Source organism: Cygnus olor, chromosome 5 (genome assembly GCF_009769625.2).
Source record: "Cygnus olor isolate bCygOlo1 chromosome 5, bCygOlo1.pri.v2, whole genome shotgun sequence".
Classification (NCBI taxonomy): Eukaryota; Metazoa; Chordata; class Aves; order Anseriformes; family Anatidae; genus Cygnus; species Cygnus olor.
In genome coordinates, this window is record NC_049173.1 from 24331393 (window position 1) to 24577165 (window position 245773).

A 245773-nucleotide genomic window follows, 5' to 3' on the forward strand; every position below is an offset into this window, starting at 1 on the left:
CCACAGAAATGAAGCAGAAATCCCACTCGCCTCCCTGCCCAGCCCTGTGAGCAGAGCAGGGAGGTGGCACAGGCACCCATTCGAGCTGAGGCTCTCGGCCTGCGGCCGCCACATCTGTCCTGTCAGGAAATGTCTCCGTGTGCCTTCTGTCCCCGGCCAGTCCCCTGAGCCCCGTCCGTCTCCCGTTCCCAAAGTGCGTGGCTCTGGACCCTCGTGGGAGGCAGCGTGAGAGACACCAGGGCACATTTATAGCATCAGCGCCCAGCCCTGTCCTGCAGCTGGGCAGCGTGGAGCGCGAGCGGCGCGGCCCCAGCCAGCTGGATGTTTCTCCCATCCACAGGAGGACATTGCCGGTCACAGGTTACCCGCGTCCAAATATTATTTCTCTGCTCCTGTCTCTGCTGCGTGCTGCCTAGAAAGGGGATGCTCATCCCAGGAATGTAAACTCTGCCCAAGGCCTCTGAGGAAATAGCTTCAGACCAGGAACAGGATTGCACTCGGCAATTAAGGGCTGGTCTCCCCAGCCACACGGCTCCTGGGGGAGAGCCCTTTGCTCCAGCGCCAGAGGCTGGCCTTGTGTCTGAGAGGTGGCCCCAGGGGACCTTCCTGCAAGGACAGGCGGGAGGCCCTGCGTGGTCACGGTCTCTGCAATAACAGGATTCTGTCCTTCCAGCAAGCTGGCAGCAGCTACCGCTCGGGGCAGGAGGAAACGCTCCCTTCACCCCCCACCCCAAAACTGTCACTGGGGAGGAGGGGGTGCCCTTGGCCAAGAGGGTCTGTGGGGCAGCAGAGGGGGAGCACAGACAGCAGGGGACATCACAGCAGGGATGTCACCGGCTCCTTGCTGCCCGGCCGGGGGCAGGAGCTCGGTCAGGCACCGAGTGCTGCTGAGTGATGAACTCCAGTGCACCCAGCCCCCCGGCCGCGCCGGGGCTTTCTGTGTGCTTATCTCTGCAGCATCTCCCTGCTCTTTGCCAGGACCAGATCCTGCGGCTTTCTCACGTGCCCAGCGGTACCAATGTGCAGAGGCTCCAGACGGAGCCCAACGCCTGCTGACGCCTGAGCCACCACCACCTGCGTGGCCCCAGGGGGCTGGGGACAGGCCACCGGCGTGTCCCTCATCCTGCGGACAGACCGCATGGGGCTGGGAACGAGCCAGTGCTGTCCCTGCGCCACAGGGACAGACCCCACACAGAGGTGGGCAGGGAAGCCCTGCAGCAGCCTCCCTGCCCTCCCGGGAGGACGGAGACGTGAAGCCTGGCAGGGACGCAGAGCCCGTTATTTCCCCGGGACCTGCGGCCCACGGGGGATCGTGTTGCCCGCTGGCACCCCTTCCCTTCCCACCTCCCGCAGCCCCAGCTCTCCTGGCCACCGGCACTTAAAAATAGCACAGAAAAGGCCACAGAGCTCCTCTGGGTTTACTCCCAGCAGCGGGGTTTGGCCCGGCCTCCCCCAGACCCGCTCCAGGCAGAGGCTCCACAGCCAGGCTGCAGATCCCGCCGGGCTCTGCCCGCTCCCCGGGGACCCCCGTGCGGGCAGGACCGGGCCGTGCCCGCGGGGCTGGGGGGCTGCAAACCCCCCGGGGGCTGCGAGAGCCGGACCAGACCGGGGAGGGCGGGGTGGGGGGGGAAAGGGCTGGAGGCCGTCCCGAGCCGTGCCGGGAGAGGCGGGGGGGCTGCAGGCGGGGCTGCTCGGCGGCTCCCGGCGGCACCGGCCGTCCCCGCGGCCGTCGGGGCCGGGCACCTGCTCCCGCCCCGGGGGCGGAGCGGCGGCGGTGAAATAGGGGCGGCGGAGCGGGGCGCGCTCCCATGGCCCGGCGGCGGCGGCGGAGCGGTGCCGGTGCCCTTACCCGTACCCGTACCCCGGTGTCCCGGTGGCGGCGGGGCGACATGCCGGGGGGGGCGGCGCGGCGGCGGCGGCGGCGCTGAGGCCGGCCGGTGGCGGAGCGGCGATGCGGCTGCTCGGAGCCTTCCTGCGGCTGCTGCTGGCCGGGGCGCTGGGGGCGCCGCCCGCCCCGGTGAGGACCGGGGGGGGCGGAGCGGGACCGAGACCGGGGGTCGGGGAGGCGCCGGGGGTCGTGGCGGCGGGGTCCCCCCCCGTGCAGCCCCCCGCCAGCGCCCGCCTTTCCCCCCTGCAGGCCCCGGAGGCGCGGGGGACAGCCAGCGCGGAGGCGCCCGGTGAGTTGGCAGCGGGCGGCAGCCGGTGCCCGGGGTGGGAGAGGGCTACGGGGGGCGGCTCCGGTGCCCCGGGGCCGTTATCTGCCCGCCCGGAGCCCGAGGGTGGGGGTCCCCGGTCGGACCGGGGGGGATCCCGCCGGGGAGCAGGCGGCAGCGTCGGTTCTCGGAGCCCCGCGGCTGTTTTCCCCGTGCGCGGCGGGGTCCCGCTCTTTACAAGCCGGCAGCGCAGCCTGGCCACGGAGGGGATGGAGGGGACGGAGCTGGCAGAGCCCCTCGGGGGGTCCTGGTGGCTGTGTGAGCCCCCACAGCAGCGTGGCGATGGGCACATTGGGGTACAAGGGGTCCTCTACATCCCTGTGCCCCACGGTGGTTGCATGACCCCATCGCAGCTGCCCCTGTGCCGTCCCATCCCCTGCAATGGGTGCACCTCATCAGGGGCTCGGCTGGGGTCCCCCCTCCCCGGGGCACCTCCTTAGAGCCCCCCCCGGTCTCTTGCAGTCCTGACCTTTAAGGAGATCTGGAATCGCAGTTTCTGCCGGCCGCTGGAGCAGCTGGTGGATGTCATTGCCGAGTTCCCCAACGAGGTGGAGTACATCTTCAGACCCTCCTGCGTCGCCCTGCAGCGCTGCGGGGGGTGCTGCGGGGATGAGGGGCTCCGCTGTGTCCCCGTGGAGACCAGCACAGTCACCATGCAGGTAAGCGCCGCCTCTGGGGGGCTGGGGGTGGTGGTGGGCTCCCAGACAGCGCCGGGAGGTTAAACCTGCAGCCTCACATCCTCAAGATGTTGCCGCAGCACGGATAGCAGAGCACTTGAGCACATGCCCAGCCAGAAGGGTCCCTCTGCCTGCTCTCTGGGCTTGTCCCTGAGGCAGGGTGAGACCTCTGGTGGTACCGACCTCCGTCCCAGCTTCACTGCCCTCTCCTCGGCGCGCAGTCCAACTTCCTGGCTGCTGTCACCTTTCCAGGCTGTCCCTGTGGGGCTGGGGTGTCCCTGTTGCTTGTGATTCTGCCTGCTTTGGGGACAAAGCCCTGGAATCACAGGGGAAAGCCGGCAGCGTGATTGCTCTCATGTGCCAGGAGATGGCTGTGGTGGCGCAGGCAGCAAGTGTGCGATGGGGAGAGGGTGAGCACAAGGGACTGTGTGTGCTGTGCTTCCAGCCCTGTTATGGGAGCTGTATGAAGTGGGGAGGGGAACTCTGGGCTGTGAGCAAGCTGTGTTGGCTCTTCCCAGTGTGCTGCACAGCCCCTGCCCTCGCTCTGCAGCCCCTGCGCTGCTCTGCTGGCATCAACCTGCTGCTGCTGTGCTGGGGGTGAGGGACTAGAGAGAGCCTGCAAGAAATCACCAGCAAGTTTGATCCTGCAGAGACTGAAAGCATGTTGGAAAGGGAGGGTAGGAGTTCCCAAATAAAAGGTCTTGACTTAAGCAGAGCAAAAGTCTGAAGCGATGAAGAAGGCAATGTTCTGAGCTCCTGCTGGGCTCCCCTCCACACGTGGCGTGCTGATGCCAGGCACTTCTGTGGGGTTAGCGTGGATCACAGCATGGATGAACACTCACAGTGAAGCCCCTGGATGTCCAACCTGACCTTCGGGCTGGGCTCTGGACTGACATGTGGCAGGGCAAATCCTGTGCCCCTGGGCTGGGGAGGCACCGTGGTACCGACTCCAGGCTGGGTGCGGTGGAAGAGGCGGCAGGAGGAGGCAGCAGCAGGAATGGCCTGGAAAACAGGGCTGGGGGGATATTTCCTTCAGAGAAGGAAGATGCACAAAGCAGTCAAATATGTGAAAGGTCTCCACTAAAGCAGAGACAGGAAAATCTGCTCTAAGGTTGGGAAATCCCACGACTAGGGGATTTAGATTACAGACCCAAGATGCAGGGCGGTGGGAGCAGAGCCTCCTGAGCTGCAGTGCCCGTGGAGGTGGGGTCTGTGGTGCCGAGGACTGGGTCTGACACGTGTCTGGCCGAGGGGCTGGGGTGGACGCCATCCTGCGCTGTCCGGGAGGTAACCTTTGTTCCTCTTTCAGCTCCTGAAGATAAAGCCCAACGGGGAGGCACCCTACGTGGAGATGTCGTTCACCGAGCACAAGAAGTGTGAGTGCAGGTAGGGCTCGTTCTGTGTCGGTGCGAGCCTGCCGGCTCGCCTGCTGCCCCTCTGCGGGGAGGCAGAGTGGGACAGGGATGTGCTGGGGGCACCTTGGCCGTGTTGGGAGCCCTCCCTCATCTCTGTTGTCCTGGGTGCTTGTGGGGCAGGCTGCCCCATCTGGGCATGGGGATTTGGGGTGTACATTTCTGGAGTATTGTGAAAGCTGGGGAGTGTGAGTCCTGCTGGGCAGCTGTCAGACATGAGGCTTGCCTGGAAGAGCGTGAGGATCCCCGCGTCGGTATTCCCCTGCTGTGCAGGCGGCCGTGCTGGAGCAGACCCAAGGGCCGTCCGGCTCCGCGCTGGCTCTGGGGCCATCCGTCAGTGGGTGCGTAAGGAGGAGCGGGAAGAAGCACGTGTGCTGCTTCCCCCTGCTTCCAGCTGTTTTCCGTGCAGGGAATTTCCTGAGCCTGTTGTGGGTTTCCTACCTCGGGTAACTCCCAGGGGAACTTTCTCAAATGCTTGTGCAGCCCGCCTTTGGATTCATGTAGGCTTCTTGCATCTGCAGCACCTTTTGTCTTCTCATTAAGCAGCCTTCAACACTTCTGTGGCTCCCCTTATTAAGTTTAGCGGAAGCGGGGTGGATGTCCCGGCCTTGGCTCCTGTAGGGGATGCCTGAGCCAAGTATGTTGTGGCTGGTGTCAGACAGCCACTGCTGAGACTCTGAAGCAAATCCCATGTGTTACCTGGGGCCCTGCGTCGTCTTCGACCTGCTGAGTGGTGAAAGCTGTCACTGAGAGCAGCTAAAAACTGAGCCTGTGCTTCCTGTCCTCATGGGCAAAATGGCACAGCCCCCAGGGGAGGCACCAAAGTCTGGGTGGAAGAAGTCACTGGGTCTGCTCTAAGCACAAGTTAAACACGGTGAGCTGCGCGCTGAGGTGCGTCAACACCCCGCAGCAGCTCACCGGATGGCACTGACCACGTAACACCTCTGCTCTCCCCGCAGGCCGCGGCAGGACCTGGTGAGGCTGGGGAGGTAAGTGGCACTGGGGGTGGCGCTGCCGCCCGGGGCTGCGGCCTCATTGCCCATGCGTCAGCCTCTCTTGTGCTGCTTTCCTTTTGAAGGAGGAGACCCAAGGGCCGAGGTAAGAGAAGAGGAGACAAGAAGAGACGTAAAGACTGTGAGCTGTAAGTGAGCAGGGGCAGGTGTGGCTGGTGTCTTCTGAGTTCGCTTTGCAGGGAACAGCAAGTTTTTAGGTCTTTATCTGGTGCTGTGAGTAGTGATGGGTTGCTGCAGGGAAGAGCAGGACGGAGGGGACAGCAGGTGGCTGGGGAATCACCCACTCAATGGGGGCTTGATAGATGCTTGGTGGTCTTCAGGCTGAGATGCTCAAAGCTGGCCAGTCCCACCCAGGATGGAGGGCGTCACTTGGCTGTGCATGGCTATATTGCCTTCACAGACTGTGCTGGGTTTTTGACCCATGAGTTTCCCGTTTCAGCCTCCTTTTGCTGCCAGCCGTGTCCTTACTGCAGTCCTTGGCTAGCTGCTGTTTGGGTTACTCCCGGCCTTACCCACGTTATGTTCTGCCGACTCTCGCAAACAGCCTGCTGAGGCCGTGCAGGCCAGACACTTGCAGGGGACGGAGCCCGGGGCTGGCACTGCCCTGTTGCACTCCCTGCGTTGTCCAAAGCTCGCTGCTCAGTGCTCTGCCAGCATCTACAACCCTGCAGCCCCCTCCTCCCCATGAAGCCCCGCTTCTTGCGATCCCTTCCTGCGGGTTGGTGGGGAGGGAGGGGCCTGGGGGGCAGCGGGGGGTGACCCCGGTGGTGCTGACCCCGCGTGTGCTCCCCTTGCAGATGTGGCATGCCGCGCAGGTAGCCTCCGCTCTGCCCCCGGCCTCGCTCCTGCCTCCGGGGCCTGATCCAGTCTCATTCCTGCCCGGCGCGGGGGACGTGCGGAGCTGAGTGACGGTGGCTGGGGAGCAACTGTGCCGGGGAGCAGGTCCGCAGCGGGAAGGAGCCGACGGGACTCTTGCTTGGCCCTGGAGCCAAGGACTCCCTCGCCCTGTCTGCACCGGTTGCAGCAGGACTAAAGGACCCTTGAAGGAGGATGAGGAGCTGGAGCCGCACTTCAGTGCCTCAGAAGGGCGTCCTGGGGGCCACGAGGAACGGAGCTGGTGGATGTGCTGCTGGGGGTGGCATGGGGTGGGGGCAAGCTGGGCTGCAGCCACGGAACTGCTCTGTCCTGCCGGGCAGGGGGGAGGAGGGACAGCCGGGACAGGCAGGGCTGCATCGCTCCCAGCTTGGCACGGAGCAGCTCAGGAGGGTGCCAGGGTGGGTGGGGAGCTTGCCTGGGGAGGCCTCCTGGTGGGCACGGGGAGGGAGCTGGGGTGCTGTGGCCCTTCACGTACTCATATCCTCATCATAGCCTCCCCCTTCTCAATAAAAGCTGGGGGCAGACCCAGGAGCTGGCCGGGTGAGTGCTCCTCTCCTTTCCGGCAGCTGCAGGGCGCTTCCCCAGGGGTACCCGGGCTGTGGTGGTCCCCGCACTGCTCCTGCAGCGCCCCGTCCCATCCATGGTGTGATGCTGGAGGTGGGTGACCTGGGGTCCTGGGACCCACTCTGGGGAGGGAGCTGCCCCGCTTCTTCACGCTGGTGTTTGTGGCTGGAACCTCTCCCTGCTCCCCAGCCCCTTCCTGCTCTAACCCCAGCCCCTCTGCCTTGCTGAGGGCTGATGCAAGGGGAGCAGGCTGCCCGTGGGCTTTCCCACCCAAGAAATGCCCCACTAAAGGTTATCCAGCTGGCACGGGGGCACCATTTGTTGTTGGCAGTGTCCTGGGGCATGCAGGGGGGGCTGCTGTCCCTCCCTGGGGTGGCTGTGGGCAGGGCTGGGTGGGCTCTTTGCACAGCCCTGAGCTCCTCCCGTGGGCTGCCATGGCCACCACAGCTCAGCCAGGTCCAGGGACAGCCCCAGCCCTTGTCCCCGCTTGCCTTAAGCAGCGCCTTGGGGACTTCTTGTTCTTCCACTCCTGCTGTGGGAGGGCTGGATCTGGCTGCTGAATGCACCCCCTGCTCCTCCATCCCCTCCTGCAGTGCACAGATCCAAAGGACAAGTTGGGGCACCAGCACCCCCCCTGGGACGCCCATGGCACCGGTGCCCCCAGGGCTGGTCCTGCACCCAGCGCCACCTCCATCGGTGCGGGGCTGGCTCCTGAACTCATCCAGCCTTTCAGTAGGTCCTAGCGAAACACAGCCAAGGTTATTTTCCAGGCGTGAAGCAGAAGCCTGGGTAGGAAGATGTGCAAAGGCTTAGCTGTTGCCATCGGCCAGGAAGAAATGCAGTTTGTCCCACCTGGGGTAACCTGCTATAGCAGGAATTGGGGTTCAAAGCAGCTTCCCCCAGGTTTGGCACGGTCTGACACTTTGCACCGAGCTGGGGCCCTGGTCTGGGCTGGTTCGCCTCCTTTCAGCCTGTCTGGTTGTGCTTGTAGGATAACAAGAACCGCGAGCAGCACGTGAGGGATGGCTGTGATGGCTTCTGCATTTGTAACAGTAAAAGCTTCACCACGGTAGCATTACACCTATAATAAGAAAACTACATAAAAATGAGGGTGATAATTAATTAAAAACCTGCTGAGCGTGGTTATTAGGGTTAAAAGCAAAATAGCTCTATTACTTGTGACTTAGAGTGTTTTGCATCCTCATGCAATGCTCCTGTGTTTCCTGAGAGCTGCTGGTGTTTCGGGTGGCCTCGGTGCAGCTCTGCTGCTGCAGCCCGCTGGAGGAGCAGCTGGGGCAGCATCGCACGGGCAGGCAAGGAGACAGAGGGCAAAATCACCCAGAGCTGGGTCCCACGGTTCGTTTTCTCCCCGGGACCTTGCTGCTGACCTCATGGTTGGGAGCCCAGGTGGAGGTCAGCCTGGTGATGCCCCCGGGGAGCAGCAGGACCCCAGCCGGCCCGGCTGCCCCCGCTGGGTTATCGGCGTCCCCGGGCTCACCGCTCCTCCCGGTGCTGCGGGGCAAAGGTTTGTTTAACAAGGCTTTAAGAGAAGGGCTTGGGCAGGAGGGTTTATAAAGGGTTGGAGGGAAGGCAAAACATCAGCTGGGCTCCGGGCTGCCGCAGGACCGAAATCATCGTGTATTTTGGGGGTGCACCTGGTACGGTGCCGGGGAGACCAGCCCAGGGAGATGATGTTAAAGATTTTGCTGACAGCTTCACGAGGATGCGAGGGAACCGTGTGAGCTTTCTGCTTGCTGGCTTTAGCAGCTTCTGGTGAGTTCGAGGCATTTTCAGCCCCCCCGGGGACCACCCGGGGACCGAGTGAACCCAGCGTTGCCCACACCGAGCCCTGCTCCCCGTGAGCCCTCGCTGCGGACCGGGCTCTCCTCTCGCAGGGGCTCTGCAGGCGCAGGGAGGCCGCCGAGCCCGGTCCCACAGCAGGCACGGGCCGTGCCCGGGGGGCGCCGCCATTTGCCGCCCCCCTCCCCCCCCCCCCCCCCCTTCCAGGTGCGAAGCCGGGGCGGGCTCGGCCCCGCGGCCCCGCCCTGCGGGTGCCCGGTGCCGGGCGCGTCCCCGCGGCGCGGGATGAGCTCACCCGCGGCCAATCGGCGCCGCGCCGGGGCGGGCTCCCGGTACCGGGGCCGGCCGGCCGGGGTGGGGGGGGCGATGCCCGATCGGCGGCCCCGCGCCTCCCCGCGGCGCCCCGCTGCCCGCGGCCATGCTGAGGCCGTGGCGGGAGGCGGGCGGCGGGCGGCGGGACTACCTGCTGGAGGCGGCGCGGCAGCTGCGGCTGGCGCTGGAGCGCGACGTGAGCGAGGACTACGAGGAGGCCTTCGCCCACTACCAGAACGGCGTGGACGTGCTGCTGCGCGGCGTGCAGGGTGCGGGGCGGCCGGGGCGCGGGGGGGGGGGGGGGGGTGCGGGGCTCGGCGGCGGTCCCCTGACGCCCGCCGCCCGCAGCGGACCCCAACAAGGAGCGGGGCGAGGCGGTGCGGAGGAAGGTGGCGCAGTACCTGCGGCGCGCCGAGGAGATCTTCACCTGCCACCTCCAGCGCAGCCTGGGCGACGGCGGCCCCGCGGGCACGGTGAGCGGCCGGGGCGGCGAGGCGGGGTCGGGGGCCGAAAGGGGCGCTTGGAGCCCGGGGAAGGTGGTGGAGACACCGTCCCTGGGGGTGCCCGTGGGAAGGTTGGAGGTGGCGCCTGGGGACGTGGTTAGCGGGTGAGGGCGGTGGTAGGGGTGGTTGGACCAGGTGATCTTGGAGGTCTTTTCACAGGATCGTCTAGGTTGGGAGAGACCTCCAGGGTGACCTAGTCCAGCCTCTGACCTAACAAACCAACCTTTCCAACCCTAATGATTCTGATCCCCTCGCCCTCTCCTCGCGCTGCCTCGCAGGGTTACAGCAGCCTTCGCTTGCGGCCCATCAGGACGCTGAGCGCGGCGGTGGAAAACCTGAGGCGGTGTAAGGTGGTGGGAGTGATCGATAAGGTACGGGCTCGACAGGGAGCTGGAGGGCTGAGGCTGGGGACGCACCACGGGAAGCGTGACGCGGCGGGTCCTGGCAGCTGGGACGGGGGTGACGGCTCACCAAGGAACGTGAGGGTCTCCATCCACACCATTCCCACCAAGGAAAATTCACAGGGGAGGGTGCCAGAAACTTTGTTAGCTGGGAAGTCCGTTAATTTCCCCTTTGCTTTTGCTTACGAAAGCTCCCGGGATCCTTATGAGGAAGCTGCCGCATCCAGGTCTTTCCCATGTATGGGATCACGCTTGATGGCTAGGCACTGTGGTGGTGGTGGATTCCTGCAGATAACCCAGACTTCAGCAGCAGACCAGCTACCTAAACGAAAAAGCTAGCTAGTCGTTCGTGATCTTGGAGCGAAGATGCCAGGCTTACTGTCTCCATACGTGCACTGGCACATTGCTCCCCTCTGCTGTTCCCCTCGCGTGGCGGCTTGTCAGGGCTGATGCGCTGCAGAGTCACGTCCCTGGGGTTATTCCTGTAGGCTGCGTGTCAGGGGTCACCGCGTCTGAACAGCTCTGTGTACGCTGCTCGCAGGTGCAGATAGTCCAGGATCCAGCCACTGGAGGGACCTTTATCCTGAAGGTGGGTGTTTATGGTTTCACAGCTCATCAGCTTCCTCATCATTAGGAGGAAATTCTTCAATGTAAGGGTGGTGAGGCACTGGAACAGGTTGCCCAGAGAAGCTGTGGATGCCCCATCCCTAGAGGAGTACAAGGCCAGGCTGGATGGGGCCTTGGGCAACCTGATCTAGAGGGTGGCATCCCTGCCCATGGCAGGGGCATTGGAGTTAGATGATCTTTAAGGTCCCTTCCAAGCCCAGCCATTCTGTGATTCTGTGATCTGCCTCCATCCCCTGTGCATGACCTTGGGGCAGGAGGTGTCTTGCAGCCGATAGGGCCGTGTGGTGAATATTCCCTAGCTCCTTTTCTATGCAGCTCAGCAAAAAGAAGCTTTATGAACAACAAACTTCCTCTAGGACCTCTGTGATCTGCTATTTTTGTGCACTCGCCTCCCTCAGCCACCTTCTGTTACCAGAAGGGAAGAGGTTCTCCTTGTTCATTCGTGTGTTTCTCCGCTGGGCCGCGGCCTTGTAACGGGGCAACCCGAGCCCAACACCCTTGTTCATCTGGGTCCGAAACTGGTGGCGGTGTGCTCAGTACAGGTGGCAGGGCGTTTTCCAGTGCCCTTAGAACTAGCTGTGTGTAAGAATAAGACTTGTTTAGCCACTGGCAAGGCTCTGGCATGATGGAGAAGCACCATTTCCAGGGGGAGTGTAGAGGTGGTGTGGTGGAGTCCCACTGGAAGCGAGGGGGAAGGCCGCTGTGCCGGGAGGAAGTGTCCCTGTGTCCTGTGCTGCACTGCAGGAGCTTTGCAGAGCCCTGTGCTGTCACAGCTGGGTGCTGGGGGTGGATGGACAGACAGACATACTGCCGCGAGCTGCAGGTTTCCACAGCGTGGGGCCCGCAGCTGTTCTGGCTGGCCTCCTGCCCTGCCTGGTCCCAGGAAATCCCAGCCCCTTCCGTGCTGTAACCCCCCTCTACCTGTACCTCCTCAGAGCCTCCCCAAATCCCACGTTGAGACCCGTGAGCGACAGACCATCATCCCTCATGGCGTCCCCTTCATGGTCAAGCTGCTGTGCTACTACGCGAGCGAGGACTCCATCTTCCTCCACCTGGAGCACGTGCAAGGTGAGCGGGGACAGCACTGCCTCCTGTCCATGGCACATCCTGCTCTTACCTATTTTATAGTGTCAGGTAGGTTTCTCCCAGTGGTTTAGGACTGTTTTTTTTTCTAGCGACAGCACAAAAATTTCTCAGAAGGGTGGCTGGTGCCAGGGCTTGGAGACTTTGTGGGAGTTGCTGCTCGGCTTTATTGGGGATTTGATAAGAGCTGACTGAGGAAGTAACCTAGAAATGGGTCTGTGGAGACCTAGAAGGAGGAGGCTGGGAGGGCAGGGAGTGTAATATGGAAACTAGCTCCGGGGATCGCTGTGTCCCATGGGAGGGAATGGTCATACAGCCATGCCTTGTTGTAGGGAAGTTGATGTGGTCCAGCATCTTGAAAAGAAAAACCTCTCTGCTTTATTGGTGTTGTTTGGCTGCAACAGAAAAGTGTTGGAAAGGAGAAACCGAGTGAGGTGGTTCACTTGGATGTTGTAGAACAAGAGAGTCTTTTGGCAAGACCTTCGTAAAACATTACATGGTTACAAAAGAAGAGGCCATAGTGGATTTTAAGATCAGACCAAAGAGAGGAGATGGAGGATCAGGGGATGAAGGGCAGGGAGCACAAGGGGCTTGGGTACAACATCACAGTTTACCTGCTGTCTGAGCAAGGAGGCAAGCCCTGAGCTTGCCCAGATCCCGGTGAAGAAGAGCGACCAGGTGGAGGCTTGCCACAAGGAGCCGCTAAAGAAGGGGCAATGAACCTTTGCCGTGCTGGGTCCTGTGCTGGGCAGCGATGGAGTTGGGGATGCTGTGGTTGTAGGGCTGGGGAGCGTTCGGTGTGAACTTGAGCTTTACTGCAGCAGTAAGGAGTACTGCAGGAGACTTTAAGGCCGGGTGATGTCCTGAGCGGGTGGGCCGCGGCCTGTGCCCACAGGGGCAGTGTCTGCGGGTGGGACCTGGTGCACTTTCTGCCCCATCACTTTTTTTTCTCTGCTTTCCAGGGGAGACGCTGTGGTCTCACCTGCGTGCCAAGTACCGTGCCCAGCAGGGCCCTCCCCACGGCTCTGGCTCCCTGCATTCCAAAGCCGCCCCGGCCCCGAGGGCCCGCAGCAGAGAGGACGGTGAGGGAAGCGCCCCGGGGAGCAGCCAAGGCCCCATCGAGCCAGCAGCATCCACCAAAGGCCCCAGCCACTGTGACCACCGGGGGCTGGTCGCCTACCCCCGGGACTCTGTAACCGCCGGCGAGGCCGGGGGCTGCGTGTCGGCGAGAGCAGCCCCCCGGCACGATCCCAGGCCGCTGGGTGGTGAAAGGCTGCCCCCGATGCCCGCCCCCGTGCCCAAGGCTGGGAGAGGGGAGCCCCTGCCTCAGCAAGTGGCCGAGCCCCTCCTGCCCTCCTCCTCGGGTCGGCGGCAGCTTGACCCAGCCCTGCAGGAGCCCTGGCAGGGGGCGAGCCTGACCTGCAGCCGCTCTGCGGCCTCCTGGGGACTCCGCAGGGCTCCGGCCTCCTGGGGGCACGGCCGGAGAGCTTGGGCCGTGAAGGAGGAGCAGGTGCAGCTGTGGGCAGCAGAAATCCTCTTGGCCCTAGAGGGGCTTCACCAACAGGGTGTGTTGTGCCGGGACCTCAACCCCAGGAACCTGCTGCTGGACACGGCCGGTAGGTGGTGGCCAAGGTGGCCACCTCGAGGGGGAGGCTGGCCTCTGGGCTGGGGGACGGCTGCTTGTCCCATTTCCAGGGGGCTCAGGCTTTCCTGAGCCTGCTGCGGGAGAGGGTGGGAAGCTGGGGATGTTTGGATGTTTCTGAGCCTGGAAGTGTGGTCCCAGCTGCGACTTCCAAGAGGTTATTATGAGAGATGTCCCTGCGGAGGGAGCGTAGCTGCAGGAATGTGCTGCTTCTGCTCCCATGTGGGGCTGGCTGCCTGGGAAATCCCAGCACGGGGCAGCTGAGAGCAGCCGAGCTGTGCCTGAGGTTAGTGGGATTGCTGTTTTTCCCCTGCTTGTACTTGTGCCCCCAGGGTCTCCTTGAGCCTGCCCATCTCTTCAAGCCATGGGCACCACTTGCAGCACAAGCTGAAGAGGTCCTGGTCGGCTGGCAAGGGCTGGGGCAAACTGGAGCGATACAAAACACCTAGGAAACAACAACTACAACAAGAAGCAGTGTCCTGGCTGTCCCCCCGAGGGCGTGTTGCCAGTTGAGGGGCTGGGGCTTGGCTTTGTGCTCCCACCACCCTCACCAGTTTTGTCCTAACCTCTTTGGTGCTGCTCTGCAGGTCACGTCCGTCTCACCTTCTTCGGCCAGTGGACAGAGGTGGCACCTCAGTGCTGCAGCCAGGCGCTGGAGGAGCTGTACAGTGCCCCAGGTAAGGCACGTGTCCCCTGCCTTCTGCCCAGTGCCACCGACCAGGGTGGCGGGCCTTCTGCATGCAGCGAGACCGGCCTGGTATGGGGCTGCTCAGGTCCCCTGCCTGCCTCCAGCCCCAGTCCTTCTCTGTCTCTCTCTCTGCAGAAGTTGGGGGGATCGCTGAGCCAACAGAAGCAGCCGACTGCTGGAGCTTCGGGTCGCTGCTGTACGAGCTGCTGACAGGAGTGGTAAGAGGCAGAGGCGCTGCGCAGCACCGGGATGGGGGGGACAGAGGTGACACCGTGCTGCAAGAGCTCCTGTCCACACCCCATTGCTCCAGGAGTGCAGCTCCTGGTGCTTGTGTATGGTCTTTAGGTGCCAAGAGCCTTGATTTTACATCCTGCCGTGCCGGGATGGGGTTGGGTGGTGACGAAGGCTCGGCAGGGTGTTACCGCCCTAGTCAGTGCCGCTGCTCACCGTCACCCTCCGCCACTTGCAGCCGCTGTCCCAAAGCCACCCGTCGGGGATTCACCCTCACACCCAGCTGCACCTGCCAGAGGGGCTCAGCCTGGCGGCCGCGTCGCTGCTCACCCAGGTGAGGGGCTTGGGAGGGAGGACGGGGCCGGAGGCTGGCCGAAGCCCACCCTGGGCAGCTTTCCCAGTGCTCCCAGCTCTCCTTCTGTCTTTTCCCTGCAGCTCCTGCAGCACAACCCCAAGCGGCGTTTGGGCGCTGGCGGCGGCGGAATCGCCAAGCTCAAGTCCCACTCCTTCTTCAGCACCGTCCCGTGGAACAAGCTGGTGGGCTAGGCAGGAGGGGAGCGCAGCCGGCCGCGGGGCCGCCTCCCGTCCCCAACCTGTGAGCCCACCTGGGGGCTCTGCCCGCGGAGGGGGGAGGTTTTCCTGCCTGGGCTGCGCTGTGTGTGGGTGTGTAGGGGGGAACAGATGCGTGCATGAGGTTTTTGCAGCATTCGATGTTCTGTCACCACTCGTGCTCGATCGCATCTTTGAGAGGAGGCTGTGGTCCCTTCCAGTCGGTCCCCCTGGTGGGATGGGAGCCCGTGCCCTGAGCCCTGCTGTGCCACCCTCCCCACCCCCAGCGGTCCTCGTCTGGGGCTCCCTGGGAGACACTGACGACCCTCGCTCTGCTTAGCGCCGTGCCTTGGGATCTTCTCCCCGGGGTTTTCTCTCTGCTGCTACCACAGTTGACCTCCCCCACCATTATTTTTTGTGGCTTCCAAGCGCGTTTCCCCCCGGGCCCCGCTGGCTGGTGCACGAGCCTGTGCTCTGTGCCACTCACCGGCTGCATGTGTATGGGCAGCACCTGCTGGAGGGCAGGGGGGGGGATGCAGCCCGCTGGTCTCCTCCCCGCCCCCCCCAGCTCTCTGAAAAGAATAAACCGCTTGTGACTGCTACCGGCCGTGTCCTGGTTCTGAGCTGGGCTGAGCGTGCCACGTGAGGGAGCCCCCCAAAGCTGTCTGAGACCCGCCTGGGAGCCCTGGGTCGGAGCCTGAGTTTTACCAGGGGCTGCTGGTTCCAGGGCCTGATGCCAGCGGGGGCAGCACCCCCCCTCCTGGCCCGGCCTCACCTCCCTGCCAGCAGCAGGGCTCCTCCAGCAGAGGGAAGCAGAGCCCGGGAGAAGCTCAGCTCCCACAGCCGGGCAGATTAAACAAGCCAGGTTGCTGTGCTGCAGCTGTCTGAGGGCCTGCGCCTGTACCGTTCACTGCCTGGGTGGTTCCTCCTTTATTGCAGCTCCAGTAACTAGAGGAATCACCTTTCCCCAGCCTCATTTATACAGGTACCGCGGGCCCACTGTATTCTAAAGGCGCAGGGGTGCTGGGTCCCAGCAGCATTTTGTCATCAGAACCTTCTCTTTAACTCCATTTATTTGTGCAAGAGCAGCTTGACATGCCGCTCTTCCCTTACAGCACACAAAGGTTTTCCCCTTCTCCCTGCTCTTAACCTTCTCCCTCCCTCCAGGACAAGGGGAAGCTGACTCCACACACATTTCTCCATGGCTGCCTGGAAGCTGTAGGGACCAGTCCTAGAAAATATTCCCCCTCTCAGCATCACAGCTGTGGGTGCAAGAGTTTTCCCTGAAAAGAGGCTGCCTTCACTCCTAGCTGGAAAGGGCAACCCTTCTCTGAAGTTGATGTCAGACACGGAAAAACCCTACCACAATCCAGGAATGATTTCTTAATGCCCCAGCAGGGACAGCTCCCTGGGAAAGTGCTGCTAGCACCACAGCTGAGAGACACCTTTAGCTTTACACCTCCTTGATCTTGCCTCCCTTCTCTCTTTCCAACCCCTTGATACCCTTTGTCTCACTTTCATGCTTTACAACACCCCACTGTTGTATCAGGGAAAAACTGACCTGGCTTCAGCTCCGTACTTGTCCTGAACCATGCCCCGGTTCTCCCTCTTGGCCCTCGTGCCATTTAGCAAATGCTGGGATTTCCTTGCTGTCCGTAAAGGTTCTGGTGCTAGACCGGGAAAATGACGACTTCCAGGCCCAAAACCTCATCTTTACTGGGAAGAGCCAATTCTGTGCCAGAGGCTTTGAGAACAGGAGAGTTCAGAGTCAGAGAAGCCTCAATTTACTATCCCCAGCTCCCATTCCCTCCCACCATCAGGTACCAGGCTGCGTACACTGCCCTCGGGAGGCTGCCGATGCCCAAGGCCTCGCCCCAGAACTGGCTCGCCTCCTCACACACACCCCACCTCGCAGTCGTTGCCCAGTTTTATTTTGTTTAAAATCCGCCGTGTTAAATATTTTAGTTACAAGTTCCGTGTAGAGGGGGTACGAGTAATAGACTCCGCAGGCACTAGCAACCCCCTCACTCCCCCGTACATGTGTGCGCTATTGGATTAAGGACTGCCCCCCTCCCCCCCCAAACCAGCAGCCTCGGGCTGGGATATACATTACACTTAGAGGCCTGCCCCCCCCAGCTCCCTCCTCGCTGGTAGGAGGCCAAGCCCTCGCACGCAGGAAAACAGCAGTCGGACCCACCATCAGTGTGCCGTGATTCCAGGACAGCTGCTGGGGGCTGGTTCTTAGCCGAGTGTTGGGCAGGTAATGGTGAAAGGGTTGCCCCCCACCCCCAGGAACAGTGCTACCCCCCCAGAGATCGCGTGCTCCGTCCCCCCGGCCAAGAACATTCTTGGCCAGGCTGGAGAGAAACAAAATCTCCACGGGAAAGCAGGGGAGACGTAACCACCGCCTTCCTGTCCGAGGTGGGAGTGTAACTAGGGCACTGCCAGAGGCATGACACCTACCTCAGCCCTGCTCTGATCAAAAACTCTGCTGCAATCGGCCCGGGGGACCCCAGACTGCCCTCGCAGAACAGATGAGTGTGAAATATTTTCAAGCAAAACAGGGACAGAACAGCAGCCTTTCCTCTCCTCCCCCCCCAGGAACCTCAGTGCTAGGAAATAAAGCTGAACCTGCCTCGGAGGGGCAGGGAAGGGTACCCTAGCACAGCAGCAGCAAGCATTTTCCAGTGGTATAGGACAAGCTAGAGGTGAGAGGTTGGTGCCACGAGGGAGAGGACGCCGTAGAGACGGTTCTGGAAAGGCAGTGCCGTTCAGCGGGCGGCCCACTGCACAGCAATCCTCGTGAGAGACTGAACCATCCTTGAACAGAACAGGAAAGGAGGTAGGAGCTATCCTCGCGATCCCCTCTGGGACACCTCCGATCTCGGGGGAGGGAGAGAGACTGGAATGACCCCTGCCAGTTCCTGAATGCCCTGCGTCGCCCCTGCTGGTGCCGCGGCCCTGCCCTGGGTGGGTTGCGTGGGGGTGTGGCTGCTCTACAGGTCGAGCAGCAGCACGCGGGGATCCTCCACCGCTGCCTTGATCTTGCGTAAGAAAGTCACTGCCTCTCTGCCGTCGATCAGCCGGTGATCGTAGGTCAGTGCCACGTACATCATGGGCCGCACCTCGATCTGAAGGGGAACAGCGAGACGGGCGTTAGCGTGCTCAGCCCTGCTGCCTGCCTGGCGCCCTCCTCTGAATTTGGGAGGACCTGGCTTTTTCCTGTCCTGAATCAGGGGCTCCTGGGTGCGTCCTGCCTGGCACTGCACACCACACGGGACTTGGTATCTTTCTGGACAAGCGGATTATTCAGTCGTCCCCCTTACAGATACGGCAAGGCCCCTGCACACCTCAGGCAAGTACCAGGGCCAACCAAGTAGCCCTTCACCCATTAGCCTCTGCTCCTCCTTCACCGTAAAGCCTTGCAGAAAGTGGCATCTCCCCCTTGGAAAAAGCACGTGGGCTGTGGTCCTCAGCCCTCTGAGCCCTCCCCTCTGCCCCCTGAAACCTCCTGTGCAGCTCTACTTACTTTGCCTCCAACAGCCACAGGCCTGTCGAAGATGGCATGCATGCCCAAGATAGCAGACTGGGGTGGGTTGATGATAGGCGTCCCGAAGAGCGACCCAAAAACCCCTCCGTTGCTGATTGTGAAAGTGCCGCCATCCATGTCTTCGATGGCCAGTTCATTCTTCCGTGCCTAGAAGAAAGGCAAGGTCTTAGAAGGCCACTCGCATCGCAGAAGACAACGGACAAGGGTTTGGATATTCGCCCTCTCCAGGAGTAAGTGCTGACAGCCAGAGCTTCCCTTACTAATTTGTTCGGCTGAAAACCAGCATAAATTACTTGAAAGTGAATTCTGTTTTTACACCTGAACATTTCTGTCTTTGGGGAAGGATTTTCCTGCCTTTGATTCCAACTCCTGTTTTTGCAGAAGACTTCACAACCCAGGGGAGTTCAGCCTTGGCCTCCAAAGACAAAGACACACCGTGTCACTAACACAGAGCTGCCCTTCCAGAGGCCTCAAACAAGTAGATAGCTCTGTCCTGTAAGGCATGGCACGGCTGCAGCTGTAACTGGATCACTCCCTGCAACACAACTCAGTGTGTTAGAGGTCAGAGATGACACCACACAGGGACTGAATCAATTCATGCCTGTCCAGCACCCTCAACTCCTTCCCTTCCTCCCAACCCTCTCCAAAACCACCTCCAGCTTTACTTACCTTCTCCCCCAGCTCATAGATAGCTCGCTCTATGTCAGCAAAATTCATATTTTCTACATTCCTAATGACAGGAACCACAAGACCCTGGGGGGAAGCAAAGTGCACAATCAGCACATTCAGGGCAGTGACAAACACAACTGCCACTGGGCAGGAGCCCACAGCAGGTGGTTGGCACAGCCGCCTCGCGCCCTGCCAGCCTGTCAGGAAACCTGGCACGGCACCCACAGAGGGCCCGCAGAGTAAATCAGACTTCATCTTTGTATAGAAGCCCATCACAGACAGGACTGTTCATATCCCAAATCAACATCCATAAAAGCGGGTGAGACGATGGGAAGGGTTCAGCCGTCACCTCTTTCTCTGGGAGAAGAGCGCAGTCCCTTTGTGCAGGACCTGCCCATGACTTCGGGAGCAGTGACAGTCCTGGCCAAACCTCTGCCTTACAGCAGAAACAACTAATTCAACATGTGCATCTCCATCCCACGCTCTCCCTGGACAGGAAAATATCTTTGAAGCAGCAATATGATTTATGGAAATGGTGGGACAGTACAGTAGGGTTAGTCCAAGGACACACCTAGATGAGCAGTTTCATCAGTTTCTGCTGCAGCAAAACAGTGAAGTTTCTGCTGCAGTGAAGCTCAAAGCTGAGTTGACTCAAAGCGAGCCAATAACCGTCCTAAGCCTGAGACTGCAGGGAACATGGCCAAAGCATCCAAGGTACCTACCCGGGGAGTTGCTACAGCAACGCTGATGTCCACATAGTCCCTGTACACAATCTCTTTGGTCGTGTCATCAATCACTAAGAGACAAAAAAAAGGAAAAAGTTGCGTTACACGTACAGCACCCAAGACTGAGAGCTCAAAAGGCCAGAAATATTCGTTAAACCGTAACAACTTGCTCATCTCTAGCTCAAGCATAACTCCAGAGAAGACTGAGCCTTTACTGCTCCTGCAGGAAAGGTGCCAGGACAGACAGAAGGCAGGTCAGATAGATCAGTGCCCTTCGGACATTGCCTTGGTTATTCTCCTCTTCTGGGTTTGAGCAAAGACCTCTGGCAGTCCCCAGGAACTGCACTGCACCTATAGCAGCTACACCAACTGGCAGGCTCTGCCTCTTCAGGCTGGGTGAACACCTAGCACGCACAGCCCCAGCCGCAGTCCTGGCAAGCCCTGGGTAACAGGGCTCTTAGCAAGGTGTCATCTACCTCTGTAAGTGGCATTAGCAACATCAGGTGCAGCCCAAAGGACTCTGTCCCACTCTTCCCTGTGTATTTGACTTGCTTGTCCAAGCTAGTAGCCCTTGACACTGGCAGGATGTGCAGCTCTCCAGTGAGGGTCACCACTCACCTGCATTCACAACGGGCTGGTCCTGCAGAGCAAAAGCTGAAGCTTTCACAAAAGCTGACATGAAACCTAGTTTTAGGTTGTGCTTTTTCAGGAAGGGATCCTTGTGTACAGCTCTCATCTCCCGGATGTTGCTGCAAAACAGATTACAACAGTGGTCAGTAGGGAGTCCATGAAAACATCATTCCCTTGCTCTGTAATATATCTCAGTGCCACCGCAATGACTGCAAACCTGTACTACCAACTGGCAAAACCCCAGTCTCCTGAAAAATCCTTCAAATGTCATAGATGAAATGGGCTGAGGCTCTAAGGCCCCTGCCAAAGGATCTAACAGGACCTGGTCCAGGACCATAAACTCAACAGGACAGGATTAATCCGCATGAGCTGTACTGCCAGGCGCACAAGCAAGATGAGGCATGGCATATTTCCTGCTGAGGCCCGATAAAGCTGCAGACATCCCTGCTGATCCTCTGGAGCCACCACTGCTGGTACCAGCACGGCACTGCAGATGGCAATTCCAGCGGTGTCAGGGCTGACCCTGAAGAGTAAAAGAAATGGGAAATGCCAAGAGAAGAAGAGATGCAGGCAATGAAAGAGGCAAAAGACTTCAACCGCTGCACAAGTCCAGCGCCAGCCAGCACAATAACGCCTCTGAACCCCACTCTCTGGCTCCAGGAGTTGAATGAATATAAAAGAAACCTTCCCAGACGCTATGTCAGCAGGTGCTAGTTCACCCACAGTCCTCAAGCGAGTCAGTCATGTTTCCCCACCGCTCATATTAGAAATGAGAACGTTTACAAAAAGTCACCTAAGCAGTGGCTATGAGCTCTGCCTCTTCTAGGCTAATCCAGATGCTGTGGAATTGCATGGTCCATCCCTCCCGCCTCCAGAGACCTTAAGTCTTTGAAGAGACAGTTTCAGCAAGGGGCAGGGGTCTTTGTGGTTTAGAGTGTTTGTTTTCCTGCACCTAACCTTGTTTAGGGCTAGGATTACTGCCCAAAGACATTAGTGCCTCCCAAGACACAAGGACTGCAGCAATGAGGAGGAGGTTTGCTCTGAAAGTGGCTCATTAAGGCTTCCTCCTTTCAGACGCTGACCCCCCCACGGGAAGCAGGAGGCCCCAGCTCAGGCCCTCACGAGTCGACAGCGCAGCAATCAATCCAAACCAGATTACCAGATGCAACGAGAGCCCCAGGCCAGCGTAAAGCGACACCTCAGTGAGGCTCATAGAGGAGATAAAGCTGCAGCACTTCCCCTCCAATCAAGACTATTTTGCCAACCTTATTGTTCTGAGACCCAAATATTTACATGTTTTGTCTTAAGGAGCAGAATAGGATTTCACAAGGCAATTTGATTTGGGCACAATTTCCCCTTAATGCACTGTAACACAAGCTGCCCACCCTCCAAAGCCATTAGTGTGCTCAGCCCATGCAAGCACTTGAGTCAGGAGACCCCCACCTGCCAGGAGGGAGGGGGAAGGATGCTGGTCTGTCTCTGGAAAGCTGAACCATCTGACAGCAAGGGCCTCAGACCTGCGTAATGCTCATCTGAGAGGCTGGCGAGCCCCAGGGAACCACCTCATGGGAGGCCAAATATGCCCAACTCCAAAAAAAGTAACCTGGTGGAGGGGCAGAAAGCAGGTGATACACTTGGTGTCTCCTGGTAGCCACTCTACAAGTGACACCAGTTACTCCTGCTCTTCTGCTCAACATCTACCAACACTCAACCAAGAACCACACAGACGAGGAACTGAGTTGCCCCTTTAACAAGCAGCAGATGACTCCCAAGGAACGGGACCCTCAGGAAGCTGCATGCCCCTCCTACTGCAACACCACCATAGCCCTGATGAAGATGTACAGGCGGTGGTACTCACCTAAGGAAGATGTCCCAGAAGACATATTGTCAGTCTCCCCAGAGGGGATCAGTAAGGTCTTGGCTGCTGTTTAAAGACAACTGCCTGCACCCATTTATCCCAGTATAGGGGAAAACAGAAGGTCTGCTCCTCACCTCATATCAATCTCATTGAAAGTGGTGAGCATGGCACAAGTATTCTGAGCCTCCTTCAGCCGCTGAGCAATACGCTGACGCATCCTATTCATTTTCACCTGAAAATTAAACAGAAATAAGCAGAGGCTGCCTCAAGTTCATCCAAGAGGCAAAACACCCAAGAAACTCAAAAGACTCTACTTCTTGCCATCTGGTTTACCACTAATGCGGTTAAGGTTTTCACCTCAGGTCTCCCTGGGGAACATGACAGGTTGAGGAGCTGCCCATTTCACTATGGAGCTGCCCGTTCAGACCCGTGTTCCTCAAACTCCAAGCACGGTTAAATTTCCAGCATGAGGCTTATATGACAAGAGCAAGACAGCTAAGAAAGCAGGCTGCTCAACCCAATTTTCTTAGGAGTGCACAAAGCATCTGTAGCACCCTCAGGCCCTTGCTGAGGGCTTGTGGACAGACCAAGCAGACCGCATGGAGCCGTACGCTCTCCATCAGCAAAGCTCAGGACGAGACTTTTGCCTAGAACCAAGATCAGACCTGGCTCTTTCTCTACCCCACCTCTAAGTGGTGCCCTCACACAGAGCATTCCCCAGTCTGTCACAGCCCTGCCAAGCTGGGTGCGAACAGGTAGATAGGGCCCCATCCCCAAGTTCACAGCTTGTGCCAGAACAAGGGGTCACCCAGCAGCAGGAGCAGCGGCAAGGCCCCTATTCCCGCAGCTTACCCTGTGCTCTGATCGGGCGCCTTTGCTGGGCGCTGCCTCCCCAGGAGGGGCTGCCACTGGAGCTGCAGCCGGCTTCACTGCAGACACTGAGGGCAAAGAAGACATCAGTCAAAAAGGGAAGCCAGGGCCTGGAGAAAATGCTCTGAGATAGACAGCCCGTTTGAGCCCCATGTTAAGCGACAAGGTGCATAAGCAGCTGCAAACTGGGCCAGGCGGATTCCAGGCATAGCTGAGTTCTCCAGCCTGGAGCATCCAGGGTAATAACACAGGGAAGCTTTCACAGTAAGTGCCAGCCTGTTAATTGCTTTTAACCTTACACACTCTCCCCAAGGAAAAAAGGAGAAAGCAGCTGTTGCCTCACCTGGTTTGCTGTCGATGGGCTGAGCTGACACAGGCGGCACTGGTGGCATTGTAGTGGGGATTGGTGCTGCAGCAGGGGGAGGAGCAGCTGCAGCTACAGGTTCAGGGGCTGCAGGAGGAGGAGGGGCTGCTGCTGGTTTGGCCTTGGCAGGAGCAGCTAAAAGACAAGGAAGAACAATCATCGTAAGAGCAACCACGGTTTCTATAGTCAGGGATCTGCGAGTCCAACCAACCTGATAAAAGTTAATCCTCTGACAAATTGCCTGTATGTTCTCAACACTAGAGAACTGCTAGGAGCCCCCACAGGAGGATCCCATGGAGTTTTAGATCTCCTCACCATGCAGGAGACTGAATGGCAAAGAGAAGAGGGTGGAGAAGGGAGTTGTGTCAGGGGAATTCTCAGCTAATTTTAGCCTACTGCTGCAGTCTCCTCCAGAGGGAGCAAAAGGCAAGTTTCCCCCTCAGAAGGGCTACGACTATGCTTTTTCTTTTTTTCTGCCTCTATCAGGATCCTTCCAAATGCCTGGCTTCTGTCTTCAGAAAAAGACAGGTTGAAATACGAACGGTCTGTGCAAGTTATATATGCCTGACTTACCTCCAGTTTTCCTGAGTTTGAACAGAGGTGTCCCCCCTTCCACTTTGCCGCCGTCAGGTACCAGAAGGGCTTCGATCACACCAGCTGCTGGGGCTGGAACTTGCACCGATGTCTGCAAAATGGAAAAATCTTGAGATTCCCCCAAATACTGGATGGGGAACGAGTGCCCAAGTAAAGATGCCGATATGCACAGATACACATTGTAATTTGGCACAGACAGCACCTCTGTCTTGCACCACTTCCACCAGTTTGCACAGCCTCCACTGGGACTTTGTGCCAGTACTTGGAGCTGTAGGAGATGCTGGCAGTAGAACGCATAGCCTGGTCTTCCTGCCCCAGGGTACAAACCAGAACTGATTGTACTACTGCCAGCGTCCTCCTGACAGCAGCACTGGAAGCAGAATGTGGCAGGGAGTTTAGCAAGAACTTCAAAACCTAGGAGTTCTTTAAGGGGCGAGTACATTTAAAGGCTGAATTTAAAACTGTCTGAAGACATCCCACAGCTCTGCAGATTTCTGTTTAAACACAAACAGGTTTTCAAGCTTAAAGCACCCAAGTGGGAAGAAGGAGTGGAATCACAGCTCCCACAAACATCAGCACCACTGATGCTTATTCAAATGCACGAGGAGGGAAGAATTATCAAACAACTCTCACTTAAGGCACAGCCAGATTTCATACTAAGCGAGAAAAGCTTTTCTCTGTGAAGGGAGCAGGAGAGACAGGCAGGGCCTGCAGGCTTGGCTGGAGAGGAGCCATACAGGGTACTCACTACAGAACTAGAAAAAGTTTTGGTCCAGAAGACTCCTACCTTGTCTGTTTCAATCTCACACACCACTTCATCTTCCGCCACTGTGTCTCCAACAGCTGAATGACAGATATGAAGAGCTCTGTGAGGAAGGAGGCTCCAGCCTCCCCCTCGTAACCCACAGCAGTCTCCCACTAACCCAGAATTTTCTCATGCCAGTTCTCCACAACTTCTAAAGAAAAGTCTAACTCAATCGGCTGCAGAGTCCAATTCCAGTTTAAACATCTCCCTTCAACATCACCCGGGACAGAGGTAATGAGGCAGTAACTGCAAACCGAAATTAACCTTAACTACCTTGTTTGTCACAGGCTGAAGGACACAGAGCAGGCTCTCAGCCAGTGAACTGCAGTCCACCCCTGAGCTTTCCAGTGCAGAAGCAACGCTGCTGAGAATCGCAGGGAAGAGGTAAGTGCTTACCTTTCTCCCACCTGACATCTCCTTCTGTGACTGACTCTGCAAAGGCTGGCGTGTTCACCGTAACCACGTCATCCCCTGTGAGAGAGACAGACAGACAGACTTGAACGCATTCAGAGCTCAAAACTTTTGGCGCTGCTTTATTTTTGTCACCGGGACTCTAGTAGAGCTAGCAGCTCAACAGACATCAAACGTTAGCCTTCTCACTTCAACATCAATTAAGATTTGAACACGAGAGAAATCCCCACCTGGCCAAATGTCACACTGTGACAGAAATACCAGACAAGAGCTTTAGGGCCCAGAGGCAAAAACTCAGCCACCCACTGAACCACAAGGATGGAAAAGGCAGCTTCAGCTGTTGTCAGAAGAGCAACAGATAGCACCAGAGTCACCTCTCTGACTCCTGACTTCTTACTTACTATGTACTGCTGTGGTTCTGAAGTAACGGACAGCGAAGACACTGGAGCTATTTACTCTGCAGAGAGACAGAGAAAAAGATATGAACACAGAAGAAAAAGTACATTCCTCTGGAGGCTGCCAGCCCCAGTCTCAAAATTTACATTTGCTTGTTTAACTGATCTGAAGGCTGCTCAGCTGTTCGGATGTATTTGTTCCAAGGGACTCCTACTTACTGGTTGGAGGTGCAACAATCCCACTAAGAAGCAAGCAATAATTCAGTTTACAATCACTAGTGCTGTCAGAAATTCAGAGAGAATTGATATTTATGAAATCTTAATTCAGGGAGCCAGCCCAACAGATCTGCTGTAGTTTAAATACCAATAAAAGGCTGACCTAGCCACACACCCAAGATGAGCACGGGGAACCATTTTTTACCTCTAGATCGGGACTGTCATGCCTACAGAAGTTGCTAGATTGCTCCAAAAAATAGAACGCACCATTAATTGCCAGCGTCAACACAGCCAAGAGACAGCTGCTTCCCTCCACCATGTCCCCTCACGGGGAGCTGGCAACCACAAGCGTTCAAAGGATTTTTTTTATACCTACTCACACTGTATTTGGAAACCTGAAGCAAGAATGCTTTAGCTTTCCTCCGACACAAGCTGCTTGGTGCAAACAGACCGGTGTTTCAAGCTCTTATGGATGCGCTCTTAAGGTAAGAAACGTACTTGGGGAATAACCTGACTACCTCGGCAGTGCAAACCTTGTCGTGTGACTAAGAGCTCCCCGAACCATCCCACTTCTCCTGCAGGAGACCACCTCTTCCTGCGTCTAGCAGCAATCCTACCAGGATGCCACCACAGAGCAAAGGTTTATAGTCAGACAAACACAGGATAGAGACTAATCTATCACTGGTCTCCCCATTCCTGCCCCTATCCTACCTTGCAATCTACTTCCAGACAGACCTTATTTTCTTGAAATGTGCCACAGTTCCTGACCCGCAAAAGCTAGAGAGCCCAGATTTTTCTAGGGCTGGCTCCACGCTCCTATGAAGCGCACAGGGATTTTAAGACAGCTGACTATACTCAGCCACCCAGTTTCCAGGTCTTGTCAGGGTTAGGGGAGCCTCTACATATCACAACTTTCTGTGGATACTTACACGAGCTTCCTGCTGTTGGTGTAGGCCAGTCCCTGGCTGCCAGCCACACCTGTGAACGAGAATGGTGTTACCCCACGGGAAACATCACCCAGCCCGTGGATGCCCTCGTCAGCAAAAAATGAACAAAACCAGCAGAGGACACCACTATCTACCCTGGAAGAAACCTGGGACTAAGAGGGGACATACAGCCAGATAGAGGCACCTCAGCAAACCTGCCCAGAGCCTGCCAAGCACAGTGGCCTTGTCTTCACTTAGATTGAAAGAGATGGGGAAACAACAATTAAATCTTCACCCCAGAGCTAAGAAGGATAACTTTGGAAAAAAGCAAACAAAGCAGCAGTTACCCCAGTCAGAACAAAAAGATAACAGCGACAAGGGACACCCCCAGGACTGCTAAAGCCCCTGCTGCTGTGAGTTATCCCCAGGGTTAAGGGGCTCCTAACAGCAGCAAGGCATCAGGCCCCTAAGAGGTGCTCTCAGGAGCCCTCACAACCGCACGGACGGATAAGGAGGACAAAACCCACAAAAATGGGGCGTAGGGCCAAGCAGCAAGCCACTGGCATCCCTTCCTATTCACCACCTGGCCCAAGAACGTTTCTTTTCCGAAGCCCACAATAGGGAAGGTAGGTGCACGACTTGTCAGAGTTTCATGCACCTCGCTGCCCCCTCCCACCCAACTCGCATTCCCTGACACTGCAAGTTTTGTTACACCCTGAACTCCCGTCCTTTGCCTCTGTCAGGGCACTGGGCATTTTTCCAGGCTGATCTGAAAGAGAACCAGCGTAGCAATTGGAGAACATAATTATCTCAATTACACAGGGCCAGGAGGACTTATTTGATTTTTAAAAGAGGTGATACAGCGTTGACACCATCCCCTACTAAAGGGCTAATAATCCTGGAACTCTATAACCAGAAGGGTCAGCAGATTTAACTGATTTCTCACAGCAGAATCAGAAGTGAGTGATGTAATCCGACATAAAGGCAGTACAACCAGAAAAGAGAGCTCTGGGAAAACGCAGTTTAAGTACTACAGCACTTCCCGGGCATACGAGCTTTGACATTTCCCTTAGCATTCACCCATTGTTTCCGAAGCAGTTTATTAGAGGGCTGGTCTTTGCAACAGCGTGTGTTTCCAGCACCGCAGTGCCTGAAATACAATGCTGCTGCTGTAAAGTCTTCACCACAGCTGAACGGATCGGGTGGCATTTACGCTAGGCAAGGAAAGGCACTCACATGGGAACGCAGCGCATGCATTTCACCAACTGCTTCTCCGTTGCATGATTGATAGAAGTAACCCCCAATCGAATCTCCTCTCATTTTCCATAACCAGCTCTGTTCTGGCTAGGTAGCTTGAAAGGAAACAAAAAGGTAAGACTCACCAGACAGAGAGCATCTTGCCAGTGTGCAGTTCCCCTGCCAGAGAGAAGAGGAACCATCAGTATCACGAAAAGGAGGCCTGCCCCGGGAGGGCTTGGGCTTTCCCAGGAGACCCGGACCAGAGACGGGACCCACCACTCAGGGTCCAGGCACGCCACCTTCCCACGGCACGCTGGGGGGGAGATGGTGACAGCACCTACACCTGGGTGCTTCCCTGCGGAGTGACATTAAGCCTGAGAGACTGAGCTTTCCCTTGTAGCTCCCGCTGCTCCGACCTTGGCCTGCACACATCCCTCTTCAAGAAGGAACACATTTCTACAGGCCCATTCACCAAGCTTGCTGTGAATGGAAGGTCAAGGGTAGCTACCGGGTATGATAAAAAACTATTCCAAGATGTTTAATCCTACAGTCACAGCATCTGACCTGTAGCATCTATTTTTCAGTTACTGGTTTCTTTGAAGGCCACAGAGGCTTTGAACTGCAGAAGGCCACAATTTCCCTCGATGGTACAACTCCTCCTGCCGTCGGTGAGCCAGGAATCCCACCTTCTGGTGACCTTCCCCTTCACGCCCAGTAATCATTGACTGCACTCCTAGGTCAGCATAACATCCTTCAAAAGTAAAAGACATTTCAAGATAACCTGGTTTCTTTACCCTCTGTTATTCTACCTTTTGTTGGTATTGAACCTGCAGATCTGGAGAACCTAGAAATTTTTTACAAGCCATAGGGAAAAACTCTCTGTAACCATGACTAAAATGCAGTCGGCTACGGTTTGGAACCGCAGCTGCTCAGCAGCTCAGAGCACCCTCATCCAGCAGGAAATACAGAGGGTAAAAATTAGACTTCATTCAGGTCTTCAGTTTCTGAAAGGAAGTGTGCGTGAAAACCCCGATTTCAGCTTCACCAGAGCAAGCAAGGTAGGACAGAACTGATCTTAAACACCAAAGTTACTTCTAGAGATGCGTGGGAGCACCAACATCGAGGCCCAAAGAGATACTTAAACCTGCCACACCACCTGCAGGACTGTAGACTGCACGTCCAGCGAACACTTGGCACCGTCAGAACGACCAACAGCTCCGAACGGGCCCCTCCGCAGTTCAGTTATCCAAACCCGCAGACAGACGTGGCTTCCCGGATAGTAACTCCGTTATCTACGGGCTGCGACCAGCTGTGCTGAGGACACACGCAGCCCGGCTGCTGAGCCGGTGGGGCCTGCCTCGGAAAGCTACGAAAGCTGCGTTGGGGTCCAGCAGCGTCCTGCTGCTCCATCTGGTGCCCGCAGAGCCAGCCCCGCTGGGCCCGGCACGACTAACGCCACGGTAACGCCGTTTGGTCGGCAGCCCAGCGCCCCGTGATCCTCAGCACTGTACCAGCACCCGTATCGATCAAATCCTGCCCGCGCTCCGCAGCGGCCCAGATAACGCGAGGTTAATCGCAAATAAAACTCCAAGCAACCTGAGCTCACCTCTATCCATTAATGTTTTCCCGGGTGCTTTACAAAGTTGTAAAGGTAATCCTGGCATCCCGAGCAGTAACTTATTAAGAAAGAGGTACAGCCTTAGTGAACGTTTACTGTAAGGTTAGAAAAACAGCTTAGAAGGTCTGTGCTAAAATAGAGGGCTGGGAGAAAACGCATCTGCGGCTCTCTTCCAGGAGAGGTGCCAAGTCTGTGTTCCACAGTCACGGCAAAATTAAGGAAAAAATTAGCGTCTCTCTGCCCTTCTGCCTTCTAGCTAAGTGAGGGAAGAGCTTGAACAGGAGGAGGAAGCTACTAACGAAGGACGCCGAGACTCCTGCGTTCTGCAGAACCGCCGCGTGTCCATCCCTTAACCACTGAGTGCCAGCACACGCAGCTCCGAGATGCCCAACGGGGCTGTTTCCCGTTCCCTTTTTCCCTGAAGGGATCACTGTGATTGTACCTGCTCCTGAAATCACCTGGCTAAGCCTGCCCTGCATCCGATCCCAGAGCTTCTTCAGAGAAAACGGCAGCACGCAGGTCTCACTAGCTGGCGTCGGCGCTCTGGGTCACTCTCAAGTCACAGCGTTCCCCTGGAGATGCCTCAGCCTGATCTGCTAGCGCCTCACGGACCAGGCGATTAACTTTTCCCCCCCAGCTTCACGTGACTTCGCAGAACTGCTTTCACACCGCTATGTCGAAGTGACCCCGGCACACCGCATCCTGGCCACACCTTTAAGGAGCTGTCTCCTTCCAGCAGGTCACTTGACGGTGACATAAGCCACGGAGCACACCTGCTAAAGCGGCACCCCACGTGCTACAAACCTCTTCTGCGGTGGTAGAAAGAGGGAGGGAGCCGAACTCAACAGGAGCGTACAGTTCATGTCACAGAGCCAAAACGGGAGCCCAGCTCTGACGACAGGCAAAGCAGCAATCAGTTTGCCAGCCCCAGCTTCCCCAAAGCCACGCGGCTGCTGCTTTAATAACAAGGATGAGCGCAAACCACCGCCCCACAGAAGACCCTCTGCGTGTCTTCTGGGGGCTTTAACACAACTATGTACAGCGTGGCAGGGCAGGTGCAAAGGTAGACCAGGGGTAACGACACAGAGCGGGCAGGGGATGCAGTTTACTAGGACAACAGGTGACAACTCCTCCAGCGTGTGGAGGATCAGAGAGGGAAGAAGTTTTTATAAACTTGTCCCCAGATAAACAGGACTCCACCGTCACAGCTCACAGCTCCTGATCAAAGCCCCCTGCTTCAGAGCAGCTCCTGGCTGGACTTGTTCAGGTCATCCCTCAACAGCTGCCTGCCCCCGGCACTGCCTCACACCTCCACGACTTCGGCTCCATACGCGAGCGCAGAACCTCCCCCCTCTTTCAGGAGGGCACCTGGGTTCAGCCATCCCTTCCCCGCCGATTCCTGCCGACTCCGCCGTCCTCCCGTCCGCCCCCCGCTTCCGAATTTCGCACCCGCCTATTGTTTTCACTTCTCCCGGCAGAGGCGTGCCAAGATCTGGCATTTTCGGAGGGTTTCAAAACATCCCGTGTCATCGCTTCCCTTCTCCCTGCCCCGGCGGCGAGCAAGCTGCTTCCACTTCCAGGGGGAACGCGCAGCTGTGCCCAGCAATCCGGACGCGCCATACCCACGGCCACGAGCTGCCGACGGCACGGCGCGCCCGACGGATCCGTGCTGCAGGATGCGTTTGCGGTGAGGTCTGGGCGGAGGCCGGGAGCCCTCGGAAGCTGCCGGCCGGGAGCAGCCCCGGCTCCGGGCCTCCGCGCCGCAGGGCGGCGGCCCCGGGGGGACACCCGGCAGGCGCGGAGCCGGCCCCCAACGGGACGACCGGGGCGGCGAGGAGGGGGGGGGGGGGGGGCGCGGAGGGTCCCGGGCGCTCCCGGCCCGGCCCAGCCGCGGCCGCTCGGGGCCGGCCCCGGGCGCGTCCCGGTGCCCTTGGCGCCGCCGTCCCCGCCCGGCCCGGCACCACCACCGCCCTCCCTCCCTCCCTCGGTTCCCTCCCTCGGTTCCCGTGTCCCCCCCGCCGGCCCCGCGGCGGTACCTGCCGCAGAGCGCGCAGCGAGCGGCCCAGCGCCCGGCCCAGGCAGCGGGACCGCCACAGCTGCAGCATCGCGGCGGCGGGAGCCGGAGGGCGGACGGCGGAAGCAGGGCCCGGCGCGAGGGGAAGTGCGCGGGGCGGGGCGGGGGGAGGGAACATGGCGGGGCGGGGGGGGGTGGGCCGAGGGACTGGGTTCGGGAGCGTGGGGTAGGAAGAGGGCCGCGGGGCTCGGTACGGGTGGTGCTGCTACAAACATCGGCCGCTGGGGTGTTGGGTAGCTGAAACAAGGTCAGCTCGCCGCTGCAATCAGAGAAATAAATCTGTGCGTAAGCGCCGCTCCTCACGTACGGTCTGTGTGTTGGAAATGTATAAGCGTGCCCAACCTTCTGTTTTCTGCCTGCTTCCAGGCAGGGAGCCGTTCCTGAAAGAATCAGGATCATCTAGGTTGAAAGAGACCTCCAAGATCACCGAGTCCAACCTCTGACCTAACACTAACAAGACCTCCACTAAACCATATCACTAAGCGCTACATCTAAACGTCTCTTAAAGACCTCCAGGGATGGTGACTGAACCACTTCCCTGGGCAGCCCATTCCAATGCCTAACAACCCTTTCAGTAAAGAAGTTCTTCCTAATACCCAACCTAAACCTCCCCTGGCGCAATTTTAGCCCATTCCCCCTCGTCCTGTCACCAGGCACACGGGAGAACAGACCAACCCCCACCTCGCTACAGCCTCCTTTAAGGTACCTACAGAGAGCGATAAGGTCGCCCCTGAGCCTCCTCTTCTCCAGGCTGAACAACCCCAGCTCCCTCAGCCGCTCCTCGTAAGACTTATTCTCCAGACCCCTCACCAGCCTCGTCGCCCTTCTCTTGACTCGCTCGAGCACCTCCATGACCTTCTTATAGTGAGGGGCCCTACCCAAAGAACTCATTGCGAGAACTGAGAACTCTCCAAAAAGTACCCTGGGGAAGCCATAAAAGTCTGTCTGGCAATCAGGCATCTCCCAAGGAGCCAGGTCTAGATTACGCATACATCCTTAATTTAGCCATTGGTTAATAATACATCATTGCTAAACTGCAACCTTCAAAAGAGTCTCCTAATATAAGTTTGCAATGAATATCCTCGGTGTGATTTTCAAAAAAAGGTTGAAGAAAAATCAATAGGGTGTAGTCTCTGAGGCTTCGAAGATATGCTGACAGCTCTAAAGCAAGGCAGCTGTGCCAGGAAGGCTCTCTGTCAGGGATTTCTCCGTGGTCTGTCTATAGAGGGCTGATATCCTTGAGCAAGGCTACCCGGTGTCAACTGCTTCTAACCACAGCCGCCTGCCTACCAAGTGAATAAAACAAACATCACGGTGTTAGTTAGGTGTGTGGAGGTGAGTTAGACGGAGACCTAGGAAGGGTAGGGGCAGCTTGGTTTTGTCTAGCTCCAGGGAACTTCCACCTGCTCCTTGTCTCCTGCGCTGAACATCAGGCAGATCGGTCCTGGGGGTGAGGTTGGGATGTGCTGGCAGTAGGAATGCCTCTAGCATACCCTACAATAAACAAGGTACTGAATTTGGCTGCTTTTCCTACGTCGTTCCACTTCCCAGCCATTTCCTACATCGCAGACCCCCAGTATCCCCACGGCAGGGGATGCTAGAAGAAACTGGGCACTTTCAGCAGGAGTTGGGTGGCACCTGCATCTCCACACCACAGGCACCACTCGTGCCTGGTGTATTTGCGTCATCTCACAAACAATTCACCATCCTGGGTTCTGGATGGGGCCTCCAGGCCAAACCACAGCTTCCCAACCCTCTCAAGGTGGTGCTAGGCAGTGGGACAGCCCTGCAGGTGTGCATGGAGGGGGCTGGTCAGAGCTCTCTGGGCCAGAGATTGCCTCCTTGTGAGCCCCAGTTGCGACCAGCCCCTTGGCTGCTACAGCACAGCCGAGCCCCCGGCTCCCCTGGGATGGCAGAGCTCGGCAGGCATCACCCAGCGAGCATCGCCCTGCTCTGCCACGAGAGAGGCTGGGGACCGACAGACAGAGCAAGCCCAGCACTGGTGCTGTGTCTGTAAGCCTGGGAGACAGCTGAGCAGGGTGGGAGCGGAAGGTGGACAGACCCCTGGACCGCCATCTGCATATTCAGGAGTCATTCCCAGCCGGTTGGCTGCCTCCAGCCACCTCACTCCCTCTTTAAAGGACCTGAGCACAGCGGGAGGACGCACCGGGGTGGCCTCTCCGGCATCCCACAGCGCCCAGCACGCTGTCCTCAGGGCTCCCCGTGCCCGGCCAGCCCAGGTGAGCGGGGCAGAGGGTGGCAAGCAGCTCGGGCTGGGGTCCTTGGATAGAGACGGAGGGGATGGGGCAGCTCGGGGGGGATTTGCAGCGCTGGAGGGGCAGCAGGCTGCTCTGTGCCTGGCTCTCCCAGCGAGGGGCGGCTGGGGAGCCCGCATGGGGTCGCTCCCATTTTGGGGAGGACATGCCTGGTTGCTTTTCTGAGTAGCTTTGTCTTGCTCCTTCAGTTCAGTTCAGTCTTTTTCTTCAGTTCAGAGGAGCCTCAGCTTCTTTTTAGTATTTCGGAAGACAGTGCTGGTGAAGGCTGGCTGTAAGAGCACCCATCTGTTAACTCGGCGGGGAAAGGGCTCCGTCAGTGGGAGCAGTTTGCGTGGGGCAGGACCTCCTGGGTAGGACATTTTGGCAGGTTCTGGATCCAGGGCAATGCCTGGAAGCCCCTCACCTTCAGTCCCCTCCTGTCCTCCGTCCTGAGGCTTCCCGTGCCTGCAGCAAATTGGAGCCTCTCCTTGGGGCTGTGGTGGGCAGGGACTGTGGGTTGTGCTCGCACTCCCCAAATCTGTGTGGGGAGGCAGCAGCTCAGGTGCTGGAAGGCTTAGCCAAGCTGAGGGCTCATTGGTAGCTCTGAGTCTGTGGGGAATCCATTGCCCTGGGTTCCCGGGGCTGGAGAGTTTCAGAGTAAGGAGCTGGCAAGGTCCCTGACCCTGCTTTTGAACACAGAAGAGATGAGGAGTTGTGACAGAGCAAGTGCCAAAAGGTGTTTCTGTAACAAAGATGCATCAAAAAGCGAGGCTGCAGGACCAGCCCTCTTGTGCCCATGGCACGTGGAAAGACTTACGAGTGGATGAAATATATGAGTACATATATTTGCTGTGTGCCTTTGCTGAAGGCAGCTGGTAGACCAAGGAGCAGCACACAGTGATCCTGAGAGCTGCCAGCACCCCAGCCTCATGCAGAGCAAGCAGTCAGACCGCTAGGAAAATGAAATCCTAATGGTTGGGAGCGAGTGGAGACAACACGGGAGAGCAACAAACTTTGTCAGATAACCCAGAAAATGCTTGGTTTGTCAAGACCGGAGCTGGCTGAAGGGACACGGACGAGCCCTGTGGCAGAGAGTCTTAAAGACCTCTTGAGCCGAAGGCTGGTGCTGAGCATCGGCTGGGGTGGGTGTCCTCGGTGCTGGGCGTTGCTGGGAGGGTGCAGCGGTGCTGAGCTCAAAGGATTTGAGTCAACAGTTCCCTCTGCGCAGAGAGCTGCCTCTCCAAAGGATGGAGCAGCAGCAGGGAGAATTCAGAGAGGCGTGACAGAGGAGGGGAGCAGTGTGTCTGCGTGGTACTGAGATGACAGGACGGTGTGATTTACAGGGGAGGCAAGCCTGAGGACCCACACTGGGGTGATGAGTCGTGATGTGCAGTTTACAAAAGGTAGAGCTACTCTCCCAAACACCAGCCTGGACTAAAGGGCTGTTCAAAGAAAGGCAACCTGCTATAAAACAGTGAGTAGAAACATTTTCTACACTGCTCGGTATCCTGGGGGACTTGCTGTAGAGAAAACAGTCATGGGACAGGAGCTTAATAGGGTTGAAAATGATCAGACATTTCTGGGCATAGGAAAAAGAATCTCTGGCACTTTAAAGATGCTTGGAAAAGACATAAACCATCCTACCTCAGGTATGGAAAGCTACTGCTAATTAACGTGGTTGATGAGGAAGCATCCCACAGGGATTTTTACTCCGTAATGGCCCAGGATGTGAGCTTTCACTCCTCCTTTTGCAAAGCTGTCAGAACAAGCAAGTGGAGGAGGTGGCTGCCCGTCTGCACTCAACATGACAATTTTAAGCCTGGGGCTGCTGGCTCAGGAGTTTCCTTCTTCCCCGGTAATCCCCATCCCCACCCCTTTTATTCTGTGTTTTAACAAGCCCTTGGCAGCACCGTGCCGTGGTAGCCTCACCATCCCAGCGGTCACACCGCGCTGTCCCTGTCCCCAGACCTTTGCTGTGCCCCTTCCCACCAGCCCAGCCCCGTGGGAGGCAGATGCTGCCCATCTCCGTGTCCTCGGGGCTCTGGGAGCTATGTTCCATGAATGCCTCCACCGGGGCTGCTGTCCCTGTGCCCGAGCACCCTGCCAGTGCCTGGGAGCACCTGAAACCACCTTTGCCCAGGCGCACCTGGAGGAGGGCTCTGTCTGGTGCTCACTGCCCTTGTACCGGAGTCCACCGGCCCAAAGGGGATTTTGCCAGCAGTGAGCTCCCTTTCTGCTTATCTGCCTGAGCCCGTGCCTTGCACACACTCCTGAGGCTCCCGTTTCCTTGGGGACAAGGGAGATGTTTTGTATTTAAAGCCATTGCGGTGTTGATGGAGAAGCTGAAGTCTAGGCACGGTGAGACAGATCCCCAACCCCTCCCAGGGACATGGCTGTGGTGCAGGAAATCCTTGCTGTCGGGCAAATCCAGGGCCAAAATGTTTGAAGTGGGCTTCAGGCACCGTAAATGCTTGCTGTCAGCAGCCAGCAGCCTGCTCATGTGTTTTGCAGCACCTGGAGATTTTTGCATGTCTCATTCCCCTGGGAATTGCAGGGGATTTGGGATGCACTGGGAATCTGGGAGGAAAATCTCTGTCCACGTGCATGGAGGGCGGCTGTGTCCAGTCCTGCCGAGTGATGTTTCTTGCTCTTTCTTCAGCTCCGCGCCTCTAGCTGGCCGAAACCTCAAACGCCTGGGACACCTGCCAGCCCGTCACTGGAAATGATCCCTTACCAGCTGCAGGGCAGCCCTCCGGTGTCCAGGCGGAAAGATGACCCAACGGATGGCAGGAGGGCCGCTGAGCAGGGCAGAGACCCTGCTGCCTCAGGGCACAGCCAGGGGCTGAAAACAGAGCCCTGTTTCCAGAGGGACTCTCTGTTGCCTTCCACTGGTGCGTCCCTCGTGTCACAGCTCCTCAGCCACACGGTGGTTAGCAGGAGCCTGGACCCGTGCACCCTTTTCCCTTCCTCGCAGCCAGTGGGGCTGCCCCAGGGCTACGAGCTCGGTGCGCCTCCTGGAGAAGGAGCACAAGCCCTGGCTCTCACCAGGACCCGTGTCCTGGCTCCTGTGCCCTGTGCTGGTGACAGGGAGCCGCTCTCAGACGAGCACCTCCGAGCCAAGCGGGCCAGGGTGGAGAGCATCATCCAAGGCATGAGCCTCCCTACAACCCCACAAGCCTCCGATACCGGCATGGAGGGAGGTGTGGGGCAGGACAGGGAGAAGGGCGGCAAGATGTCCTGGGAGGGCAAGAGGAAGCCGAGGGTGCCCCAGCAGCAGCGGGGTGTGGGGGTGGCTGGGCAAGGGGCACCCAGAGGGGGCAGCCCCCATGCTGCGGGGTGCCAGCAGCTGAAGGAGCAGCTCTGCTTTCTGGAGCAGCAGCTGAGGTGGCTTCAGGAGAGGTTCTCCCAGGTGTGTGACCCAGGGGACGCTGCCCAGACCCAGGGAGGTGCTGAGAAGGCACAGCCGCTGGCTGGGAAGGCTGGGGACAGACCGGACAGGGACGGTGCTGCTGCTGCCCGCCATCCGCACAAAGCTGCTCCCTGGGGGAGCACCCCAGAGGTGGATGGGCCTGACGGGACGCAGGAGGATGAGGGGAGAGGCGATGCAGGCGGCCTGCCCTCGGCAGCCAGGGTCCTCTCACAGGCGCTGAAGCGCGAGCTGGCCGGGGTGACGTCCCGCGTGGTGGACTCTGTCCTCACCAGCGTGTGGCCGAAGGCAGCCGGCCACCTCCTGCAGCAGCACCCGGGGCCGGGGGCGGGTGCCAGGGGAGAGCATTTTCCTGCTGGGAAATGCAGAAAACCCCTGACTAAGTCATCCCCCATGGGCACGCTGGGCTCACCCCCACCTGAGGCACCATCACTACCCTCAGGGAAGGGCCTGGGCCCTCACGCCAGCTCCTTCAGCCCCAAAGCAGTCAGAAACCCCCACCAGGCACCCAGTGTGGGTTACACACTGGGCTCAGCCATCCCGTCAGCACAGGAGAGCCGGCTGCTGGGCCAGCTGCTGGGCTACGGCCACTGGGGGAGCCCCCTTGCCCCACAGAGGCATCCCCCTGAGGCCCCGGACCCTCACTGGGGTGCCACCAGGCTGCGGCCATCGGCCGTGAGGCAGCAGCGGTGCCCCCTGCCCCTGGGCCCCGGCGAGGCGGAGGGGGACGGGGTGCCCTTCGCCCCCACCCACGTATCCTTTGGGGCCTGCCCATGGCCTCCCTCGTCCCTGCACACTGGGGTGGGCTGGCTGGGTGCTGCTGGAGGGCAAACACTGGGACAGGCTGCCTAGTGAGGTGGTTGATGCCCCACTCCTGTCAGTATTCAAGAGAATGCCCTCAGTAATCTGCTTTAACTTCTGGTCAGCCCTGAAGTGGTCAGGCAGCTGGAGGAGATGATCCTGGAGGTCCTTTCCAACTGGGCTGCTCTGTTCTATGCTAAATGCCAGCAGCACTTTGTTACGGTGTGTGCGAGGAGCCCTGGCACAGGCTGCCCAGAGGCTGTGGGGTCTCCACCTTGGAGACCTTCAAAAGCCACCTGGAGGTGGGCCTGGGCGCCCTGCTCTGGGTGGCCCTGCTGGAGCAGGGGGTCGGACCTAGTGACCTCCAGAGGTCCCTGCCAGCCTCAGCCATCCCGTGTTGCCAGGCGTGGGGATGGGTTTTGGCAGGCGAGCCCGGGGCTGCTGCATGTTGGCTTTCCTTGACCACAAGACACATCCAGGAGGCGCTGACCCCTGGCCACCTGAAGAAGGCCAAGCTGATGTTCTTCTTCACTCGCTACCCCAGCTCCGCTCTGCTGAGGTCCTACTTCCTCGATGTGCAGGTAGATCTGCTGTGGGACGCAGGGTGCCGGGAGGGACCCTTGGCGGGTGGGATTTTGGTGCTGGTTTTGCTGAGACGCCGGTTTTCCCCCTCTGCCCCCGGCAGTTCAGCCGCTGCATCACCTCCCAGCTCATCAAATGGTTCAGCAACTTCCGCGAGTTTTACTACATCCAGGTGGAGAAGTTCGCCCGGCAGGCCCTGCTGGAGGGCGTCGCGGACGCCGGAGCCCTGCGGGTCTCACGGGACTCGGAGCTCTTCCGCGCCCTCAACACGCACTACAACAAGGGGAACGACTTCCAGGTGAGGGGTGCGGGCTGGGACACGGGGCCATAGATGCCCACCCGCCCCAGTACCCCCCTGCCCGTCTCTCCACAGGTGCCCGGGCGCTTCCTGGAGGTGGCCAGCCTGACGCTGCAGGAGTTCTTCAGCGCCGTCAGGGCGGGCAAGGACGCTGACCCCTCCTGGAAGAAACCCATTTACAAAATCATCTCCAAACTGGACAGCCACATCCCTGACGTGTTTAAAGCCGTGGGGTGCTCCCAGGAGCTGCTCCACAGTTGATCCACCATGCAAGGGGATTGAGAAGTTTTTGGGTAACCGCTGGTGGGGTGGGGGAGAGGCTGGCTGTGCTGGACATCTCCTGAGCACAGCTTCTGGCATCCATTATTCTATTTTCTCTCCGTCCTAAAAGACAGTCTCCTAGGGTGAGGTCTGGTGCTCACCCCAGGCACCAGGATTTTGTGCTGTGTGTTTTATTTGGCTGCTCAAGCCCGGTGCCAGAGAGCCACGAAGGGGACAGAGGGAGAGGAAGCCAATAGCTTGGAGCCTGGGAAATGGCTAGTATCCAGGCCCAGCTCCAGCTTCCCCTGGGACCCGGGACAAGCCACCTTCCTCGTCATTTCCAGAGGGCTGCAAATCAGGGCAGACAGCCTGTTTTTGTTTATAAAGCAGGCTGAGGTCCCAACAGTGGGCAAAGTTTTCTTGGCACGGCAGCCCAGCACGCTGTGCCCGCCACGGCAGCGCTCCTCGGGCCCGGTCCAGATACAACACAACAGCGTCCAAAGAAAACATCTGGTGAATTCCAGTGTTTCAAGCAGCCCATGAGAATGGCTGGCCGTGCCTTGGGGATGTAAAACTGTGTGTCATAGCTGGCACAAACAGCCCCCTCCCCTGCCTCCCCTGCTGAGGAGCTGAAGCTGGGCAGCATGACTTCTGGTGGAACTGCCCAGGAGCAATCACCCACCGCTACCATGTAAGCTCTTCCTGCTGGCCTGGCAGGTTGCAGTCCTATTCCTGCAGAAGCGTAAGCCAAAGGACATCGCTGTTTGCTGTGGCTGGGACCAAGTGGCTGCTTTTCCACCAGGTGAGGTGTTTTGCTCTCCCGTCCTAGCAGAGGAAGCAGTGGGGGAAGGCAACACACCTGGTGGAAAGGCTGTGAACAGGAGCAGGAAGAAGGCTCTGAGAGGGGAGCAACCATGCAACTGTGTATGAGCAACAACATCCCTGAGCAAAAGGCTTGGGGAGAATAGGGCTGAGAAGGGGTCAGGACAGTGCTGGACGTGCTGCAGGGTGCGAGGAAAATCCAGGTGGCAGCGTCAGAGGAGTGCACAGGGAGACCTGCAGGCAGGGTGCCTGTGGCTGTAAGGAAGCCACGGCAGGGCGGGATGGGTTCTCCTAAACAGGGGCAGTTTTACTGTGGCCTTTCGCCATCAGAAGTGGGGCTAGCCACATTTCCTGACCGCGTTTGTATGTTAATTGCTTGAGGTTTGTATGTTTTACCACCCCAACTCTAAATATACTCAATCCACTTTTAAATAAATGCATAGTTGCGACTTTACATCCCCAGAGACCTATCTGATAACTTTTCCTCTATCGTTTTACCTTGGGAATTTCATACAGTTTGTTGGGGAAAAAAATAACACCACGACAGAAGGGCTTACTCCTGCTGCCAGCATTCCTGTGGGGCCGAGCCACCCTGGCTAACAACTGTGCTCATGTAAACCCACAACCTCACCCCAGAGCCTCAGGTCAATCTGCTGCAATCTCAGCAGCCAGCAGGAGGATGAGAAACCATGGGCTGGAAGCAGAGAAACTCATCCCAAAGCTGACAGGTACCGGATTCAAATGTCCATCACCTGAGAAGTGCTGCTGCTGACTCCACGAATGACAAGGCCGTGACATTCCTGCAGACAGCGAGCACTGCAGAGCTGCAGTAGTGCATCAGGTAGGCAAAACGGGCACTGCTGGAACATGAAATGACAGCCTGGCTCAGGGAAGGCATTAATGCATTTTTTTTGGCTGTAGCTAAACCATTAGGGGATGTAAGATAGAGGTTTAGTGGAGACATGCTATTGGAACAGATTCCTTTGGCACGTAGTCCCTGGGGGAAGCAGGTTCTTGCCCAGATGAGTTGCTTCCCTGCTAATATGCGAGTTCATGGGTGCCAGTGAAGCTGCAGAGGTACTGCTGCAAACCACAGAGTGGCTGAGGTTGGCAGGAACTCCTGGAGGCCAACTGGTGCAACCCCTGCTCAAGCAGGGCCACCCAGGACCATGTCCAGGTGGCTTCTGAAGATGTTCAAGAAGGGGAGACACCACAGCCTCTCTGGGCTACCTGTGCCAGTGCTCCACCACCTGCATAGTAAAGAAGTGTCCTGCATCAGTCGCCCTTTGGCTGTGATGAGTATCTTGTATCCATGTGTTGAGTTTTATCCAGGCAGAAAAGGGGAAAAAAAACCCAACAGGCTAGAATGACTGTGAAGAAATGTGGGTTTCGGCGGCTGCTCCGTTGATGATATGGTATGTATTTTCATACAGTCCAGTGCGCCCAAAACATAGCAGACAGTTTTCAAATGAAGACAAATAGGTGCCTGCCACATGGAGATTTCTATTAGCAAAGTGTGTGTACTTACAAGGCTAGGGAGAAAAGGAAGAGAGGGTGCCCACCATGATGATGGTAGTGACCCCTGCGCTTGGGTGGGCTGTGCAAGTTCCACAATTATCCACTGAAACAATGGGGGTAGTGCACTCACCTCCTGCTGACTCAGTTTCAACTCTTTAAAAAGAAGAGTCCATTCTTTCCACCTATCCAAATGCCCATGGTATATGCAAAAAAACCCCCACCCAGAGCCACCAGTAACTGTCTGCTCTGGGAACAGGTCCTCAGGGCTGTCCTTCTACATTTCTAATTGCATTCGTAATCCATCCACAGCAACATGCCCAGCCCACACAGCTAACAATAGCAGAGACCACCGAGAGCTAAATGTTGCTATTGCTTTGCCTCTGGGCTCCTAAGTGTCCTGTAGCAGCTGATAGAGGGAGATGTGACCACATTCACATCTCGAGAGCCCTTAGTACTCGTGTATGTTATTACTTATCACAAGAGCTCTCATTACTCACATACAACTAATTAAAGCTTGAGGAAGTCCCTGCTGAACATTCAGCCCACATGCCATAATAGTTTGGGAAGGAAAATCTGACAAGCAATGAAACATCTCAGGTTTTTCTTTACTGCTGCTAGTGGCTTGGACCTGTTTGCTGTGACTGAACCAGCCCTAGAGGTTCCCAGCTCAAGCAGAGGTTCTTGAAAAGGCCCTGCCCTCAAATACCCATTGTGGACGGTGCAGCTTGCTCCAGGTGAACATCCCCCGGTAAGCCAGCAGCTCAGGCTCGTGAAATCTCAGCCACAGTTGCTGTCCTGCTATGCGCAGTGGAAGGACAGATGAATCCAGCTGGTGGAGCAGCACCCAAGGCTTGGTACAAGCAGAGGCCCACCTTGCGATCAACTTCTTTATCATTTTTGTAACATACAAACATTACGCTGATCTAAGGAACGAGCGTTGTTTTCTCCCTTTGAGATCCCTGTTGTCATATTCACGGTAAGCAATCACACCTACCGTTGGTCTCTGCAGTATTTCCATATACTTCCCAAATTTAGCCATTTGTTTTTTAGCACTCCTGAGCAGCGGTTCAGAGGGTGATTTTCACTTTGTATGTTAGCATAGAACACCATTCTTGGGTTTGCTATTCCAATAAAATCTGCACCACAAATGCTTTCTGGGGCTACTTCTCATTATGTACTAAGCAACTGTAACCACACAGCAGTAAGCCTAATTGGCATGAGCCAAACCCAGCAGCCTCCCCGCTGGTGTTTATTGCCCAGGCTTTTATAGCTGTCTTTGTAGTTGTTCTACTAGATTAAGAAGGATCAGTCTTAAAAGTGTCAGCCTGTAACGAACAGGTTCAACCTTTTTGTCTTACCACAACTGTTGAAAATAAGAACCTAAAAGCAAGCGGTGAAGTTAAAAGTTTGAAGTAAAGCACGAAAAATACAAGATCAAGAAAAAAAATGAAACATGAACAAGAGTTTTTACTGTATTTCCCAAAACACGTCATGTATCGTCCACAGCTTTACACAAAGTACAGAAATAATAAAAAAATACTTTGTATTACTTTAATAAACTAGTTAAGGCAAATATCTGAAAACATATATGCATATATACACTCCTCTCTCTCTTTAAAAAGTCCTCTCTGGGGTCTCAGAACATAATACTCTACAGCCTAAGTAATCATTTTCCCTTTCCAGTTGCCAAGCCTGTAAGTAAGAAACAGGAAAAAATACGGACAACCTTTTGCAGACAAGGTGAACTGATGGCCAAGGGAGAAGTGTGCCAGCCCTACGCATCTGTGCATCTACTGAGCCTCCAACCTGTGCTCGAACAGAAACAATTACAAAGGCTCTTTTTCAATAAAACACTTTAGGAATAGTAGCTACAGTTACAAAAAGATAATGCCTTATAAACCGTATATTTAAAAGCCACAGCACTCTCCTACCCTAAGCAACCCTTATAAAGCAGAATTTAATCTGTTCATTTTCGGAAGTGTTGCAGGCTGTGATCTTGAGGCCAAACAGCAGCAAAACCAGATCTTCTCAGCTTTGACAATCCATGGCCCAACTGAGACTTCTCAATTTGTTGCATTTCTTCTGTGGAAGGCCACGTCCCAAGCACAGCATGGTGAAGCTGGCACTGAACTCCATGTGCTTGTTACTTGTGCTCTTCACATACCCCTTGGGTAAGGTGCAAGTACCCCAGAAGAACCAGTAGAAAATGTATTTTGTACTCAAGGCTGGCCAGTGCAATAGAGCCAAGTGAATCTGCCACAAACAGCTGCTGGAGCTGAGAACAGACGTTTCTGGTGAGAACAGGACCTAGCAGAGCAGCACATGGGAGCTGGAAACACCACCGCGGTGAGCACAGTCCATTCGCTGAGCGGCCTCTAGTCACAACATGGGGTCCTGGCTTCCCAAGTCAAAGCAGGAGTGTTTGATTGGTGACAAATGTTCTGTTTTGGGAACTTCACGGAGCTTTGATTAGTAATTGAAAGTAAAGGAGTGACAACACAGTACTCACCCATATGTCAGCACTTAGCTGGAGACACGATTTGCTTGTGTAAGCATCTTCTGTCCCACAATGTGATTAGGATGCTGGCAGCAGTGCTCTCTCTATTTGAACTGGCGTGCAAATCAGGGAAACAAAATCCTTGCAGATGGTGGGTCCACTCATAAATATGCCTGCATTTCATTTTTAGAAGGGTTGCGTTTACTCTGGAAGGCATTGTCCCTGAACATTGTTCTTGAGCAGCTGCTATGGGGAAGACTGTGGCAGCACAGCACGTGTTTGGTGCTGAAGAAATTGGTGCCGAAGAAATTGGTGCCACGTGAACTCTCCAGTAACCGAGACAAAAAATGCAGGATCCTCTTTCTCCCGAGCTGGTGTCAGCTTTTTTCCATATAACCAGGCTGAGTAATTCAAACAAGACAGCAATTTCTTCCCTTACATGCTCAAACACCAGTGGCCATCCTCCTGCCTTCTAACAGCCTACAGTCTGTCTGCATCACTGCTCAACATGCAGCAACCTACTGACGGTACTGGGTTACTCAGATCACCACAATTTCATGGCCATTTGCTCCCAGTTTTACTGGTTAAGCAAAAACAAGTTTTGCTTTCAACTGCGTCATGAATCACAGGCCAGCACTGATGTAGGTATATCCCAACCGCAATGCTCAAGACCTGTTTCTTAACAGATGTTGACTATTCAGGCCTCAGTCAGTCGGTAGGCTGGCTGTTACCATCAGGTCTTACTGCCCTTACTGCCTCTGTACGGCCTGTTACAGAAACTACAGCCAGCCACCAGCCTCAGAGCCCCCCAGGTGCTCTCCCCGCAGAAGATGCTCTCTGGAAAGTAGCGGCAGCAGCAGTCTTTGCAGGGCAGCTCCTCTCTTTGCAAATGATGCTGGAGCCAGTGGGGAAAGTGTTCCTCAGGAGCATGGCACTGACACCACCTGAAAGCAGTGTGTAATGTCCCAAAAGTCCTTTTTTTTTTTTTTTTTTTTTTTTTTTTTTTTGAGTATTTACAGGCGCATGCGTAGTCCCTACAACATGCTCCAGCGATCCAAGGATTTTGATAGTTGGAGAGTTTGCACAACTCTGTTCACCACCTCCCAGACCTTTTCCTATGAGCATTTTGGTGCCAGTTCAATTGTCTTTAGTCAGTACACTACTGAACGCTCACGTCTTTGCAAGCAGTAAGTGGTTTCTTCCACTGGAAAAAGACCATAGAGTTAAGAGCCCCATGCCCAAAGCACAACAACGCACACTGGAAGCTAAAGCTGAGAAAGGACCCTCAGACATTCAAAATAACAACAGCTAAGAGAGCTGGGGGAGAGGAAGGTGGAGAGGATGGATAAACACAAATACTGTAGATGTAACTCTTATCTTGCAGGTGTAAATCAGAAATCAGCAGAAGTAATGGAGTTATGACAAGGTAAACATGGTGTTACAAAAAAAAAATCAGGCCCTACGTACAGAAGACCTACACACACAAGTCCTAAATTCAAATAAAAATAAAGGAGCACTGAGATTAATAGGGAGGAAGGTTTTACACAGAAACCTCATTTTTTTTTTTAAACCAAACTCAAACTTACTTTTAAAGCCTATTTTCACCAAACCCAGTGACAATGACATCAAAAAACGAAATAAAAACAACCAAACAACAAAAAAATCTCAACTGGCAACAGTACAAGTGAAAAAATGGAGGCCAACTACTACTAAACATATTTCTCTCCAAGATCACCAAAAGCAGCATTTTAAATGCTATGCTATTTTCAAAGCCTTTGTCTTTCATCAAAGAAAGTCAGCAAAAAAAGTAATCTGAATTTCAGTTCTTACTTTTTCACAGCATACTTCTACACTTCTGTAATTTCCAGAATTCCCTAGAATACCGTTCAGTCTTGATTGTGTTAACTGATGCAATCTTTGCCACGGAAGATGATTGTTTGTAGAGTATGTTAATAATTTTAACTACTTTAAACTCAATTGCAATTAAAGCACCAGAGACCTTCCTTTTCCACAACTGGTGTATCAAAAATAGGGAACAATGAAACCAGCGATAATTAAAAAGAAGGAAGCAATCGATATATTGCAGAAAGTTAACAATTTTTCTATGATACGTGGACTCCATCTGTCCATTCAGATATACTGAACTCTATACTGTTTCAGGTCTATAAGACTTGACACAAATGGGGTGGGGAGTGGGTAAATCATACAGACTGAAACTTGAAAAGTGACAGAGGGAAAGATGCTGGAGGCCAATCCCAGCTGGACTGGACTTATCCGGCTGGAGAACTGAACATAAAGACAACTGATTTCAGCATCACACATTTATTTAAGTTTTATACAACATACACAAGGTGGATCATACATTTGTTCATGACTTGTAGAAAAATGCAGAAAGCACAGAAAATAGATAATTTAACTGGACAACAGGAGAGAGGTACATCATTTCTATCTCCTGTACATCTACACTTACAAGTAGCTCCTGCTGTTGAAAAGAAACTTTCCTCATCTTGACGTATGTAGACAAGGACAGATTAAGATAAAAGAAATGTCAAAATAGTCCAGAAAAGGAAAATTAGTGACTACTGTAAGAGATAAACCACACATCTTTATCTCAGAAAAAAATAAAACTCCTTAACTGGAGGAATTAATACACCAGAGTCCCCACCTAAATGATTCATCTAAATAAGAGACTGATTCAGAACAGCTGCATAAATCATATTTTCCAAAGGAATGGCATTTGGAATCAAGCCCTCTGTGAATAAAAACACCCAGATGAAGCACATCCATAAACTGCACTCCTGCACAACTGCAGTCACCTCGTCACCAACCCTGGACTAAACGTCAGTTGTGCGGATTTATAAATAATGTGTATTTCTGAAGCTCTGTTTCATTAGGCATGGTAAACAACCATCCACGACAAGAACACAGCACGCCTATCTGCTGTTTACAGAACTTATCACCAAAAAGGCCAGATATGGAGAAGAAATGTCTGAATAGAGAGAAATTTTGCAATATTCCTTGAGAAAAGGCAATCTCTAGGAGACTGCACAGCTGTAGCAGACCCTGCTGAGGAACGTCTCTGCACCTGGATGCTACTGCATTGGGGTATGCAGTTCGTGGAGGGCAGCCTTTGAGAAAGAAATTCTCAGTGGCTTTTAAAATTAAATACGAGCCTAGGATTTAGATGCAGAATCCAATAAACCATCAAAGCAGAACACAAAACAACAATACGAAGTGGTCAGTGTTTTCAGATTTAGTAAAAATGTTAATCACGCCAATTTTGCTGGTTTTCTTCTGGTTTTACTGAGGCAAATCTAGCACTTTAGTCAGACTTTTATTTTGCGCCAGGTTAATCTTCAAGTAGGAGACAGTTGTGGACTACTAGCGTACCATCACCAGTGCAGCATACTCACCGTGCTAAGTGTCTTGCCCCAACAGATCTGCAGACGCACTGATTAAAGGTACCTGAATATTCTTCTTGAGCTGCATTTGAGCCACATATACTGCAGTGAGGAGATAGCAGACAGACTTCTAAGTAAGACTGAGGAATTTTATACCCAGGTTTCCTTAGGGCCATCCCTTCAGCCTCGCAGCAGATTCTCGCTGCCTGTTGGGAGAAGGGAAGGGAGATACAAACCTTTATATTCCTAGCAGAGGAATATGCAGATTGTAAACTCCTTAGAAAAGGGTATTGACATTCCTCAACTGCAAAGTACCTGCTGCAAAATGTACACTAATCATATCATACAATGTGCATTTGAACCAAAGTTGTTCAAATTGTTTATGTTAGTGTTTCAAAGATTTCTTGGGACAGACCTTGGTAGTATATCCGATCATGTTGAAGTTCTGTGGTTTCTTAGCTACACTGGCGCGAGCAGGGCTCTTCTTCACGTACCCCACAGAAACAGCTTGCTCTTGTCCACAGCTGAGCTTCCTGTGTTGATGATTTTAAAAATTAATATCCTGATATGTGACTGTTACAGGTGATATAACGCTCTTCTATCCTCCACAGAACCTGCAGTCGCTAATCCACGTGCTTCGGTGTGGAGTAACTACAGGTGAGTTTGGTCATCCAGCTCTCATAAAGGAAGTAAGGTGTTGTCTCAAGCATAAAATAACAACATAAAATTTCATTCATTATGGTTACTTAGTATTTTATCTTGAAATTAGATCAGAAGTAATGTTAGAGCTTTGGTTTGAACATTCATCCTTATTTTTTCTTCATTCCAAGGGAAAAAATGTGAAAGATTCACTAAGAAACCTTGGAAGGTTTCAAAAGAAATCATTTCTTGCTACAGTATACTTAGATTCTGCTATCTTAAAGCAGCTACCAGCAAGTTAAATCCTGTTTTCCATTAGATGTCAGCAGTTGTCAAGCACTTTAGCAAGACATAAAGAAACCATTTAAATTTGATACGTCTCCTTAAGGCAGAATGAAGATCTCACTCCATATTTATGCAGCACGTAGGTTCAATGAAATGTAAAATCTTGACAGCAGACTGCAAGTGATACTCTACACAACTGTGTAATGTTAACCCACTGATTTTTTTTTCCATGGAAAAATGGTGGCTTTTTCATGAAGTAGAAGTTAATGGCTTAGAACTGCACTGGGCAATAGAAAACCACAAAAATGTAATGATAGTGGAAACAATTTCAAACTTTTGGTTTTTTTCCAATTTAATCCTGACATGAAAACAGAGCTTTAGTGCCATCTGGTTGTCATTACCTGAAAATCTTGATTTCTGTGTGATTCAGTCTGAGGAGTATATGATGAGGTTTTCCAGACAAGTTAATCTGTCCACATCTTCTTCAAAGAAAAGAATTTGGCAACTTCAGTTCAAAGGGAATAGAAAAACATACACCTCAAAGAACACCAGTAAAGACTGATCACTTGCACAAGAGTTCTCAGCATCCACAGATGAATAATAAATTGAGACACCGTAGGTGTTTGTCAGTAAAGCTGTTTTCTGTGCTCCAAACAGTAATACAGTATTTTTAGAAAAAAGCAGCTACATGTACAAAAGCTTACACCTGGATCAGCAACAGCGGTCAAACTCCATTATTACAATGTCACACTTACCAAAACAGAATAAAAAGATAATTTTTAAATGCTGCTTAAGATACCTTGCCTTCCACAGAGCATGTAGTGACAAATTAAAGTCAATGCCTGTATTACCTACCTGTCAAAACAGATACCTTGAGTTTTGTGCTTTACTCATAAGGTAAGGTCATTTGTGTTCTGAAGCAGGGCAGAACTGCAGCACTGCTCTCCCTTTGCGTGTTAAACCCTAGAGGAGGAAAGTAACATCCTACAAGACTTCAGCAGAAGGAATCTTAAGTTTTTGGAAAACGTTTCTATTTTTTGTACAATGTTTCAGTTTACACACCATCTGTTAATGGCTTGTGGTTTTAAAGAGAATTAAAAAGTACTTTCAAATCACCCTTGATAGGCTTTTTCAATACAAATTCCTTTCAAAATCAGCTTGCTCAACTATACTTTGACCTGTAAACAAAAAATGATATGTATTATTTTAGATTTTCCTCCAGAATTATGTATCTACTCAGTTACTATGGCAGATACCTCAGATGGTAGAGTTGCTAGCACGTTCTAGCCACATTAGACAGATTGCAGCTCAGATAATTAGAGTACAACTGACAAAATTCCCATTTTTTCCCCCTCCCCTCCTCCACTTAGATGCATTTTTTTTTCTTCTCCAAGGAACACTGCAGTTACAATTTCCCTCCAAACGCAGCAACATTTCAAGATCTAGTAAGCAAGGTTCTTCATGTATTCCCTTGACGTTACTGTGTGTTCAAACACAGCGACATCATGTATGAATACAGGGCTTACAGCAGACAGTCCAGATGCCATCCAAAGTTTGCCAAAAATTCCTGTGTAAAACTGAACATCCATTCATATGCTCTTGTGCATAAATACAAGGGAAGAAATAAGGAGAAATATTTGAATGATTCACATTCTAGAACACAAGCACTAGAGATAGGTCTAGATATTCCACACGAGATTCCGAAAGTTAGAAAAATACAAGGAAAAAAAAAGAAACTGTGCCATTTCCATCCAGGCAGCTTTAAAGTTTTTCACATTAAATTTCAAATGCTAAAATTCAGAGAGATCAGAGACTCCTGACTAGAAACCCAAAACAAAATGGAAAATAACAACTACTTTAAAAACACTTGTAGTTGTCTATTTCCAGTAACTTGCTGTATTTTTTGTTTGCTAACAATACTTGAGCTTACCTGGTTTAACCAAAAGTGTGAAGAGTACATTCTTCTTCCAAACAGTATTAATCAACTACAAAGTGATAAACCATCTCAAATACTGTCATTACCAATTTTCCACCCTACATGCATCAGGGAGATTTAAGGCTCCAGGCTGCAGATCCGGTACTATGGAAATTTGGAAGTGGTAGAAAGAGACATCATAATCGCTGGAAGACTCCATTGGTAAGAACGAAACAACAGAATTTCACCATGAAAGGGATTAATCTTGAGCACAAATCAGAAAAGTTGCTCTGTGTTCCTTTAGTCAGTGGAAGCATTCTGACTCTCACCTGTAGGAATGGATGAGTAGAAGAGAGAACTACTTTGGGTCAAGCTTTATGAGACAGTAATGAAGATTGCCTTAGGAAACCCAAAATTGTATCACTCATTTTAAATTCTAGGAAATTTCTCTTCTCATTTCTACAATAAGAAAACTAAGTATAATCAGTCTTGCACGAGGCTGTAAGAACTGGAATTTCCTTTTACCCACTTACAATTCACGCTGCAAATGTGCAGATCTCAACTGAGATGGCCGTCTCTGTTCCTCAAGTACTTTATCTCATGGTACATAGGTTGCACTGGCGCAGTTTGATCTCAGACTGTCTGTGGATCTCAAGTGCAGTATTGCAACCTTGCTTCCCAGGAGTAGTGTGGGAAACAATAAATAACGAAGAGGAGCATAATAAAAAGGAACAACATACCCATCAGCATTTGACTTCCAAAGGCCGCAGACCACGTGAACATTCCCCACACCAAAACTCTCAGTACTGCTTCCCCTGTCCAGGCCATGTACACCAAGTTACAATAATCCAAGAGAGTTCCTGGGTTGCAGGTGAGTTGATTCCCAATTAGGTAGCTGGCAGGCTCATTAGGAACTTCAAAAGAAAAAGTTCAATTTGTTTCCATCCCAGATCAACCATGTTTTCTTCAAGTCCTGAGGTTTGTCCAGTGTTTTGTGTTTCCATAATTCCACGGCAGTAACATTAATAATAAAATTGTGCAATCTGCTATAGGAAATTGTGTCCAAAGGGCATGAAACAACTCAACTTAAATAAGTGGATTTATATCAGGCAAAGATCTTTCTTCTTCTGTTAACGACAAAGTAGTTTAGGTGGTAACAAGCTGACCCACGGGTCAAATTACTTAATTCGTTTGAAAAGAAATCTCAGGGTGTTCCAGTAATGCTGAAATCTCAATTTGGGAAAAACAGATTTGGGCTCAAGAGGTCTTGTTCTAATTTAAAAGCACGTTAATGAATGAGTCTGCTTCTGCAGGAAGCATACTTTCCAGTGTGACTTACAGATCACGATCCGTCATAACTTTTAACTATTCAAAGCAACTGGACCAGATGTGGGATTTTCAGGGGGTAGGCTAATCAATTTGTTTCAGTGTAATAATACAACTATTGTTTTCAATTCAATCCTTTCACAAAAAAACATTATTGGAATGATACTCAGTATCTAAATGGTCGTTCAGCAATTAAAGTGCTTCAGAAAATAGTTAAGGCCATGCCTTAAAAGCAGATAATAACAGCAACGTAATGTTTACAAACAGACAGGCAAGGAACATAGTTAATGGACAAGGATCATAGAGATGACTAGATCAAGTCCAAAAAATACCAAATACAAACTGACAGGTGAAAAGTGAAAAATCTAACTTGTACCAACTGCCAGCTTTTCTCTTGTAAAGATGGGAAACTAATAATGCAAGGTAAGTTGTTCATCTATGTTGATGTAAACGTTTAAGAAAAAGCAAACCATGACATTTCCAGGTGATGTAATACTATATGCTGGATTTTTAACCTTGCATACCATAGTCAGGCCATAAAGCTTAATGAGCAATTCTAGAGTAAAACACACAAGACAACTGAAGATGACAACTAAGCTCTATTCATGTATCCATACATTGTCTTAGGTTACGTTTCCTTGCAAAAAGCACGTGTATTTCTTACATGAGGTAGGTAGTTTCAGTATTCTTAACAAAGCAGACAGTCTTAAGCAACTGAAGTGCCATTAAAAATTGTAATTCAGAGAAAATAGTCTTAACAGTCAACTTTGCTCAAGAGGTAGCGGCAGCTCCATCCTGCAGCAGCTGATTTTTTTTTCAAGGTTGTATTTTTAGATGTGATGCACTACACAGAAACAGTCCAATTTAGCGTTAACGTAATTGCATGCATAGAAAAAGATGGATCTTAAAGTGCTGGATGCATAATTTCCTATTTTTCCTATTATCAAAACGGACATTTTTTCTGTTCATTGCTGTAAGAGATTCTAGAGCCAATATTGGTGAGCAGACGAGTTAAGAACTAAATCAGGATCAAGCCTTACTGGGTTCTATAGCAAAAGATTCTCCAGACAAAACAGAAATCACTCATCACCAAACTCTGACTATAAGCCAAGTATTGGACTACCCAGCCATTCTCAGTTCTGTGCCAGCAGCAATGATGAATTTCTCATTTTTGCTTGATTTCTTCACTCAATGAAGGACTAGGGTATGAGGAATCTGTTACATGCGGTAGCTCTGGCAAAATGTTGTTTTCTTTGAGAGCCACTTCCCATCAAGCAGATGAAAACTAACCTACAAAGCTTTCAAACCAACTGAAATAGACAGCAATACCATAGAAATGGAAAAGGTGGAACTTTAGGGAGCCAGAAAAAAAGAACAACCACCGCTAGCACCCCCAAGGTGTTTTCATAACACAAGTTTTGCCCTAAATTTGAAAACTGATACATTTTCTCTCTCTTATTAGAATTGAGTATAACTATGTGTATTCTCTGTCCATCTCTTTAACTCTGTGTTAACCATACAATGAATTTGATGTAACCTGAGTGTTATCTGCTGAAAAAGTTTTCAAAATTGTCAAAAGTAGTAAACAATACGATCAGTTCTGTCACACATGCCATCCCTTTGCATGCTCCAGAAATATTATTTAGCCTGGAAAGGAAGTGTTAGAAAAGGTCCTGGTTTAGGTTTATCACCAAAAATACAGACAAAACAATTAACAAGTCAAGAAACTTCTTAAAAGTCAAGAAACAGCATCAAATCGTAACAGTGGCATGCGTGTCACAAGAACTCCAGTTCTGTTAGGGACGACTTATGGTAGACTGAAAGCCATTTTACACATACCTGAGAGAGCAGCTTCTCTGAAGTGAAGCTTGCCTGATTTCCACAACAATATACAAGGGCTATTATTTCTTAACTATTATTTTCCCTTTGTGAACAATTTCAGCCAGAATTCAAAGAACACTTGGCAACATTTAAAAAAGAAAGTATATGTGCTACATAATAGCGTGCATACACAGAAAATGCACATTCATTACCTTCCATTTTAAGAACACTGCATTCAGGGAGCCTGGTTTTCTTGTATTAAACACATTCAGGGCATAACACAAGTTCATATATTCATATATTTTCCAAAGAGCTTTCAATCATGCACCACAGACAAAGCTGAGAAACATCCAAAAAACCAAGCCATTAGAATGGCAAACAAAACCATTCATTAGCACCATTAGCTCTCCTCAACAACATAAACCATAACCACATCAGAACCAGCTCATTTCCCAACCTAGAAGAAAACCACAACATAATCGCTCAGCAGAGCAACAAAGAGTAGCAGAGAACGAAATTCAGAACTTCATTTGCTTCCCTCAGAAAGATCAGGAGAAAAATTTCAGTTCACCACTAAAACAATTATTTTAGGATTTAAATACCTTGCCTGGTCACAACGTTGTTAACACAAGGTATTTGCTTCAAAACCCGAGAGGACAAAAGAAAGTTTTTACCAGCAAACCTGTGATACTGTGCAGAAATGGTATGTCAGTGTCTATGAAGAATTTGCACCACTTTTTATAGTGTGGACTATTATTTTTCAGCAAGTTAAACGTATTTATTAAAGGAATAGAAGGTTATAACTACTGGTGTTTGTTGCTTCTTTCTATGAAGTTTCTCTACAAGACGGTAGACTTACAAATGGAATGAAATGTCCTGATAGGGACCAGTGTTGTCTAAAAGACATAGTAAGACCCAAATGAATCTTCTATGCTGCCCTCCAGAGAATGCTGTAGTGGAATGCCATAGTTTTCAAGTTCAGCATTAAAGAAACATTTTTCTTACATTACTACCCTGAGTATTTCAGAGGCATCCAAAAGAATTTATACTCACGTAGTAATGGAAATTTGACATAACTGAGAAACTAGGATCCAGAAAATGATCATTTTTGCTCTCCCAGAAGAAAGAGAATGATAATGGCTCCTAAAGGCCAGCAAAACCTGGGGCCTTAATGGAGCTGTCTCTGAGAGGAAGAGCACATGATAAACCTAGAAGACAGGACACATTCCAGAGTATGAGCACCTCTTCCAGGTAAGGATGGCTCTGAGCACTGTCAACATGTGAACACACAGACCACAATTAAAATGTGAAAGAAAAACCATGCTATATGGTCCACCAAGAATACAGAGTTTATAGTGAAATTTATTGTTCTGCTTCCTAATACAATAAGCTACAAGGTACATACAGTATAAAACGAGAACGGCCACAAAGCAAAGGTGATAAACATTCTGTGACAGTACAGTGGAGGTAACATCTGTCTAATCCTTCCACTTTATCCCACAAACAGCAGCTAAAACTACTGGCCCTCCCCTTCCCCCCCCCCCCTCCAAAAATATTAAAAAGTAAACTGTCTCTCTCACTTAGGAGCAGCAGGATTTTTTTTCTTTTTTTGAGGGCACTGGTTATTTGCCAATATCTCAAAAAAAATTGCTGAAACTAAAATAAAAGAAAAACTGTGAAGGTGGGAGTGACATGACCCATGCAAGATGCTCATGACACCTTGGTTCACATCTCCTCAGAGCAAATGGCCTGTAAAGAAAGGAAAAGTTTGTTACATCAAGTAAAACAGCAGTTAAAATGGTCAGAGTTAAGATACGTATAGTAAGCAAAATCTGAACTAGACAGGACCAAGCATACAGCTAAGCTATTCTTATAACGAAAACACTTTTCCTTTTAGCAGGGTTTGGAGACTCTGATAGCTGACAATTTTTCTTCTTTAATTTTTAGATGCTGTACAGGGGAAAGCACACTGAAAAGTGCACAGCTGACACCTACTATACAGGGTTCCAAATCATATAATCTTGTCTGGGAGAACTCTAACAGTGACAAGACCTGCAATCTCAACACTAAAAAACCCAACACCCAACCCTAAAAAAAAAACAACAAACTAAACAAACAAATAAAACAATACCAAGGCCAGAAACATGCAAAACCACCGTATACTTACCTTAAAGGCACAAAATTCCCATTAACCACTTTTTCATATATACTTGGTACGGTTGAGGGCTCTCTCAGCAAGATGACCACTTTCATCTGTTATCTTCTCCCAATCTGTTTGTCCAACAACAAAACCAATGGCCCTTTTCCTGTCTGCATCTTTTTTTTCTTCTAGATCTGCCCACCGCACCTATGGAGAACATACTATCAGTAGGACAATCCCTTATGAACTTCTGAGACACATCTAAGCTTCCCACTGCAGATGAGAGTATAAGAATTCTAATTTGTACTCATTTTAATTCCAACAGGTAATCACTAATCTGTTCTCTGATGAGTAAAGATGGAAATTGCAGCGGTTACATTATTTTTAATTGAATGTTCCGAATGTTCAATGAAGTAGAAAAAAAGGTATGTATGATTAGCATTTTCCATTTCAATGCTATAGTTCTGAGAGATGAAGAATCACTAAAGTTACTTTCCTATGCAAAGCAATGCTTCCTGCAGGAAGAATTACCAAAGACTCATTTAGTGTCTTCATTTCTGTAGAACCTGTCTTTCAATTGCACAATGGAAACACCTAGGAGAAGACTATGAAACTACAGGAAGAGCGTGTGAAGAGCAACTCAGCAGTGAATGACTGAATGAGGGTCAGTTTTCTTTATCTTCTGTGACAGATTTTTATTTAAATCTTTTTACTGATTCTTTCCACTAAATAACGTCTTTGTGCACTGGTTGCTTTCCATCTTTACAGCTGAATCCGTTTCCTCTATGGCTCTTCACTGTCATGCAGATCACTTGCACTCATCCTGTTCAAACACACACAGTCACTTCCTCACCCACAAACCCAGACACGATGTGGGGGCATGGGGAGGGGAGTGTAACTGCGGGGAGGGAGGAAGGTGGTGATGAATGGCCACTGTCCAGGAACTCAACAGCAACACACAACTGCAGGACAAGAAAAACAGTAAGTGAAGGAGCTCTTCCCTGACATCCTGCTGACTCCCATTCAAACTGATCTGTTACTTTTGGACATACCCATATCACCTTTCTTCCAGCACCCCCCTAATTCCACATTCTAGCTGAACTTCCTCAGATATTCATACTGATATGCAATGCCTGCTTTCTTCCACCATCACTTCCTCTGAAAATGTCTTAGTAACTCCTTTTCTCTCACACACTGTTCAGTACTACCCGTGTTTTCTACTTGACTTTACAAAGCAAACCAACAAACCCAAACACAGACAGTCAACTCAAACTACTTTTAGTGGCAAAGTTGAATGAATTGCATTGCTGATCAACTCGTTCATTAAAAAATAAGTATGAAAAATAACTTAGCTGCAAAATCAACTGTAGTCTGTACAAGACCCACAGCTCCTTATCAGCTTTAATACAGAGTGAGCTGTAACAGGTATTTCTAGGAGATTTGTATACATATACACACATCATTCTCTCCTCCCTCCCTGGTTCCTTACATTTTCCTTGAAGCTAACACACTTTTAACCTCATGTTTTGTTTTAAACCGATTACTACTACATATATTCACAGTGGATAGAGATGGAAATCCAGACAGTTGAGTATCTGCTTGGGTACAAAGCTTATGGCAGAAGCGATGAATTAGAAAGCATGTCCGAGTATCTTTATCTGGTAGTAAATATGCTTCTTCACATACTGTATTGTTTGCACGGATGCAAATGATGTTCCTTTTTTGTTTGTTGTTCTTTCATCTTTATGTAAAGGTTCATGGGACATATAGAAAAGCAAACTACAAAAAATTAGTCTATAGTTATTAATGTTGGCTACGCTCTGAATGTAAGCTTGTATATTCTTTTCCACCACATAGTGGTATTTGTGATAATCCTAACATTTAAGAATACAGAAGAATACCAATGTGCTATCCATGTCAAACGGTAAATTTTAGCATGTTGTACCAGTCAGATTTGAAGATGTAATTCTGAAAGCAAAAGCTTGTCTTTCTGTTTTGGAAAAAATAAGCATCCTACCTATTACCTCTTTCATCTTCCCCCATGATTTTTAATTTTTTTTTTCAGTGGTATTTGAAAATGTAGCAGTTTATGCTCAGAACAGAAGTACATACAGAGTGGTTGAAGCCACCTTCTTAAACACCCTCTCCCAAGCTGTATGAAAGGTATATGCAGGAGGTAACTTCAAGGTTTTACTGATAATGGACCTACATAGTTGATGCTTTCCTCAGCTGAATCTTTTTTAAAGTTAAGAACAGTGAATTGTTTCTCTGCCTACTTATTATAAAACCTAACACAAAAATTAGTTTAATAAAGTCATCATCATCTTGTCTTAGAATATACACTGTGTATCACACCATTTCATCACACAATGTAAAGCCTAAAAAAAGGACTCTACGTGCATCTTCTTCCTCAGCACGAACTGGGATATGACTCCATTCTCAATCTCAAAAGCCATGCTATGAATAGTTATCTTCCATTACCTACAACTCCCCACTTCATTATACTTAATCTGTTTACCTCTGGAAGACTATTCTCCAAAATATTCTCCTACAGAATCTAACGGAAAATAAAAAGCGAGTCAAGGAAATTCCTGTATTCATATACACTGACTGACTTGATACAAACTCTTTATCACAGAAACCTTTCAATGGTCATCTACAGAAAGTCATTTGAAAGTTTATTACCCTCTTCTTTCCAGGTTCAGAAGCACGAGTGTCATAGTCATCTGGAAGCTGTAGATAATCTTCCATTCTGCTGGCAATGGCTTCCCAGTCACGTTTCCTTTTAGTGCCAGTCCGCAAACCATCCAGCTTGTCTGAGAACAAACACAGAGCCTCAGAGTTAAAGGAGATTTTTTTCCTATTATTCACACAAACAAGATGTGAGAGGAAATATTTTCAAAAGAATGATCAGCAGAACTTGTACATCCAGCTTATCTTGATAGGCAGTATGATGAGAGTTGAAATAAACTAGGAGACTCAGCACCATTTTCAAGTTTTATTGATCTTTCACATTAACTGCGTGGCAACAACACTCAGTTTTGTTATTTGTATGAGGGAGAAAAGCTTGCTTTTCTGGATGCTCATACCATATAGAGTCTGTACTTACAAGTACAATACAGCCACCCATAGCTCTTTAAGGAACTACAGATCCACCTGTTCTATATTAGAACACAAGACCAAAGCTGTAGCATCTCTCCCAGATTTGGGGTTTAATACTGTGTCAACCATTACATACATGCAATATCAGGGAATAAGTGACGATCGTATAATTTTACGCATCGAAAACAAGTTTTTTAGGTTCTGTTTCTGCTGAACAAAACCATCCCCTGAAACCCTGACCTCCCATTTTTCTTCTCCCTGCAAGGAAGAACCACCCCAAAAAATCCTCCAGGACTGGAAAAAAAAATCTCGGATTTTTTTGTTTCATGGTGCAAGAAGTCAGTCACAAATATTTGAGAAGTATGCTTGTCCAACAGCCATCATCTTCTTCTTTTTCTTATTGAACAAATAAATGCATGAAGAGAAACAGTTCCATTCCTAGGTTCTAAAATTTTGTTCCTCTTTAGACACTTATTTTCAGTGAAAAAATAACACCTTCTTGAAATTATGCGGTCAATTGCTTTTGGAAAGGAGATGAAAGAATTACTCATTTTAAGATTATGAACAATAAGACATGAAAATGAAAACAGGCTTCACAAGTCAAAGTAAATCCTAGTACTAATTCTCTTGCTGTACGCTACCATTTCATAAGCCAAAAACTAGGCATATGCAGAAGGAACACTAAGCTTGGTAGTTACGTTCTGTAAGCCATTTCCAGTGATGTCAGTAACAGTGCTTCAAAAGTCACCGCTGTAATTAAATTTACCCACCAAAGGTCTCTGAAATAAACCAAGTACAAAACAACATATTTTCTGGAGAGCAGAAGGAGATGTTCAAGAGTATGTATTTAAAGAAGATCAGTTCAGAGATGAGTTTTTTTTACTTAATATTGGAGAGAGAAGAGCAACAACAGAGAGGATGTGAGGCAATGGTGATGTAGACATGATACTAACGTTTCAGTGCCATAACCTGGTGAAGTAATTTCTCTCTCATAGAACTCTAAAGTTTTTAAAAATTCACTTCTGCCCCATTTCTCTAGAACAGATACAGAACTTCTTCCAAGAAAACATTTTAATCCCTCTCTGAAAACAAAACAGAAAAGCAAAAAAACAAAACCCAAACCAAACAAATCAAAGAACACTTAATAAAACTGTGTGCAGAATATTTGTATCTGTTACATGATATCTTGTGACATGATTCATTTAAGGTTCTTCTTTGCTCTAAGTTAAATCTGCCAAGTTTGAAGCTCAATCTCCACAGAAAGCTGGTACTCCCTCTAGAAGACAAAATTAATTTACAAAATATTCCTCCATTACTCCAGCACACGACATACTCACACTATTCCTCAGTATTACTCTCAGATCAATCAGTGTAAAACATTCACAGAACAAGGGTTACAAGAAAAAGAAAAGGTATTTAAAGGGATAGCAACAAACAGATCGAGGAGCATTTAGGAACATAAAGAACTGGAGCTCTGCTGACAGTTATGCATAACACAGACGTATTCCTGTTAGGAGGCAACCTGCTATGATGCAAGCATATCTTATTTCCAGTGTCCCACTCCCTGCTGCACAGGGACCAACTGAACACAGTCCCCAGAAATGTGTAACTTGTAACCAGGGGAGTTCAGGAGGCATTCAGCCTATCAGTTTCCCTCCATCCCTTTTTGTTAGTGCTATACAGAATTTATTTTACAATGTTATCCCCTTCCATTTTTGAAGTTGGAATGCCTTCCTTTCCAGAGAGATCTGCTTCCACGCATACTATCATGGTTCACATGCAGCAGACACACTCTAAGGAAATGTCAAAAGCCTACCACAAATTTTTTTTTTTTTCCCTGAAAACAAGACAAGGTGTCATTTTGTAACAACGGTGCTTGTGAATATTTATGGCAGATGATTACTGAGCGTTAAACTATCAAACAAATCACTTCACCATTTCAATTTTAAAAACAACGAAACAGCAGCGTTTTTGAAAACTTGTAGAATGAAAAACTCACCTTTAGAATGTTAATAATAGCTTCTGAAAGTAAATTACTTACTTTGCTCAAAGTAAATCAATCAATTGGCTACTTTTTTGCCTTTCTTGTACAAAAGCTACAAAGTTTTAAGTGAAATGTTATTTGCATTCCAGAGCAAATTTTACAGCGGTATCAGAACCTCACCTATGGTAGAAGTCATTTCTCCTTTTGCAGAACTTTGTCCAACTCACGACTAAGCCGCATTTTGAAACAGAGTACAGTACTAAACACTTAACATAGTCAAATTTTAAAAACATTAGTCCATTTCTGTAAGTTTAAGAGCCTGAGTGTATGATGCACTGAGACAGACCGAAACAGTAGTGACTAGATTTTAAAATAAAAATGTGGTTTGCAGTCACAACACGTAAGGAAACGCTATACCAGCATACATAGTCAGAGGAATGCATCAACCCTGCCAAAGTAAATTTGAACTAAAGCAAGTGCTCTGGAGCGAACAGCATGGTGACTGGCACAAGTCAGCACTGCAGCTAGAAGAGCTTGTGCTTTTCAGACCTTTTCTAAGGCTTTCTGTGATTAGTAAGATCTTGTGTCCTCCTGTAACAATATCTATTCAGAAAGAAATCCAAAAGGCAGAAGAGGACTTACAGATTTTTTTTCGGATTCTGCACTTAGGCAACCTCTGCAAATACATGCCCGCTGGGACTAATGCAATAAACCTAATGGGCAGGCCAGCCCCCAGGAAATAACCCAACTTGGGAATGACAAATGCATACCACAGTTTACATGCCTTTCAGGAAATAATTTTGATATGTCATCTACTGAAATGGGCCTGTGAATAACCAAACAAAATCTTACTGCGAATTAAATATAATTATTACTCACAGACTGCAAGTGCTTATAAAGCGCAACCTCAGCTAAAAGCTGTCTGCCCTCACAAAGTAGTTTTTCAAAAATAAACAAAACAGCATTTGTTACGTAGGAATGCCAGGCTTTTTATAACGTACGTTCTGTCAGAATTTACTTTTAATCTGTAGTTTATATAGTTATAAATATGAATCTAGAGGGTAGTTATGAAAGTAAAATTGTGAATACAGATTTAATAGAAAGACCTTCTCAGCACCAGTGACTTACAGTCTGCTAAGATCCAGTTTGTTAACTGATTGTTACTATTCCCACAGTCCTGCAAGTAATTTATTTTAGAGTAAAATTGACTCTGCTGCTCTCTCCCAGTTTTACGTTTATGTTAACTGGAGACCATATAAAAATCCTCTTGCATTTTCTATTACGGATTTTCCACATGGAAAGAAAGTCAGCACAATTCTGTTGTTAGCAGTATTTGATCATGAATGAGGTAGACTTTGACAGCTATCTGTAACTTTCTGATGCAGTCCCAGTCCCCACATTACTAGAAACTACCCATAAAAACTTTTAGAACATACTCTGGACTCCTGCCATATTTATAAAAGGCATGGGATGACTTAAAAGTTCTCTCTATGCAGCGCAACGCATCTGTTCCTACTTAGTACATAAAGAAGAGTCTGTATTATTTAGAATAACACACAACACATCAGAGCCTTGCATTCTTCAACAATGCAGAGTTAGAAAAAATCATTACAAATTTAAGAAATAATCATAAGATACGAAAAGCAATTAACTTGTATGCCAAGAATGCAGAAAAATCTTTGTCTTGAACTGCCTTGCTGTTCGACATGCTGCAAGCATTGAGTATGAATCTCCTCCAGTTTTACTGCAGGTGCCACAAAGCCAATATATTCCACAAATATTTAAATGACTTAAAAGAGAGCACAGCAGCAGAAGACATGGTTAGCAGCAAGAGATGAAAATCTGCTTTATGTAAGCTACAACTTCTGATGCTATTTCTGTTGTACAAATGTGATTTTGGTTATTGGAAAGTAATCATACACAGGGCTGTACCACATGCAGAAGACCTCAAAAAATGCTAAGACATACTGTATCCCACTCAGGTATTTGTTACTTCTCAGAGATGTGATAGAAAATGATAGTTTTATGCACCTTCCACTCATAAAATCTTGGCTTAGTACCATTACTGTTCACTGGGTGAAAAAAAATTAAAAAAATCCCACAAAAACGTAATGACTAAAAACTTATTTCCACATGTCCATATTGCATCATATCCATGGTGCCTGCATTTCAACCTGAAGGTCGCTTTTGACTTTGATAGAATTGTAATATTAGCACTTATATACAATGCAGCCAGCAGCACTAATCAGAACAGGAGTGCAGCAAAAATCATGCCCTTGTAAGTCCTGGAAAGTCCATTCTGCATCCTACTAAGAAAAATTCTAGTACCCCCATGGAATTTGAAATGCTTAACAAACTTTAACTTATTAATACATAACTTGTTGAAAAGATGACGCCGATTCATTCAGAACCAATTTCAACATATGGTACTTCTCTGTCCTCACCCATGCCAGTTTTGGAAAGTAAGATGCATCATCAATACAATTTTACCTACTATGCAAGTCTCCAAGAAAGTGAGTAGTTACTGACGACATTTATGCTTGAGAAACACATATGCAGTATGAACAAGAATGCAGTGCAATGTAAGTTGACTCTTCACTTTTTATAATACAGAGGAGATGAATAAAGAATAGGAATACCGCTTTAAATAAATTTTACAACACAATACCTTCCCTGAACAGATGGAAGAACAATTAATGAGTATATAAAACAGCGATGGTTAGAAAGTCATAATTCCCATGTCTCTGGTGGCAGAGAGAAATTCCTTTTCTGTATTGAAGCTTTTGCAGTTTCAGATGTGTATGAGACCAGTACATTTATTTGTCTTTGGTAGGGAGGCACAGTGAAAATGGAAATTAAAGTTTTGCAAATATCATCAGATACCAACTATAAGAAACAGGAAAAAATAAATACCCACCTAGCTTTGCCTCAGAAGTGTCCATCTCCCATTTGCTTTTCGGAATGTAACCCTAAATCATACACAGAGAGAAGCTCGGAGGATTAGAGAGAGCAACACATGCATATCACTTTTGAACTGGAAACAGCATTATAATGGGAGCTTAAGGTATTTCTTTTTGTAAGGCACAATTCTTGTTATCAGATGAAGGAAACAAGTTACTCAGTATTTCAGAACTTCTGCATCCACTTACTTCCCTTTCAGTAAGTGACTTTAGCAGCCCTTGCACATCATTACAAGAACGCTGCTCTGCCAACACAGAACTCCAGAATGAGTCTAACAGATAGCAATGGTGCTGGGTGCAGTTACTAGATTATAATATCCCAAGAGGCAAAGTTATAGCGACACAATTTATCAGGCATTAAGAATATACAAGGCTTTACAAATGCAAAAGTTATGTTAGTCAAATGCAAAATATACCTTAGTCAAATGTTTTTAATATATTTCCAGATTTACTACACACAAGCTTCACTTAATAATCCTTTCAGATGAACATACTAAATTCTTGTATGAGTAGTCAGTCCACATTTTTTTTCTAGTTTAAATGAGGTAGTATCTGCTGAAACTGAGATTTAATTATTTTTTCATTTAAAAATAACCCTCATCATGGTTCAAATATTATTTCCAAACACTTTTTCCCTACACGTCATAATACATTTTACATATAATAAACTTTAGCCAGTTCATTCCTTGCAAATGAAAATAGTATTAAATTTGGCAAAAAGGTATTTATTTTAGGTATTTTCTTGTAGTCTTTTCATTTTATACTCTTACACAAATAAATCCTTGCTAAGCAATTCTTTATAACTCATATAAGTAGTTTTATTCCTAATCTGAACAGCTGAAATTTTCTCTGCAATCACATAAAAAGCTCACTGTGGTGAAATGGAACCCTTGTGAGAGTTTCATTGTTTTAATGATTTTTAATATGGAGGGAAAAGAACTACTCTAAAAGATTTCAACAAGAAACCAAAAAATCCACAGACCAGTTTTAATACACTAATTCCTTTCCTGCTCTATTTATAGGTCACCTCCACTGTGAACACCTGTGTATTCGTTAATGCTGAGTTATTAAATCAGTGTACCATGACAGAGAGCTACACTGCTTTTGTTTACGTTCAGCATTGCTCTTCCAAAATATTTTACAGACTTTTTTTTTTTTTCCTATCAAGCATGTATCAGTGATTTGAGATTATCAGATTTCTCTATTTTAATATTTTTAATCAAGTCTGTATTTAATACAAACTAAAACAGTTTGTGCTGGAATATTTCATTGTGACAAATAAATAAATTTCAGGTATATACGTATATTTATACTTTTCAAACATGTTGCACATTAAAATATGCTCAGAAAAGTTACACCACAGCGAGGAGCATGTATTGAACAAAGCAATGTGTGATACATTGGTGAGAACACTAAGTTAAATGCATCAATAATTCATACCATCAAGCACAGAAAAGCAAGAATTGTCTGAACGCTTCAAACAACCCTATGAGAGTTGACAATAGCAACAGAAGAGTGACTTTGATGGTGTGAAATGCCCTAATGTGTGCTGAATCTGTATAATATCCCAGTCTTCGGATAGGGTAAGAAAAGATTCAGACTTCATCCTTTGGTACAAGACAGTTGGATATTTCAAGGACATTCGCCAGATGGAGCTTGAGACCTCTCTTTTTCCCCAGGATTAAGAGAAGTACAGGAGAATGAAATGAAGAACCTTTACCAACTGTTCTCAGGAAGGTGACAGATACCAAATACTTTTCTGTCTGACATACCTCTCTGAAATCAGCCATATGACTGAATGGCAAAGATTACATACGGCAGATTATTCTTTGCTGGTTTTCACCTCTTGTGAATTGGAATAGAAAACATTCTTTTATGTAGTTTACTTTTAGATATTAATAATTTGCATAGTTTCCACCACCATGCTTTCTCCTTGTCTTATAAAGAAAAGGCCTGTTCTTATGATGTACTGTGCAACAGGACACTCCCCAGAGCCCATAAACACACACACACAGAATTATGCACAGATTTCTCTCAAATGCTAAAAGACAACTTTCTATTCTAGATATAACTCATTTTCAAGAAATGAGAAGCTAGCAGCCATATTCTTGTAAACATGGATGCATCTTTAAAGAGTTCTAATCCCACTTTATGCAGTCTCATACTCTGTGCCAGAGAATAATTTAGTAGAGAATGAGTCATATTGCTAAAAAAAAAAACCCTGAAGACCAACCAAAAAAACAAACCAAAAAAACCCAACAAGCAAACCCCCAAACCAGATGTTTATTAAAATCCACTCTTCCTAAATTTTATTTTTGTTATTCTGTATTTCATCCGGTTTCTATACTGCCACTCATGAGGAAGAGTAATTTTCCATCAATGGACTTTGCTCATCCCAGACATTTTTGGTTACTTCCTGTTTATAGGAATTTAACTGCTTGGTTGTGGGAACCAGGGTTTGACACATTCAACTCTTCAAGCACTGATCAATTGTAGCTCCAACACATACCAAGAAGTTACATTCAGAGGCCTTCTGCAGCCTTTTAAATACATACCCAAAAAAGCCAGCCCACAGAACTAATCTCTAACCTTCATTCATCCAAGAAATCTAATCCCTCAGCTTGGAAATACCTACTGACAAAGTCAGAAAGCCTCGGCAGAGAAAATATTCTTCGTAACTGTTGTCATGTACTATGACAGTTGAGACGAGTTCTTTAGACGTGTGAAAGAAAATAAGCTAAATGAAACTTTGCCCATTCTTCCCATCCCTCCACTTGGTATGATACTTAGACAATCTGGAAGAGAGAGCTATAGTGTACCGTAACTTATAAATAAATGTCTGCAAGAGGCATGTTGCCATGATACTCTGATAATGCTGTTTGTGTCATAAACTCACAGATTATTTAAAAAAAATCAGATAGAAATAACATGATTTGACATTAAAGTTCTCTTAGAAATGTTTAAGGAACAAATGACTATAGATGTGTGTATTAAAATCGCACTGCTAAGAATGGCAATGGGTTGACATTTACAAGATCGAGACTCTCCCTCAGACATATTAAAAAGCATTTTGTTAGAGATGGCTGATGTGTCTCCTACCAGTTCACTTTCTTCTTCCTCTGCTGCATCCTTCTTGGCTTCTTCTTTCTGGTCTTCAATATTTGCATCAAAATCCTCCATCTCCACCTGTTACAAAGCACAAGCACAGACTTGCAAAGCACTGCTTGACTTCTAAGTCTCATTTTTTTAGTAGGTTAAGCAGAAGATTCCAAGCTCAAATAGAAGAGGAAAGATCGAATTAGTTTTGGCAAGCACTATGTTGCAGTTTCTATGAATACTGGATCTACTTCTGCTTCCTTCAAAGCAGGTTCCCTTCTTCCTGGAGCGAGAAACTGTGTGGGGAAAGTAGCAATAGTTTGTGATCCTCCTTCACATGGATTCTTCATGCTAACGTATTTGTAACAGTTAAATACCTCCCTTGCTTCATACACAATCATGTTTCAAAACTTGAAATTTTGTAAGAAGATCTTAAACTTCTCACTTACAAATCACTTGAATGGCACTCTCTGTATAGAATGTATCTTTATCAAGCCTCTATCTTAAGTATTTAATTATCACAGTGGAGATTATTAATCACAGAGATTAATGTAATGAACAAAAATGGATGCTTTAAAACACATCTAACCCTGCCAATCTAATGGAATACTTTCGGGGGTCCATATCTCTAATGGTAATTCATGTGTATACTCTGAAATGCCAGCTACTCTCATACATATGCAGTTATGAAAACCATTAGTAAAACCTTGATGAACATATCAGAGTAAACCCCTAATCTGTCCTTCTCTGGGTCTACTTGAGAGCTGAAACTTTTGCTCTCCTCTTGAAGATGACTATTTTACAATAAAAAGTATCTCTAGAGTAGAAAATAACCTGCTGAGATCATGACAAGCTGCAAAGAGTAAACACCCTTCCTGTTTCAGCAGGTCAACAGTTTCTATGGACACAGCAAGAGCTGTTCTGACAGCAACATGCAGCTCTGGTACATTCAATACAACCATTAACATAGTAGTTTATTTCCAGAGTTCCTGAAATGTACGTCAAAGAAGAATGCAACAATACAGAAGGATAATGTATCCAAGATATGTGTCATGGTAAAATGTAAATGGAATAAAAGGTAACATTCCTCTATATTAAGTGTCATCTTCTGCTAAATGTGTTTTATTTACTACTACTCTGTACAGGTCTGGATTTCACAAAGCAGGGATCCAGAGGAGTTAATGTTTATTTACTTATTTTATCAACTATTTCTCAAATTATGAACAACTAAGCTGAAAAGGTGCCAAGGTTTGTCTGAGAGAGCAAAAATACTCTTTAATTGGTACTAAACAGTTGCTAAAGAACAAAGTGGCTTCAATTCTTCCTCAAAGATGCATAAGTCAGGGCTCCAAACAAAAATGCCTTAAAAAGTCGCATGTGCCTTTGTATTTAGGTAGTTGATAAGAATAATGGAATACACTTATCTGACAGCAATTCCATCTTTCTATAGTGTCAAGTACATGGCAGTCCTGTTTGTCATCATACCTTCACCTGCTTTATACTTTCAGTATAGACACATCTCCACAATTTGTCATTTTAACAAGCAGAGATACTCTTACCTCTTCGATAGCAGCATCTTGCAATAGAGAACGAATGTCCAGGCGCATCATGTGACGTGGCGCTGCCTCCCAGTGATCAGACATCTAAAAAAATACACCAAAAAAACCCAAAACATAAAAATGAAGCACCTCCAAAACCATAAGAGATTGAACAGAAAATTGGGCTTCTTATCACAAGAAAAGATCTATCTGCACTTAAGTCACTTCAGTCGATCCTGTGAAATAACCACCAGCTCCTCTTCGAAGAAAAGTGTAGGCATTATGTAGACTAAAACACGCCAAGTTTTCCAACAACAGCAGGAGCGAAAACACAAGGAAACTTGCAATTAATCCTATGACTCCATATGTATACAGTTACCCTGCTGATTTCCTTTAGCTTGCGCCCATGTATATTCCTCTTGGAACACGTCTGGTTATCTGCGCTCATTTCTGCTAAGTACACCTAGAAAGAGAAAGACAATATTAAATGTTTTAAATTAGTTTTCAGAGTTTTTCTATCTGGTCATACACTCCACAGTTGTACATTCCAAGAAAGGTAAACTTACAGCTCTAGACCATAGCACTCTTCCTTAACATGGGAACGACTTTGCATTCAAAAGTTTAGAAATACTGGTATACAGGTGCTAGGAAATTCAAATGCCTTCTAGGTATTCACCTCAAAACCCTTGGTTTTCGCTGCACTCCAAAACTGCTCAAAATGTCGCACTCTATCATTGATAGCATCAAGGATAATGAAAGGAAAGAAGCCATCATCCAACGTCTTTTTGAAAGTTTTAAACATGCTGGTGCGATAGGTCTCTTCCATATCAGCTTCATATTCATATTCCATCACCTGGATCAATGACAAAAGCATTTAAGGAAGAGGACACCTATTAAGCTGTTAACATTTAACTGCTGAATATCCTGATCACAAAGTACATTAGCATGAGAAAGCCATCTTCCAAAATCAACTTTCAATCATTTGCCCATTCTGCCCCTACGTTAGATTGACTTGTTTTGAAAAACAATCCCCCACACCGCTACATTCTTCCAAAGCAACAGACTGAAATTCTGATTGTCACTGTGTTGTTCCACAGTATCTTGCTTCTTTGTCAAAATAAGCAACTGAATTAGAAGTACCTTCTTTTTTACTTTTTTCCCTGTATCTGGGTCTCTCTCTTCCTTTTCTACTTCAGTGATGAAATAGTCATCCAGGCTGAGCACTCTTGGTGCAGGTCCTCCACACTCTACTTCCTTATCCTGGGAAGAAAGCAAAACAGAAATACTTTTGGGTACCTGTAAAAATTCCATTCTGTTACAGAAGACCCTCAAAATGATTTTGGCAAATGGCAATTCCCTGCTCTATATTCAAAGCAGGAAGAAAGCAGTATTCCTCATGGTTGCTAAGAGTGGACAGGATTCACATGCCACATGAGGACATGGAACATTAATTAACAACAGACTGAAATTCCAGGTCTTGATCTCATCTCTTCCAGGTCTTCCTACTTCTTCCAATAAGTCTGACTTAATTTTTTATCTTAGTATACTGTACAAACAGAAAGACAACAGTAGAGAAAGTACACAAAAGAGATGAGCAGCACTACAGAGTGAGCAGTCCTTTACGTACCCTGATGAGTTTTGCTACATGCGTCTTTCCACTGCCAGGCAACCCTCTCATTATGATTACAATCTGAAACAAAGATAATGTAAAATAAGGTAGGAGACTGTACTAAATTTAACAGATCTCTTATACAAAGAAATTCTAGAAAAATTACATGCCCTGGGCTCACAACTTTGTCTATCATCAAGCAAAGCCAGTACCATGCCTCACTCCCAGGTTTTACAAACCATGTTGTAACACATTGCAGTAGTTCCACAGGACTAATAATAAGATTATGTGATGTTAATAGTCTCAGCAGCTCACACTGCACAAGATATTATGAAACTGTTTACAATAAAGTTAATTGAATGAGTCTTGTCTAAATGTTTTATTGCCTGGATCTTATTTTTTCTGACTTTTATATGGCATACTGCCAGCTCTCTGATGGGATAAAGCCAAGTCTTTCCTCTGATACATCAAAAACCCAAGTAAAGATCTCAGAAGAATCTAAAACACATTAATATTACCAACTAGTAGGAATTTCATATTAGCTTTCCTAGGAGGTTTACATCTCCTGTGGACTCCTCAGGCCTAGGCTACAACATTCTGAGTATTAGCAACGGAATCAACAGAATTTACAGCGCTTCCCTGAATGTAAGCTTCTTCCCAACGTGTTACACTCATGAGCATTTTATCTGAATACAGACTTCATAGAAACTGATTGTTGCTGTTGCAATGCATACTCACCCTCTCTGGCCTGCTATCCCGTCCTGGTGGCTTCAAAATATCATCTACATTTTTAGATTCTGGCTTTCTTTCCACTCGTGGAGCAGGTGGTGGCTGACGAGGCATCGATGGAGCAGAAATAGGAATCCTTTCCTCAGGGTAATTTCTACGATCACCTTCAAATTCCAGTGATTGGACAGAAGAATTTTCTTAGTTTGGTGAAATTATAAATTTTAACAGATACTCGTTACTTTAGGATAAATTCATGGATCTCTCCCCAAAACAATTCAAAGTTCTAATCTTGAAACTACTACAATCAAAGACATTTTTAGCAGGGTATGTTAACTGTCCTTTTCTGATCTCATCACTACTGAGAAACCAAACTATAACATTATCCAAATAAATTTTCCTGAATTCTATATTCTTAACAAAGAGATAATTTTTCATAATATTTTAGCAGGTATTCAGGACTGAGAAACCATACCTCCAAACATGGAAGGCCCATGATCATATGCTGGACGATCTGTCTTTCGTTCATACGGTGGTCTTTCAAAGCCACCCCGCCTGGAGGATGGATGCTCTTTCTTGTCACGGTAAGACTGAGTCCTTGAAGGTGCAGTAGGAATAACCCTGCCAAAATAGTATTCTGTGTATTCGTAGAATTTTTTACTATGGATTCCAATGAGAAATTAATATGTACCTCAGTCAAAACAGACAGCCTGATACACAATCTAGCTTGAATCAAATTGATTTCAAAAACGTTCCAAAACTACATACCTATCATCTCGGGGATGACGCTCTTTCTCAAATCTCTCTCGTTCATAGTCCACAGAACCACGGTCTCTGTGCAATTCCCGCTCTCTCTTGAAATCCCGGTGATCTGCATTTGAATTACCTTGACGCTCAAAATAGGGTTCACGATCTCTTTCTCTGTTGTAACGACCAGGGTGCTCTGAAAGGAGAAACCCATGGAAATCCAAACTATTAAAACATATCCTGAATTTATTATTTTTGAAGGATAAACAACAAAAGTACAGGAAAAATATATAGAAATTCATGATGTGAGGGCTAAAACAAACTCAGCCACTGAATCTCTTTCCCAAACTGTAAGAGACAACCATAACATGCAATCCTACTTAAAGCTACTGAATTGAGTCTTTAACATGGCTTGGTCAATGACCGTATTACTCCTCTTGACAATATAAACTCTTATTTTTATGGGCCCTGGAAGGCAAGAAAGTGGTTCTTATTTAAATCAGGAGTTATTTAGTTTAAAACACACTTGTAGTGCCTTACAACCTTTCTTATGGGCTAACTAATGGTCTGTGAGCTAACCAAGGGCTCCCTACCTTTTTGAAATGTTTGTCTCTCCGGCAAAGGTTCTGGACGCAGAGTTACCCTCTCCCCATATGGAATCTGTTCCACTTTACTGGTGGTTATATCTGGTTAAAAATAATCAGAAAACTAAGTAATGTCTTAACATACTCCTCTTCCATTTCCTTCCCAATGTCGTGAAAAGCACTCAGTCAACGACATTAGAAGCAACTGAAATAACTTACCAAAATATACATAAATACAGAACACCATGGTTTTTAAAGTCTTAAGTATGTTTGTGCGTGCATAAGTATGCATACCACTTTACCTTAACAATGGGACTTTATTTCTTGGGATGAGTTCAGGTAGCTTGCACAGTTACATTATATACACTGATGCTATGAAAGTTTCAGTAACTCATCGAACTACTATAACATTGAGAATATTAACTGAAATGCTCTCTTAAGACTCTCAACAGTCACAGTTTTTCCAACTGCTTTTAGAGAAACATCCATTTAATGGAATTGATATGGCTTCAGTTAGAGAAAAACTCTCTTTAATGGCAACGCACAATTTACGTACAACTTTACAACACAATTCCACTTTTGCAAAAAAGAAAACATGAGAGAAGTTGATTCAATTAAAAGAATAGCATTGAATTTTAGCTTTGATAAACTCAGTGCTAAAAATCAGAGGCTCTCACTGCTTAGGTGTTAAATGCCTGTTTAGCTTGCCAGCTCCTCAGAACCAGGACACTGGTTCTAGAGGGCTCTAGGCACTGTCTAGTATGTACCCCATACCTATTACGCAGTATATAAATAATGCAAACATTACCCACATTCTGCTTTAAGTCACTTCTCAGAACTGTAACAAACCAAAGTACTTTCTAACACAGTTACAGTCCCCATACTCAGTTATAAAGGGATTAAGGGAAAGTCTCACTATCAATCTAAATATAACATTGATGTGACCATATCAGTTGGTGTTTATTAGAAGCAGATGTGGATACATACCATTCAATTCACGTTACAAAGCTTTTCAGCATTAGAGAAAACATCAAACTCAAGACTGAAGATTATTGGCTCCTTAAAATTGCACTGTTAAGTATTAGATCACAGTGTACACAGCCTAAACATCAGCTGCAAAATATACGTGGCATATTTTGTGTGCCACACTCCTTTAGAATGGAGCTAACTATCCCTCCGTTACAGAACGGACAAATACATTCACTGTAATACCCACCTCGCCCGTGGCCATAATCCACAGTTTGCTGAATTATAGGTGCTTTAGGAACGGGTGGAATAACTGGAGGAAGTGACACTGGTACAGCTGACGGAACAGAGGTGTGAACAGCAGGTACTTTCACTGGCGAGGATACTGGTGGAGGCATCATTGACTCCTGTTTACATAATTCGTACTCCATATTTGCTCCTTTATCCTCATTTGTGTCCCAGAGTCCGTGGAAAGAATCCTCATCCCAGCGTTCCTGTTCCACAGCAGAAGGTGATGGTTTTAAAGACTGACCATGACTTGGGGCTGTAGTTGGAGTAGGAACTGGAGCATGTGGCCTTGTCATAGGTGTAGCAGGCCTTGCCAGTGGGGCAGTTGGTCTTGTCACAGGGGTGGGCTGTCTGAACAACACGGGAGGCTTTATAATAACAGCAGGAGAAGGTTTAATAGCTTGGGCTTCTACTGGTGCCTCTGAAGATAGCTGAGAAGAGACCTAGATGCAGAAAGCACTTTAAATAGAGATCTGTAATCTAACCTTCTCTCATCCTCTGCAAGTCAGTAAGCACAACGGCAATCTGTAATTAAATTGTAAGCATTTTCTAGTACCTCCATCAAGGTGCTACAGGTAGGAGGACAAAATTTCAAGAACTGGTGGCCTGAATTAATTTGGCGTTTGCTCACTATGCAAAGGCTTGAATATTATCTATTTTCTCCTTCAAAATAATATTAGTTTAAGCTCCAGTGGGCCTATCTCAGTTCAAAGGTGTCTACTGTTTCATTCCCAAAGATTCTTTTGTTGTCTGTGAGGAGGCTGAAATAGTGTGGAAGTAGGACAGCTTGCTGAGGCACAAAAGGATTGATAAGGCCAGCTTCTTTCTGGAAGTCACTGGAAAAATTCCCAGAGAACAGTATCACCTAGAAAACCCTTAATGGAATCAACATCAGATTGATATCAGAAATGGGGAGGTGTTGCCCAGTGAAAAAATCCAGTCTCGAACCAAACATCCCTGTGGAACCCCATGTACTGTGTCAAAAGGGTCTTTTCAGAATCCCAGCAGATGCCAAGTTAGAGGCAGCCTTACTAGCAGCATGCAAACGAACTCAGAGAACGGCTGTAGATACAGTCTGAGATTTGTAGTAAGTTCAAAGACATGGCAGAAATCCAAAGAAAGATAAGTTGTTTGAATACCTCTGGGCAGATGGGTGAAGTAGAAAATACCAAAGTTAGGAAGTAAAGTCACTTCCTAAAGATGCCAACATATCTGCAGCTCTTGGTAGCAAATCTGTTCCATTACTTTACTTTATACACACTGTAAACAATGAAGAGGTCAGCTAGGCAAAAAGAAAACTTGCAGTGTATCATTCACAGCATAACGCTTCTCTGGAGGGAGGGACAAAGAAAACTTGGTCTGGCTAAACGTCAGGCTCGCAGGTCAGTACGGCCAAATTTATTGGTACCAGTAACTTTTAGGTTATGATCTAATGAAGAATGAAGTCTGTGCATCAACTCAGCATCGACTTCAACATACATTTAACAACACTGTTGTATTCATTCTAGGAAGGATTTATAAACCTGAGTAAACATGACTGGAGAAGTTCAGCTGTCTTCTGATCTGGTATGAACTTGAACTATCAAAAAAAAAATTAAAGCATCTGAGAAGAGTTCCCAGAACCAACCAGGAGACTGGACAGCAGAGGAGTAAACTGTATCACAACAGGAGATGAAGGCACAGAGATACACAAATGTATGCTTCCACACGCTTCATGATATTCCAGTAATGAGTATTCCTAACAAAGACAGCCAACAGAAAGCTAATATCCACTTTATCTGAGTTTCTGATGGAACTATCCTCAGATTTCTTTTTTAACCTCTTCAAAGAGGAAGGAACACTTAAAGCAGGAAAAGCAAAACAATCTGGGATTCGAAGATAATATCAGAACCTAGTTAGGTGGTGAAAAGGAGGGTCTTCTCATGAGCCTTACGGCCTTTTTTCATAAGAGCTCAACTCTTCTTGCACGTTGTCTTATAGCAGTCTAGGCTGTTAAACCTCACGAGCTACTGTCCCCAGCGGGTTATGTTCAGAAGACACAGTGGACTGAACGAATAAGAAAGACTTTGAAAAATCTAAAGAAACCACAAAGTTTCTTTGCCTCAACAAAAGACTGAAGAAGTTGTAAGGATTGCTGGGGAGGCATTCCACAGAGAAGTCTGACCATCAGAGCGCAGAAAAGATCTGAAATACACAGAATTACTACCCACGTTACTACGTAGGCTTCAGATGAATTTACCTGAAAGGCACCTCCTGGCCTCGTGCTGGTGTTCTGTGATCTTGGAGAGTCCTGTGCGGAAATGTCGGATTTAAACTCTTTCAACTTTTGCATCTGTTCTTTTTGCTCTCTGCACATGAATCACAAGAAAATGTTATTAGTCTGTAGCTCAAATGAAAACTTGAGAAATTAAAAGACGTATTACACTACCATTAGCAGCCAAGTCCAAAGTAGAAAAGGACATAAACAGGCTTTATGTGGTCAACACTGATTCAGAAATCCCTGTTTTGCATCCACCTAACCATGGAGGTATATAATATATTATCTGCCTCCTTTTTTGACCACGGATTTCCTCTGTGGCATACAGTTATGCTTTAGTACTTGCCCAGAACCACTCTGCTTTGATAGTAAAGAGCAGAGCTGGACTTTCAGGTTCTGCCAAGACCTGCAAATGTGAAGCCCAGGGGAGATGCGTGCCTAAATGCTTTCAGTGACTTGCTCTGGGATGCACACTAACAAGACTGAGGCCAACTCAAAGCACAACAAAGATTCCAACATTTAAACACAAAGTGGTGATGTTAGCTTTCCTTGCTTTATATATCTAAATGCTATTTAATACACAACCCATACACAGTCTGTGCAACAGAAACCAGGACCAGCAGTGAAAGCTATGACCACCAGGCTACAAAATTCTATTCAATGTGATTTTGTTTCCTTTCAGTTTTTGTTAACATCTTTTTATCTTGTTTTTCTTTAATTGCAGTAACTCTTTGTTGATATTTAATTGCATGTGTTAAAGTAGTGCCCAAAAAACAACTAAGGAATCCCCTCTGTACTACTAGACACAACATAAACCATCCTGATTAGCAATGCATCTGTTCAGCATCCAGGGCAAGGGGAACATGGCACACAGAAAGGGATCCCAAGTGCTGCATTAGTGCAAAGAGCATGAGCAATTGCCAGCACTTACAAGGTCTTCTTTATGCCTGGCTTAGGAAAAATAAACCACACGATAAATATAGAACAGCATGCAGCTCTGAGTATGCTGTCACGTACATGATAAAAGCAAAGCCAGATGAAGGCTTTATCTTTGGAGATGAAAGTGATTATACTACTGGTGTAACTCCTGGTTAAAAAAATAAATAAAAAAAATCATAAGCAGTCTCCTTAAAGTTGTTTTTACCATTCAGACTGGGGTCACCTGCTCAGAAAAACCTGATGTGAAGTACCAGTGTAATTAATTTTAATAAATATCCTCAAATGAAATTTAAAAACAACAGTATCACATTTATATTTCCCCTTTTTAGTGAATTAGAAAGTTGTATAAATCTACTTCCTTACATAAAAGGTTTCAGTTTCTATGCTCAAGCATCTCAGCTCTAATAAATTATTCACTTAGGCACTGATTCCCAAACTATGGTCCTTAAATTAAGTCCACTGGCTTGTAGCCATTCACATTAAACAGCTCAACTGGCCACCTGAGGCTATGAGAAAGCCAAGAAGCTGAAAATAAGCTGTTGCTCCAAAACTTTTGGCAAATGTTGCTTTGTAACACAGATTTCACAGTTACTAACACCTGTTGAATTAATCTAATTGCAGTGAAATATTAATTTATTCATAATAACAGTTCTCCCTTCCCTTTTTGAAATGGCTTTTCTTGCAATTTCTGCATGTAACTAAGACCTTCCCTCCATATGGGACAGATGCTTAGCAATCGAACAGATGCTCAGCAATCTTACGAGTTTGGAAACAATACAACTTCAAGAAAAGTGCAAAAATGTCTCTATCTTTCAACGTGGTTTAACGATAATGTAACAGTGATAACTGATTTCATTTTAACTGTTCATTATTTTAGCAAAATACCTTCCTTGTGAAATTAAGTCCTTGTCTTTGCTACGTACCAATCATTAGCTATCTCACAACAACTCATGAATAAGATGAACCACATGAACCTCTAGTAAATTTCTTCTTTACAATCTCCCCTGAAAGATCTCACTTCTCACTTACTGGACATGGTAAAAGAAACTTATCTTTCCAGTTTTCTCATGAATGCATGTAATGAACCAAAACTCAGGCATCGAATCACAAAGAAAACATTTGGATAGAGGGTATGCGCTCTCTTCTTATATTACTAAATTTACTGAGCCCTATCCTACTAGATATTTCTGATGTTTAAGAGGTTATTATTCTGTCACTTCTTTTAAAACCCTAAGGAGTCATGTCCTCCTGATTTGACAACACTGTTGTGTTGATCCTCAGAATTAAGATCAACCAAGCTTGACCAAATTACTCATCGAGGATGCTAGAGTTCAAATGAGAGAATATTGTAAAAAGGAAAAAAAAAGCACCTACGCTTTAATTAAGAAGCAGTATCCAAAATTTTAATAGGTCCCACTGTGTGAATTAGGAACCACCTTAATGCAGATCTTGACATGTATTTAAAAGCAATTATCAACAAAGTCATCTGAGGATAACAGAAAGATTAAGAAGCAATTATCAACAAGCTCCTTTGAGGATAATGAAAAGGTTGGTCAGGTGATGTGGACAGATCTATTCCTGGTAAGTAACAAATGGAGATGCCCTACTCATTGGGAAAGGTGTGACCATTTATTTAAGAAAAAAAGCCCATTCACAAAAGCTGTGATGGAGATAGTCCAAATAACTGGTTTCACATGAGCTCCCATTATCATACTGTAGAGGAAGGAAACGAAGCCATTACTGTACAAATGGAGGAAGAAATCAGGAAAGGAGTACCATCTTCACAGAAGCACCAAACCATCCTGATAGCTTGGCTTTAAATGCTCTGTTGGACAGTTGTAGGGGGAAAAATAACAAATTTAAGGAGCACCAATATAAGAAACACCATGCAGTAGGTTCTCAGGGCACCTATCTTGCAACTCCATTAGCGAATAAGTATCCAAAAAAGAGGTTCCAAAAGCTTGCCAAGGTCATGAATTTTACAAAATTACATCAGAACAATGTTTTCTTCCAATAAAACAGTGAACATTATTGTTAGGTTTGGAAAAGTATCTGAGTAATTGAGACAACTCCTGGAACTGGAAACACAGTAAGAAAACTTGTCTGACACCAGTCATTCACTCTATAAATATATAAAGGCACTCCCCTATACAGAGACCCAGTCTTAAAATTAGTACTTCTTATGTGTGAAGTAAAATGCGAGAATACTTTTAAACGTATATTTTGTTCTGAGAAAGGCATGAAGAGAGGAGGGAGTCAATAAGTTTTGTTTTGTTTCAAAAAAAGCTCTGAATCTCAGAGGCAGCCCATTACTGATTAAGATTTTGAAAATTTCATCCACATTCAAACTGCCCATATGGCTGGTTAGAGCTACAATTGGACTGAATTGTTTATTTAACAGCCAAAACTGGAGGTGGATTCACAATCCCAAGGAAAGCTTGGGACACCAAAATGTAGCTGCTTCTAGTCAAACTTAGTCAGAGTATTTAATTTGCATTGGAAAGAATGAGGAAGATAGGTCAGAAATACAAGAGTTGGGTCATCACAACATACTAATGCAGGACAAGTAACATTTAGCACAAAGATGTCCAACAGGAAATTAACATCCTCCACACAACACCATATAACTGGAGTGTACCAGCTCAGAAGTTCAAAAATCTAGAAAAGATGCAATAATATCACAATGTGTAAGAAAATCTAATAAGTCTACTTAGTAATTTCTCTTTCCCCAAAAGTGACAGAATTAAAGCAACTCACCGAAGCATTTTGAGCTCCTGGGCAGCTTTCAGAATTATCTCATGCTGTCTTTGGCTAAGGACCATCACTCCCCCCAAGGACTGTTCCGAGTCCAGGTTTGAATCTGCTCCCAGCATATCAGAGGAATGTGAAGGTGGAAGAAGGGATGAATCCAGCTGATCACCCATAGGTCGCAGTCTGTCTCCATCATCTGGATACCACCTATCCGTCAAGCGTTCCCTCTCCCAGTCAGTCCTTTCAGGAAGGTAGTCCTGCTTCTCCCGCCACGTGTCATATCTCTCTGGATACTCTCGAATCCTCAGCTCCCCCCTGTCTCGGAGGTCTCTGTCATAGTGATCTCTGTTCCTATCGTCCCTCCACCTATCTTCGCGGTATCTATCCAGAGGTGGGAGGGGTGGTAATGGTGGGAGAGGGGGGATATCTAGGTCACGATTCCCCATTTCTCTATCATCCATAGGTCTCATGTCCCAGTCTCTATTATCCCATTCTCTGTCCACATCTTGATCATAAATATCTGTGGATCTTCCCGTCCTATCTAGATCTCTCTCTAGTTCCCTCTCCCTTGGCCTTTTCCAGTCATCCCACCATGAATCTCGTCTGTCGTGATCAGATGATAAAGGAGGTAGTGGTGGTAGGGGAGATAACGGAGGCAATGAATGGTGAGATTGCAACCTGTCATCTCTATCATATGGATCTACAGAATCATCTTGATAATCAGAGTTGTGATCTCCCCAGTATCGTTCTCTTTCCCAGTCATCCAACCGCTCATGCTCCAGAGGAAGGTCATCCCTACTATCTAAAGGAAACTCCTCCTGCATTCCCTCGTCTTCATGACTCCAAGAACCCCTGAGTGCATCATCTCGATGGTACGGAGGCAATTTGTCAGGATCATCTCCTAGGTGAATTGGTTTATCTATACTGCCCGTGTCAGACCTCCCTGCTTCCCTCTCCCGACTATCCGGCCTCCTGACATGTCCCCTCTCGTGGCTACCTGCCCTCCGGACAGGACCCCTCTCCCGGCTACCTGCCCTCCTGACAGGGACCCTCTCCCTGCTGCCCGCCCGCCTCACAGGGACCCTCTCCCTACTCCCTGCCCGCCGCATGGGCTCCCTCTCCCTGCTGCCCGCCCGCCTCATGGGCTCCCTTTCCCTGCTGCCCGCCCGCCTGACAGGTCCCCTCTCCCTGCTGCCTGCCCGCTGTGCCCTGTCCCGGCTGCCTGTCCGCCCGGCGAGCTCCCTGTCTCGGCTAGACATCACCCTCTCCCTGCTGTCTGACCGGCCACCCAGCGTCCTCTCCCGGCTGCCAGACCGCCCGTCGGGCATCCTCTCCCTGCTGCCCGACCGCCTGTCTGCCATCCTCTCCCTGCTGCCCGCTCTCCTGAACATCCCCCTGCCACGGATAGATGCCTGCCTAGCCTGCCCCCTGCCCCTGTACACGTATCCTCTGCCACGGCCCTCGTCCATCCTGCCCATTCCTCGGCCGTGGCCATCATCCATCCTGCCCATTCCCCAGCCACCGTCCATCCTGCCCATTCCCCGGCCACCGTCCATCCTGCCCATTCCTCGTCCGTCCATCCTGCCCATGCCCCTGGCACGGCCCATTCCCCAGCCACGGCCATCCCCCTGCCCCCTGCCCCGGCCATCATCCATCCTGCCCTGCCCCCTTCCTCTGTTTCCTGGTCCCTTGCCTCTGTCTTCATGCATAAATGGCCCTTTCCCTCTGCCTTCTGGCCCAGGCAGGCCCTGTGTACTGTCCGAACCAAGCAGCTGGCTCTCTGAGGAACTCAAATCCTGGCTTCCTGTTACAGGGGTCACCGCACCTCCCGGCCTTGCAACACCTGACTGCAAAGCTCCAGAGTTACTAGAAAGGGACGTCGAAGTCTGGTTCTGGATAGGTGGAGTAGTTACTTTGGAGTCTTCTACTTGCTGGTTGGGATCGTGTGAACTCCACGTCCACTTCTTAGGAGGATCTGAAATAGTTTCTTTGACTTCACTTTTGGATGGTTCCTGTTGAGTGCTGGTGAGGTCCTCACTCGGCTCAACGGAGCCTGTACTTGTCACGTCAGTAGACTGCGTTCTACTTCCAGCCTGCTGATTGCCACCCATGTCTGTAAAAGGCTCTTTGTTTTCTGATCGTGAGTCTGTTTGTGACTGCTGCTGTCCTAAAGGAGGCCTGGGCCCCCTCCACCGTGGACCACTTGGTCGGGAACCATGTGCATGTGATGTATTTTGAGAAGTATAAAATTGTGCTGCTGGTCCACGTGGGATAGTTCCCCATCGACTCGTGTGCTGTCCATCAGTGTTCTGTCGGTCAAAACGCGACCTGTGTCCTTCTGAGCGCTGGGAGTCAAAACGGGGCCCTCTTGGTCTCGAGCCTTCAAATTTGTCGTATCCTCTTCCTCGAGGTCCATCAAATCTGCGCATGAAATAACAGCAGTTTTATTCAAATGAACATGTCAAATAAAACTTGTCTAAAAACCGGTTTCACACTCCCTCTGTTTAACTGATGCGTCCTAATGTGCCTTAGGATCAGATCCATTTGAACCAGTGCAGAAGCACAGAGACCTCCTTCTCCACCTCAACACTGCCCAGCGAAGACCAGTCTAAGCCACCTGCAAACAACGTAACCCTAAAAAGGAAACTTGGCTTAAGTATCTCAGGATTGAAACTCACCTTGAAAAAAACTTGCAAACTCAATGGAGAAAAGCTTTGACTTTTTGTTGAAAACAACAACTGCTGTTGAACTTTTGTTTAAAAACTTTGCAACAAGCTTACCTAACTGTGATGACAAAGGTCTTATAGACAAATCTATAAATATATATCCTCACAGAAAGTGCAGCGAGCTGTGATATTGTCCAGTTCTACGCAAGACAATATGCCTAACACGCACATTTTTATTGCATCACTTTTATCCTTTTCTACTCTTGCTTGAAGACAAGGAAATAAGTCCGGCAAACCAGCATAAAGAATAATTTATGCAATCATATTTAGCAAGGCTCATCTAGTCAAAAAAACAACCTTTAGGCATATGCTCAAATATTGATTTACATAACAGACTACAACACATCAAATTCATTTTACACTAAACGTAGAACTTGTTCCTGAACCAGTGCAGAAGCACTGTTCCTGAAGTTAAATTGCCTGGATATTTGGGATTCACAGTTGTCTCTCACTGGATATTAATTCATTATTGCCTAGTTACCAGCAGCAGTTGACTCTTTGCAGAATTTAATGTTTCAGTGAGCAATATACCAAATGAGCTCATTTACACAACCTCAAAGAATTTTAATAATCCTAGTAAGATAACACTTCAGTAGAAAAAGTAGAAAGTACGTTTTCTGTTGGAACAAAACTGCCTTTTGTTTGGGGTGTGTGTGGTCGAGATGAACAGAATGAAAAAAATATAAAATGCAGTAGCAAGATATCTTAGATTTGAAGGACCAACTTCTACATATAAGATATTGCAAGAAGAAAAGGTTGGATACTGTAAGACATACTTCATCCCCAAGATTCTGAAAATTAGTTTAAGGGAATTCTTCAGAGTTTCTTGATAAATGTTAATTGCTAAAAAGTGGTGGGTGGGAGTGTGTCTTTTTGTGTGTCTAATCATTGCCTGGGACTTTGGAATAGCACCAGGTAACACACAATATTTTAAATTTATCAGAGTTTCAATTAAAAATTTATTACAGCTCTGTTTTCTACTGCTTATATTGAGAACAAACAGTAAACAGATTTTTGGAAAAGCTTTGATAAAACCATAGAATAGTCATGCAATTACAATATAGGAATGCACAAAGGTTACAGTGTTATTTTAAAAAATCCTTTTTTAAAAATTTTAAAATATTTTAATGTAAGGGGGCTCAAAAATAAAGCCATTGTACATACTTTCTAGAAATTTCTGGTTATCCATAGTCAATGGCCACACAGCACTGAGCTCTAATCTAATGCATGTATAAAAGACACACACTAGCAAATCACTGAAAACAGTCTGCAGAACTGCACATCCAAAAAAACCCCCAGGACCAGAAATGATGCTCTTTTTAAACCCATGGGGAGACAGAAAATTATTCAAAGTTATAAAAATTCAAATATGTTGCTTGTACTTCATGAATTACTATTCATGAATGATTCACTTCAGAATCAAAAAGAAGGGAAGTGAACATGAAGATATGACTGTAAAAATCTAGCGGAGTATGCAAGGATAGAAACAATTCAACAGAATAACGCTGCTTTTTGGTTCACTAGGCATCACAGCAATCAGTCCCAAACTAATGACCAGACAGAACAGATGTTTTTGCAACCTGATATCATGTCAACCATGGAAAAACAAACAATAACAAAAAAAAAGTCCAAAAGGAATATCAAACCATATCGCAGATATAAAACCACATAAAAGACATAGAATACTGGTTTTTAAAGTAACTTTACATTGAGACAGTAGGTCATCCACCTGACAAAACGCAGACTTAAATTTGAATAAAAGTACACCTCACAAGAAGATAAAGACCAAGACCATCAGATGTTATGCAAAACAACAAGAATCCTACCATTAGACTAAGGCACAAATCTTCACCTCTCCTTCTTTTTCTTGTTTATAATTGTTTGAATGCAAAGTAATGCTGCACATGTAGAAAAACACTGATTTGGATACAAGACAAACATCACCTCTCTCTTATCAGAAAGCCATTTTGAAAAGTGCAGCAAATAGGGCAATCGTCTAGTTACAGAACTCTCCCACGCTAGAAGTTAAAGTACCAGTGAAGAGCTCTGAATCTTTAATTTCTTTCTGCTGTAAATGGATTTGGGTTGCAAACAAAGAATAAATTTTGTTGTTTAAAAAAAAAACACTAAATGTCTGGTAATTCGATTATCATAGCATGTTCAACTGAATATGTATTTGAACACTCTCCTGAATTCCTTACAGAAGGTCCACATTAAAGTGCTATTGCATACAGCAGTGACTTAAAAACATTCCCTCAACACTTTTGCTTTATATATTCCTAAACTGCATTCCAAGTACCACAAATCAAACATTGGGAATTTATATGGCTTCTCATAAAAGGTCATTCTTTCAAATGTGATTTATCGTTAACCTAAAGACAGTAAAGATTTATCAAATATTTACAGCATCTTTCCTGTTTTCAAAAAATGGATATTACATTTCTGAAAAAGAAAAGGGAGCAGTGTGCCTAAGCATTTCACCAGAGAAAAGTATTTGACTCTAGGTAACGCTCAGGTGAACAGCATTTACCTGTTTTTGCTTTAATCGGATAAATACAGAACATGATGTACACACATTAAAAGCAAAACTCCATCAAACGCACAATTTACACGACCTCAGGAAAATTTGAGAATAAGGCATAATGCTTCATTTCTTAATATACCACCAAAAGGGTGCTAGCCTTGAATGTGTATAAATCGATAAAAATATCCTTACCTAGGACCTCTGGGGCCTTCAAAACGTGCTGATCTGGGAGGATCTGGAAGCAATCCACCTGATCTCACTGGTTTATCCTGCATGGTAGGGGTATGTGTTGAAGACAGTGCAGAAGGGGCTTTCAGTTCCCCACATCCTTGCTCAGATGAAATAGAGACATTTTGTTTATTATGGTGAACTTGAGACTTTCCGTGGTCTGAAGAGCTGAAGGATGAACTTACTTGAGAATGGTAAGTTGGATATACAGGTGAGCTACCTATTTTTGATGCATAGGTACCAGGGGTAGGAAGCAGAGCTGGCCTTGGTGTTTCAGTAGACTGATTGCTTTGCGAACTAGATCCTGAAGGGACAGAGGAGTTAGATAACTGAGATACAGAAGACAGAGGTGGAGGGACCAGTGGAGGTGTAGCTGAAGGTAAAGTTGGAGGCATAACAGGAATGCCACCTGGAGCCGTTTGAGAATATGGAACAAATGGAGGCGGAAGTGAAACATTTGCAGGGTACTGGTTCTTCAAATTTTGGAGTGAGCTCACTTTCTCCTGCAGATGGGACTGAGTGACCTTCATCTGTTCATCCCATGCTTTCCACTGTTTCTCATACTCTTGCAGCTGATCTTTGTGAGGGTAGGTTTGAAGCTGATGCTGCCACTGTTGGTTCATTGACCGCTCCCAGTCTTTATGAAGCTGCTGGAACTGTTTTTGCTGTGTCTCATAATGTCGCAGCTGCATCTCCACTGACATTGTCTGCAAGGAGAATATGAGAATAACTTCAAAAGAGCATCTTAGTTATCTTCAAGGCCACGCATTTTAGTATCACTTGTAACATCACAACTTCTGACTTGTGCAGAAACCTGAGGAAGAACTACAGTGAAACAAAAGCAAACACTGTGATGTCTAAAGTCAATTTACACATTGCATGACTGGAGGGCAAACATTTAGTATAAAAGACTATTTTTTTTTAAAAGGAGAAAGCTAAAGAAAAATATAACCAAAGGCCTCCATGCTCTATTATTACTGCATGCTTACAACAGCCATGAAAGCACAAATCAATCTTCACACTTGCAATACATGCAGCATGTGACTATTTCTCAAGGTTTCAGTTTCTAACTCTATTAATCTACAAAGAGTTGCTTCAGCTGTCAGAGATGATTTTTCTCTAACCTTTTACTAGATCATAATTTACACAGTGCAGCTTCTATCAGCAGTTAGCGTTTCCTTATGTGTACACACAGGTCCTAATATGCATGGGCTTGATCTGTTCTGAGATTTTTAGGTTTACACTTCAAGATTTTTTTTAAACAAACCCGACAGCCCAAACCACTTAAGGAATGCTTAAACCATAAAAAGCTGACTCAACTAATAAAGCAATCAGCTTCTACCTTAAAGGCTGTAACAGTGATATAATTATCTGAATCCGTTATTAAGACACCATCACTGTACACATTTTTGTATTGCATGATACTGTAAAAAAAAAAAAAAAAGAAGGGAGGGGAACACAGCTACCAAATTACCTCACACCATCATCTGTGTAACTGACCTTTCTCCTGAAGAATTTCTCCAGCAGTAAAATGTTCAAAACTGAGTAAATTCAACATTGTGTTCAGCTTTGCTCCTGTATCATTCAGGTATGTCTGAAAATCGTTTGACAAGCATACAGTCTTATATTTCTCATCCTACCAAAGCTTCATCAGCACCTCAATTTTTTTTTTTCATTCTGAAGTTGAATGACAGTAGGAAAAGGGATATAGACTTCTGCACATGCAGAAAGAGAAGCTGGACAAATGGACCAACCACAGCAAAGTATTCAACTACTTATTTTGCAGCAAACCACGAATGTTAGGTCACTCACAAAGTGTATCAAATACCATCTCCTTAGTGTTTCACCTGTAAATGTGGAGGCTGTTGCATGATCTGTTGATACTGCTGTACTATCTGCTGCAGCTGGGCATGCTTCTGCATTATCCTCTGGTACTGAAATCCAACTCGGTGATGGGGATGCTGCTGCCATTGAGCTGCTGCTGCTTGCAACTGTTGCAATCTCAAATCTTCCTCCGGGTCATCAGGAGGATCAATATTGAGCTAGGGAAATAGGCAAATATTATAAATAAAGGGAGACTTCTGTCAGAAGAGAACACTGGGTCGCTATCCAGTTTACAGGAACTTTCTCAGCACTCCTTATTTTACCACCCTGTATTTCAGTGTTCTGGCCACCCCTAACTGCTGGAAGATATTTCCTTTATTCTTGTACAGTCTGATCTAAAGGTTAGGCTGAGGGGGATTAGGGTGTTCATACACACAGAAACTTACCTGTAGGTAAGAGATTAAAGCAGATCTGTTCTGTGCTGCTCACAGCAAATGCAGTGAGACAGCAGTGCTTTTTCATGATGAGGTAAAGGAATTCCAAATGCATCATTTTACCACTTTGTAGGAACCTGCACATCGTAAACTGAAAGCAAAGCACATCCTGCAGGGTAATCTACCACCTTACAGTAACCTGTTCAAACATCAAAGCCGTGACCTCCATCCATTATGGAGCAACTATCATTAAGCACTCTGACTAAATAGCCTGCACAAAGCTCTTGGCTTTCAGACAAACTATAATACACAGGGAGAAGGGGAGACAGAACTGAAACTGACAGAGAAGAATAAAATATCGTGTCTAAAAGTATCTACCAAGTACTTGATTTCGCACTTAGGTATCACAATGTGATTCTCATAGACAAAGATGACAACGTTGAGGAAAGCGTGAGTGAGCCAAGCTTGGTGCATGTGTGGGTGACTATATAAATCTGCATATGAGATGCGTTTTTTTTTTTAACTGATGCAGCCTTAACAAATGTTCTTTTAATGTTGTTTTACCATATTTAGTTATTGTTACACAGTATGCATGAGAATTTGATGGCAATATTTTCCTGTTTTGTCCCATGTAGCACAACACAACACAGCAGCATCTCTCTGCAAAGCCTACCTGAGTTTCAGTGGAGGTAAGAGAAGACTCGTCTTCTTTGGAAGCTGGAGGCAGGGATTCATTCAGCGGAGGAGGTTCAGACTGCTGTGTTGAAGCACTCATTTTCCCTTCTTCAGACTTTGCTCTCTGTTCAGATGTATCCTTCCCTACTCCCGGACCTTTCATTTGCTGCTGTCCCTGAGCATGGGCTTTTGCCCTTTGCTGCAGGCTAAGCAGGTGTTGCTGGTACCAGTATTGCTGCTGTTCCTACAACAGATAGAAATTTTCTAAGAAAAACAGCTTTCACAGGAAAAAAAAACATGAAATTCATGATAGTTGCTAGAATCATGAAGAAGAAACATACACTAGAAAGATGTTTAAATCTGTTTTGAGGGAAAACTCACTTCATTATCAACAGCACTGCAGTGCAGGTCAAAAGAGTTAATCAAAATTCAGACACCACTGTGGTGTGTACCATGCCTCACTTAATTTCCTGCTCCAAAGAGCTTACAACTAAAGAAAACAATTAAAAGCAGAAAAATGACAAATAAGTCAAAGTACTACAGGCACGTAATAGGTACCACACTTACTAAGTTTAGTGCTTTTTATTCCTAACAAATATACGTACTTGTTTTGAGACTAACTTAGGTAAAATGAAGGACAACAAATGCGAGCAAGGGAGCAGTAAAAGAAAAAGTTTGAAACATTCAAAAAGGATGACAAGCGTGAACAGAGAACAGAAGTAGAGTGAAAATGATGGCAGAGTAACTGGGGTGGAGAGATTTGAATAAAGGTTTGGAAAGGAAAAAGAATAATCAGAGCCAAAGAACAGTGAGGATTATTTATTATCTGAATCCTGATTAACATTCAACAGCTGAAAAGGTAAACAGATATGGCTGCACCCGAAGAACTACCCATCTAAGAAGCAGTTCAGCTTTCAGTTTTAAATACTTCAGGCTAGAATCAGGAGACTCCCAAAGCATGAAAATAGATTCAAACCACCCTGTGCTGCCACCAGCATAAAGAACAAATGACTAATGAGGAGCATCTCAACACTTACAGGACAGTGCATCTTAAAGAAAGCCAAGCAGGAACCAACTAATCTCTCTTCTAATACAAGAGGTATCAGGCATCAGATCGGACTAGCAGGACACAGACTAAGAACTGGCAGGAGGCAGCTCTTCACCTGACACGGCCTTGTGCTACGCAAGTCCCTGCCAGAGAATACCGCAAGTGATGAAATCTCATGGATTCAAGACACAGCTCCATAAGCTCATAGAATAAAATTCTCCAGATTTTAAAAATAAAGACACTGGTCACCATTAGGGCAGCTCCTGTACTTTAGGGTAGAATACACTTGATTTTTAAACTCTTCTCTTAGCTTCTGCTTTTAGCCACTGTCAAAGAGAACAGTAAAACACTGTACTTTTAGTCTGACCTAGTGCAACCATTCTTATGTTCTCGTGTCAGCTCTACCACCTTTGAGGATCTGTGACCACTCTACATCTTTTTCATATTCTTCTGTCCTTCCTTTCCATCCAAGCATGCACTGTTGAGAAAAGAAATCTCTAAAGAGCCTACTCACAAACAGAAGAGAATATTTTAAGATGTCCTTGCCTTTTGGGTAAGTGTGATAACAGCAGTCGTAGGTGTTGTCTGATGTGATTGCTCAAAACTGAACTGTTCAATTTATCTTCAAGCAGGTTTAAAAGAAGCACAAGCTTCCTCCAAAAGCCTGCCTCACACTCAAAACGGGAGTGATGGTTTCTACTGCTAATAGCCTAGCAGACACAAACACACAGATGTATCTTTTAAAAACACTTCTGTAAAACTGCAACTTGGAGATGAGGTCAGCGAAAGGAGAGGCTTCTTGGACTTCACGGTGATCCTGCAGTGACTTCGGCCAAGGGTCTTTTTAACAAGAACGTGACTCAGAAGAGCTCTCATGGGTGGAAGACGTGCATTCATGCTGCAGCATGGAACCTCTCAGGCATCTTGAACAACAAGCCGTACTGAGGGTAAGTTTCAACAGCAGGGAGGAGCATACGTCCCTCCCCAGTTACACAAAAGATGATTACATTTATCCCTTTCAAATGGCATCGTAAGGGGATTTAACACGACAGGGCTGGATGTTATGCTTCCAGAGGAATGACGGACAAGCACCTGTTTGACTGCCATGAAGCTCTCTTCATCCGGAGATCCACCTCATTTTCTCCTCATTCTAACGAATCAGATAGGGGCTAAAAGTCCCAATAAGACCAGCGATTCACAGAAAGAGCTTTAAACAACAATATCCTGCCACATACTTTTCACAGCAAGGTCAGAAACACACGCACTGCAGGCTGTAACTGAAAAGTGAGAGAAAAGTGAAACACAGGTTTCTATAGCTCAGTCTGAAGAAAACAGAAGTATTCACGTAGAAAAAACGTTGAGTTATTTGAGCACTTATCTCTTCAAGATAACTTCGAGTTCTTCATAATTCTTCAAGTTCAATGGCAAGCCCTATATCTAAGGCAGACAGCAGCACTGACATGAGCCTTCTTCCGTCTCTGGCTGACCAAGAGCTACCTACGGCATCACACAAACACCACCGAGACCAGCACTGCCAGCCCCGGCCACCTAAAGCACAACCCCGAGCAATACAAATCTGCTCTGCGGCGGAGTTTCAATGCAGCCAGTTCTCTGCACATTACAGTGGCTACGAACTCAAGCTTGACAAAGGCTGGGAAATGACAGTAACGTGTCGTGTTCACTGCTACCTCTCTGCTTGGCTCCGTAAGTCCTCACAGTCCCCAGCTGGCGATATCGGCCCAGCCATGCCGAAAGACTAGCTCAAAATAATAGAGGAGGGATTTTAGAGAGCGCGGCAGGCTGCTGAAAGGTGACACGGTGAAGCTGCGGTAGCTTTACCAGAAGTATATAAATACATATTTATGGGTACAGCTGCACCCGCTCAGATTTGCTTCCTACTGTAAATAAACAGCAGCATACGGCGTGCAAACATCAGATGGAGCATTAACGAAATGCCACGAGCATTTGAACAGAACTTGTCAGAAGCCGTATCTAACCGCAGAGAAACACAAGAAGCCAGAAACCTAACCTGACTGTATACTTGGGAAAAGCTACACTAAACTCTCAATGCTGTCCCAGCAAAGAGAATTACCTTATTTCACACATGAAAGGGAAATAGCAGAATACTCAGGAATGGCAAATTGCATAGCGTTTCCTTTGTTAAGAGAAAAACACTGATCTGTTTTGGCTGCAGCCGCTGCTACTGCTGGATGAGAACTGAAAGAATTGCTTTCAATTACCATTAAAAAAAAGAGCTTAATAGGATTTTATAAATGATGAGTTACGGTCCCTGCTAAGCTTTTAAAATCGCTAGCAAGAAAGCCTCGCTCTGCTTTGCGTTCGCTATTCCTATTGCGTAAGGATTTGTTGCCCCAAATCCTGTCTTGTATTACAGCCAGACAGTCAAAATTTTATCAAATGTATGGCCAGCAAAGTACCATATTCCTTTTGAATTAACGCTGAATTGTGTAAGAGACTAAAAACTAGGTAAGATACAAATTGTTTATACAAATACTCATGAAACAGACAACATAAACTTTGGAGATGCTTTTCAGCAGCATTCTGCTCCATCTGTGTGTGCTTAAATAACACATTAATTGTGATTATTCTGGGAAGGTCAGAATTGCTGAGGAAGAATTGAAAAAAATCTTAGCAGTTATGAAATCTCTGGCTTCACAATGGGGGAGGAATTACTTCGGTGCTTGATCTGGAGTTTAATAATTTAAGAACTCAGCAGCAGCCTCAATAACAAATTATCATCCCTTTCAACGTCTGATTGTCCAAGGTTTTGGCATTAAAAAAAAAGAGTCCCATTCCTACCACTGTAAGACAGGAACTAATACTGTTCAAAACCTTCATAAAACTAAATCTGTGAACCACTTTGCTAGGCAGGGATCAGCTATATGGTACAAACTTAAAAATGGTACATTCCCAAATGCATCTATGTATAGGTATGAAATTTGAATGGATACAAATTAAAAGGTGTCCCAACGATTGACAAATTTAAAACGTCAGCAACTTTGACATGACGCAATAGGATTTTTGCAGACTTAGCTCCAAATCGGAATCCTGAAATCCATTTGCCAAAAGTACATGTATTTTGAGCTTAAATAAAATCAATCAAATCAATCAAACTCCTGAGAGCATGTATGTAGGCTTTGTTCTTGCAACTGGATCTCTACAAGCCGACCCTAAAACCCTGCAAAAGCCTCTGAATCTGAAGGAACTGTATAGCTGAGGACCTCAACTTGCATGCCTCTTTGTCCACACTCGGCCTTCAACAGGTGAACTGTCCCTAACTTAGTGTGTAAGGACAGGCACATCACCTGCAGAGGAAGTGCTCCCATCTAGGATGTTAAGCACATGTGCACTTTGTGGTCATCTTGGCCCTAGCGTACACATAAAAGTAGGCAGCCTTAGCCATAAAAGTATGTTTTGCCAAAAAAAGCATTTCAGAACACTTCCCTCTGTTGCGGTTTAAGCCGAAAACAGGACACTCTCACATGCCCTATGCGACCTCATACTGGAGGACCAAACGCACAGCACAAAACCTATTTCCAGAGAGTGAAAGGCAACGAGGTACCACAGCAGAAACACTTTTGCAGCTTTATCTGTAGCTGGTAAGGGTGAATAGCCACAACTCTGTACCTGTCAGAGCAACCAAACACGGTCCCCAAAGGACAGCCAAGTGCAGAGATTACTGAAAACAAGAGCAGAACAGGGCGCTGCAACACGCCACGAGCAAGCAGCTCTGCAGCATCCTACAGAGGACCAGATGAAGTCAGCGAAGGCTCGGTGCGTTTCACCTCCGTGCTGTGCTTTGGGAAACAATTCTCCAGAGACCGACGGACCCACTGGAGGAATTACATCCAGCGGGGAGCCGGGCTGGTTCCCCGGGCGGCTGGGCGATGCCTTCCTCACCTGGGGGGTCATGGTGGCCGGGTCGGGCTGCGGGGCGCCGTGCTGCTCGGGGGGGGCCCCGCTCTCCTGGCCGCCCCCCTGGGGACCCTCGGGCAGGGCCAGGGCCGCCGGCGGGGGGGTGAAGTGCTGCTGGGCCGCCTTGGGTGCGGGCAGGGAGGGCGCCAGGCCGGGCTGCGCCGCCTGGGAAGGGGACGCCTGCGAGGGGAGCAGGTAGGGCTGGGGGGGCGCCAGGTACGCCGGCCCGGGGGGCAGGTAGGGCTGGGCGGCGCTGGACGGCGGCGGCGGCTCCAGGTAGGAGGGGGGCGGCTCGGAGAAGGAGGGGGGCGGCTGCGAGGCCTGCGGCCGGGGCAGGTAGGGCTGGAGCGGCGGGGACTGCCCGGGGGGCGGCTGCCCGGGGGGCAGGTAGGGCTCCGCCTGGGGAGGCGGCAGGTAGGGCTGCCCGGGGGGCAGGTAGGGCTGGGCGGCGGCGGGCTGCGGGGACTGCGGCGGCGACGACAGCTCCATGTCCATGGGCACCGGCGACGAGGGCAGGGGCTCGCCCCACTCCCCGTGGCCGCCGGGCGGCTCCTGCCCGTCGCGCTTGCGGCTCGGCGGCGGCGGGGCGGCGGCGGCGGCCGTCGGCGGCGGCTCGCGGTGTGCGAACTGCTTCTGGTAGCTGCGCACCGGCGGCACGGCCACGGGCGGCGGCGGCTGCTGCTGCTGCCAGTCCCCGAAGGAGCCCGGCAGCGGCGGCGGCGGCAGCCCCGGGGGGGGCGGCCCCGGGGGCGGCGGCGGCGGCCCGAGCAGCACGGACTGCAGCTGCTTCTGGTGCATCTGCTGCAGCTGCTGCAGCTGCGCCAGGTGCTGCTCCTGCAGGCTCAGGAACCCCGACGTCCCGCCCGGCGGCGGCGGCGGCGGGGCGGCGGCGGCGGCGGCGGCGGGGGGCGCGGGGCCCGGCGGCGGGTAGCTGGGCAGCGGCATCGGCGGCACGGCGGGCGGCGGCACGCTGGGGGGAGGCATGGGCAGCGGCGGCGGCGGGATGGAGGTGGGCGGCGGCGGGTAGTGCCCCGCCGCGCCGTACAAGCCCCAGGCCGGGTACATGGCGGGGCGGCCGGAGCGCGGCGCGGTGCTTCCTTCCCCAGGCCGCGGCGGCGGCGGCGGCGGCGGGGCGGGCGGCCCCAGGGCGCCTGCGCGGGGAGGCGCGCCGTCCTCCCGGGCAGTAGAGAGGGAGCGCCGCGCTAGAGCGGCCGCGGGCGCCGCCTGGCGGGAGGGCGCCGCGCCTGCGGGAGGCGGGCGGCGGGGCACGGTGAGAGGGCGGGAGGCGAGTGCAGAGCGCCGCGCTGCCCGGGGCGGGGGAGGGGGGGGAGCGGGGAGCGGGGAGAGGCCTCCATTTTGTGTGCGCGGGGAGGGACCGGGGGTGGGGGGAGACCCGGTCCTGGCGGTTCGGGGGGATGCGCAGAAATAACGAACGGTTTTGTTTCACTTCAGAGGGACGCGGTGGCGATAAGCCTGAGTGGCGATAATGAGGATGGAGCGCTGGATGTGTAAAATCACTTCACACATCACGGCAGCAAATCCGTTGTGTTGCTTTGCTGCCCGCTGTCCTTCCAAAACCGGAGCAGCTGTCCTGATGTTCCAGCTCTAGTTCGCGGCTGGAGCATTGAGCATCCCTGCCCGCTCAGAAAACACAGGTGCACCATACAAATGAGAATTTCCCAGAAAAACTTCAGTTTGAACTTGATTATGAGACACAAATCTTTGGGAAAACCACCTCAGTTCAACACATACCACTTTCTCCTTTTGTCTAGAGGTGGTTATCGATCATTTTCTGTCTGCAGGGCTCCTTTATATGATTTCTCTTACAGTGAATATGACTTCCTGATAGCATTTGCACTTCTTACCCATGTCTCTTCCAAATCCTACATGTAACATTTATATCCCCAAGCCCTTTAGCCTAGTTTACTCACTGACTAAGCTTTGAAAGCCTGTCATTTCAAAATAGAAAACTTCTGTGGCAAAGATCCTTTGATTTATCCTCCTGAGTTCTCTTGTCATCAGTTTATTCAAGGTTACTTCATGCAGGCAGGTCTCTTCCAATATTCTTGCCATTTGTTGTGGTTACTCGATGCCATGAAGAAATCCGTTACTTCCTCTTACAAAGAAATACACGTACTCAACCACTTGCCGTAGCAAGCATTTTCTGAGCTACATCTGGGAGGCTGAATTTAAGTGTAGCTTCCAAATAGCCTGAGAGATGTTTTTGTCAATACTCAAATCTATTTTAGGCTGCACTAGAATTGGCTCCTCCCAGCCAAGATTATTATTGGCTTTACCCAACATTACCTTGTCCTAAAGCAACCCTGTTTTGTCCATCTTATGCCTTCTTGTTCCTTTACAGTCTGTAACATTATTAATGTATGTCATTCAGCTGTTTTAGTTTTTTGAATGGCTCATGCTCTTCCTAATTGCTGTTCTACCACATTTCAGTTATCCCTCAAATAGAACATGTCACACCTTGGATCAATAGCTTAAGTTTCCTCACTTTGGTGGTGATAATGGTGCAGCAATCTTGGGCCTTCTGCTGGCCCCCAGAAAAGAATGGAAATTATTTTCTCCCATTCGTTGCATAACTTCAGACTTTTTTTGGTGGATTTTCTGACTGTTTTTTCTGTCTTGAGAAGCTTTGGGAACTGGCTATGGCAAAAGAGAGGACGTTGTGGGGGAAGCTGGAAATTTTTGAGTTATTGAGAAACATTGCCGGCATCTGTTTGTTATCTTAACTTGCGTGCAGGTTTAAATCGAGTACCAGAGTTGGGTCAGGCAGGAATTTATCTTCTGGTTTGGACCGGCAGAGTTCTGCATTCATAGGAACATCAAAGCGTTCTCACTTACCAAACTCTTTCCTATTATGCACATAATGATCTTTCCCTCCTCTGACCTACTGCAAGTTGGATCTGAGGCTGGGATGACATGGTGCACATGGAGTACATGCTTTCCCCTGAACTAAGTGTCTGATATGCAGGTTCCCTGGGGACTGCTGGGGTTGGACTAGATGACTGAGGTTGTCCTTTCCTGTCCTGAGTTCCTCTTCTCATCAGGCGCTTTGCATTAATACCCAAGATTTTCTGTCTTGCTGATTACACTCAATTTACAAAAAATTTCTGATGGATTTCCCTGCTGCTCATCCTCCAACCCTCAAGAAGTGTACTTCTTGAGCAGTTCCTTATGCCTCCTAGTAACAGGTTCTTCAGGTTACTAGAACAAGCAAGGCAGATTGCTGAGTCTCTTATTTCTTAAAGTTTCTTGTAAATACGCATGCTTGCTTGGATTCCTACCAATGGTTCATGTGACATACATGTATTTTCATGAAGTCTATCCAATGAGCATTCTGCTGGCAGACGTTCCCCAAATTCATCATGTTGCTGTGCCTTTGACCTCCCCATCGTGAAAAAGACTTCTATCAAATACTACCATAAGCATCCATTTCTTTCTCCTCCAGTCTCATTCAATGTAGCTTAACTCAAGCGAAGTTATTTGCATAGGGACAATTCTAGTTAACTCTGTACTCCAATAAGTCTTTTAAAACTAGCGTTGCTCTGAAAACCAAGTAAAACAGATCTAATCCTACAACTGTTCCTCAGTCCTTGCTTGACTAAGCGTGGCCTTCAAATGTTCATGACAGTACTTACTTTTAGCTTACAGAAACGTGACTTGGACTGAGAGAAGAAAATTAAGGATATTGTTTTTGACCTGTACAGTTTTACACTGTGTCAAATTTCAGGTTGGTTGGTTGGTTGGTTGCCCTCTTCCTGGCTGGAGGTGGAGAAGATAAACTTCAATTGTGATAGCCTGGAAGGGGCGGATGTGTTCTGAAAGAGTCAGCATGCCGTTATTTCAGGGATACGTGTAGTAGGTGAGTCTGCAGCAAGCAAAGAGGTAGTATGGGGATAAGTCTGATGTGTTCCCAAAGTTTCCTACAACAGCTGTAAAGGAATGTGCTAGCACAAAGGTTATTAGCATGTAGGGACATTTCCCAAGGACAGGAAATGATTAGCAGAGGAGAAGTGTTATTTTCACTATGCTGCCTAGCCTACAGGGATTTGAGTTCAGCCATTCTCTGCAGCCTGCACCAGTGTAAGGCACCACAGGATAAAAGCTCTATTAAAGTTTGGACATTTTCTTAATTATACCAAGCATATCAATTTCAGTCTCCCGCTCACACCCCAACTCCAGTGTTTTGGCCAGGAGGCACACTACAGCATGTGGGCCTCCGGTGACTCAATTCCTCTCTCATCGCTCAGGCTTAAAACTATTCACTTCACCACAGAGGAACAGAGATCAGAAGAGCAAAATAAATTACTAAAAATAAAAGAGTAACGGAGAAGATATGAGAATGCAGAGCATGCCTTTGGGAGGACAAAAGCAATATAGCTTTGAAGTACTTTCTCCATTTCTCCATCTGGCTTAACCATCTCTTTTCCGTCACTCCTGACCACTTCCTTCCCATGTTGCTGCAAATGCTGCAGGTCTCTATGAGACTTGCTTGATCTGCAGCCATTGCCCTGATTTTTCCCCACCTACTCTGCTCCCAGCCCACGTTAACACCTTTCAGTTTGACACTTTCCTGTACACACCGGTATCCTCCTCTTCCATGACACCTAAGGAAAGGAATGAGACTTTGAAGTGCATAGGTGCCAAGCAATCAAGAGGGAGAGGTACGTCCCAGACCCAACAACCCTCGTCATCACTCTGCCTGTAAGCAGAAAAGCTGGGCTGCTGGCTGGACCAGTAAAAATATGCTGCAAGATGATGCCATCATACCTTAAGTACAAACTCCACTGGTAAGAAGAGAGATTAAGAATGCACTAAGTACCTAAGTGAGGGTTAGAAGATGAACAAGGATACATTGAGTTTAGGAAACATGGAACACGACACAACTTGATTTCATTCATTGTATTGAGATACAGTTGAATAAAAGCCCATCAACCCAAAATTAAAATTTTTCAGACCACTGGTCCAGAGAAGGCAGCCTACTGGTGTAGACTTGACGGCTTTCCTTCAGAATGCAGGTTCCAATTTCCTTGTGGGACAGATGTGAGGGAGTTTCTCAGGGAAATACTCATGCTGCTGCAGATGGAGAAATAAGAAACTTCTAATACTTCTGCGGTTCCATTCTCAGTCATAACTGGACCATCACCAATATTTACTTCAGAATGCTGAAATCACCTTTTTGAATAATCCCAACATGAAAATGAAGAGGGAGTTAGGCATATTCTTGGCCGTAGAGTCCTCTTGTTCCCATATCATTTTCCCAGCTGTAGGTTATCAGGTGCAGTCAGAACAAGGATGAATAAAAAAAGACTCCTACAAATAGCTTTTTCTTAGAAGATCAAGGCTATGAAGTCAGTCCAGTATCACCCACAATCCTATGAGCAGGGTCCCAGCAAAAAAGAAAGCAGGAGGGTTGGGAACAGAAGGACCCTTATCCTGGCTCAGAGTCCTGGCATTCATGGCTTGGCTGGAGAGATTAGAATCGAGGAGCTCCGTAATCATCTGGCATCCTCTCAATATTATATCTGCAAAAGAAAGAGGGAAAATGTATGAAGACAACCTGCTCCATACTGTTCCCCTCCCTGTGCAGCAAAATGCTTACAGGGAGACTGAACAGCAAACAGCTTTGTTCCATTTCTATCTGCAGCTCAGATCGTCAGAGAGAAAAAACATTACTTCTGAGAAAAATGTAAAGACTTCATAAGATTACCCCCAGACTTAACCTCAAATCCCTTAGAGCTCAGGCATCTCAAGAAGTCACCATCCCCAGGGAAGGAAAAGAAAAGGGTGTTTTTTGTAAGATCTGCCTTAGCCTTTAAGAATAAACCCACTGTGCGGAACAAAACTTTCTCCATTCGACTTGAGATTCAAGGGCAAAATGAGTAGGGGCAAAGATGTTTTGAGGGAAAATCTCCTAATCACATTCTAGTTACGGATCAGTTTAAACTCCACATATTTATAGCAATTTGCCTCCACATTTCTGACATACTGCTCTTTGAGTATTACCAGACTCTCCACTGTTAGCACACCTGCCTCGCAGTCTCTCCCATCTCTAAAGACTTTGTTTTCTCTCCACATCCCATTTTTTCTCCCTACCATGCTACCAAACATATCTACCCTACTTTGAAACAATTTGGCATAGGTTCTACGCAAGATAAAACTTCTGTGCTGTAATTATGTACAAGAAATATTAAAACATTGTATATGACAAATGAATGTGAGTAAAGTCCTCTTAGTCTAGGCTTTACAAACACTTTGGAAGGAACAGCAAACAAACTTAAGCAAATGCTGTTACAGTAGATCACTGCTTCTATTGTATATATATATTTAAAAAAATATTAAAGCAAGCCAGTACTTGCACATATGGGAAAAATCTGTTGCTTTGAAATTGCTGCACTAGCGTCTTTCCAAGTTGGTTTGATTTTTAGCTAAAAAGCAAATTCAGTTTCTTAGTGGAGGGTACGCAAAGTTTCCAGATAGAACGCGGAACAGGAACGTTTCCTCAAAAATCTGTAGAATGCACTTGCCTGATAGCCTTGATGCTGCTGCTGCTAAGCGGAACTGAACTATGGAAACCCTGGCCTCAAGGAAACTAATTTTCCAGATAAAAGCAAGTGAACATGAAGGCTGCAATAAAAGTGGGTCTGCAACCAGTCTCTTCCCACATGCAGCTATACATCTACTTTTGTGCAAACACTAGGCCCTTTAGTATAACCTGTGCTATAGACAGTGCAGGAGAGAAATACATGGCAACAGAGTCCTTGTCAGACAATGATTGTGCCTGGCATCGACATCCGAGGTCCCTTACCTGTGCCTGGAAATATACATTATAGGCACTCCTGGGATTTTTCGTATTCTCCTCTTGAGCTCTTTATCCACTGTGGCCACTATGTAGCATTTGTGCTGAAAAGAAGAGGCAAGTCAGATTCATTACTAGTGAAATGGCAAACATAGACAAAGCCAAGCAAAAGCCTCAGTTCAGTTAGCTCAGTAAACACAAGAGGGCGGCTAGTGCCTAGTGAGGCATTTCTAGGACTTGGTTATTCCATAGGCGTAACATCCTTCTGCTCACCAAAACAGATTCCGAGAAACATTTAAAAGCTGTCCAGCCTTTTCAGCAGACAACTTTCCCATCCTGGATGCTTCTTGATGTTGTTCTATACAAGAATGCTTGGGGAAGACTAGATACTCCTCCAAAGAAAGTCGTGCTAAGGACTGAAACTGCCCCTTTACAAGACTTTACAGTTACTCTGCATAAAAGTTAAGTCATCAGTAACTAGCACGGTTCAAGATTTTTGGTGTGTTAATACAGTATAGGAATTTTCAGAAACATGAGTACCTGAGTGACTCTTTGTACCAAGCAGTCATCAGCATAAGTTCCTTTGTGCGTACACGGCAAGCGTTCAAACCGAGGGTCCTTGGCAATTCTGTGGGGATACGTACATTCAGCATCATGGCAATCAGACCAGTAGAAGTGTACAGTAATACCATATAGAGGAACACAAGTACTTCTTTCTGTGATATGCAGCATGTTATACTCAAAACAAGGGCTTAAGGTATGGAGCAAATGGTACAGTTCAGTCAACTGAAATGAGGAGCAAAAAAAGCATGCAATTTTCCTGGCTAAGAATTTCTTAGTACTTGTTAGTCGGGTTCCAGGATCCCCACAATGTTAAGCTCTCGCTGAACCCGTAATACTGATCTCATAAACCCAGAGAAACAAAACCCAGTTCAAGACCTAAAATCCTTCTAGTAAAACAGCACCATCATGGCAAGTCCTTTTCATTTCTTTATATCAAAATGCTAAGTTCTAGAAACAGAGAGGAACACCCTGCACATACCTTAATGCCACACGATACCTCTGTCCTAGCTTCTCAATTTCAGCCATTACACAATCCGTGATACATGGAACACCTAAATGCAAAAAAAGACAGCATTAGAAGTCTATACTAGAACAAAACAGTATTTCTTTACAGACCTCTACAGCATTGAGCACGTGCCCTGGAACAGTTATCCGGCATGGAACTCTGTAACATATTTACAGTTTTGAACTGCTAAGAGCTGGTAAGCGAAGTGATGAAATGTAAAACCACTGAGGAGTAGTCTGACAATGCCACAGAAATTTTTTAACCAACTAATGCTTTACTTTTGTTGAGATCAGCGTTTAAGACCACTGTCTGATTGAAACCAAGGCCGGTTCTGGGGTTACCACAGGCCGGTTCCAGAGTTACCACAGGCCATTGAGAATGAGCTCCGTGAGCTCATTATAGCACGTAGCTTTCCAAGACTTCCATTGTCCTCGGCCAGGGGTGCGAGGCCTGAATGCACTGCAGCACTACGGGGTCCAGAAGCGCCACGCGCGGCAGCCACTCACACTTGGCGTAGAGGCAGTCCATCATGGACTGCACCAGGTCCAGCTTGGCTTTGATGGAGAAGTTGATGAAGTTCGTGTCAACCAGGATGTGGTACGGAGGCCCGAGCTGCGTGTTGTACTGGAAGAACAGACAGGACGGATGCTGGGGGCTGCGGGGAAGACGAGGCATTCGCATCAGTTAGCTGTGAGCGAGGAGAACGAGAAATCTTACAGCCTGTAGCGGGCGAAGGAAGGCACTTACACCTCCCGCTCCTTGATGGCGCTCGGGTCCTCCTTCTTCTTCTTGGCGGGGGCTTTCGCCCGCTCCTTCTCGTTGCTGCAAAGAAGCAGGGGCACCGCTGGGGGACGGCGGCACCGGAGGGGCCCGACCGGGGTCCCAGCGGCACCGGGACCGTCCCCGTCGCCGTCCCGGCACTCACATGCGCTGGTCCCGCAGGCTGATCATGCGCTTCATCACCGCGTACTTCCGCGCCTTCTTCTGCTTCCCCTGCAACGAGACGCGGCCGCCGTGAGCGGGGCGCGGCTCCCCGGTGCCCCCGGTCCCCCCCCCCCCCCCTCCCGGTCCCCGCTCACCATGCTGCCGCCACCGCCGGTAGTTCCGGCGCCTCCGCCGAGCGTCACCGCGTCCCGCCCCGCCGGGCAGGGCCGGCCCCGCCGTCACTTCCCGGGGAGGCCGCCGGGAGCAGCCGGACCGGAGCCGGAGCCCTCGGTAACGGCGCTGCCCGGGGGTGGCGGGGCCTCAGCGGGACGGGGGCTGCGGCACCGGGGGTGCTGCCCGGCGGGGTGCTGCGCTGGGGGAACGGGGCCGCGTGGCTCGTCTCCGTGGGTGCCACCCCGGGGTGCGGTGGGAGGAAGGGAGCCCCGCACCGGGTGCCCCCCGTGCTCCTCCGCTCGGCCCGGGGTTACGGAGGGCTCCTGCCGCCCTCCCGGGCTGGTGCGGTGAGGCACGGCGTGGCCTGGGCTTGCCGTCCGCCGGCCGAGAGCTCCTCCAGGGAAAGCGGCGAGCTGTCGGCACCGTGCTGCTTAGGTTTGAGCTGACACCCTAAACAAGGAGCCTAGGTGCAGCAGCAGTGCTTTAACCTGACCCTTAACATCTCCTCTGCAGGTGTCAGGGAACGCTCTCAAAGTCCTTGGGCTGGTCTTTGGTGCCTGGGTTATAGGGCCCCGTGCAGGGAAGGGTGAGGTGGGCCTCGCTGCTTTTATCTCCCTCGTGCGCGTTCCTGGGTTAGCCAGGACCTGTAGCTGCCGGTGTCGGACAGACACAGCCCGTTCTGGTGCGCGGGTCAGAAAAAGTGCCTCTGCAGCCCATGAGCAAGCTTCTTCCTGAAGAGCTTCCTTGGTGGAAATGTGCTTGAGGCTCCAGCAGTGAGGCTGCAGGGAGTTCATTGAGGAAACCACGCTCTTGCCGTCCGGGTAATGGACCAGACCTAACTGCTGGGTGGAGAAATGAGGTTGGTGGGGCTCTGCCGGCGCTGCTAGGTGACCTGGGGGGCTCAGGGGGAGGGCATGGTGGAGGAGGAAGGGGGACATCCAGCTGGCTTGCTCTGCTTGGGGAGGAACGCGCCGCCCCAGCGACTGCTCAGTTGGGGTGAAAAGCCCTCAGGCAGCTGGCAGAAGCTTCCCATATTTATTTATTTTTCTGTTGCCAGTGTTTCATTGGGATTGTGTGTAAATGCGTGTGTGATAAGTGCCAGCCCTGAAGAGAGAACGGCAGGTTTGTCTTGTACGGACCTTTGTCATTGCACCTTTTGTCCTTGATGGCTGATACTGGAGTCTGCTCCGTGCCTTTTGAGCTGACTCCTCAGTCTTCTGAGCGTGTGTTTTAAAGGGAAGTTCCCATCAGCATTTCTGTTCTTTTGTGCACGCTTCCATTAATGTGAGAAAATACCAAGTCTTTTCACTCGAAGGAGAATTGCCTTGTGTGTGGCATGAGATGTAGAAGCTGGTGGTGGTGGACATTGCGCACACGGATGGAGAGGATGTCCTGCTCAGAGGCAAACAGTGCTTTCAGCTTGAATTCTCTGAGGTAGTATCAAACCACAGAAAGGTTTTTAAACCATTTTTCTTCTTAATGTTGGAGCTTCTCAAGGGAGAGAAGAAAAAGAGTTAAATTTATCAGTGCACCAGGAAAACTCCAAGAGGCATAGAAGATTTTTTAGGAGCTTAGTAAATCTGTCCTTTATAGCATGCTCCCAACTGGCCCTGTAGCTGTAGCCCCATAAATGTGCCATCACTGTGTTATAGCTCCCTTCTCTGTACAAACACACTGGTGCTTCTTTCAGGAGATTTGCCTTGTGTTCCTTTGGCTTTGCAGAAACAGTAAAGCGAACAAAATTTATTCCTGTTACTGGCCTTGTTTTCCTTGCTGCCTCGAGAGAAGCAATGGCGCTAGTATTGTTTATCTTGTGGTTCCATGCTGTCTCTCCTAATTGTGCAAGTGTTTCTCCTTGAGACAAACCAAGACGAAACTTGACAAATTCCCATTTTCCCTGCAGATGGCAGGACACCATTGCTTGCCGTGTCCTTGGATCAAGATCTGTAAGGTCAATTCAGCAGTTTTTCAGCCCAGCTAGGATGGCACCTTATGTTGCAGCATTTCTGAGTTAGTTCCCCAGATTGTGGCAGTTCTTAGCACAGATTCTATTTTAATTTGGATCTGCATTCTGCTAAGCGAGCGGCAGCCTATCTTGAACACCAGCTACTAGTGGCTAGGATCTTTACCCAATGTTTCCCAGCTGCAAGAGCATCCTTAAAGCTGCTGCCAGCGTGTATGCTTGAGGAAACTTGGTTGTGCCACAGCCTCTTCATCTCTGCTGGCCTCCTGACTTGGCACCTTGCCTATCGCTTCACGTCGAGATGATTAAAAGGACAAGCTGCTGGGCTGATTAAAGGAGACAGCTTGCTGGATGCAGGGGGTTATTCTGAAATTCTGCAGCCCCGACCAAGAGGCTTTAGTTGACTTCAGAAACCCTTGTAGTTGAAATTGCAGGTCCTTCCCTCCTCTCTTGAGAGAGGCTGTCGCTTGTAGCGTGCTTTTTCAGAAGGGAAAGAGTTACGGGTTGAGGTAGAAATAGTTTGAGTAGGTGAACCCACAGTGTCAGTTCTGTGTTGATGCTTTTTTTGTGATCTGAAGAGACTGATGCTGTAAGATGCTGGGACATCTCACAGAGTGCAAAGCCTTGGTAAGTTTCTGTGAAATTCCTCAGCTGTGCAGGGAGGAGGTGCGCACCTTTCACCGCCAAGCCAGGCAGGAGCAGAGGTTCAGCCAGGTGCTTGTAGCACAGACAAGTGAGCATTAAAGACTGTATGTTTCAATGACACTTTGGATATATATACTGTGCAAGAACTGAAATATCAAAGAAATTGCTAATCTGTCATTCTAAATATACAGAGATAAGAGTTTATAAACCTAGAGCTTCCTCTAAGAGGAGAAATAAGAACTTGTGCCCCTGGGGACTGCAACGTGTTCGTTCAACCAGAGGAAAGAAGAAAATAGCTGAGTGGGTGGGACTTTCCCTGAGGCGAGGGGGAGGAAAAGACAGCGAGAGTCTGACTTCTTCTGCAGCACCATCGAAAACTTGACGGCTTTCCTATGAGTTAGAAAGCTTAGAGCCCGAGTGGAAGTGTGCATATGCAGGTGGCTCTGTATGATTGTTGGGATGGAGAGCAATGAGACATCGGAGGAGGAAGGTAGGTGAGCGGGGAGCAAGGAGGCAGCGGCAGCTGATGCCATGGAGTGGCAGGCAGGAGGAGCACGTCGCTAGCATCCCTGCGGGAGGTGACACTCTTCAGGGCGCTGCCGTGGTGAGCCTGGGTCCGCTTCATTCTCACTCCTTTACATAATCTGTGTTCTGAATGAGTAGATACCAACTGTGTAGGCTCTGTGGCTTCTTTTCTGGCATACGTCCTGTTTTTTCTGTGGGCTGCATCAATTCTTGCTGTTAGATTTTATTTAAATCTCAGTACTGACAGTAAACTGTAGTTCCGTGGGTTGTGCTGCTGAAATTGAAGTGCCTTGTGAGCTGAACAGTTTTCTGAAGGCTTAAAACACTGGTGGCAAAAATCTATCTCATCTGCTCAAAGGTCCAAGAGCTTTCAGAGTTTTTTCTTCTTGTTTTCCTCTTTCTGCTTGCCTGTAAGTAGTGCTCTAGACACAGGAAAAAATGGGTTGTGATAACATGTGGCATTTTGTGGCATTCGTGGCATTTTTTTGGCCTTCAAGTGCTACCTGGTCCTTAGTGCTATTCTTGAATAGCACACAGCTTCCTGGCTGCTCTGGGAAACCCAGGAGCTCAATGAAGCCTACGGGGACATGTTAGGGTGGTGTTTTTCATTTGTTTGTTTGTTTTTCCAGTATTGAGCTTGCCAGTTTCAGGGTTTCATATGAATTGAGATAGTTACATGGAGGCTGGAGGAATGTTGAAGCCTAGCACCTAATTGACCTTGATATCTTCACAGCACTGCTTCTTTGGATTTGACATCTGGTTATACTTTTGCAGTGCACCTCTCATGTGTTTCTAGTTGCTAGATTTGTCCTCAGCAGCGGAGAGATCTATTTAACTTACATCTCTTTCTTCCTTTTCCAGGGAAGCTAGCAAACTACAGGCTACCAGGAGCAGCATTGCAGAACAACCTTTTTTTTGCAAAGAGGAAGAGATTGCTGTGCTCAGGTCCCCACCTTTCAGCAGTGATTCTGTGATGCAAATTCCAGGAGTTTCATTTTCTGTGATAATCATCTCTATGGCCTCTTCTTGCTGATGCTTGCCCCAGTGTTGGGCACAAAGAAAAAGGATGCTGAAGAATGGGTACCCTCTTTTTGGTTTTTAGAACATGGGCAGTTGTATAAAGGTACGTGATTGCTCTTTAGTCAGAGGGATGGAGTGTACGTGGAGGGCAGCAAAGGGGATTTGTTGGGCTGGAAAGCGATGGCCATTGTGGCAGGATGTGTGTGTATGCCTCATTTAAGCTTTCTGCATGCTAGCATCCATTTCTGCTGCTGTTGAGATGACCGATGAATAACTCCCCTTTTGTGTTCGTTTAAAAAAAAAGAAAGGCAGTTTGAATGCACAAAGTAGCTTCTCACTAACTGACTGGTGACATGGTGAGCTATATTGTATGCATCAGTGTATGCCAAATCGTTTGTCTGATTGTCACACACATTCATTGCTGCTGCTGCTGCTTGTTCCATCTGCCAGCTATGTCCTACCAACCGAAGAGCATGTTGTTGTTCTGGGCGTAGTCTTTTTACTACATGTTTGTTTAGCAGCCCCCCGGTGAGAAGTTGATTCTAGATTGGGGTCTCTAAAAATTGCTGTCATCTTAACAGTGTGCAAAACCAAGGTTTTAGCTAGCGTGTTGATCAGTGAGAGTTTCAGCTGAGAGGTTCGCTTTGCAGAAGTGAGTAGAAAAATACAGGTGGACTGTTTTTTTCAGTTGCATTTGTACTTTCTGTACTAGAGGTGTAGGGTGCAAAAAAAAAATCAGCCCTACCCTAGGAAGACTTTGTTCTGAACAAATAGGGTTGGTCTTGTCCACAACCCTTTTATTCCATCCCTTTTTTCTAAGGTTGCTGATTGAGGGTCAATTTCTGTCCTTTTTGGTGGTGGCTCTGTTACGCGCTTTCATGGTAGTGTAGAAACTTGTGACTTGCTTCCTGTAGGTGTGAGAGTTTGGATGAGTGGCTTTCAGATGTTGTTTAAATTGGTGATCCTGCAAAAAGTAGCCCCTTATTGCAGTACCCAGAGTACACTGTCACTGGTTTCTGAGGATAATATGTTGTCCTTTTAGATCCCTGAATTTGTAATGGTGACAGAACTGTTCCTTGTAGCATGCTGTGCTGTTTGTGTATTTCAGTCTTTTGGAATAATGCCTTAGGGATGTTGTTGGAGAGGAAAATAGATTATAGGTATTTGTCTGAGGAATCATAGATTAAATTTAGGCCAATGTGTGTGAGGAAGAGTCATTGGACTGGACTTGGCCTATTTTGTGTTCTAGATGCAGCTGTGATCCTCGGCTGTGTGTCTCACCGAAGGGACCTGATGTTTTACATTATTGGTAAGTGAAGGAAAGGCTGCCACTGTATTTGCTGACCTCTCCATAGGCCTTAGAGGAATTTCTTGAAAGCCCCGGCTTTCACGTTAGCTTAGAGTCTACCTAACAAACATGAAGTTATTGTCACCCTGCATTGTGCCTTCCACCTGGCAGACTTGCCCCTTCTCCATTCTTCTTGTTCCCAAAGTCCTTCCATCAACCTCACTTGTAAGGCATTCCCTTACTCTTTCTCTTGAGAACTAGTGCAGGGTTGTTGCCTCCATGACGCTTCTTAATCCAGTCTTAATGTGATGTGCAGGGGTTGTGTGGTTATCTGACTGTTTCCCGTAAAGGAATCTTTACGGCATCTTTTGGGGCATCTGCTGGCCATAGCTGAGACTCGGTACCACCTTTACATATTTCTTCTCTAGCTGCAGTCATTTGCAGTGTTTCAAGGGACTTGTTGTTCTCTAACCTAACTTCTAGCATAACACAAGCCATAAATGTTTGCACAATAGCTTCTGCCTTAAACATCTAATTCACAGTTGACTAGAATGTCATTAATAAAAGACATCGTCTTGGGCTGATGAAGATGGGACCTCAATGCCAGACTCAGACGTCCTAGTGCAACCACCCTCTCTTCTCTCCTTGCTGCAGGTGGGATCACAGTATTTGTGGTAGCCTTCTTCTTCACCATTAAGTTCCTCTTTGAGCTTGCCGCACGTATAGTCAGCTTCCTTCAGCATGAGGACCGGGAACGCCGAGGGGAGCGAACTATTTATGACTACGTGCGAGGCAACTACCTGGATCCCCGGTCCTGCAAAATCTCCTGGGATTGGAAGGACCCCCACGAGGTGGGCCATAGCATGGCCTTCCGAGTGCACGTAAGGGAATATTTCTGTTTCCACATACCTTTGGGGGCAGGGACAGAGGTCTGAGTTAGAGGTGGGCTCTTCAGTTTATTTTTGAGGGTGGGGGACAGGGGAGAAACAAGCTGGATGTAACTTAAGAGTAGGAAAGCTGTCTGTTCATGTCTTCTGCTCCCCTCAGTCCCAAAAGGCCAAATTTGGGGGAATGGAACAAGTATACAAATGAGATTGGTGAGGGGCCTGAACACTGGGGGTTTGGAACTCTGTGGAGAAAGTTTGAGCAGGCTTTGTTGGGCTCGTGTGCTTTCTGCCCCACCTTCCCCACTCAGAAGGGTGTCAAAGTAAGAAGAAAGGTTCAGCTATGTTGCCGTACCCATCCCTCTTGGGGAGGTGAGAAAACCCTTCTGCTTTTGGTGTTTGAGGAGCAGTTCTAACGCCAGGACGGGCAGTGAAAAAGAGCTGAAAAGAAATGGACTTGTTCTGTTCCTGCTATTTAAATTTACCCCCTTCACCTCACTGACTCTCACTCATGGCAGCTCCAGAAATCTGCCTGTGCACATCATTCTCGTCTCCTGTTTGCTTAGTCCCTAATTCATCAGCAGTAGCTGTTGCACGCACTGGTTCCTCTCCCTGTCAGTCAATACACATACTCCTTCAGGCTCTGTATCCCCCCACTGTTTAGTAGCAGGGAACAATGGTATCTTTCTGCTGATGGCAGGAAGGATTTACCCCGCAGGCTGCAAGCTCTTGTTTTCAAGAGCTGCGCACTTAGGATTTCAAGATGTAATTCTTTTAATGCAAGAAAGTACTGGTTAAGGTGTGCCAAAACTGTCAGCTGGATAACTTGTGATTGAGCTGACCGATTGTGTCTAACAAGTTTTTTTTTTCATGCTGATGCTTTTTATCAGCATGGTAAGAAGCTCCTTAAGGTCAGCATCTTCAACATGTTGTTTTCTGTAATAACTCAGTGAGAGCTTCTACAGAGCTTAGCTGGGCACAAATGGACAAGACAGACTTGTTTCTCTGAAAGGACATGGCTTTGTTTTTTTTTTTTCTTTGGGCAGTGTGTTCTCTTGTTTTCTCTTCTGATACACACTAACAGTGCAGAGAAGAAACGCCTGGAGGCATTTTCTTTTTGAGTCATTCATTTGAACCCTGGTAAAAAAAAAGAAAGAGAATGAGGTTGTTCAATGCCCCCTTGTGTCCTGTTGGTTCCGGAGAACATAGCCTGTGTGACAGAGCTGGCTGTTTCTATTCCTATGCTGAGCTAGGGGTCTTGCCCTTGTTGTCCCTTTGTTGCAAGGTGACTTGCTTTCTGTGCACTGTGTATTTTTGCTGACATGGATTTCTCCATTTCCCATGCAGTTATTCTATAAAAACGGGCAGCCTTTCCCAGCTCACCGGCCTCTGGGGCTGCGAGTTCACATCTGCCATGTGGAGCTAGCAATTGATATTCCTGTAACCCAGGAAGTTCTTCAGGAGCCTAATTCCAACGTGGTGAAAGTGGCCTTCACTGTGCGCAGGGCTGGGAGATACGAGATCTCCATAAAACTTGGTGGCTTGAATGTGGCCTACAGCCCCTACTACAAGGTGTTTCAGCCAGGTAAGGTCTAGGTGGCCCTGTAATGATTCAAGAAGTAGATATGGAAATATTGGAGGCAGTTAGGTGTACATATTTCCAAATAAAATAGATACGTGACAGGGAAAGGGTTACCCTTCACTGCTATCTTCTTGCCACATGTAAATCTCAGCAATAACCTGAGATTAAAGCATACTTGTGACAACCAGTACGTGACAAAATAGAAGCTGCCTTACAGAATAAGTCATTAGTGCTTCTTAAACTCCCTAACTATTTGTGGCATGTTCTCAGTTTTGTAATAATTTCTTCGTGATCCATCTAGTACTCAGAGAATGCCTTTTGTGAAAGTAACCTGAACTGGAAATGCTGTCTTGATTTGATTCCTTTCCTTGCTTGAATACCCCACTCTATTCCTTTAAGCTTCTGGAACAGTTGCTACCTTTGAGCATACGCTTCTTTAAAAAGATTTCCTTTTTATCCTTTTTAATTTTTTCCTTCTACTTTTGCTTTTTGACCCCCATCAGCATCTTTTATGTTTCAGACACATTTTCACTGAAGGTACCTCCATTAAATTGCATTGTGAATAGATATAAAGCTTGCTAAGGTACCCCTTCAGAAAGGGGGAGCTCAGATTTAATTTGGGTATTCTTCAGGCTAAAGTTTGTTTGATAAACTGAATTTGCAGGTTTTCTTGGATGTCAGCTGGCTTGTCCTTTGTGTTTGCAGTGAAAGCAAGTTCTAGAGCTGAAGGTTAGAATGGAGGACAGGATTTACTTTAGAGGGCTGGTAATTGGGCTTGCTTTATCAGTATTGAGATTCTGACCCAAGGTGACCCTGGTACACCAAGCTGTGCATTCTAGTGCTCAGATATGTTGATTTTTTGAATGCCAAGGCATAGAATATGTGGAGTTTTTTTTATCCATTTTCAAGGGGATTGTGCCCCTAGTTGCTTTTCCTTTGTTCTTTGTAGCTGTACTTGGAACTCTGACTCTAAACTGTTGTTGTCTACTTCAGGGATGGTGGTTCCCTCCAAAACCAAAATTGTTTGCCATTTCTCCACTCTGGTGCTGACCTGTGGACAGCAGCACACCCTACAGATAGTTCCCAGAGATGAGTATGACAATCCCACCAGCAATTCCGTGTCCCTGATAGATGAGCACAATTACAGCCTCTCCATCCATGAGGTGAGTGTAGCCCCATCCCTGGCTGATTGCTTCTGGGTGAGCTGAGAGAATTGCCCTCTTTATTGTGTATTTTCTGTTTAGCTGGGTCCTCAAGAAGAAGAGAACTCTGACGTTGTGTTTGAGAAGTCTGTGGTGTCCAACCGGCAGACTTGCCAAGTGTTCTTCCGACTCACATTGCACTGTAGGGGATGTTTCCATGCCTGCATCTCCTACCAGAACCAGCCCATAAGCAATGGTGATTTTGACATCATTGTTCTAAGTGGTGAGTCCAGAGCTGCTCAGTATTCATTCTCTGAGTGTTCTCTTGCAGGTTGCTACACACGTTGGTGTAGCAGAGCTGAATGTAGCATCTCTGCAGGCCAGCCATGCTTAATCACTCAAGGAATGCCTATACATTTTAAAATGCTAAATTAATTTGTTGCTGACAAGGGAGATCTCTGAAGGCTTATGTTCTGCTCCCTCATCAGATAAAACCACGCATGCCTTGATACCTATCTCGGGGCGGGGGTTACCTCTGAAATCAGGCAGTTTGTGCTGCTTGCTAGTCCTTGGCATCTGAGCCATACAGAAAGTGAGCTAGCAGTGTATTGTATATTGAGCTGTATGGATGAAGATCACCATATGAAACCTATGTGCTTTTTTGTTGTTGTTTTTGTTTTGTTTTGTTTTTTAAACTAGTCATCTGAAGCCAAGACAGACAAACTGCTACCTTGTAATCTTTGCATACCACTCCTGTGTTCTCTTTATCAGAGTTTCACTTCACCAGGTTTTCCCCTGGATGTGTAGCCTTCTGGTTTTTTAAATCATAATTTACTAGTTTGTTGTGTTCTGTGGATTCTTTACTTCTTGGTTCTGGGCTGCATTAAGATTTGCACAACTCTTATCCATTTCCTTCAGAGAATGAAAAGAATATTGTAGAACGCAACGTGTCCACCTCAGGTGTCAGCATTTACTTTGAAGCCTACCTTTATGAAGCTTCTAGTTACACCAACACTCAGTGGCACCTTCCACCAACACACCTGAGCTCCTCCCAGCGCCGTCCTTCTACCGCAACCGAGGATGAAGATGAAGATTCTCCCTCTGACAGCCAAACTCCCGAGAAAGTGAAGAAACCTAAAAAAGTGTATTGCTATGTGTCTCCTAAGGTAAGACCACAAAAGTACCAATCCTGAGTGCATGTTCAAGGAACACAACAACTGAAGAGCTTATTTGTACCCTGTGCGTTGGCTCCCGATTTACATGCCTCAAATTTGGCTAAAAAAGTTTTGCCTGTGGGTAGACAGCAAACAGATTAATATTAAAATGCTCCTCGAAGCTTTAGGAAACAGTGTTTTTCTAGGTCTCATTCAAGCCTATTAGGAATCTTGTCACTGATTATTCAATAGACTTCCTTTTTGCTTTTCCTTTACTCTGGTCAGGTCAGAGTAGCAATTCCCTTTCTCAGTTTTTGATACCTCCAGACCTGAACTTAGAGGAAGACACTTATTGGATTTTATGGATTTGTCTTTCCTACTTCTTGAATGTTGCAGGGAAAATAAAATAAAAAAGTGGTCAGAGTATGAAGGGTGGATGTATAAGTAGAAGGAACATGATTCAAGCAAGTCGAGGGAAGCTGAAGATTTTGTTGTAATAAGAATTTTAGCAGAAACAATTACCCCTTCTTATTGTCTCTGAATATTCAGGGAAACTAGAAAGAAAATTCCAGTAAATCCTACTAATAAATTCACTTTGTTGATCTATTAATCTGAATGCATTCTGGAAAATGTGATAAAAGGCTAATCCAGAAATTCTTTTCCTGACAAAGAGAGAGGATTATGAAACAGTTGTAGGATGGAGGATGTTGCTAGAGATTTCTAGATCTCTGCAGCATTCAACACTGAGAACTGACTTTGAGTTGCTGGGTTCTCATGAGGTCAGCATTCTTTCATCCTTGTAGGGTCATTCTGGAATTTTGTAGTCTTTTCTGTTGCATTACTTGGTAAAGAAGATCCCCAGAAGCGGGTACTATTGCAGGTTCCCTTTAGATGACAAAGTTATTAATGTGTTTCTGATGTTTGCATAATTGTTTCCCTGGATCTCTCTCTATATACCTAGAGCATCTGTCCTGTGCAATAGCTAACTGTTACTATGCTGTTATTTAAGGTGTTTCTGCTCATAATTGCTCAGTGGAGAAATGCCACTCAACATTTTTTCCAGTCATTGCAGCTAGAACAGACTTGTGCAGAAAATTAGTCTTGTGTTTTCTCTAAAGATGCTAAAATTTCATCTTAGCTTGCTCTCCAGAAGGCAACGGTTCCACAATTAGTAGCCATTTGTTCTGGCAAAAATACACTCTAAAAGAAACTTCTCCGGATCTCCTGGATTTAGCAATTACAAGTGCTTTCTGAAAATTGTTTGAGTTGGTTGTGAAAATTAAGGGATTAAGGAAGTAATAGCAAGAGTTCTGGTAGAGAGAATCTGACTTTTTCCAGAATGTTTTTGCCAGTGCATTAGAATCTTGTCCTGAATTCAGCCTCTCAAGTGTACTTAATTTTTACCCTCCAATTAGACTGGTGATGTTCTACTGAGCACAGTGGCTTGCTGCTGTATAACCTGTATCTTGCTAGTATTCCACATGCGTCATGTGTGCGTGGTACAGTCTTACTAACAAGTTGCTTAGTTCTGCATGCTGTTGCCAACTTTAAGGGTTTTTTATATATTATACCAGAGGAAGATGTCACCAAACTTTTCCAAAACCTGTCCCTGGGGTTAGAGGGAAGTCTAACTTCCATGTTTGTCCTGTGCCTCAAGTGTTTCAGGGAATACCCTTAATGGATGTGTGACCTTTAACATTTTCTTCTTCTTGTGGTTACTCAGCAATTCTCAGTGAAAGAATTCTACCTGAAGATCATTCCATGGCGCCTTTTCACCTTTAGAGTATGTCCTGGCACAAAGGTGAGTCTCTTTCCACAAGAGGTGGTCCCGGTAACTGAGAGTCTGTCTGTTTTTGTTTTCCCTTTGGAGAGAAGGGCTTCCATCCACAGAGCACATTTTGTTGCATAAAATTCAGATTCTGGAATGCTGTAACAGTGCCTAAATTCAGCTAATATTTATGAGGAGGAGCCAGTTGTCTTATTCCTTTCTGCTTTTTGTCCCAGTTCTGGGCAAAAATCTTGATTCGTTTTGCATTTCTGTTGTTTGTTTTCTTCATAACCATGCTAAAATGCTGTGACTGTGTCCAGTGAAGCCTGTAGGCTAGGGAATGAGGTTTGAAGCAGCCTCCCAACTGGAGTCCAGATGCTTCTAGTAGTGTTCCTGTTAACTAGTCCAGTAGTGTTCCTGTTAACTGTGTCTGCATGGGTGAGCAGAGAGAGTCTGAGAGCGCAGGTGGTCTTGCTCTGTCTGCTGTACGCGTTGTGCCTTTTACGTGATGTATTAAACCCTTTCTTGCATCTTTTTGCTGCTAGTTTTCATACCTTGGTCCTGACCCTGTGCACAAACTACTGACACTGGTGGTGGATGATGGGATCCAACCCCCTGTGGAGCTCAGCTGCAAGGAGAGGAACATCTTGGCAGCCACTTTTATTCGCTCTCTCCATAAAAATATAGGTAAAGGGCTGGGGGGGGGGGTAAAATAGTTGAGAAGTTAGCGCTTGTCTGCTAGTTTTGCTTGGGAATGAAGACTGTGAGCACTGAACGACTTGTGATGGGAACTCCTGATTCCTGGAGTCTCACCTTCTGTTACCGGTGGTGCTTCCAGGGAATGTATTTCATCACGTTCAGCTGTTGATGTTTGGCTTTTCTGTCATGCTCTTTAAAAGTACGCCTGTAAGTATTTGAGTGTCATCGAGAATAACTGCAAACTGCCTTTAGAGTTCTGTCCCAGGTGTTGCTGTAACAAATTCAGCCTTGGACTGTAAAGCTGACCTGTACGGTTAGGTTTAGGAATGCCTTCTAGATGTTTGAAGTGTTGGCAGTTCAGGCCTGACACAAATTGTCATTCTTCACAGGAGGCTCAGAGACCTTCCAGGACAAAGTGAACTTCTTTCAGCGAGAGCTGCGTCAGGTGCATATGAAAAGACCTCATTCAAAGGTCACGCTGAAGGTCAGCCGTCACTGTCTGCTGGAGTCGGTGAGTGTATAGGTCACTTCGCTAACACCCAGTGCTTTCTCCATCCTTGTCTTCATCTCAGTACCTAAAGAAACCCAAACTTATATGTGCCAGGGCAACCAGGTTAAAAATGATTAGTCCTTCTGTCTCAAGGCAGATGCCATTAGGCAGCTGGACACTGGAAAAAGAAGGAAGTCTTAAGGTAGCTCATTTGTGTTCAGGTTTGGTAACAAGTGGGATGCTATGTTCCTCCTCAGTGCCCAGTAAGATGAGGTCAATTTCTTAAGTAATGGGGAAACTTCAGCTCTGATAATTTATTTTTTTTAAGGAACTTGTCAGAGTAAAGCAGGCCCTGAGAGATGTCTAGGGTAAATGCTTGCATAGCCTGTAAATGTAGGAATTCTGCTGGTACTATTCTGTCCTCATTTTACACTGGGACCTGAGGCTCAGAGGGGCAGTTTATCTGGACTAGAGTTGAGGACAGAAGCCGGAGTTCCTGAGTCCTTGCCTACTGTTTTTCTGCTACGGAGCTGTTCAGTGAGATGAGCTCTCATGTCAGGTATTACTTAGCTGCACACATGGAACTATTGCATTGATAGTAGTTGGTTCAGTGTGACAATAAAATACTCTGTAGAGTCCTTGTGTCGAGTCTTCACTGAACCTGACCTGAACTGATACATTCATATAATACAGTGCTTAACTGACATTCTAAATACTGTGTACACAGAGCAGGCAGTTATCCTGACTTATTGTTTCCACATGTGTCTCCTAACAGAAATGTTATAAAGATGGAAAAACATTTCTGGGGAAAGCAGGACTGGCTGGGATTTCCCTTGATTTACACTCAGTAAATCTGTGTTTTGGAATATTTTCTGCACGTACAAGCTTGCAGTGTTTACAAGATTAAGTTTCAGTTAATAGCTTGATAGAAAATGACTTCATTTCTAACAGTATTTCCATGACTATTTTTCGTGCTATTTTGGAAATTCCTGCACTGTCATTAGCAGTGGTGTTACAGCCTAGTAAGACAAAACAAATTCAGTGCCATAATAATAAATGTAAGCTTTAATGTACAAGGTTGACAGGCACAAAAAATGTGACCAGTGTGTTTAGCCCAAAGCAGTGACTAGCATGATGCTCTAATCTATTTGAAGATGAACTAAGCCAAAGCTAACTGTATGATTGAGGACAGCTGTGTAGCGTTTTTTTTTCTTTAATTGGAATCCAGAATCGGGACAAAGGAAGTTCTTGACGCTTGGAAGACTGTTACTTTTTTGCTTCGTGACTTGCTTTAAGTATGAACTCAGTGAACCCTTCAAGCTATTTTTCTAATGCTCTCTGAAAGGTTCCTTTTTTAAATCTGACTCGTGGGCTGAAAGTGCTTTACAGAAATTGCTCCTACCCACAGGCATTTTAATACTTCAAACAATACTGCAGCCTTGAGAGGGATATATCTGGGTTGTGCTACGACTATTGTTAAACCTCATACTGGTTCTGAGATGAGTTGTATTTATGTGCATAATGCTTCTCTGCTTCTCTTAATAGAAAATGACGAATTGGCTTCTATGGCTTTCGACAATTAAGAATTAGACCTTAGCAGTTCCTAATTCTCAGTTTTATACTTTAGAGTACTAGATTGTGTTTCCTGTGTACTGTGTTGCTTAAATTGCCCGTCCACATGAGCAGGATTTCGTATTGGTTGCAGGATGCCAAGCAGTAACAGCTGTTGCTATTTTACTTTTTTCTTCTTTTCAGTCTTTTAAAGCAACGCGAAATTTTTCTGTTTCTGACTGGAGCAAAAACTTCGAAGTGATTTTTCAAGATGAAGAAGGTGAGTTATCCTGTGAACTCATTTGAGGAGGAAGTGAAGGGAATGACAGTGGAGTTCTTAGTCTGAAATTCTGTTTTCTTGTAGCATGTCTGTCCTTTATGGCTTTCCAGCTCTCACTTTCTCACAGAAGTTAGTGAATTATCCTTCTGGTGCTGTCTATCCCTACCCTACATAGGGACCTGAAGCTCCCTAAAGAAGTAAAAATGTGTCTATCAGGACTCTGTTTGGGAGCAGAACATAGTGTTCTGGTGTCCCTGTCTACTGCTTTCTTTTTGCTACAGAGCTCTTCATTGAGATGAGCTCTCATCTCAGGTAATACTGTGCTGCATGCACGAAACTCTTGAATTGATGACCCCTGAATGACTAACTTGTTTTATCTTGTAGCTTTGGACTGGGGAGGACCACGCAGAGAGTGGTTTGAGCTCATCTGTAAGGCATTATTTGATACCTCCAGTCAACTCTTCACCCGCTTTAGTGATAACAACCAGGCCTTGGTGAGTCTGCAGTTTCCTGTGTTGAATAGTCAAATCAAAACTCTGTACATTGGCATACTGCTGGCTAAATGATACTGCTGCTAAGTTGAGAAGTGAGCAACCTGATGCATTTATAGGAGGCCTGCCCAGTCACTTCCATTGCCTTTCTCAAAGCTTTGCTGAATGATCTTAATCCATTGAAATGCAAAAGAACTGGTTGGAGGAACAGCTGAGGGTTGCCAGTGCCAGTGAACATAAGGACTCCAAGTGTGTAATAATTCAAGTACATTTTTAAGACAGGTCAGACAGAAGCTTTTAACTACTATGGTCATAGTGAGAGAACATTTGGACAGCTAACAAGGCCAAGTACTCAGTCCTGTGAGGGATGGAAGAAGGAATTGAGCAGTGAATCAGTGACAATATGGAGAGATGGCTCCTGGTGGAGCCTGTAGGAGTGGCACATCCAGTATTGTCTTAGCTCAGAAGTGGGTGGTTGAAAATGATCAGAGGCTGCTAGCTTTAGTCAAAAGGAATGTTCTTTTAGTTAGGATAAACTTCTTAGACAGACCTCTCAAGTCTGGTATCAATAAGTATCAATAGTTTTACCACCATACCAGTCAGCAGGGAAGGCTGGATTTCTGGAGAAGAGGAGGTGGCATCAGTGTGTCTAGAGGTTTTGTTAGGTCTGAATGTTTCAGAATCCATTTCTGCTCTCACACAGCCTCTGACCTGTGGATGTGAACCACTTTGTATTCTTCATAGGCAGGCTCAGGCATTTCATTCTATTGCTTGGCTCTGGGGATATTACCCTGAAGTTCTTTGGACACCTGAGAAATGCAGCTTGAAGTGGTCCCATACCTACTGTTTGTGCTAGCCTTGTCTGGTACTCAGGTATTTCGTTTTGTTTTCTCTTTACAGGTGCATCCAAATCCAGTGCGTCCCACGTGCGTACGACTCAAACTGTATGAATTCGCAGGCCGCCTGGTAGGAAAGTGTCTTTATGAGTCATCCCTGGGAGGTGCTTACAAACAGCTGGTGCGAGCTCGCTTCACGAGATCCTTCCTGGCTCAGATCATAGGGCTCCGTATGCATTACAAGGTAAAGCTTCCCAGCATTGTATGAAGACTTGGTCTGGGGAAAGGATTAATATCAGTGTGGTTGAAAAATAATCAAAGTCCTCACTAGCAACGTATGTAATTTTTCCCCTGCCTCTTCTTTCCAACATTCCTTCCTTCTTTTTTTTTTCCCCACTCAGTATTTTGAAACAGATGACCCAGAATTCTATAAATCAAAAGTTTGTTTCATACTGAACAATGATGTGAGTGAGATGGATCTAGTCTTCGCTGAAGAGAAGTATAGTAAAACAGGACAGCTGGAGAAGGTGAGGAGGCAGTTCCTAAAGATGGGACAATTTAACCCCTTCTACCTGTACCGGGGGGGCTGAGAATTGTGTACTCCAGAAAACTGAGCTTACTGTAGGTGGTAGCAAGGAGGATTTATTTTTTGTGGAAGTTCAGGTTTGAGGAATGCTGCTGGTCACACTCATGTCAAATGTTCTCCTGTTTTCAGGTGGTTGAACTGGTGACAGGAGGAGCTCAAGTACCAGTTACCAATGAAAATAAAATTTTTTACCTGAATCTGCTTGCACAGTACAGGCTGGCCAATCAGGTTAGGGAGGAGGTAGATCACTTCCTGAAAGGTAACATGCTCTCTGCTTCCCTCTCTTTTCTGCCTTTATGTCCTAGGGGCTAGCACTTGCTTGCTCTTCTCTCTTCTTTTCTTCTAGGTCTTAATGAATTAGTTCCTGAGAATCTGCTGGCTATTTTTGATGAAAATGAACTTGAGGTAATTGGTGGCTTCCTAAGCATCTCTACCCTTATTTCCCCTCCTCTCTGACAAATGAAGAGCTTTTGGATCTGGAATAAAGCCAAAATATTTCTTTTCTAAGCATTTTAAGCATTTATAATTTGGACAGTAGCTGTGTTTTTGTTTTCTGGTCTTCTGTCTATCTGACTGCAGTCTCTCATCTTTCAGTTGCTTATGTGTGGTACTGGAGATATCAGTGTCTGTGACTTCAAGGCACATGCTGTAGTGGTAGGAGGATCTTGGCACTTCCGTGAGAAGGTAGGTGAAAAGCTTTCTCCCTCCTGTTTGCTGTCAGCAATTAGCCCAACTACAGAAGCAGGCAACTTAAACTGGGAACAGCTTTCTTGGTTGGAAATCAGGCTTACGGAAGGACAAACTGGGAGATCTGGGAGTCAAGAGCATGACTACAAGCATTATGAAATAACATTCCCCCAGAGTGTTAACCTTCAGCCTTGCTGAGTAGAGATTCTTAATCAGTTGGAGGCAGGAAAAATCCAGCAGCCACGTTCTTTTTAAGAAGAGCCAACAAAGCCCTAATTAAATGCAGTACAGCAGGACATCAAGAAGAAATGGTGGGAATTATTGCTAGTGAAGACTTTCATGATAGTGTACTTATCTCTAAGGGATGCTTTAAGATCATGATTGCAGCCCACATGGAGCGTTTGGAGTTCAGTGCTGTGGTAAAGACTACTGATGTAGTAGCCTAAATTTGTGCCTTGTAATTGTTCCCATCCCTCCCTGCCTTTCCCGGTGGGAGGAGTATGGGAATGGAAGCAGCTTCATTTAGAAAAATAAAGGAAACTGCCAAAACACCCAGGCTGAAGAGAGATTGGGAGTACTACGTTCTAGCTGTAAACACTGGGATGGCTCCACCTTCCTGCAAAAGTATCAGAGGATGTGGAAAAGCAAAAGATTAGCATAGTGCAAGAAGCAAATGAGCTTCTCCATTGTAAACCTACCTGGTTGTCTATACAGGTATTTCTAAAAACAAATAAAATCTTTGGAGAGAGCAGAAGTATTTCAAGGGAAAGGACTTGGTGGGGAAGTAGTGGTGTGAGACATCTTTTAAGAAGAAACTATGTAATCCTTGTCTCTGTCACACCTGGTGAAACAGCAAATTGTGACTGTAAGTAAAGCATTAGCTTGCAAGATCAATTGACTCATCTGCTTGTGACCTGCTCGTATTTTATGTATTTTATATATATTTATGTTATATATATTGAATTGCTGACCTTACTTTTACTGTTGCCTAACAGGTCATGAGGTGGTTTTGGACTGTGGTCTCCAGTTTCACACAGGAGGAGCTGGCCAGGCTGTTGCAGTTCACAACTGGTTCATCCCAACTGCCCCCGGGAGGGTTTGCTGCACTCTCTCCATCTTTTCAGATCATTGCGGCTCCAACTCACAGTACTTTGCCAACAGCCCACACTTGGTAAGTGTCCTGGAGGAGTAAGATTTTCTGCATTTGGGAATGCTTTGGGAATGACACTGGCTATCTGTGGTGGGCAAGCAGCGTGTAGCATGCAATGTGTGGGATATGTGTGTTAACCCGTCTAAAATCAGCTGATGGGGATGGTCCCCTTTCAGATCTAGCCTGAATGGGATTTTTCTTTTGTCTTACAGTTTTAACCAGCTGTGCCTCCCTACTTATGACTCCTACGAAGAAGTGCACAAGATGCTGCAGCTAGCTATCAGCGAGGGTTGTGAAGGCTTTGGCATGCTGTGATTTTTTTTCCCCTTTCCAGGAGACCGTTCAGCCTCCTGGCTCTTTGTGGCAAGACCCAGGTTCACTCCATTACTTGTTCTTCCCTTCACATGGGTAATGAAGGCAGGGCAAAGACTCCGTGTAAAGGAATTTGTCATCCAGAAGATGTCATGTGGCCTTTCCGTATCTCAAATATGTCATCAAGACCTCATCTTTTTCCTTTCCTTCATTCTCCCTTTGGTTCAGTGTGAAACAGCAGCAGGAGTGTGGTGTGCTCATCAAGGAAATACTGCACAGGATTTCCCTGCACCCTGTACACCCATCCATCTGTGAGAAGAAAAGTACATGAGCAGAAGTTGCAGGGAGGTGCAAGCAACGTGCTGAGCTGCCTTGATTGTAGCTCTCAGGGAAGAAGGGGGAAGACCAGTGTGGAGCTCTGCTGGAAACCTGGTTCACGGGAAGCCCTAGTAACTTCCCACGTCTTGGCTCAACTCCCCCAGTGATGCTCCCCAACAGCTCATCTAACTCCATCACTCATGAAGGGTGCAGGGTTGTCCCTCCTTCCAGCACCTGTCCCAGACGGGTTTCTGGTTCTCCTTCTCCATCTTGCTCCGGATGCTGCTATCCGTCACCTGCGCTGCCGAGAAAAATGGGCGGTACCCCTCACTGGAGGGAGCAACCCAAAGGGGAGATCAGTCTCATCAGAGCACAAGTGCTGGCCCTGACAGTGATTCTGTACTACCTCCACCAGGGTCCAGCAGCTGAAGCGTCCTTCTCCAGCAGCAGCTGGTAATGAGCCTTTGCAAATGAACTGGAAGAGGAGTTTCTCCTCCACTGAATGTTTCTGATTAATGATGTTGCACAGGAAGCTGTCCCATGCCCTTGCCTTCTTTTTCCTTCCTCAGGAGAGAGGGTATGGGCATGACTGTGATCCCTCAATGCTGAACACCAATGCCTATCCCACGTTCACCTTCAGGGTATGTATGTGATGTAGGAGCAGTGACAGGTCAGTAAGCAGCTACGATGTGCGCTGGTCTTGTGTTTGTTGTTGGGGTGATGGTACTGGGCAGAACATGGTACCTCCTCCCAAGCACACCACGGGGTTTTGGCTTCTACCTCTGTCATGCAGCAGCCTGAGGCTTCTCTTTCTTTACTGCGTTTCAGGCAGAGTTTGCAGGGGGTTGTTGGTGCCTGGAGAGCAGCTGGCTTTCTGTCCTACCTACCTTCTTTCTTGAGCTCTCCTTTTTCTGCTGCCCCGTTCAGGGCTGCTGGCTTTCCAGCACAAAACGTTAATTAGAACTTCACTCAGACGATCACTCAACAGCCTGCACGGATGGTATCTCACACCCACCACTGGCTGGCTTGTGGGGAGAGGAGTGGGCAGACCAGCAGGATTAGGGTGTGCCAAGCTGGCAGTCCGTCCAGCCCTTCCCAAGGAAATAAAGGGAACGGGAGTCTGGGAATCTTGATAGGTTCTTCAGTGAAGCAGAATTCATGAAGATCTTTAAGTTCGCAGCAGTTTCTTAGTTCAGGTCAGGAGTCATAGGCATGCTGGCAAGTGTGAGAAACCTGCATTGCTGCTGCTTGCGATGTAAGCTTTCACAGGATTATGGAATGGCTGGATTTCTTCCAGAAAAGAGTCTCAGGCTGGCACCCCTGAGCTAACTTTAGAACACCATATTAGATAAAAATTCACTTCATCCTCCTCAGCCCCCTTCTGTCCTCAAGCTGATCCAGGCAGACTTCTGCACACTAAGAATTTTTTAAGATAACTGTGTATTCTTTTCCCAGTGTAGCTTAGTTGAATTGACTGGGAATTTGGGGGAAACATTCTACATTTAGAAAATGTTTCTGTTAAGGCAGCATCTTAGCAATTCTTGGTCTGAGTGTGCTACTTCTGTACAGAAAGATATAAGCCATTTTGGTGCCAAAAAGCAGCCAGCTGAGCATTGAGACTACTCAGGGGGATTTCTTTGCCCTGTGAATTCATTCCATCACTGGCACTGAGATGCTGGGAGACCGCCAGCTTGAGAGGTGCCACCACTGCACTCTGACAGGTCACTTCAGTAGTGTCTGTGCTCACCTTTCTAGTGCAGCCTCTGTTTTGTAGGGTCCTAACCTTTGGGTGGAGAGCACAGTGCTGTTTTTTACACTGTGGATGGCTTCCATGGTCAGTACAGGTGTGGCTTCTGTGTTCTCTGCACCACCACTTGACTGTTTTCTCCAGAGACTGAGAAAAAGGTGGCGGTGCTTGGCTTGACTGCTGTTTGTTGGGAGGTGTAGCCTGGTGCCCTTCCCACGTTGCAGCCCTGTCTTGCAGTCTCACCTGGTGAGAACATCTCCAGACTCGTAGTTATGGGCCAACTTTGCCAATGACATCTTCCTCAGGAATCCTCCCTTCTATTGAGCTGGACTTCTTTACTCTGAGGATGAAGGAGCTGGACATTGGGCAGTCTTCCTCTGCTGGAAAGAGCTCCTTAAAGTTTCTTATTGTATTACAGCCAGCACCCCACACTTCTCAGTAGCTGTACAGAGCCAAGGAACTTCTCAACACAAGCGCAGTCAGAACTGTGACGGGTGCAGGTGCTGTTAGTCAGTTAAACCCATCTCCATTGTTTCCACAGGCTCCTAGGTGATCCCGTGTTCCTGGGATCCATCACAATGTTTCTAAACTTGTCTCTAGCTTTATACCCTTAAAGGTGTGTTCACTTTTTATGCTGCCCTTACCACTGGCAGCGGGGATGTGCTCTGGTCATATGTTTTGTCTGACACAGGCTTGTTACTTTTCTTTTTATCCCTATTTATTCCCACTTGATAGAGGCACTTCCCTAGAAGGCTTTAGGATCCTGGTACCATGTCAAGCAGGTTCCACGTTTCCCAAAGCTGTTTTTAGGTGCAGAGGGTCTGGCTTCAGCCTGCACCTGCAGACCGTGTTGCATGTTTTTAGAAACCAGGAGCTGTGGATGATACAGGTCAGATTCTAGTTCCCTCTGTTGAATTTCTGGCAGAGTTCAGCCAAAATTTGGAAGCCTGTGGTTGTAGTAGCTGATTTTGTAAATAGTTTGTATAATAAATAAAATATTTTAAAAATGCTGCCTTGTTGCTCAGTGTTCTTTCTGGGCTGTGCAGAGGGGATCAAGCTGGCTAATGGTGTCCATGGGTGAGGGGCTGCTTCAGGTCTCCGGGCCTCTTGCTGAGGCTCCCTGCAGAGGGGAAAGGGTGAGCTCTGCCTGTGGCCTTGCAGGGTGCCCAACTGAACCCAGGTCCTGTGAGATCCTGGGAAGAGGCAGCGTTCTGCACCAGGGCTCGCAGACTGCTGTGAGGCTTCTGGAAAACGGGCACAAGCAACTGGTAAAGCCAGAGGGTATTTTAAGGAATCCTGTATGTACATTAAGAATGCAGTTGGTGCAGTTAGGTTTTAATCTCCCTGTGTACTACCTGACTCTTACTCTGAGCTGCAGGTGTTGATGCTGCTTGTGTTTCCCTGTACTGCCAAGAGGGCTGGATGAAAAGAGAAAGAGGAGATGTCTGAGACTTTTGTGTCTTCTTAAGTTGTACAAGAGGCTTTCAGATTGCAGGGTGGAAACAATGTGTGTGCAAGTGCAGGCTGACAAACAACTTAGTAAGCTTTCAGCTGCTAACCTTTAGAGGCTGTACTGAATTGCTGTGATTCTCTGAGCTTGAGCCACTCCCAGCTCAGATGAAAAATGCTGCATTTACCACTAGTTTTCCTTGGACTTTTTTTTTTTTTTTAAGATTAAGGATTAAAATCTTAATTTTTAAGCTTGAGTAAATTCTGCAAAGTATTTGTGTCTGTTAGCATTGCTGCCTATGAAGCTACGAAAACAGCATTTCCTGAGCTGTACAGATATTTAGCCCATCGTCGGACCGCATAGCATTGGCTCTCTACATGTAGTCCAACATGTAACTTGGCAGATGCTATTAGAGATTGTGAAACTAGCATCTAGCCTTGATTCTGGCTGTCAAGCCCTGAGTGCTGGCTAAAGAAGAGAGTGAGCAGTATATGTGAGGTTTGGGGATTGCCTCTGGTATTGTACTGGGTGGTGGCATTATTTAGAAGCTCCCTGCAGGAACAGGTCATCTTATTCTTGACTCAGAGAGGGCAGATAAAGCAGTGGTGTCATGAAGAATCCAGAGACTGAAGTCCTAGCATCCCCTGGAAATTTGTGGTTGTGAGTCTAGAGCTGGGGTCAGGGCACTAAAAGGCGAACGACTTGTCTGCAGTCTGGCATGACCAAAATGATGCACAGCAAACCACGTGGACGTGTCTTTATGTGCCATGACCAGTATTTCTCGTGGGAATAGGGCCAAGCTGAGGCTGGCATTTTCAGAAACACGATCCCTTTGGGTGTGAAGGAGAGCTTGGTGTACTGGATGACTTCAGCATGAAGTAGGTTCTAAGGTTTCTGCCCCTCATGGCAGGATGTGTGATACCATCTGGCTGCCCGCGCTGGCTGCCCTGGTCACTAGTTTATTGTGATCTTTTGGAGAGGGAGCGGTGACAGTGACCTGCTGCTGAATCCACAGCCTCCATTTGTCCTGGCATGGGCTTGGGGTGGGGAGAGAAATCATGCCTATGCACTTCATGCCGGAATCCTACATGCCCCAGCACGTCTTCAGTAATAGCAACTACTTGCCTGATGTCTCAGGATCCCTGGTTCTACACTCGGCCACTTGACAAGGTAGCTGTGCTGCTTGGGAAACTGGGGTTTGTGCGTTCAGTTCCTCTGCCAAGCTTTGTTTGCCTTAATTGTAGAACTACTGAGAAGGAATTTCTTCCGATACCTGAACGAGTGAAGCACATGCTTTATTTGGATAGATTTTATTTTTTTTTGCTCTTTCAACTGACCAACTCAGCTATAACGTTATGAACCAAGCAGTAATTCCTTGTTCCCGTAGTGAATATGTACGCTTTATGTTTTTGGCTGTTCTGCTACCATCTTGTGTCTGACTGGCACATGAGAAAAAAGTTCAAACGTGATTATGGGAACTATAAAAGAAAAACACTTACGGGAAACATTGCAGTCCACCAGAACCTCAGTATGTCTTGGCATAAGCCTTCCGGTGCACAATCTGCAATTTTAGAATCTTCCTGTTAAACTCTCTTCTTATTTGTGCTTTGTGGTTTTTCTTTGCTTTTCTCTTCTCTATTTTTTTTTTCATTGAATGCGTGAGAAACCCTAATCTCTGCTCTCAAGAGCACGGAACTTGATTGTAGGAGGGAGGTGTTGCTGCATGAATGTGTTCATTTTTAGACATAATTTGCTATAACTTTTTTTTGCAGTAAAACAAAACAGCTGTAGCTGAAGTTCACCCAAAATTCCTGATCGGTCTTTTCCAGCTACCCTTCTGCTGGGATGGCGTGCTACAAAGTATGCTGGGGCGTGGGCAGTTGCACACTGGGTTGGAAATGGGGAGCGAGGCTGAGAGCCAAGCTGTTCTTGGGACAAGCTGCAGTGAATACAGACAAAGGAAGCAGGGCTCTTGTACCAGATGAGGGATGGAGAAACTAGAATTGGCCTAAGGCTGCTCCAGGGTTTTCTGTGAGGCATGTGAAGGCCAGAGTGAATTTGGGTGTTTTTTTGGGGGGGAGTGACTCTGCAGTGGCCAAAACCACATTCTTCTCTCCCTCTTGAGGCAACTCTCTGATAAGCTGTGAGAAGTGTGTTGGCCCGTACCCATCCCTTAATTTAGGGATTTATGCTAGCATAATGCTGAAGCCCTGTAAACTGATGCAATTGTCTAAGTAATCTTAGAAATCCAATCTCTTACCAGCATGAACAGCTGCCTGGGGCTCTCTTGTGCTTCGGTAGCTGAAGCGTGAGGTTGCCGTGCGATGGAGTAGTGCCACTCGCTGCAGTGGCTGAAGAGACACAGGGAAAGAGATCTCTCTCCGGTCCTCTCGGAGGATGAAGAAAGCAGGGCCAGGAGGCTCAGATGTGTCCAGAGAAGCAGTTTGCTGTTTAGAGGCTAGATGAGAGTTGCGGAAACCTTTGTTGCTGGTGGGGAACAGCCTCGGACATTCATGTAGGGAACACTGGCAGCCACCTTATCACTAGCTTGTGATTAGGGCAGTTGGCAGTGCTACGTAGCCTCATAGGCCCTTCTAATACGTGGGAACAGCATGCGATATGCTGGTAGCAACTGCTGAAACTAAAAATTATAGCATGAAAATATCACCCTGGTGTCTTCTAGTAAGACACAGTCTTTGTGCTGTGTGTCCGGCCCATCGATGAGCACCCTGGACCACTCTCTCGGATGCTAACCAGTGCTGTCTTATCTCCTTCTCATCCCCGTCTTCCCCTCTGTCTCTGCCCTTTGTCTCCGACTCGCCCCCACCCCGAGGAGCTGACAGTCTCCTGACGGCGCCCTGTTTGGGACGGGGGCTCCAAGGGAGAGAAGTGGAAGGACTGGGCAGATGCCGGCTGGTCTGGCAACGAGCCTTTTCCCTGAGCTGCGGGGACCAGCAGCCAGGTGACAGCGAGGTGACAGCGAGGTGGCAGCCCGGCGCTGTCGGTGACTGCAGCTGCTTGGCCACCAGAGGGGGACCGATAGTCGCCTTGAGCTCTTGAAACCCCGCGGGTTGGGTTCCCGGTGCCTTTTTATTTATTCACCTATTTTCAGCCAGCCTCTTGGTCTAGCAGAGGGGTTGGCCGGCAGATTTTCTTGCTCTAACCCTCAGCTTGGAGTGTATGGGAAGCCAGCACCCAGGAAGCATCCCCTCGTCCAGCACCAGAACCTGCTGCACCTCTCCTCCTTGCCCTTTTGTTTTCCAACAGGCAACACATGAAAATGCATGGGAGGAAGCTGGATTTACGAGTGTGTGATTAACCTGCAGCAGGCTCTCTCTCTCAGGAGGCTCAGGACAAATAGCTCAGCAAGAATAATGTGCTTGATACGAACAAACACCAGCAGTAACACTAACCAGATTAGATGCGTTCCCTCAGGCTTTTGGACGCACATTAGTCATCTGCATGAGGGGGGAGAGGGAGCTTTAACACATGGACAAAGGAAGCGTAATTGAGTTTATACACAGAGAGCTGATGTTCTCCTTTTAGGGCTCATTATAATTAAATGGACTTCTCTATTAGCTGCAGGCACCGCTACCCTTTCCGGAGAGCCTGTGGGAATGGAAGCAGACCTAACTCCGTTGGTGCTGACCGATCTGCATGTGGGCACCGCAAAGAGCAGAGGGAAAGGCACCAGGCCTGACAGCAGCGGGAAGGAAGGGGGTAGGATGGTGATGTTGCACCTGAGGCACCTTCAGACTCCAGAAACGCTTATCAATCAGAAAGCTTCTGTCGGTCTGCATTTCTCAGCCGCACACCCATCTCTGCTCCTCAGGTGCTGGGTTCAGCGTTGGAGGCCTGGGGTTGTGTGAAGGACCAGACAGAGGCTCGGATGCTGCTACGAGGCTGTGGTGTTGAAGCAGAAGCCTATAAAAGGATAAGAGGGTGCAGAGGAAATGCACAGCTCCTGCCGATCCCTTTGTCTTGTCGAACAAGGTCAAAGCGGCTGCCAGCAGGGATTGAAAGGCAAGGAGCACGTGGCTGAGCAGAGCTGTCTGCTCCACAGATGGACTGAGGAAAGTGAGAGCTTTCCTCCCTGTCCTCCTAAGGGAGGATAAAAGGGTGCAACATGGATGTGGATAATGAAAACACCCATGGTTAAATAAGATTTAAAGCAAACAAACCTTCCTGCTTCAGGGCCAAACCCTGCCTCTGACGGACAGGAGTTAAAAGCAGCTTTCTCTCTGCTTCCTCTTGCCTCCCTTGAAGCAAGCCCAGGATGCTAACCTGGAGGAGTGTTTGGCAGCTGGTGGCTCCAGGCAGGAAGAGGACAGCAGAATCTGCTTTAATCCTGTCATAGTTCTCAAGATAATTAGGATCAAGCTAATTTAATACTTGAATAAGGAACAGGCAGATCCTTCACGGAACTGGGTGTTAACAGCTTTCCAGAAACCCTCTTCCCTCTAGGGAAGGGCCACCCGCAGCATCCTGCTGGGCCTGTAAGAGGGGGCTCTCCCTTGTGCCCTGCGGTCCTGGGGGGTGCTGGCATCTGTGTGTCACTCTGCAGCCCAGGAGTCTTTGGCACGTTTGCAGAGTGTCTGGGTGTCTGCTGCCTTAGCTGAATTTCATCAGTGTTGTTCTGTCACCCGGACAAGTTCCTGTGTAGTCCTCTCCGGGCTGCTGGGTGGATGAGAGGCGCTGACGCAGCCAGGGCCTGGGAGGGAGCTGTGTGGCGGTGCCGTGTCAGCAAGCCCCACACCTGTGTTTTTGCACGCCCAGGGCTGGCAGGCTTACAGCAGGGAGAGCGTGTGCTGCTCCACACAGACCATGTCCGCTCCGTGCCCTCCTCGAACCACCAACCCTGCTTGCAGGCACAAGAGCACACTTTTTCCTCCGTGGCCTCGGCCTAGCACAGGCTCAGGGAGTCAAGGAGGGCTGTATGCTGAAAACCGTCCTCAGCAAGCCCAATGGCTATGGATGCAGTTGTCATTTCTTCTCTGCCTCCTCACCTTCATTGTTCCCCCTGCGTCTCGTCCCCTGTCCTGTTCTCCACTGCTCCTTCTCTGCTCTGTTTGTCACTGTGGCCCTGGGGAAGATGAAGTGCCCTGGTGCAGTCTGGCTTGGCCTTCCTTCCCCAGAAACCTGCGCGGGGGGGGTGCCCGCCCCAGTTTTCTCTGGCTGCCTTTTGCCTTCCCAATCAGTCATGGTAATTTACCCTGGCACAGTTTGGCAGGGGCTGTACCTTGGCATAATGAGCAACCAGGGTCAGCTGTCAGCCTCTGAGCCATGAGCCTAATGCAACAGAACAGATGTAGGTATTTTTTCCAAGTTTTCTCTGGGCAGCAGGATTAAAGTCTCTGTTCTCAGCTGGGGTTCCCAGTGTAGTCACTTCCCTCTGCGTTACACAACACCCTATTAAGACAAACAGCACAAACATGTTCATTGGGATCCCTTCCCCCAACCCCAGAAGGCCAAGGAACAAAGACGAGGAGGTTTTCAAAGGCTGAGGAGCTGCCTCTTTGGTCCAGGAGCCCTGAGATAATCCTGCTCGGACATCCCCCTGCGAAAGCACACTGCAGCTCTCTGCTCATCTCCATCCTTGTGGGGGTGAGGGGTAAAAGAGCAGTGGGGTCATGTTCTGCTTAATCCACCGGGCTGCGTGCAAACCTGGGCGGGTATAAATGGGGGAGAAACTGGTGTAGCACCATCCCCACCATGCCTGGTGTCCGTGCCTGCTCTGCCTGCTGAGGTGGAGGCTTCTGACTGCGTGTGTGTGTGCATGAGCCCAGCAAAAGACAGTAATGAGAAGGGTTTTCTCAGTGCTAGCAAGGCAGACAGAGTTACAGTGTGGTCCAGACACACTTTCTGGCTTGAGGTCAAAGGTGCCGTGCCACGTCGAGGCTCTGGTGCTTTTCTGCTGGACACAAAGCTACCTTAGGGACATGGTGTGTGCTCTGTAGCCGACTGAAGTGGCTGGTCACAGAGGGGGACTGCGGGCACCCTTGGTGAGACAGAGAGGGCTTCCCCAGCAGCCCAAGGGGAGCATTCAAGTTCTTGTGAGCACACACAGAACAAGGATCTGCTGCCGCTGTACACCAGTTACTCGCTTTATTGACAGAAGACCATAAATGAACAAGGGAATTAATTAGGTCCGCAGCAGGCCAGGTTGGATGCCTGCAGGGCTGAGAAGGCTGGAGCTGGTTCAAAGGCACAGGGGGAGCAGAAGGCCCTGGAGATCTGTGTAGCAAACAAAGGTGCTGCTGGTTCTCCCTCTTGGGGAGCGCTGTGAAAAAACGTCTCTGACCAGAAGGACAGTCCGCAGGAGGGGGAGAGACCAGTTCCTGGCAGCATCTGTTTGTTCAGGCCTCGGATGAAGGACTTAAGCAGCTTGTTAATTCGCTCCTTGTCCAGCTGCAGGCTTAGTCACTGTGAGCGGGCCTCCAGGGCAGCCCGTGCTGTTGTGAGCCAGCTCCTGCAGCCCTGGTACTTTCCGTGTGCTGGACGAGCCAGTGAGGCAGCGGTGGAGCCGGGGGGCGTGTTGCAGCTGTCTGGCCCAGCTCTAGTAAAGCGCTCGCAGCAGGTCCTTTCCATCTGCCTTGGCCCAAGAGTGACCCTTGCAAACCTCCTCTCCCCTGCGGTCGCCTCAGCAGATGGTGGGAAGGCAGACAGGGAGGAGATCTCCGAAGCTGGAGTGATAGAGGCCTGGCCCAGTGGCACCTCTCGCCCTCGCACCCACGGGTATTGGGTTGTCACGGTGCCACCTAACCCCTGAGCCATGGCCTCCGTGTGCCTTCTCCCAGCCCTCCAAGCACCTCACGCTCCAGTCTCTGGATCTTGGTGAAGGCTCTGGATGGTGTCCAGCTGGAAGGAGCCTGCCCCAGCTCCACAAGCAGAGTAGGAAGGGGCACCCGCATGGTGAGGGGAGCTCAGCACAGTGAGAGCTGAGGAACAGTTATGCTCTAGGTGACGTGTTGGTGGGGTCTTGGAGCCTATGAGTCTGGGAGGGGTGTGCTCAGCTGCTGTGCATCGCTGCAAGCCATTTTGGGCAGCTGATTTCTTGACACCCTGTCTAGCCCCACGTGTTAGATCCTGGATGCAGAAAATCTGCTTTGGGAGCTGTGCAGGGAGTCGTTTTCTCACCTAAAATTTTACTAGCCTGCAGGAGCTCAAGGAGGTGGAGCAACACGCTTGGCCCACTGTGGAGGAAGCTTCAGCTCAGCAAAGGGTATTTGGGACAGCTGAGCTGTGGATCACCCGCCAGGCTGCACCAGCTGCTCTGGAGTCAAAATTCAAACCACAACCAGACTTGGTCCTGATTCCAGACTTTTCCTTCACCTCATTAGTTAGCGGCTTCGGATGCAAATTCTGTGGCCGGTACATGAAGGCCTGGCTAGCGTGCAGGGCTCCTGTCCAGCTGCCCTCTTTCGATCCTCCTCCCCGACGGGCCTGGCTGGACGCAAGAATTGCAAAGGTCTTGGAGGGAATTTGAGGGGTGTCCAGGTCATAGCGTTCAGCGTTGTTGCACTTTCTCTCCAGGTGGCAGCAGTGGTTGACTTGGACAGAGGGCAGTCCTTTCCCAAACGCAAGTCAGACAGGCGTGTCCCAGTGCAATGCAGAGGTGCAAGGTTTGATTTGCAGAGGCAGTTTGCCCCCCTTTGTACGATGTACGATGCAGACAGCTTGTGACAGATGACCCTGCCTCCTGCAAAACATTTTGTGCAAGCAGCGTGGACAAGGAGCAAGAAACATCCTGAAAAGGAATAGCAGGATGGTGGAGAGAAGCTTGGAAAGGTTGTCGGGCCCTTACAAATGCAAAGATGACTAGGGGCCATGTAGAGGGGCTCCACTGTAATGTTTGGTACCATGCCCAGCCTGAACCTCTAGCACCATTTAGTAGGCTGGACCAGCCTTGGACTCTGTCTTGTTTGGCTAGATGGAAGTAATTGTCATTGTGTCCTGAGTACAGTACTGCTGTCAGTCTTTAATTCCTCCAATGAGGTGCTGCAAGCAGATATACATGTGCTGTAGCTGTGCTTTAGATTTGGATTCGCCTCTGGGGACAAGCAGTGATAAGTGTTAAGAGCTGTTTAGATCCCAAACTGTTGTTTCTGAATCAGCTTCCAGCAAGAGCAGAAGACATGAGGGCGAGGAAGCAGCCGCTTCCCCTGCCAGGAGCATCCTGCTGGGACGAGAGGCACCCTGAGCTCTCCATGCCCTCTCAGCAGCTTGGGTTAATGGCCAGGCTGATGCTGGTGGTAGCATTTCCCCACAACTGTTAGCTGGGTTTGCCCTTGTTCAGTGCCTGCCCCCGGGATTTTGCCTGTCAGCTGCAGGGGCAGGTTTGGGTCTGTCGAGGCAGTTCCCCTGTGGAAAGAGGCTGCTGTGATTAATGACCAGTGATGAATGAGAGGGAAAGGGGTAGGAGGAGAGAACTGCCAAGGCTTTAACTCCACTGGGTGCAAAGGTTCAGCCTGCTTTGGATCTGCCGGCAGGAGGGGAAGGCGCGTCCAGGTCCTCAGCCAGCCGGGGTGTTAACAAGCGAGAGGTGAGCCTGGGTGATTAGGATGTCCACGGCTGCGTTGCATAAATCAGACTTGGAGCGCCAGAAAAAGTCTCCAGGGTGATGAAATGTCTAAGTGTCATCAGCTCTGCAGAGATAATTAGAACCAGAAAAGCACCGGGAGGTAAAATGGCACAGATCAGTGAAAACAGGCTTGTGGGCTAGGGATCCTTGTGGATCTGCACTGACTGCAGGCTGGTGGGGGGGAGATGGCCGTGGGGGAGTCTGGGTGTTTATGGAGGAGTTGTAGGGGTTAATCCTCCTCAATCTTGGAGACAACCAGCTCTGAAAGAGGAAAGTCTTCCTGCCAAATGTGATTCCCTGCTTATTCAGATGCCTTGAACAGAAAGCGAGGAATGGAGGGAAACGGCAGGGATCCACTCTTGCTCTGCTTGTGCAGTCGGTGCGAGGGAGGGGGACCGCCCTGCCTAACTCTGGGCTTAGCCTCTGTGAACTGTAAATCCCAGCCCTGTAACGTGGGGGTTGGTGTCATACTGGAGGAGCCCTGCTGGGTGCCAGGAGGCTGTGCGGGACCTTAGGCTGAGCAGAGGCACAGTGTGGGTACAATGTCCTCAGGAGCCACCAGCATCTCCTGAGTGGTGACCACACTCGCTGAAGCCAAAAAGCTGACAGCCTCCTGGGTTAGAGGTTAGAGGAGGGTGAACAGTGCAGGAGCAGGTTGTCCAGAGGAGTTAAGGAGGCCCAGTCCTAGGAGATGTTCAAAACCCATCCAGACACACCCTGCTCTGGCTGACCCTGCTCTGAGGACAGGTCTGACCGGACCATCCCCAGAGGTCCTGTCCCACCTTCAGTCAGTCGGGGACTGTGGGAGGGAGTGCTGGCAGCTGCAGCTCCTCCGCTGCCAGCACCACCTGCTTGTCCAGCTGCGGCACGGAGGCTCGTGGCTGGCCGTGGTGAGGACAGGAGCTGCTATTTCCAGTGGCTTGGTGGTGGTCGTGAGGAAGACACTGCATGTCCTTATGGAGCCATCACAAAGCCAATCCCTCTCAGGAGAGCCTCATGCGGGGCCATGGCTGGTGCTGGCTGAGCCCTGTGGAGCAGGATTGCTCCCAGGCAAGTCACCGTGCTGCTGGAAGCCACCTGAGCTGTGCAGACAGGCTCAGAGCTGAGCTGCTGCAACACGTCCGCCTCCAGGCGCTGTGGTGGTGAAGCTGTTCTGCTTTGAAGCCTCCTTGAAGGAGGCAAGGCTGTGAAGCAATGTGGAAGTTAAACACCAGCAGCCACTTGAGCATCTTTGACGTCAGGTCTGACTGGCTGGTGGCAGCAGCAGGGTTATTTTGCAAAATAGCCATGAAGTATCTGGCAGGGTTTTGTTTTTCTACCTGCCTCCTTGCTGGTGCCCCAAAGATTTGCAGTGGAGGGCAAATGTTTGCTCTCTCTCCCCCTGTACCTGCCTGTGCCCAAGTGCTTGCTGATGCTGTGTTCCCAGCTCGGGAGGAGCTCTTTGCTGGCTGTGAAATCTCTGCCTGGATTAAGTGTCAAAAGGCAAGTCCTTGGCTTTTGGGAAGAGCACACTTGACCTTTGACTCCTTAGAGCTGCGCTCTCCCTTGGGAGGAAGTGTTGGTTCAGCCCCCGAACAAAGCACTGGCTGTCATGAGCATGACCTGCCCACCCTGGCAGTGACAGACTGGGCTGGGGTCAGATTTGTGCTCCGGTGAGGAGGAAGAGACAGAAGACCCCATGACCTGGAAGCTTAGAGGTGACCAGCTCAACTTACTGAGAAATGCAAAGCTACGTGGCCTCCTGCGTCGGTCACAATACACGGTCTGGGCAGATGGGCCACTGGCACATCCAGGTGTGAGAAGGGAAGCTGCTTGGTAAGATCCAAATGGTGTTTTGAATCCCCTTCCTCTCCTTATTTTCCAACCCATTCTCGTCTGTTTTGTTTTGCAGCACCTCTCTCCTTGAATTCCTGCTAACATCTTTGCAGCTTCTCCAGGTTCCACTGAAGATGTCCGCAGTAGCAAACTTGGCCCTAGCATGGACTTAAGACAACATTACATGTGGTCTGTGGTAGGTGCAGCTAAACATACTTGCTTTCACTAAACAATGACATGCATACTGCTCTCACCCGAATCCAGACTTTTTCTCCTGCAGTATGCCCTTTGCTCGATATAACTTGGCTTGTTGTAACGCCAGAGGGCCCAGCAAGGATGTGGGCAAACACAGTGTGGGTGTGTGGGATGGTTTCTTTTCCATTTCGTCCCTGAGGGCCAAAGCTAGGCGGTTTATCTGAGATCGCAGAGGAAGCCTGCATCAGAGCCAGGGCTGAGCTCAGGTGCCAGTGTCAGCACCCTGGGGCACTGCCCCACCCCCCTTGCCATGGGCTTGGTGTAGAAGTTGTCAGCTCTCCCTGTGCTGATGCTTTTCCATGCACTCCCCTGAGTCAGGTTGCACTTATATCCAAGCTTATTTGGGACCCCTGCAGCTCAATATTACTGAGAGCATGTGGAGCTGAGAGGGAAGAGATTTACTCACGCGGGGCTGATAAAAGAATCCAGGTCTGCCCAAGCCTCCAAAACGCTGTAAAATTGTTTTAAATATGCTTACAGTCAGCTGGAAGAGAAGTGAGGGCGCTGGTCCATTGTGAAATAACGTCTCCTTTTGTGCCATCTTTGCCAGTTCCCGTAGGTATTTGTGCAGTGCTCAGCCACTGGGGAAGAGGAGTGGTCCAGGAGGAGAGCATGGCAGTCGGCACTGTGGGATAGGGACCTTTCCTTCACCTGCATGGGGACCAGCAAAACAGGAGGTGAGTGCAGACCCTGCCAGCTGCCATCCAGCTTTCTGCAGGGTGTGGATGAGGGGAGGAGCAGTATCTGTACCCTCTGTACCTGGTGTTGCTCTGCTTTACTACCAGGAGAAGGATTGTTCATCAGCTGCTGTGAACCTGGACCTAGGACAGATGAAAATTTTGTGGCAAGCAACAACCACTACATAACCAAAGCCCTCCCGCACGCTGGGGGCAGAGCTCTCTCCTGCTCCGGCAGCTTATGGGTCTTCTGCACCTCCTGCCTCCGTGTCCATCACACCCCAGAGGATCAGCTGTGCTTCTGTTGGCAGGGGACGGCTGGAAAGAGACCGAAATCAGGGCATTTTGCTGTGCGTTTGCGTGGGAGGTCTGCTGTTAGCATGGGCGTGAGAGCTGCACATCTGAGAAACCAATACAAGGAGAGGGGCCGCGCACGTGAAGCGGCTCAGGGCAGCGGGCCACGTTCCTCCTTTAGATCTGCTCGGTGCTGACAAACCCATTAGTGGCAGCTCGATGCCGCTGCAGAGCAGGACTTTGCTGAGAGCGAGAGCCCCGTGGGCTGCCGATGGCGTCTGAGCCTGGCACAGGACCGAGCCGCCAGAGCCTGTCCTCCATGGTGCGCAGAGCGGCCTCACGGCAGCGTTTTGGGGAGCTCTTGGCCTAGGCCCGGGATGGGCACTGCTGAGTCAGTTCCCTTCCCCATTCCCCTCCTAGAGCCTTGCTGACATGGCTTCCTGGACCAGTGCTGTCAGGAAGAGGCGGTTTGGTTTTTGGGGAGGGTGTGTGCATGTGTGCGGCCTGGCCTGGCCCACGAGGGCGTGAGAAGGGCAAGGAACCATCCGTCCAGGCCAGCTGCTTCCTCCACTAGAGCACCGAGACAGAGCGCTGCCATACCCAGACTGTTTGGAAACATGTTGATAAACTTCCAAACGTCTCTTTCACAATCCAGATGTGCTCGCCTTGGCTGTAAACCCTCATCTGAAGAACAGGTGTGCTATAATGTTTCTAACAGTGGCCCCAAAGCCAGCTGGAGGCTTGAGCTGAGTGGGGGCCAAGGGGCTGGTGCCATATAGGATATGGATACCGGGGCAGGGACAGGTGAGGCGGTGAGCTGTAGGTCAGCCGTAGTTCACAGCAGCCTGGAGTCAGACTGAGGGAAGGCAGGGAAGGTGCCAGAACATCCTCCAGCCCCCAGTCTCTGCTCAGCAGCATCAGAGCCGTCTTGGGAGAGGCTGCCGCAGTTGTATGGGCAAGCTGGGTGCATCCATGGGGTGCGCCAGCCCTTGGTTGGCTCTGTCCTGGTGAGGAAGCACGGGGCTGGAGCTGGCCACCAGCCTTGGTGGTATTTTCTGTGGTTTCCCTCCGCCTCTCCAGTGGCTGTCTGCTCCCACCAGCTCCCGGCCGGCTCCGCTGGAAACACTGAAATGGGGCAGGTGCTTCCTTGAGCCAACCTTCAAGTGTGCCTTGGATCTGGAAAGCAGACATCCTACCCGGGGTGAGGAAAGGTTCCTTGTTCTCTGCCTGGAGTGGCCCCTGTCCCTGTGGGAGGAGGATGCTACCTCATCCAGAGCTTCTTGCTCTGCTCAGGAGGTGGTGACCTGATGTGGTGCAGCACGGAAAGCTGCTTTCCTCCTCTCCTCTGCACTTGCCCTACGTTTATTTTCTTGTTAAACTCTCATTCCTCATTATTCTTGTTTCCAGTAAAAACCTGGGCCTCGCTGCAGGCTCTACGAGCGTGTGCCACACCTGCGCGTGGAGTGGGTGACAGCAGAGGCAGCGTGGCAGCTGGTGAGGGGGCTTCTGGAGCTGTGATGCCACTGGAGAGCTGGATTCCCAGCCTGTGAAGTCATAGCTGGGAAATTGGGTACTCAGCCTAATCCCAATAATTACCCAATGGGACTGTAAAGTGTAAATGAACTAGCCTATTGCCTGATGACTGACTACTTGAGCTCTAACACACGCCACCTAATAATTGGCGCTTTCTGCAGTTCTCTAAGATTCACTTATTAATAAGCTATTTAACATGCACTTGAAATAACTGCATTTTAACAAACTGAGATCATTTCTCACACAGTCCTTCCAGCTCCCAAAGTGGTAGGAAAGCATCTAAAATTGTGTGATGGGGAGTGGGCCTGCCATTTCAGGATGGCAGAATAGCCAAGCAAAAATACAGATTCAACGCCAGCCACACAGGTCACTTCCATTTTAGGATGTGCCATCACCAGGTTTCCTCTGAAGTGCAAAGCTGATGGGCTGAAGGACTTCCAGCCTGAGTTCCCTATGCCCTCAGCAGCAGCGGGTCATAAGGAAGGGCCAGAAACTTGAAGGAAATGGAAGCTGTTGATTTTTAGGATGGCTGCTTTGGAATCAGAAGCAGGAATTAAATGGCTTTAATCCCAAACACTCAGTAGAACTCAAAGCTTTATAATGCCACTAAGAAAAGTTCATGATGGTAGGAATTTCTCAGAAAAAGCTCCTTCAGCACAGTCTGGCATTACCTTGTTTCTCCCATCCCCGCTGTTGGGTTGTCTTGTTTGGATCTCTCTTCTCTCCTCCAGGCTGTGGACTCTTTGGGAAGTACTGCCTGCGAGGTGGCACCAGCCATCAGGAAAGGAAATCTTCTGCCCCATGGTTCCTGTGTCTCCTCAGCTATTCTTCCCATTTCCCTGTTCCCTGCCAGTCTGTTACAAGCTGGTGTTCATCATCTGTGTCAGGAAAAGCCTCCTGGAGGTAAGACCCTAGAGAAAATAGGAAGAGAAGGCTGCAGAAATGCATACTGTCAGGGTCCTTTCCTCACTCCTCTCAACAGTGCCCTGACCATGCAGGGAGCATTCCCTGTTTGTGGGTCAGAGCCCTTAAAACCAGCCAGATGCTCCTCTTCCTCTTGCTCCTTCTTCCCTTTCCCCCCTCCTGAAAGCCACTGACTGCATGTTCCTCTTGAAGCCCCGACAGGTGGATGCCCTGAGCAGGTTGCTCTGGAGGAGGCCGTGGTGGAAGGAAGGGGCTTCCATGTGGGGCAGCCTCCCTGCACAGCGAGGCTCCGTGGGGATGGCCAGACCCGCCTGGCTTCCAGGCCCCTCTCCCCACCACGGGTATGGAAGAAGCAGAGGCCAGGCCCAGCCTCCTGGGGAGATGGAGGCTGCAGTCGGATCACTGGAAGCGGGACTTCATTAATTATAAACGGACAGGTTCCCTTGAGCTGCTGTAGCTCTGCATGAGTCACATTCTAGCTGAGTTTTCTCTCTCTCTCTCTCTCTCTTTTTTTTTTTTTTTTTCTTCTGGATGAGTTGCTGAAGGGGCTTGAAATAATGTGATGGATAAATAAGGAGCCAGCTGTGCTCTGCAGCCAGCCCCACCAGAGCCTTTCCGCAGCAGTAGCCCACAGCGATATCCTCTCTGCCTCACTCCTCACTCCCATCCCTTGGGTTCTGCCATCTGTTCCTGCTCTCCAGGTTTCTTCTCCTTCACAGCAGCATGTTTTCCTCTCATGCTGTAACCTCCTTTCCAGCGTGTGGTCTCAGCCCCCGGTAACGTACGGACATATGTTTAGACAACAGCATGACCAAAGAGTCTGGCCGTGGGACACCCACTTGGCTGGGCTGTGCCTCCCGCCTCCGACTCGGAGATGGTCCTGGCTAAACGAAAGCAGAAGGAGCAATAAACCCAGCTAGGAGGTGCTGGACAATTTTTGTTCTGTTTTCTGACAAGATGCCGTCACTTACATGGTTCTCGGCTGCTTGCTGGCGTCCTCGTCACAGGGGGAGGCCGGGATGTACCCTGAGGCTCTGAGGGACACACCGAGGGTGGAGGTGGCTGGAGGGCCGGCATGTGTGTCTGCTTGGTGCTGTTCCCAATGGTCCAGTGGGAACATCTCCTTCCCTGGGTGTCCCGTCAGCACACATGCTGAGCTGTGTGTGCATCACGGCATAGCCAGGGTGTCGGGTGGTGTCTGCGGAGGATTTGCTGGCTGTGTTCTCACATTTAGAAACCTCTTTTCCTGCCTCTCCAATGTCCTTGGTGTTAGAAGTCCTCTGCAGAGATGTCTGAATTGCTGGAAGCTGTTTCTCCATCCAGCTCCCCGTGCACTCCCTCCTTGTCTCTTGACTCTTTTCAGAGAGGCTGTGACTTGTGCCTCTGAAAGGTGGCTCTGCACTCTGCTTTTTAAGCCGTGGGGCTGGCCAACCTTCACCTGCCCTTCAGCCCGAGCCGGGGGAGGGCTCCTTTTCCTCTGTGGGAGCTACAGGCAGCTCCTGAATCCGTGGAATGTGTCCCATCTGCAGCGCGTTAGGGGTCCGCTCACAGACGAGGAAGAAGCACATGTGGGTTGTGAACCCTTCAGAAGAGGAAGAAAAGGGGCTAATTAATCTAAGGGATGCGGTGCCAGGAGCCGCATCTGGGGGCCAACTGGCCCCGGACGCGTGGTTCCCAGGTGCTACCCCTCCGAGGGGGTATTGCAGAGGCGGTGTGGACATGGAGGGTGGGGGAATGAGGGTGCACAGAGGGACCCCCATCCCGAAGAGCCCTGTGGGCACTGTGAGTTTGGTCCTCAGCTGCGCAAGCACCCCTCCATCTCTGCCGCAGCGGTGGCAGGAAGGACGGGCCACGCTGTCAGCAAGGTGCACGCTTGCTCCTCTCCTCTTCAGGCTCCAACAAGCCCCTTCCTTTCCATGCTGGCCCCAAGGGCTGCCTCATTCCCCTGGCCACGGAAAACATGGGCTTGGGGAGACACTGCATCTCCATCTGACCTTGGCCTCTCCTTCGGTGCTGTCTCAGCCACCAAAGCTGGCGCATGGACTTACAGGGAGGGGAACGCAGTGGCTCTGCTTTGCCCTGAGCACTTTGCCCACCTGCAGCTCACCCTCCCGGGCCAGCGCTGTGCTCCCCGCCGTCGGATCGCGCTCGCCATCCTCTCTCTGCTGCTAATCTCTCTTCCCAGGCGTGGGTTTGATCTCGGCGGCGAGCAGCCCGACCGTCCGCGCTCTCCGTGAGTTCCTGAGAAATGAGGTATTTCGCGTTTGTCTGCTGAGCCCCCGCTGAGCAGCGTGCTGCAGCCCAGCTCGCCTTGCAGCTCCCCACGCTTCCCAATTTCCAATTCATTTTTGGGGAGGGCTGAGTGTGAGACTGGGAGGCAGCGTCCCTGCGCGTATGCATCGCCCCCCTGCTCACTTGCACTGGGGCTACCATCGCTCCCCACCCGGTGGGAACTCGCCGTGCCCTCGGTGGCCACTGCTCCTCCGCAGCTCTCCCGTGGGGTCGAACAGCTCCTGCACGTCCCCATGAGAGCACCTGCTTGCAGGGCTGAGGCTGGGAAGGGCCGGGTGCCTGGCTCCTGGGGGCGGCTGCAGGAACAGCACGAGGCTGATCTGAGATGGGATGCCAGCCCCCCGCGCCTGGCTCCGTGCGGGGCACTGGCTTTATAAATCTCATTCCTCAGCTCTGCTGGGGAGACGCAGGCTCCTACAGCTTGGGCAACCCTGAGCCTGCACCTTCCCAGGGTGACCCCGTGCCAGCGGGGGCAGGAACCCCCTCGTGCCCCGGCCGAGCCCGCCCTGGGGCTGCCTGCAGTAGCTCCGAGCACTCTTTCAGCCGCTCTGTTTATGGCTTTGTTTATGGTGTTGATAATTTTCTTGTGTCAGGTTTAGGCACAAGCATTCTTTCCACTGCTGCATAAGAAAGTAATTAGGTGAGGATGGAAAGGACATTCTTCTTCCTCAGAACAAAGAACTGAGCCCTGGCTGTTATCAGGCACTGCTCGCGGGGTCCAGGGGCTCTGTGAGCTTCTGCCCAAATGGGTGAAGAGCTGACCGCATCCCGGGGAGCGCTGAGGTGCCTGCTGCTGTTTGCTTTGATGCTGTTGCCAGCTGCTCTCGCCAAGGTTGAAGCCCAAACCCACTCAGCCCCTCTGCTCCTGTCGCACTTGCTCACCTCCAGGTGGGGGCTGGAGGCTCAGGCAGCGGGAAGAGGGGAGCTGGAGCAACTGGTTTCAAACTGGGAGTGCTACTGATGGAGGTGGGAGAGGAGCTGGGGGAGCCGGATCCTGCTGCAGGAGAGGAGAGGAGAAGAGAGGGGAGGGGAGGGGAGGGGAGGGGAGGGGAGAGGAGAGGAGAGGAGAGGAGAGGAGAGGAGAGGAGAGGAGAGGAGAGGAGAGGAGGAGAGGAGAGGAGAGGAGAGGAGAGGAGAGGAGGAGAGGAGAGGAGGGGTCAGTTGGTTCTTCAAGGGGCTAGCGGAGCAGCAGGTGCAGGAGGTGAGCCTGGGCTCTATTGCAGCCCCCCTGTAACAGGGTGGACAAGGGAGATCAGATAAAGTCATGGGCTGATATGACAGTCAGCCTGTCTGATTTGTCTGTTAAACCGTGGTTGAGCTGCAACATCTGGTTCCAGGAGCCCCTGCCCTGCAGGCAGACGTGAGGGCACAGGGAAAGGATTGCTCTGCGCACACTCCATCTCTCGCGTTCTCTCGCAGGCATCCAGTAGCTGCTCTCAGCACCGAGATGCTGAGACGCACCTTTCATCTGCCTGACCCTGATATAACAAAACGGAGTTGATGAGCATTACAGGACACATCTTTTTGCAGGACGCACTGCAGGGACACGTGCCGGTGGGTATCTCCCCACCCTGAGTGCCCGCAGCGCACTGCTTTGCTCTCTTCCATGTGCAGAGATGCAGAGAGAGGTCTTGAGCCACCCACCGAGCTCACAGCCGCCACTGTGGGCCAGGGGGAGCCCACCCCACATACACCGTGGTGTAAGGCTGCGATGGAGCCTGCGCTCCTCCAGGAGGACTTGCTCCTGCCCAAGACGGCCAAGGGCAGCGGAGAGCAGCAGGGACGTGGCAGAGGATCAGGCCAAGCTGGCACGCCTGGCTGAAAGGAGACTTCTCCTGGCCACTTTCTCCCTCCTCCCACTCTTCCCTCGGTCCTTCTCAATGCATTTAAGACAGTCACTTGGAGCCAGGTGCCCACACGGAGGCGGGTGGGCGGGATGGAGGTCTGCTCAGCTGGTGGGCTGCGTCTCCTGGAAGGTGCCACTTAGCTGAAGGACCTGGAGCTGCTAGGCGGGTCCTTTCCCAGCCTGAACCTACGCAAGTAAGCACGTAAACCCTGAGCCGGGTTTAGGGGTGAGATCTCGGAGATCTCCGGAGCCAGCACGGGATGGCAATAACGCTTCCGCCGCCGTGCCTCGGCTCTCTGCTGGGAGATGCCCCCGGGAGCAGCGGGCCGGCTGGCGGTGCTGCTGCGGCTCCGCAGGGCCCCAGATTTGGGGCCGGGGGCGCGTTCCTCCGCCCCCCCCCCCGTCCCGTCCCGTCCCGTCCCGTCCCGTCCCGCTCGGGGCGCCCAGGCTCGCTGCGGGCAGGGCGGGGGCGGCGGGGGCTGCTCGGCGGCTGCCGGGCCGGCCTCCCCGGGCAGGCAGGGGTTAAGGCTCCTCTGTTGTAGTTTGTTTCCCTTTGCCAAAGTGGGTGTTGCTGGAATGTCTCCTCTCCTAAGGAGGGGGGCCGAGCCGTGTCCTCCGGAGGGGGGGGGGGGGGGATGTCAGCATCAAAAAGACACAAAAGGGGGAGGTTTCCAAAAATAAAACCCTCCATCCCCTCCGGGCTCTGCCAGTGCCAGAGGCGGGCGCGAAGGTGCTCGGAGCTGCCCGCGGAGCGCGGCGGGGGGACGAGCCGCCCTCCTCCTCCTCTTCCTCCTCCTCCTCCTCTCCTCCTCCTCCTCCCGCGGGGCCGCCCGGCAGCCCCGGCAGCCCCGGCCCCGGTGGGCAGCAGGTGCCGGCGGAGCCCGGCGGGGCGATGGGGCAGTGAGGAGCGGCTCCGCCGGGCGGACCGGAGCGCAGCCGGCGGGACGATGCCGACCCCTCGCCGCCGGCTCTCGGCCGCCCCGCGGGCTGACAGCATGCGGGGAGCCGCGGCCAGCGTCCTGCCGCTCACCTTCGCCATCCTGCTGGGGCTCGGCGACTGCCAGCGGGACCTGGCGGCCAGGCTGGAGCCCGGCGCCTCCCGCCGAGCCGAGCCCCGGCGGCTGCGGGGCCAGGCGGCGCCCCTGGGGGCTGCGGGCACGGCGCCCGGCCTGCCCCGGCCGCACCGAGCCCCCCCGGAGGCAGCGCCCCTGCCCGCCGCCCCCCGCCCCGACCGCGGCCCCGCGGCCGGCCCCGGCGGCGGAGACGGGCTCGGCCCCCGGCGGGGACACGGGCACGGGCACGGGCAGGGGCTGGCGGCGGCCCGGCAGCGGCCCAGGAGCGGGCTCCGACCCCGAGCCGTGCCCCGGGCGAAGGAGCCGAGCGGCGCCGGGAGGATCGCGGGGTAAGTGCCGGGTGCCGGGACCCCCGCGGGACCCCCGCCGGCTCCCTCCCCTCCGGCCCCACGCGTGCTCCGGGCCGGGCTGCGAGCTGCGGGACGCCCCCTCCGCGGTGCCCCGGTGCCCGCCGCCGTCCCGCCGGGTTTGGTGCCCTGGGAGAGGCTGGAGGGGCTCGGCTGGCCCCGCGGGATGGAGCGAGTCCGGCCGCTGCGGCTCGTGCGGCAGGTACCTGGCCTCTTGGCTCCTTCCTCCCATAATGGGCCCCTTGTAAGCGCTCCGCACGGCAGCTTCCCATGGCTTTGGCTGGCTCGGCCGGGGGAGGCTTCCTATGAGCTGCCTGGCAGGGCTGCGTCCCGCTCCGGGCTCTGGCTGCAGCCCTGTGGAGGTGCAGAGGAGATCATATGGCAAGGCCAGCTGCTCCGCGGCCGAGGGGAGCTGCAGCGGGACGTCTGGCACGGTGCTGACGAACCCTTCCCCTTGGGCTCCCTGCTCTTTGGTTCCCTCTCTGCTCCCGTGCAGCTGATGCCCCTCGGGATGAGTGTCCCTGCTGGATGGATCGGCCACCAGAGCCCTGGCACAGGCGGCGGGACCGACCCGAGTGGCAGCACGCGTCCGCTCCCCCCGTGAGCCCTTGTCGGGGGAAGCAGAGGGCAGGCTGCGGGCTCACTGCCCTTGAACGCGGGCAGAAACGTCTTCTTTAACGTGGGGAGGGATCTGCACTAGAATGCAAAAGGCAGCCTAATCCCTGAGGTTTCTCTCTCCCGTACTCGTCTCCCTGCAAAATTTCAAGACAGAGCTGTCTCCGTGTAGTTTCTACACCCCACGTGGTTTCCTACAACTCCACAGAAGCAGTAAACACAGCCTTGCTGTTCTTCCCCGTTACGTCTGATACTCAAAGTCCTTACCACTATCAGCTAGTCAGTGGCAAGTAGGTGCCGGGCTGCTGGCTTACTGACTCCCCTAGCCTTGTTTTGCCAGCCGCCCAGAGGGACAGCACGCTGAAAACGTTCCTTGGGAGACCCGGTTCTGCTCACTTGGATTTGGGCTTTTCTGGGCTCAGGAGGCTTTTATCCTTTCTGCAGCCCCGATGTTGTCAGCCGTGCTTTAGGGTCACATGGCAGCTCAGCTGGAGCTGGTCCCTTGAGACGAAGCCCGGTTCTTCCCAGTGACCACCCTGAGCAGTCCCGGGAGGTCCCCAGGCTGCGGCTGCGTCCAGTGCCAGCAGCCAACCCATGCTGCCACCAGGGGCGAGCTGCCCTGAGCTTCACGCTCTGTTCGGAAGAACCTCTGAGGAAGCAGTCACAGTGTGTCCATCGCTGCTGTTCTGTTGGCCCGGTATCGGCGAGATGTGGCTCCACAGGGCACAGGGCGCTGCCATGTCCTTCAGGCTCAGGGGAGCGAAGAGCCGCACCCCGGAGCCACGCGCTGTCTGCGCTCTGGAAGTGAGGGCTGGGAGGAGTGAGCTTGCTGTGGTCCCCAAGAACTTGAACTCTGGAACGTGCCTATAATGGCTTGTCAGCAGTAGCTTTCCATCTCTTCTGGAGTCCAAATCAGCACTTTTTAAACTTCCCTGTGACCTACCGTCTTTGGCTCCTACAAGAAAGCCGAGCTAAAATCGCCGTCGGTGAGTAACCACATGGCGTTGCTCCTCACGGAAGGCTAGCTGCTGCTGCCTCCAAGCCTCTCCGTGAGACTCCCGGCCTTCCACCTCATCCATCTTCTTACGTCCCTTGCTGCACTGGACACGTTTCCATCCAGGAAATGCAGGGCCCCTAAAAAACTTCATTTTATGATGTTTCATTTTTTTGCCAGGTGGGATATTTTCTCTTCTGCTATTTGCACTGCACTCTTGCTGATCTCTGGTATGTCAACCTTCATTTTCCCTTCCTCAGGTGGCTTTGCAGGCTGCTCTCCACCCCAGTGCTATTTATTTATGTAGTTACTTTGGCTTAAAATCCTAGCGTGGGATGCCTTTCCTGGTTCCCAAGTCACAGCTTTCTGCTGGTACCTCCTTGCCCAGGTCACCATGCTTACTGTGAAACAGTGTCATGTGGCTGAAAAAAATTGTTATTAGCATGGTATCTCCTCTGCAGAATTGTCTTCTCACTTTGTCTGACAGTAGCATATCCCAAACTGAGTTTCTTTCTCAGGGACCATTTGGATGTGTGTGGTACCCTGCTCATGTCTGGTGGTGCTGCAGGTGGGACCTGCTCACACCCTCCCATGGGTGCATCCAGCCGAAAGCCTTGCCAGAGCTGGCTTCTGGTATTTTCTCCTGTTGGCTCATTGTGAGGTGACTTCTGACACCACAGCAAGTATCGCGGAAAAGTGCCGTCTTCTAACACTGAGCCCGAGAAAGGATGTGAAAGGATGCTGTGAAAATAAATCCTCACGTGATGCACACCAAAATTAGAGGGAGCTGGGTGGAAGGCTCCACTTTTGCTACCTGCCCCTGAACAATTCTGGGGGGCATGTGATGCTTTTTGACAGGGAATCCTGGGCTAACAGCTTGGGAATCCCGTATTTTCTCCTTCTCCCCCCTATTTTCTTTCTGTGTGCTGGCTAATGCACAAAATTTTTGACTAATTCTTGTCGTGGACACTGCCTGCAGTTGAGTAGTCCTGTTTCACCCAGGTTTTTGGGATAGCGATTCTCGCTGCAGTGTGCGTGTAGGACTGCTCAGGCACAGAGGCAGTTAATGCTGATGTGGACTTGGCAGAGCGTTTTCAGTGGCTCTTTGATGCCAGCAGCCTTTTGCTAATGTTTTTTGCTGGGTCTGCCTGCAGATATTTCATACACAGTTGGATGGAGTTCACTGTCCTGCCGTATAAAGGCAGACCTGGTGATCTAATAGTCCCCTGGCCTTCTGTGAGGATGCTGTGAATGACTCGCACGGAGCCAGCATATCTGGCAGCGGAGCACTGCGTGAAGTTGAAGGATGATGCATGGATTACAGCTAAAATAAATGGAGAAAAAAAATGCTTCTGCCGAATGCTTCAGAAACAAACACCGTGTGATCGCCACCAGGGCTGTGCACATGCTTAAACTATGTGAAGCCACGATCTTACTACAGTTTTCTGCTTTTCCTTCCCCCTAGCGCTTGTTGCAGTTGCTTGGCTCTGGTTTCAAATAACACTGTGAAATCTTGCTGGCTTTTCTCACCCTGAGTGCTTGTGTCCCACTTCCCATGGTGGGGACCCGCTCCTGACAGCGTGCTCCGGCTGCTGTGGCAAAGTGGGTGGCGAAAGACTTGGCTACAGCCGCTTCTTTGCCCAGGCTGTGGGTTATGGTGGTGCATCCAGCACCACGAATAGCACTGCTTGATGGGGAGGAAGCTTTGTGGCACTGAGCACCTATTCTGGAGGGTGCCTGGGAACCCTGTAGCAGTCCGATGTTGTAGACAGCCATGTACTGGCACCTGGGAACTTCTCCAGCCATGTCCCCCCTGCTGCCCTTCTGCTACCCGCTCTCCTCTGCCCGCTGCCTTGCCTCCAGTTTCCAGGGCACCACGATGAGCAGGAAGCAGGCTGAGTGTCCAAAGCTGGGAGCATGGCCTTGGCTTGCGTCAGTGCTAGCTCTGCCAGGGGCTCGGTGCCTCACGGCTCCCCTCGCCAGGAGGCTCTGCCAGCTCCTTCACATCATCCCCTGGGCGATGCCCGTCAGCTGCCCGGGTACAGTGACACCAGGCTGGAGGGACCCTGCCGCTGGTTTTGCCATCCCGGAGCAGCCCCATGTGCCCGGGGGTGGCTCACAGCCTTGCCCCAGTGTTGGTGACAAACATGCCATGCTCCTCAGACCTCCAGGACAGGCATGAGCGGATGCAAGAATTAATTTGACCTGCTTGCAGGAAGCCACAGCAAGGGAATTTAAGTGCTTTCCCCCTGTAAAATCTACCTGGGTTAACACAATGTTGATCCTGAAGGGCTGGATAATGCTTTACAAATGATGTGGCTTCTCAAACCACTTCCCCTTCCTACGTGTGGTGACTGTCTCTCTACAGGCAGCTTCCAGGGCAATCCTTGCATGCCTGATACCCATTCGCTTGGCTCTTTTGAAACATGAGCCCCACACCTTGAACTCTGGCACCTCTGGCACCGCCATCTCATGCCGTGGGAATGCAGGAGTCATGAGGATGCTGGTTCAGAGCAGGATCATCTTCTGACCCTGTTGTGTTCATGTGAAAGTCAATCCAGAAGACAAATGTACAAGTTTCCATGGTTCCTGTAAATTCTGTCAGCAGCTCCAACTGCCTTGTCCAGCGTTAGAAATAAACCACACTCCCGACTTGGTTTCCAGAGGCTTTCCAGAGCCTTCAGGCTGCCTATTTCTGCCTTTGTATCGTTTGACAGCTGTACTCTCCCCTCTACCTAGATACACAAAAGTTACGCATTCCCCAAACTTTCCCTCTGCGGTGAGTAAATGCTCTTGGAGAACAACGTGCAGCTTGTTATCCCTCCTCCTTATCGATGTGTCAATAGGAGAAGTGGCCAGAGGAAGCAGGGCTGGCCGCCTGCTTTGGCTCTGCAGAGCGCAGCAATGTCTCCGCCAGCCATCCATGGCTGGTGGTCGCCACCTGAAAGTGCTGGTGGGGAGTATGCTGTCCGTGTGAGGGCAGTCCAAGCAACCTTGCGTCAAAGTGCTGGAATTAACAGCCGTGGAAATGAGCTGAGCCTGCTGGAATGAGCGTTAGCATGAGGTGCTTAGCACCAGAGTGCTGGCAGGCCGGAGGTGGACAGCAGTGGTGGGACGCGGTTGCTGGCGCGTCAGGCAGGGAAGTGTTGTCTTCAGCTGCAGCCGCCTGGGATGTGTCCGTGGGCGAAATGCTGTGGCCTGAGTTGGAGTGAGGCCTGATTTACACCCCAGTGCCATGGAAAAAATACAGTGCCACGAGGTCTGTAAAGATGGCGGGCCTGTGGCCTGCCCTTGCCCTCAGGAGGAACATGGCTCCTCAGCGCCGTGCCGGCTCTGGAGGGGGACACTCCCTGCGGCATGGCGCACACTGCCGCATTCACGCCGTCCCGGGGGGGTTCTCTTCCAGGCACTTGAACAGCTCAGCCCTTGTCCGATGGGTTTTGATCTCAGCTGCTGGTCCATCTGGAAGGAAATATCAGATGCTGCAGGAAATAATTTTGCGGGTGACTCAGAGGTGCTGGCTGCAGAGACCTCGGCTCCCCCTTCTCCTCCTCATCGCGCTCTTTTGTCTGTTTGCTCAGGCCCAACGTCTGCGGGAGGCAGTGCTGCTTGGGATGGACCGTGGCTCCTGGCACAAACCGCTGCATCAAACGTGAGTAGGGACACCACAGCTTGCATGTCCCAAAAGCATCGTGACCCCGCGCGTGAACCCTGCGCTGGGCAGGGCAGGGGACGGGCATGCTCCCCACACCAGGGGCAGTACCAGGGCATCCTCCGAGCATCTGACTTCGCTCAAGTGGCAGCAGCTGCCCAGATGTTTGGCTGGAAGGAGCTCGGCGTTGTTTGCCGCGGGGTCTCGCAGCGCTTGGGCTGCGCCGGGATAATTGCATTAGCAATCGCCGTTCGGGAGCGAGGGGCCAAGGGCTGACTCACCTCCTTTCTCGCTCTCTTCCCCCCCCCTCATCCACAGAAGCCAAACGGTAGAGAGCGTGCTGTGCTGCCAGACAGTGTCTGTAAACAGAGCAGGAGGCCAGCAATGGCAGCATCTTTCTCTCATTAGGGGTTTTTGTAGGAGCCGTGGATCTGGGCTCGCAGCCACGCAGGCTGTTGAGCACCCTCTCAGGTGCCGCTGTTCCCGAGGATTAATTAAAAGGACACCGTCAACACGATTGGGCCTGACAGTGTCACCCCAACAGGGGATGGGAAATCTCAGGCAGGACTTGGATGGAGACCGGTGGTGTGTAAACATCGCCGAGTTCCCAGCTACCTCCCCCTGTGGGCTTTTCTGCTGGAGCTCAAGCTGCCGGGGACGCTTGGCTGTGTTTAAAGCTGCCAGCGCAAGCTGGACAGCCCGTTCCAGTTAATTTCTGTGCTGCAGTGTTGTTTAATTTCTGATCCCATGCTCTTTGATATGGGGCATATCAGGGAAGTTAGCAGGGTGGAAGCGCAGCCAGAGGGAACCTCTTAGTGTGGTGAAGCAGGGAAGAAGTTGGCATTCGGGTCATGGGCAGGGCCTGGGTTTTGGTCCGTCCAAGCCTGGGTACAGGAGGAGGGGGGCCAAACACTTGCTTTAATCTAATCGCCATTACCTACCATGCACAGTGACATCTTCCTTCTCCAGGGACGCTTTTTCCAGGGACTTTCCTCTTGCAAAACCTCCACACATGGCTGAACTCAAGCCTTGGGCAGATTTCTCCAGCCTTTGTATTTTTTTTTCCTCCAGCTTCTAGGGCTGAAGTGCAGTGAGGACTTGGGGGTTTTTCAGAGAGTCAGTGACTGGGAAGATAAAAAAAGAGAACTGTCTCACTTGGGGACGCTGACATTTGCTGGTGGGGTGAAAGCAAGCTAACAGAGTTAAGGAGGACAATCTCATAGATAATGTAGCTGCCCCCTATCAGCTCATCATGCCCTGCTCAGACTGATTCCTTCCCCTCTGCTGAAGAGCAGGGTAATCCTCCTGCTCAGCCTCCCAACATTAGTCCGTCCATCTCCACCCTTATCAGCAGTATGTGCTGTGGTTCTCTGCTGCTTCCCAGGATGGCAGCCTTGGCCGGGCTGGTGATGCAGGATGAGCTTTTCTCTGCCATGAGTATTTTAAAGTTTAAAGGAAACATTTTTTAGTTGGCATGTTGGGAAGGACTAAATAAATCCATGCACTTTCTAATCTCGTACAGATGGGCTTGTGGTTAAGATGCTCGATGAAGGCACGGGGATCCCAGGGTCTGTCGCTGGCTCTGCCTTGGTCTCACAGTGTGTCTTCAGACAGCCGCATTAGCACCTGGGGCTTCTCTGCATCTGCAAAACGGAGATGATATTCACATGCTCTCTCCTTCTGTCTGTCCTCTGTGCAGTGACTGTAGAGTTTTTTTAGTACAGGCTGTTTTTCATTGAAGTTATGTTTTCAATCTCTGTTATTCATACATTGCCATTGATCTACCTGCCTGTCAGCCTGCACAAATCTCTCACTTGTGTTAAGTTATCCTTCCCTTCTGGGTTTGCTGACACAGTCAGAGCTTCAGGTTAGAACTGAGGTTACGTATTGTGTTGCATCAATAAGCAAACTTTTCCATGAAAAAGTGGACTGAATCACCCCAGTGGTACAAGTGCTGCAGCACCTTCCCAGTTTTCCTGTGGCTGCCTCAGCGGATGGACAGGTTCTCCCCCAGTTAAATGGGACTGAGCAGGAAAGCAGCTCAGAGAGCCTGCAGTGAAGATCTGCACCACTGCCCTAGACCTTGAGCAACATCATTGCTCAGTCCTGGGCCAGGCGTGTGTGCAAGGCGATGGGAGGTTGGACTCCGTGGCAGTCCCCGTGTACTGTCCTGCTGCCTTGCCTAGCTGGGTGGCTAGAGGCACGCAACACTTGTCCCTGCAGCATCCTCCCAGTCTCATCCTTTTATAAAGAGTTTTGGGATACCTGTTTTTGCTTTCCTTAAAGCCCCAGCTTCAGGAGCAGGTGCTTACAACGAGAAGAAAAGAGGGGCTTTCATCTCACCAGAAAGTGTTTATAACCCTGTGGCTGGGGAGAGACATCTCTGAGCAACCCCTAGGCTCAGAAGCCAGCAAGCAAAGAGAAAGACTCCAAATATACATACGTGTATATATTTAACTGTTTTATTTCTTCTGACAATTTTATGGTTTTGGGGGTCTGACTCGTGATTTTCACGTTTGGAATTGGCAGCTTTCTGCTGAGGGCTCTGACCGTCCTACCTTGCACATCTAGACTGAGCGAGAACCAGTGACCTTTAAAAGTTCTTTCAAGTCATTTCTGAGTCTCCAAAAGAAACAGGGAAGTGGATTAATCCTAGAGGTGGAGTATTTCAGCTAGGGCCGCTCCCCGCCCATCCTGCATGAAGGCTGATCCCATTCCCTTCTTTCTCTTTTTTATATCAGCTGCCTCGGGGGCTTTCAGAGTGCCTGGTGGCTTGTCGCTGCCGAGGGGCACAGCCTACATCCCATGCCACCATTAGAGCTGTATGTGGGAGACATCATGAGAGCTGCTGTGGCTTGGGTCTGGAGCTGCTGCTCTGGTGGGTCCCCTCTCTGCAGGATTTCAGCCTGCAAAGTGGCTGTTTGGCACCGCAGGCTTCCTGGGGTGGTGCAGCTTGCTGAGATAGGTGTTTGTTGGGAGATAATGGAATGGAGTGACAGCCCATTTAAATCACAGCTGAGTTGTTATAAATGACATCAAATTTTGGACTGTCAGGCTTCCCCGAGACAGCTCATTCCTGCTTGACTAGGACTCTGTCTGTGTTCCAGAGTCTGCAGCAGAGGCTGATTTATTTTACTGAGGGATTTCATCAAAAGCTCTGGCTTTAGCCTATACAGCACTCCATGGCTTGAGTTCTCCCTTTTCCCCAATCTGTCTCTCTTCCTGAGCCTTAACACAGTAAAATAAAGGTCAAATGAAGTGTTCCAGCCAATGTATCGCTGATGCGGTTAGGAAAAGCTGATGGCAGACCAGTTTTGGGGTCAGGGAATGGTCCATGCTGTAGTGAAAGGACCTTGGAGTCTGCACAAGGACTTCCCTTGCTTGGTGCCAGCAGGGTGATGTGGGCATGGCACACAGGGCTAGAGTTCTCTGTGTGTCTGTTGTCCAGAAAAGCAGCATGTCTCACAGACCTGCTTGGATCTCCCAGTGATGGATGCAGTGTGAGAACATAACCAGGAAGGGAGAGAGGTGCTTGTGGAGCCTCGGCAGCTATGTGTGGAGGTGCTGGTACATCAAACTGGCTCCTGCGGCCACCCAGGGCACTCCTGGGGAATGGGCCTGGAGCAGAAGTGGTAGCTGCACATTGCAGCTCGTCCACAGGCTTTCCACGTGGCTGGAGGTTAACGTTTGCCTTGCATTGTCTGGTGAGGTTTCATGGCCTCCTGCCAGGCAGCCGTTACCTTCCTCTCTTCTTTGAAGGAAGACATCAGTTTTCAATGCCTCCTCAATTATACTTGCTCAGAACATCTAGCCTGGTCCTACCCGAGTGAGCTGTGGTTCCCTGGCTCTTGCTGACTGGGTTATAAACCCAATTTGGCATCTGTTAACTTGGGAAGTGTCAGGGTCCAGCATATAATTAACAGCACTTTCCTCCTGGGGCGCAAACTGAAGCTGATGTGCTGTAATTAGGAACACACGCAGGCTTGGAGAGTGGTTTGGGCATGAAATTAATGAACTGTAAGTCCCTGTAACTGTGGAGGAATTTGGGCATGGTGACTCCAAAATCAGCTGTGGGGGGAGAGCTGGCAAGGGGGAGAGGCAGGAGGACCGTGCAAGTCAGACCCCAGAACAGAATAAAGCAGAAAGGTAGCACACAAACCACTGCACTGTTTGCTGCCAGGAGCCCCGTGTCCTGCTAACCGCCTGTCTGTGTCCCCCCAGCTGTCTGCGACCCGCCGTGCCAGAACAAGGGCTCCTGCAGCCGGCCCCAGGTCTGTACCTGCCGCTCGGGCTTCCAGGGCTCCAGGTGTGAAGAAGTCGTCCCCGAGCAAGAGTACCACCCGCCAGGCATCGCCCTCCAGCCCCCCGCCAGCTCCCTGCGGAGGAGGACCAGCACGGCCGAGAGGGATGCCTCCACACGAGGGGCTCAGGCGCCCGTCCCGCGACACGCACCCACCGGGTAAGTCTGCTCCAGGGGACTTAGTTTGTCCCCAGCGCACTGTCATGGTCCCCAGGCACATATAGGAATGGGACGTGGTCCCACAGGGGAGGAGCAGTTTGCCCCTGTCCTTCGAGCGGCCTAAGCGGGGACAGCGGGGTGGGCTGAGGAGCAGGGTGAAAACTCTTTCTGAAGAGGATGTGTCCAGGGCACCATGTGCAGGTGGCACCCGGGGGAAGGCACACGGATCTGAGGTGTGCTGTTAAATGCTGGTTTGAGCCAAATGATGATATGTGTAGTGCCTCTGAGGTGTCTCCTCTCAGACTCGAGCCATTAGTGAGCTGGGTGTTCCCTGCTTTTTTGTGTCACCCTGCTGTCGCGTGGGTCATTCCGCAGGCAGGTGTGGAAACAAAGGCGCAGCTGTTGGTGTTCAGAGGGGTTTGTTCAAGAGAGACCCTGCAAGAAGCATGTTGAGCTCAGGATGATAACTGTGGCATCGTCTGTTTCTTCTGTGTGAAGAAAAGCTTATGGCTTCATCCTGCCTGCCATGAGTCGGTTCTGAGGTGCTCTCATACTCTTCCACATTTTGTGTTTTGTGAAGTCCCTCTGGAGATGTGGGTTCTTTGTTTATGGAAAAAGGCATGAAAGGCAGAATCAGTCACAGAACCAGTGGGTGGCTGAGGCTGCAGGGACCTCTGAAGGTCACCTGGTCCAACCCCCTGCTCCAGCAGGGCCACCCAGAGCACATCCAGGAGTCTTTTAAAGATCTCCAAGGAGGGAGACCCCACAGCCTCTGGGAAAGGCACTAAGGAGGCAGTAAAGGCATGAAAGGTGCCTTTCCCTGACAAGCACCTCTGCTATTCAGGCCGCTTGGTGGGGATGGAGAGGTGGTAATGGTGCCTGCTGGTATAGGACAACCCACACATTTTTCAAAAGAAATCATCTCGGCTTCTTTGTAAGAGTCCATGGACTCTTAAACCCACTCCTAGAGGCCTGTGTCTTTCTTGCTGCTGCTTATCCAGTTGCTGGGCCTGAAAGACTCGTTGCTGGTAGCCACCACAGCTGAGAATTTGCACATGGCTTCCAGCAGAAGTCTCTCAGTAACAGTCAAGAAGACATTGCAGCAAATTATGTTCCCTGGCAGTGCCAAACCAGGAGGTAACTTCAGTTTCTCCTTTTCCTCTGTGAGCTGTTTTGACTTTCTCTATCAGCGCTACTTGGAGCTGCCTGGGAAGTGGGCAATTTGGGCTTTGGTTTTCTGCATTTTTCCAGTTGGTTTTAAAGTGCTTGTTGCATTTAAAGTAGCTGTTGTGTTTTTGTCTCTTGTGAAGCAGATGCAATGCATTGGCTGGAGACATTTCTGGACACTCACTCTTGGACATCTACAATTTTGGAGGGGCTCAAATGACTGAAAAGGGATGACTGACACGAGGCAGTTCACTGAAGCCAGCATACCTTGGTGCCCAAATGAAAGGCTATCTAATGAGAGCCAGATTCAGCAAGGCCAAGGTGATACTCGTGGGGAGAGGTGGCCAAGGCCATGCCATTGCTGCTGGGGAGAGGCTGGGTGCACAAGTGAGCAGGCAGCCTTAGCACATGCCCACGATCCCACTCGCTCCCAACAAGCTTCCCCACGGCAGTGATCTCCTCCCACCCCTCTGTGTGCAAGGACGGGAGGGGAGGGAGAGCGGATACGCCACCTGTTTGAGGCTTTCCCAGTAAGGAACATGACCTCAGGCTCCGTGCGGAGGACACGGGACTGTGCAGGCACCGACAGAGCGTTGCTGTCCAGACAGAGGCAGCGCCTAGCGAGTGCTGGGCTGGGAGTGCTGAATGCCCAGCTGCCTGCTCTACCTTAAATCCCTTGGCACAGTCCCAAAGAAATAGGATGCCGTTAAGGACCATGCCATGCCTTTCCTCCTTCGTTCCCCACAGAGGCCGCAGGACGTCACCTCATCCCTCGCTTCAGCGAGAGCGTTGGATGTTCGTCCTTGGCAGTGCTGTGCGGGCTGGTGGGGGGCTGCCTGCACCCTGGCACTGGTCCCCGTCTGTGCTCCGTGCTTCAGCCCCTGGGCTTTTTCTCATACAATTCAGTCGCTTGGGTTTTGTCCATGGACAATGTAACATATGGCATACAACTGGCATGGCTAAAAAGTCTTGCAGCTATTTGATGGGTTCTTTCCCAGCTATTTTTGAGTGTCCCCTTTGGCCAGCCTGCTTCTGGGCTAGCCGTGGAGCACTGTAAGAGGGGGGTTCACAACCCCAGGCAGGTTGTGCTGCCTGAAAGCCCACAGCCAAAGGTGCACTTCTGCTGACATTGCACCCAGCTGTGCCCTCTCACTGCTTCCTTTGCACTGCCACTGCTGTCATCTGGCCCCTGGGTGAGCTGGCTCAGTTCTATAAGCCAGCAAACACTAACGCAGCAAATTTAAGGATGATTTTCTGCCCCTGCAGCGGGGTAATTTGAAGCGTGAAGACCAGAAGGATTGCAAAGCTAGCAAGGAAGGGGGTGGACTTCCCTTTTGGGGCAAGCCACTTACTAGAATGGACATTTGTCTCACGAAACCGTGCTGTCAGACCAGTCTGAACTTGGAGCCTTGTTCTTGCAGTTGCAACTTCATCTGTCTCTGTGCTACTGCTGATGTGCTTTTTGTGCTTCTCCATCAGGCTTTCTCCATACAAGTGGCCTGTAGCAACAAAAGCAAGAGGCATATTGGCCTTCCCAGAACTGGGTAGATCTTGCTCAGATTTGCAAGTACAAGGATTGCTTCTTAGGTGCTGGCAACACAGGCTCACCTTCACTGGGGTTCGATTCACTTACTCTGAGAGGAGCAGCTTAGGTAGATTTTTCCAGTCCTTGGTCTCCTCCTGGGTAAGGAGGAGTCGTGCTGGTGGCACGCTGACCTCTTGTAGTGAGCCCACCACGGTCCCACAGCAGCTGCCTTGCTTGTCTGATCTGCTGATACGGAAGTGTAGAAGAATCTCTTGGGTGGCTCAGGGGCTGAGGACACTGGTGGTTCCAGGTCACAGTTGTTGTGAGATGGCTTTGAGATCCAGGACAAACAATAAGTCCCCAATCTCCCTGTGCATTCTCATTGCTAACAAGGAGGAATTGCGCAAGGCTAGGAGCTTGTAGACCTCCAAGCCACATTGTGCTGTGCCAAGACAGGAAATCAATCCTCACGTGAGTGAATTTGCTTTCTGTTTTTGTTTATTTGTGTATATATTGGCTCTATATGTGTTTGTTTGTACTGAGGTAGTAATCAGAAGCTGTGAAGTCATGTACTGGAACAATGCTGTAGTAGATGCTACATAAACATGCAGCAAAAAACATGAATCCTCCCCAGAGACCTGCTCTCTGAGCAGAGATGGGGCTGATTCTGCTTCCAATGTATTCTGAAGGGAGTCTTCAGACAGAGATAGAAGAGCAACATTAGGGGTTATTCAGAAAATTTCTGGACCAAAATATTCCCCACTCCCCTGAGAGGTGGGGCTGGCTTAAAATGGTTTCTTATCCTCAGCTGGTCAGACTTGCCAGTGATTTAAATTTAAAATTGCTACCGAGATGCTTAGGAAAAATGATGAAATCTGTCTGCCTGGCGGAGTCCGTGGGATTTGATGTGGTGCCTTGTCCTCTTGTCTTGTGAGCTCTCGTATTGGGCACACGAGCTGGGAGTGCCCAGCTCTGTTCCTGTGCTGTATCGCAGGATATCCTACCTTTGGCACGGGGCAGCTTTTCCCGGAGTGCAGGAAACCAGCACCATGTGCTGGGTGCTGCAGTGTGGCAGAGCCTGTGCTAGACATGGCTGCTCTGTCCTGGCCTCGGGCAGTCCTGCTGAGGGAGGCTCTTAGCAGCGCTTCCTTCATGGTGAGGAGCTTCAGCTGACACCAGCCTTCTCCTGGCTCAGCACCTGCTGAGAAGGCATGGCTTGGAGACGGGCGGCTCTGGGATCACTTTGGTGGCTCTGAAGCTGGTGATGCTCAAGCTTTTGCTCCTTAAAGCGCAGGCGGGGAGAAGTGTGGCTTCCCAGGTCCCTTCATGGCTAGGAGGAGGTTTGGAGCTGGGTGTCTGAGGGAGCACAGGGACCGGCTAGCTGCCACAGAAGCCAGGAGGCCCCGGCCCGAGCTGTTTGGAGCAGGGAGTGCTCCGGAGAGCAAAACCCTGGGGGTGTTAGAGGCCCTCCCAGCACGGGCTAGCAGCAAATCCTCTCTCGTCTTGATCTCAGCCTGAATCTCTGCCCGGGGAAGCAAAGCCCCGCCGGATGATTGCGCGGGTGGAGCTGCACCTCAGCCCAGAAGCCGAGCTAAATGGAAACAGCTTTGTTTTCCTAAGGCTGGAGTATCGGAAGAATTCCTGTTTGTTTAGCAGGGGGTGGAGAGGGCTCGTGCCCCTGTCCCTCTGGCTGGACGCCAGGCTGCTCTGCGGCCACCTGTCCCTGTGGCCAGCAGCCCGTGGGGAGGGACCTGCCGCTGCCACCCCGAGAAGGTCCCTCCTGGGGGAGCGGAGTGCTGGGTGCCCGGGTGCTGGGCCCGTACCCACATCTGCCCCCGAGACTGTGCTGCCCAGGCAGGATGTGTGCGCTGGGGTAGGGAAGCAAGGCTTTCCTCTTCACAAAAAAAAGAAGATGTGACCGGGACCTGCAAAGCATTTTCGCAGCAAGCCGGGCAAGGGGAAAGGAAATAGCTGTGGTACAAGGTGCTGAGACACGGCGCAGACAGCTCAGTACAGCTAAGCCCTGGAGAGCAGGGAGCTTCCTCTGGGAGGGCTCTGTTTGGGCAGGGCAGTTGCTAGGAGGTGCCTGCTGGTTTTGGGGTGGAAAAGGAAGAAGGCTGAGTTGGGACATGCCCGTCCCCCTGACTCCTGGTCTCAGAGCCCACTCTCCAGCACCCAGGAGGAGACATCTCCTCCCTTCCTGACGCGAGGAAGAGCTGGTTGCAGGCCTGGAGGAGCTGTGGCAAGCGCTTCTGGCCTGGAGAGGCTGGGGGAGCCTCGTGCCAGCAGGGAGGCCCTGCCAAAGTCTCTCTCCTCTCTCCGGGAAGCTAATGATGAGAACAGCAGGGAGCAAGCAGGAGGCAGGCTCTTGGGTGTGCAGCAGAGGTTGCTGGATGGAAAAAGTATATTTCCCCCCTTTTGAAAACTAGCAGAAGTAACTCGTCATGGTTAGAAAGCAGCTCCTGGTCTGGTGGCAAATGCCTAGTGTGCTCATTTCTGAGGAGAGTGGCATCCATGGCAGCCACTGTGTTGGCTGTGGATGGATGTAAAGCTCTCCACCCTGGGATGGCCGCTTGAAACATGACATTGAGAGCTGTGGCTTGGCAAAACCAAGCTGGATTAGCTTGTTGTCATTGAGGGCTAGCAGATAAAATGAAAAATCAGTGCAATATGGTCTGATTTTTGAAGACGCTGCTCCAAACAGAGCAGTCTTCATTGTTAAGGCAGTATCTGAAGCCTCCTGTCCCACCAGCTCTGAACTTCCCATGGTTATGAGGAAATTGGAGCTTCCTTACTGCCTTTCTTGGGCTGCTGCGGAGTGTCCAGGACAGTTTGCCCACTGCAGTGATACAGAGAATGCTAGGAGGAGGCCGGTACCAGCCACTCACCTACTGAACACGCTCCTGCTCTTCTGCTCACTTATGACTGTCATTCAACTTACACTTATGAGGGTTACAACTTATTAATACCCAATTAGCTACAGGAAGTAAAAGCCATCCTGGTTGAGAAGTCCCTCTGTGCAAGCGCACTCCCCTTGTGCGGGCTGTTTCCTCCTTTGCTTGGGATGAGACCAGCTCAGGAGATGACTTTGAATTCCTGGGGTAAAATGCTGGTGCCAACCTTGCCTTCCCTGCTGCGGCGTGTTTATGCTTGTTAACTTGAATGGCATATTTCCCTAAAGCAGATAAGCTCTAATTGCAGCTTTCTAAGTGCTTCCCTATGGCAGTGTAGTTTTCACAAGGTGGCCAAACACTTATGTTCCTTGATCCAGAGCCGACTTTGAGTAGATATCTGAGACTTTATTAAAAAATTGAAACTGAAAAGCCAGTGCCAGTCCGTGTGAGAATATGCAAAAAAGAGATTCCACTCGGGGCAATGAGAGCTCCATAAGTTCCAGGTCTCAGCCCCTCTCCTGTTTTGACACAGTTGAAAGCCCTTGGCAGGCTGTCTGGGAAGCCTAAAGGAAAAAACTCAAGCTACCCAAGAGGAGTGTAAATGTAATTTTTCTTATATAAAAATACTTCTATTTTTAAATTGCAAGATACACCTTCTCTAGCCTGGCACCAGATACACTTGCTCGACTTTCTGGTGCTTTAAAGCTGTCAGCACCATTCTGTTTTATGTGTTTTATGTATTTACTTTCTAGGGGGTTGCATACACTTCAGAGCAGCAGGAGGATAGCGAGCTTTTCGGGCTCCTTTTAAACTCCAAATATGGTCTTTATATTAGGCCTGGTTCTTCTGTACCTCCTTGGGAGCCGTTCCTATAACTTAATTCAGCCTCTAGGCTTTGGGAGAAGACGTTCAAATGTAGTTTTCCTTCTACGTGAAAGAAAAACGCTGCTCCTGTCAACTTAGTCTGAGACTACAAGCTAGAGAGCAGTGTGCACGGCAAATGCAATGTGCATGTGATGGGCGAAGTAGTACAGAAAATCCAGTTTATAGCCTATTTTATATACTACACATCTATCACTTGGGACATTTATGACAATACAATTTATGTAGCAGTTGTGTAAAAAAGAAAGATGTTAAAAAAGCACCAAGGCCACACGATCAAACACTGGAGAATTTTTCCCTGATGCCTGCATTGGTTTGTCGTCCAGCTTTCTTTCAGCTTCCTTGTGCATACGGATTATGTTGCAGTTTCTCATACCTGGTCATATGCTGCCTTTTTTGGTTTAAGCTGGTACTTAAGCAAAATCAAAGGGGTTCTCTTTGGTTTTGAGCGTTTCCATAAATCACCAAGTGCTGGCAGGACACGAGGGATGAATTGAAGCTGATTTGGTACAAGGAGGGGTTGAAATGGAGATGTAGAAGTCCCCAGAAACTAAGCGTTTGCAGGAACTATGAACAGATTCAGACTGGAAAAATATTATCTGTTACAGCCGAAGGAAAAAATCCTCCATGGGAGGAAGAAATCTAGAAGAAGGAGAGGCTGAGATTTTGCAGAGTAGGAGCGAACAGCAAATTAAGCAGCAGAGAGCAATGCAGTGTGGCTGCACGTGAGGGACCAGGCGTGCTTAGGACATTGGAGGCAGAAGACCTGATCGCATGGGCTTTTTTCCTGTTCTCCCCAGGGTCCTGCACTGAGACAAGGCAGTTTTCATTGCCAGAAAAGATCCTGACAAATTGGAAGGGTGGGAGCTGAGGGGAACAGTTAACAGACCCACGTCTGAGCCAAAAGCTGGCCTGGGAGCATGGGGAGCACGCTCAGAGGCTGAGGCTATGTGGAGGGGCAGGCAGCGTGTATTAGATTGCCTGTGCCTCGGCACGGTGGCCACAATGATTTCTCAGTGATGAGGCTTGCCACAACACCAGAGTGCCAAACTCTTCCAGGGGCGTTAGGACAGGCTGATAACGACACCGGAGCTCTGCCTTCCCTGTCCCTGTGGGGTGCTATGCGGAGGGCTGGTGCCCAGGCAGTGCCTGCTCCTGGTCCCTTCCCACCGCTGACAAAGCCTGCTCCTCCCTGCTGGTCCCCGGTGTGGGTGCCGAAAGCCACATGGGAGAGGCGCGAGAGCAGGTCCATGGTCATGGTGGGAGGACTGTGCACCTAGAAACATGGACTTTGCCACCAAGCATCATGGCTATGTGCTATGGCTCTCGTCTTCTGGCTATTGAGCAGCTGGAGGGATGGAGCCAGTGCTGGTAACAGAAGAAATAATTGGGATGCTTGTTCCCTGATTCCCAGCGGTGCTGAGACTAGGATAGGATAGGATAGGATAGGATAGGATAGGATAGGATAGGATAGGATAGGATAGGATAGGATAGTTTAGTTCAGTTGGAAGGGACCTGCAGAGGACATCAAGTCCAACTGCCTGACCACTTCAGGGCTAACCAAATATTGAAGCATGTTATTAAGGACATTATCTAAATGCCTCTTGAACACTGACTTTGAGAGTGGGCAGCAAAGTGTAATGTCCCAATGTGGCTCTCGTGGCTCAGTGCTGCAGGTGAGGGAATCCTGTGTGTGACAGGGGATGGAGAGACATAAAAACCTAACTAAAAGGAGCTAATAGATCCAAAGGCCACGTTGTTCAACCTGCATACAAGCCACTACTTTAAATTGAAATATGTCTTAGACCCGGAGTGTTCCCAGGGTGTGTGGGTGTCTCCCCCGGCTGTAGATGAAAAGCCTCTTCACCAGCTGAGAGGATTAAACACGTCTCCTCTCCACCCTGTGCCCTCTGGGCATGCTTTTCCCCCTGCTGGCATGCCTGCTGTGGGAGAGGCTTTGCCTGCCCTCTCTATACCCATGTAAAACAGGGGGAGGCTGCTGGCTGCCCCCGCTTGCCAGGGCACGTGTGGGTGTGGGGATGAATAGGGCGATGTGTTTCCTCAGGGCTTTGAAGCGGGCAGCTCGGTGGAGGGGGTTGAAGTTGCTCACCAACAGGATGAATGTGAGCTCGATGCTTTTTTTTCTGCCCGCCGTAGAGGGGGACAGGTCACCCCAGCTTCAGTCTGCCCAACGCCTCTTCTGCTGGAAGTTTCATCAGATGGGTTTGGGGTCCTCGGCGTGAGGTTGTTGTTGGATGTTGGTGGTGGTGCGCAACACCAGCTCCCCAGCTGTGCCATTGTCTTCCCATGGGCTCCAAGGCAATGTTTTGCCCTTCTCTATGCCCGGTTGTGTGACAGCACAAAACCCGTGGCCATGGGGACATGTCTGCAGCTGTATGGCTGCACTGATGGAGACCTGGGCCTGGTGGCAGCTGTTAGGACACCTCTGCATGGGTTTCTTCTCACCGAGTCATGAGAGAGGCTGGGTGGCTGGGCCTGGCAGCAGTGTTGTGCCGGTTTATCATGTGTCCGTAACAACTTCTGGGAATGCAGCAGCCCTTGCATCCAGGAAGGGGAGCCAACTGGACCAGCTTCCTCGCTGCATTAGCCCACGCTGGGGAGCGCAGGGCCGGTGGACATGTGAGAGCACATCTCCCTGGCCACCCAGCACACCCAGCACACCCAGCACGGGCTGCTCCGCCACAGCAAGCAGCACACCTTGCCTCCCACCCCCTCCAGGTCCCTGCTTTGGTCTGTAGGGTGTGCTCAGGGGGCCAGATGTGGTGGTTGTAACTGAGCAGCTGGCCTGCTTCTCTGCTGGTTCCATGTGAAGCTCAGAGCAGCTGCGGGCTGCATTTTGTTTTGTTTTTTTTCAGGGATGCATCAGCCCGCACTCCAGCTACGGAGCCTTCAGACAGCCCTCTGTCACGCCTGGCATTTTGCAGTCCCGGTTGTGGCCCGTTGAGGGGTCAGCACCAACGTCTGACAGAGCCAGCCAGGGCCACCTGCTGCTGTGCCAGCCCGGTGCCGTGCCCTTGTGCCTGTCTGCACCCTCCTTGGGCCAGGCAGGTGCTGTTCCCATGCCTGGAGAGCTGGACCGCTTCCAGGGAGGCAGTTGCTTGCTCGCTAATGCGAGAGCACAAAGACGAGCAGTGACAGAGTGGCAGGTGGCACGTGTGGCATGTGTGGCAAGGTTTCGTGTCAGCAGAGAGCTGAGCAGAGACGTGTGAGCAGCCGTTCTGGCCAGGCTGCAATGTCCTGCAGCCAAGCGGGACAGTGACTGGAAGGAGGAATGGGGTGGCCACTCACCTTGATGTCCCCGTGACAGCCCATCTGGCAGGAGATCTGGCTGCAGGTGACTGGGAATCGGGCACGAAGACACCCGGCTGGTCACTCCTGTGGCCTTCAGGTGGGCAGGTCCTGCCTGGCACAGCCTCTCCCCATCCGGGAGGGTCTTCTGCCCCACCACCTGCTTCTCCAGGCCAGGAGAACTTCTCCTGCCTTCACCACCACCCTGGAGAGCAGGGGGGCTTTGGTGTCTCCCTCACTCTCACAGGGGGTACCAGGGCTGAAGGCAGCCACAGGTGGGACAGTGACGAGCCAGGGGTGGGCAGGTTTCAGAGCTTTCTCTGCTGCCCATGGGGATGATAAACGGAGCCGAGATTTATGGACATGGTGTGGGTGGGCTTGAAGTCAGGTGCCTTGTATGGTGTGGTTTCCCCCCTCCTCCCTGAGTCCTAACAGAGCTGTCTTCCTTGTCAGCATGCTTGTGAGCTAATTGATAATAGGCTTCAGTGCTCTCTAAGCAGTGCCCCCCCTGTGCTCCGGGGCCTGGAGCCTGAGCCATGAATCCCGTCTGCCTGCTGAGGAACCTGCTCCGAGTCCAAGAAAGGGGAAGTTTCTGGTCTGCGGTCAATTTGCTGCTTTCCAAGGCTGGCTGCTTTCCTCTCCCCCTGTAGACACAGACACTGGTGTGGAGGCTGCCCATTCTTCTGTGATGCTTTAGTGGAAAATCGGCAACCGCAGAGCATTACAAAGGGGGAAGTGAATCACTGCCTTTGGTCCCTGTGGCCTCAAGCGGCAAGGGCGTCTGGCCAGGGGGACAGGCGAACGGACAAGACAGATACCGAGCATGTTGTTTGGTGTTTCGAGAGCAGGGGAGAGCCCTCCCGTTGTCCTGGCAGGTTATCAGGGGCTGAGCATGACTCAGCCCCCGTCCTGGCTGCGAGCTCTCCTCTTGGAGCAGCCGGTGCAGGCTAAGGCTGGAGGAGCTGGGGTGGTTCCCCGCTGCGAGGAGCCTCACTCCGCAGCCCCGGGGCCTCTCTGTGGGGTGCCCCGAAGCCAGTGGTCCCCTGCTGCTTAGGTCCAGCCAGGAAGGCCCCCCTGCCCTTCCCTGCTCCCTGGGCAAGAAGCAGCAGCCGCCCTGGGAAGGGTTGGCCAGCAGGAAGCAGGTGGCAGCAGCCGCTTCCCAGAGGACAGGGCAGTGGGCTGGTGATGGACAGATGGAGCTGCTTGGACTCGGGTCTGAAGATGGGGCTTTCCCAGCTCTTGGGAGATGGATCCTTCTCTGAGGGCCTCGTGTCTTCACTTCTGTTTTGGCCAGCCCTGTCCCGCTCCCTGCTGCTGTCCTGCTGGGAAACACCCATTGCTCCGCAGCAAAAAGTGGTCTCTGTGTGAGCTCTCTGATGCTCGGCAGGGTGCAGATCTTTTTCCAGCTGAAGGAGTGATTTTCCAGCCCTGGTCCACATCTGAGGTTAGCTCCCCCTGCCCACTGCCCACACCATCCAGGGTTCACTCTCTGCAGTGCCCACCCTGCTGTGGTCAGCGAGGCTTTGGGTGGGGAGAGGGCAAGGCAGCCCGAATGAAACAAGAGCAATACTCCCGTGGCACTTGGCTCTGCATTTCCTTTATGCAAGATGCGAAGTACACCACTTCCAAGCTCGCTAGCGATCTGGCCAAAACCAACATCTGAACAAAGAGCAGCCGATAGAAGCGAAATCCAGGAAAGACTGAGGTGTTGCTGGTGGGGAGAGGGAAGTGCTTTGAAGAATTCGCCACCTTTGCCTCCAGCCCCAAAGAGGACAGCTGCCCTTGGATCACGGAGAGGAGCCGCAGCTGTACGTCCACCTGGATTCCTCATGGCTTTTGTTTACCCACATCAAGTGTGATCATCAGAAGTGACCGGAGCGTTTGTCAAAACGCTTTCTATATACAGTGGGTTAGGAAAACGGTTTTGCTTTTTGGACCCCGAGGTCGTGGTGATTTTGACTTGGTTATTGTGATCCTGTGTGCCTGGTCTTGAAATGACAGGCTTTTAAAGAAAAATGTGGTTGGTTCAGAAAACAGCAGTCGTCACGCTCATCAGTGTTGTTACCAGGAGCCTGCTAGCTCAGCCTTCTGCTCTGTCCTCCGTGGGGTGAGAGGTACCAGGGAGCAGGCACCTTGCAGGTGCATCTGGGACTGGGCAGGGGAGCTGTCGTGTCAGGGAATGCATTTTTGCACTTACTCTGGCCTGCTGTCTCTGAAATAAATACAGAGCAGAATGTAACCAGTAACAAAGACTTTTTAAAAGAGGTTATCTTAACACAGATGCTATTGTCTTCCCAGGGAGGAAAGGAGAGGCAGAAGAAAGGTGCATGTGGTAGGTGTGCAGTTCCTTTGCTGAACGTCCTACAGGTGTCATTTGGATGTGTTGCATGAGGACACAAGGAACCAGACCTACCTTGGTTCTCCTGAGTGCTGGCAAGTGTCCTCTGGCCCTCGTCCTGCACCTCAGAAGAGGGCAGCTACACGTGCTTGTTGGGTAGGTTTGAGCTGTTTCAGATGCGGGTCAGTCTGTCTGCACAGCTCCCTCCTGTCCTGCACCTCTGGTAATTTTGAATGAAATTTCCCACGTGCCAGTGGCTGAAGTCTCTCAGCCAGTGACCTCGCAGCGCTCAGCCTGGTGAGACCAGCAGGAGGACAGGCATCCCTGCTCTTTGAGGGGCAGTACCGCTTCCTCTGCCTTCCCTTCTGGACCCGTGCTTCCCCCCGGGCACTGCTGATGTTAGCGGGACGCAGCAGGGTGGGTGTCCTGGGGCAGCACAGGAGAGGTGTCCCAGGAGCCTGCATGCTGTCCCTGCCCCACAGGCTGTGCCTGACACGGAGAGAGCTGTCAGCAGCTCTGACGGATGAAGAGCAGGGAAACCAGCTGCTTGGCAGGCAGTTGCCTATAAAGGAAGAGACCACTGCCTCTCTGCAGAGGCTCCATGCGGCAGAGATCTGTGCTGGCCTTGTGCCTGGCTGGAAGCGTGGAAGTGAGTAATGCCGCGCTGGGGGAGGCTGTGAGATTGAATGAATGTGAAGCCTTGGGACTTTAAGTGCCCCAGGGCGTAGTTCTCGAGGTCTCAACCTCCTCTTCCTCTTCAGTGCCTCTTCCCGGAGCAGGTGCATGGTGAGAGGTAGCACGAATCCCCCCTCTGCTGGGAATCCCTATGGTGATCTGGAGCCGCACCGTCTGTTCCCTGTCCTCTCTGTTCCCCCAAGGACAGCCACTCAGGGAAGAGAATTTGTGGCACTGAAGATCTCTGGGATCTGGGAACTGAACTGGAACCGAAGTCTCTGGAACAGAGACTTCAAGCTCTGGACATATATTAAGATCCACCAAATGGTTACGGGTTGCTAATGCCTTCTGGCCAGGTCTGTGCCGACATGGGGAGCTCAGGGCCCATTCCCTGAAACCCTCCAAGCGAGCCAGTCCCCCTCTGCCCAGCATGGACTGACTATGACAATTTGGAGGGGAAAATCTCTGTTTTACATTCCCTGACCTTGAGCCAGCTGCTTGGCATGACTTGGGGATGGATTGGATCTGACAAACTGGGATGGAAAGACGCCCTTTGCCATTGATTTCTGTGGCCTGGGGTAGGAGGGTGTTACTCAACCCAGTGTACAAATCCCAGAGCTCATCTGCCTAGAATAGACCAAATAAACAAATTAATTCAAAGCAAATCTGCCTCTCCCCGCTGCGACACACACTGGAATAGTTTGCCAACAGGATCCCAGTAGGATGGCTTTTCCTCTGGTATGGTGAGGCTTGGAGTAATGTTCCTCCTCCATTTTTCCTTTATGAGGCTGGCACTGCCTGCCTGCAGTGAGCCCCTATAATCCGCTTTTCTTCATAACTGAGACACTAATGATTACTTTTTGGATAGCTCTTCATATGTTTGCTGTTTTTCCCCTACAAAATCTGATGATCCTGGGAATCATCGGAGTTGTCCCCAGAGCTGAGGGATGGAATTCCTTTGTGCAGGCTATGGGCTGTGCCCAGCCAAGCCCTTCTGCTTGCACATAGCATGCTCCCTTCCTCAAGGATAACCACGGTGTGAGTATTTTCAAGCGCCAGAACTGATATCTCTTTGCCTTATGCCACTGGCCACCCTTACCCAGAGACTCATCAAAACTCAGGGTTCAAGTTGCCCTAGGATGATCAGCACCAGGACAGTAAGCATTGCTGGGCTGGGGAACTCTTGCCTTTTCCCTTTTGGGTGCTTCTACCTGTACAATGCAAAGTCCTGGAGTCCCCATGTTCACCCATAAGACTATGCTTGGGATCTCTCACCAGAAATCAGAGAACGTGTTCCTCAGCTTCCAGAGCTTGGTAGGGCTCATTTAGCCTCACTAGAGCTCTGTATGGCTTTTCCTTCTTTCCAAACAAAGGAAGTGGTAGCACACCAGGTAGCAAAGGAGAAGGTAACAGGAACCAGAAGTTTCCTTGTTGGCAGCAGGGCTGGATTAGTAGCTTAGAAATGTGTGGGCAGGTCATGTTGTGGCCCTTGTGGAAGTCGGGGGTAGGTGGTACCCTGCAGAATATCAGGAGAGCTTCTGGAAGAGGTTGGTAGGGACTGATGTGGTGTTCAAATAATGTTCACTTCTCTGCAATTATTCTGGTTATTCTTACTGATCACTGAAAAAATAAGCACTGTTTGCTGCACTCATCTCAGTTCCAATCTTGATTTTAACAACAACAAGTATTTTTATCAGTAGGTAACATCTCTGATGAATTTTATTATCCATCCCTGCTCATTGACCAATGCTATTTGCTCTGCCTCCATCCCTGCATGACCTTTAGCAAGACTCTGCTCTGAACAGCGTATAAACCTTCAGTCTGCAACGCTGCAGTGCAGGAAGCGTGGGTCACCTGTGCTGCTCCCTCCTCAGGACTCCTGTGCCTGCCTCCTTACAGCAGCTCAGCCGCTTCACCTTTCAGGCTTCCCTGCATTAGAAACAAATAGGCTGCAGGTATCCAGTCCGGGGACTTCTGTCAAGGCCAGAAACAATCAACAGATCAATAAATAAACTGAAAGAGCCTATGTGATAGCACAGATTACTAATCTCCATTCAGTTATATCTGCAGCGTTCCACTGATATGTCCCAGAAGTACTCTTTCCTCCCCTGAAGCCATGCTATCAGGAGCCCACTGCTTTGGTGTCTTTTGGCAGAAGGAGGGCAGCTAGACTGATGCACGTGGGTGTGGGCGTGATTTCTAGCAGGGAATAATTTGGCTTTGGTTTGCAGATGTCGTTTCATGTTCTGCCTTTTTTTGTTTGTTAGATTACAAGGCTCTTTACACCTGGCAGTTTGTTCCTGTGGAGAAGCCTGTGCCCTGTAATCAGAGCACCTCTTCATCTTCTTCTTGATAATCGAAGAGATTGACAACTTTAGGTTTCTTAAAGAATGGCATTTTCACCAGCCCTCAAATTATTTTTGTCATGTTTTTTCCTGTACCCTCCCTGGTTTTTCAACATCCCTCAGAAAGTGTGACATATTTCACGTCAGAACTAGATGTGATATTTTAGCATATACGCTCCCTACTGCGATGAGGATGTGCAGAGAGGTAAAACACCTCCCTGTTCCTGTAGTGTTTTACTACCCTGATGTCAGGGTATCGAGCTGACAGCTCATGTTTAATTGCTTGTCATTACCCCTGAAATCTTTTCAGAATTGCTGGTTTCCAGGATAGTCTCCTATCTGCAGCTGCTGCCTGCATTCCTTCTTTCTAGAAGTGTAATTCTGCATTTGGCTGTATTAAAATCCCATATTGCTTGGATGGATTTGCCCTACAAAGTGATCCAAACCGCTCTGTATGATTGCTCTGTTCTCATCATGATACACCACATTGCAAATTTGTGTGTCAGCAGCACACATTATCAATGTCGATCGCATGTTTATTTCGAAATAAAAATATTTATTTCCAGATGAAATTGTAGAGTCCTGCCAGACCTCGTACTGATCACTCTGGAACCCATCTAATTCGCTCCCCAGTGACAATTGCTTCTTGTGTCCTGTCACATCGCCAGTTTGTTATTCATTTCACATGTGCTTGATTGACACTGTACTGCTGTGTTTATTTTTTTTATCGGAGTAGCAAAGCCTCCAAGCCTGTCGTGTGTTTGTAATTCTATCAAATGATGAAAATAGACTCATTTGAGAAGAACAGTTCTCCATAGACCTTGTTGACTTGATCTCATTTATGTATTCCTTTCCTTTAGTTCCTAATTAATCGACCTGTGCGTCATCTTTTCCATTATGTTGCTCAGGGTTGATTTCTGGCTCCCTGGCCAGCAGTTACCTTGTGTATCATGCTTGACCTGTTCAAATACCAGCACACTGTTAGCTGCCTTTCCATCTCCCCAAATCCTACCATTATGCCAAGACAACCAAGCCAGGAATATCAGTGAGCCAGAGCTGCTGTCAGCCAGCTCTCGTTGGATTATCTACTCCCATTGATTTTAGAAATTCGTGTTCCCAGCAGACACTGTAATACCTCCTGTGTGCTGACTGTGACAGGGAAAATGGCAAAAAAAAAACAACATAAAATGTGATGGACGTCTTCATGCACTTCAGTGGGAAAGGGCGAGCCTCTTTGCCCCAGCCGTTCAGCCAGAGGTGGAGGTGTTGGGGTGGACAGGGCAAGACAAAGACCTGTTGGTGCTTACGATTGATTTCGATGGAATATGAGGCTGGGATTTGAAAGGAACGCGGGGCATGTGGGCAGCCAACCTGTTTTGGACCCTGGTGTGCTGAAGTCTTTTACTTTGCAGGTGGTGCAGACAAGAGCGAGGGAGAAGTTTGCTGACAAGCACCAAGCACCCACCTGGGGCTCAGTCAGTACAAGGGAGTGGGAGCGAGTGCAACAGGGATGTGCTGTTGTGCTGGGTTAAATGCAATGAGCTCTGCGTAGTGCTCTCTGTCTCCTTGTCACAGCTTGTAAGAAGTGTCACCTTATCAGCTAGGAGGCTTTGCCATGCTTGGTCCCCAGAAAACACCAAAAGCCATACATGAAATTACTGCAGAAAGTTGTAACCACACTCAGTTCTTGGTCATTTGCTCTTGTTTGTGACTCTCGAGGGCCAAGTTTTGTTTATTTGCTTGGCCTGGCTTTGCTTCTGGCTGCCTTTGTGTTCCTTTCAGTGCTCGGCTGGGTCTGTGAACACAAGGCCAGAGGAAGCTCCCCACCGTAGGAACGAGCAGGTCCGAAGCTGCCTGCGTTTGCTGGGGGGCTGTGGTGGGGCAAGGAGCAGCGATGGCAGGCAGGGGTTCTGCAAGGCAGCCGGGTGTCCTGTGCTGTGGCTGCCCTATGTGATCCCATGGGGAAGGGTACCTTGGTGAGCACTGGACCTTGGTGGCTGCAGTGCTGAGGTCAGTTCATCACCAGGGGCGGTGGTGGCTCAGAGTGGCACTGGGGATGTCCACAGGCGCAGTTACTCGTGAGGAATATCCGTTCCTTTTCTCTCTCCCGCAGGACTCAGAGCAGAATCGGCTCTCCTGTCTCCCCGCAGCACACGGGGCCCTCGCGGACTGTCCGGCGGTACCCAGCCAGCCATGGCCAGCTCACATCTAACGCGCTCCCCAACGGGCATGGGCACGAGCAGAGCAGCTCTGGGCCCCACGCGGTTTCCCAGGAGCACACGTTGGCTGCAAGGGGTAAGGCCTGCAGGGCTGTCACTCTGTTGGGGCTTCTTCTTGTGTCCTGGGGTGTCACAGGAGGTCCCAGACATCCCTGTAGTACCTTGGAAGTGGGGAGGGGAGGAGAAGAGAGCTCAGCTCCAAGGGGGAGAAGGGAGCAGAATGGAGAAAAGCTGAGGACTGAGAAAAGAGGGGTGAGAATGGTGATGCTGCTGAGCTTGGTGAAGAAGGAGACCCCACTAAAGGGGAGGAAAATGCTGGCAGCTGGGGCGGTGACAGATGCCTGCCAGGGCTGTTGAACATCACCCGAGCGTGCTGCCCTGAAGCAGGGATTGCCTCAGCCTGTAGGAACGGTGCCTCCCAGCTTCTCTCTCTGTTAGAGCAGCCCTGGAGGTCAGATTGTGTAACCGGCACCTAGTTCTTCCCTTTGGCTGCCCCCTTTGTGCCTTCTGACATGAGCAGGGATCAGGCCGGGCTGCCTGCAGTTCCAAGGCAGAGCCGCTGTAGCTCCCCAGCTAGGACAGATGCAAGTTGTCTTCTGCAGCTTGGCTGCCCCTGAAGCCACGGCTCCCCAAGGAAGCTCCAAGGCACCATGTAGCATCTCAGCCCTTATAAGCAGGGCTGTGAGCCTGACTGAAGTTGTGATCTGAAATTAGGGATTGAAATGGGAAGAGTGGGGGGTGAGCACGGCAAGGGGGGACCCACAAAACTGCTGTCTTGCTGGGCAGGGATGGAGGGCTCTGGTGTCAAGCCAGCTAGTTCGTGGCTGCACAACAGTTCTGCCTGTTGTTCATTTTCCACAAGCCTCCAAGAGCTGTCAGTGCGATTCTCCCCCGTACCTAATGTGACGATGGCAAGGGACCAGGAGAGGAGTGCAGGTAACCGCAGGAGGTCAGCAGACACTCGCAGGGAGACATGGATATACTCAAAACCTCATGCTGTCCTTGACGGACACCAGTGTGGTTATTTTTGTGGGAAGCTTGTCAGTGGCTTAAGGGCAGCCAGGCTTCATGCTACTGAAATGGTTTGAGAAGGAATGTTGCTTAAAACAGAAAAAAAACACAAAACCTGTTAGTGGGTCCGTGGCCCTCGCCAGGGAGTTATGCCCCTGGAACTAGACAGGCAGAGCATACTGCTGGAGATTTTTCCTGTGTTGACAAACCCTTACTGATGGAGCCGAGGACAGGCTGGAGCGAGCAGGGGGCAAGCCCTTGCTCTGGGAATGCATTGGAGTTCGAGATGCAGATTAAGCGCCCCCTGGTCTGGAGATGCTTCTTCCACTTAGCACTGTCCTTCTCCTCCATAGGGGCCAACCTGACAGAGAAGATTAGGAAGATAAAAATCGTCTTCACGCCTACCATCTGCAAGCAGACGTGCCGGAGCGGGCGCTGTTACAACAGCTGCGAGAAGGGAGACACCACCACTCTGTACAGCCAAGGGGGGCACGACCACGATCCCAAGTCTGGCTTCCGCATCTGTGAGCACCCCAAGGCCCCCAGCCCGCCTTTGTGCCTGCTCCCCCTCTCTCCTCCTTCTGCCTTTCCTGCCTCTACAGACGGAGGGCTTGGGCTGGTTGGGGATGGGAGGAGATGGCCTCTCCCAGTGCAGAAAGATGTCTCCTGGAGTCCTTGGGGCTTACTCCATCTCTGTCTCTGGGGGAAGAAGACAGACCTTGCCTCATTGCTCTCTTTCCTGGGCAAGCAAATTCTGTTTCCATCCCGCCCCAGGTAGGGGGGACGCATGCACTCGAGTCAGGCCTGCAGCCAAGCCTCGCCGCCCCCTCCTTCTCCGAGCCAGCTCACTGCTTTCATTGGCATCCAGTCCTGGGGCTGACTTTCATCACCTAATTTCCTCCTGTTCTCTCCTTTCACTCACGTGGCAGCCAGGAGAGCTGGCTGCAGGTTGCAAGCTGCTCCTATAGACAGGGCTGCAGAAAGCTCTGCTTGCCTTTGAGAGCTGCTGGGATTGCTCGGCAGGTCACTGGGATACCCGGCTGTGGGGTGGGCACATCGTCCTGCAGCCAGCTGTGGGAGCAGCCAACGGGACCTGGTGGGACTGGTCCTCTGGATGCCTCTGTGACTCTCAGGTTCCTCCAACACTGAGAGTGTGCAAAGTCTGGCAGTTGTGTTTTGGGGTTCCTGGTAATTTATGCCTGGATCCCAGTCCAAAGAGTGTCTGTTCCCCGCAGAACTGTCTGCTGGGCTTGATCAAATGAGATCCCAGCAGGGTGGGAGCCCGTCCCCTGGGGTGAACATCACAAGCTGTGCTGGGATGTGCAATAGCAGTGTCTCATCTCACACTGAAATGAGTCAGGATGATCCGCTGGGAAATCCCATGCCTTGCCCAAGTGCTGCTCACACGGAGAGGGTTGCTCCAGCCATCTGATGAGGCCAGAAAGACGTGACTTCAGTTTCATCAGCGGATGCTTTTTCCGAGCAGACGAATTGCTCCCAGTTCTGTCCCACTCCACACTTCCCCCACCCCAGCTGCTGGCAGGGCCAGGACTGGCCGGGAGAGAGGCCCTGCACGTGGCTCCCTGCCTGTTCTCTCCTCTGCCTCTCCCGTCCCTGCTCAGCTCCCTCCCGGGCTGGGAGGCAAAGCCCTGCCAAGTGGGGAGGGGGCTCGCGATCCCCCGATGCAGAAGAGCAGGAATTGTGCTGACTTGGCTGCCTGTGGCTGCCACAGACCCTGCCCCGCTCCGAGGGGTCCTGCTGGGCCAGCACCACCACCTCGGCCCCACAGTGTGGACGCCCCACGCTGGCCGCGGCCCCATGCGAGGGCTCTTCACCAAGTTATGGCCCCAGCTCTGCGTGGGGCTCGGTGAGGGCCCTGGATTCCCCACGTGCTGGGTAGTGGGGTGCAGGGGGGACAGGGCTGGGCAATGGGTAGGCCCCTGGGGCACCACGGGGCTTGCACCAGCTCCTCAGCCAGAGGCAGTGGCTCGGTGTCACCACTGAGCTGGTGTCCCTTTGCCTTGCAGACTTCTGCCAGATCCCCTGCCTGAACGGAGGCCGCTGTGTGGGCCGGGACGAGTGCTGGTGCCCCTCCAACTCCACGGGGAAGTTTTGCCACCTGCCGGCCCCCTCTCTGGAAAAGAAGCAAGGAGGGAGAGCGCTGAACACGCCGTCCGGCGGCTCCATGAAGCACTCCACCTACACCCTGCCCTTGTCCAACCAGCTGGGTGAGTGTGGCCGGGGGCTCCAGAGCCCTGGTTCCTCTGCCCGCTGAGGCACCCGGCTTGGGGAAGGGCCCTTGGGCCAATGCTTGGGCTTGTGAAGCTGTGGCCTGGGGACCGAGCTGTGGCCAGGAGACCAAAGGGAGACCGAGGCAGGGGGTGTGGGAAACGGGGTGTAGGAGAAGTGCTGTGGGGAGGAAAGGGGAGCAAGAGGTAGATGGGGCTAGCTCCGGCACAGGTGAGAGGGGTGGGTGTTGAGTCAGATTTCCTGAATTTTGTACTAGAATTAGATTTAAAAACCCATCCTTACCACCATTTCCCATGCTGGTGGCTCCCTTATGACTCTAGTTTCCTCTGCCAGAACGCCAGGTCTCCCTGATATTTCTGCACCTTCCTCCTCAGATCATCAGAGCAGCCATTCGCAGCTCCATGGAAGCCACTGTCTCCTTATGTTTGCATTTTTTGGCTAGGTTATTAGAAAAGTGGTTCTCCTAGCTTCTGAAGGGCTCAGGTTGCTGGAGAACACTTTTGGTAGCTTTGTACTGTTTTCAGGACAAAACACAGAAGCAGAGAACCCTGCAGGGGTCAGCAGACATCTCCTCTCTTGTAACTTTGGTGATGGACAAGATGCTCTTCAGGTGCCCGACGGCTGCCAGATTGTCACGACTGTGCTATAAACTTGCCTTCCAGCTTCCCTGAACCCTTCCCTGGTGAATGTCCACATCAACCACCCTCCGGAAGCCACCGTGCAGATCCACCAGGTGGCCAGGGTGCGGGGCGACTCGGAGGTGTCGGAGGAGAACAGCGTGGAGGCGGTGCTGGTGCCTCAGCTGCCCGCCGTGCCCTGGCACACCTACACCAATGGCAACGGCAACAGCATTGCCACTGAGGGGGGCCGGCAGCAGAGACCCCCAGGGCTGCTGGGGAGGTGCTTTCGGGAGGCACTCCATGGGCAGGTAAAGGGTCATCCACGGGGTTTTGGAGTATATATGGAGATATTTCTTGTTGTGTGTGTGGTGTGTTTGCATATGGGGCAGGAATGGTAGACTTCCATCACGTGAAGCTGTTCAGTGTGGACAACACCCAAGTCCTACGGGCATGGGCAGCGATGTGTTATGCCGGAAGAATGCATTGTATGTATTAGTTGGGAAGAAAATCCCTTGTTTTGGCCCAAGAGAGAGGCCTTGCTGTGTTGCCCCGAGCAGGCTGTGCCCCGGGGCAGCGTAGCCCAGACTTGATAGCTTTCACACACAGTCTCGTTTAAAAAAGGGTGCCCTATTTATAGCAACATTTACAGCCACGCTCTGTGATTATTGTAGGAAACGTATAAAACATAGGAAAATTCCTTTCCCCCTCAGACGATAAATGAAAGTCTGATTTCCATGGAACGTCGCCTTCCTGGGCAGCTCGGTCAGGGCTTGGGAAGCAAATGCACGTGAGGGGCTTTCTCACCCCCGTCCCGCAGTCATCATAATTTCTTATTTTGTCTCTCCCCATATGTTTCTCTTGCGTCACTGGAAAAGTATTGGAGGTTTTTGGCACCCACAGGAACACCTGTGAGTTCCCTGGAGCAGCTCGCTCTCAGCAAGACCCCAGCGGGGCAGCCTGGGACTCTGCCTCCTCTCCCTGCTCAGCCCTTTCCCAGGGCTCCTGTCCCATCCTTTAGTTGTTCCCATCCGAGACAGCCCTAACTGGATTCCCTAAATAAATAACTAATGAGATCAGACCCCAGGCATCTCAGAAGGGGGCTGAAAAAGCCCTGTTCCTCTGCGGGCAGACAATAGCACTCTTACCCCTGGAGCAGGCTTGCCTTCCCCGTGGCCAGCTCAGGGATGCTCTCAGGAGCACTGCAGCTTCGTCCAGCAGCTCCAGAGTGGGAGAAGCTCTCGGAAGAGGCGAGGGGGAGGCAGAGGTGCCCCAGCCATGCTTACACCTTGCTCGGCTGCAGCGGGGCCAGTCTGTGGAGCCCGGCGGGGTGCGCTCGCCTCTCCCGGCTCAGCCTGCAGCCCAGCTGATGGGAATGCAAGCGCCGGGCACGCCGCCATCCGCACGTGGACGGGGGCCAGACCTGGCCTGTGGGCTGTGGCGGCTCAGCTCTGATGGGGAAGCCTGTAATCCAGAGGGCCTTGCCGGGGGGTTGAGGGGGGGTGGAAAGAGACTCATTAAGCAAAGGAAAGTGCCTGACCGCCAGCTCCCTGCAGGGCTGGAGTGGTGCACCCATTTTGCTGGCTAATGGGCCAGGCGTGGGGCTGAGCTGAGGGCTTTGCCGGGTGATATCATCTCTGGTGCGTGTTCTGCTCCATTGGACGTCCCCTTCCTCTCCGAGGGGTGCAGGAGAGGGAGACGTGTGTTTTTCTGTCTGCAGAACTGTTTACTGTCTTAAACTGCATCCCCGGCCCTGCAGGGAGCTGTGCTGCAAGCACGGTGCCAGCGTCTGACCCCGAGCCTTGTCCCTCCTTGTGAGCCAGGCGGGACGGATGCTTGGTCCCAACCCCAGCCTGGAGGGAGACGCCTGACCTCCTGCTCCTCTCTCTGCAGTGCACCAACCCCCTGCCGGGGCTGACCAGGCTGGAGGACTGCTGCGGCAGCGTGGGGCTCTTCTGGGGGGTGGACAGGTGCCTGGCCTGCCCCCCGCGGCCAGGTAAGCACTGCTGCCAGGGCACGGATGGCTGCCCGGCCATGGGGAGCTGCGGTCTACGTGGGTGCTGGCTCCACACGTGGCACGCTGCTTCCGCGACAGCCCTGTGCTGCCAGGGTCTCTCCATGCCAGACCCATTCGGGGGGAGAAACGGGAAAACAACGGCTGTGGTTTTAGGAGGTGTAGTCCCATATTAGCGGAGGAGGCTGCAGACTTGGCCCTATAGAGTTACGGGCTTGCTCTCAGCCCGACACGGGCTTGGCAGGGGCTCTGGAAATAACACTACATCAAACAATTGGCAGGAGCACACCCGCTGTCCGTTCCAGGGGCACAGGCATCCAGCGCTGCTGCGCCGGTGCTGGGGAGCTGGACGGGCCCACCTGGCCCCGGCAGGGATTCCTCACACGCCCGGCAGCGTGTGTGTGTGTGTTGGGGGTGGGTGTGCCATCTCAGCTGGGGTGGGGGGCTCAGCCCATCGTGTATCACCCCCCCACGCCTTGCAGGGGAAAATGGAGCGGCTGTGCTGAAGGGCTCCTGACTGAGGGGCAGCCCCCCGTGGGAGATGTCCACCTTACACGTGGCCGTGCTGCCCATCTTCGCTGCCCATGGTGCTGCCAGCATGGCATGCATGGACGTGGGAGCTCAGGCCTGGGAGATGAGATGAGATGGGATGAAATGGGATGGGGTGAGAGCGACTAGCTCTAGCCTCTGGTGCTGGCTGGATCCAGAGCAGGGCAAGGTACTGGCCTGTGCCAGCACTGCAGGGTGGTACAGGGAAGCTGCAGCTCAGCTCAGGCAGGCAGGGAGCTGCTCACTTCTTTCCTGCCTGCTGTCCTCCTTCACTGCCTGGTTGCTCATTCGCATCTTTACTGCTGGATCAGACCCAGCAGCGGTCTGACCACAGAACAGAGGTGTCCAAGGCAGGAGGTTTTGTGCCAGTGTGATATCGGTGCCTCCTAGCTCTGCCCCGGGGCTGTCTCTCACTCACATGTACACTTCCCAGAGCTGTTTGCATCTCTTTGTCCTCCCTGTGCTGCCCTCATTCAGCTCCTCCTCAGCCAGTGGGTAATGCTGTCTGGAGCCAAATTCCTTGCAATCACAGACTGGGTTGTCAGCATCCTGGAACCCAGTGCAGCTCCGGGGAGCTCTGACTGCTGCCATTTCCCTGCTCTGCCATGGCCTTAGGCCATGCTGCTGCTCGTCTGCGCTCCTCCGTGTGCCAGCCCCAAGGGAGCCCTGGGCACACCAGGGTGCAGGTGACCACATGGCTGCTGGGGTCAGGGCAAGCTAGGAAATACCCCCAGAGATGCCTCAGCCCCTTCCTCTTCTTCCATGGCACTCTAGCATTTTCTCTCTGAGTGTCTGACTTGCATGTCCCCCTGGTCATGGCTTTCTCCTGCCCACCTCACAGCAGTCTCCTGCTTGCTCTGTTTCCCCATGATCCCTCCATCAGGAAGCAGGGGGCCTGCTCAGCACTTCTATTAGGCTGCAGATGGCTTCCAAATCTCTGCACCTCCTTTCTCTTTCTCCATGCCAGGATGCTAGGTTCTCTCAGCAGTCATGGCTGGAGCTGCAGCAGGGTCTGCTCTGCTGGACTTAGACCTTCAGGCTTCAAAATGCTTCCTTAATCACAGGCTTCCTTGAAAACAGCCATGAAATACCCCCATGTGCTCTTTGCAGTCATCCAGCAGATCAAATGCGTTTAAGAAATGCCTCCTGACTGCCAGCAGGTCCCACTCCCCCGGCTCGGCACACGCCTGAGTCCCAGCTGCAGCTCCAGGGAGGTTGTCGCTGCTGGTCCTCATTGAGTGGACAGACACTTGTCTGGCTTTTTTTCAGATTAATTCCATGGGGATAAGAAAAATGTATCCCTGTGGGTCTGCCGTCTTCCTGTGCCACTAGAAAATCCCGTCCTCAGTCCCTCTGGCTCTGGGGGATACAGTTTCCCCACGGAGACCAACTGGATCGTCTTGATTTTGGCAGGAATTCAGGCTGGCTGAAGGGGCTGTTTTGGTCCTCTTTAATTGTGTGCAAGCATCTTCCTCTGTTGGCTACCTCTGACTGCCCTGTAACCAGCCCCACATGCAGGAGACCACACAGTGCAAGCGGCGGGAGCTGTAGGGCAGGCACTGGATGGAGGCACGCTTTTCTCCGGAGGGGTGACTTTGCACACAAGAAATCTCACCCTGGGGTAGAGCCAGGGAAACACTCCTTTCTCTGTGATCTTTCTGCTTTAATGGAGCCACCAAGCGCTGTAACCTTCAGCTGGGACTCCCAGGTCTTATGCTTTTCCAGCGTGAAGGCATCACTCTGCATCACTCCTGCTGCAGACCACGTCCCACACTCATGTCCCTTCTGTCTCCTGGTCTTGCTGGCTCGCATTTCACTCGCTCAGAGTTGCTGGGCTGTCACTCAGTGACCTGCTGTCACGTGCGCAGAGATAACATGTCCAGTGAATGCTTCCAGCTTTCTTCTTGGCACGGCGGTCTTCGGCGAGAGCTCCGCATTGCGCTCGTGCGTCCCGGGGAGGCATGCACCAGAGCAGACTTGACAGCTCTGGGAATTTCATTCCAGCAACCAGAGACAGAAAGGCAGAAGCGAGCTCAGTGTAAACACTTACAAATGTACAGAAGTGCAGCCAGGCAAGAGCTAGACAAATGGAGAACTTGTTTGGATTGACTGTCTGCCCGAGACACTGATTGTTAGTAGAGTCTGGATACGTCCGGATGTCTCTGTCGAGCGCAGCTTTCATGTTTGGTACATGTTTGTGTGCGGAAAGACATCAGAGAAGAGGAGGAAACCAAGGCAGGCATCTGTCCGAGTGAACCTGCCATGACCAATCCCTGCTATTCTTTGCATTTTGCCTCGCCTCAGAAAAGCTAAGGCACTTGCATGCTCTGTCTGCACTCTAAAGGGACGGTGTTCGAAGCTGGGTTCAGATCGGAGGGAGAGGTGCGCTGTGAGCAGGCCAGGACTTACCGCAGTGGGTGTTACCTTGCAACAGGCAGAAGATAAAGCCCAAAGAAAGCTGGTAGTGTGAAAAGGGAATCAGAGGCTGAGGAAGCTGCTGGAGACAAGACACTTGAATGTGGAAGGGAGGAAGCCCAAACACAGGCAGGACGTTTGAGCAGTGCCGGTATCAGGCACGCTGCTGGGCAGATCTGCTCCCACTTACCTACCAGACCACATACAATTTTGGGGTATATGGTGGCCTGCGGAGAACATGCTGGAGCAAGCACAAGCGATGGTCCATGCACAGTAAAACCAACAAGGTCCAGAGAGCGTTTCATCTTTCTCTGGAAGCTACAGGTCAACACAGATCCCGGGGAGGGTATGAACTGGTTTTCCTTGAGCATTCGGATACCTTGGTCCTCCTCAGGCACATGGGGACAAAGGAAACAGGTAACGCAGATTTTTTTTCTGAAGGCAAGGTGTTTGCTATGATGTAAGACCAAGTTTCTCCCATCTCAGATTTATTTTCTTTCACTTTTTAACTCCAAGACTTACCAGAGAGGCTTGCTTGCTGAGGTGTGCGGCCAGAGGGTCTGAAATCCTCGGGGTTTCCCTGGTAGAAGACACAAAGTGGACAAGCAGTTGGCCAGTAGAGGAGGGGTTTGTACTTGCTGAGGCAAGGCCTTCTGTGGCTTGTCCATGCCCCAGGCCCTCTTCTGTTCCACCTCCTCCCTGGCCCCGTGACCACACAGTGCTTCAGGAGAAACCCACACCAGTGGTGGACACCCTCTGCCATGCAGGAGCTGCCAGTTTAGGTGGGTCTGGGGGATTTTCTGACCACGGCAATAAACCAGCATCTTCCAGGTGCTGGTTTTTCACTGCCCACTGTCCCTTATTTCACACTGCAGCACAGGCTTGCAAGCAGCCTGAGCGTGGGCTTGGCTGCGCACCACGGTGCCGGTTGTGCTCGCTGCACATCTCCCCGTGCTGCATGAAGAAACAAGTCTTTGAAGGGCTATTGTTTTGTTTTCATTCCCACTCCCCATGTTTTTTCAAGTTTTTTTGTCCTAGAGAAAAGTCTGAATTTCACTGGAAAGTTGGATCCTGAAACGTCTGGCTTGGCGTCCGCAGCACTCCCCAGGCAGACCTCCCACTGCGCGAGGGGTGGCAGCTCACCCATGGAGCCGGCTCCGCGAGCCACACGCTCCTCTGCGCCGTGCCTGCAGGCGCTGAAACAGCAGCAGGAATCCCCTTGAAAACCAACCCCCTGGTCTGCCCTTGTTGCAATCAGATCCGGGTGGATATGGAGGAGAAAAAAAAGAAAAAAAAAGGAAATACAGGAAGGAGGCTACAGAGGGGGCTTTTTCTGCCACCGCTGCACTGTGTGCTGTAAAGTCTTATCCAGTAGAAGTGCAAAGTTTTCAGGAGAGCCCTGTTCAGTGGTGTTCCCGTTTTCCTCATCGCTCGTGCAGTATCGTGGTCTCAGCACACAGCAGCACAGCGTTGTAGAAGTACAGAAGTACCTTGTACCGCTATGGCAGCAGAATGACGTTCTCTCTGTTGGAACAACCCCAAAGGCCAACAGTAATTACCAGCACCATTTTTCCCTCAAGCATCTTTTTCACCTTGAAGGTCTTTCCTGACTGTGCACGGACCAGAGGGCTTGGTTTGTGTTGCACATTAGCACCGGTGCCTGCCCTCCCCTCCCCAGCTTCCAGAGCCTTTGCTGGGGCATTGGAGAAAGTCCTGAGGAAGCCTGCCTACCACAGACCATCCTGAGGAGAGAAGATATGTGACAGAGCTGGACCCAAGGTTTCATGTCCTTCTCTTGTCCATTCTGCCTGGGAATTCATCTTACCCCACAGACACAGCTCTTACCTCTTGGCCTGACATCTTCGATGTGTTTTCTTCCTGGAGGCTGACCATCTCCACACCAAACCGGGCTGAGGTTTGACAGGGCCCACCACCCCACCACTCCTGGTGTCATGAGACCATCCTGGCTCCTTTCTTTGCTCACAGTCTGGGAAGCCCAGGGTGAGTGGCGGCACTGCGGCCACTGTGCTGGCTGCTTGCTCCGTGTCCAGCACCTGCATGGGAAGATGCTGGGGTCCAGCTCTTCTCTGGGGCCAGGCCAGGGTCTCCAGAAATGACTGAGGGTCCTGAAAGCGGCAATGGAGTTCAGCAAGAAGGTTTTACAGAGAGAGAATGCCTTTGGTTTGAAAAATGGAAAGAGTTGAAAGAAACAGGCTAGCTTTCACCATCCAAGCATTTCCTCGCCTCTCTTCTAACCACAGGCTTGCCTTTTCCTCTTGTGACAGTGATATTGGCTGAACACAATGCGTTATCACACCCTGCAAACCTTGCCTCACTCAGGCCCTAGTGGCTACCACTGCTAGAAGCAGTTTTTTCCACTTCAACATCAGGCTGAGCTTCTTCGTCCTGTCTTCAGACAGCGTTTCCTTGTCCCCATTCACCTGGACCATGTCAGCACCACTTCTGCCCACCATAAGAGGCAGCCTGTGGCTCTGGCTGGGGACCTGGGTGCCCAGGGGGATCCAGGGCCCCTGGGCAAAGCCTCTTCTGGAGGCTCTGCAGGACTCCAAAGTGTGCTGGCTGCTTAGAAGTCATCCTGCTAGACTGCAAAATGCCCGATTTCCATGCATTGGTTTTCCTTCTCATTCTGTACTTGAAGATTGTCCTAGCTTAGGGTAGAGACAGGAAGATGAGGAGGGGCTGAGGGGGGGCAGATCCCTGTGGAGCCCATCCATCAGTGCCGAGCCCATGAGGCAGAAGTGCCCAGGAGGTGATGCTCCAAAATCTCAGCCTTGAATCAGGAGCCAGGGCACCCTGCCGGCAGCACGCCTGAAATCCCTCTGCCCAACCGATGCGGCTCAGCTGCTCCATGCCCAGGCTCGCCTCCAGGAGAATCCCTTCCTGGAGAGAGTGTAGACAGACAGACACAGAAGGGTGGGACCTCTGCCCTCTGTGATCACCAGATCTGCTTTTTCCCAGGCATTGCCCCTTGCTGGGTTCCAGAGGAACAGCCTCCAAAGCTGCTCTCCCACTTATGCCAGTGGCATGGAAAAGGGATGGATGCTGATCCGCTTTGCAGGAAGCTCAGGTGTCCTTGGCTGGTTTTGGAGGGGTTTTGCCACCTCTGCTGTTCGGCAGGATCAGAACTCATGGAAGGAAGTGGCCCTCTGCCTGAGTAACCATGTACAAAGCTGGGAGTTAAGAGTTTGCATCCTCCTGCAGCCACACGCTGCCTTCCCTTGTGGCCACGTCCTGGCAGAAAGAGAGCAGACTCCATCCAGTACTTCAGAAACTGTCCTGCTTTCACTTGGTACAGAGAGATCTGCTCACGTTACATTACAGCGGTTCTTTCCAGGGAACATGGGTTTCTTTGCAAAATTAAGACATTCACCCACAGCCTCGCAATTGATTTGCCGCGGTAATGAGCTGCAGGTTTCTGCAGACTCACGTTGGTGTGCCGAGGTGGGACAAGACCTGCCTGCTCACCCCCATCGCCGCTGTTTTCTGCCTTGCCTTCTCCCCAGCAGCATCTGGCTGAAGGATGCTGCACAGGCTGCGTTTCTCTGCAAAAAGCTTTCTGGAGAGAGAGCAGGGCTCTGACACATGTCATCGCTGTTTGATCTCCAGCGTGCTTGGCTCCCCGTCGGAGGGCTTGCGCATAACGATGCTGCTTCATTTGAGCGTCTGTTATCACATTGTGCTGAGGCTGACAGATGCTTCCAAGCACAGTTAATGCCTGTCGGCAGCCCCGAGCCCACAGGCTGCGGTGTGGGAGGACCTGGAATCCCGCTGGGGCGCCAGAGGTTGTTTTTCCCTTCCCAGAAGGTTGGAAGTGAACCCAGCGATTCCCAGTATCACCAGCACCCCCCTCTCCCTTAACATCCAGATATTTATATGCACCTCCTGCCTACAATCCATGGCTGAACTCTTGAAAGGGGTGAGTAGATAGATTTTTCTTCATCTGGCCACTGAGGATCTCCTGCACCTAGAGAGCCTTGCAGCTTCATTTAATGTACCTGGGGAACCTAGGCTTTCTCCTCTCCTCTCTGCTGAAGGGTGGGGAACGGCTTGTTGTTCCCATATATTTCTTTACTAAGCTAAAGTGTCTTTGAACGGTTTCAAGCTGCATCACAGGGGCAGAGTATCCAGGACAAAGGATTATGGACAACCCTGTTTTCTGCCCCCAGCACATTGTTTGTTTTCTTAACCTCTGCAGGCTCTTTCCGCCCATCTCCTGCCTGAGGCATGGTCTGTTTGTCCCTGGTTCTTGAAAGCTGCAACATGTTAGGAAGCTGCCAGATTCTAGATACGGCTGTTGCCATCAAGGGCTTTCCATTTATGACGCCAGTGTGTTCTGCTGATGTTAGGCAGGAGGAGTTTGGGTGGTGGGAATACGGCTGGACAGTCACTGAGCTCTTACACACACTCCTCGTTTCCATTCATATGGTCCAGAATAATGTTAAAAAGAGACCCCGCCCTGGGAAAATCCCATCCCTAGACAAAGCACCCTTCTTTCTACCCCACCCCAGGCTTACTCACTCCTCAACCCTTCACCTCCCAGATTCCCTTTCCCTTGCTCCAAAATGCAATGCCTAACTTTGACTTTCTTTATATTTATTGGCCACGTTTTATTCGCCTTGAAAAATTTGGGAGAGATTTAATTGTGCAGGTTATAGGCCATTTTGAAACCCACAAAGCTATTTTATCTCTTTTGGTGAGACTGACTGGGGCAGGAAGAAAAAAAAAAAAAAAGAGGGAAAATATAATAAACAGGCCCTGGCCTGTTATTTCAGCATCTTATTGTGGACCTCTGTCATTTCTTCTGCTCTGATCCCCCTTGTCATGTGCCACTTGGCTCTCCGAGCTGGCCAGGGAGGAGCTGAGGTGGCAGAGGGATGGATAATGAAGCACAGGCAACACCTCTGAGCCACCAGAGTGGCACCTGCCAAGCAGCAGAAGCCACCATTTGGGAAATGTGGCTGCGTCCACCTCTCCCTCTGCCCTGGGCATCATCACAGGCTTGCCCAAGGCACACCTCCTGTCCCTTCTGCAAGGAGGGCGGAGGAGAAGGTATGACCCTGGTGGGTGGCTCTGCTGCCTATGTCCCTCAGTGTTTGCTTTCTTCCCAGCACACCCTGTGGTGGAGAACGGACAGGTGGAGTGTCCCCAGGGGTACAAAAGGCTGAATCGGAGCCACTGCCAAGGTAAGGATGCTGCTTTCATCCCTCTCTCTCCTTCCCACATCCACTGTCAGGCAGAGATGTAATTATCTATAACTTGTGTAACTTGCCTGACACAGATCTACAAAAAATCGCTGTGTTTCCATCAAACATTGAAAAAAAAAAAAAACCCGACAACGAAAAACCAGGTTACACTGACCTACATGACTCAGCCTGTATGCAGTCAGCTCAGAGCTAGGCCAGCATGAGAATGCTCACCTGTTAGCTCCTGCTGTTGGGATGCTGACCCCAGTTCCTGCTGTGCACACAGCAAGGGGCTCTGCCAAGTGTGAGCGCACAGCTCTTCTCCTGTAGTCTGAAGCAACAGCAGTTCTGTTGCCTGAAAACTGTTTTGGAAGGCTGACTGCTTGTTCATTTGCTTATTTTTTAAGAGGGAGAGTGCCATAAAAGTGGATTCCTCTGTTCTGAGTGTGTCACTCGTGCAGGCAGCCAGGCTGCCTTGCCTGCCTGGCGCTGTTGGGGCCTATCCATTTCTCACTCTCACAGTCCCTTGGCTCCATGCGGGGACGGCACCATCCCTCCACTTTTCTGTCTGGTTCACACTCATTTGGCATCCTTTGGCACAGTGTTTGTGTTTTCCGTGCTCTGAGTACAGCGGAATTTTATGGTTCCCTTCCTGTGATTCACGATAAGCTGCGAGGTGTCATCTAGAAGATGCAGCAGGGAGCCTGGGCCCTGGCCATGCAAACCCAGGGCTGGCAATCTAATGACTCATCTCGCGTAGCTGGGACTTTCCACCATGCTTACTTAATTAATGATTCAACCTCCCCCCATTGTCCTGGGGGAGAACTTTCAACAGCACAACAGCTTCTTTCTCCGTGGTGCTCAGCTCTCACCCCTTGTGTGGCCATGGGCAGTGCCATGGGTGTGAGGAGCCACCCGGGGATGCTCAATAGGAGCCTGAGGAGCAGAGCAGCTGGAACCACTGATGTCAGTGAGCTGGGACCTGCGGCGCTGCCCTGGATCTGCGTCCCCTCTGGAGCAGGGTGAGGCTCAGCACGCTGACGAGCAATGGCAATGTGGAGTTGGCTAGGAAGGTCTCCACACAGAAAAACCCCTGAACCAGAGACGTGTGCATCTGCGTGTTCCTTTGTAAGCCAGGCTGGAGAAGCACTGCTCTGCAGTCTGCTGCCTTGAGGTGCTTTTCCGATCCCTGCTGTTGCTGTGGGACATGTGTCTGGAAGCCCAGCACCTCAGCTCAGGTCCAGAGTGAGCGATTTGGATGACAGACTGCGGGAGAGGCCACACAGGACCTTCTCTTGCCAGCCCAGGTAGGAGCAGAGCCAAGGGGCTGAATGAGAGCTGCTGGTTCCCCAGGCCATTGGCTTGGAGGAGAGGAGCTCAACAGCCTTTGTGCTGGGTTCTGGCTTCGCGGGCTGAGCCACTGGAGGAGGGCCCTGGCAAGAGCCCGCTCTGTGCTGTTCTGCATGGACACTGAGGGTTGTCTCTGGTGCCTTCCAGCAGAGGCACAAATGGCTCATCTCTGCGAGAATTCCTTGCCTTGCCTTGCCGCATCCCATTGAGCAGGAACAAGGCTGTAACGAGTCTGAGCTGAGAGGGGCTGGAAGACCCAGCACCTGTTGGCGTGGGCCCCCTCAATCCCTCCGGGCCCCAGGAGACGTTCTCCAGACAGAGCAGCAGGGGCTGGGAGCCGCAGCATGGCCTGGTCTGCACTAACAGCAGCCTGCAGGCTTCGTGCCCATGGCTGTCGGGGAGGACAGCACGGGCTGGCCTCTCGCTAGCGAGAACCTCCCAGTGCCTCAGGGACAGACAGAAGGGGGGCACTGCAGGAGTAATGTGGTTACTAGACACGGGGCAAAGGAGTCTGTGGGCTGGGGTCCATGGGGTCAGTCACACACACACCTGCACCTCAGCGTCTGTTGCCAACTCAGGTCCTTTCTCCTCACCACACACTGGTGTAAACCACAGGCTGCCTGACCCAGCATGGTTGTTCCTCAGGAGCACCGGCAGGCTTGTGTGGGGTGGGAGGAAGCAGCCGAGACTGCTTATGAACCTCATTTCATGGTGCCTGAGGCCTCTTTTTGTGGGTCAGCATCAGCTCTGGCCGGCTGCAGGGGCAGGAGTGTGTGGCACCGAAAGCGCCTGCCTGCCTCTGCTCCCCCCGGACATTTCCACTGTGGGTGGGTCTTCTGCTGCCAGTGGAAAAGAGGGGCTGGACTGAGGCCAGCGTGTGGCCCTGGTTTAAATTAAGCTCACAAAGCGCAGCCCTTGGTGCTTGTTTGTTTTGTGCTCTCATTACTCTAATCCCTTCAATCCCTTTGCTTATGTGGAGCCCAAGCACCTCATCCCCTTGGTGTGTTGGCGTGACACGGCCCTGAGTGGTGCCAGGGAGGGACAGAGATCAGCCACACAGCCCGAGCCTCCTCTCCGAGTGGGGTCCCCAGCTCATCTGGGGTCTGGCCACTGCTTTTTTGTTGTGAACCTGTGCTTGGCACCAAGCAGGAAAACACCGCTTGTCACAGTACTGTCACAGCCACCCCCTCGTCCCAGAGCTGCAAGGGACAGCACCACTGCTATGCACAGTTTGCCTGCATCTTCCAGGACATAAAGTCTCTGTGGATCCTTTCAGAGGGTGTCTTCTTGCCATGCAGGGTGCTCTGTTGATCCTTCCTGCTGAGCTTTGTTATCTCTCTGTTGGGATTTCTGCTCTGAGGCCACCAGTTCTGGTCAGTGTAGGAGATTCTCTCAGGACTTGCTCACACTTGTCTATCTAGAGAGAGCTTGAGAGCTGTCCTTCCTTGGGGTCTGGGGTGGTCAAGAGGTATGCAAGGGGATGTCTGTGCAACCCACGTAGGAAGACCTGGGGATTGAATTGTTCTCCACCCTCTGCTGAAAGGTCTGCCCCAGGAACTGCATAAAGGCCGGCTCTAGATCAGTGCAGACAGATGCTGTTCCTCCCTGGACTGTTGCACATCCCTGTGGCATTGGTACTTCCAACTGGCTGAACATCATGACCTGGTTTTCGTGGCCCCTGTGTGCCTCAGCCGTGTGTGGTGGAATGAACGGAGGAGTTTAAGAGCACAGGTCTGTAGAGGACCTCTCTGGTCAGTAAGTCTAAACTCCAGCTGTCACGGCTGGCTGTGTGACACCCCAATTCTGCCAAGCAGTGATGCCTCAGCTCCAAGGAATAAGCTAGAGTGGGGAAAGTTGTTCCTGTGCCTAGCTGCTGTCAGGCAGTGTTCTTCCAAGTGTCCCAGCAGCTCTTCTCTGCACCCCTTCCACCTTGAGACGGTCTCTAGAAGGCACATGAGGTTTCAGCAAGGCCTTGTGTACTGGTGTTAGGACTGCCCTGGGTCTTTGGGAAGTGCTTGCATGAAGCTGCCTAGCACCATGTTGGCATTCCTTACAGCAGCATGGTCTGTGAGCTCCAACCTCTTAGCCTGTAGCATATGAGATCTGTAGTGGAGTGCTGCTGAGGTTCATCCAGCTCCTGCCGCTCCATGCTCCCATCCAGCTCTTCCTGAACTGTTTGTGCCTCCCGAGACGGCACATTTCATCAGCACACTTACTTTTCTGGGCCAAGGTCTTTAGCGAAGATATAAAGCTGGATCAATCCATGAGGAGTGCTTCCTTTTTGTCCTCCACACTGAGATCTGCTCTCGGCTCCCCCCTTACGCACCTTTTGCCAATCCCCATCTTCTCCAGCTTAGCTCATACATTCCTGCGTGGTGCTGTAGGAAAGGCTTTATTGCCGGCCAAACGGATGAGACTGACGGTGTTTCCCTGGGAGAAGCCCAGCTCCCTTCTGAAGACTGCCTGACGTTGCTTGCTGAGTCAGGGGCAGAGGCAGTGTTTGAACTTGGTGTCCTCCCTCTTGCATGACCTACAACCCAGAAGAAGACTACAGCAATGAGCCAGAGCCTGGTCCACCACTTTCCGCCTAGCAGTGGGCTCTCTCAGCAGCCGGAGTGCTGCCAGCACCCACATGGGTCACCAGTCCCTGTGCCCTTCCCTCATTCCTCCAACTCTGAAGCACCATCAAGGCTCTGGAGGCTGGTTTGGCTGGGCAGCAAAAGGGGAGAGGCAGCTCCTCTCCGCCTCGCAGCCCTTCCCGCACCCAGTGCTCCTGGGCACCAGGCAGCCACACGGCCAGGGGCTGTCAGCCAAGCCAGTGCTCCCTCTTCCCTGCAGATATCAACGAATGCTTGATGCAGGGCTTGTGCAAAGACGCCGAATGTCTGAACACCCGCGGCAGCTTCCGCTGCACCTGCAGGCCTGGCACCATGTTGGACCCCTCCCGCAGCCACTGCATCTGTAAGTGCTCCAGGGGAACCACAGCACGGGGAGGGGCAGGATCTGAGCAGGACCCCGCAGCTCGGTGGGGCTGCAGCATGCTTTGTGCCTCTTGCACGTGGGGGTGGGTGCAGGGCTGCGTGCCTATACAGGCACTCTGCTGCTCCTCATGCATGATTGTCGTCCCTGGGCATCTCATGGCCTCCTGCTCTCGTTCATGGTGGAGCCTGGAGGGAATGTGCCTTCAGGGGTGCTCCAGGGAGAGGATGGGGCAGGCCTCAGGACAGGCTGGGAGGCACGGGCAGAGAAAGTCCCATGTGGCTGAGTGCCCTCAGATCCCTCTTTGGTAGACGCAGGGCTGGACCTCAGGCACTGACCCTGCCATTGCGTTTCAGCGGACAAAGCGGTGTCGATGGAGCAGGGGCTGTGTTACCGCTCGGCGGCCGGAGGCGTGTGCTCCTTCCCCCTCTCGCACCGAATCACCCAGCAGATCTGCTGCTGCAGCCGCGTCGGCAAGGGCTGGGGCAAGAACTGCGAGGAGTGCCCCGTGCCCGGCTCAGGTGAGACCGGGAAACCACGGCTCTGGAGGGAGAGCACAGCCACGTCTGTGCCTGACTTTGCTTGGCAGCCCTTTTGTCTCGCTCGGCTTCCCTCACATCTGCTGCTGGAGTGGGGGTGAGTTCAGCATGTCTCAGCGTGGGGTAGGATGGGGAGGGAAAGGCACAGAAATCCTCAGGGCTGGGAAAAATCTTCTGGTGGTTTGTGTAGAGCACCTTGAGTGATGTGCGAAGTGTTCAGTGCCTGGGTGCCAGGGGGTCGCTTTTCTCTGCTCCCTCACTCAGACTGAACCTTCTCGTGGCGTGACCCCTTCCTAGCAGTACTGACCTGGGGGAGAGATTTAGGTTTTGGGGTCCAGGAGTACCAGCCAGCAGCTGTTGAAAATATCTTCTGCTTGATGCATCCACCCACTGCAGCCAAGATGTGTTTCTGTCATGAGTTAACCCTTAGAAATCTCCAGAAAATGATTGGATGGGAGAAAGCGGTAGCTGTGTTCACAGACACCTGTCCATTTTCACTCTTTGCTCCACACGTCCCACCATCATGCCTGGGTACTGTAGGCACATCTGCCTGTGATCCCTGCATCAACCTCTAAAGCTCTGATTTGATTTTCCCTTACAGAAGCCTTCAAGGAGATTTGCCCAGCAGGACATGGCTACACCTACTCCAGCTCTGATATCCGCCTGTCCATGAGGAAGGCAGAAGCAGAAGAGCTGCCCCTCAGCCTGGAAGAGCAAAGGGAGAGCAGCAACTGGACGTTAGACTGGACAGCAAGGAGACAGCAGCTGCAGGACAGCTTGCGCGGAAGCATCCTGCAGGCATTACCCGACCCTGGCATCACGGCAGGAGAGGGTAGTGTGAGGTTAAAGCTGCTCCATCTGGGTCCCTGACAGGGGAGGGCAATTCCCAGGTCCTACCGTGTCCCCATGGGTCATCTTGTGGCTGATGTGGGCTTTCTACATATGTTTGAATATGCAAGGTGTCCTTCAGCCCTGCAGTGTTCCTGGGGCATGAGACACAACCTCCTCAGGCCTTTGGAGGAGAGGTTGAGTGCTTCAGGCTCCCAAGACTGCATCTTTGCAGTTGGTGCTGGCTGGCCAGGCTGCCTCCCGTGGGACCTCAGCTCTGCGTGGGAGCCCTGGCACTGCACTCCTTCAGCTTTTGTCCAGTACAGCTGGGGAGAAGTGTGACTGACTGCTTGTGCCAGCAGCTGCTGGGGTGAAAGCTCCGGGGGGCTGTGAAGTGCCAAAAGAGTCCGGGGCTGTTAGCTTTGGGAACAAGCTCTTACAGGGGAGAATGAAGTACTGTGAGGCAGTGTCTTAGACATGGGATGAGGTTAGAGCTGCCAGGGTTGGAGGAGGGTGCCTGCCTGCCTTGTCTCCACTCACCGTGCACTGTTTCCCTTTCCAGGTGACGTTTCTCTTGCTGGTCAGGTGAGTAAGGTTTGTCTTGCCAAATGTGGCAGGATCATACAAACAAACAGGTGATGGGGAGTTTTGAAATGTGGTCAGAGGCAGCAGCAAGTGAGCAAGTAGCTGCGCAGCCTATCCCCCTGGCTGTGTTGCAGTGGCTGGAGGCTCTGTGCCAGGTGCCTGCCCAGCCCTTGCTAAGAGGCTGTTAGCTCATACCGGCAGGAGCTGCGGGCTCTGCGGCGTTAGTTCATGGCCTGTGACCTCCAGTTCACCAGGGCTGGGGTAGCAGCTCCGGCTGAGGGACGAAGCACTCACTCCCTGCTGCCAGACCAGCCTGGCTGCAGCTGGGGACACAGGACTCCACCAGTGGAGCCATCTGGGGACCGATTCTCTGCCAGGCTCTCCCGCAGATGGGCTTCATTATTATGAGCCTGACTTGAAAACTGTGTCTCTTGATCCCGGCCATCATTAGAGGCTGGGTTATATCTCACCTCAGTGCCTCTGTGCCCCCCCACCCCAATAGCCCCTGAATATACTTGTGGCTTCTCTAAGAGAGGGGACAGCACACTGCCATTGTCACTAGACATGGACTGTCCTTTCCCAAGGACACAGGAAAATCTCAGGTCAGGGCAGATATTTGAACCAAAGTTTCCAAAGCTTTTGAATTTGAAGCAGAGCTGAAATGGGACTGCTGTTGCTTAGCTGCCTCTTTTCTTTCTTATGGAAAGTTCCTCAGAGTGGAGAGACAGGTTGTGCTCAGATGTCCCCTTGGGTGGGCATGGGACACGGCATCTCAGTTACATACAAGTGGTTAAGGGCAGCCTTGTGTTTCTGTCCCTCAGGTTGCTGCTGGTGCCACCCCAGAGCCCGCCACGCGCAGAGGTGAGCACCTGGCTGGTGGGAAGGCAAGGTGGGAGCGGTGCTGAAGGGGAAGGGGCAGCAAGGAGAGTGTGATGGCTTTGAGATGCCATCGCACTCAGAGATAGCACCGGGCAGGATGGGCTCCTGGCCATGCCAGGGTGACTGATGGGCGGCTGCAGGGGTGCAGGAGGTGTTACTTCGCCAACAGGCCACGCTGGCTCTGCAGGGAGTGAGCGGAGGAGGTTAAATAAGATGACGAGGTTTCTGCAGCCACCCTGCTGCCCCACCCTGGCTGTCCCAGGGATGTGGGCACTGGGACACCCAGCACTGGTGGGCTTTGGGTGGACACTTGTACCTGGGACCAGGGGCTGGAGCTCACCTCTCCTTCCTCATTGCTCCCCTCAGCAGAGGAAGAGGAGTCCCGGCGTGCTCCTCCCCAGCCTGGCCCCACCACCACCTGGGCTGATGCTGCTCCGACACAGATGCCTGCCCAGGGCTCAGGTGCGTGTCCCTCCCCTGCCTGCCACTGCAGGGAAATTATGTCCTAAGCTCCGTGCCAGAGCTCTCTCCCTTCCCAGCTCTCTTCTTTTCCCACTTAACACCCGGGATTGCCATCCCAGCCCTGATGGCGTGTCCCAGCCCCGCTGGCGTGTCCCAGCCAGGGGAGGCCAGCCGGGAGCAGGGATGTCCAAGGAAGACCCTGTCTGGGAGCGAAGCACTTGGTTCTCCAGGCCCTTCCCTGCCTGCAGCTCATCTGCCGGGCAGCCAACGCCAGGCCAGGGGGGTCACGCGCCGGCGTGAGCTGAGTCACCGGGAAGCAGGGTGGAAGGGGCGGCATGTGGCTGCTGGGGCGGCTTGTTTACCGCGCAGAAAACAAGAGGGCTGCTGTTCCAGGGCTGCCTAAGCGTCTGGGAGCTCGGCCCTGGTCCTCCGCCTGGGGCTGGAGCACCTTTGGGAGCAGGGCTGGCAGAGGCACCTTGCTGAGGAATGTGCCTCCCTCAATAGCCTTTTGTCTGGGGTTGGTCCGGCCCTGGGATGGGGTGGGGGGGCGATGCTGCTGCCTTCTCCTATGCCCTGCTGCCCCCCTGCTGTCTGCACCCTGCTCAGCAGGGCAGGGGGCTCTGCTCTCACCCCAAAAGACGGCCCCATCCTCCAAGACCTCTGGCACGCATGAGGCTGGCCAACTTTATCACCTCCCCTGTGTGGGGCTGAGCACTGCAGGGGACTGGTGCAGCCCCCAGCCCTGTGCTCTCTCCACCCAGGGGCCAGTGGCTGTGCCTCTTCACCTCTCGCCTGCGGAGCTGGTGCTTGTGTGCTCACCCCAGACGGATACAGCTGCTTGTGCCACCCAGGCTATGCGTTGCACCCCAGCCATCTCCGCTGCATCGGTAGGTCAGCACCTCCTCTGAGGTGAGGGGCGAGGAGGGCGAGCAGGGCCAGAGGAGCCTTGGGGTGGGGGACTCCTGCTGGGACCAGCTCCCCCAGCCCTTATGCTCAGGGCAGGTTGGAAGAGCAGGGCCTCCCTGCCACGTGTCAGTAGACCCTTTGGTCCTTCAGGCTGTTGGGGCAGGCTTTCTGGCATCTCTGCTGAGCCCTGCCCACCCGGTGCACTGTGGGGCTGGTGGGGGAGCGGCAGGAGCTGCTGGTGCTGACAGCCTGTCTTCCCTCCTTGCCTGAGCACAGATGAAGACGAGTGCCTGCAGGATCCTTGTGCTGGAAAAGGTCACTGTGTCAACAGCGTGGGCTCCTATTTGTGCCTCTGCTACTCTGGGTACACCCTGGTTGTCTCGGAGAGCAAGCAGAGCTGTCAGGGTAAGTGGTGGTCTCCTGGCACCGTGCTGCCACCTCCCCAGGGTCTCCCCATTCTCCCTCCCTTGTGCTCTCTCATGTGCATGCACACATGCGTACACTGACCACTGCTTCATGGTGGTGGGGGGTGGTCCTGGGATGGGCAGACTTCAGTAGGTGGAGCAGCAAATCTGCACCCAGCTCTGGAGGGGGAAGGCTTCAGGACTTGTCTCCTTCTGTGTTGCCAGATCAAGATGAGTGTGAACAGCCCTCTACCTGCCCAGGACAGCGATGCGTCAACACCCCCGGCTCATACCGCTGCGAGTGCAAGGAGGGCTTTGCCATGAGGCCCCGAGGACAGTGTGAAGGTGAAGCTTGCTGCTGCCTGTTTCCCTCTGTGCAGAGCTGAATACCTCTCCTCGCTGAGGGGTTGTTCCTCCTGGATCAGAGGACAGATCCACCCATGTTTGTCTGCCCTGTGCCTCCCCTGATGGCTGCCTGTCCCCTCCTCTCCCTGCAGGAGGGACAGGCTTTCCTGGGCTCTAGGGGAGATTTCTCCTAACATCCTCTCCCACTTCCCCAGGGACAGCCCCCTTGGCACACTGGGGCCAACCTAGTGCCAGCTTTCCTCTCTGGGAGGTGGTGCCCATACATTTTAGTGCCAGCTTGACTCTGTCACCAGATCCCTGTGCTGACAAGCGGTCTGTGGGGAGAGCAGGCTGCAGAGGCTGAGGCCACCTGTCCCAACGACATCCCTCTCACTTGGCATGACTGGGGCCCTTCGGAGCACTTGACCTTGTGAACGCATGATGTGCCTGATCAAAGATCCCTTTTCCCTCAGTAGCTCGTCTCCAGCAGAGAGTAGGAGCATATTTTAGGGGACAATAAGGGGAACAGGGTATGCACAGAATGCTGCTACCCCTGCACGGCCTCCAGGAAGCACGTGCCTTAAGGACTTCCTGAGCTGGAGGCTGTATCCTAATCATAGTTATGAAAGTCAATGGCAAAGCAGCCCTGCTTTGCTGATCCCTTTCTGTGCCCGTGCACATTCCTGGCCTGGCAACATCCTCTGGCAGCGATTTTTGCTGCTGGATTGTCAGCCCTCAGGTGTGGGTGTAGTATCCTTAGTGCTTATGAGAAGCATTCCCCAAGCCCTGGCAAACCTGTCTCACTTCCTCTTGGGCACCCCTGTCTCGGAGTGGGACTCTGAGGCTCCAACTGCAGGGGACATCCTGAAGGAGCCTGCAAAGATCTTGTTTCTTGGCAGATATCAATGAGTGCGTGGATCCCAGCCCTTGCCCCAATGGGAAGTGTGTGAATACCCCGGGCTCCTACAGGTGTGTCAGCTGTGCGGATGGCTACCGGCCCAGGAACGGGAGATGCATTGGTGAGGACCTCGGGCTGGCCCTGCGAGGCACCCTCGCCCCCATGCAAACCTCAAAAAGAGCCAGGGGCACATGTAGCACGCTTGTCTAGCACAGTGCCCTCTTGACTTGGGTCGTGGGGACAGACCTGAGCACCCTTCCATGCCATGTTGCCCTTTTCCCTGTCACGCAGATGTGGATGAGTGCCTTGTGGAGGGGACCTGTGCCCACGGACAGTGTGTCAACCTGGATGGCTCCTTCCGATGTTCTTGCTACCGGGGCTACGAGGTGGCACCTGATGGGAAGAGTTGCCAAGGTACCGAGGAGCTCTTGGTCCAGACCCAGAGCCCCCTGACACGTCACACACCCAGCCCGAGGTTTCCCAGTGCTCTTCTTGAGTGCTTGGCTCTGGCCAGGTCCTGACTCTCTGGACCCCATGTTGGGTGTTTCCCTCAGCTTAGCTGCCCTTGGTCATGGTTTCTCCTTCTTCTTCCCACTCACCTCACTCTCCCTTGTGTGCTTACACAGACATCGACGAGTGCACAGCCCGGGCTGCCTGTCCCTCCGGACTCTGCCTCAACACCGAGGGCTCCTACTCCTGCATGGCCTGTGATGCTGGCTACACCGTGTCCAGAGATGGCAGCGTGTGCGAAGGTAAGGATTCCCTTTCCCAGGGACAGAGGAGCGGGTGCTAGAGGGAAGGAATACCCAGGAGGGGGAGAGACATAGCCATGCCTAGGTTGTTGGTAGGGCCTGGGGACATCCTTAGCCTCCAGATCCTTCTGCAGCTGTTTAGCTCCCCAGTCAGCAGATAGCACGGGGGCCTACAAGTGGATGTCACCCAGGGCAGCAGGAAGGAGATCTCCCTCACCCAGGAAAGGGATGGGGGAAGGACTCACTGATGAAACTCCTGGACTAATTGCCACCTGAGGAATGCTGACAAAGGCCAGAGGAATACAAGGGACCCTGGATACATGGGCAGAGACAGGCTGTGTGTGGTTCAGTTCAGAATCGTGTGCCTGGGAGCACGTGTCCCGCATTTAGGTCCTCAATAGAGGAATTTCTCTCTAGAGAGCTGCAGAGCTCTGCAGCTTGAACACAACTGTCGAAAAACACCCGGGAAGATCTCACCTTTGATGTGACTCTCAGAAGTTCCCCTGCATGGGGTCTCCACTTGGGGAGATGAAGAAGGCTCCCGCCCTTCTCCTCTGTGTTAGTGCCTGAGAAACCCAGTGTGAAACGAGGTCACTTTCCATATGATTTTTGCGTGCAATGGGAGAGCTGTGGTTTGGTCCCCTTCCATCTGCCCTCCCCCTTTCCCAGGACTCCACGTGACCCCCTTCTCAGCCACCTTGCCCTGGCCGTGTCACGAGGGCACCTTATCAGGGTTCGATACTGTTTGGGTCACGCTAACCCAATGGCAGGATGGCACGTTCTTCCCTGCCTTGGCTCGTGGCCTTGTCTGTGGCTCTGGGTTTCATATTTGAAAAACGATAAGGGTTTTGTGATAGTTTTGTGATAAATAAACTAGGTTATGGTTCATCTCCAAAAGGATTCAAGAGCATCGCTACTTGCAGCCCTCCGAAACCAAACAGCTGGACACCCTGCCCTGAGGAGGGAGGCAGCAACGCTGCTTTATGCCTGGGGCATGCTTGGTGCTCCGCAGAGAGGAAAAGAGGGTCCTTTCCTTTGCCTTGGGGCTCAGTGTGGGGACTTGTCTTCTGCCCTTGCCCCCACCTGCAGAGCTTGTGGCACGGGGACAGGTGACTGGAGCGGTCCTGAGCGATGGGGCTGGCTGAGGCTGGGCCAGCTTTGCCAGGAGAAGGGCATCGTAGGCCAGCCTGGCCAGTAGGAAGGCAGAGCCACAGGACGTGTGGCTGGTGCTGGGTTACTTTCCTGAAGCCTGCTCTGGTGCAGCTAGCTGAAGAGAGGGCTTGTCAGCATGCGTGGCTCTGCGCTGGCCTCTTGGTGGTGGTGGTACCCAGCACAGGGCTCTGCTGGAGGCGGGCGCTGGGGCGCCTGCCTCCAGCACCGTGCTGGGTTCAGCAGCACCCCTGTGTTCACAGAATCACGGAATGGTTGGGATTAGAAAGGACTTCTGGAGGTCATCTGGTCCCCCTGTGCCAGCAGGGCCACCTACAGCAGGCTGCCCTGGACCATGTCTCCAAGGAGAGAGACTTCACAGCCTCTGGGCACCGTGTCTCTCACCTGCCTGGAGATGCTTTCCAGGATTATTTTTCATTAGGGTTAGCGTCGGTGTGTGTGTGCTCAGCTCGGGGCTGGGATCCAGTTCCCGCTGCCTGCAACAGGCAGGTGAAGGATGTGTGCTGACCCCTCACGCCCCAGTAACAGTCCCTGCCCTCACCTCACTGCGGCAGCTTGCACTGGAGGGCAGCCCGAGCCCGCTTTGCAGGCTGACAGCGGGGTGATGGCTGCCCCGGGTGGGGACCTTCCAGTGGTGGCAGGAGCTGGGGCCTCACTCTGTGCTGTGTCCTTCTGCTCGGCAGACGTGGATGAGTGTGAAGACCCCGCTGTTCAGTGCCGGGGGGGAGAGTGCAGGAACACGCCAGGCTCCTACGAGTGTCACTGCCCAGCTGGCTTCGAGCTCCTCAACGGCACCGTGTGCCAAGGTACGAACCCCATCCCTGCAGCCTTCTGGGTCCGGGGCATGCAGCTTCCCTACGGATCCCCTTCTTTCTTGACAGGGAGGATGCCAGTGCCAAAGCAGGTGATGCCACCATGCACGGCAGACCCATAAGGCCGTAGCCAAACGCAGGGTCACTGAGCTTAGGGAAGGTCTCTCCCTCCGTGGCAAGAAAGCCAGGGGCCAGGAGCCCTGTGAGGGCAGCCTGTAAGAGCCCGTGGAGAGGAGAATGTGGCTCAGGAACAGGACGTCCCCCAGAGCTGGGTGGGTGGCTCTGACTCTGCTCCTTCTGCAGATGTGAACGAGTGCCTGAACAGCGAGATCTGCAGCCCCAACGGTGAGTGCCTCAACAGCCACGGATCCTACTTCTGCATTTGTGCTCCCGGCTTCTCGAACACGGCTGGCGGAGTCAGCTGCCAAGGTGGGTTGGCGGGTGGTGAGGGACATACCTCAGGTCCTGCCCCTTGCTCCTTCCCCTGCTGCAAGATCCAGCCTGACGTTTTGGGCCTGATTTTGCAGATGTGGATGAATGCGCAGACAAATCTCGGTGCTCGCAAGGCCAGTGCCTGAACACAGAAGGCTCCTACAGGTGTCTCTGTGAAAATGGGTTCAAACACTCCCAGGAGACTGACGACTGCATAGGTGAGAGCTCATCATTGGGGAGATCAGCCCCTAGGATGTGGGGGGACATCCAGCCAGGGAGGAGGCAGTGCTGGCTCCCAGCACCCAAACTTGCCTCATAAGGAGGACCAGCAAGGGCTGGGGGTCTCTGGCAAACTGAGCCTGACACAGGCTCAGCCGTGAGCAAGCAGGGACTCCACTTGACCGTCCCTGTCCCTTTGCCCTGCTCCCTGCAGACGTGGATGAGTGTAAGGAATACGGGGATGCCATCTGCGGCACGTGGCGGTGCCAGAACAGCCTGGGCTCCTACCGCTGTATCATGGGCTGCCAGCCTGGCTTCCACTGGACGCCCCTGGGTGACTGCATCGGTGAGTACAGCCTGCGTGGCCCTGTCCCCTCCCTGGCAGGGACAGGGTGGCTGTGGGACATCTCTGCCAGGGGCGCGGGGGAGAAGGAGGAGGAGGAGGAAGCATGTGGCCAGTGGGGAGGCAGATAATGCCGAGAGTTTGTTTTCTTGGCTGAGCTGCCTGCTTGTGTCTAGACTTCTCTCTTCCTGGCATCTGGAACAGACACTGCATTGTGCTGCTTTCCGCTCAGGGAGAGTCCTGGGCAGGTTACAGCCATCCCAGGCTTGGGGCTGGACCACAGCTCCCAGTAAGCTGTGCTTGCTGGAGTGACTGCCTGCACCAGTCACCTGCATGGCAGCGCTGGATGAGGGGAAAGCTGCCACTACCAGTGTTGGGCAGGTCTGGGTCTGGAGCTCAGGCTTCAGAAACAAGCAAAAGGAGAAGTGCAAGGGGGGTTCTGCAGTTTTCCTGGTTCCCCGTGGCTCAGAGAAGGCTGCATCAAGGAGGAGCTGCTGCCAGCTACTGAGCTCGGGGCTGCGCCAGGACTCTAGTGGCAGCACTGTGGGAGCACTGGGCTCGGGGCTCTGACCCCTCCAGGGAAGTGTGCCCAGTGCAGCAGCAGGAGGGGAGTGGGATGCTCATCCCCAGCCCTCTGCGCTTGCGTGACGCTTCAGTTGCCCCCTTGTATCTACCACTGACGTGAGTCAGTAGGTTCTGTGCCCCTTTACACCACTGCAGGGACTTTCCCTCCTCTCCCCTCTGCCAGCCACATCCTGTGCTTCCCATCTTCCCATCCATTTCCCACTCCCACCCTGCCCCTGACCCCCTAACCCACACACTCATAGTAGGGGGGTGAGCAGGGCGACCATATCCAGTCCCTCGCATCAAAGTGATTCTCGCCCTAATCCCCAGCCTTGGGGTCAGAGCGGAAGGGGCTGGGCTGTGTGTGTGTGTGGCGACATTGGGGTCCTGGGCAATTGCTCTAACTCCTGCTGCTGCAGACATAGATGAATGCGCCAACGAGACGCTGTGCGGGAGCCACGGCTTCTGTGAGAACTCGGACGGCTCCTTCCGCTGCCTCTGCGACCGCGGCTACGAGAGCTCACCCTCCGGGCACTACTGTGTCGGTGAGTCACTTGCTGGGTCCCTGTCCCCTGCCATCACTCTGCCAGGTGGTGAGGAAGAGCCTTCAGCAGATTGAAGACCGGTGTGGTGGTGACCCTGGTATGTGGTGGCTCCCAGGGCATGGACAGGGACAGCATCCATGCATTGAGAACCCCAGGCACAGACAGAAGAGCCTCTGGGGGCAAAAAACCCTCCTGTGCTGTCCCTTAGGACACCAAACTCTTGGGGCTGTGAAGGGACAGGTCTCCATGAAGGAGCAAAGGCTCGCAGTGAAAAGGGAGGCCTGCTCTGTGCGGGTGCCATGGAGCTGCTTAGGGGCTGCAGACACGGAAGGGACTAAAGAGGTACTTTAATAGGTGCCTGGAGAAAACAGGCAGGGTGTAATACAAGGGAAAATGTTTTCGGCATGAGGATGGTCAGGCAGTGGAAGAGGTGCTCAGGTTGTGCAGTTGCCATCCTTGGAGGTTTGCAGAGGCCAACTAGACAAAGCCCTGAGCAGCCTGCTTGGCCCATAAGTGACCCTGCTTTGGGCAGGGGGTTGGCCTAGAGACTTCAGCTGATGGATTTTTGACCTCCTTCAAACCTGGCTGATCCTGTGGTGCTATGGCTCACAGCAGCTGGAGTTCAGGCTGTCTGAATGCCCCGAGAGCAGGGCAGGAAGCTCTCACCATCCTTGTGTTGAGCCACGGCACAAACGGAGCTCCCAGCTCTCCCCTAGCAGCTTCCAGCTCCCCACCAAAGGATGTCCCAATGCTGCAGCCGTGCTCTCCCCTCCCACCCCATGGGCCGGAGCCCATCGCTCCCCCTTGCTCTGCAGATGTGAACGAGTGTGAGCTGATGGTGGCCGTGTGTGGGACCGCGCTCTGCGAGAACGTGGAGGGATCCTTCCTGTGCCTGTGCCCCAGCGACCACGAGGAGTACGACACGGAGGCAGGGCAGTGCCAGCCACGAGCAGCCATGGGTGAGAAGCAGGCAGGGCAGGAGCGTGGCAGCCCCGGCTGGGGTGAGGGAGAGCCGAGGAGGTTGCGGGGGTGCCAGGGCCATGCCCATGCAGGCATGGGAGAGCTGACTTCTGGGGAGAGCCGAGGAGCCTGAAAGCGGGGACCTCCTGGGTGTGGGAATCCCATCCCTGCTCTGCTGTCTTCCAGAGGGCCCCGAGAGACACGCGGCCCAGCCCTCCGACAGCGCGGAGCGCAAGCAGTGCTACTACCACATCAGCGACGTCCGCCTGTGTGACAGCGTCCTGGCCAAGAACGTCACCAAGCAGGAGTGCTGCTGCACTGTGGGGGCAGCCTGGGGTGACAACTGTGAGACCTACCCCTGCCCCATCGCGGGCACAGGTAGGACGGTGGCCCCGCCACCCCCAGGCAATGCCAGTGCTCTGCCCACCAGCTTGGTTGCACTAACGAGCTGTTTTCTTTTGTCCCATCTCTCCTTGGCATCTGCCCCTTGGCCAGTGGAGTATCAAGAGATCTGCCCTCTAGGGAAGGGCTATGTTCCCCAGGAAGATCTGCTCTCAGGAAAAGTCTCCTTCACAGGTACTAGCATCGTTTCTTCCACTGGGGAGAGGGAGGGCGCTGTGCCAAGCCCTGCATGGAAATGGAGCCCCAGAAATATCTCCCCGGGGCTGTGGTGGGGGGTGCTGACATCCTGCTCGGAGAAATGGATGCTTTCCTCCCAGCCGGAGAAATTACAGACTGTCAGTACCACCGAGCTGGAAAGTGCCTCTTCCTCCAGTCCTGCCTCACTGCTGGCAGTGACCCTTTCTCGGTGGAACGCTCCCATGCATATTTCCCACCAGGGATGGGGTCCAGTAAGACACAAGCCTTCCAGTTACTGATCAGTGTTTCTAGTGGCCAGCTGGCTCAGACTTTGACACTTCATCTCCGTGGGTTTGTGTTCTCAACCTTCCAGAAACACGAGTGCATGTCCTATTTGTGAAAGCATCCGCTAAAAGAGCTCCCCATCATCCCTCCTCCTGCTCAGCCTGCGAGCACTCACAGGCATGAGGCGGGTGGGAGAGGCAGGGGGCTTCTCTGGGGACCTCAGGGTGGCCCAGTCCGAGGATCCACGTGGCTGCACTCCCTGTGACATGCTCGCTCCTCTTTCCCCCCCTCTCTCAGACATGGATGAGTGTGAGACATTTGGCTCTGAGTTCTGCCGCAACGGACAGTGTCTGAACACGGTGCCGGGCTACAAGTGCTTCTGCCGTACGGGCTATTTCTACGACCCCAGCAGACTCGAGTGCATTGGTAAGATGGCCTCAAAGAGCAGCGGGGCCACCACTGTGTGGAGGGACAGAGGAGCTGCTGCACCCATAGCTGTCCTTGCAGGGCCGGGTCTGGCCAAGGGGCTCCCTGTGACCCTCCTGGGGATGGGAGAGGTGGCAGGCAGCGTTTTGGCAGGGAATGGGCCCCGCTGCCCCTGCCTGCCAGCCTGAGACCGCTCTGTCCTTGCACATGGGCAGATCAGGACGAGTGCCAGAATGAAGTGTACTGCATCAATGGCGAGTGTCTGAACACGGATGGCTCCTACCACTGCTTCTGCAGCCTCCCGCTCGTGCTGGATGCCACTGGCAACCGCTGTGTGAACCTCTCCGGCAGGGCAGGTGAGCCCCAGCACCCCTTCACCCATCCCACCCGCAGCGGGGTCACCCCGAGAGGGTGCGGGAGGGAATGGAGCCGGGGCGTGTGGTTGTCCCCCCAGAGCAAAGGAGTGGCACTCTTCCAGACGATTTCCACAGCATCCTTTGCTCATGTCGCTCGCAGATGCCCTGGAGGAGTATGAAATCCACCTGGACGTCTGCTGGCAGACTGTCTCTGACTACATCTGCCAAGACCTGCTGCACGGCGAGCAGACCACCTACACCGAGTGCTGCTGCCGCCTCGGCGAAGCCTGGGGCCAGAACTGCGCTCTCTGCCCCCACAGGTCCTCTGGTGAGCGGGGCAGCACGGGCAAGCATCCCCTGGCAGAGCCAGGGGGACATAGCTGCAGCCAGGGCTCCGCTTGTAGCAAACCTCGTTGCCAAAATGAGCCCAAATGAGCGGGCTGCCCTGCCTCTCCAGGGCTGAGCTGCACCAGTGGGGCAGGACGTACCTGCAAACTGGTTTGAAAAGGTCAGAGGTGTCTGAGGGGAGAGTTGCTCCATGCATCATGCTGCTCCCTTCAGGTCTCACAAGGACCAGCCCTGATCACCCTTGTGAGAGGAGAGGTTCCCAGACCGGGATGGGAGCACACTGGGGATTTGGGTTCTCACTGCTCAAGGACTTGCTGGCCCCAGACAGGAGCTGGTCTCCTTCAAGACAGTCTCCCAGCAGCAAAATATGGAGCTGCAGCTCCGCTGAGGCTTTCCTGGCCTGGTGTGGATGCACCCTCTACAGCCATACCCCACCTCTCCTGAGCTCTGACCTTGCTTTTCTCTCACTCTTTGCAGCTGATTTTGCTTTCCTGTGTAGTGGGGCCAGTGAAGACAGTGACAGAGGGGCTGAGGTCCGAGAAAGACCTAGGTATGAGTACGGACCGGGCTTGGAAGACCCTCACTATGGCCTTACCAGCCCAGACATGGGCCCCTACTACAACTACCTGGAATCCGAATACGGCAACCCCGATGCGGGCTTCCCTCGGAGGGAACCCAGCAGCGAGTTTCGCGGCAGCCCTTTCCACCACGGCCCGGGGCGGCCCCCACCCCGCTACCTGCCCAGCCAAACTGGTGAGTACTGGGAGACACAGAGAGCTGCCTTCTGGTCCAGCCCATGTCCACAGGGGCTGCCTGGCAGCTCCCACCCCAGCAGGGATGCTCCAGGATTGCCGCAAGCTCTCCCCCCAGCTCTGCTCCTGGCTGCTCTCAGTTTGTCCCGGCCCCACCTGCACCATCCCACCACGTGCCTGATGTCCCCTCTGGCCGGTCGGGCGGTCACCCTGCTCTGACATCCCCTTGCCACCCTCCAGGTCTGTACGAGGGCTTCGAGGGACTGCAGGCTGAGGAGTGTGGCATCCTCAACGGCTGCGAGAACGGGCGCTGCGTACGCGTCCCAGAGGGCTACACCTGCGACTGCTTCGACGGCTTCCAGCTGGACATGACCCGCATGGCCTGCGTGGGTGAGTGGCTCCCTGTCCTGCTCCAGCTGGGGCGGCCCCGGCATCCCTTATCTGCTGCCGCTCTCTGCTGGTGCTGGCTGGGACGGTTGTTGGAGGCTTCCCCGCTCCGACGGGTGCTTCCTGGCCTTGGAGCTGGGAACGTCCCCCCGGCATTGCAGCCTGCCTCTGCTCTGCCAACATCAGGGCACCTCGGGGCATCAGGGAACAGGGGGAGCAGCTGCTCACTGCCTTCTTTGGGTAACACCCCTGTGCCTCGTCAGCTGCTGCTGTACTTCTGCTTGCTTTCCTCTAAATCCACCCTGTCCGACGAGCCAAGGTCTCTAAAGCTTCTCTCATCGTCTCTACATCCCCACAGTGTGTCTCCATCGTTTCCACAGCGCAGCTCCCCAGGCCAGCCCGAGGCACCCAACAGACCAGAAGAAGTCCCCCTCTTTCCTTGGGCAGGGCACTTACTGCAGCTCCCACCACCCTTACTGCACAACACGATTGTGCAACTGCACACGGAGCCTGTGGCCTCTGCTTCCCCACAGGGCAGAGCAGCTGCCTAACCTATTGCTCCCACTTCTGCAGTTGTGCACCGTTTCCCTTTCCTGGGCTTTACACTCGTCTTTGGTGAACTTTGACTTCTCCAAAGGGCTTCTCTGCTGGACCAGAGGGAGCCTGAAGCCCCAGAGCACTTGCAGCCTGAGATCACGCACAGGTTTTGTGAGCACGGGGAGTTTTCCTTTGTCCACGCTGGTTGAATTGAATGGAGCAGGAGTCAGGATACATTTTAAATGGCTTTTATTTTAGCAGCCAACTATTGCTAATTATCTTTTGGGTGCAGCTTGGTGACCCATTGTGCAATTGCCATACTTTCATCTTGCCCATATTTTCTTGGTCTGGTTGAGCGTGTCATGTGAGAGCGTGTTGAAATCCTTACCCTGGCCAAGACATGTTATATCCACTGTTCCTCCCTTATCGGACCACCAGTTATCAGGTCAGTGAAGGGAAACAGATTGGCTTGACATAATCAGGCCTTAACAGATCTGCACCAACTATTTAACTACCCCGATATCCTCTGGGGGAAGGAGGGCAATGACCTAATCACTCAGAAACCTGCTCTGTTTAAGTGGATGGGAGTGAGTAGTCTTTAATTCTGGATTCCCCCCTGTCTGTTCTCAGAGCTAGTCACCAAATTTCCCCTTCCTCAGGTCCCTTAGATCTCCTTTATCCTCTCCCTCAGAGGGAACTGCTGACTTCCCAGTGCAGGAGCACTAAGTATTTGAGGATAAGTTGCGGCAGACCTTTAGCAATACGGTTGTGACAGCTTTACCTAACTAATTGTTGAGCTCCTCCACCACGATATTGCCTTTCCCTCCCACAGCCTGCCCTGTGCTCCTGCCCCCTCTTTTACATACTTGAAACATCCGCACTGGCTCTGGTCACAACGAGCATTTTTCTGATGGCTGGAACAAAGCCTGCAGCAGCCGCGCCAGCCAGCTCGGCATTGTCTGGCTTTTGTTTCCTCCTCCGATAAGGACCAGGCCTACATTCCCCATTGTTTCCTGCTAATGTATTTATGGAGCCTTTTCTTGTTGCTTTTTCTGTCCTCGCCTCGCCAGCACTCATTTCACACTGGAGCTGTTATTTTTTTTCCCTGTCCGTTCCCCTGCATGAGCTGTCACGTACCCGCATTACACTGCAAGCCTTTGGAGGGCTGCTGTGGCTGTGGGGTGCGTCCCGTCAGCTCGTCCTGGTCCCACAGCCCTGCCTGGTGTGGGACAGCCCCACGGCTCGGTGCACACTGCTAGTACCTCGCTGCTGCTGCTGGCCTTCGGGTGCCTCTGGCCACAAGCACTCGCTGTGCTGGGGGCTGCTCTGCCTGGCTGTGCTGCCGAATATCTCGGGCTTCTGAGCGAGCACATCCCGTCCGTACGGACGTTCTGGTCCTGGGGGTTGGCCCAAGTCCCCCGTGCCTGCTCGGCCATTGCTTCGGTTGCCTTATTCCCAAGACTTTCGTCTCACATTTCCCCTTGCTCTATTTCTCGTTCCTCCTGTGACTTACGCTTCCTCACACCACAGCTGCAGGTTTTGCTTCCAGCCTCCCTCTGTCAGACAGTCCCATCCAACCCAAGGTCTCTGGGGTGGCCGAGCCGTTCCTGCTGCTGGGCTCTGTCACTGCTGGGGCACCGCCGTCCCTTGGGAGGACGGACGAACTGACCGGCTCTCCCAGCTCCTCCGCTCTCATCCCCTGGGTCTCGAAGTACCTGCTGATCTGTGGGGATAAAGCTGGAGTTTGTGGTCAGGGGGCTCAGGCCTCCACCGGCCTCTCTGCAACTTCAGGAAAGCTGCATCGAGCAGAGCTGCAGCAGCGCGGCTGCCCCCAGGGCTCCTGCAAGAGCACTTTGGCACAGTTTGCAGGTTAATAAAACAAGCCCTTGTTTGTGCAGCGCGAGGTTCCTTTGTGTTCTGGTCCTGGAGGTGATAACTGGCCTCTCAGGGTCACCATCATCTGCCTCCCCAGCCTTGTCAGCCCAGGAAAGGGCATTTTCCAAGGCTGGAGGCGGCCTTTCTCCCAGATCTCAGGCTAGCACAACTTGTCGGTGGGAAGCTGCTGTGCTGCCTGGGGGGATGACCGGCTGCTTAGCACAGGGAGCCCCGTATTGGGGCTCCATCCTTTACTGGTGGTGCCAAATGTTGGGGGTGTCACGTGCAGGAGCTCTGCAAATGAGCTGATCAAAGCGGTGAGCCAAATGGGTAGGGTGCAGCCCAGCATGATGGAGGCTGGTGGGGTCACGGTGGGCAGCCTGGAGGTGCTTGGGGGACACTGAGAAGCCTGAGAGGGTTGGCAGGGGCACAAGGAGATGCTGGGTCACGTCATGCCACTGCCTCATCTCCCCCCCTTCTCCTCCTTGCAGACATCAACGAGTGCGACGAGGTGGGCGGCCCCGCGCCCCTGTGCCAGGGCGGCACCTGCGAGAACACGGAGGGCTCCTACCGCTGCCGCTGCTCGCCCGGCTACGTGGCCCTGGCCCAGCCCCACCACTGCGTGCCCCAGACAGCCCAGAGCCCGGCAGCAGCGTAGCTCTAGGGGAGCGGCGGTGGGGGTGCTCCCCTCCGGCAATGCTGCTCCGGGACCCGGCGGCGCGGAGAAGGGTCCCCGGGGCTGTGGCTGCTTCCGAGCCCTTCGCCCCTTCCCCTCCAAAGCGCACAACTCCCTTGCCACCTTTCTCCTGGCTGCGCCCGCCAGGGCTGAGCTCCCAGCCTCTGTACCCCCGTCCTCACCGCCAGCCCCCGCTTCTGCCACAGCAGAGCCCTCCCCGGCCTGGCCCCCCCCTGCACCCACCACCGTGCCACGCACCGCGGGGGCTCGCAGGACGCCTTCCCCCGCCACGCAGCCCCAGCTCCTCCCCGCACCCCGCAGAGACTGGGTTCGCCTCCCCACGGCGAGAGCATCACTGCTGCACTGAGCTAGCGGCGAGCCTCCCCCGCGCCACGGGTCCTGCCCCCGGGGCACAGCCTTGGGGAGGACAGCCCCGGCTCCCCAAAGCTGCTGCCCAACCTCACGACGTGGTGGAGAGGCTGGGGGACCCCGCGGCCGGCTCGCCCTACAGCTGTCCCAGGCGCATCCCTAGCCCTGCATCGCGCCTTCGTGCCCGTGCTGGCTGGGGGTGAGTGGGCAGGGGGGGGTGGCGGTTCCAGCTTCGTTTCTGTAAAGTTGATGGTGACTTTTTTTTTTTTTTTAACCGAGTCTGCTGGAAACTTCTCTCATGTTGTTAAATAAAACATTTATTTTGGGCCCTGCGGCTCAAGACACTGGGGCTGGGTCAGAATTGTGCTTGTCTTCCCTCTGCCAAGGGATACCAGCTCACTCCTGGTTGAGCAGAGAGCCTTGCCAGGCCAAACACTCGCTTATCTGCCCCAGCCCAGCACCAGCTGCAGGAGCCAACTCCAACCCCCAGGGGCTGCGCGGATTTGGCCGCTCACACCCACCTCCTTCCCACACGAAGGAGCTCGCAGGGTAAGCACTAACGCTCCTGCAGCTGGCAAGAGCCCCTGAGCAGGTCAGGGAGCTAGCTGCTTTTCCTAGCCCCGAGCCCACGGTAGGAACGCTTTTTGCGCATGTTAGGAACGCTTTTTGCCCACAGTGCATCGAGCAAAGCCACGTCCTGCACAGCCACCTCCTTCGGAAGCCTTTGCACCGCTCCAGCCCAGTGCAGGAGCAGCAGGGCAGGAGCGCAGCCAGATGCTGCCAGCTGGATGCTGCAGCAGTCAGCAGCGGTGCACGGCTGCTCACAGGTCACCCTTAAGGCCAGCACACCTCCACCCGGGTCTTCAGCCAAGAAGTATGACCAGACCAGTCCCAGCTTCAAGATGCCCGGCCACTCTGCTTGTCCTCCAGCCCTCCACCTACAGAAGACAACGCACGCCGTTTTTCTTTAGCCTTTATTAAAAGGAAAGTTATAAAAAGAGGTTCAGGAGCTCCCAGCAGCTCCTGGTTAGCTGATAGTGCAAACCATTGGTTAGAGAAAGAATCATCCCTGCAGACACTGAATGCCATTTGGCGTTGCATCCACAAAAAGGAAGTTTTCCCAGCCACAGTCCTGCTGGCCCAGCGGCCCAGGACAGACTGCGCTGCCAGCTCAGGAAAAGCCTCCTCTTCTTCCCTCTCCTTCAGCTGTAAGGGTGGAAAACACAGGTCCCAGGAGCATCCCGTCACAGTGGAGCAGGAAAAGCGCAGGAGGGTGGATGTAGCCAGCATTCTACAAGAGGCACTGAAGGATTACCAGGTAGCAGCTCAGACATTAGCCAGGTTCATTGCAGAGAAATTTCTTTGTGAGGACAGACAGCTCTGTTTCAAACTACTGAAGTGCCTCCACAGAGAACCTGGAGGACAATGCCCTAATGCTCAGTCTCTCTTACTGACAGCAGCAGACACTGCTCCCCCTTGAGCTGCTGTGAGAACACACCAGAGGCCTCTCAGAGGAGTAAGAGCCCTCTGCCCACAGCTGACCCCTTGCAGGAACACAGTACTAGCTGCTCAGAGGCTGCAGAGCTCTGAAGGAAGCAGTAAGAAATACTTATATAAAAGAATTTGGCCTGTGTTGTCTTCTCTCTGTTTCTCCCCTCCCCAAGCCCTACGAATGGCAGGGCTCCTCAGCTGGTGATCTGCACTGGTATCTTCCAGCAGAACAACATCTGGTCCTGGTCGTCCACCAGCTCCCACTTCACAATCAGTTTAATCTGAAAGAGAGGAGAGAGAACAGGGAAGTGAGAGTGTTTAGAAGACAGCAAGGCAAGGACAGAGGGCAGTTTCAATCATCTGTTCAGCAAGGAAGTCCCAATAGCTCTGTGGAAAGAGGACAGAGCTGGGGCACTGCCCCAGCCACATTAAGTAGGCCACGCATGGTGACTCCTGCAGTACCTTACACGGAAGGAGGGTTCTGCTGTGTGACACAAGAGACTTCCACACACTGCACTGAGAACCACACTCTGAATAAGCAGAGTGGAAACAACCTGCGGCATCCCAACTGAACTGCATCTTGGAGCTCAACACCCCAAATCTGAGAGCATTTAGCTGAGAGCAGCAGGCTCTGCGGGGAGGCTACATATGAAACCAGCACTCAAGAGACAGATACTTGGGCAGCTGACGCCACTTCTCAGCAGCTGGAGCTAAGCTGCTGCCTCTGCTGGATCTGTCCCAAAACAAGAACTAGAGACAGAAGCATGCTCATAGCAGAAGTGACACTAGGTGGCCTGAAGACTCTTGTAACCTGTTCCCTACTACCGGAGGACAAGGCATCCCTCTTTAGAGGCGGGTTGTGGGACTGCCCCAGGACATCGGTAGCTATAAGGAGCAGACTGGGTTCCTGCTTACTTACACTAGGGTACTCGCTCTTCACAGGGAGCTTATTCAGGTAGCTGTAGGAATGGCCTTTCTGAATGGGGCACTGGATCCCAGACTTGCATCCGTCAGGCTCAGGGATGGGAAATGGTATGTCCACATGCAGCATCTCGCCGTACACCTTTGCTTTGCTGCCCTGGCTCTCGATCTCTGCAGGACACAGAAAAGCATGAGCGTGGCACCAGAGCAGGGAAACGCATTTCTGTGTTACAGCCTCCCCTAGGACGGCCTTGCCCAAAAGCCACAGAGAACACACTAAGCAGTGCTCTTGCTCCTCAGCTACTTCTCCCCACCCAGAGCCCCTCTCCAGTCATCCCAGCCACCCTTCCCTGTTCCCCTCCAACACCGGGACGCAGACACAAAGGTTTTCACCCCCTCTCTGCCCACCCCGGTGACCCCGCAGGGCGGCAGAGAGGCACCCACCCACCGCCACCCCATGCTTACTGCTGGAGAAGGTGACATTGATGCTGTAGGACGTCCCCTTGACGAGCTGGCAGGGCTGCGTGGGACAGGGGCTCACGTTCACTTCTTGGATGCTTCCGTCTTTGGAACCTGCAAGGACGAGCAAGGGCCCACGGTCGCACGGCCGCTCCGGCGGGCACCACCCGCTCCCCAGGGGGTCGGGGCCGAGCACCCTCCGTCCCCCGTGGGCACGGCGCCTCGCAGCACCCTGCTCTGCCCCCGGAGCACTGCCCCGGGCCGCAGGCGGGCCCCGCGGCGCCTCCCCGGGCTCCCGGCGGAGCGGGGCCCGGCCTCACCGCAGTCCACGAAGCGGAGGGGCTCGGCCAGGGCGGCGGCGGCGAGCGCCAGCAGCAGGGCGAGCGGCGGCGGCACCATGGCGGCGGCGGCGGGACGGGGACGGGGACGGGGAGCGGCGGCGGCGTCACATGAGCGCGGCGGGGCCGCCCCGGCCCGCCCCGGCCCTCGGCTGGGCCCGCCCCGGCTCACGGCGCCGCCACGGGACGGGGCCGGCCGGGGGCGGGACGGGGCCGGCCGGCGGCTAAGGGGAGGAGGATGAGGGGTGGGGGCCTCGGGGGGTTGGGTCCGAAGGGGGTGGAGGTGAGTCCTGTTTCCCAAACTCCCGAAGTGCCGCAGGCTGCCAGCTTGGGGCCGTGGGTGCTGACACAAAGCAGATGTTTGAAACGCCTCGGAAAGCGTTTGGCCCAAGCTACAGCGTTTCCCCAGCTCACGTTGCAGCAAGCTTCACTGGGCCGTGTCCAGAAGAGCAGACGCGGGCGCCTGAACGCTGCTTTGGGGTTTGGTAGGAGCATGGCACGAAGCAGCACCGGCACAGCCATCCCCCTCCAGACCTCTGTCCCACCGCCTGCCTACGCGGCGTCAGCTGCGCTGCCAAGTGACTCGGAGGTGAAATCCCCCACACCTTGTGCAGGTTTTCCACAAAATGTGTCAAAGGAGAAACCCCATTAGCAGAATGGAGTGGGACTGGTTGCAGTGAGTATCTCTGCGGAGCCATTTAGCTCTTCAGAAGTAAAACGAAACGAAAAGGCACCCCTTCTTTCTGAAAGGAGAGCAGGACTTACGTGTGTGTGTGTGGAGAAGTTCTGAATAAGCATTCATTTTGTAGAGGACACGAGCAAGCAGAGCAGAAAGCCCAAAAGGCCCTGCTCAGATTGAGTTGTATATTTAACTCCACCTGGCACACTTCCTAACTGACCCACAGAGTCCTTCCCTTCTGCATGGGAACTTGTGCCCTTCGGAGGCTTTCCTTCTCTCCACCTCCAGGTCCTGCAGATGGAAACAAAGCCGCTTATCTGGCTGCCAGGAACAGGAGTGCAATCAGTTCAGAGCAACACCATATAAACTACGCTAACACATGCGCAGGATAAGGAGTGTCACGCTTGGGAACAAATTCCACGATACATTAAATCAGGATTCCTTCCTGTGAAACTGCTCACCAGATGTCTTTGCTTCACAGACGCAGCAGTAGCAGCAGCAGAGACTGCGTACGGTTCTAGTTCAAATCTACGTGCATTTCAAGGGCTTTGAACTAAAAATCATTGAATCTAGGATCAGAATTAACACGTCTCTCCCTCCCCAGAACTGGATTAATAAAAAAAACAGAGAAGTTTAAATTTATAACAGTACAGACGAGGCCTTTACACAAGAAAGAAGCAGCTCCTGGCCTGTTCTTTTAGCACATATCACATGTAACCATCATGCCGGTTTTGCAGGAACAGCACTAAAGCTCAGATTCCGCAGGGCAACATAATCAGCACAAGCCTAACAGAACTTGCTTTCAGGCACATGTCCCTTTCGACATCTGATACAGCACGCGGGCCTCCAGGTCATGACAGAGCCCACCATTTCACCAAAATACTTCAGAAGGACTCAATTCAGCTGTAGGCTGGTCTCGTTATTCTGCAGACAGGCAGGCGGCAGAACTCCCCCCAGATTACCGCCATCACGCGGAGCTTGTGGTAAGGCGCAGAAACTCTGGGAGAAAAAGAACGTTAACAGACAAATTCTTCCCAGCAAGACTGATACTCGAGCTCTTTGCTCAGGAAATCCAACCAACTCTATTACATGGGGAAAAAGTCTAAGGTTCCACTTTATGAGCTAGCTACACCCAGTGAATGTAAATTCCTGTAACAGCACTGTGCTTGCAACCCAGTAAACAGATACACCTGCAGGCACTATAGCAGCAGCGAATGCAGAAGTTGTATTCTCAAGAAAATACATATACAGGGACTAATCAATTTCTACTCCTCTTTTAGCCAGAACATGCTCCTTTTGCTGTAGATCATCAAAATTCAGACCCAAATGTGTCACGAGCCACTCTTGCATTCAACAGCCATGTCAGAGGTTTTAGCATCAGCTGTTTCTGAATCACTGAAACAAGCTCAGTTTTCCACTGAAACAAGTACAAGATGCCTTAAACATACACGTTGTAGAGGAGATGAGAGCAGAATAGCTGTAGAATTCAACTCACAAGCAGACCTCTTCAATACAGCGTGCTTAAAGAGAGCTAAAGGAATTCCCCAAACCTAGGGGATGCAGACCTGAATAAAGAGGGGAAAACAAAGTATGATCAAACCTAAAAGCAGATTACATCAAGCTATCAGCAACCACAAAACCAGCAAAGTCACAGCCTAGGAAGGAATAAAACGTAGGCTGTAACTCTGGATGAGACAAAAACCCCCCCTTGCTGCATAGCTGGCAGAAAGAAAAAGTAATTACTGATAATAAAAAGGTGCAAAGAAATAGCTGTTCTCCTTAGTTACACAGACCTCTACCAGCCACTCAACATTTGATCCCAGCACCTGAATCACTCATCAGAGTAGTGGATTGTTAATTAGACTAAATTAACTCTGACTGAGGCCAGCTCATCTCTCCCTCATTTTCTCAGCCTGCAATAACAGTCTGACCAACATCCAGAAATGCCTCAAAGATACTTGTCACATTTCTGACACTCAACGCTGGTAAAACCGAAGGCAGCTAGAAAGTAAGAGTGTCTATTTTGGGGGCTATATCAAATCCCCAAAAGGTGTTTGCAGGCACAGCATGGGGCCATGCAACACCAGTGATAGTCCAGTACACCCTGCAGAAGAAAAGCCAGTACAGTGTGGGAAGCAGGCACCATCCTTCCCCCTTTTCTCCCAAGAGTTCTTGATTTACTCCTCCACAGGTCATCTGCTTTTGGGACACCACATTGATAATAACTCAAGAAACACCCCCAATGTTTTTAAAAGCATCAAGTGTTCCATTCTGCCTGATCTGAGGATTCATCAACTGTTTGCAGATAACTGGATTAATACCAGCTCCTCTGGGCCCCTGCCTGTGATGCTTTCATGGTTTTATCAGAACATCATTAGAGTTAACCTCAGACTGAGAAAAAGTAAACAGTCCAAACCAGTCTTTATTTACATGTTCAGGGTGGTATAAATAAGCAAAAGCACGTGGTTGCATTACTTTAAAGCACTGGCCCCTCTCAGCCTGGCAGACACATTCACCACTAAGCTGTGGGAGTGAGGCTTTTAGGATTTATATACATGAGACTTAACTACATGTTTACTACTGCAGTCACTTTACCACGCACTTGATTTCTATGCATATGCCAAAGAAAATACTTCTGCTTCCAGGAGACTGTAAGTCTCTGCGTGGAACTGCCAACTCCACGCTTAATGGACAATAACTTTGTCAAGCAGATCTCATTTTGGATTTAAGCACTTCCTTTGCCGCTGCTGGGCTGTGGGGAGGTCAGGCTGTTCTAGACATTGCCTTTTTCTGAGCAAGGCGTGTGGGAGAACTAACAGTCACCAAGTCCCGAGGTGCACTGAGTTTAAAGGATTCCCTCTTGCTGGGATGACTGGTTTTCCTCTGTCATGCCACTGTATGACTCTCCACAAACATCACCAGGGGTGGGGGAACGAGATTGCGGCCTGGAATTCCTCCAGCAGAAGCATGTGAGGAAGAATGAGATAAAGACTCCTTTAACCATGAGCACATCTTTGAGGAACAGGCCAGACTACTGTCACGTGTCAAATGGTTGGGCTTAAGAGAGAAAAATTAAGTAGGGCTGCTCAGCTTAGGGCTGCCAGACAAGTTCAGGACTTAGGTGAGACAAGATGATTTGCAGCGCTCTTGGTACAAGTTTTTTAAGAGGAAAAGTATCTTCAACAAAATACATGTAGCTTCTTATTAAGCTCGAGTTCCTTGCTCTGACTGTGAAGAGTTAATTGAAGAGCCATTAAACACCTACACAAGTTAAAATAAGAGGCAGTAGATATGAGCAGAGGGGGCCTGGGAGATGAGAAGTGCTGGTACTAACGCAGGCTCCGTGCTCCAAAGAGGAGGTGAAACCATGGAGATTGCATCTGGGAATTGTGCCTTAGATGCCCATAGCTGAGATGAACACTCGGATCTGCACAATCCTGTTGGATCCTGTTCTCACAGAAGAGACGCGAGGAGCAAGAGGGGAGGACTAGGTGGAATTGCAGAGGCATGCATACAGCTGAGCACGCATATGTCTGTGTTTGCCATACCAGAGTCATAAATGCTGATCTAAAGGAAAACAGACCTCTACAGGGACTGCTGAGCTTACTTAGATATTCTCACCTGATAAAAGAAAGCAAAACAGAAAAGCCAATATCAGGAAAAATCCTAAAAAATCCTTGAGACCAGGCCCTGAGTTTATTCTTCTGTTTGCGTAATTCCCCCTACAATGGCATCTTGATCCCTATCAGGGTCTCTGGGTACTACTCAATGTAAATAACCCTCACAGCTAATTCCAGTGCAAACACGCTCTGTCGAGAAGCGCTGCGTTATTTGCCAACTTATTTTTCTTTCGTGAGCTTTGCCGCTTTCGAAAGCAAAACCCTTTCAAGGACGGGCACAAGCTCCGCGCTGACGGGCTCAGCCTATTCCCAAACCCGAGACCGTGCTGACACAGCCACATCAAAACGTCCCCTACAAGGGAGTCCCCCACCGCCTGGGGCAGGCAGGGGGCAGGAAACCCGTGGCAAAGGACAGACACCTGCTGACAGGGCCAGGGCAGCCCCTCACGGCCGCCATCACCCCCCCCCCCCCCTCCAGCCTAGCAACGCTCCCCCCCGTCCCTTCCGCCGCGCTGGGCGCCATGGCGGCCCTTTGGCGGAAATGGCGGGCGGGGCGCGGGGCGGGCGGGAGGAGGAGGCAAGATGGCGGCGCCGGGGGCGCTGAGGCGCTGCTGGCGGTTGGTGCTGGGCGGCCGGGCCAGGTACCGGCACCGCGGTGGTGGCGGGGCGCGGGGCGCGGAGCGTCGCTGCCCGGTGGCAGGGGCCGGCGCTAAGGCTTGCCCTTTTCTCCCCGAGGCAGCTGGCGACCCGCTCCGCCGCTCCGAGGACGAGCGCTGCGCTGGGCATCGTCCTCCTCGCAGCCGGGCCCGACGGAGAGCGACCCCAGCGAGGGGCAGGTGTACCTCAGCGAGAGCTGCGTGAAGGTAGGGCCCCAGCAGGGGTTGCCGAAGCGCCCGGCCTGCCCTGGGCACGGTTGGAGTGCTCGCCTGGTTGTTTTGATCCTCTGTCGCGGTTGTTTTCTTTTGTTTGCGTTTTGCAGAGGCTGCTGGAGATCGCGGAAGGCTCGGAGTTCCTCAGGCTGCAGGTGGAAGGAGGCGGTTGCTCCGGGTTCCAGTACAAGTTCTCTCTGGACACAGTTGTCAATCCTGATGACAGGCAAGGACAAAAGGGTGTAGTGGTGGTCAGGCGTGACTGTGCTTTGCAGAGGTGACAAGAAAGGTGTGTGTGAAGTAATACCTTGAACTGAAGGAACAAAGCTTGTAAATTAAGGAAAGTGCTCAGACTGCGCTTCTCTGTCGGGTCTGCGGCACAATTAATGCTTAAATATGTTGCTTTTTTGCAGGGTGTTTGAACAAGGTGGTGCCCGTGTGGTCGTGGATGTGGACAGCCTGGCCTTTGTGAAAGGCTCCATGGTGGACTTCAGCCAGGAGCTGATTCGCAGCTCCTTCCAGGTGGTGAGCAATCCCCAGGCAGAGAAGGGATGCTCCTGTGGGACTTCCTTCTCTGTCAAATTCTGACGGGACTTCTTGTGGATGAACACTGTCTGCAGGCATTTTCTGGCAGCCTCCATAGGGTTTTTGCTCGTTCTTTTCCCAGCTGTTCCTTCTCATCTCCCTTACTCTGTAATATAGCAGTTACAGATGACTCCAGCTGTGTGTGTGTCTAAACTGAGCCTGTCTCCAAGACTTGTTGGCCTCCACTTTAGAAACATGAGGTAGCCATGAGCCCGCACAAAGGAGCATCTTCAGGAGCATCTTCAGCACCTTGTGAACCACCTGCCAGGTGGTGCTGACCTGCCTGTCTTATCCTGAATGTGGAACCACTCATCTCTGCCAAGAGATGGCTGTATGCATGTGTGTTTATTGAAAGTTCTTACCAAAAAAAAAAAAAAAAAGCATTTGAGATTGTTTGGTATTACTTGTGCATTTCTAGTGGGTAGAATCTGGATTTGTTCCAGCATCTGCTGCTTATTCATTGTTTTGCAGCTGAATTGGGCTGACACCTGCCAGTGTTGTTGGTTGTCCACTCTCCAACATTCAGTGGGCTTTTGCAGACACTTTGCTTTTCTTTTGCCCAGCAGACTTGCCTCAGTCCCAGGAACCTACAGTGGTGCTGTCAGTCCCTAGGACTGAAGTTTTGCCTTGTTCAGAGTAAGTGACACTAAAAGATTGAGGTGGCAAGAGTTAATAGCTTATTTCTTTTATTAAAAAGGAAAAGAAAAAAGGTGGTGCGTGTGTGTGTATAAATGAAATACGTAGCCCTCCGTCCCTCAGTGCTATTTTAGGCTGTTCATAAACCTGACTTGGAATTTTAGGTCATACAAACTCTAAGGTGTCATAGTGGGTCCACTGCCTTCTCAGCAGGAAGGGCAGTTTAGGTGACGCAGGCAGAGGAGGTTCTTGAGTATTGTTTAAGGGTCCTCAAGTCATTTTGACTAAGTTGTCTGAGAAAAACTTGCTTCACCATTTAATCTGTCTGCCTTGTCTGCCTGGTCTTATGAAAGAATGACATAGCTCCTTCCCTTTATGAAACCCCAATAAAAATGGGAAATCTAGAGGTTTCCAGAATAACGTCCTTTTGATTACTTGTTTTCTGTAGCTTTTTATCTGCCACTAGATGTCTTTTAAATCACAGTGATTCATCTGCTTCTGTGTGAAAGGAGAGATAGGGAAACTATTTTTGTTCCCTCTCTTATGTTTTATCCGATCAGAACCAAATTGTCAACGACTTGATTCTTTCACGTGAGTCAGGGAGCACTGCGTGACTTTGGTTTCAAGGAAGCTGTTTGTGGCAAGCCATGAACTTTTTGAGGCTGCCACAGGTATTTTTGTGGTTGTTGTTGAGCTTAACAGATTCCTTCCTAAGCTAGTCAGCAGTGCGTGCATATGCTACACGTCTGCCTACTGATTTCTAGTGCTCAGTTTATAGCCAGACAGTGTTAGCTTCATTTGTAGATGTTACTGGAGTTCGTTTGTGATCTGCTGCAGCTTTGTCATTTCAATGCAGTTGGGCAGCAGTTCCTTTGGTCTAGCCTTTTTGACTTGCATTTCTTGAAGTCAACAAGACTATGTTCTATGTAGTTGTATCCCTATCAGAGAGAGCTGGATGTAGCACTGTCCCGTTTTGTAATAGGGAGTAAAAAGATGTGATTAAAAGACTTGTCTAAACCCCTGCAGGATGTCTGGGCCCTACCCTCAAGCTCCCAAGTCTTGAATGGGATGTTTGCCTGAAATGCCTTTGAAAGAACCTATAAGACCTAAAGGCTTCTGTAGGTAGAATACATTAAATAAACTTAATTTCTTTCAGGTGGGGTAACTGAGCAATGAAAGATGGCAGGAGGCATTGCTTTCTGAACCCGAGAGTACATAATCTAGTTCTTGATCCATTTCATACAATTTGACCTTGGTTGAGTATCTTTTGGCATTTTTGTTGTGGGAAGTGTAAGTGCAGGAGTACTGAAGGGAAGGAAGCAAACCAGGAACTAGCAAGTTTTTTTTTTTTTTTTTTTTTTTTCCTAAATGAAAACCTCTCTTTAGCTCCTGAGTCTTGGGTTATTGTTCTTACAAAATGTGAATGTGCTGTCTGATGAACCTAACCAGGTGCCACTTGCCTTTACTCACTCCCGCTGCTGAAGTAAATCAAACAAGTGTTGTCCACATGGGGTGCCACCACTTTCAGATAACTTGCCACCTCCTTCCTCCTGGGGACTATACAGAGGATGAGACTTTTTGTCCACACCAGTGTCAACCAGCAGCCTGTCTCTGGGCTCACAGGAAGCTTGTGTGCAGGGCTTGCTCTGCCTGCGGTTCTGGCAGTACTGCTCTAACTGCACTAGGTGGACCCCTTACTCCTTGGGATTCACTGGGCATGTACAGGTATTTAGACTTGCATCTGGAGTGAGGTGGGATGTGCTCCTTGCAGGACCGAGGCAAGAGCAAAAGCTTCTTTGCAGCTGCCTGCTCTGGAGGCAGGCTGGAGCTGAGTTCTAGTTGTGCAGCAGTGTCGTCTTTAGATCAGAGAAACTGCTAGGAGCTGGAAAGGTTCCAGCTCTACAGTACGCTGCTCCTTGGCCTCCAGCTTCCTGTAAGCAGCTATAATCTACTGGCCAAAACTACTACTCTTCCAGTTCCCAATAGGGAATGGATGCAAAGGGCTGTCTGTTGTCTCCAGAACCCCACTGGCTCTAAAAAAGCGTGTCAGTACATCAGAAATTGGAAACTTCTATCTGTGTGTAGGAAGTCAGCAAAGGGGTCATATATTAGCAGAGCGGGGTGAAAGTGCCACTGCTGAATTTGGGCTGTGTAGGCAGAAATGACTGGATCCTGTCTCTTACAGAAGGGGAAACACAAACAAAAAACTGTCCAAGTTTGTACCCTGAATAATAGCCTTAAGGGGCAAAGTTATCACCACACTATAGGCTGTGGGTCAAGACCAGTGGTATGAAGAAAAAGATGCAGAGGATTAGAAGAGGAATTCAGTTCTGACTGGGCTGCGACTTGCACTGAAACCCTGAGAACAGGGCAGGAGTATGGAGCTGGAGATGCTGCCTTTGCTTCACTGCAAATGAGAAACCGCAGTGGAAAATCTTTCTCTGCTCCCACATGAAGGATTCTCTCAGTTCACCCACCTGACAGGGAATGAATGATCAAGATATTTATGGAAACCTACGTTAAGATAAAACTTCAAGGGAAAGGGCACAATCATCAGTGTCACTGACAGGTGGGTAGGGGAAGGTGGAATAGAAATTCCCGCTTTGGTCAGGGCGTGTTAGAGCTGTGCAGGGAGTTGTTGGTAGATGACCAGCACATCCTCAGCCTGTTTAAGAACAGCATTCCAACTCTGTTCTTAAAACTAGGTAGCTACTGTCACAAACTGTGGGTAACCTGCCCCTCTTCCAGGCTTCCAGGAAGCGGTACAGAAATAGCTGACTTTTGTCATGCTCCTTTTAAGAAAAGGAGCGGTTTAGGGATATGTGTGAGAATGCCATGTTCACCTTGGGTGGACTTCTGTGTGGTATTACTTGCTAAAAAGAGCATTTGGGGTGGGTGGCTCCGCAGCCCATACCCTCCTGATGACACCCAGTTGGGCTTCTGCCTCCCCCACGCAGTAGTATAATTTCCTGCTTTCTTAGGGCTTGCCTGAATCCAGTACTTGGGGGAGGAATCACTAAATGGTGGAGGAGGCAATAATAGGAAAGCAAAAGTGCATGAAAGAAAGCTTCTCTTGTCTGTGTCCCACACTGTGAAGACAACTGCTTTTGCATCACAACTCCCTTCAGCCTTGCAAGCGTTTTGAACATCTGCTGGCAGCGGGAAGTAAAAACCAGAGTGGTAGAAACCCCACTATTAAATCCCACCCTTAGCTGGGACTGGCCAGAGGAGCTCACTGAATTCAGAACAAGCAATTTGTACTTCTAGCTACAACACACGCTCAAGGACTGACCGTGCTGTTTCCTCCCACGAATGCAGCAGCTGGGTTCGTTAGCAGTGTGGGATAGGATCTGCACCATTTTGATGCTTCATCCCCTTTGCCTGCTCTTTCATGCATGCCAACATAAGCTCTCACCCAGCGTTCACCGTCCTCTTCTGGAACAGGCCGTGGCTGCCTGAGAGATTGGCAGCAGAGGAAGGGATAACTTTGCATAATGGTTTGTTTGATACGACTGTCAGCCAGCGTGGAGAGAGAGCCATGATTCAAGGAGACAGAGCTTTGGCAAGAATAAAGTGCAGCCACCTGTATCACATCAAAGTCTTCCATTTGGGTAATCTTTTTTATTGCTTTTTTTTTTTTCATCTTTTGAAGAGGATGAATCCTTGAATCACGCACTATTAGGGGCTAGGCATAGGATTAATGGTGCAGTTTAGATCTTGGTAGGTTCTCAGAGGTATGTTTGCTCTGTGTGGCTTCCAGGGTTAGAGCGCAACTGGTTCGTTGTTTTTTTTTTATATCCTCCCAGGAAACAACTCATGGGTCATGGACGTGGGGTGGGCCGTGGACAGACGTGCCATGGTGAGGCAGCTGAAGCTGGGCACGGCCGCGAGCTGGAGTAACCACGGCCGCGATTCCTGGCTCTGCGGGGAGCAGTTTGTGCGCAGGGCTTGCTGCCGCTGGCCTTCCCGTCGCTTGTGTGGCTCTTAATATTTCCTGCTTGAGCAATAAGAGTTTATGGCCCTAGTCTTTGTGGCTGATTAGAGCCCAAGTTTGTGCCCCTGTTTTAATCAGCGCTCATTTACCTTTGGCATCCTTCAGAGGAACAGAATGGTATGTCTTTTCGGTTGCCATGGAAACAGCGAGACTAAATGCACATTTCCATGGCAACCTGCCATTATCTCCAGCTCTATCTGTGGGTCTCATTTTCTGACCATGGGGGTGGGGTGGAGAAAGTGGAGCTTCATCTCTTTAAAAAAAAAAAAAAAAATTAAAATAAAAAATTAAAATCCCTGCCACCACCACCACAGGCCCCTTTCCCCCTCTGCTTCAGGCCTGGGGCCTGCTGAGAGAGGCCCATGACACTGCCGCCATGCCGTGCGCTGGGGCTCCAAGGTGCTCTCTTCAGCTCCCTTCTCTCCTTCACCCTTCTAAAAATAGGGACGTTAGGAACGATTTGATGACAGCGCTCCAGCACTTCTCGGGGCTCTTTGTTTCCTCAGTGAGCGCTCCCAGAAAAGGCCCTTGAAGTTAATTGAACTTTCCAGCGGGTTCCAAAGGTCGGCGTGTTCCAGCTCCTCCTGGTCCGAAGGGCCAAGGGTTAATGACAAAGACTTCTCCTCAGAGTCTTAGACCTTATCTTCTGGAACTGGAGGCGCCAGGGAACATGACCTTCACCTCAGGAGCAAGCGACCTTCTTGCAAGGGGGACAGCATGGCCTGCGCCAGGAGGCTGTGACCATCAGAGAGCTAGGGATCAAAGGCAAGGCTTATTGCCTTTGTGTGTGACTTGGAGGGTGCAAGGCAGAGAAAACAGGTGTTTGCTCTCTGATGGGTTTTGGCAGCCCCCTGCCAGAAGAGCTCTTGGCCCCTGCTAACATCTCTGCCCCCCCCAGCTACTGAGTCAAAAAAAGAGAATTTGCTGTACTTTGAGAAATTGCACACAGCTGTTCCTTAAGCCTGTGTTCATTATTCTTGTTCTAGCTGGCTTGACCTTTAGCTAATTCCTCTTATTCATGGTCTAATCTTGGTTACTGAGGGAAAAAGCGTGTGTCTTGCCCTGTTCTAGCCTGATGCAATTGAGTCATTCATGGACAGGATGTGTAGAGCTCTCCTTCCATGTCTGCCCCACTGGTCTTTCACAGATGCTGAAGCAGAGGATGACAGAGTTCTGTCCGCTCAGGAGTTAGCATGGTGGTGCACAGGGCAGGTGAGGCAAGTGCTCCTCAAGCACAGTCCTTTTCCTTGCTACAGTCTGCTAAAGTGCTGTTCTCGTGTGTCAAAGAGCTGTCACAGTCATCCAGGTTCGTGGTGGCTCATCAAGGGGAGAACAGAGACCATTGCTGAACTTGCAGGATTTCATCCCAGAAGAACTACTGCCCAACGCACCCCCAGGGTTTGTTTGGGAGCTTTTTCTTGGAAGACATGGGCAACGGTCCCTGAGCCATGGGCATCTCCCTGAAGCAAGGAGCTGAGGGCAGCGCTACTTCACTCCAGAGGCTTTTGCAGCTTGCACTGGGAAAACCTGCATGGTTCACAGGAGGATGTGCTCCCACTGCCAGGCAGTGCAGGCTGGGCTCTGTGAGGTGCTGCAGTGGAGGGTATGGAGGAAGGCTTGCTGCACAAGCTCTGTGCAAGGGTGCACACAGCTTGTGCACAGCAAACTCACAAGCAAGGATGGCCGTGCCCTGGCCAGTGCTTCCCGGCAGCCCATGTTGGAGGCTTCCCCTAGCTCTCTGCATACCCGCTCATGCCTGCTGGAAACTTCAGACCCAGTAGATTCATGTTAAATATAGAAACTTTTCACTGAGGGGCAGGGAAGAGCTAATAGCACGTGGTAAAGGGAATGGCTTTGGTGACAGAGGTGGAAATAATGGGAAGATGCTATTGTTAGCAGAGCTTTATTTGCTAGCACTTGCACAAGCTTTGTGGGGAGCAGTGGAACTGTGTGGCAGATCCCTCGGCCCGTTCATAAAGCACTTCCCCTGCTGCTGCAGCCCTATGTTCCCAGATAACAGGCACGGGCCAGAAATAGGACTGCCATGGTGAAAGAAGTTACTTAATCCTCTTCGAGCTAAGCAAAAACGTATCACCGAAAAGCCAATTCACAGGGCAGAGCTGAATTACATGGGAGAAAATTGTGTCTGCAAATCAAAGCGAACTCCAACACAGTGAGAGAGCGAAGAGAAAATGGACCTGGTATGGGAGAAGGGTGAATAGCCCTGAGAAGAGCAGGGCTGACAAGATCCAGCCTCGGAATGGAGCAACAGGGTCAGAAGATCAAGCGGATGATAGCTGTGAGAAACCGTTGGCTTTCTGAAGCAGCAAGGAGGTGGAACAGCCTGGGGAGGGAACTGGGAAAGGACACAGCTCAGCAGGCACGTGCCCTGTCCCTCTTTGCCCAAAGCAGACTTTCCCCCTGGGAAGTCTGGGTGTGCTGCAGGGTCAGGGCCCAGCTGAGCAGAACCTGGCAGGGGGATGGTGCTGGTCTTCTCTGCCGGGAGCGCCCCGTGCTGGGTGCAATAGATTTATAGGGCTGGTGGGACCATTAGGAGTGCCAGGCTGGAAGGGCTTCCTGGGGAAGGGCTGCTCCAAACAAAGTAGTTCAGCAAAGCAGCTTATTGAGGAAGTTTTTCATCTCGAGACAAGATGAGGGCACAGCTTACTCTCCTCACGTAATGCTCAGGTGTGTAGGGGTCGCTTCCCGTGACCCTACAAACTTCTCTGGCCTGGAGGAACGTGACCACATCCTCCCAGGGACGCTGATTTGTGTCGCTTCCTTTGGAGTCTGCACTCCCTCTGCTCCCTCCCCTCCCACTCCCACTTCCCAGATGCACTTGATTTATACATCCTTATTCCTTTCCTCACAGGAATGAGTTTTGGTGCGTGTCGGTTGCGTGAGAGCAAATTGATGGAGCCGGCTGCCGAGCGAAGCAGCTGGAATCTTTCTTAGGAGAGCCGCCGTCGTTAATTACAGGAGCCTAACTAAGCCCCGTCTCGAGCAAGGAGCATTTTCTAGATCTCCCTCCATCCTTCTGTAATTCCGTGCGTGAGTTGTCACAGTCCAGCCAGGACTCTGGGAAGACTCAAAGCGACACCCACCCGTTTTATGCTGCCACCTGAACAAAACCACCGTCCTGAGTCCCGGTGAGCAGCTCTCTCTCTGAATCCCTCACCTCCCGAGCTGCTAAACGGCACTGCAGCCAGGGCTGCAGGCAGCACGCGTCCATCACTTGGGCTCCTGCACCTTCCCTGCCCCAGCTGGACAGAGCTGGCGGCACCGGAAAGGATTCATTCTTTATGAATTTACCCCAGATGAAACAGAGTGGGGGAGAAGCAGGAGAAAGCATTCAGACATCCTTAAAAGCCCAACGCTCCCTTTGTGTGTGCCTCTCTGATGTGTTCCTGGCTGACAATCCCGGTATATGCCGTGCTGTTGCCCCGTTTCAGAGAGTGCCTACAAAGACAGCCTCGTTTTAGTATCTCCGGCTTGCTCACAGCCTTCGCTCACGCCACTTCATGACCTGCAATACAGAGATAAGAGCACGTCCTGTGGCGGGAGCCTTCCTCCCTTCACAACGGAGAGATGCCCCGAGGAAAGAGGGCTGCGAACACAGCTAGGGCAGATAAAACTGATTCGGTCTCTGCAAAAGAAAGTTGCACACGTTTTCCTCAAATGTCTGTGGAGCTGCCAGGAGGAGTGTGAGCCTAGCCAAGGGAGGTGTCAGCAGCAGCAGCTGATTTCAGTGCCCCGGGGGGATGCTCCTGGCCTTTTGCTGGGGTTGGACAGGGGGAGAAGGGAAGGGGGCCCTGGGTCTCTAATTAGGGGACTTTCTCCCTCTGGCTGCCTTTCAATTTGCAGTGCTTGTGTGGGGGGAAGCAGAGCCTGTGCCTGGTGAGAGTGGTTCACCTGTGCTGGGACCCCTCTCAAAAGCTGCTAAACATAAAAAAAATGTCTGTGAGCGCTTTGATAGTCCTCACAAGAAAGTGAAACAGAAGAGCCTTTGAGCTGCACGTAGGAAGAAAAAACCTCTGTGCATTGCTGGGGGAAGAAAGGCTGGAGGAGCCGAAATCTGGCAACAGTCCCCAGCTGGCGAGGGAGGTGCTTTTCTGCCTGGAGCTCTTGTCACAACTGATGCAGAGAGAGAGGGAAAGCACAGGACGGATGGGAGGCAGCAACCAGCACCTCCAAACCACCCGGGATGGGGAGGGCGAGCCAGGAGCCCTCCGCCTCCACACAGCAGCTTGGCTCTGGGCTCAGCCCCGCAGAGGCACCCCCCCTCACCACATCACCCCCTTTCTCCGCAGCCCCTTCCTGCTGCCGGGGAGCAGCGGGTGCCCCTTCTCTGCATCCCCCAGGTTTCCATAGCAATCGGCGGTGTCAGCCGTGCGGGGAAGCCGATGGAGGGAAACGAAGGTTTCTCCCCATCCTGGGCTGCTGTGGGATGGGAGAAGGGGTGGGAGGATGCTGCAGCTCAGCCTCAGCCAGGCTAGGGCATGAGGTGGGGTTTGTACCCCACGTGGCAGGTTTTGGGGGCCCCCATGCGCCCCACGGCCAGCCCCATGCAAGCTGTGCCCTGCTTGGGGCAGAGCTGGTGCCGGCCCTGGTTGTCCTCTCCTGCTTCTCCTTCCCCCGCGGTCTGCTCCATTTTTCCTTCCTTGGTGCTTTTCCAACCAATGAAGTCAGAAATTAATCTCTGCTTTTAATGGAAAACAAGGTGTGGGGGCAGGAGAAGTGCACGCGGCCTTGAAGGCAGCATTTGTATTCCCCGGGTGGCGGACTGGGGCACTGGAGCAAGCTCTCAGGAAGGGAGAGGGCTCAGGCAGTCAATGGAAATGTGGACATCCGAGCCAGCGCCCCAGCACGAAGTGAAGGGGGAGGCTTGGGGGGGCTCAGCACTATGTGGAGGGTGGGTTTCATCGTTTGCTCACCATCCCTACCCCTCCGCACAGGAGGAAGGGGCAGACCTTCTCATTCAAACCAAATGGAAAAGCGACGGAGATTTTAATGAAATAAAATAAAGGGGTCAATCCATACCATAAAACATTTCATATGATTTTGCAGTTAAATAAAAAAAAAAAAAAGGAAGAAAAAAAAAACTTCACAAACTTAAAAACCAGGTCAGCTTTGAGACGGATCTGTCGTCTTGAAACAAAGCCAGGATGGTTCATTTAGCAAATGTCTAAACAAAATGTTTTGACATTTTTCAGGGACAAATTATCCGGTACATTTTCAGACAAAACTTGTTAGCAAACGTGACTGAAAAGTTTGGAGCCCTAAAAAACCGCTCGCTGGGGCAGGTATGCCATTTGCCAAGCATTTCACACGCTGCTGGGCAGAAGCCAGGTGCCTGGGGCACGAGGGTGCTGGGCAGAGCCTGGAGAGGTGCCTGGGGATGCTCAGAGGTGTGGGCTGGGGAAAGGAACTATAAACAAGACAGAGCAGCCCTTAAATAGGTTGTGCAGCATGTGAAAGAGAAACACGGAGGTTTCTGACACGGTCAAGGCCCTGAAAGGGGAGAGAAATGGGCAGGCACAGGCACGGAAAGCTGCCTCCCTGCCTGCCTTGCTGAGAGGTGAGCGTGCCTCCAGCAGGGAGATGGATGTCACAGGGAAATTGCCACTTACAGGGGCAGCGTACCGCAGCCCCTCCAGAGCCCTCCGGTCTCCTGTGGCAGCTGGATGCCAGCTGCAGCACGGCGCCCGCCACTCCAACCCGCTCCCAAATCCCCACCCCAGCCCCTGGGCACGTTAGAAAGGCTTGGGCAGGTTTTGTAACCCCCTGTGCCAGTCAGGGCCAGGCTGTCTGGGGTTATTTCAAGCGTGATAACACAGACCTTCACGAGGTATGCCCTCGAGGAGGGAGGCTCGCCAACGACTGTGCCAGCCAGGAGCCCCTCTATCCTTTCCTTGCGTAAATAGCCTAATGCTTGCCCATCTCAGCGACCTGCTCTGGCACACCTGGAGACCTCGCTGTCTCTGCCCGCACCAGCCAGAGTCCCTCAGCTCTGACCTATTTCCATGAATTCACCATCTTCCCATCTCTGCCACTTTTGCTCCCGCAGCCGGTAGGAGGGGCCTGGCAAAGGGAATGTGAGAAAAATGATGCATCTGCAAGGTAAGGGATACCGAAGCAGCCAGCAGATGTGATTTGAACCCCCTGAAAATCCCCAGGGGGACCTCCTGAGCAGCCCCATAGCACCACTTGCTGCAGGCGGGCAGAGGGAGCGGGACCCCTGCTGGGGGGACACCTCACGCCAGACAGGTGCCAGGGACATTTACACGGAGCAGCCAGAGGGAGAGAGCTTTGCCCTGGGCACAGCACTTCTCTCTGCAGCTATTGCAGCTTTAATAGAAAATAGGCAAGAAATAGAGCTCGCTGCTGAGGCCAGGGCTGGGGCACGATGCTGCTGCCGGGGCAGCTGCCTGACCCGGTGCGGGGCCGTGGAGGGGCCGAGCAGCTGCCAGCGTGGCTTCCTGCAAAGCCTTTCAGAAGGAAATGCTGTTTGTTCTGACATTTAGAATAGATTAAAAATCGTTACAGGCTCTTCTGGAACATTTTAGAAGGTGAGGCTATTGATCTAAAAACTCAACATCGGTTTTGTAGCAGAGGGGAGATCTGCCCGGCTTCATGCGGAGGATGCTCGGCATCATGCCTCCCTCCATCCCCGGCTCGTCCCAGCCCTGTGCCTCCTGCGGGGCCGTGCGAGGGGACACAAAGCCCCAGGGCCTCCCAGCATATGGGGCTTCTCCATTCCATGTCTCTGCTGGTTACAGGGGTGTTTTTAGGCATGCCCTGGCTGCTGTGCAACAGTTGTCAGCACACCTCTCTTCACCGCCTCCCACTGGCCATGTTGAAGTTGCTTCCCAATCCAATCCCAAGAACCCACCTCATTAGCCAAACCGATACCATTTAATTAATAAGTATTGCGCACCATGCAGATGAGTATCGCCCATGAAGCAGGATGCGGCACTGCCCGTGCCCCCCCTCACACACCCCGGCTCAGGCTCCTACAGGCTGGCAGTTATTTGTTTCCAATGCCTCTCTTTATCTGCAGCTTACAGAGACCTGCCTGGGGACGCGGGGCCCCAAGGAGGGCTGCCAAATGCCACCGGCTTAGGGACAGAGCTGTGAGAGCTGAGGACACTGTCCACTGCTGCTGACAATTAATAGCTTCACTGGTCTCCGTGTGAGTACAGGCACCAGCCCTTCCTGCCTCCCCGCCGCATGCCCACCTGCCCCAGCTGTGGATGCTGAATGGGAGAGCTGCCCCTATTTCCCCACTTTGCAGCTTTGCCCTGTCAGCAGCCAGGACCTCTCCTTCATGTTTTGGGAGGTGAGGGACACCCAGCCTACCCCAAATCTCCCTTGGTGGGGACTTGGACCTCCTGGCACCTCCAACTGCCACTGAAGACAGAGATGCCACAGAGCACGTGTCCCTGCTGCCACACGGGTTTGTCCTGTCTACGAGGGCTGGCACAGGCAGTTCAGCATGGCCCCGTTGTGTCAAACAGCCAGAAACCAGGGGCAGCGGTGGGGACATTTAGGCGCTACCTCTAATGAAGACCTTAAGTCATGCTGAGATAAGGCACCAAAGACCTCACAGCAGCGTGACACTGGACGCAGGGTCTCGTTGACATCCAAGCTGTTGTTGGATTAAACAGCCCCGTGTACCACCGTAACTTTGGCTCGAAACTGATTTTGTGTGCTGGTCTGGGTGTTTCGCACGCGTGATGGGGGAGCAGAGGTGGAAGGGCACGGGCAGGACCCCTGCGGCAGGAGGTGGTTATTAACACAGCAATCAGCAGCAGCACTCACCCCCCCCAGACTTCTTCCTGTATCAGTAGAAGTGAAATGAAATTGCCTCCGTGGCCAGCTCTGGAGAGAGCTCGTATCTCTTGGCCCCAAATCAGGGCAGATATGAAATTTATTATCTGTGAAGTAAAAGGGTGCTGCACTTCAAACCATCCAATTATTTTTTGGATGAGTGTAGGTGAAGGCACTGCGAGGGGCCGGTCACAGGGACATCACAGAACTCAGCAGCCTGTTAGGGCACGGGCTTGGCCAAAAATATGCCAAAGCACACATGCTGCTGGCCAAAGCCACCCACAGTCTGCCAAGTGGGAAAGGACTTAGGTGGGAACTGATGGGTTCAGGCTGCGAAGCCTGGCAGAAAGGACCTCTGCAGCTTGTGTGCACAAAGACCATGTCCAGAAGTCCCCCCACCTAACCACAGAGCTGCCCCCATGCTCGGTTTGTGAATTTACAAGCTTCGGCTTCAGCAGGGATCCCAGCATTGGCCCTGGGAGCCAGCCCCCAGGACGGAGACCCCAGTTTAATGCCCATCTCCCTTGGAAAGGCAGCATTGTTCCTGGAATAAGCACAGCTGGGCAAATGCAGACTTTTTCTGAGGTGATGCTGATCCCCACCATTTTCCAAATCATTTTCTCTGTGTAAATGTTAGATGCTTTAGCATTCTCCGACTGAGCAGCAGGGAAATTAATACAATAAAAATTCAGCTATGTAGAGCAATTCTCCAGTGAACTCTCAGCCTTCCTCTGATGGTAGGCTCTGAATGGGATTAATTGGGTTTCCTTCCCCGTTAGAGAGGCAGACTTCTGCTCACCCCCAGCCCACCCACAGCAGAGCTGGGCCTGCACCGTGTTCTGCACACCGCCACCTGGATGGAAACCACAGGCTGCCGAAAATCTAATTTTTGAGACTAGGAGCCTCCTGATTTTCTGTGATGAAATTCCAGCCGGGGGGCTTGTTCAGAGCAAGGGTCATGTATCATCTTTTAGTATCTGTGGGCACTGCACTGAAGTGCCTCTCAGGGATGAAGGATCTTCTGGGAGGAGGGAGCAAGGTACTAAAACCCACCTTTAATATCTGGCTGTGGCTATTTGAGTCACACGATGGTCTCAGGCACTTTTTTCCTCTTTTTTTTCATTAGTTTGTGACACATTATTAGAGTGAAAATGCCTGTGGAGGAAATGGAGCAATAAAGCCCCCTGGAAATTTAGGAAAGGAAAGGACTTGAAATCCTGAGGGACATAATGCCCTGGGCACGGGCTTCGTGTCTGATGGAAACCCCACAGACATTATCAGAAATAACCAAGCAGCTGTGACCTGGCTCGGCCTCCAGAGAACAGACACTGAGCCAGGCAGACTGCCCACGAACCAGAGAGACCAGCCCCCAGAAAGAGATAAAACACACCAATGTTTCCAAAACATACATTTTTGCACTCAGTGCTTCCTTGCGGAGGTGCTCCCGACATGACATTTTAAACAATCGCGTTTTAGGCAGGCTGGCTCCGGGGCACACAACATAGTGTTGGCCTGGACTCAGCTGTAAATAATGCACGTGGGCTGCTGCTCAGCGCCGTTGCAGGTGACTGCAGTGTGTTGGCCGGGTGGCACCGGGGTTTCTGACAGCCTGATGCTAGCAGGGACATCCTCATCTGAAGTGATTGCAGCCACAATTCAGTAGCACAATTCAGTCCACACCACCAAGAAAAGCAGTGTGCTGAGAAATGTGGTGTTAAATTTTAACAAGGAGGCTTAAAAAGCAAGAAGAGGAAAGCGGTTAAGGAGCGGCTTGAGACATCAGTGCAAATGTTAAAATCTGTGAACATTGCATGACGGTTTCCCGTTCCCTCATCACTGGGGCAAAAGCTTGGGCTGTGCCTTTTGGAGAGGAGACATGAAGGGAGTTGTGCTAAAATACTATAGAATAATAAACCAGGACCAGGTCCTGTCCTGGGCGGGGGGGACACATTTCCCCGCAGCCACTGGAGAGCTGCTTTCGTGAGCAGGACCTGCTTTTTTGCTGCTGTTTGCAGACAAGCAGGGGTTCGGGGAAATGCTTGCCGCCAGCTCGTTGCTTTGACAGCAGTGTTTTCGTGATGGCCTGTCAACCACTGATAACAGGAATGTCCTCACGCTCAGGAGCACAAGTCCCAGCATAATAAATCCTACGCCGTTGTCTAAGGTTGAGTGGCAGAGAGAGATGAAATTGGGTCGAGGCTGTTGCAGATTTGATGGCAAAGTTGGGGAAGCGTTCAGCAGAAAACTGGTGGCTTGTGAAGCCTCTAATCCCACTGCTTTGAGGGGCCTCACACACATATCGTGTCATTGATGAGTTCTCGGGCTTGGGCAGCGAGGTGTGCAAATCTCTGATGGAAAGCAGCAAAGAGGAAACAACGAACATAAATGCCCTCTAATGGGAGCAACCTGGTCAGGAACATTACCACGGCAGCAGGGGCTTCCCAAGGATTCGGAGTAATCCTGTTGGAAAGGGAATGGGTTTGATCAGAAATGGCTTTCAGAGTACGTTGTATCCTCAGCGACGAACCCTTTGCTTATGAAGACAGCCTCACCAGTGTACAAGGGAAACCAGTGAGTGAGATGATACCCATGGACAGAACTAGATGGCTTCATTTTCTGCCTGGGGATCTGTTTTCAGGGCCAAGATACAATTAGTGCAGCCGTATCTGGAGCTTCCCCACTGATCCTCCCCAAGTCACCTCTTGCCGCTGCAGTATCCAGATCTAAAAATCTCTGTACCAGTCTGCCCCGCTTCAACCTGGCCCCAGCTTCAGACAGCTCTCTTTCTACTACACTTGTCCACAACGAACTAGAAAGGGTTAAATAAATCTGTTTCTATGACAGACAGGTCTTTTTCTACTTGCCAAGGCAAGATTCAGAAGAAATACAGAGATGACAGTCTCTGATGGTCTATATGGCCTTTGAATCTTACGGACTCTGGTCTATAATAAGGGCTCTGAATCAAAGAGCTCTTCCCTCTGTGTATGTAGGCTATTTCTGCTCCTTATAATTGTCTTCTGTGCCCCATGAAGTCCATCACCGAGTTCATATCTGGATTTGTTGTGATAGTCAGAAGACAGCCAGTAATAAATACAGCATGCCAGGAAGAGAAGTGGGGCTGAATAACTAGGGCTTTGGGTGTGCCACCCTTGAAGGAGAAGGATGGATTAGGTTACAGCTTCATACAGTGAATGAACCATGCCCACTGAGTGTGCTTGTACAAAAAAAAAAATAAAAAATGAGATGGTGTCAGAGCTGTAGAGATTTTGGAGAGGCTGTAAATCCAGGGGAATAACCTCTTTCTCATACCTTGGCTCTCCCTGCTTCTCTGCAAGCGGCTGCGATTTCAGCAGCCCAGAGCAGTGGTCTGTGCTGAGCTGGCATCACCCTTGGTACACAGAGCTGAGAGCAAGAGGCTGGACGAGAGTAAAGTGCTAATTGACTGCTAGAGCCTGCCAGACATAAAATGAGGGTCCTGAGGGTCTGGGTGCAGCCAGGCCCCACATGAAGAGCTGTGGTTTTTGGATGCACGAGTATCAACTTATCAACATTTATAGAGTGTTTGGTCCGTTATGGATGAAGCTGCTGAGTTTCCAAACTGCAGTGTCTCCTCTCACTCCAGAAATGCAAGCCATTTTGTAATGCAGTCTTTTTACAGAGGGATTCCTGCAATACAAAATATATATTTCTATAATATATATATATTTATCTATCAGGCCAAGGCTCACCAAAACTATACTGCATGGTAGAGCCAGCACTAAGCTGTTTTTATGACTTTGCCATCTGGAGAAGACACTGAATCACTTCCCCCAGTATTGGCGATGGCTTGAGCTGTCAGTCCTGGCTCTCTGTCCCTGATGGGGTCTCCACACCCTCGGGCCACTGCCATGGAGGTGACCCACCACGTGTATTTCACACCACATCCCTGCAGAGAGCTGCGTGTGCAGTGCTGTACGGGGTACGTATGTGAGGTGTATGACATCCTGACAGCCTCCTTCAGGTTGATAAAGAAATGGCTGATAACTTTGCGATGGAGGTGCTGGGCTTGGTGGGTTCATGTCTGTGACAACGCCCTGAGAACCCAGAGCAGGATTTCTGTAGGTCCTGCTTTTCCTCTGGGAACACACACAAAACTGCACTGCTCTGGTTAGACTGGCCACTCACGTGGGGATCTTTAGCACTGACTTAATGCTTTATAACACTCCAGAAAATTAACCAGAGAAAGAAAACAGAGGGGCAGCCTATGTGCTCCTCAAAGCCAACCTGACAGTAGCCATCGGTTTTGGGGCCTCCCGTGTTGTGGCTGGATGCCCAGCAGTGCCACAGGAGGAGTCATCGGGAGGCATCGAAACAAGGAGCCCCACGTTTCCCTCTCACGCGAGTGCACTTTTGGCTCAGCTGCCACTTCTGCCAAAGCAGCCCGCCAGCAGCGGCTGACCTCAGCCCGTCGTGCCCAACGTGGAAGCTTGTATGAAGACGAATGGCACGCGTCGCATCAAATCAGTACCTTAGCAGCTAGAGGCAGCTTAGCAGAAAGATTTGTTCAAACAATGAAGCGAGCCCTGTGTTTTTCAGGAGGAAGAGCATCTGTTCACGAATGCTTGACTAGTTTCTCATTATCTTATTGAAACAGCTTATGCCACTGGAAAAGCATCCCCAGCATGGCTAATGTCAGTCAACAGTTGTCTACCTGTTTTGATTTACTGAGATCACCAAGAATGACACAAGCGATGTAGGAACAAGCATAGGTATTTCAAGAGAAGAGACAAGTAAAAGCCACTCATTTCAAGTGAGGACAAGCAGAATAAGCAGGAGCTGAGCTGGTGGCTCTGTGGATACCTGTAGCTCAGGCCAAAGTGCGATGCTGGGCTGGGTCTGTCCAGGGGCTGCAGGGATCAACTTTCAGTCAAAGTACCTGCTCCTGCCTGTCTCCCATGGACTTGTCCGTGAAATATTCACGCCCATCACCGTGCTGGTCGGCAGGTGTGTGCAGCTGCACTCAGTCAGCTGGCACACTGTGGCAGAGGTCCAGCTCTCTGCATATTGTCACTGAAAGTCTGTCCCCTGCCACCTGAAGAACAGGCTGCAAGCAGAGGAACATCAAACTTTGGTCTGAATTGTACATTGCAGACTCCAGATTTGCAGTGGAACGCTTTGTTACCATTCCCACCAGGAGATTCAATCACAAGTAATGGCTGGTCCTTGGGGCTAGTCCCCTTCGGTGATATTTTCCTTTGAAGCATGAAGAGTGGGTACACTCTGCTTGTATCCCTCTCGCTCATCAGTGCGGTGATTTGTTTCAGCTCCTCCGTCTGTGTCACAGAGATAAAGTGATTTGCCTATCGCTGCAGAGCACTCAGAGAGGGCTGGGTGAGAAGTACTCCAAGAGCCAGCCCTCACCTTGCTCCATCTGTAACAAGATGGGTCCCCAAAGGAGATTAGCCGGGGGAGCTGGCCCTTTCTGCCATCCTTCATCACTTCTGCACCTGCTGGCACCACGCTGATGCTCCCCGGGCATGCTGGAGCTCCGATGCTGTGGCTGCAGGAAAGCAGGAGAAATGAAATATGCCTTGTGTGTACGGGGAGGAGGGAAGGGGCAGGGAGGGAAATGATGCCTGCTATTTCCATGTCTCAGGTATTTCATCATCATTACAGTTGTAAATGACAGCATACAATTTGCCAGGAGATAGGAGTAATGAGGAAGCAGAGGGGAAAGGCTCGAAGAAGAGAGGAGAGGTAGAGAGAAAGAAGTAAGAGAAATATGGGCACAGTTTAGGGAAATAAAACAACATAGGGAAAAGAAGGAACAGTGACAGACTTTGGGAGCAACAGAGGAAAAAGCGGAGGGATAGACAGAAATAAGGTCTTAGAGGGCAACAGGGGAGAAAGGAGAGAGGTTCTCAGGGAATTAGCTGGCAGAGGCGGGAGCTGGCTGCTTCCCCTGAGTTCAGAGTACTGATGGGTTATTGATCTGGGGAACCCAATGTACTTCATACAGCAATATTTTCTAGTTGGGGAAGGCAGCGGATGTTTGAGAGGAGAGGGAACCAGGGCTGCTGGCAGCCTGCCTTCTGACTGTGGGCAGCAGCAACTCTCCCACGGTTAAAACCAGAGTTGCGGAATGCCAAATGCACAAAATGGGGACAGGGATTTAGGAGTCACTCAGCCCTGCGGGACGGCTTTCGGAAATAAAAAATAAAAATGAAGAAATTAACAGATGCAGAGAAGCACAAGGGACAGGCAAAAATAATTCACCTAGCACATGTGGCAGAGCAGGGCTTCTTGCAGAGGTCAAGCCACCACCTAAGGCTGCAGCCTGTGAAAAATGCACTAATACTTATTTAATGAAAAAATATTTGGGAATATTCATAAGCCTTGTGAAACTGCATATAAAATCACAGCACCTGCAAATACAGGCAGAGAAATGAACATGCTTGCACTGAAACTAGAGCGACCTAAGACACAGTCCCAAGACACCTCGACTCAAATCTGGGGGGCGTCACATAACTCTGCAGTATCCAGGCTGCAGCTCCCTGCTTGAGGTGAGTTGCTGGCATTTTGTCCAAGAGTCTCCAATCTCACCATGGTCCCAGCCTCTGCAGAAGCACCCAGCTCTCCGGTGTGCTCTTCTGCAGGCTCCACCTGGAGATCCTTCCATTTCATTTCTCTCTCCTCCATCCTCCGAGCCATTTTCTGTTCTCAGCAATCTGCAGTGCTTTTATCCCAACTGTGAACGTCAGAGCCGCGAGCCAGCTGGCTGGTTGCTGACAGGAGTGTCTCAAGGCAGGTAGCTACAGACCTCTAGGCAACTTTTCAGGGTATTCACTCAACGGCTCGCTGAGCACGGCCTCCAGACGGATTTTGAAGCCCACAAGACCTCTGTCATACGCACCAGCAGCAGTAAGTCACCAGCAGCCAACAGGGCTTTGCACAGGTGTGCAGTGAATGCAGACAGTGGTAGGGATGGAGGCTCTGGTACAGGTGGAGCACAAGCCCAGGTTGTTTCTCTTCAGGGTTATGGGGGCACCTGGGCAGCTTGGGGCAAGATGCCCCATCCAGGTGCTCTCCTGCAGCACGAGCAGAGGCCAAAGTGCTGCAGCAGAGAAGGAGCCGCCAACCTTTTCTGTGCCCAGCCTCCCTTTTCCATGGGCTAAAGAGAGAGGTACTAAAAAACATCCCACGCTTCATCGGCAAGCTGCAGGTGCTGGTCCTTCCCCAGGTGAAGGCATGCTCTCTCTTGCCATGCTCTGCTCCCCCCAGGAGCCACTTTTCCTGACTGTGGTCCTTTGCAGTGGCTTTTTATAAAACTCTTAATGAATTTCAGGGTTTACCCCTTGCAGAGCCTGGATTAAACAGAATTTTAATGAATATTAAGAGTAATACCTTTAATTGAAAGATAGGCTCCATCTGAGGTGAAATCTTGGCTCCACGGGAGTCAGCAAGCAGCTTGCCAATAACTCACTTGAGCCAGTACTGTACCCATTAGTGTGAGGGCAATTTCAGGCATCTAGCTCTTTCACAGGTTTCAACAGAAAATGCCACAATTTGTTTTAATAACCCAGCTCCCTTTAATGAGCAAATTAAAGGAAGTTGGTGCAGAGCAGGAGGGAAAAATGGGATGGTGAGGAGAATACTAAAAATCTGCTGTACTGGTGGGGTGACATTTTTCCTGCGATGCCCTTCTCCCCAAGAGCCAAGCTTGATGCCAGTGTGGGCACCTTCATCCAGGCTCCGTCTCTTGCCCTGCACATTGAGCCCATGTCCAGGGCTGGCCAATCTCTCGTGCCTGCCTCCACTGGGGTCTGGCCTTCCCCACTGGATGAAGACCCCTTGCTCTAACCCTGCTGCTGGTCAGATGCACGTGCAGCCAGCCCCTGCCTTGTAGCCACCACTGTGCTCCTTACCTCTCCATCTCCATCAGCCCATTCATGACGGCAGCTGCTGAGGATGCCTGCTTGCATCGCCACAACATCTCAATGAGAGCTTTCTCTCTGTTGGCTTCTTCTTGTATCAGGCCTAAACTTCTTATCCTGAATTCCCTAACTTTGCCTTTCCTATCTCATCTGCTTAGCTTCTGATTACCCTCCCTGGTCCCCTGATCACTTCAATCTGAGCTCTCCTTAGTGCATTCCTCCTACGGCTGGCTTTATGTCATCATGTGTGTCTTTTGGGATACACACACACCTTTCCCTCTTTCATGTCTATGCAATACCTGCTGCCAGTGTATGGCCTGTCACTGGGGTCACCGTGTGTTAGAAAACAGTATTTATTGAAGCCCACATTGCAGCCAGCAGATAGACAAGAATTATACCAACTGTGCAGCATCTTTATCTTTCCTTTTTAAGGAAAGGCCCAGACCTCTTACTGTTTTGTGGCACTGCTGCAGAATCAGACTAGGCTACGGTAAGGAAAGAGATTTGTCAGGACTTGACAGGCAGTTCCTGTGCATATAAAGAAGGGAGAACAGGACTTTAAAGCATCCATGAAAACATTGGCAAAGGCTTTAAGGACCGGTGAGGCCAAGTTAGTCAATCCACTGCTTTAAAGCAGCAGAAGTGACGATAATATGATCGATACAGCTCAAGCCAGCAAGAAGCATGCTGCTGCTTTCAGAACAACCTGCAAGGCATGGAGGAGAAGCCCTGTGGAGAGGGAATTACAATAATTGAACCAAATGGCCGTGTGGGTGTTTGCTGCTCTTGCAAGGTCATCACGGGATGCAGTCAATAAGGGTGTAAAGCCTGTACAAATTGCACAACTGGGGAAAAAAACAGGATATACGTTGGTAGCCCACCCGCATAGCCTGCAGGGCTGGCAGGACGGCTGCAGGACCCTTCGTGCTTTCAAAGCCCACCCATGGTGGGTGCTGGGCCGGGGGCGATACCCGGCTGTGACAAGCCCAGCCAAGGCAATTGTGCAAAGCTGGCAAACGTGGCTGGAGCAGGGGTTTGTTCTTAAAAATATAGGAGCTTTAGGCTGCTGAAAGAATCTGTGGATGGGAAAGGATTTCTGGCCATGCAGGCCAAGGCTAGGATGTGCTGCTGTGAGGTGACCCTGCGTGGGACAGCGCAATCCAGGAGCTATACAGTCGTGGTGCTCTTCAAGCCTTACCCACTCAGGCCCACAGCAGAGCTTCTGTGGTCTCCCAGGGATGGGAACAGCAAGCTTGGTGACTGTGTGGCTTCAGTGAACGCACGGCAGGCCAAGCTTCACCACCCACACCCCAAAGGTGGGGATGCCCAGGCACTTCCCTGTGCCACCTTCCCTGCCCCACGCTGGTGGCCTGGTGGCTGGAAGTCCCCAAGGCTAGCACCTGCGGTCCTCCTTCTTCACAGCTCAGCACCTCCCAGACCGAGGACTTTAAAAGTCCTCAGCTGCCAGTGGAGTGACAAACCAGGGATGATCAGGCTTCTGAGAATCTCTTATTCATGAGCAGATGGGAGACCCACCATGTAGCTTGGAAGTTATGCAGGACCAGCCCCGTCCTGTCATAAATAAAACTCAGGCTTCACCATCAGCTAGGCACCATGCCAGGAGGAGAAACAAGAGGCTTGCCCAGACCGAACACAGTGAGCCTGGAGCTGGTCTTCCCTCTCTGGGCCTCCTCTCTTCTGGGAGCTGCCCCAGGCCAGAGGGTACCAGGGGGACTTCCCCATCCCCTCTCTTAGCCCAGGCTGCATGCACAATCTGTCTGGGGCTTGTATCTTCACCTTTTAGAAATGTACCTGTTAGTTTGCATCTTTAAACATCTCATAGATAACAATATCTTGAGCCAACGGATTATGGTGCGGCTGCTGCAAAGTGTTACCATTCATGCCACAGCCCGGCTTTCTGGAAACCTGAAAAACTTTCCTGTTCATAAATGATCTCTAGTCTGAGGTTGAGCCCATTATTGCTACAGCTAAATCTATAACCCCAAGAACAGACCCAAATGAAAAACAAGCAGCTGCATGGACTTCAATCACAGTTGGCTGCTATAGCTGAGTCTCCACAAGAAAGCAAATATACTGGCTACTTCTTCTTAGATTAAACCTCCCTGCCACTGCCTGCCTGCTTCTGAGAGCACCTGGAGCTCATCTAAGCCAGCGTGGCTCCAGAATGGCTGCAGATGCTGAACTTGTCACAGGTCCAGCTCTGGGGGTGTCCTGGGCTTAAGGAGAGAAGACTGAATGGGCAATTAACATGACCACTGCTTCCCTCTGAACCCCACTGTTCTTGTATTTTTGTCTCTATCTCCAGGCAATCTTGCCTCCCGAAGTCTGTAAGACTTTTCCTCCTGTTAACCTAGCCCCTACGGGGTATTTCAGCATCTGATGTGAATGGCTGTTGGCCCGCAATGGATTTCAGATGGTGCTTCAGTGCCCTCCGCAGTGCTTGGTCTTCAGCAGGGAGAGCACTGCGCTGGTCCTGCTGCAATGACTGGAGAGAGAGCTTCAATTATAAGCGCTTATTTTTGGTAGTTCATCACTCAGTACAAATACTACCCTTTGAGATATATTTTTGCTGGCTTCTTTCAGCCCACAGGTGGCATATTTTGTAAAGTTTGACAAAAATCTGCTTGGCTGGTTTATTTTATTCAGATAGGAGGAGGGTAAAGTGATTTTAGCACCATGGGTATCTTCCAGATCTTGTTTTTTTTCTCTTCCTGCAGTTTGATACATTAACTTCAGCACATTCCTTGGCTACTCTGCTCTCACTCAGGGCCAATGCTGTCATTATGCTGGAGGACGATTTGGTTACAAGAAGCAGATTTAACTTGATGGCACGGGCTTTAGCAGGGCCCAGAGCCCGAAGGAGCCATTGCCCTCAGAACGTGAGACTCCAAGGATGCCCAAAGCAAGTTACCCTTGCCACAAGCACATCAGCCGCTGCTCCACACCAAGGGTTTCCCACCCGTCCCATGGACCATGCTCTCCAGAGCCCTGTCTCAAGGCAGGTGTGAGCAGGAGGGCTGTTTCCCAGCCTCACAGAGGTGCTTGCACAACCCCCTGCAGCGCAGCTGGCACACAGCCTGTCTCCTTCCTCAGGTCTGCAGCAAGGCAGCCCACCCACCACCCATGTTAGCAAGTGCTCGTTGCCCTCCCCAGGAGAAGCTCCAGCCTCACTGCTTGCCCTGAACAGTGTGATAGGGCTACCAGCACCAAAACAAGGCAACCACTGCCCACGAGTGACATCAAAGCCCCCAGAGGTCCTCTGGGAAGCAGTCAGGCTACCACAAAACACAGCTGCGGCGTTTGAGCCTCCCCTGATGGGACACGTTGCCAGCTCTCAGCCTGAAACTGTGTCCCCATTAGCTCAGCACATCCTTGGCTCCTATCCCAGAGCTCAGTCTCACCCATTTTTCCCCTTGACAGGCTGTTTCTGGGGGTCTCCTCACCTTCACCTCCATTTCCCAGCAATTTCTCCCTGCCTCTCATCAGCTCTCTATATAATTCAAGCATTTTGTCATCAGTGCAGAGTCGAAGGTCTGTGAGCACTGCCGTGGGCAGGCTGGCCCGCCAGCAGGCTGACAGTGACCCCAAAGCAGCCTGGCCAAGCGGGGCAGACGCGAGGCTCAGCACCCTGCTGCTCTGGGATGAGGCACAGCTGGGTGAGGCCTAGATCAGTTGCTTGAGCCCATGAGTGCTGCAGCTGCTGCCCTCATAAACTGAGGTCATCCCAGCACCATGCCAGTAACTTATCCATCTCCTCCTGCACCTCTCCCTCCCTGATGCATCCGTCCTCTGGTTTTGCCCCTGCATCTCCCCTCCACCTCTTTCACCCCTGCCTCCTCCAGCCCCGAGCCCTCCATTTTGCGAGGTGAAGGGTGAGCGCCAGTCCCCTTCGTGCCCGGCTGCCCAGGCGTAGCTGGGCAAGCGCAGGCAAACCAAGAGGTTTGGTGGGACACAGGGTGGTCGGGCTGAGGTCACTGCTCGGGCTGCAGGAGCTGGCATCCACGGCTTGCCAGCAGGGGGTTGCATCCCTCAAGAGATTTGCTGGGAGAATGCTGAGGGGGCTGGGAGGTTACTGAAAAGGAATCCAAGGTCTTTCTGTGGAGAGACAAAAATGGAAATTTTGACCTTGCCTGAAGATCAGAAAAGGGCTGCAGAGCCAGGGGTTGACATTAATGAGCTGAGAGCAGAAGAAGGGCCTCTCCGGAGGTGCCTGCCCTCAATTTATCCATTTTCTCCCTATTAAAATCACACGACTCCCTGGGGAAGGCAGCTCCAAAGCCCATCTCATTTTGTCATTCGAATGAAGTGTTTGATCTGAGAATTATTATTATTTAATATCTGATGGCCGATAATGCTTTTGGCGCTGACCCAGAACATATGGGAGAGCCAGTCCCTGGCCCCAGGCTTTAGGACCGTGGTTCCAGCTCCCAGTTAGTCACAGGACACCAGGATCCTGCTCTTAATGAAAAACGATGTGACGCATATGTGGTATGAGTCATTATAATGTTAACTACTGTTACTTCAAGCCCAGACATTGCCAGGATCGCTTTCCTCCCTGAAGATGATTCATGTGCCTCATGCGTGACAGTTCAGCCATTTTTTTTTGCTTATTCAAGTGAATTTCAATATTTTTAAAGTGTTTGGGGGACAAGGCCCTTCTGTTCCTGCTTGCTGAGCTGATTTTCCTTAAAATTTCCACAGCCGGCTTCCGGGAGGCTTGACATCGGGAAGGAGACGATTCACTGCAGAGAGGAAAAAAACCTGAGATCTGCAGGTCGGGGTGCACAGCAGGAACCTCACCCTGCGAAAGGCTCGCTCCCCACCCGGGGCTGTGAGGTGGAAGAGGTCCCCGTGTGCCCAGAAGCTGCATGCAAGCCCTGGGGACAGAGCATCGGGATGCTGGAGGCTCTGCAGGCAGGGGTGTGACCCCCTGCCACCCCTCCTCTGTGCTGGCAAGGGAGCGAGCACAAATGGGGAAGGCCCCTGCGGTGCTCACAATGCTGCCACTTGATATCTTATTCCTAACCCTGCTGCCTCCCTTTCATCTCGGGCTTCGGCAGCGCTGTAAAGCTTCATTTCCAGAGACTGTACCTCCTGCCAGTAGCTGAGCTAGGAGCTCCCCGGGGTTCCATCTGTCAGACCGTAAAGATGTTTCATTCAGCAATCAGTCGGCGGGGGACCTGCTTTCCAGCAGGTGACCTCCAGCACAGGTGGGCTCTGTCTTTGCTGGGGATGGGGGTAACCCTCTGCACCCACATCACAGCATGGGGGTTGTTGCGGAAGGGGGAGGCCGCAGCTGCTGTGGCTCCTGCCCATGTCCACCTGTGCTCAGGCTGGGACACATACACACCTGACACAGCCTCTTTGGATAGAGGTGTGCAACTCCAAGAAATGAGGGGGGAACAGAAAAAAACAGAAGACAGTGAACAGTTGAGGAAGTGAAGCAGCACAGATCAGGCCCCTGTGGGATTTAAAGACTGAACCCCGTTGGTTCAAAGCCAGCTCTGGAACATGGGATGTTTTCTCGCCGTCATCTCCTCTCCATCCACCACCCTATCCTGCTCCTTCCCTCTCGCCCTCCCAGCCCCGGGGACCGGTTGCTGCAGGCAGCGCCAGCAGCACGGCTGTCCCTGGTGCGGGGAGGCTGAATCACGGCCGTCAGCCATTGACCTCACTTCCATCCTCATCGGAGCTGGCACAGCTTTCCAGGCAGGCACGTGTCACTGACTTCTGTTCTGGGGAAGAATTACAACAAGTCTTCTGTTTATGCCCTAAATGCAACATAATAGGATGCAGATGTGTACAGACAGCTCTCAAGCACCCGCACCTCTGCCCTGATCCAAACACATCTCATTTTTCTGTATGAAGCTCATGGATTTTTTTGGTATGGGCTGCATGGCATAGAGGCTTGGGGTTGTGTTTACTTGAGGGACAGTGGCTTTTTCCCCTTGATTTTCTTCTTAATTCAGAGTTTCACCTTCAGCAGAAGTCCCAACTCTGCCATTTGGTGGCCCCATTTGAACAATACGTGACCACAAAGTCACAGCCCATAGAGCTGGGGAGGATCTCGCCAAAGTCATGGCATCCATCTCTCTCCCCCAGGGTGGGATCAGTTCTGCCCAGAACATTTTGGGCAGATATTTCTCTAACCTGGTTTAAATACTTCAGGAGTGGAGCCTCTGCAGATAACCTGTTCCACAGCTGAGACATCCTGACCACTGGAAATTTTCCATGTGTAACCTCAACCATAAATAACATGTGCTGGTATCGGGGCAGGCTGAAATAACAGATTTCTGGAGGCACGTCCTTTTCTTTTCCTTTTCTCTCGGGAAAACAATGTAGTTGTGAGTGCTGGCTATAGGCATTCACCTGGACACCAAAGGAGAGCCCCAGAGAGTCCCTTCCCAGATGATCTCCCTGTGTGGCAACTACCGGACAGGTAGTCCCAGCCCAGCTTCATTTTTTTGAGAGAATGTTACTTTTTATGGCCAGATTTACCATAAGGCTCTGGCTGCCAGCAAAAGCAGCCAAAACATATGGACCCTTATTCTGGGTTTAGAGCTGTTTCGATTTGCCAAAGTGATGCAAAGCAGTGAGCCTGCACACAGGGGTCCCTCCCCTATTCCTCTTGTCCTCCAGATGTCCTCCTGAGCACATCCCCTGCCCGGCACGTCTGCACCCATACTCACACACTGCCTCCCTCTTCCTCCTCACCCCCACCACATCCTTGCATATAGGGCACTGTTGCCCCACTCTTCCAGCCTCCCCCTCGGCTGGCTCCAGTCCAGGAGGACAAGCTTAAGAGGGCATTTGGGATTCACAGAGGTCTCTCACCCTCATAAGGACCTGCTTTTTTCTGCAGTGACCTCCTCGTCCACTTGTCCCAAGCGGGATGGGCATCCAAGTGACCGTCCTGGAGGACGGGAGTTGCCTCTGCAGAGAGGAGCTGGAGCTGCTGCCACACACTTCAGGCATCTAGCAAGGCTGAACCAGGGAAAAGGAAGGTACCACTGAATGGCTATTCACGGTATGTAAATCGAGAGCTTAATTACAGCAAGATTCAGGTGCTCTGAATAGTTTTCTAAAGGCACCCGCCTTCCTCCATCAATCATCTGCCGAAGGAAAGCGCCTGGCAGCAGGCAGCAGGAGCACCGCTCCCGCACCGCAGCAGGACGAGCGCCGCTTCCCTGAGACCCCTCGAGGTGCTGGTGGGGGGTCAGGGGGTGCGAAGGGACGTCCCTGTGGGCTCCTCTGTGCTCCAGCACTTTTGGTTTGGCAGCAGCCGACATTTCTTCTTACCAAGAGGGAGGAAAACAACGCTAATCCCAAAAGGAAGATATTCAAATATATCGCAGATGCAGGCTTTTCCTGAGCTTTTTTTTTTTTTTGAAGTTTGAGGCATCTGCGTTATCAGGTGCTAATGGTATTAGAGGCATGACAAAATCTGATGCTGGATGCCACATTTCTTAAGGGACCTGTAGCTTGCGTCTGGCTTACTGCATCCTCTGACATGGCCAGATCTCCCCGTGCTTGATTAGAAACTTCATTCTACACCCCAAGGCTCAGCGCTTCGCTTCTACATAAAACTCTTTTTTTTTTCTCCCCTTTTTACTGTATTTTTCATCATAAATAATCTGAATTTGTCTTCTAATTGAAAAACTGAACTCGTCCATAACAGCTGAGTCACTATCAACACAGTACTGTAATATTTTTATTATTTTCTGTATCCCCTTACAAAAGCAATCTGACAGCGTGTTTGGTTTTTTTTTCCTCACCACTGTACATTAACCAGATGGTTTTCACTCTATTGTCCACAGATCCACCCACATCTTTCTTCCCTTAATGCTTCCAGTTAATTTAGAAATCACTAGCGATTATGAAAAGCCGAGGTTGTTCCTTCCAATATGCTTCACCTTCTACTTGTCCACACTTAATTTCTTCTCCCATCACGCTGCCCAATTAATTAGGTTTGGCTGATCCCTCCAAAGCTCCTCTCTCGGTTCTAGCTTTCACTAATCTGATCATTTTTAATAGCTGCAAATAGAAGCTAATCTGTTCAGTGCTCCCCCAGTCCCGGCGGACGCATGTGCAGAGCCTCGCCGCTCGCGTTGCTCCCTCGGGCCGTGGGCCCTGCCTGATGCCTCCTGGTTGAGCAGGGTTTGCTTTTCATCTCCTCTTTGCTCTCTTCTTCTGCTTTTCTGCAGCTGAGTCCTCACCTTCGCACAGCCCTCCCAGTTATTTGGGGTTTTAGTGGTTTAGGTCCCTTTCTGGCGGTAAATCTTCCGTCTCGCCTCGCCGCTCGTGACTGGTTGGCAGGAGTTCAGGCTCTCCGTATAAAGTGATCTGGTTTTTGGCCGTCAATAAAGTAATGTTACCAAATTCGTCGTGGCGTATTTATCTGTTGCTATGTCTGTAGCTAGATGAAGCCTGCGAAGCTCAGGACATATTGGCAGTGAGTTTTTAATGTTTGATAGAACATAATCAAAAACAAAAACCCACCTTCCTGTGCAAGGCAGCTCTGAAACACAAGCACAGCCTTTTACTTGTGTATTCTATGTCTACGGCAACGTTTTTCTAATTATTTTTTGAAGAGCGGCATCATTTAGCTGGTATAACAAGCCCAATGTGATAACACGTCGGCTAATATTTAATGTAATGAGATCTCATTTCCTTCTGCTGGATGGGTTCTTGCCAGAGGTCTCCCTTGCTGCCTGCAGCTGAGAGAGGGGGGCCATTTGTACATCCATTTTTCTTTCATTCACCCCAGTGGATGCATAAATCTAACTACAACTTTCAGCAGAGCGGGAGACTCCGGGTGTTATTGCTGCCTCTGCCTTGAATTCTGTCCCTTTTATCTCTCCAGGTAGGAAGGTTTCCAATGGGTGTTTTTGTCCTCGCTGCCCTGGAGGTGGGGGCTCGTTCCTGACCAACTCCTCTGGGTCACACAGCCCTTTCAGCCAGGAGGGCACAATGAGAGCTCGTGTCGCATCCCAGGGATGCTGCCCAGCTCTGACACGGGCCAGGTGGCTGCTGTTATAATAACGACCCCCAAACCACATTGCCTAAGCTG

The 245773-nt window shown here is 51.0% G+C and overlaps 10 protein-coding genes and 2 long non-coding RNA genes across 16 annotated transcripts; 6 read left to right on the top strand and 6 right to left on the bottom strand.

Moving 5' to 3' along the window:
• Positions 1-1842: 1842 nt before the first annotated feature.
• Positions 1843-6719, top strand: PGF (placental growth factor). 2 transcript variants are annotated; one of them, XM_040559535.1, is made up of 7 exons: positions 1843-2017; positions 2138-2177; positions 2676-2872; positions 4200-4276; positions 5262-5291; positions 5381-5400; positions 6113-6719. In XM_040559535.1, exons 1-7 carry the CDS (start codon positions 1952-1954, stop codon positions 6175-6177), a joined length of 495 nt encoding a protein of 164 aa, XP_040415469.1. In that variant the 5' UTR covers positions 1843-1951; the 3' UTR covers positions 6178-6719. The 2 variants fall into 2 exon arrangements, with proteins under 2 accessions (XP_040415469.1, XP_040415468.1); XM_040559534.1 differs by having other exon boundaries at positions 1863-2017; positions 5381-5443.
• Positions 6720-8875: 2156 nt separating this feature from the next.
• RPS6KL1 (ribosomal protein S6 kinase like 1) lies at positions 8876-15192 on the top strand. The gene is made up of 10 exons (XM_040558551.1): positions 8876-9136; positions 9216-9340; positions 9649-9741; positions 10313-10360; positions 11334-11466; positions 12444-13097; positions 13711-13800; positions 13947-14029; positions 14281-14376; positions 14478-15192. The coding sequence occupies exons 1-10, from the start codon at positions 8974-8976 to the stop codon at positions 14586-14588; spliced, it is 1596 nt and encodes a 531-aa protein (XP_040414485.1). The 5' UTR covers positions 8876-8973; the 3' UTR covers positions 14589-15192.
• A 1313-nt stretch (positions 15193-16505) lies between these two features.
• Positions 16506-31635, bottom strand: DLST (dihydrolipoamide S-succinyltransferase). Its single transcript, XM_040558552.1, has 15 exons — positions 31498-31635; positions 27987-28020; positions 26608-26656; positions 25469-25524; positions 25053-25127; positions 24639-24694; positions 23831-23942; positions 23237-23392; positions 22876-22961; positions 22158-22255; positions 20154-20284; positions 19533-19606; positions 18811-18894; positions 18121-18288; positions 16506-17722 (listed from the first exon to the last, which is right to left on the bottom strand). Exons 1-15 carry the CDS (start codon positions 31564-31566, stop codon positions 17588-17590), a joined length of 1383 nt encoding a protein of 460 aa, XP_040414486.1. The 5' UTR covers positions 31567-31635; the 3' UTR covers positions 16506-17587.
• Positions 31636-36478: 4843 nt separating this feature from the next.
• PROX2 (prospero homeobox 2) lies at positions 36479-39201 on the top strand. The gene is made up of 4 exons (XM_040559561.1): positions 36479-37970; positions 38498-38599; positions 38704-38898; positions 38974-39201. The coding sequence occupies exons 1-4, from the start codon at positions 36513-36515 to the stop codon at positions 39157-39159; spliced, it is 1941 nt and encodes a 646-aa protein (XP_040415495.1). The 5' UTR covers positions 36479-36512; the 3' UTR covers positions 39160-39201.
• Positions 39202-54727: 15526 nt separating this feature from the next.
• On the bottom strand, positions 54728-93177 carry YLPM1 (YLP motif containing 1). Its single transcript, XM_040557751.1, has 21 exons — positions 92451-93177; positions 87480-87725; positions 86396-86590; positions 84513-85255; positions 79077-81491; positions 75363-75471; positions 73086-73329; positions 71879-71971; positions 71307-71481; positions 71014-71159; positions 70551-70705; positions 69831-69893; positions 69344-69463; positions 68880-69056; positions 68583-68666; positions 68225-68308; positions 66669-66755; positions 63527-63578; positions 58209-58339; positions 55551-55730; positions 54728-55132 (listed from the first exon to the last, which is right to left on the bottom strand). Exons 1-20 carry the CDS (start codon positions 92958-92960, stop codon positions 55584-55586), a joined length of 5976 nt encoding a protein of 1991 aa, XP_040413685.1. The 5' UTR covers positions 92961-93177; the 3' UTR covers positions 54728-55132; positions 55551-55583.
• Positions 93178-97367: 4190 nt separating this feature from the next.
• Positions 97368-101501, bottom strand: FCF1 (FCF1 rRNA-processing protein). The gene is made up of 8 exons (XM_040560155.1): positions 101428-101501; positions 101274-101341; positions 101096-101170; positions 100855-101003; positions 100322-100394; positions 99820-99907; positions 99289-99383; positions 97368-98005 (listed from the first exon to the last, which is right to left on the bottom strand). The coding sequence occupies exons 1-8, from the start codon at positions 101428-101430 to the stop codon at positions 97957-97959; spliced, it is 600 nt and encodes a 199-aa protein (XP_040416089.1). The 5' UTR covers positions 101431-101501; the 3' UTR covers positions 97368-97956.
• Positions 101438-123574, top strand: AREL1 (apoptosis resistant E3 ubiquitin protein ligase 1). 2 transcript variants are annotated; one of them, XM_040560153.1, is made up of 20 exons: positions 101438-101563; positions 105441-105702; positions 106849-106908; positions 107542-107768; positions 109119-109356; positions 110347-110516; positions 110598-110778; positions 111414-111661; positions 113373-113450; positions 113963-114104; positions 114506-114627; positions 116362-116437; positions 116822-116931; positions 117829-118008; positions 118166-118291; positions 118480-118609; positions 118697-118755; positions 118945-119034; positions 120033-120208; positions 120400-123574. In XM_040560153.1, exons 2-20 carry the CDS (start codon positions 105612-105614, stop codon positions 120500-120502), a joined length of 2607 nt encoding a protein of 868 aa, XP_040416087.1. In that variant the 5' UTR covers positions 101438-101563; positions 105441-105611; the 3' UTR covers positions 120503-123574. The 2 variants fall into 2 exon arrangements, with proteins under 2 accessions (XP_040416087.1, XP_040416088.1); XM_040560154.1 differs by lacking the exon at positions 106849-106908.
• A 14135-nt stretch (positions 123575-137709) lies between these two features.
• LOC121071658 lies at positions 137710-146562 on the bottom strand. Of its 2 annotated transcripts, XR_005820731.1 has the most exons (3): positions 143858-146562; positions 140201-140334; positions 137710-139675 (listed from the first exon to the last, which is right to left on the bottom strand). It is a non-coding gene; the product is annotated as an uncharacterized LOC121071658 (long non-coding RNA). The 2 variants fall into 2 exon arrangements; XR_005820730.1 differs by having other exon boundaries at positions 137710-140334.
• LTBP2 (latent transforming growth factor beta binding protein 2) lies at positions 142852-207694 on the top strand. Of its 2 annotated transcripts, none has more exons than XM_040560156.1 (35): positions 142852-143633; positions 148842-148912; positions 153134-153371; positions 170620-170801; positions 172090-172260; positions 173764-173964; positions 174649-174914; positions 176497-176599; positions 184711-184785; positions 188974-189096; positions 189471-189635; positions 190255-190485; positions 191044-191066; positions 191888-191927; positions 192312-192407; positions 193169-193294; positions 193590-193718; positions 193943-194062; positions 194962-195081; positions 195252-195374; positions 195587-195712; positions 197566-197688; positions 197998-198123; positions 198222-198344; positions 198560-198691; positions 199672-199797; positions 200613-200756; positions 200944-201135; positions 201253-201333; positions 201919-202047; positions 202263-202403; positions 202564-202731; positions 203229-203504; positions 203744-203893; positions 206794-207694. In XM_040560156.1, the coding sequence occupies exons 1-35, from the start codon at positions 142867-142869 to the stop codon at positions 206958-206960; spliced, it is 5574 nt and encodes a 1857-aa protein (XP_040416090.1). In that variant the 5' UTR covers positions 142852-142866; the 3' UTR covers positions 206961-207694. The 2 variants fall into 2 exon arrangements, with proteins under 2 accessions (XP_040416090.1, XP_040416091.1); XM_040560157.1 differs by having other exon boundaries at positions 192315-192407.
• Positions 207695-208307: 613 nt separating this feature from the next.
• On the bottom strand, positions 208308-210704 carry NPC2 (NPC intracellular cholesterol transporter 2). The gene is made up of 4 exons (XM_040560159.1): positions 210539-210704; positions 210225-210332; positions 209758-209930; positions 208308-209119 (listed from the first exon to the last, which is right to left on the bottom strand). Exons 1-4 carry the CDS (start codon positions 210615-210617, stop codon positions 209033-209035), a joined length of 447 nt encoding a protein of 148 aa, XP_040416093.1. The 5' UTR covers positions 210618-210704; the 3' UTR covers positions 208308-209032.
• Positions 210705-215421: 4717 nt separating this feature from the next.
• ISCA2 (iron-sulfur cluster assembly 2) lies at positions 215422-217366 on the top strand. The gene is made up of 4 exons (XM_040560160.1): positions 215422-215496; positions 215595-215718; positions 215835-215950; positions 216138-217366. The coding sequence occupies exons 1-4, from the start codon at positions 215438-215440 to the stop codon at positions 216310-216312; spliced, it is 474 nt and encodes a 157-aa protein (XP_040416094.1). The 5' UTR covers positions 215422-215437; the 3' UTR covers positions 216313-217366.
• Positions 216665-225959, bottom strand: LOC121071660. The gene is made up of 2 exons (XR_005820732.1): positions 221029-225959; positions 216665-220939 (listed from the first exon to the last, which is right to left on the bottom strand). It is a non-coding gene; the product is annotated as an uncharacterized LOC121071660 (long non-coding RNA).
• Positions 225960-245773: the final 19814 nt, after the last annotated feature.

What these genes read in the sequence shown, in the direction of transcription:
- PGF (XM_040559535.1), top strand. Translation starts at nt 1,952, where the DNA reads ATGCGGCTGCTCGGAGCCTTCCTGCGGCTGCTGCTGGCCGGGGCGCTG. An exon ending in TGGGGGCGCCGCCCGCCCCG is followed by an intron (nt 2,018 to 2,137) that starts GTGAGGACCGGG and finishes TCCCCCCTGCAG; the next exon opens with GCCCCGGAGGCGCGGGGGAC. An exon ending in AGCCAGCGCGGAGGCGCCCG is followed by an intron (nt 2,178 to 2,675) that starts GTGAGTTGGCAG and finishes GGTCTCTTGCAG; the next exon opens with TCCTGACCTTTAAGGAGATC.
- RPS6KL1 (XM_040558551.1), top strand. Translation starts at nt 8,974, where the DNA reads ATGCTGAGGCCGTGGCGGGAGGCGGGCGGCGGGCGGCGGGACTACCTG. An exon ending in GCTGCTGCGCGGCGTGCAGG is followed by an intron (nt 9,137 to 9,215) that starts GTGCGGGGCGGC and finishes CGCCGCCCGCAG; the next exon opens with CGGACCCCAACAAGGAGCGG. An exon ending in ACGAGCTGCTGACAGGAGTG is followed by an intron (nt 14,030 to 14,280) that starts GTAAGAGGCAGA and finishes CGCCACTTGCAG; the next exon opens with CCGCTGTCCCAAAGCCACCC.
- DLST (XM_040558552.1), bottom strand. Translation starts at nt 31,566, where the DNA reads ATGCTGCAGCTGTGGCGGTCCCGCTGCCTGGGCCGGGCGCTGGGCCGC. An exon ending in TTGCTGTAGCAACTCCCCGG is followed by an intron (nt 18,895 to 19,532) that starts GTAGGTACCTTG and finishes GCTTCCCCCCAG; the next exon opens with GGTCTTGTGGTTCCTGTCAT. An exon ending in CTGTGGCTGTTGGAGGCAAA is followed by an intron (nt 17,723 to 18,120) that starts GTAAGTAGAGCT and finishes GTTCCCCTTCAG; the next exon opens with ATCGAGGTGCGGCCCATGAT.
- PROX2 (XM_040559561.1), top strand. Translation starts at nt 36,513, where the DNA reads ATGATCCCTTACCAGCTGCAGGGCAGCCCTCCGGTGTCCAGGCGGAAA. An exon ending in TGCCCTTCGCCCCCACCCAC is followed by an intron (nt 37,971 to 38,497) that starts GTATCCTTTGGG and finishes AGACACATCCAG; the next exon opens with GAGGCGCTGACCCCTGGCCA. An exon ending in ACAAGGGGAACGACTTCCAG is followed by an intron (nt 38,899 to 38,973) that starts GTGAGGGGTGCG and finishes GTCTCTCCACAG; the next exon opens with GTGCCCGGGCGCTTCCTGGA.
- YLPM1 (XM_040557751.1), bottom strand. Translation starts at nt 92,960, where the DNA reads ATGGACATGGAGCTGTCGTCGCCGCCGCAGTCCCCGCAGCCCGCCGCC. An exon ending in ATGTAGCAAAACTCATCAGG is followed by an intron (nt 69,464 to 69,830) that starts GTACGTAAAGGA and finishes CTTTCTTCCCAG; the next exon opens with GATAAGGAAGTAGAGTGTGG. An exon ending in CTGAACCTGGAAAGAAGAGG is followed by an intron (nt 55,731 to 58,208) that starts GTAATAAACTTT and finishes TGTTCTCCATAG; the next exon opens with GTGCGGTGGGCAGATCTAGA.
- FCF1 (XM_040560155.1), bottom strand. An exon ending in GGACTGCCTCTACGCCAAGT is followed by an intron (nt 100,395 to 100,854) that starts GTGAGTGGCTGC and finishes TTTTGCATTTAG; the next exon opens with GTGTTCCATGTATCACGGAT. An exon ending in AGGTATCGTGTGGCATTAAG is followed by an intron (nt 99,908 to 100,321) that starts GTATGTGCAGGG and finishes GTATCCCCACAG; the next exon opens with AATTGCCAAGGACCCTCGGT.
- AREL1 (XM_040560153.1), top strand. Translation starts at nt 105,612, where the DNA reads ATGCTTGCCCCAGTGTTGGGCACAAAGAAAAAGGATGCTGAAGAATGG. An exon ending in ATTGCTATGTGTCTCCTAAG is followed by an intron (nt 111,662 to 113,372) that starts GTAAGACCACAA and finishes GTGGTTACTCAG; the next exon opens with CAATTCTCAGTGAAAGAATT. An exon ending in TTGCCAACAGCCCACACTTG is followed by an intron (nt 120,209 to 120,399) that starts GTAAGTGTCCTG and finishes TTTGTCTTACAG; the next exon opens with TTTTAACCAGCTGTGCCTCC.
- LTBP2 (XM_040560156.1), top strand. Translation starts at nt 142,867, where the DNA reads ATGTCAGCATCAAAAAGACACAAAAGGGGGAGGTTTCCAAAAATAAAA. An exon ending in CACAAACCGCTGCATCAAAC is followed by an intron (nt 148,913 to 153,133) that starts GTGAGTAGGGAC and finishes GTGTCCCCCCAG; the next exon opens with CTGTCTGCGACCCGCCGTGC. An exon ending in TGGCATCACGGCAGGAGAGG is followed by an intron (nt 190,486 to 191,043) that starts GTAGTGTGAGGT and finishes TTCCCTTTCCAG; the next exon opens with GTGACGTTTCTCTTGCTGGT.
- NPC2 (XM_040560159.1), bottom strand. Translation starts at nt 210,617, where the DNA reads ATGGTGCCGCCGCCGCTCGCCCTGCTGCTGGCGCTCGCCGCCGCCGCC. An exon ending in CCTCCGCTTCGTGGACTGCG is followed by an intron (nt 210,333 to 210,538) that starts GTGAGGCCGGGC and finishes TCGTCCTTGCAG; the next exon opens with GTTCCAAAGACGGAAGCATC. An exon ending in TGAAGAGCGAGTACCCTAGT is followed by an intron (nt 209,120 to 209,757) that starts GTAAGTAAGCAG and finishes CCTCTCTTTCAG; the next exon opens with ATTAAACTGATTGTGAAGTG.
- ISCA2 (XM_040560160.1), top strand. Translation starts at nt 215,438, where the DNA reads ATGGCGGCGCCGGGGGCGCTGAGGCGCTGCTGGCGGTTGGTGCTGGGC. An exon ending in GTGCTGGGCGGCCGGGCCAG is followed by an intron (nt 215,497 to 215,594) that starts GTACCGGCACCG and finishes TCCCCGAGGCAG; the next exon opens with CTGGCGACCCGCTCCGCCGC. An exon ending in TCAGCGAGAGCTGCGTGAAG is followed by an intron (nt 215,719 to 215,834) that starts GTAGGGCCCCAG and finishes TGCGTTTTGCAG; the next exon opens with AGGCTGCTGGAGATCGCGGA.